This window comes from Mustela erminea, chromosome 4 (assembly GCF_009829155.1).
Source record: "Mustela erminea isolate mMusErm1 chromosome 4, mMusErm1.Pri, whole genome shotgun sequence".
Taxonomy (NCBI): Eukaryota; Metazoa; Chordata; class Mammalia; order Carnivora; family Mustelidae; genus Mustela; species Mustela erminea.
In genome coordinates, this window is record NC_045617.1 from 64667646 (window position 1) to 64893286 (window position 225641).

General features: G+C 39.0%; 2 protein-coding genes and 1 long non-coding RNA gene across 5 annotated transcripts; 1 reads left to right on the forward strand and 2 right to left on the reverse strand.

The window, feature by feature from the left end:
• Positions 1 to 103605: 103605 nt before the first annotated feature.
• On the reverse strand, positions 103606 to 107966 carry SLC35D3 (solute carrier family 35 member D3). 2 transcript variants are annotated; one of them, XM_032339405.1, is made up of 3 exons: positions 107559 to 107966; positions 106643 to 107124; positions 103606 to 105634 (listed from the first exon to the last, which is right to left on the reverse strand). In XM_032339405.1, exons 2-3 carry the CDS (start codon positions 107079 to 107081, stop codon positions 104802 to 104804), a joined length of 1272 nt encoding a protein of 423 aa, XP_032195296.1. In that variant the 5' UTR covers positions 107082 to 107124; positions 107559 to 107966; the 3' UTR covers positions 103606 to 104801. The 2 variants fall into 2 exon arrangements, with proteins under 2 accessions (XP_032195296.1, XP_032195295.1); XM_032339404.1 differs by having other exon boundaries at positions 106643 to 107964.
• A 6816-nt stretch (positions 107967 to 114782) lies between these two features.
• Positions 114783 to 205769, reverse strand: PEX7 (peroxisomal biogenesis factor 7). Of its 2 annotated transcripts, none has more exons than XM_032339406.1 (10): positions 205525 to 205769; positions 203963 to 204020; positions 202695 to 202845; positions 189044 to 189121; positions 188553 to 188661; positions 176345 to 176451; positions 174579 to 174692; positions 173018 to 173073; positions 139975 to 140074; positions 114783 to 115255 (listed from the first exon to the last, which is right to left on the reverse strand). In XM_032339406.1, exons 1-10 carry the CDS (start codon positions 205652 to 205654, stop codon positions 115187 to 115189), a joined length of 972 nt encoding a protein of 323 aa, XP_032195297.1. In that variant the 5' UTR covers positions 205655 to 205769; the 3' UTR covers positions 114783 to 115186. The 2 variants fall into 2 exon arrangements, with proteins under 2 accessions (XP_032195297.1, XP_032195298.1); XM_032339407.1 differs by lacking the exons at positions 114783 to 115255; positions 139975 to 140074 and adding exons at positions 160551 to 160605; positions 172663 to 172665.
• On the forward strand, positions 205736 to 224276 carry LOC116588414. Its single transcript, XR_004284932.1, has 4 exons — positions 205736 to 206098; positions 210718 to 210898; positions 211745 to 211894; positions 223557 to 224276. It is a non-coding gene; the product is annotated as an uncharacterized LOC116588414 (long non-coding RNA).
• Positions 224277 to 225641: the final 1365 nt, after the last annotated feature.

Consider the following 225641-nt stretch of genomic DNA (forward strand, 5'->3'; position numbering starts at 1 on the left):
GTCCTCCATGCTATTTGTTATGCTCCACAAATAAGTGAAACCATATGATAATTGACTCTCTCTGCTTGACTTATTTCACTTAGCATAATCTCTTCCAGTCCTGTCCATGTTGCTACAAAAGTTGGGTATTCATCCTTTCTGATGGAGGCATAATACTCCATAGTGTATATGGACCACATCTTCCTTATCCATTCGTCCGTTGAAGGGCATCTTGGTTCTTTCCACAGTTTGGCGACTGTGGCTATAAACATTGGGGTACAGATGGCCCTTCTTTTCACTACATCTGTATCTTTGGGGTAAATATCCAGTAGTGCAATGGCAGGGTCATAGGGAAGCTCTGTTTTTAATTTCTTGAGGAATCTCCACACTGTTTTCCAAAGTGGCTGCACCAACTTGCATTCCCACCAACAGTGTAAGAGAGTTCCCCTTTCTCCACATCCTCTCCAACACGTTGTTTCCTGTCTTGCTAATTTTGGCCATTCTAACTGGTGTAAGGTGGTATCTCAGTGTGGTTTTGATTTGACTCTCCCTGAGGGCTAGTGATGATGAACACTTTTTCATGTGTCTGATAGCCATTTGTATGTCTTCATTGGAGAAGTGTCTGTTCATATCTTCTGCCCATTTTTTTTTATATGATTGTCTGTTTTGTGTGTGTTGAGTTTGAGGAGTTCTTTATAGATCCTGGATATCAACCTTTTGTCTGTACTGTCATTTGCAAGTATCTTCTCCCATTCCGTGGGTTGCCTCTTTGTTTTGTTGACTGTTTCCTTTGCTGTACAGAAGCTTTTGATCTTGATGAAGTCCCAAAAGTTCATCTTCGCTTTTGTTTCCTTTGCCTTTGGAGACATATCTTGAAAGAAACTGCTGTGGCTGATATCAAAGTGGTTACTGCCTATGTTCTCCTCCAGGATTCTGATGGATTCCTGTCTCACTTTGAGGTCTTTTATCCATTTTGAGTTTATCTTTGTGTACGGTGTAAGAGAATAGTTGAGTTTCATTCTTCTACATATAGCTGTCCAGTTTTCCCAGCATCATTTATTGAAGAGACTTTCTTTTTTCCAGTGTATATTTTTTCCTGTTTTGTCAAAGATTAATTGACCATAGAGTTGAGGGTCCATATCTGGGCTCTCTACTCTGTTCCACTGGTCTATGTGTCTGTTTTTATGCCAGTACCATGCTGACACTGACTTGGTGATCACAGCTTTGTAGTAAAGCTTGAAATCAGGTAACGTGATGCCCCCAGTTTTATTTTTGTTTTTCAACATTTCCTTAGCAATTCGGGGTCTCTTCTGATTCCATACAAATCTTTGGATTATTTGCTCAAGCTCATTGAAAAATACGGGTGGAATTTTGATCAGAATGGCATTAAAAGTATAGATTGCTCTAGGCAGTATCGACATTTTAACAATGTTTATTCTTCTGATACAAGAACATGGAATCGTCTTCCATCTTTTTGTGTCTTCTTCAGTTTCTTTCATGAGTGTTCTGTAGTTCCTCGAGTAAAGTTCCTTTACCTCTTTGGTTAGGTTTATTCCCAGGTATCTTATGGTTCTTGATGCTATAGTAAATGGAATCAATTCTCTAATTTCTCTTTCTGTATTTTCATTGTTAGTGTATAAGAAAGCCACTGATTTCTGTACATTGACTTTGTATCCTGTCACGTTTCTGAATTGTTGTATGAGTTCTAGTAGCTTGGGGGTGGAGTCTTTGGGGTTTTCAATATAAAGAATCATGTCATCTGTGAAGAGAGAGAGTTTGACTTCTTCCTTGCCAACTTGGATACTTTTTATTTCTCTTTGTTGTCTGATTGCTGTTGCTAGGACTTCTAATACTATGTTGAACAAGAGTGGTGAAAGTGGGCATCCTTGTCGTGTTCCTGATCTCAACAGGAAGGCTGCAAGCTTTTTCCCATTGAGGATGATATTTGCTGTGGGTCTTTCATAGATAGATTTTATGAAGTTCAGGAATGTTCCCTCTATCCCTATACTTGAAAGCATTTTAATCAGAAACGGATGCTGGATTTTGTCAAATGCTTTTTCTGCATCAATTGAGAGGACCATGTGGTTCTTCTCTCTTCTCTTATTAATTTGTTCTATCACATTGATTGATTTGAGAATGTTGAACCATCCTTGTAGCCCAGGGATGAATCCCACCTGCTCATGGTGGATAATATTTTTAATGTGCTTTTGGATCCTGTTTGCTAGGATCTTGTTGAGAATCTTAGCATCCATATTCATCAGTGATATTGGTCTGAAACTCTCCTTTTTGGTAGGGTCTTTGCCTGGTTTTGGGATCAAGGTAATGCTGGATTCATAGAAAGAGTCTGGAAGTTTTCTTTCTGCTTCAATTTTTTGAAACAGCTTCAGGAGAATAGGTGTTATTTCTTCTTTAAAAGTTTGGTAGAATTCCCCCAGGGAATCCATCAGGTCCTGGGCTCTTGTTTTTTTTTTTTTTTTTTTAAGATTTTTATTTATTTATTTGATAGACAGAGATCACAAGTAGGCAGAGAGGCAGGCAGAGAGAGAGGGGGAAGCAGTCTCCCCGCTGAGCAAAGAGCCTGATATGGGGCTCGATCCCAGGACCCTGAGATCATGACCTGAACTGAAGGCAGAGGCTTAAACCACTGAGCCACCCAGGTGCCCCCTGGGCTCTTGTTTTTTTGGGAGGTTTTTGGTCATTGCTTCAATCTCGTTACTAGATATTGGTTTATTCAGGTTGTCAATTTCTTCCTGGTTCAATTTTGAGAGTTTATAGTTTTCCAGGAATACATCCATTTCATCTAGGTTGCTTAGCTTATTGGCATATAACTGTTGATAATAACTTCTGATGATTGTTTCTACTTCCTTGGTGTTAGTTGTGATCTCTCCCTTTTCATTCATAATTTTATTAATTTGGGCTCTCTTTTCTTTTGGATTAGTGTGGCCAATGGTTTATCAATCTTATTGATTCTTTCAAAAAACCAGCTTCTAGTTTCATTTATACATTCTATTGTATCTCTGGTTTCTACCTCATTGATCTCTGCTCTAATCTTGATTATTTCCCTTCTTATTTGTGGAGTTGGTTTGATTTGTTGTTGATTCTCCAGTTCTTTAAGATGTAGAGACAGCTGGTGTATTCTGGATTTTTCAATTTTTTTTGAGGGAGGCTTGGATGGCTATGTATTTCCCTCTTAGGACGGCCTTTGCTGTATCCCATAGGATTTGGACCAAAGTGTCTTCATTCTCATTGGTTTCCATGAATTGTTTCAGTTCTTCTTTGATCTCCTGGTTGATCCAAGCATTCTTAAGCAAGGTGGTCTTTAGCTTCCAGGTGTTTGAGTTCCTTCCAAACTTTTCCTTGTGATTGAGCTCCAGTTTCAAAGCATTGTGATCTGAGAATATGCAGGGAATAATCTCAGCCTTTTGGTATACGTTGAGACCTGATTTGTGACCCAGTATGTGGTCTATTCTTGAGAAGGTTCCATGTGCACTTGAGAAGAATGAATATTCTGTTGTTTTAGGGTGAAATGTTCTGTATATATCTATGAGGTCCATCTGGTCCAATGTGTCATTCAATGCTTTTGTTTCTTTATTGATTTTCTGCTTCAATGATCTATTTCTGAGAGAGGCATGTTAAGATCTCCTACTATGAATGTATTCATATCAATATGACTCTTTATCTTGATTAACAGTTTTCTTATGTAATTGGCTGCTCCCATATTGGGGGCATAGATATTTACAATTGTTAGATCATCTTGGTGGATAGTTCCTTTAAGAATTATGTAGTGTCCTTCTGTATCTCTGACTACAGTCTTTAGTTTAAAATCTAATTTATCTGATATGAGAATCACTACCCCAGCCTTCTTTTGAGGCCCATTGGCATGAAAGATGCTTCTCCATCCCTTCACTTTCAGTCTGGGTGTATCTTTAGGTTCAAAATGGGTCTTTTATAGACAACATATGGATGGGTCCTGTCGTTTTATCCAATCTGGAACCCTGTGTCATTTTATGAGTGCATTTAGGTCATTCACATTGAGAGTGTTATTGATAGATACGTTTTTATTGACATCGTGTTACCTTTGAAGTCTTTCTTTCTGTAGATATCTCTATATTTCTGTTCAATGCTTTTCTTAGGATTTTTCCTCTTTTATAGAACCCCCCTTAATATTTCCTGCAGTGTCAGCTTGGTAGTTGCATAGTCTTTTAAGCCTTGCCGGCCTTGGAAACTCTTTATCTCTCCATCTATTTTGAATGTCAGTCTTACTGGATAAAGTATTCTTCGCTGCATGTTCTTCTCAGTTAGTGCCCTGAATATATCTTGCCAGCCCTTTCTGGCTTGCCAAATCTCTGTGGACAGGTCTGACGTTATTCTGATGGGCTTTCCTCTGTAAGCTAGGAGTCTCTCTGCCCTAGCAGTTTTCAAGAGATTGAATCTACAATTATGATTCCTCAATTTGACTATGAGGTGCCTTGATTTTTTTTGGAATCTATAATCTTGGGTGGAGATCGTTTGGCCTCCAGTACATGAACGCTGGTTCCAATCGCGAGATTGGGAAATTTCTCATGAAGAACTTGTTCCACTATATCTTCTAGACTTCTTTCTTTCTCCTCCCCTTCAGGGAGTCCAATAATTCTGACATTGGAACGTTTCATGGCCTCATTTATTTCCCTGATTCTGTTTTTGTGGCTTCTAAGCTGTTTGTTCTAGGCTTCCTTCTGATCCTTTCTCTCTATCTGTTTGTCTTCCAGATCACTAATTCTATCTTCTCTCTCAGTTACCCTAGCTTTTAGAGAATTTAGATTAGATTGGAACTCATTGAGAGCACTGTGAACCTCATCCCTGGTAGCTTTCAGCTCTGCCTTAACATTGTGAACTTTATCCCTGGTTGCTTTCAGTTCTGCCCTAATCAATTCCATTTGGTCACCCATGGCTTTCTCCAACCTTGCTATTGCCTGGATAATTGTTAGCCTGAATTCTCCTTCCGACATATTGTCTATGTTGATAGTCGTTAGCTCTGTTGCAGAAGGCCCATCGTCTGTATTTTTCTTCTGTTGAGCATTCCTCCTCCTAGTCATTTGTGTGAGAGATGACTGAATGGATGTAACTGGATGTATCAACCGTGGTGCAGTCAAGGTGCACCCTGGAACACTTCTGAGCAACCAGTGTTCCCCACCCAAACAAGAGAAAAAAGAAAAGAAAAAGAAAGAAATAAAAAATAGAGAGAGAGAAAGAAACAGGAAAAAAAGGGGGAAGATAAAAGAGAAGGTTCAGCCCAAATGGGCCCCAAGGTAAGAATGATGAAGTATACAAATAAAAACAGACAAACAAAAAGACTGATAAAAGTATATGACAAGAGAAATACATATAGGAAGGAAGGAAGGAAGAACCTCGTCAAAAAGAACCCCAAGTATAAGATCTATATACTATCAGGACAAACACAAAAACATAGAAACACTGGCAGAAGAAAAAGATGGGAGAGTGGTTATAAATTCTCAGTGTGGGCGAGGAAGGTTGTTTTGATTCTTCTTGGATGTATCTTGATATCTTTGATAAAGGACTCAACTTTCCTAAGATAAAGGGGGATTAAAAAAATTGTTTTACCTATAGGGGTAGCATTGATTGGGGAAAGGGGATTACCTTGAACTTTAATTCTATATGAATATTAGAAAATAAAAATAAAAAATGAATAAACTAGACTAAGCTAAACTAAAATTTAGGGGAAAAAATTAAAAAATAGAAATGCAAAAGAAAACCACAGGTGTATGTATCAAAAAGTTCAGGTTAGAAGGATATTATGGAATTTGATGTACTGGACATCTCACTGTGATGGTAAATAGGTTAAAAAATTATCTACATAAAAAAACAAAATGAACCAGAATAGTGGGAATGAGTTAAAAATAAAAGTTGTCCTATGAAGTAGTGGTGGTTGTTCTCTTGCAGTCTTTTTTTTTTTTTTCCTTTCCTGGTTGGTTTTCCGGGGGAGGGGCCTGCCACGTGGGTTTTCAGTCAATGATGTTCCCCAAGTTAAGTCCTCCCACCCCCGTCGAGGGGGTGGGCTCTGAGGAAACCGGTTGTTTTCAGGCTTTTGTTTTCTGGAGGCTTTTAATGTTTGTTCACTTTTTTTTTTTCTCTTGCCTTGACGGCTTTTGATGGTTTTTGTAGGTTTAGAGGAAAGCAAATTGCACCCTGATGCCCCCTCTCAGAGAGAAGCCTCAATCTGGTCCCCTGTGGGTGTTGCAGAGTCCATATAAATTCCCCCTTGGCCTCTGGCAGAGCAGGTTCTGAGTCCCGGTCCCTGGGGACGCAGGATCATCTGCTTGTACCCAAAACCACAGCAGCAGCAGCTGTCTGGGCAGCTCCAGACCACCAGAGAGGTTCCAAGCAGCGATCGCACACAGATTTTCCCGCTGGCCCGGGCTGGGAGTGCCTGGTCTTTCTGGGTCTAAGAGTGAAGGGCTTGTGCGCACCTCTCTCAGGGGAGGCTATGGGTCGCAGGCGCATCTCAGGCTCTGAGACCAGGGAGCTGGTCCGAGAGCACCAGGCTGGGCCTTCACGCACCTCTCTCAGGGGAGGGTAAGTGGCACGTGCTTCTCAGGCTCTGTAGCACGGCTGGGCATTCTGCCATCTGGTGAGGCTCCCAGCCCCTCACAGGAGCCGGACCCCACGTGTTCTCGGGAGCACTGGCAGCTCAGGGACCAAGACCTGGTTTCTCCACCGCACTCTCTCTGGTTCCGCACCAGGGGAGGCTGTCCTGGGTCTGGGGACTTAAGCCCCTGTCCCTAGCTGCCCCGATTCCCACAATTCCCCCCCCCACCCCACCCCCCCCCGCAATCCTTTGCTCTTTCTGAGTGCTTTCAACCAGTCTCTAAGTTAATGCTGGTCCCCAGATGCAGGGAACTCTCGTATTAGGGGTATTACTTTCCAATCGGTCACCTCTGGTGGCTCCCTCCCCCTTTTGCTTATCTTCCAATATCAGTCCGACATTCCCACTCCGCTTTACTTGCCCATTGGCGTCTTCTGCCCCTGTAGAGATGCAGACATGTGTAATTCTGATCTCAGGCTGATTTCATGAGTGATCGGAGTTCTTTGGTAGGAAATCAGCTCACTTTAGGGTTAAAACGGCGCCTCCTCCTAGTTTCCTGCCATCTTGTCTCTCTTGGTTGACTATTTTCATACAAGCCTACTTCTACATTTATTTGGGGGCACTTAGCAAGTGTAAGCACTGTAAAAAATGTTTTATAGAGACCATTTTTTAAATACTCCTTTTTTTTTAGGATTTGGTTTATTTTCAGAGTGATGAGATACTTAAAACATACAAATACCACTGAATTAGTGGTAATCTGGTCATATTTAAACCCAACCCACAATTCAATCACAATAATCCAAGTTCAGAATGAATAAATCAAGAACAGTTCTTGATATTACACACTTTGGTCTACTTAAAGTGACCATATTGGTACTTTATGAGAACTTCTGGAGTGTTGACCTAAATTGCCATTATTGTTTTGTAGTCAGAAAATGTCCTCTCAACAACACAGTAGGCTTGCTTAGTAGGGGGCTAAACTGAAAGAAAATGCCACCTTTTGTGATAGAATAGAACATTTACTTCTGGGTATGTGTGTTTAGAAAGATATTTGAATAATCAATAGACTAGAATGGGTTTATCTGCTGAAGCACTATGTTACCATTATAATACTAAATATTCTATTTGAATGACCAATGCCAAAAGACCCTTTGGAATATGTATGAATGAATAGCCCCACCTACAGAATTTTTAAATCTATAAACAAGGATACAAAAAAAGAAAAAAGGTAAATAAATAGGTACGGGAGAATGTATGGAAATTTGCCACGATTCACTGTGGGAACTAAAGTGTACCATAAACACCATGCTAGGTAATTCCCAGCAACTAGTCTCATCTCCTTCACCATTCACCTAGGAAGTTCAACTCTAGTGACTGCATTAATATATGACAAAATCTCTAAGTTGAACCACATAAAATTATTGATATTTGACAATTTTTGACTTGCAGAAGCAGCAATATCATATTATTTGGTCTTAATATATGCTTGTTTTATTCATGAACTCGTGATCCTTTAATCCTTTTGCGAGAAAATAGGTAACATCCATATTCCCTCATTTATATTTTGGCACAGGCAGACACCTCTAGTAAGAGAGATGGATTCTGGAGTCGTGGTCTTGAAAGAGTAACCACAAGTCCAAACCGTTTCTGATCTAACGATTTAATTTAGACCATAATTGCATTAACCAGAGTGTTCTCTTCAATTTTGGTAGACATGACTCTGCTCATTTTGAAGAACAAATTTATAACACTAACTTCAAAGAAGGTGAGGAGAGGGAAACAACGAGTCGTTATTAAGAGCAGAGAGAAAACAAAGTGATTGCTGATAGTTTGGCTTACTTGTTTTAGTCATAAAATATTTACTTGAGCATCTGCTGTGTCCTAGTGTCCTCACCTATGAAAAAGGGATGACTAATCCCTCAGGGCTATTTTGACATGAACAGTGTTGGAATACAGAAGGCACTTAGAACGGTGTCCGGCACATAGTGAGTGCCATGTGTTTATTGTTACTAATGGCCAGAGCATGGTGCTTAACACCAGAAAGACAGGCCTTTTGGACATGACTATTTCAACTCAAAGCCCACCGTGCGCCTCACCTGGTTTTTCTTACCCAAAAGTACCATCGTACTTTACTTCTTACTTGATGCCTTCAAACTGAAATCGCCAATGGTTTTGGAAAAGGGAATCTAACTCTGAGTGGCTTTTACATCTCTTGTCATTCTAAGCATGGCAGGAGTATTGAGCATTTCAAAAGTTGTGTTGCTTCTACCTCTTCCACATTAGGTAGGGTTTCCTCGTGAAAGCATCAAATCGTCACCCTACTTCCGGACCCCACGAATTCTACATTGGGGGAATGAAAACACACCCACTACAAAGCGAGTGAAGCCTAGTGTCACGTCATGTGCATGGGAAGGAGGGACGTGTAGAGGGACACTGACCCCTACCAGCCTACAAGCCCCCAGGCTGAGCCAACTCCCAGGAAATCGATACAGAGAAAAACTGTTTGTACATCCCGGAGTGCAAGTATGCCCACCCAGCATGGTAAATCTGATGAGAACATTAAACAGAGGGCGCCATCAGCACAGATGAGTGAACCTGGATCATAAATCACATTGTTTCTGGCCCACACATTACAGCCCTCACATCTTGATGGGAATCTTTGCTGACCTATCTTGGAAGAACTGGTTTTCCCTGTTTTCTTTGTGGTTCTCTTCATGATATCTTCCAAAAACCTTCTATCTACTGGTGCTTTCTGTTTTTTCCAAGACTGTGCAAAAAAGCACATGCTTCTTGTTTTTTTACCCAAGACTTCTATGGTCATAGGTATTTTAATTGCTCTTAATTTTCAGTATAGGAGATAAATGTAGACATATTCATTGCAGAGTAACTAGAAGTGAAGGGGAGGAGGATAAAAATTACCTTCCGGACCCCCTCCCAGGTTTAACCACTGCAAACATATTAGGGAGAGAAAAGCTTCTCAATAGGGAGTGATTTTTCACCCCAGAAGACATCTGGCAATGGCTGGAGACATTTTTGATTGTCGTGACTCAGAGGAAAGGTGCTGCTAGTGTGGGGGCTGGCGGGAGAGGCCAGGAATACTGCTAGACATCCTAACGTGCACAGGGAAGCCCCTCATAACAAATAGTTCTCTTGTCCATAATGTCAGTACTGCCTAGACTGAGGGCACTTGGGTGACATAATACTTGAGCATCTGACTCTGATTTCAGCTCAGGTCATGGTCTTAGTGTCATGAAATCAAGCCCTACATCATGCGGGGCCCAGAGTGGATTCTGCTTAGGATTCTCTCTCTCTCTCTTCCTCTGCCCCTCCTCCACTGGCACTTGCACTCTCTATTAAATAAATAAAGACTTTTTTAAAAAAATTTATTTGACAGACAGAGACCACAAGTAGGCAGAGAGGCAGGCAGAAAGAGGGGAGGAAGTAGGCTCCCTGCTGAGCAGAAAGCCCAATGCGGGGCTCAATCCCAGGACCCCGAGATCCTGACCCAAGCTGAAGGCAGAGGCTTTAATCCACTGAGCCACCCAGGTGTCCCTAAACAAAGACTTTTTTAAAAATAATATCTCAGTTGACAAACATTGGTGTGGAAATTTCCACTATCAATGCATATATGTATATATATATTTTTATTTTGTTTTGTTTTTTGTTTTTTGTTTTTTTAGACATCTTCATTTTATTTTTTTTCAGTGTTCTAAGATTCATTGTTTATGCACCACACCCAGTGCTCCATTCAATATGTGCCCTCCTTAATACCCATCACCAGGCTCACCCAACAGCCCCCCATCCAATCCCTCAGTTTGTTTCTCAGAGTCCAGAGTCTTTCATGGTTCTTCTCCACCCCCGATTTCCCACAATTCACCTTTCCCGATTTCCCACAATTCACCTTTCCTTCTCCTAATGTACTCCTCATTATTCCTTATGCTCCCCAAGTAAGTGAAACCATATGATAATTTACTTTCTCTGCTTGACTTGCTTCACTATATATTTTTTCCAAAAAGAGGAATCATATTGAACTCTTCTATAGATTGTCATTTTCACTCAAAAAATATAACTAATGGGTCTTAGGAGTTAACATGGCTGAAAATACAGGGACTCTAAGCTTGTTTTGATCCTCAAACCCAGGGAGGTATTTATCAAATCATTCTGAACACCTAAGAAATCAATCAGAGCTCTGAGAGAACAAAAACTACAAGTCTACAAGTAGAAAGACAACCACATCTTGGAAGGTAGGAGATGTGGAGAATTGACTTGGGGGAGATATACTGTGGGTGCCTTATAGGTAGGAAGCCCTGCTTATATAGGCTACTACAAAGTAGTATATGAAGCGGGGAGCAAAATCTGAACTTTGAAAAGCCTGCTATGGGGGGTGACATGCCTGGTTTAAAGGTGCTCAGGTGACAAAGAGTGCAGAGTGCCAGGAATGACAATGTGGTCTGAGGATCCCTTGGGTTGCAAGAAGAATGGGTACCAGCATGATGCCCCATTTCCAGGCATGGGCATGGGGAAGGCAGCTGAGAGCAGTGCATCTTGGTGCCAGATTTCTGCTCTGTTTTGCCACAGACTGCAAACCACTGTGCAGTCACAAGGAACTGTACTCCCAGGGCCAGCTGGGAAATGGCAAAAGCACAGCAAGACCCTTCCCCAGAGGAACAGTGTGGGTCCTCACCACGGAAGTCCCTAAAACTTGGAGTTTTGAAATTCAGTGACCTGCCTGAGATATATTTTTTAAAAAACGCATGGAAACAGGCAGGGAGAACAGAGTGTTCAGACGAAACCAGGGACACAACAGGGGTGATTTATTACTCTTCTGTGAGGACTCAGTGAAGAAGTGGGGACATGAACTTTCGGCTCTGGAACTGCAGAGAAGAGTGCCTCCATACTCATCCCACTCATCCATGCTGAAAAGCCTTCAGGGAGAAAAACTGTGCCATCTCATGTAGGCCAGAGCCTCTTAACCAAGCCCCACCTCCCTGCACACTAAAGACACATTTCCACTAGGGCAAAGCCACCTGAGAATCAGCACAGCGGGCCTCTCCTACAGAAGGCCAGCACAAACTCCTTGCAGGCACCAATTCTACTGAGCATACAGTGCTGCAAAGTTTTAGCTCTAGAGGAAATAGGATCTGGCTTCCTTTCTACTTTTATTCTTCATGCCCATAGTATTATTTTTTCCTATATTTTCTTAATTTTTCAATTCTTTTTTTATTTATTATTTTTAAATTTATATATATACATATATACACTTTGCATATATATTTTTTGTTTTGTTTATTTTCATTTCATTTTATTTTATTTTTGATTTTTGGATCTAGATTCTTTTAACAAACAGACCAAGACACACCCAGAATCTAGCTTTCTTGGGGTTGTTTGTTTGTTTTGTTTTTATTTTCTTTCTTCTTTTCTAGAAAAACAAATGGCAACATAGAGAAATTCACCCTAAAAGAAAGAATAAGAAGTAGAACTCACAAGGCAGGGATTTAATCAATACAGATATAGGTAAGATGTTCGAATTAGAATTTAAAACAATTATTATAAAGATACAAGCTGGGCTTGAAAAAACCATAGAAGATATTAGAGAATATCTACTACTGCAGAGATAAAAGAACTAATGTCTAGTCAGGCTGAAATTAATCGTATAACCAGGATGTAAACCCAAATGGACTGGATGAAACAGAGGAGTGACTCAGTGACATCAAAGATAACTTTAAGGAAAGTAATGCAACTGAAAAGAAGAGGGAAAGAAAAGTAATGAATCATGAAGGTAGAGTTAGAGAACTCAGCAACTTATTAAAACATAATAACATTTGTATCAAAGGAGTCCCAGAAGATGAAGAAAGAGAAAAGGGGGCAGAAGTTTGATCCAAACAAATTATAACTGAAAAGGTCTCTAATCTGGGGAAGGACATAGACATCAAAATCCAGGAAGCACAGAGACCTCCCATTAAACTCAACAAAAGCCAACCATCACCAAGGCATATTATAGTCAAATTCACAAAATACATGGACAAGGAAAGAATCCTGAAAGCAGGAAGGGGGAGGGGTGATCCTTAACTTAAAGGAGAGACAGATCATGTTCACAGAAGAACTGTCCACAGAACTCGGCAGTCCAGAAGAAAGTGGCAGGAAATAATAAATGAGCTGAATGGGGAAAATAATGCAGTCACGAATACTCTATCCAGCAAGACTGTCATTCAGAATAGAAAGAAAGATAAAGAGCTTCCCGGAAAAACAAAAACTAAGGGAATTCATGAGCACTAAATTGGCTCTACACGAAATTTTAAGGGAGACTCTTTGAGTGGAGAAAAAGTCCAAAAGCAACAGACTAGAAAGGACCAGAGAACATCACCAGAAACACCAACTCTACAGGTAACACAGTAGCACTAAATTCATATCTTTCAACACTCATTCTGAATGTAAATGGACAAAATGCTCCAAACAAAAGACATAGGGTATCGGAAGGGATTTTTTAAAAAGACAGAAAGAAAGAAACTCATGATTGATCTATATGCTGCCTACAAGAGATTCATTTTACAACAAAAAACACCTACAGACTGAAAGTAAGGAAATGGAGAACAATCTCCCAGGAAATAAAGCTGGAGAAGCCATACTCATATCAGAAAAACTAGAGTTTAAAACAAAAGGTATATTGGGGCACCTGGGTGGCTCAGTGGGTTAAGCCTCTGCCTTCAGCTCAGATCGTGATCTCAGGGTCTGGGATGGAGTCCCACATTGGGCTCTCTGCTCGGCAGGGAGCCTACTTCCTCCTCTCTCTCTCTCTCTCTCTCTCTCTGCTTGCCTCTCTGCCTACTTGTGATCTCTCTCTGACAAATAATAAAATCTTAAAAAAAAAAGAGTATAACAAGAGAGGAAGGACATTATATCATCATTAAGGGGTCTATCCATCAAGAAGACATAATTATCATAAATATTTATGCCCCCAACTCAGGAGTACCCAAATACATAAATCAATTAATAATGAACATAGAGAAACTCATTGATAATAATAATATAATAATAGGGGACTTTAACACCCCACTTACAACAACAGACAAATCAGCTAAGCAGAAAATCAACAAGGGAACAATGGCTTTGAATGACACATTGGACTGAATGGACTTAAAAGATATTCAGAATATTTCATCCTAAAGCAGCAGAATACACATTCTTTTTGAGAGCACAGGGAACATTCTCCAGCATAGGTCACATACTGGGCCACCAATCAGCCCTCAACAGTTACAAAAAGATCAAGATCATACTGTGTACACGTTCAGACCACAACACTATGAAACTTTAAGTCAACCACAAGAAAAATTTTGGAAAGACCACAAGTAAATGGAGGTTAAAGAACATCCTACTAAAGAATGAATGGGTTAACTAGGAAATTAAGGAATACATTAAAAAAAAAAAAACATGGATGCAAATGAAAATGAAAACACAATAGTCCAAAACCTTTGGGATGCAACAAAGGCCGTCCTGAGAGGGAAGTATATTGCAATACAGGTCTACCTTAGGAAGCAAGAAAAGTCTCTACTACACAACCTAACCTACACCTAAAGAAGCTAGAAAACGAACAGTAAATAAAGCCTAGCCCAGCAGAAGAAGGAAAATAATTAAAATTAGAGGAGAAATGAACATTATAGAAACAAACCAAAAAAAGGTTGTAAAAAGGATTAGCAAAACTAAGAGCTGGTTCTTTGAAAGAATTAAGAAAATTGATAAAACACGAGCCAGATTTATCAGAAAGAAAAAAGAAAGGACTCAAATAGATAAAATCATGAATGAAAGAGGAGAGATCACAACCAAGACCCCCAAAATACAAACAATTGTAAGAGAATACTACGAAAAAGTATATTCCAACAAACTGGGCAACCTGGAAGAAATGAATTCCTAGAAATGTACAAATTACCAAACTGAAATAGGAAGAAATAGAAAATTTGAAGAGGCTCATAACTAACAAAGAAATTGAATCAGTAATCAAAAACCACCCAGTAGTCTAAAGTTCTGGGCCAAATGATTTCCCAGGGGGAATTCTACCAGCCATTTAAAGAAGAGTTAATGCCTATTCTTCTCAAAATGTTCCAAAAAAATAGAAATGGAAGGAAAATTTCCAAATTCATTCTAGGAAGCCAGCCTTACCTTGATTGCAAAACAAGACAAACTCGCTACTAAAAAGGAGAATTGCAGGCTAATACTCATGATGAACATGGATGCAAAAATTCTCAATAAAATACTAGAACATTAAGAGAAGGGACATTAAGAGAACATTAAGAGAATTATTCACCACAGAATATTAAGAGAATTATTCACCACAATCAGGAGAGATTTATTCCTGGGCTACAGGGGGTGGTTCAATATCTGTAAGTAAATCAATGTGATTCACCACATTAATAAAAGAAAGGATAAGAATCATATGATCTTGTCAACAGAAGCAGAAAAAGTATTTGACAAAAACCCTCAACAAAGTAGGAACTGACAGAACACACCTCAACATCTTAAAGGCCGTATATGAAAGACCCACAGCTAGTATCACCCACAAGAGGAAAAATTGAGAGCTTTTCCCTATAGTTAGGAACAAGACAAGGATGTCCACTCTCACAATTACTATTTAATATAGTACTGGATGTCTTAACCTTAGCAATCAGACAACAAAAGGAAATAAAATGCATTTGAATCAGCAAGGAAGAAGTCAAATTTTCACTACTTGCAGGCAACATGATACTTTATGTAGAAAACCCAAAAGAATCCACAAAAATTATTGCTAGAACAAATACTCAGCAATAGTCACAGGATATAAAATTAATGTGCAGAAATCTGTTGCATTTCTCTACACCAATAATGAAGCAGCAGCAAAAGAAACCAATAAATCAATCCCATTTACAATTGCATCAAAAACAATAAAAGAGGCCTGGGAATAGACCTAACTAAAGAGGTAAAAGATCTGTACTCTGAAAACTATAGGACCCTTACGAAAGAAATTGAAGAGGGCACAAGGAAATGGAAAAGCATTCTATGCTCATGGATCAGAAGAAAAAACTTTGTCCAAATCTCTATACTACCCAAAGCAATCTACACATTTAGTGCAATCCCTATCAAAATACCACCAACATTTTTCACAGAGCTAGAACAAACAATCCTAAAATGTGTATGGAACCACAAAAGACCCTGAATGGCCAAAGCAATCCTGAAAAAGAAAAACAAAACTGGAAGCATCACTATTCTGAATAAAGAGCTATATTACAAAGCTATAGTCATCAAGACAATATGGTACTGGCCCCAAAACAGACACATAGATCAATGGAATGGAATAGAGAAGCCAGAAATGGACTCATAATTATTTGGTCACCCAATCTTTGACAAAGCAAGAAAGAATAGCCAACGGGAATAAGGCAGTCTCTTCCACAAATGGTGGTGGGAAAACTGAGCAGCCACATGCAAAAGAATGAAACTGGACCACTTTCTTACACTATACACAAAAATCAATTCAAATAGAATGAAAGACCTGAATGTGAGATGGGAAACCTTCAAAATCCTAGAGAACATGTGCAGCAAGCCGTTTAAGCTCTGCTGTAGTGACTTCTTACTAGACATGTCACCAGAGACAAAGAAAACAAAAGCAAAAATAAACTATTGGGACTTCATCAAGATAAAAAGCTTCTGCAAAGCAAAGGAAATAAACAAAACTAAAAGGCATCCTATGGAATGGGAGATGATATTTGCAAAATCATATCTGATAAAAAGTTAGTATCCAAAATCTATAATGAACTTATCGAACTCAACCACCAAAACCAAATAATCCAGTTAAGAAATGGGCAAAAGACAGAAAGAAGGCTTTTCCAAAGAAGATATACAGAGGGATAATAGACACATGAAAAGATGATCAACATCAAAATCATTAAGGAAATACAAATCAACACCACAATGAGTTACCACTTCACACCTGTCAGAATGGCTAAAATCAGTAACACAAGAAACAACAGGTATTGGTAAGGATGCACTGTTGTTGAGAAAATAGCATAGAGGTTCCCCAAAAAGTTAAAAGTAGAACTACTCTATGATCTAGCAGTTGCCTACTAGGTATTTACACAAAAGATACAAAAATACAGTATTGAAAGGGTACATGCACCCCAATGTTTATAGCAGGATTATCAACAATAACCAAAGTGTGGACAGAGCCCAAATGTCCATCATCTGATTAACAGAAAAAGAAGATATCATATATACATACAATGGAACATTACTCAGTCATCAAAAAAAAGAAATCTTGCCATTTGCAATGATGCAGATGGAGCTACAATGTATATGCTAAGTTAAATGAGAGAAAGAGAAATACCATACAATCTCACTCAGATGTGGAATATAAGAGAGAAAACAGATGAACATATAGGAGCGGGGGAAAGGGAAAAAGGAGAAAGAGAAAAAAACAATGAGAGACTCTTAACCATAGAAGAACAAACTGAAGGTGGGTAGAGGGAGGTTCGTAGGAGATGGGCTAGATGGGGGATGATATTTGCAAACATTATATCTGATAAAGGGTCAGTAGCCAAATCTATAATGAACTTATATACTTATATTCACTATATATGTAATGAATATATATGTATTATATATTATATGCATAATGAACTTATAAACTCAACACCCAAAAACAAATAATCCAGTTAAGAAACGGACAGAAGAGAAGAATAGCTATGTCATCTCCAAAAAAGACATCCACAGGGCAATTGCTGGGATGAGTTCTGGGCGTTGCAAGTGATAAACTGCTGAATTCTGCCAGAAACTTATATTGCGTTGTATGTTAACTAAATAAAATTTACACTGAAAAAAAAAAAAAAGAAAAGGAAAACAAAAATTGCTCTGTGAGAACAAATAACTTATATGGTAAAACATCCCAAATGAATTAAGAAACTCACCATGTCGGAGGTCTGACATGTTCGTGCATGTCCAAGATGGACAGAAATACAGAGCAGTGTCTGTCACTGACAGGGCTCCAAGCTCAGCTCCAAGGCCAAACAGTCCTTGGTTTGCAGCCAGGCTGTCATCCTAGCCAGGTAACCTTGGGCAACTTACATATTATGATTTTACACTTTGGAGTGAAGTTTGTTTCCAAGTAAAAGATGACATTTTAACAACATTTTAAACTCTACCTGCCAAGAGAATTTAATGGAGAAAATATATAGTGCATCACTGAAAACACAATCTCTGGCATAAGCTCTGAAAAGTAGTTCAGAATCCAGAAAGTGCATTTTCTCCTCCATCAACCTCTGTTATGGGAAGCTGCCCTGCCCCTGGCGGGAGTGAGGAAAGTGAAAGAGAGGGGATCCAGAGGGTGATGGTAGTATTTTCCAAACGCTAAGTCAGGAGCTGTTGTTGGACCATGAAATCAGTTTTGATGGACATAGCTAGCATTATTTTCAATGGAAAGGACTGGAATGGTGTGAAGTAGACTGGAGTGGAAAATAACTGAACTGGCATGCACTACAGTTTAAATAGAATCTTGTGAAACCTTTGTTTTAATATGTCAAATATGTGTATGTTTCTGTGAGCTGGCTCACAAGGTAAAATGGATTACGTCTTTCAGCTCACAGACAAAAAAAAATGTATGAAAGCCCTTAGGCAATAGGGACAAGGTCTTAACTGAATTTCTAACGTCTTCGGGCAGGTATAGTACCTACGAAACAGGAGAGAGTAGCCTTCAGAGATCTGTTGCCATATTCTGAAAGGAAAAGATACCCTTAAGCTTGAATAATACTTGATAAAGTCCACATTTTCTCATTCTCAAGACATGCTCTTGCCTTGACTTATGTGATGCCTGCTTCTCCTACTCCCACTCTAGATGCCATTTCTTTTCTTTTTTATTTTTTAGGTGGGCTCCATTCCTAGTGAGGAGCCAGTACAAGGCTTGAACTCAGAACCCTGAGATCAAGACCTGAGCTGACACCAAGAGTCAGATGCTCAACTGAATGAGAACCCCAGGTGCCCCTTTAATTGCTATTTATAACTGTACTTTGCATCCAACCTTTAAATCTTGATGATCCTGGAATTTTATGCTAAACTTTGCTCTGGCTCCAGGATCATTTCATTCATACCTAAGCCTTCAATGAGCAGTTTTGTGCCCTTGAATTCAAAATCACTGCCTCCCACTCAGCCCTCTTTCCTGAGCCCCAGGGCCTACTGGGCATCCATGCAGCTGGATGTCTTTCACATACCTGAGGCTCAATGTGCAAAACACTGAACTTGTTACCTTTCCTTCCTCCCCACTTCACCCCATTTCCCAGACGTACTCCTCGATATTCCTTCTCTTGGGAAAGATTACCACTATCCCAGACAGAAAGAGACACCATCCTGAGCACCCTCATCTCCCTCATCTCTTACCTCCACTCAGTCACCAAGTTCTGTTTCCCCTAATAGTTCTTCCTTTTGTCTTGTCATTTGTTCTACTACCACCGTCCTTGTTCAAGCCACCGACATCTTCCCAGCTGGACCACCATAGTATCTCTCCAAGTGGTACAGGACTGCCACCCTTACCCCCTGCATTCTCCATGCTACACCCGTTAGCTTTCTAAAACCCCAGCACACCTGCTTTAATGCCTTCCGAGCCTCCCAGGCAACCCTCTCTCACAGGCTCAGCCTGGGGCACTTCAACTCTCTATACCTCAGTGTTTCCCACATGAAAAGTGTTAAAAATATTTCCCCCCTCTACCTGCTAGAGGTGTGTGTCTTTAATAGAAGAAAGGAGAAATCAGTATCAATGACCTAGTCGCTATCATCACCATCACTATAATTACTGTGGCATGCTCTCCAACTACTGAATTTTCCCTAGACACTTCAGAGCAAGTAGATTTTCAAATCTTATGAAAATGTCAAGGTACTTTTTCTTCCAAGAAAAAAAATGACTAATATTTCTTAAAATAGCCCATCAAATTGACCTTCATAGGCATAGTGTACTAAAATCTTACATAAATAATTACTAGAAGTATTAATCACATGGTATGTAAAATTTTTACTGTAGACCAAGAATAATAAAAGCAATACACTCTTTCAAAATGTACTACATACATTATAATTCACAAAAAGGAGAGGTGATTGCAGAAACTCTGACTCATGCTCCTGAGTGGTAATTAAAAATGTTGCCAGCAGCAAACGTGGATTCTTTTTTAACTCAATGACAAGCACTTTTGTTGCTCTGCAGTGAAGGTCTGAACTTCCATTGACTTTTTTGTCACTGTTTGTGTTTTATTTTATTTATTTTTTTATTTTATTTGTTTGTTTGTTTTGATGGAGGGAGCTGAGAATAGGAGGCAGAGGTTGGCAGAGGGAGAAAGACAATCTTAAGGACACTCCATGCCCAGTGTGAAGCCCTATGAAAGGCTCCATCTCAGGACCTTAAGATCATGACCTGAGCAAAAATCAGGAGTCAGACCCTTAACCATCTGAGTCTCTCAAGTGCCCACATTCAGTTTGTATAATAATCGTTGTTGTTGTTTTTTTTTTCTTACTGGAAAGCATAGAGAGCACCTCATTATTAATTCAGTTTCTTTCTCAGCAGATATGGGTAAAAAAAAAAAAGTGGTTGAATAAATCCAAATGCAGAAATATCAATAGACCTGCTCTGATCTCTCTGTGGAGACTTCTGATTACAAGCATCAATATCATGCCAAAGGTAAAGCCTTCTGGGAAATGAATTATTCCAAATGGGCAGAAACCAGATAAATCTATCTATTCTTAGAAAGTAACAGAACTGTCTCAAAACACAGATAAATACCAAATTCATCTGACTGTTGAGTAGACTGCCTCGGCCTTATAGCCTCAGTATTCCCATAGACATATAGGAATATAATACATACAGATAGGCCTCCTGAGAAATCTGTTCTGCGCTCTGTCCCTCAGCCGCTGGGTGAACCAGCCCACGATGCTCCACCTCACTAAATCTCTGAGTTTCATCTTTACAAAGAGAGTTTCCTCTGATCAACACTAAGATCTCTGCCAGAGCCAAAATTAACAGTAGATGCCAATAGTATCAAAATTCAATTTTGTTTCATTATTTCCTAGAGACTATGTAATGAGTAAGTGACAGATTTTTTTTTAATTGATGTGGGTTTATAACCACAGATATAGGTGCACAAGATTATTAGTTCAAGATTACTGCGATTGTCAAACTAAGTGTCTTCTTGTTCTGAACATGGTAATGTGATGACGTATTTCTAGGTGTAACTCAGAATTCTGGCAACACCTTCCTGATGTTTGCTTCTTTCACTTTTGCACCCCTTGTTCTGTGGCTGATTCAGCCCTAGAGCACCCACTCAGAGCTGCCATAATGAACTCTACAAGAGCTTCTCACTGGAGCCGGAATCTCTCCAGTGGTGCCCTTCTAGATCAGACTCCAGCAAACTATGTCTTCAGATCAAATACACTTCGGCCCCTCTCCATTTGTCTACTGGCCGAGAGCTAAGAATGCTTTTCATTTACATAAATAAGAGCTACAACAGAGATCATATGGCCTGTAAAGCCTAAAGTACTTCTTGTCTGAACCTTTATAGCAAAAGTTTGCGAACCTCTGTTCTAGACCATTCTAAGTTATTTAACACTGTTTCATTCCTCCATGGCTGATTTCCACCACACATCAAATCATGTTAATGTTATTTATCACCAACTTTTCAAGTCACAGGAGTGTTGTAAACACTTTTAGTTGTATTTACCACCAGTTTACCCATAAGATTAGGCACCAAGTAAATACAAGACTTGAATTTTCTGTTTTCATATTGTATCAGGGAGTATGAAATGATTGTTTCAAGATGTGGCATAACTCGGACTCACCTGAGAACAATCTGAGTCATCTCAACTAAGAGGGGGGCTTTAGACTTTGATTCCAGTAGGGTTATATTGTAGTGTTATCCATGGTGATTTCTACATCTGAGTATGATAACTCCCTCTCCCCTCCCCTTTAAGCACAAATTGGCCCACCGGGGATCGCTTTGACGACAGATGAGAGATCCATTTCCATTGTTCTGATGGCTCCGGAGAAGTGGAAGAGAAATCCAGAAGACAGTTCTCTTTCCATGCAACAGATATACTCTAATCTGAAGTATAATGTGTCCGTATATAATACTCAGTCTAATAGAACGGTGAGCCTGGGATGGAAGAGGGGCCTTGAATCTGTGCACTTTCTGCAGCTAGTGCTGGAACGAGCAGCCCAGGGGCAGGGCATCTGGGAAGGTGTGATATTCAAAGACATGTTGGGCAAGGTATAGTGGAAGCTGATACATAGACATCTCAACAATGTCCTTCGGATTTCCCTTACAGACCCTCTCCGTCAGTGGGGTCTGATGTTGCTGTTGGGTGTGGAACCACTGTCCACCTCACTCTGATGGAAAGCTTCGACTTGCATGACATCTGTCAATCATTCTCCAAGAGAGAAAATATGTCAGCAAGGACACAGGGCAAGATGAGCAAGAAATCCGTCCTTATGTTCTTACAGAATTGTCCCCAGAATGGTCCCAATTCCTGATCATGCTCTGCTGAGCTAAAGGAAAAGGGTATTTTAAAGCTGTTGTTAGGGAAAAAAAAATTAAAAATCTTAACTCAAATGTCCATTTATTAGTATGGAAAAATGTTCATAATTCTACTTAAATTTTAAAAAATGCATGACAGTATATGTTAACTAAATTCAATTTAAATAAAACTTTAAAAAAAAAAAAGCCCAGCTTGCAGCAATAAGGAAGGATTTAGTGGTATCTCAGTGTTCTATCTCCTTCTAGAGCTGTCTGTCTGGTACTGGAATTCCGTGGCTCTAACTGCTGTTTGCCATCCCCTGCCCTAGTGGTCCCAGTGTGTGACCAACCACACGCTGGTGCTGGGCTGGCTGGAGCCAGACACTCTGTACTGCATCCACGTGGAGTCCTTCATCCCAGGGCCTCCTCGCCTTGCTCGACCTTCTGAGAAGCTGTGTGTCCGTACTTTGAAAGGTAAGCTGAAAAAGTCTCAGCTGGTCTGCGGTGGGAACTCTAAGGAAACTAGGAGAAGTGTGGCAGTTAAAAACAAGGTTTGGGTAAATCCATACCTACCAGGAACAGGTTGAGACAAAGGCAGAAACAATCATCACCATAAATGCATTGAGCCGCCTGGGACTCTGCCGTTGAACTTGGCCACCATTACAGAGTGTTTGCATCTTCTCAAGGAACTCTCAGCACCTGTCCTGATATCTGCAGCCAACAAGCTTCTTCCATGGGAGAAAAAGCAAGTAGAATTTTACACACATCTTTTTATTTCTTAATTGTAGTCCCTTTCATCAAGAGAATTTCTGTGGTCTTCAAGAACGTCAAATATTAGTGCTAGAAACAAAACACTATTCTAACAACACTTGCAGACAGCAGGCTTTGCTCACCCCCAGGAGTACAAATTAGAGCTCTGCAAGCTGCCTTCAGCTATCACTCACGGGCTGCACGAGCGTCTGGGATCAGCAAATCCACACTTACTCCCTCATTGACATTGCTTCTCTCTCCTTCCTTTTGCCGCCTTCTCATGTTTTCTGAGTTTGGCTGAAGAGTCTCATTCCTGTTAGGAGACATAGGGTTAGGAGCTTGGCATTTGTGTATTTGTGCTTCCCCAAGGGTCAGAGGACTTTCCACTCAAAACCTGAACATGGAAGATTAACCCTAAAGTTGACCTTCCTCGAATGGCCCCTCATCCATTATTCTTCCATCTCCCTCTTCCAAACCTGCTGGCCCAAGACAAATGGAACCCCTCTTCCCCTAGCCAGCAATGGTTCCATCGCCAGCTATAGGATGGCCAGGGTGACAGGAGCCCTGCTTTCCTCTTCCCTCACGCTGCACAGAGCACAAGTTGAAATTGCCCTAAGGAATCCAAAGGGGATTTTGTGATTTTCATAAGTGAAAAGCTATATTTTTGAATCTCTGTTTTCATACCTTCCCCTAAAATGAAAGGTTCTCTGCCATATGTCAAATAAAACTGAAATGCAGAGCAAGCAAAAGGCAAAACAACGCAGACTGAAGAAATTGTTTCTGTATTTGGAAAAAGTGCTCTGTTTACAACTTGATCAGTGGCCAAGTGGTAGGAATCAATTTCCAGTGGAGAACATTTAAGCAGTTGGCAGACTGAAAGCAACTCAAATACGGATTCCATTAAATACTTCCCAGTAAGAGATGTAGCCAACTTTCTCACTAGTCTAGGAGAGGTGACAAAATAAGGACATATATTTTGGGGTTCTGACCTTTTCCTTGATAGCCCAGCTGGACCACCTCTTTTGGGACATCTTCGAGAAATATTCCTTCTCTCCACAGTCCCCCATTACGAAAATAAAATTACAGTTTATTAGGCTTATGCAGACATGTCCTGCTGTATGCTGAGTGCCATCAGTTGTCATGGCATGTTTTAAGTAGGGCAAGTTCAGTCCAGAGACCAGAGACTGTATTCAGAGGACTAGGCTGAATTGTGGCATCACATAGTTGCAGGTGATTTTCACCCAAGAAGACATTCCTGGAAGGAACATTCACTGTAGAATTGAGCATGTGAGACTTTCTGAAACCAAAATGTTACAGGAGAATGAGGCTGAAGAACATACCCTATTTTGTAAATGTTAATTGAACTCACATCATGGGGTGGACAATGAGGATTCAAACTTAAGTCATGACTGGACATCACAAAAGACACCTTCCACATATCCCTAGCACCATGTTAATCTCAAACCTGACATGATTTAGAGTTTCTCTATCAGCCATCAACAGGCAGATGGATTTCCCTTTTGGCCCCATTACAGTGGGATTAGATAGCTATGGGGGAAGTGAGGGAAACCATCCCTACTCATGCGCCTCCTTCCCTCTTTGCATCCAGTTTGCATGCCCATCCACATTTCATGTCCAGGGTAGGGTGTATCCCAGCCAGGCCTGGGAGTCCAGGAAACCACTGCTAGTTGACAAATACATGGTCAACAGTAATTAACAAAGCAAATTCCGAACTCTCTCCCTCAGCCCTTGCCACTTCTCATGTGGCAGAAATTCTGATTTTACACAATTAAAATCTGAGGCTCAAGAAATTAAACAAGTGCCCTGAATTCCCTGGGCCAGTTAGGGGAGGGAGTAGTCTACCCATCTACCCTGATCCTTGGACGGGATATCCCCACGCCCCCCCAGGGACCACTGTTCACTTCCATAAGCCTTTGTGTGTGCGTGTCTCAGGTCTCTTGCCTCCATGTGAATGAGGCTTTCTGTTTATTCCGAGAATAACTGTCACTTCCATGAGTTGGTAAGAATAGGCTTTTAGAACTATGTGATGACAGTATAAGTTCTACTTAACAGCTGTTTTTCATGTCTCTCTCGAGTGAAAAGGTGAAAACCATTCTCTTCTCTCTTTATAGATTTTGATTTATGGAAATGAATTTGACAAAAGATTCTTTGTACCTGCTGAAAAAATTGTGCTTAATTTTATCACCCTCAATATTGTGGAGGATTCTAACACTTCTCATCAGGATGTAAATGTAAGGGTAAAAAGCAACGATGTATGGGACCTGAATGAGCCCCTCATTCATTTAAGTATGACTATTTAAAGTGGTCATATTAATATTTTATGAGAACTTCTGGAGTGTTGACCTAAATTGACATTACTGTTTTGTAATCTGAAAATGTCCTCTCAATAACATAGTAGGCTCGTTTAGTAGGGGGCTAACCTGAAAGAAAATGCCACCTTTTGTGATAGAATAGTACATTTATGTCTGGGTATGTGTATTTAGAAAGATATTCGAATAGTCAATAGACTAGAATGCATTTATCCGCTGAAACACTATGTTACTATTATAATACTAAATATTCTATTTGAATGAGCAATGCCGAAAGACTCCATGGAATATGTCTGAATGAATAGTCCCACCTACAGAATTTTTAAATCTATAAAAAGGATACAAAAAAGAAAGAAGTTAAACAAATAAGTACAGGAGAATGTATGAATATTTGCCACAATTCACTGTGGAAACTAAAGTGTACCATAAACAGCACCATCCTAGGTAATTTCCAGCAACTAATCTCATCTCCTTCACCATTCACCTAGAAAGGTCATCTCTACTGACTGCATGAATATATAACAAAATCTCTAAGTTAAACCACATAAAATTATTGATATTTGCTGAATCAGCAATATCATATTATTTGGCCTTGGTATATGCTTGTTTTAATCGTGTACTCATGATCCTTTGATACTTTTGCAGGAAAACAGGTAACATTGGTATTTCCTCATTTATATTTTGGCACAGGCAGACACCCCTGGTAGGAGAGATGGATTCTGGAGTTGTGGTCTTTAGAGAGTATCCACAAGTCCAAACCGTTTCTGATTTACAGACTTAATTTAGATCATAATTACATTAACCAGAGTGTTCTGTTCCTCTTAATCTTGGTAGACATGACTCTGCTCATTTTGAAGAAAAAATTTATAACACTAACTTCAAAGAAGTTGAGAATAGGGAAAGAACAAGTCGTTATTAAGAGCAGAGAGAAAACAAAGTGATTGCTGATAGTTTGGCTTACTTGTTTTAGTCATAAAATATTTACTTGAGCATCTGCTGTGTCCTAGTGTTCTCACCTATGAAAAAGGGATGACTAATCCCTCAGGGCTATTTTGACATGAACAGTGTTGGAATACAGAAGGCACTTAGAACGGTGTCCGGCACATAGTGAGTGCCATGTGTTTATTGTTACTAATGGCCAGTAACAATAAACTTTCTGCTTAACACCAGAAAGACAGGCCTTTTGGACATGACTATTTCAACTCAAAGCCCACGTGTGCCTCACCTGGTTTTTCTTACCCAAAAGTACCATCGTACTTTACTTCCTACTTGATGCCTTCAAACTGAAATCGCCAATGGTTTTGGAAAAGGGAATCTAACTCTGAGTGGCTTTTACATCTCTTGTCATTCTAAGCATGGCAGGGAAGCCCCTCATAGCAAATGCTCATGAGTATTGAGCATTTCAAAAGTTGTGTTGCTTCTACCTCTTCCACATTAGGTAGGGTTTCCTCGTGAAAGCATCAAATCGTCACCCTACTTCCGGACCCCACGAATTCTACATTGGGGGAATGAAAACACACCCACTACAAAGCGAGTGAAGCCTAGTGTCACGTCATGTGCATGGGAAGGAGGGACGTGAAGAGGGACACTGACCCCTACCAGCCTACAAGCCCCCAGGCTGAGCCAACTCCCAGGAAATCGATACAGAGAAAAACTGTTTGTACATCCCGGAGTGCAAGTATGCCCAGCATGGTAAATCTGATGAGAACATTAAACAGAGGGCGCCATCAGCACAGATGAGTGAACCTGGATCATAAATCACATTGTTTCTGGCCCACACATTACAGCCCTCACATCTTGATGGGAATCTTTGCTAACCTATATTGGAAGAAGTGGTTTTCCCTGTTTTCTTTGTGGTTCCCTTCATGATATCTTCCATAAACCTTTTATCTACTGGTGTTTTGTTGTTTTTGTTTTTTTTTTCTTTCCTAAAACTGTGCAAAAAAGCACATGCCTCTTGTTCTTTTACTCAAGACTGCTACAGTCGTAGGTATTTTAATTGCTCGTATTTTTCAGTATAGGAGATAAATGTAGACATATTCATTGCAGAGTAACTAGAAGTGAAGGGGAGGAGGATAAAAATTACCTGCCAGACCCCCTCCCAGGTTTAACCACTGAAAACATATTAGGGAGAGAAATGCTTCTCAACAGGGAGTGATTTTTCACCCCAGCAGACATCTGGCAACGGCTGGAGACAATTTTGATTGTTGTGACTCAGGGGAAAGGTGCTGCTAGTGTGGGGGTTGGTAGGAGAGGCCAGGAATACTGCTAGACATCCTAACGTGCACAGGGAAGCCCCTCATAGCAAATAGTTCTCTTAATGAAATAATGTCAATAGTGCCTAGGTTGATTACTTGGTAGAATTTTCCAGATACTTTCAATGTGTATATGTGTATATTTTTCGCAAAAAGAGGGATCACACTGAACTCTTTCATAACTTGCTCTTTTCACTCAAAAAACATAACAGACTCTTATTTTAACTATACTTAGATTAACTTTATGAAGCCTCAGTTTTAATGAAACTAGAACTATTTAAATGGCAGATTATGTGTTATTTTATCTAAATTTAATGATTTAATTTTTTGTTGTTGAATAGTGACCAAAATTGGAGTTATTAAGAGGAAAGAGCTGTCAGTCCTTTATGGATAACTGAACCTCTCCAAAATGTTATTTTTTTAGGTGGTCACTTATTTCCCTGTGAGATATTGGCCTCCTGTGCTTAGTTCCTATTACTTTCCTCCTGCAGTCTTTGGGATCTTCAGTGACAGGTGCTTGAAAGCAACCTTGGCTTACACCATAAATCCTGGATAAACATTCATGTTTATCACTGATATTCCTCCAGACTCATTTACCTGCAGTAGCTGCAAGCTTTCTTTCTTACTTTGTTAGTTTTCGTTTTTAACAGATTTTCCAGTTGGTGTTCATTTCTGAATGCCAGAGAAGATGCCAGGTTAATGTTCCTATTGCTACAACCCAAGCTCTGTTCAGAAAGAGGTGAGAACTAGTGTGTTATGTTGTGTTTGTGCAGATAGAGAGGGGTTCCTTCTATCTTCAGGGATGGCTCCCCATCCATGTTTTTACCTAAAACCTATCTCTGGTGTTTTGCTAAATTTGGTAGCAGATGAGGTATTTTCTCCCATACCCCTCAACAGATTTCTTTTGATTTCTCAATCTCTCATTCTCCAGATTAGGTAGTGGTTGGAGGCTTCCCACAAACTCAGAAAATGGACATATGCCTCATGTTTATGTTTTCACACACAGGTCACTGAGACAATGAATACTGAGGGGGATAAATACTATCCACCATTTGTCTGTCCTTGGAACTGATCTGTGGGACATACAAATTAGCCAGTGCTCTTGAAAGGCTCATATGGTTAAGATAGTTTACATAATATTCTTTCTTCTCATGAATTGCATTCCTCACCCTTTCTGAAATTGATTCAAAATGCAGATACTTCAGAATATTTGATGTAAGGGGGACCAGAAATCATGGGAATTTTAATCCTAATTCCCAAAAAGGAGGTATGGGATATTGGATATTTATTAGATTTATTGGCTTTGTGCTTCTAAAAGAATTTACTAACAAAATTAACTAACAATTAACTAACTTATTAACAATTTGACTAAAAAAGGTATATACTGACAAATGAATAAAAAGCCCTGGAACGTATCCTATTGACTGAGTGATTGGTTAACAGATGAATCAGGGTAGTATACTGACTGAAAGTACAAACTGAAGCTAAAAAGCTTGGTTCAAAGTCCAGCCCTGTCTCTTCTTAGGCTTGTCACCTTAGGCAATTTACTTAACCTCTTTGGACCAAATTCCCTCAACTGTGAAATGGGAATCATAATTGTACCTACCTCATAGGGTTGTGGGAAGTTTAAATCAATCAATACATTTAAAGTGATTAGAGGAGTACCTGCCACAAAACAAGTACTTGAAAATGTCAGCCATGGGAAAAGCACCAGGAGACATATATAAGAATTTCCATAGAAGCATTATTGTTGGAACACAACCCGAATTCGCCAATGTGACTGGGGTCCTGTCGGATCCTGTGAGAAAACTCCAGGAGATGGAGGGCAAGAGTCTTCCTGGGCCAATGCCCGGAATAAAAATGGGAGGATCTCTGGAGTGCTTTCATATCCTCCTTTAGATAGATCTGCTAAGTGTGGAGAATCCTTAACTTGCTCTTGTTGCTTCAAGCTAAGAGATCATCATTGTTGTTCACTTGTCACACTTGATTGCCTACACTAGCCCATGACCTGCACGTAGCTCACATCTCCCATGCAGTTCACGTCCTGCACGTAAATCTATATCCTGTTTGTAACCGGATCTTGTGTAAAGTACCAAAGTGATTGTAAGAAATAAAGTCGTCTACTGATCATCAGCGGTAGCCCCCACCCCATCATTTCGACTCCAATCATGAAGATCCCCACCTCACAAAGGTGACAATTATTCATTGAAAAAAAGAGACCTCAAAAAAGCACCAATATTTATCGGCAGGAAAAAGCTATGAAAATGAATCAAGTATACACCTATACATGAAACATGAATGAGTCTCACAAACAAGTTAAGCAAAAAGAGTGATTCCCTGAAGAATACAGAGGATAATTCCATTTACATAAAGGCCCAAAACTTACAAAACTGAAATATATATATATATATATATATATATATATATATATATATATATGCCATCAGCCAGGTGCCCCTTCCTTGTTTATCAAATTGTTAGAGTTTTTTGGGACTGCAAGTTTAAGCCCCAGGTTGAGCAAAGAACTTACTTTAAAAAAGAGGAGGAGGAGGGGGAGAGAGAGGAGAGGGAGGAGGAAGAGGAGGAGGAGGAGGAGGAGGAGGAGGAGAAGGAAGAAGAGGGGTTTTCAGCAAAGCCAAGGTTTTCAGCACATGCCCTTCACTGTGTAAACCCAGATTAAAAAAATTTGTCAGTGGCTCTTTCCAGGTTTGGATTTTGGACATAATCAAAACATTGGAAATTAAGAAGCTTTGTAAACAGTAAGAAACACTTACTGACTGTACGTGTACCTGTTTCTGACTTCCAATGGATAATGTCTAATAGCTCTCAGATTCCAAATGCCTTGACCAAAGGTATGAAGCTGACACTGATTATGGAACCCATGAGCATGACACAGAATTCGGGGACTCTGGGGCTCAGTTATCGTTTTGTTTTTACTAAATATACACACATCAGGGCTTGTATAATACATTAGACAGGTATTTGTTGCTTCAGAGAATGGAATTAAAACACCTATTCGGGGTTTGCTAGGAGGCAGAGCTCAGCTCGGTGCTTTCTGTAATTAATGAGCAGCTCTTAATGCTTGACCGTATGAAGCACTTAGCTTACTTTAAAAAAGAGGAGGAGGAGAAGGAGAGGGAGGAGGAAGAGGAAGAGAAGAAGGAGGAGGAGAAGGAAGAAGAAAAGGAGGAGGAGAAGAAGTAGAAAGGGAAGGGAAGGGAAAGAAAAAAAGGAAAAGGAAAAGAAAGAAAAAGACAAAGAAATGATTAATATGAAAGTTCAGGATCATGGTTCCCCCAAGAATGGGAGGCTATGGGAACACAGGGGGCTCACTGGGGCTTTGGTTCAACATGCTCTTTAAACATGGGAGAAACTGGGTATTGCCTTTTTTTTTTTTTTAATTTTTTCAATTTATTTATTTTCAGAAAAACAGTATTGTCTTTTGATTATACTTCTTTAAAAGAAGTATACATATTATTCAAAGACGAATACCTGAGACCTGGCAGGAAGTGAAAAGGACATGTGATTCACACAAGCTTTAGAAATGCTAGCACCTTCTCCTACTCATGGGGAAATCATGAATTAACAAGTAATGGGATCTCAGGCAGGCAGGCAGTCCCAATAAGAAAAATTACATTGTGTAGACAAATCCCTTCCTTATGTAGCAGCTAATAGTTGATCTCTGCTAACTGACTTCAGCATGCAAGGAAGAACATTAGGATTTCTAAACGCTCTGCCTTTACCCTTGAGCTAACTGTTCCTTTCCGTAATAAGCTTACCTTGATTACAAATGCTTAGTGATCATTAGCAAATAGAATGTGTTTGCTTTCCCTAAGTCCCCATATTTCCTGCCAGCTTGCTGCCACCTGCTTCCAAAATGAACGATTAATGAAATTACAGATTTAAACAACACTTTCAAGTGGAAACACCTTTCATTCAGGCATAATGATGAACCTTAACATTTAACTTTACTCCCCAAAAAAGTACAAACAGAAGTACAATAAAGACGTTTGTCGATCTTTCTTCCTAGCAACCTACCTCTTTTGAACCCTCAAAAATCTGGAACGTTTGTTCATTCTGAGCATTGTGTTTTAACAAAGGCTTTAAAAACAGAAAACACCTCAAAGAGAGTCTGGTAGGCAGGACATAAGGGGAAGTCTGGGGGGAATCCAGGCTTCAGTGAAGCCCAGAGTGCGGTAGGAGAGGTAGCAGAGGACTTCCTATGAATGAGGATATTAGACAGGTATTTGTTGCTTCAAAGAATGGAATTAAAACACCAACAGGGGTTTGCTAGAAGACAGAGCTCAGCTCAGTGCTTTCTGTAATTAACGGGCAGCTCTTAATGCTTGACCGTATGAAGCACTTAGCTCCCTATTTCAGGGAGGGTTCAAACATAAACTGGTTTCTGCTGAGACTTCTACAGAGGGGATCCCTCCGTGGACACTGAGAGATTGGAATAGATGGTCCCTAATGTCTCTTCCACCCACAAATGTTTACTACAGAAAAACAATATTTAGAATAAGCTTTATTTGCACCCCCCTCTTTTTCCTCCTTTTTCTGCCAGGTAGTTCAGTAGCTAGTAACTCTGTTTTTCAAAAATCGTCATACACCTACCCTTTCTGTGTAGCTAAGGGGAGCCAAACATTTGCTTCAGTGGGATATAAGGAGGTTAGAAATTCTCAGGTAGACAGACAGTTCTGAGCCCTCACCCCTGCCCCAAATTAGATTGAGCCTAGAAATGGCAACTTTTTTCGTTTTTCGTATTTACCATTTTAACTGCTATCCTGCTTAGCAAGTATCTTTTGTTACTTTTTTCCTTAAGTTTTTGGGTTGTCAGAAGAGAGAATACTGCACACGAATAAGGCTTAGAAGACAACTTGATTCTGTAAATCTCTTTCTGACTTCTGGACCAGGACCAGATATTACTACGACAAATACATATATCTATGAAATACAAGTAAGTGATAGAGAAAGAGCAATTCACATTTTGGAAACATTGTCCAGAGCACCGGGGTGACTCAATGGGTTAAGCGTCTGTCTTCAGCTCAGATCATGATCCTGGATCAAGTCTGGTCATTGGGCTCCCTGCAGGAACCCTACTTCTCCCTCTTCCTCTGCTTCAGTGCTCACTCTCTTCCTGTTAGTGCTCACTCACTTTCTCAAATAAGTAAATAAAATAAAACAAAATAAAAACACCATTGTCTATATCACTCTTCAATCTGAATGAATATTATCTGTTCTCCTCACAGTTATTCAAAAAACCCCAAGGCCATTAAACATTGGAATGGAGTTTATGTTCTGGAACTATCAGTGTGAGCTGTGAACTTGGCCTGTATCCCATTTCTTACCGCAACTCAAAATCTCAGATATGCCTCAGTCTAAAATTATACTACAGTTGATCCTTGAACAACACAGGCTTGAACTGTATGGGTCCACTCATATGCACATTTCTTCAATAAACACAGTACAGTCATGTAAAAGCATTTGCCTTATGAAATTAATAACATTTTCTTTCCTCTAGCTTACTTTATTGTAAGAATACAGTATATATAATGGACAAAATATAATACAGTATACAATACATATAATGGACAAAATATGTGTTCAGGGATTATGGACATTGGGGAGGGTATGTGCTTTGGTGAGTGCTGTGAAGTGTGTAAACCTGGTGATTCACAGACCTGTACCCCTGGGGATAAAAATATATGTTTATAAAAAATAAAAAATTTAAAAAAAAATTTAAAATTTAAAAAAAAATCTTTTTTGAATTTCATTATTATAGTCATATTTTATCCTTCATGTGTGTAACTTTATTTTTTTGTATTCATATAGGGTTTTTTCTTCTTAAAAAAATTTGGGATACAGCTTCTACTAATACATCAAAATATACCCTAAATCTAGCACAGGGCTTTGTTCTAGTCTTCAGCCACCCAAATTCTCTTGACTTTATTCTTCTTTATTCTCCCAACCAACTTATCTTATCAACTCTTTTTTTAGAAATTTTTTAAAAATTTTCCATCTTTATAGTCATATTCCATCCCTTCATCATGTTTACCCTTATATATGTTTTTCATTCTTTAAAATTTTGGGAGTTAGTTTCTTCTAGGAGATCAAAATACTCCCAAAATTAAGTAAGTGACCCTGTTCTATTTACCAGTATAATACATATATTTCCTTTTTTATATTTTTTCTTTTTTTTTAAATTTAAAAAAAATTTTTTTCTGAACTTCTTTTTACCCCCTTTCCTACCCCCATGATTTGGGGTCTCTTCTGATTTGGTTAAAGCACATTTTCCTGGGGTCTTTGCCACCCTTTTAGTATTTTATTCTCTCATTCATATATTCTAATCTGGGTAAAATTACAAGGCAGAAAAACTCACTACACACACACACACACAAAACAAACAAAAAAAAAAAAAAAAAAAAAAACAAGAGGCAGTACCAAAGGCTAGGGACCTAATCAATACAGATTGATAATATGTCAGATATAGAGTTCAGAATGATGATTCTCAAGGTGTTAGCTGGGCTTTAAAAAGGCATGGAAGATATTAGAGAAACCCTGTCTGGAGAAATAAAAGCCCTTTCTGGAGAAATAAAAGAACTAAAATCTAACCAAGTTGAAATTTAAAAAGCTATTAATGAGGTACAATAAAAAATGGAGGATCTTACTGCTAGGATAAATGAGTCAGAAGAGAGAATTAGTGATATAGAAGACCAAATGACAGAGAATAAAGAAGCTGAGCAAAAGAGAGACAAACAAATACTGGACCATGAGGGGAGAATTTGAGAGATAAGTGATACCATAAGATGAAACAACATTAGAATAATTGAGATTCAGAAGAAGAAGAAAGAGAGAGGGGAGCAGAAGGTATATTAGAGCGAATTATTGTAGAGAATTTCCCTAATATGGCAAAGGGAACAAGCATCAAAATCCAGGAGGCACAGAGAACCCCCCTCAAAATCAGTAAGAATAGGTCCACACCCCGTCATCTAATAGTAAAATTTACAAGTCTTAGGGACAAAGAGAAAACCCTGAAAGCAGCCCGGGAAAAGAAGTCTGTAACATAAAATGGTAAAAATACTAGATTGGCAGCAGACTTTTCCACAGAGACCTGGCAGGCCAGAAAAACTGGCATGATATATTCAGAGCATGAAATGAGAAAAACATGCAGCCAAAAATATTATATCCAGCTAAGCTATCATTGAGAATAGAAGGAGAGATAAAAAGCTTCCAGGACAAACAAAAACTAAAAGAATTTGTAAACACCAAACCAGCTCTACAAAAAATATTGAAAGTGGTCCTCTAAACAAAGATAGAGCCCAAAAGCAGTAGATCGGAATGGAACAGAGACAATATACAGTAATAGTCACCTTACAGGCAATACAATGGCACTAAATTCATATCTCTAAATAGTTACCCTGAATATAAATGGGCTAAATGCCCCCAATCAAAAGACACTGGGTATCAGAATGGATAAAAAACAAAACCCATCAATATGCTGTCTATAAGAAACTCATTTTAGACCCAAAGACACCTCCAGATTTAAAGTGAGGGGGTGGAAAACAATTTACCATGCTAATGGACATCAAAAGAAAGCTGGAGTGGCAATCCTTAGATCAGATCAACTAGATTTTAAGCCAAAGACTATAATAAGAGATGAGGAAGGACACTATATCATACTCAAAGGGTCTGTCCAACAAGAAGATCTAACAATTTTAAATATCTATGCCCCTAACATGGGAGCAGCCAAATATATAAACCAATTAATAACAAAATCAAAGAAACACATTGACAATAATACAATAATAGTAGAAGACTTTAACACTGCCCTCACTAAAATGGACAGATCATCCAAGCAAAAGATCAACAAGGAAATAAAGGCCTTAAATGACACTGGACCAGGTGGACATCACAGATATATTCAGAACATTTCATCCCAAAGCAACAGAATACACATTCTTCTCTAGTGCATATAGAACATTCTCCAGAATAGATCACATCCTGGATTATAAATCAGGTCTCAACCAGTATCAAAAGATTGGGATCATTCCCTGGATATTTTCAGACCACAATGCTCTGAAGCTAGAACTCAATCACAAGAGGAAATTTGGAAAGAACCCAAATACATGGAGGCTAACCAGCATCCTTCTAAAGAATGAATGGGTCAACCGGGAAATTAAAGAAGAAGTGAAAGAATTCATGGAAACAAATGATAATGAAAATACAACGGTTCAAAATCTGTGGGGCACAGCAAAGGCAGTCCTGAAAGGAAAATATATAGCGGTACAAGCCTTTCTCAAGAAACAAGAAAGGTCTCAGGTACAGAACCTAACCCTACACCTAAAGGAGCTGGAGAAAGAACAAGAAAGAAACCCTAATCCTAGCAGGAGAAGAGAAATCATAATGATCAGAGCAAAAATCAATGAAATAGAAACAAACAAACAAACAAAAACAATAGAACAAATCAATGAAACTAGGAGCTGGTTCTTTGAAGAATTAATAAGATTGATAAACCCCTGGCCAGACTTCTCAAAAAGAAAAGAGGAAGGACCAAAAAAATAAAATCATGAATAAAAGAGTAGAGATCACAACCAACACCAAAGAAATATAAACAATTATAAGAAAGTATTATGAGCAATTATATGCCAGCAAATTTGACAATCTGGAAGAAATGGATGCATTCCTAGAGACATACAAACTACCACAACTGAAACAGGAAGAAATAGAAACCCTGAACAGACCCATAACCAGTAAGGAGATTGAAGCAGTCATCAAAAATCTCCCAACAAACAAGAGCCCAGGGCCAGATGGTTTCCCAGGGGAATTCTACCAAGCATTTAAAGAAGAATTAATTCCTATTCTCCTGAAACTGTTCCAAAAAATAGAAATGGAAGGAAAATTTCCAAATTCATTTTATGAGGTCAGCATTACCTTGATCCCAAAACCAGACAAGGATCCCATCAAAAAAAAGAGAACTACAGACCAATATCCTTGATGAACACAGATGCAAAAATTCTCACCAAAATACTAGCCAATAGGATCCAACAGTACATTAAAAGGATTATTCACCACAACCAAGTGGGATTTATTCTAGGGCTGCAAGGTTGGTTCAACATCTGCAAATCAATGTGATACAATACCTTAATAAAAGAAAGAACAATAACCATACGATACTCTCAATAGATGCTAAAAATGCATTTGACAAAGTACAGCATCCCTTCCTGATCAAAACTCTTCAAAATGTAGGGATAAAGGGTACATACCTTAAAATCATCAAAGCCATCTATGAAAAACCCACCACAAATATCATTCTCAATGGAGAAAAACTGAAAGCTTTTCCGCTAAGGTCAGGAACACAACAGGGATCTCCACTATCACCACTGCTATTCAAAATAGTACTAGAAGTCCTAGCATCAGCAATCAGACAACTAAAAGAAATTTAAGGCATCCAAATCTGCAAAGAAGAAGTCAAATTATCACTCTTCGCAGATGATATGATACTTTATGTGGAAAAACCAAAAGACTCCACTCCAAATCTGCTAGAACTTGTACAGGAATTCAGTAATGTGTCAGGATATAAAATCAATGTGCAGAAATCAGTTACATTTCTATACAGCAAGAACAAGACAGAAGAAAGAGAAATTAAGGAGTCAATCCCATTTACAATTGCACCCCAAACCATAAGATACCTAGTTTTAAACCTAACCAAAGAGGCAAAGAATCTATACCCAGAAAACTATAAAGTACTCATGAAAGAAATTAAGGAAGACACAAAGAAATGGAAAAATGTTCCATGCTCATGGATTGAAAGAACAAATATTGTGAAAATGTCTATGCCATCTAAAACAATCTACACATTTAATGCAATCCCTATCAAAATCCCACCCATTTTTTTTTCAAAGAAGGAAAAAGTAATCCTAAAATTTATATGGAACCAGAAAAGACCTCAAATAGCCAGAGGAATATCAAAAAAGAAAGCCAATGTTAGTGGCATCACAATTCCAGACTTCAAAAGCTCTGTTACAAAGCTGTCATCATCAAGACAGTAAGGTACTGGCACAAAAACAGACACATAGATCAGTGGAACAGAATAGAGAGCCCAGAAATAGACCCTTAACTCTGGTCAACTAATCTTCGACAAAGCAGGAAAGAATGTCCAATGGAAAAAAGAAGGTCTCTTCAACAAATGGTGTTCGGAAAATTGGACAGCCACATGCAGAAATATGAAACCGGACCATTTCCTTACACCGCACATGAAAATAAACCCAAAATGGATGAAGGACCTCAATGTGAGAAAGGAATCCATCAAAATCTTTGAGGAGAATACAGGCAGCAACCTCTTCAACCTCAGTCACAGCAACTTCTTCCTAGGAACATTGCCAAAGGCAAGGGAAGTAAGGGCAAAAATGAACTATTGGGACTTGATCAAGATCAAAAGCTTTTGCACAGCAAAGAAAACAGTTAACAAAACCAAAAGACAGCTGACAGAATGGGAGAAGATATTTGCAAACGACATATCAGATAAAGGTCTAATATCCAAAATCTATAAGAACTGATCAAACTCAACACCCAAAGAACAAATAATCCAATCAAGAAATGGGCAGAGGATATGAACAGACATTTCTGCAAAGAAGACATCCAGATGACCAACAGACACATGAAAAAGTGCTCCACATCACTTGGCATCAGGGAAATACAAATCAAAATCACAATGAGGTACCACCTCACACCAGTCAGAATGGCTAAAATTAACAAGTCAGGAAATGACAGATGCTTGGCAAGGATGCGGAGAAAGGGGAACCCTCCTATGCTGTTGGTGGAAATGTAAGCTGGTGCAACCACTCTGGAAAACACCATGGAGGTTCCTCAAAAGGTTGAAAATAGATCTATCCTATGACCCAGCAATTACACTACTGAGTATTTACCCTAAAGATACAAATGTAGTGATCTGAAGGGGCACGTGCACCCGAATGTTTATAGCAGCAATGTCCACAATAGCCAAACTATGGAAAGAACATAGATGTCCATCAACAGTTGAATGGATAAAGAAGTAGTGGTATAGATATACAATGGAATACTATGCAGCCATCAAAAGAAATGAAATCTCCCCATTTGCAATGACATGGATGGAACTAGAGGGTATGATCCTGAGCAAAATAAGTCAATCAGAGAAAGACAATTATCATATGATCTCCCTGATATGAGGAAATTGAGATGCAATGTGGGGGGTTTGAGGGTCAGGAAAAGAATAAATGAAACAAGATGGGATTGGGAGGAAGACAAACCATAAAAGACTCTTAATCTCACAAAACAAACTGAGTGTTGCTGGGAGGAGAGGGGTAGGGAGAGGGTGGTGGGGTTATGGACATTGGGGAAGGTATGTGCTATGGTGAGTGCTTTGAAGTGTGTAAACCTGGCAATTCACATACCTATACCGCTGGGGCTAATAATACATTATATGTTAATTAAATAATAACAATAATAATTTTTTAAAAAGGAAAAAAATATCTTTCAGCCATCTAACATGTAAAATCAACAATGCATCACCCTAGTGGGACATGTACCATTAACATGTTAACAAAATATTGTTAAATGTTGTTGGACTCTAGCCCTTTTTTTTTTCTTTAGTAGCAGAAATTCAGTGGTACAGGCACCTGGCTGCCTCAGTCAGTAGATCATGTGACTCTTGAACTCAGGGTCATGAGTTCAAGCCCCACATTGTGTATAGATATTAGTAAAAATAAATAAAATAACTTTTTTTCCAAAAAAAAGTTATATTTGGATTTTCAACTGTGCAGGGGGCTAGTGCCCTTAAATTTCTCATAGTATTTAGCTTTTCCAATGACTAGAAAGAGTGAACACAGAATAAAAGATAGGATGGAAAGGAACATCTTCAAATTCCCAGCACTTCGCACAGTGGAGTAGCATTCAGCTCAAATCTGTGAGAGCAAATGCTTTGAAAAACATGAACAAAGACACAGGAATTTAAGTGCATGCTATACTTAGTTGTGAAGAACATCTAAAAACATATATATATGTTATATATTACTTCACTTCTAGAATATAAACTCCATGAAATCAGGGATGGGCTTTTAGTTCTAACACCAATAGCATGATCCAGAAAGGAGGTATGGGCTGAGGCAAGGGCAAGGGTTAAGTCCCTGAGATGTGTGCAACCTTGCACTTGAAGGGAAGGTCAGAAAGAAGGCAGGCAAGGCATAATGAACCAGAAGGAGCCTGGAAGGAAATGAAGGTTGGGACAGGTAAAGACCAGGCCTCATGGTGGCTGCAAAGTGTTTGGGCTACACCTTAATGCCAGTGGAAAGTCACTAGAGAGTTTTAAGCATGAGATTGTTATGATTTGATTCCATCAATGAATGTCAACTGACTGGGTCTGTGTATAAGGGACACCCTTACCTTAAAAGAGAGAGCATGGAAGCAGAAAGTGAGTTGTTTGGGTTTGGGGGGTAAGGTTGATTTTACTTCTTATTTTTGTATTTGTTTTTGTTTTGCTGGGAGTTTGGAGTAAAACACAGGAGTAGCCTGGTGAGTATTAACTTAGAGACACCCGCACATGTGGAGATGCCAAGGTGGTGGTTGGGAGTATATGTTGAAGAATTGTGGGTTAGAATAGAACTCAAGAATTAACCATTCTCAGAAATTAGAGGGAGAATTGGCTGTGGGGGGTGTATGGACTACAAAGGGAAACAGCACAGAATCTTGGCAAATGCTGCATTTAAAGAGAAAGAAGAGGAACAATGTTGAGAGATAGGAGTGAGCAGAAAAATTTTAAATATAACTTTGACCAAGCTCCTTATGATCTCAGGCAAAGGAATAATAAACACCAAATGAGAATTTTCTGGAGATAAGGAAACTAAAATGAAGACTTAAGGTCAAGGAACTAATAGGAAAAATATAGTAGAGGCAATACTGTCTTTCGTGTTGGCAAAATCAGGTCCCATGGAAAGGGGGCAAGTTAATGCCATGAGCAGAGCTAGGGTCCAAATGAAAATTGGGGTCCAGAAAATTTATCTTACAAAAATATTTGAGCAAATTCACTAGAAAATAAGATGTTCATTTGCCACAGAAAATGTTTTTAAATAATTTGAATCTCCAGGGGCGCCTGGGTGGCTCAGTGGGTTAAAGCCTCTGCCTTTGGCTCAGGTCATGGTCCCAGGGTCCTGGGATTGAGCCCACATCGGGCTCTCCGCTCGGTGAGAAGCTTGTTTCCTCCTCTCTCTCTGCCTGCCTCTCTGCCTACTTGTGATCTGTTTCTGTCAAATAAATAAAATCTTAAAAAAAATAATAATTTGAATCTCCAAAAATAAAAGTTTAATTAAATTAATTTTATTATATCCATACAAGGCCAAATTGGGCAGCCATTAGAATGAAGAAACATATTCATGTTATAATAAACCAGGAAAATCTTAAAGTGATGAAATGTATCATATTTTTACAAAGATCCATATAATTCTCATAAATATATCCCTATAAATACATATAAATGCATAGCTTTTCTTTCAGCTTACATATTTTTTCATTTTCATCATGGACATGTATTGCTTGTGACATTTTAAAAAGAAAAGTGTGGAAATTTTATTATGAGCACATTTACTCTCTCTGTTATCAGCACCACTCTCAGGAACAGAGAGGCCTGTAGGCTATTGAATTTTTAAAGACACAGTCTCATAGAAAAAGTATTCGGATGAAATGGTGAGAATTAAATGAATGATATCTTTCCAATAATGTAATAAGGACAAACCCAGTACATCAGCTCAGAAGAAACATTCAAAAAGATATTTGTATTTGAAATAAGGGAGTCAAACCAGGATGTCACCAAAGATGTGACAGCCTGAAATTAGGAAATAGTAGAGACTATGACTATGACTATAGAATTATGATAGCTCTTCAACTTAGTCACACACACACACACACACACACACACACACACACACAGTATACAACCTTGTGAACCTTTACATTTTATTTTTTTAATTTATTTTTATTTTTTTATAAATACATAATGTATTATTAGCCCCAGGGGTACAGGTCTGTGAATCGCCAGTTTACACACTTCACAGCACTCACCATAGCACATATGTGCTCCCCAACGTTTAAAGGAACCAAAGTAAACTCTAATTGTAAGTGGGATGAATTTTATGAATATTTTAATACTGATAGGTATAGAACAATGCTTACCATGTTTGGTTTGTATAGAATCTGAAGTAAGAATTGCAATTGTATAAGCAATTGTATAATCTTCAATAAGTCTGCCTTTTAAATACATTTGAGGTAACATGGTAGATATGACAGAAAAGAATTATTAATGTTTCAAAATTTATAAGGATTTAGTAAAGACCCCACATAAACTTAAGGGGATAGTTGGTAAGCATAAATAGCTCCGTGCTGGGTCTGTATTTCCAAAGGAAGTGGAGAAGGCAGGGCCTAAGGGTTAAATTTTGAGACCCATTTCCTTTCCCCAACCACATTTCCAAGAAGCTCACGATTTAACTCAGAATGCACGAACTCAGCACATCTCTGACAGAGGCAGCTCCTGGCTTTACTTGATATGTTGCCCTCAATTCCAGACCTGCCTGAGCAGCCTTCACACCCATGGCAGATGGTCTGCCCTCTGCCTACTTGAGTTCCACTCTGCTCTCCTGGTCAGAATTCCAGAGAGTCAGCTGCTGAGAGAGGGGGAAAGAACCAGCAGGTACAGCCTCGGCCTCCTTTCCCTCTGCTCAAGTCTGTGATCTGCTTCAAGGAGGGTGGGTGGCTCGTGAAGGAAGAGGGTGGAGGGAGGGAGCACAGAGCAATTGTGTTTTCCTAGTGAGCTGCTGCAGGCGAAGCCACTGACATTTATAACCAAAAATGGCTTGTTCTGATGCCACGGGCTTCCCAGAGGAAAGTCTGTCATGTCTTCACCCTTCTCCACTAAGGGCAGGGGTTGCTCCTAACAGGGGAGTACATTATCAGTGACCCCCATCTTGCATTCAAAAATGAAGTAAGGCCCGTCACTGTGCCCAGGACTGCCACCCATATGCTGCTGTCCCCTGCACATCTCCTTTGCCTGCCTATTTCCAGGAGACACTGCTCCCAGGGTTGGCTTTGCGTTGACCATGACTTCTCACAGTGACTGGATCCTGGTTGGGGGCAGCAAGTCCAGGGAGAAGTGACAAGCGCCCCCATTCCATAAGGGCCCCACTGCCCCCAGGAGCTAGGCTGTGCACCCTCTCCTTGACGGCCCCCCTCCCAGCTAAATATGTTCAGAATGATCTTCCAACAAAGTAGCTGGAATGGGAGAGGCTCACCTGGGAGTCCGCTATCTACGCAACTAGCCAATAACACTTACTGAACAACTTTGAGGTTTGCAGAAAATCATGGCTGCTTTAAGAGTATTCGAAAGAAATTTTTAAAAACATGGATTCTCTGATTACTTCCTCTGACTGACTTTTTTCACTCAGGGCAATACCCCGCAGTTCCATCTACATCGATGTAAACGACAAGTATTCATCCTTTCTAATGGCTGAGTAATAATGTTCCTCTGTAATCAGAGAGGGAGACAAACCATGAGAGACTCTGAATTCTAGGAAACAAACTGAGTGTTGCTGGAGGGAAGGTGAGTGGGGGGATGGGATAACTGGGTGATGCACATTAAGGAGGGAACATGATGAGATGAGTACTGGGTGTTATCTGCAACTGATGTATATGAACTTTACACTTGAAACTAATGCTGTACCATATATTGGCTAATTGACTTTATATTTAAATAAATAATTTAGGGCACCTGGGTGGCTCAGTCAGTTAAGTGTCTGCCTATTGGCTCACAGTCCTGGAATCAAGCCCCGCATTAGGCTCCCTACTTTGTGGGAAAGCCTGCTTCTCCCTCTCCCATTCCCTCTGCTTGTGTTCCCTCTCTCCCTATGTCTCTCTCTGTCAAATAAATAAATAAAATCTTTAAAAATAATAATAATTTTTAAAAGATGCTTTCTACACCGAAATAAATAAATAACAAAAATTAACAAAAAACAAAACAAAACAAAAATAAAAAACAAAAACACATGGCTCTGCAACCAAGAGACCTAAAATTGAACCAAGAACACCAATGGCCCTGTGTAGTTTTAGTTTAAATACAAGTACCCTTGCAACAGGATGCTCGTCCAACCAGAGATATTATAATGAGAAAATCTGCTATGTAAGCACAAATTTGGCAATCTGATATAATGTTGTATTCTGTATGCAAGGATGAGCATTCTTGGAAGTGTTTTTGGAATCTGGTTTTCCTTTTGCAATTTGGTTCTTGTTTTATTTTGTTTTTGTTCTTGCTTCGAAGCCAACTGAGATTTTATAGCTGATTTTTTTCCAGACATATCAACCATGACTCACGGCTATTTGATAAAGGATAAAAATGCTTCTATTTCTCAAGCTTAGCTTTCAAAATTAAATATTCAAATGAAAAAATAACATTGCTCCTGTAGATGTCAGTGATTAAAACCATGAAAACCGTTCTTTTCCAGAGAAGCTCCATAATGCACCTGGACTGTTTCTTCCCTTCATCCAAACCTGACCTAATTCTGAGTTTTTCATTTAAGTGCATCTTAACTTCATTGTTTACAAAGTTGCCCCTCAGAGATGAGCTTCTTTTCTGAAGAGAAACCCCTAGGGAAGCTTCTAAGGGGTCAGGAAAGTTCTAGGGGACATTTTTTTCTCTAAGGTAGGTAGAATGTGACCTCCTTTCATTTAGAGAATAACAGGCTTCTGCTGCGCACCCGTCCCTGGGTCTGGAAACATGCAGTGCCTGTGTGTACACAGGGCCATTCTCCATGCCCTGAGGTGCCACTGTCTGCCTCCCTCCAAACCCCACAGCATCAGCATCAGGGAGCCAACTAGTGTCCATGACTTTTGTAAAAGTCCAGAAACCTGAGGAGATGGGAAGGCTGCTTGTCAGGCTCTTCAGAAGATCTGATCCAGTAAGACAACACAGACCTTTTGATTCCCGTAAGGAAAATTCTGTTTGAAAGAGAAATATGTCTGGAGCCAAGAGCTATCTGCTCAAGGACAAAAGACATCTATAAATTTCCTCAGACTTATCTTACTCCCTAAAGGGAGCTGGTTAGAAAAGGTCAATGTGATTTTAATTGGTTTCTACAAGTCAAATAAATAAATTGCTCTTCAGCAGCCACCATATTTGGGCACTGGGGACACAAGAAGAAATGGCATGGGCCCTGCCCTCAAGGAACTTACAAGGTCTTCTCCATATTATCATTCATTTAGAATGGGCTGTTTTACTCCCCAACAGAGAAAATCACTACTAAATGGATTTCACACTTCTCTGACCTTTTGCCAGTGAGTCCCAGGTCATCTTTAAAATGTCAGCCCCAATAAGATCATGCCCTCTGGAAACATGGGAGCCTCTGTTTCTTCACACCAGCTAGAAATCTGAGAGACATCCTTGACTTTTCCTTCTCCCTCACCCCTCACATCCCATTAGTCAGCCTGAACTGGAAATTCTACCTTTCACATCTTACTCATTTCTGCTTTTCTATTGCCACAATCTTTAATTAGGAATTCATCACATCTTGTCTGGAATATTTTAAATGCATTCTGGCTCATCAGCCCGGCTTCAGTCTTATTCAGCACTTACCCATTCTCCACATTGTATCATTACTGCCTTTTTCTTCATCCACCTTTCTGCTTAGATCATAAACCCTTGAGGACAGGGGCTGAGTCTCTGTCTCCTGGGTGCCTAGCACAGCAACAGACTTTTAATAAACAGGACTTCAGCCCGTGCTTATTAAATGATACATGTGAGAAGGGTAGATGGAATATGTGTGCGTTGCATGTCTCCAAACTAGCGGGATTTTACAGTTTCTCCTGTTTCTTCTCTGATGTCAATAATCATTCTGTATGTTTTGGCAGCATCTCTGCTTTTCACTCACTTACTTCCTCTACCCTAATAAATTGTTGGTTTTAATCTGTTGAGGCTAGCAAACCATATCATCAAAGTTATTTAGAAAGTGTATAAAGTGAGGTGAATAGGCTCTGACTGGGTCCCTCTCCCACAATTAAAGCAAATGAGCTTCAGTGCTCTGATTTTGTGGAGCTGTTTCAGCACCTCGGGGAACCTTGTTCCATTGCTGAGTTCCAGATTGTAGAAGCTGTGAATAAGCCTGAATTCCAAGTAACTAAGGTGTTGCTGCATAATTTTTTTTTTTTTGTAATCAGTGATTTTAAATTGTCCTCTTATTTCAACAGGAATCTTTCAAGTTTGCTTCTGAAAATGTATGGCAACTCTTGAGGTTACTATATTTTTTTAATGATAAATATGAATCTTACAAAAAATGTTATTGAAATTTTGCTCACTGGAAAATACTTTTGTTGCTGCTTTTACTTATATATTTGCTGTTTGACCCTTCCAAACACAATTTAATGTTAAATGAGATAGCAAAACCCACGTACAAATGACTTTAGAGTATCCTCAACTGCAAATGCGTGGGCATTGCATTATTCTGTTGAAAATCCCCACCCAATCCTATTCTTAATGTGTTCTTTGTCATGTAGAGCTGAGCCACACAGCCCTGAAATACTTCCCACCACAGAGCACTGGTTTCTGCTTTTCCTTTCTAAACTGTGGTTGGTTATATTTAGGAGTGGAGATGCTGAACACCCTTGGAAAAAGAAGTTGAGTTTGGAATTGAGGCTACGTTATCTTCCATGTAAGCATTTTAATTGCCTCCACTGAGAACACAAGACCAGCCCACAGCACCTCCTTGGAAATCACCTGCTACCTAAGCCCTTGCAAAGTAGGCCTGGCCAGGTACACATGTGTATCTCCAGCCATGTGGGGCCAATGACATCCAATTCAGCCCAACAAATAGGCCGGGCTAAGCCCATTCCATTCTTTCTCCCAGCAGAATGAATGGGTTGATGCTGAACACTTGAAAAAACATCCTGTAGTCAGGATGAAAATGGCCTTGTTGGGTTATATGTAACCAGGAAAAGCTGATATATATAGAAAGGAAACAGAAGAACCATTTGAAGCCCTAGAAAAGGCACAGAGTGTGACCTCAACTCAAAGAAAAGCCAGCTATATAATTCAGGGCCTAGTGCAAAATGAAAATGTGGAGCCCTTTGTTCAGAAGCAAGGGGGAAATGTCATTAGAGGTTCTAAAATATGAGGACTTTTTCTTTAAAAATACTTCAGTATTTATAAAATCTATAGGGGCGTATTAGCTCAGGCTGCCATAACAGAGTACTGCAGATTGGGTGGCTGAAACAACAGAAACTTATTTTCTCACAGTTCTGGAGGCTAGAAGTCCACGATCAAGGTGCTCTCAGAGCTCTGGTAAGACCTCTCTTCCTGGCTGGCACACAGCTGCCTTCTTGCCATATCTCACATAACCTCTCTTCTGTGCACATGTGTGTGCACGTACACACATGCCCATACACACAGATGTCTAGTGTCTTTTCTTCTTGTAAGGACAACAGTTCTCCAGGACTAGAGCCCAACCCTTATGACCTATTTAACTTTAATTACCTCTTTAATGGCCCTGTCTCCAAATACAATCACATGGAAGGTTAGACTTCAACATATGAATTTGGCAGCGGGATACAATCCAGTAGGGGGAAGACTGATACATAGGTAACAATATAAACTTACAAAGTGAAGAAGATATTTTTGGTGTCATAGACTGTCTTTATAATACAATAACACTACATTTGTGTGATAGCTGGACTGATCATAAGACTTCAGGCTTACTTCTGCAAATATATTTATTTGATTTATAAGTCATCAAAAGTTACACTCTCCGTAACCTCCTTTTCAATCAATTTCATTGAAAGCAATGCGAGTTGTTCTTGGAAAATTCAAGATTGCAGACAATTTTTGAGAATTTTTAACCTTTTAGGAGAATCTGCTGATGCTACAGTTACTGGAGCTGTTAGGGGATTTTATAGGCTATGAAAACATTGGGATAAATTTCTGATTCGTTACTTTCAAATACAAATATTAATATATCTAAAGCTTATGATTCCTGAAAACGATTTCTTTGAAAAATCTGTTTTCCTCCAAATCAGTTTTAACTAAGTCTGACTTTAACTTTAAATGTAAATTTATACTATGGCATTTAAATATTTTCTTTTACATTTCCTGTAACTTTTGGAGGTTGTACAAGAAACTGATTTCATGATTTATAATAATTCAAATACTTGCTTATGCATGCTATCACTGTATCTCCTATTATAAGAGAAAATTAATTTTAAAATCATCTCCATTAATAATTATTTCATCTGATGCTTCATACGAAAATACCGTTCTTTTCTGCGAAATGTGACAATTGTTAAATTTAATTTCTATTTCTAAGCTTATGGATATTTGTTTTGCAATGTTGCTGCAGTTTTCAAAACCAGAGATTTTAAATTATAAAGAATACTATTTACTTCCTAGTAGGCTTTATGGCCATGTCGATGGTACTTTTTTTATTTTGTAATAATTTTGTTGATGAAGTTTTACTACCTGAGCTTCAAGAATTCTTGGCCAAAGATTTAGGATCTGTGCCAAAGTCCCAGAGACGACCTCCATGCAGAGCGAGGCAAACCAGCCTCCAGCTAGGGATCCTGGCTTTGGGGACCCTCCTTTCTTGCGGGCTGTGGCCACTGTTGCCACTACTGTGGTTCTGTGGCGGCCCTCACATCACCACAACCAATCCCAACCAATCCTAGCCTTGGCGTGTGCAGCCAAGCTAACTGTGTGATTATAAGGCATGCAGGTTTCCCACAGCTCACCATTGCACAGATTTGTGTGAGCACTTGTTTTTTACCTGTCTTCTCTGCGCATGTGCATGTTCCATTGTCCAATCTAACTTAACTTACAAAACACAAGCTCCTTATTGATCATTTCTGGTACCATCCCTGGTACTTGTTTCTTGTCCTGGGATGTCCTTAAGATGGTCCGTTGTATTTTTGCAAAAACAACGAACAAAAATCCTCTTTTGGATAGACACTGCTGGATGCCATCATTGCCCATTCTCTCTTTTTACTGAAAGAAAAATTGTTCTTTTCAGGGGAACCGTGTGCCACCTTCCCAGAATTCCTTACGTCAAGAGGTAATCATATAAATCAGAGCCAATGAAAAATCATCAGGATTCTGATTGCTGGGAACTGGTTGCTGGGAACAGGGAACTAATATACACGGGCTTTTCTTCTTTCCATCCCTCTTCTTCTTCCTGCCAGGAACGCAGGCGTGAGGCTGGATGTGGAAGAGCCCTCTGGCAATCACACAACAGCAAGAAGAGCAGGAACACTCATCACTGATAACATCAATCCTAGGTTGCCAATCTCTAAACTTCTCATATTAGAAACATAACCTCCTTCACTTAGCTTCTGAGTCAGGATTCTAATACATGCAGCCAAATGCAATCTTAACTGAGCTACCTTTTACTGAAGTTGTTTGAGTCAGTTTTCGTTTCTTGCAATTTGCTGTTTGTGCTCCACACATATTCTGCGGGATCCCTTTCCCGTACAAGGGCCTCCTCTCAAGTGGCTTTCATGCCTACCAACCAGTACCTATCACCCTTTGTTACAGGGCTACCCTCGGATTTTCCAGCCTGTTGGTCTTTTCGTTGTTGTTGTTATTTGAATTCAATTAGCCAACATAGAGTACCACATCAGTTTCAGATGTAGAGTTCTGTAATTCCTCAGTTGCACGTAACACCCAGTGCTCATCAGGTCATGTGCCCTCCTTCATGCCCATCACGCGGGTACCCCAGCCCCCACCCACCTCCCCTCCAGCCACCCTCAGTTTGTTTCCTATAGTTAAGAGTCTCTCATGGTATGTCTCCCTCTCTGATTTCTTCCCAGTGTTCCCTCCTTTCCCCCATGATCCTCTGTGCTATTTCTTATTTTCCACATATGACCAGCGTGTTGGTCTTAAGATCCCTAATGACATAGGAATGTACATCCCCTGAGTGCTATTTGTAACTCTTGCTGTAATCAGAGTTACCGCAGGATTTTAGTAAGGATTTTACTGCAGGATTGAGTAAGGGTTATGCCCTGTGGGCCTTAGATATGATTCTCTTACATATCCTCATTCCTCCACGAGTTTCTCCTGGGAACATTTCCTAATAAACTGTCACATGACTCCTCATCTCAAGGTCCACTTCTGGGAAACCCAAACTAAGATGCAGTCCAAAGACCACAGAATAGACTAGGTATTACCAGGTACGGACTGAATGCCTTCCAAATTCCTTTGTTGAAACCCTACCCCCCACCCCCGTTCGATGGCATGTGGAGTTAGGGCCTTTGAGAGGTAGTTAGCTCATAGCGATGGACCTCCAAGATGGAACTGGTGTCCTTATTTTAAAAAAGGAAGGGAAATGCGGTCTCTCTCTTTCTCTCTCTCTCCTCTCTCTTCCTCTCTTTTTGTGCTTGTGCCAAGGAAAGGCCATGTAAGAACATAATCGGGAAAAGGGACCCTCACCAAGAACCTGGGTTTGCTGGCACTCTGGTCTCAGACTTTCAGCCTCCAGAAGCAGGAAAAATAAAGGTTCATTGTTTAAGTCACTCAGACTATAATAAGTTGGTAAAGCAGCCCAAATTGACTAAGATATTAGGGATCTAAAAGTAATTTAAAAGCCAATCAGTTCTGACATTTGTGGTACAGATAGTTCAAATATAATGTGATACTTCAAATAAACATACATTTCTCAGTTTAAATGTAACACAAATATAATCACCATAAGAAGAGAGTACCACTATCTGGATACCAAAGAGATGAACAAGATATAAAACCTATGCCAGCCAAAGTGTTGAATTGGGGCTTTCAAATGTTCCCCTAGTGGGAGGACCATCCCAGTGTGGCACTGGCTCCAGAGGGACACAGTTTATCACCCCCCAACCCCCTCATCACTTCCCAACACTGAACTTCCCCCATCCTCAGGTCCTAATTAGCTTGCTGCTCTTTTCTGTTGGCTATTTCAGACATGCATTTCAGAGTTTTGTATTGTGTGTGGAAAAAAATTTAACAGATTTATTCACAGCATGATTATCTTTTATCTTGATGCTATGTGTCATCTCTTGATGTCATCAGGGGGTTGAGAATTATTTTTAAAGGCCTAAATCAATACTTTCATTGAGAAAATTGGACCACACTGGCTTGTAAGCTCAAGATTAAAAGCTGAAACCCTTTCCAATAGCTCACTTCTGAAGGCTGAAATTAGGGCAGATGGCTCAGTGTCCCTTGATATGATTTGATTACGTGTCACTGCCAGATGCCCAGTCTGAGGTACGTGAGGAGAAGCACAGACAGCTATAGTTACACTGTTTAGGAAGCAGAGGTACCCTTTCAATTTAATGACTGACAAGTAAAATTCTCCTTCAGGTTTTAAGGAAACACAATGTTTTCAAAATGGGAAATGTCTTCCTGTCTTAAGCAGTCTCTCTCAACATATTCTCTCTCGACCACTGGTCTTAACTGAATCTTTGTCATTCTAGAGTTCTACCAAGCTAGATTTAGAAAATGTCCCAATAAAAAGTAACATTAATTTCGTAGACAGGTTGAACTACATGGCTGAAAGGAAACTACTGAATCCTTTAGTGCTGAGTTCAAACCCTTTGTTTTTTAGGAGACCAGTGACCTCCTGGCATTCTGGTACTACATAGTCATGAAATTCAACCCAGCAAGATGATGTATGCATGTTAGCTTTTGGTTGCATAAATCAAAAACCTCCAACTACCTTAAATAAAGGAGAAGATATATGACTGAAAGAACTCTGGAGGTTCTCACAGAAACAAGGAGCAGAGAGTGTATCTAAAACCCACTCGAAATTTGAGAAACTCAAGTGCCCTTGGGAATCCAACCTATGCCTTCTACCTCTCAGAAACCACATGGCTTCCTGAATATCTGCTTGTTCATCCAGCAAGTGACACAATGTACCTTCAGCTCACATACCCACCACTGACTGACTCAATCTCTCAAGTCCCCCCAAACAGGAAAACCTCATTGGTTCTATTCACAGACAGGCCAGCCTGGTCATTTGGAAGTATACTGAGGGAACTCTGACCAGTGTCTCATTCTAGTGCAGTCATCTGATGCTTGTAATTTGGAAGGCAGAGTCACCTGCTCAGTTGTGGAAGAATCCCCAAGTGGAAAACAATTGGTATCGCTAATAAACACGACATGATTTGTTCTCCTGAAAAGTACTGCCAAATTCAAAGAAATCACATCATGTCTGAGGAGAGTTTATGAAATACAAGGACAGTCCAGTGTATGGTTTATCATTATTGCTACAATGTATCACACCTATAGACTTTAAGATAAGGAAAATTATCAATAGGTATCAATAGACATTTCATAAAATTCAATAGCTATCCATAATTTTTATATTTAAAAATTGTTAAAGCATCATTAAAAAGGCAAATGATAAGCTAATATATAGTAGAAAAGGGGTTAGAAAGAGTTCTTATAAGATTTTTTTAATTAGCTTTTCAATAAAAAGTAATGAACAAAGAATGTAAAAAGACAATTCATACCCACAAAACATTCAGTTTCATGAGAGATTAAAATACAAAGTAAAACAGTACTAGGGTATCATTTTTACTCATCAAGTAGTCAAAGATTGAAATACTGATTATACCTAAGGTGTTGTTCAGGAGTCGGTAGCATATACAGTCTCATGCAATGTTTTTGGAAGCATATATTGGTGGAACTTTCTGGCATTATCCATCAAAAGCTTTAAAACTGGTTATGCAATTTTAGTAGGAATTTATCAGATGTATTCTGATACTTATGTAAGTAGATGCTCATCATGACACCCCTTAAAATTTAGAACTGTAAACATTTAAAATGTATAACAATTAGGAATTTTAATAATGCATGATATTATAAAAACAGAGATAACCTGAGAAGACAGAGAAGAGCAGAGATGTCAGTGCAGGGCCTTATAGCAGTGTCTACACAGAAAATCCACTCAGAGTGTATATGCTCTGATTGTCTTGCAGATATCACACATACAATATCCAAGGTCATTTCCAGCCCACCCCCACCACAATGGGGGAGTAAGTGGTGGTGTTTTCTAGAGGCAGCAGAGACCAGGGAGGCTAGAAGACATAACAGGATAGAGATAAGAGTATCTCAATAGAAAGGGGCCTCTAAGAGGGTAGGGTGGGGCCCTGTCCTAAGGGCGAAGACTGAAGGGCCATTCCTCATTTAGGAGCTGAAAGATGAGTTGGACAGTGTATAAGAGACACCCCTAACACCCACCCCCCATCCTAACACCCTCCTCAGGCTCTGCATTGGTTGGGAGACAAAAATTCAAACCCAAGGTCAAGAACTGTTCTGTGCCTGAACTAACACACATACCAAATAAAAAAGCAATACTAAAACAGAGAATCAGTAACAAATTAATAAAACAGTATCTGAGAACATATTCCCAAATGTATTTTACTTATCTATTATTCTCTCCTGCTTGTCCATCAACAACTGGTTAAAAACTCAATTTCCTTTATATTTCCTCTGATGTATGTACGAAAAGCCAAACTGCTAGGTTCAAACCCCAGCCCCACCCCTAACTGCGTGATTCCCAAGACTACTTAACTTTGTGACTCATTTTCTTCATCTGAAAAATAAGGAGTAGAACATTTATTTATAGGGTTGCCAGAAAAGTTAGTGAGATAAGTCAAGGAAATCACTTAGAGAGTGCTCACTCAACACATAATAAATGCATCATAAATGGGGTGTGTGTGTTTCTTTTAAGTGAAATGATATTTTGTTTTTAACATTATGCTTTGCAAGTTCCGTAACATCATTAATGGTTATAACATAAATGGGATGAGATAGAGAAACTTTTAATCGCTAAGATTAGCTTTGTGGAAGTGCTCTATTTTTATTTGAAAGAAATATTTTGATAAACTGATGAGGATTGAGGGTAGGATCTCAAGGAGATGCTTCCGGTGAGAAAAATCTTAAATGGAGATTCAAGAGGCAAGTTGAGCCATGTGTTTAGCTTCTGAGAGAGGAGGAAGAGAAAAGAAGAAAAGTGAAATGAGAGACAAAGAGGGAATAAAAAAGAGAGAGAGAAAGATACTCCAGAATTCCATGCCCAGGTTAACTAACAAGGTAAACACAAGGAGAGGGTCTCCATGGTTGGACTGTCCAGTCTAGGAGAAGCTCATCCCCTTGGGGGATTTTTAGGAAGGATTTTTACATGGTTTTGTGCAGGTTACTCATTTTCCAGGAAGACAAATGCCAGAGACAAATGCACAAGTTCTTCTTGTCTGGAAGCCTAGCCAATCAACACAACCATGAGCCTGGAAAAACTGATAAGGCCATGTGAGCTATGAAGAGCTGGAAATGAGGAGAGGTACTGGCTGCAGATACTCACTTCCAGGTAGAGATGGCCGGTATAATTTGACTCAGCACTTTCCTGACATTTTGTTTTCAGCCTCCCAGAGGGACCTGTCTCTTTAGAGAAATCGAAGCAATTCAACAAGTATATGGGCACATACCCCATTAGTCCAGGGTACACTTGGCTTGCTCCTGAGCCCCACTGCATCAGCTTCTCTACCCCAGAAGCCTGACTTGATTTCAGAACACAGGCTTACCTTTGGTCATTCCATTTCTCTTGCCAAAACAGCAGAGCCAGTTGGGGAAAATGAACCCTTGTTTATCAATTTGTATTTAACAATTTATAGGTGGTCAACTAGCCTTGTGATGCCATTTGACTATATAAATTATATTCTATCAAGGCAAGAACTATGAAACTCAAGAGACAAATATTAAGTAGACCATTTGCAAGTAAAATTAAGATCTGCCCCAACTCAGTCACAAATCAGAGACTGCAAACTGAAGACATAGGAAGCCCAGAGTGTATTTTATCTTGCATGTCAGAAGGCATGGGGATCAAGTTACTCCAGACCTGCTGCTCTGTAAAATACAGACTTCCCAAAAGTAGGCACTGTGATTCCAAGATGTGGAATCTGTGACAAGATTCCAAGAATTACCTACCTATTGGTTTTGTTTTGTTTTTTGTTGTTGTTACTAATTTTTGTTTTGTTTTGTTTAGAGAGGAAGGGAAGGAATGACAGAGGGGGAGGGAGAAAGAGAACCTTAAGCGGGCTCCATGCCCTGCATGGATCTCGATCCCAGAACCCTGAGATCAGGACCTGAGCAGAGTACAAGAGTCAGATGCTTAACCGATTCAGACACCCAGACACACTTTACATTTTTTGAGGAGTAAAATTAGTACAACAGCAATGAGGATTACCAGGAATTTTTTTCTCCTCAAAAAGAAAAAAAATCTACCCACCCTCTATATAACGAACACACACATAGCTTCACACAGCCAAATTCCTTAGCACTCATTTAAGATACTATCAGTGACCCACACCAGTGATTAGGTGACTAGTTGCTTTGCTTTTTAGACTCTAGCCATATGCTCTGGAAAGGCAGGAACTGAAATTTGAAGAAAAAGAGAGAAATGCCCTATGAAGTACAGGAAAGGTACTCCAAGTTGGGGGATGTTATCTAGAAGCCTAGTTCAGAATTCTGCCTTGTATCTCCATCTACATATTTTTGACACTCATTCCCATAATCTGAGATTCTCAAAGGGAATCCTCCGGAAGCCACTTAAAGATCCCATTTCGGGCCTCAAAACTAAAGCTGGTATGTAATATTTGTTGTGAAAAGGAAATTCGGAACATTGAGATACACAAAAGAACAAAAAAATATATATTATACACATATATTATACACATATATCTCCCACATGTAAACAGTCTCTTGAGTTCCCTAGGACATTTTTGGATTTGTGTTACATCCATCTGGAAAACTAATTTAGTGTAGATCTGAAAGAAAAAAAAAAATTGAAATGACTAAGATTTTTCTTTTAAATATTTATTTATTTATTTTAGAGAAAGAGCATGTGAGAGTTGCAGGGGGGAACAGAGGGAAAGGGACAAGCAGAGCCTGACTCGGGGTTCAATCCCAGGACCCTGAGATCATGACCTGAGCTGAAGGCAGATGCCAAACTGACTGAGCCACCCAGGCATCCCAAAGATCACCCTTCTGTACAACTTTTCCTCCCATCTCACTTAAAATGTCTCCTTGTGATAGATTACTAGACATGTGTCCAAAGGATACATAAGTATTCATGTTCTTAACACATATTTTTGATTCATTTTCCAAGTTAAAAATGATGCTAATCAATGATGTCCACCAGCAGCTCCTATCAGCACTGATATTTAACAATTTTTTAAACTTTAATTTTTGCCAATTTCATATGTGAAAATACCTTGTTTTCATTATTCCTTTCAGTTAGTATTTATCAAGTACACCAAGGATAGTTGTCAGCCCTGGACATGCCATAGTGAACAAAGTACCTTCCTTATAGATCTTTCATTCAAGGTAGGGGTAATAATTGAGTTAACATAATCTCAAGGTAGAAGAAGGTTCTGAAGACAAATGAAGGAACAGAGGTAAGGATGATATTTTAAATAAGGGATCAGGGAGAGCCTCTCTAGTAAAATCACATCTGAGCAGAAACCCCACTAAATGAAGGAGATGAAATGGGGAGAGAGCATCCCAAACATAGAGAGTAGAGCCTGGAGGAGAGAACTGGCCTGCTTTGGTCAAAGAGCATCAAGAGAGCCAAAGTGGTAGTATGAAGCCGGTAAGGTTAAGAGATGGGGTGACCCAGGGCCAAGGCATGTAGGGTGTTGTAGACCATGTGGATTTTGTTCCTAGTTTTAAGGAACTGATCATTAGGGAGCTTTTAAGCATTAAATAATTAGGGAAATCATTAGGAGTTTTAAGCATTAGAGTAACTGATCTGATTTAGATTCTTAGCAGTTCTAAAAAAAGAATGCAAGATATATACAGTATTGTATATAGTATTCTGCCATCTGTGGAAAGAAATGAATATAATATTGCGATAATGCTGGAAGGAAATGCAAGAAACAGGTTGCTTTTTTATCCATTTTTTTATCCATTTTGAGTTTATCTTTGTGTACAGTGTAAGAGAATGGTCGAGTTTCATTCTTCTACATATAGCTGCCCAGTTTTCCCAGCACCATTTATTGAAGAGACTTTCTTTTTTCCACTGTATATTTTTTCCTGTTTTGTCAAAGATTATTTGACCATAGAGTTGAGGGTCCATATCTGGGCTCTCTACTCTGTTCCACTGGTCTATGTGTCTGTTTTTATGCCAGCACCATGCTGTCTTGGTGATCACAGCTTTGTAGAAAAGCTTGAAATCAGGTAACGTGATGCCCCCAGTTTTATTTTTGTTTTCAACAATTCCTTAGCAATTCGGGGTCTCTTCTGATTCCATACAAATTTTAGGATTATTTGCTCCAGCTCTTTGAAGAATACCGGTGGAATTTTGATCGGAATAGCATTAAAAGTATAGATTGCTCTAGGCAGTATAGACATTTTAACAATGTTTATTCTTCCAATCCAAGAGCATGGAATGGTCTTCCATCTTTTTGTGTCTTCTTCAATTTCTTTCATGAGTGTTCTGTAGTTCCTTGAATACAGATCCTTTACCTCTTTGGTTAGGTTTATTCCCAGGTATCTTATGGTTCTTGGTGCTGCCAAACTGTGGAAAGAACCAAGATGCCCTTCAACAGATGAATGGATAAGGAAGATGTGGTCCATATACACTATGGAGTATTATGCCTCCATCAGAAAGGACGAATACCCAACTTTTGTAGCAACATGGACGGGACTGGAAGAGATTATGCTGAGTGAAATAAGTCAAGCAGAGAGTGTCAATTATCATATGGTTTCACTTATTTGTGGAGCATAACAAAAAGCATGGAGGACATGGGGAGTTAGAGAGAAGGGGGTTGGGGTAAATTGGAAGGGGAGGTGAATCATGAGAGACTATGGACTCTGAAAAACAATCTGAGGGGTTTGAAGTGGCGGGGGGTGAGAGGTCAGGGTACCAGGTGGTGGGTATTATAGAGGGCACGGATTGCATGGAGCACTGGGTGTGGTGAAAAATAATGATACTGTTATGCTGAAAATAAATAAATGAAGAAAAACAAAGACTCAGCTTTCACATTATTTATTCTCCGGATAATTTTTAAATTGAATTTTTTAAGTTCAAATATTAAAATTTTATATTTTTAAATTGAAATTTTTAATTTAGTTTTTTTTTTAATTTTTCAATTAGAAAAAAATGTACCTTGTGTTTGTACACAAGGTACAACTTCCAGCTGCTCTGTGCAGACTTACCTGAGGGTAACAAGACAAAGAGGGAGATGAGATAGGAAGCTGTTACAGCAGCTCCAGAGAGAAGATGGAAACCTGACCTGGGGTAATGGTGGTGTAGGTGTGGAGAAGCGATGGGATTCAGGATATATTTTGAAGGCAGACATCTTGCCAACAGAATGGATATCCTGGTGCATAAAGTAAAGAAGTCAGCAATGACCCCCAGGTTTGGGGCCAGCATAAACCATGTAGAAGATGACACCATGTAGAGAGATAGGATAAGGGAAAATGGTTGGCCAGGGTACAAACTAGGAGGGTACAGAGTTCTAGACTGCTCATAATTTCATTCTCTTTTCTTCTATTGATGTTTTAGTATTTTCTTCTTATTGAGCATGAAGAATTCTGGATATGTTTGTCATATTTATGGTAAATGTTTCCCTGATAAAAATGTTTTATCATTGATTTTGACATTTTAACTTTTAATGTTTTTTGGCAGATTTAGATGTTTATAAACATTTATGATTGTTTTTAGAGTTAAGATGTTTTGATTCTATGATGAGGTAAATATGCACCTATTTTTTCTTCTGTTTTTCTTTTACTTGTTCGTATTTCATGTTTAACTTAAATCCACATTAAGTTTATCTGAGGCTACATTAAGTTTATCAGTTTCTGTTGTTTTAAGATGGTACTTGGGTCCAGCAACCTTAGAAAACTAATATACCCTCTTTATCATGTATAAAATCCTTTTCTCAACTAATATCTGCTTCTTGCTTCTATTGATTTACATGTTATTATACCACTGTCATGTTATTTGTTAAGATTTCTGAATTGATTTTAATTTAATACTTTCCCTCATTATTTATTTTTTCTGAATTGTCTTAGTAATTCCCCTAAATGATTCTTCACAGTGTTTTATGTTTAGAATGAATGTGTCAAGTCCTGTTTCCTCCAAAACACAAATCTAGTAATTTTTACATATGCAGTGATCTATTACTTAGCAACAACAAATATTCACAATACAATTACATTAAATAAAATTTAAAGATTTAAGTTTTTAAATGTTAATCATTTAAAATACTATTTAGATATTTAAAATTGATTCACATTTAACAATATATATTTATCCTAGAAAACTGGACTAATACTGTCAATCTTAAAGAATATTAAAAATTTCATATTCTATATAGTTGAAGGAAACTATTTTTAAATAATAATGATGTTATTATCATTGATAAAAATGCATGTGTCTTTGATTTCCACATTATTTAAAATGTTTTCCTACATTTACTTCAAGTAAATGATATAACTGACATTCTGCCTCAAGGATACTTCCACAGTGGGGAGGAGTCAAGACGGCAGAGAAGTAGCAGGTTAAGACTACATCAGGTAGCAGGAGATCAGCTAGATAGCTTATCAAACCATTGCAAACACCTATAAATCCAACAGGAGATCAAAGAGAAGAAGAACAGCAATTCTAGAAACAGAAAAGCGACCACCTTCTGAAAGGTAGGACCGGCGGAGAAGTGACTCCAAAGCGACGGGAAGATAGACCACAGGGGGAGGGTCCGGTTCCCGGCAAACGGCGGAGCAACGGAGCACTAAAACAGGACTTTTAAAAGTCTGCTCCACTGAGGGACATCGCTCCAGAGGCTAAACCGGGGTGAAGTCCACGCAGGCCAGTGTGGCCCTAGGTCCCACAGAATCACAGAAGGATCGGGGCTGTCTGAGTGTCACAGAGCTCACAGGTATTAGACCGGGAAACCAGCTACAGAGACAGAGCCGAGAAGTGAGCTCTCAGTTCAGGGTTACCTTGAACCGGTCGCAGCCTGGGTGAGCTCGGAGCACGGCTGGAGACCAGGGAGACAGGAGTGACTGGGCTCTTTTCTCTGAGGGCGCACTGAAGAGTGGGGCCCCGAGCTCTCAGCTCCTCTGGGCCGGAGACTGGGAGGCCACCATTTTCATTCCAGTCCTCCGGAACTCTATGGAAAACGTTCAGGGGACAAAGGCTCCTGAAAGCGAAGCCAAGCAGATTACTTAGCCTGGCCCCTGGTAAGGATGGTGCCATTCTGCCTTGGGCAAAGACACTTGAGAATCACTACAATAAGCCTCTCCCCCAGAATATCAATAAGAAATCCAGCCAAGACAAAGTTCACCTACCAAGGAGAGCAGCAGAGTTCCATTGGAGGAGAAAGCAAAGCACGGAACTCATGGCTTTCTCCCCATGATTCTTTAGTCTTGTGGTTAATTTAATTTCCTTCTGCTAAATTTTTTTTTAACTTTTACTCTTTTCTTTTTTTTAAACTAGTTTATCTAATATATATATATATATATATATATATATATTTTAATATTTTTTCTTAATTTGTTTTCTTTTTTTAATTTTTTTTTTCTAAACTTTATCCCCTTTCTCCCTCCCATGATTTTTGGTCTCTTCTAATTTGGTTAAAGTGTATTTTTCTGGGGTCTTTGCCACCCTTTCAGTCTTTTATTTGCTCCTTCATATACTCTTATCTGGACAAAATGACAAGGTATACGCCAGCAAACTTGACAATCTGGAATTTTGACATTGACATTGACAAAATGGATGCATTCCTAGAGACATATAAACTACCACAACTGAAACAGGAAGAAATAGAAAACCTGAACAGACCCATAACCAGTAAGGAGACTGAAACAGTCATCAAAAATCTCCAAACAAACAAAAGCCCAGGGCCAGATGGTTTCCCAGGGGAATTCTACCAAACATTTAAAGAAGAACTAATTCCTATTCTCCTGAAACTGTTCCAAAAAATAGAAATGGAAGGAAAACTTCCAAACTCATTTTATGAGGTCAGCATCACCTTGATCCCAAAACCAGACAAGGATCCCATCAAAAAAGAGAACTACAGACCAATATCCTTGATGAACGCAGATGTGAAAATTCTCACCAAAATACTAGCCAATGGGATTCAACAGTACATTAAAATAGGATTCACCACAACGAAGTGGGATTTATTCCAGGGCTGCAAGGTTGGTTCAACATCCGCAAATCAATCAATGTGATACAACACATTAATAAAAGAAAGAACAAGAACCATATGATACTCTCAATAGATGCTGAAAAAGCATTTGACAAAGTACAGCATCCCTTCCTGATCAAAACTCTTCGAAGTGTAGGGATAGAGGGCACATACCTCAATATTATCAAAGCCATCTATGAAAAACCCACTGCAAATATCATTCTCAATGGAGAAAAACTGAAAGCTTTTCCACTAAGGTCACAACACGGCAGGGATGTCCATTATCACCACTGCTATTCAACATAGTACTAGAAGACCTAGCCTCAGCAATCAGACAACAAAAAGAAATTAAAGGCATCCAAATCGGCAAAGAAGAAGTCAAACTATCACTCTTCGCAGATGATATGATACTATAAGTGGAAAACCCAAAAGGCTCCACTGCCAAACTGCTAGAACTTGTACAGGAATTTAGTAAAGTGTCAGGAAAGAAAATCAATGCACAGAAATTAGTTGCATTTCTCTACACCAACAACAAGACAGAAGAAAGCAAAATTAAGGAGTCAATCCCATTTACAATTGCACCCAAAACTATAAGATACCTAGTTTTAAACCTAACCAAAGAGGCAAAGAATCTATACTCAGAAAACTATAAAGTACTCAGGAAAGAAATTGAGGAAGACACAAAGAAATGGAAAAATGTTCCATACTCCTGGATTGGAAGAACAAATATTGTTAAAATGTCTATGCTACCTAAAACAATCTACACATTTAATGCAATCCCTATCAAAATCCCACCCATTTTTTTCAAAGAAATGGAACAAATAATCCTAAAATTTATATGGAACCAGAAAAGACCTTGACTAGCCAAAGGAATATTGAAAAAGAAAGCCAAAGTTGGTGGCATCATAATTCCAAACTTCAAGCTCTATTACAAAGCTGTCATCATCAAGACAGCATGGTACTGTCACAAAAACAGACACCTAGATCAATGGAACAGAATAGAGAGCCCAGAAATAGACCCTCAACTCTATGGTCAACTAATCTTCGACAAAGCAGGAAAGAATGTCCAATCAAAAAAAGACAGCCTCTTTAATAAATGATGTTGTGAAAATTGGACAGCCACACGAAGAAAAATGAAATTGGACCATTTCCTTACACCACACATGAAAATAGACTCAATATGGATGAATACCTCAATGTGAGAAAGGAATTCATCAAAATCCTTGAGGAGAACACAGGCAGCAACCTCTTCGACCTCAGCTGCCACAACTTCTTCCTAGGAACATTACCAAAGGCAAGGGAAGCAAGGGCAAAAATGAACTAATGGGATTTCATCAAGATCAAAACCTTTTGCACAGCAAAGGAAACAGTTAACAAAAATCAAAAGACAACTGACAGAATGGGAGAAGATATTTGCAAACTACGTATCAGATAAAAGGCTAGTGTCCAAAATCTACAAAGAACTGATCAAACTCAACACCTAAAGAACAAATAATCCAATCAAGAAGCCGGCAGAAGACATGAACAGACATTTCTGCAAAGAAGACATCCAGATGGCCAGCAGACACATGAAAAAGTGCTCCACATCACTCGGCATCAAGGAAATACAAATCAAAACCACAATGAGGTACCACCTCACACCAGTCAGAATGGCTAAAATCAACAAGTCAGGAAATGACAGATGCTGGCGAGGATGCAGAGAAAGGGAAACCCTCCTACACTGTTGGTGGGAATGCAAGCTGGTGCAACCACTCTGGAAAACAGCATGGAAGTTCCTCAGAAAGTTGAAAATAGAACTACCCTATGACCCGGCAATTGCACTACTTGGTATTTACCCTAAAGATACAAATGTAGTGATCTGAAGGGGTACGTGCACCAGAATGTTTATAGCAGTAATGTCTACAATAGCCAAACTATGGAAAGAACCTAGACGTCCATCAACACATGAATGGATAAAGAAGAAGTGGTATAGATATACAATGGAATACTATGCAGCCATCAAAAGAAATGAAATCTTGCCATTTGCGACAACGTGGATGGAACTAGAGGGTATTATGCTTAGTGAAATAAGTCAATCGTAGAAAGATAACTATTATATGATCTCCCTGATATGAGGAAGTGGAGATGCAACGTGGGAGGTTAGGGGGTAGGAGAAGAAAAAATGAAACAAGATGGGATCGGGAGGGAGACAAACCATAAGTGACTCTTAATCTCACAAAACAAATTGAGGGTTCCTGGGGGGAGGGGGGGGTTGGGAGAAAGGGGTTGGGGTTATGGACAGTGGGGAGGGTATGTGCTATGGTGAGTGTTGTGAAGTGTGTAAACCTGGTGATTCACAGACCTGTACCCCTGGGGATAAAAATACATTATATGTTTATTAAAAAATAAAAAATAAAATTTCTTTTTAAAAAAAGGGATATTTCCACAGTCACCACCAGCAGCTCAGTGTCCCAGCTCCAACCATATATATTTTCCCAAAATCCTTACCTACCTCAAAGGCCCCAAATCTTCCCCCTCCCTCTGTCAGGAGTGGTTGGACGGCACCAATCCTTCAAGGACCCCTCAAGGGCTCCTGACACCTTGGAGCCTTGAAGCCAATCTAGTCAGAAATAATTTCTTTCCACCATCGAGCTTGCCACTTTCTGTCTATAGTTCCTCTTGCACTTACCATGTATTGTGTAATAATGTTATCTTTTATCTATGTTCAAGATTTGAATTGTGATTTATTAAATCACATTCATTTGAGCAATATATGATATGACATTGTGTCCTTAAAAACATTTTTTTTAATCAGATGGGCTAACTCCATCTACTCCTCCTAAATTTGTACTTCCAAATTACCTGTTTTTTCTGTAGAAACAAGTGATGAGAACTGGCCTCACCTAAGACATTTTTATAAAGGGAAACACCCAGCATTTAAAATGTTTCCTTATGTAGGCCAGGGCTGGTCCCTACCACCACTTCTCTACATACAAGATACAGCATCAGAATTCCAGGGACACCTGGTTGGCTCAGTGGGTTAAAGCCTCTGCCTTCTGCTCAGGTCATGATCCCAGGGTCCTGGATCTACAGCTCTCTGCTCAGCAGGGAGCCTGCTTCCTCTTATCTCTCTCTCTGCCTGCCTCTCTGCCTACTTGTGATCTTTGTATGTCAAATAAATAAATAAAATCTTTAAAAAAAACAAAAAAAGAATGACAATAGTGTTTTCCAACATCATTTTCTCAGCGCCATGACAGAGGCACTGAGCAATGGGTCAGAAAGACAGGATTCACGTTCTGACTTTGTTCTAATCTTTTACTTGTCTGGGCCCCAATTTCTTCATCATATTGTAACATTATTGCAGGAGATCACTGGGAGGTCTTTGTTTTGGTTTTGGTTTTTGGCTTTGTTGTTTCTTCTGCTTATTTTAATTGTGGCGGCTATAAAGACTTGTAAAAAACTAAAGTGGGAAGAAGGGCCATACTAGATACAAGGGAGCTGCTATGGAAGGAGCTGGAAGAAGGGGCTGAAGCCAGCCTCCCGACCTTTCCAACCCTCACAGCAGCCCCACTCTGAAGCTCTTCTGTGGCTTGGATCCCAGGATAGTTCCTGAGGACACACTTTGAAATGGTTAAACTAGGTCAGGGCTTCTTAAGCATCAGGCGTTCTTATACCAACATAGGACTTTTTACCAGAATCAGCATCTACTTCACACTGTTTGTTCATGTATCCATCCTTTCAACAAAGACCTCCTGAGGCCCTACTCTGTGCTGGACTTCTGCAGAAACAAAGCCTCTCTGTCAGGGGAAGGGTGGGAATAGCATTCTATAGAGCCCTATCTCCGGGGAATCCAGACTCTAAATTCACACATATCTGGGTTTGCTGGGATCTAGACAGACCTGCCCATTTCAACTGTTTGAATTCAGGCAAGTTATGCAAATTTTCTTTGCTTTACTTTGGTTTCATCTAAAATGGAGTTCAGCTCCTACAGTGGTTGTGAAGAATAAACCAGGAACCACCTGGGAAGCTCTTAGTATGAGCCTCAGCACGTGACACTTCCTAACAGCTGTTATTCTTCTAATCTACTTCCCTTTTAGCTTAAGTGATTTCTTTCCCCTCATCCTAAGCAAACAAATTTGATATACTAATTAGACATTTCTAACACATTTAAGGATATATACATAACTCCCTTGGAAATGTTCTTCTTTGCACCAAAAGTCATTTTGGTTCCCCTGGGGGACGTGTGATGCATTGGGGAGGCATAATTGCCCGATTCCTTTTGGTACCACCAGCTCATTCTCAGGATGGATGCAGTAGAAGGACCTCATTTTCCTCTGTGTACCTGCTGCCACTCCCATCCATCTTATGACAGCAGTCATCAGGTGCTTAATTATTGTGTTTTATATCCAGGGAAAGGTCTGCCCCCATTTCTTCATCCTCCAAATAATAATCCAAGCCACACCAGGTGTGATGAAACCACATTCCCAGGACATGCAGGCACCTTGACAAAGACAAGAAACCAGTATAGGGAGAGGTGGTGAAAACATGTGTCTTCCTATACTGCTTATGAGTGATTTTTCAGGGGTGGAGACAAGAATGGAGTTTGTGAAGTGGGCAAAAGAAGATCCACGTTCAGATCACAAGTAACCCACTCCCTCCGCAAGGGCCCAGGTGCTGCCCAGAGAAGTTGCAGTGTCCTTTTCTTTCTCATTTCCCCCAAGACAGGGCCTTGCAGAGTCCTCTGCAAGGGCAGAGACAATAGGGAATCCCAGACCAGAGACCTTGCTAGGCTCCAGTTGTGCCATCGCATACAAGCAGGCTTTCTAGAAGCCAGACCTTTCCTAGGGCCTGTCTTTCCAATCTCCATCTCGTCCAACCACACACAAACTTTCTGCTACCATGAGTTACCTGCCAGTTATTAAGAGTCTTGTAGCAACCAAACAGAAATAGAGAGTCTCAGAAGTAAACCCAGAAGTCTTCTAGTGACAGGGCTATGACCAGCTCTCTGAGGGATTCAGGGACACTCTCCATGGACATCCAGTTTCTCCTTCAACACTAAATAGAGGCCACTACCCTCCCCTCCCCCCATGACCAGTATCCCTTAACAACCTGATTGGTGACCATATTTGGGTATAGTCAAGGGTCTGTGTTGTAGTCCTTTGTTACCAGCCACTTGTGTGACACTGAGCAAGTGTCACCCTCTCAACCTTATTTCCCCTTTTGGAAATGGAGGAGTGTGTTTGATGTGATTTCTAAGGTCCCTTCCATAGCTAGGATTTAACCAATCTATTCCAACCACCTGTCTTTTCTATGACAGCCCTTCAAATACTTGACTGCAGGTTCCGCATCATCTCTTCCTTAGCAAACACGTCCCTTCCCTTCAACACGTCCCTGTCATGCCTGGTTTCCAGATCCCTCTCTGTGCTGGTCACCCTCCTCTGGAAGGGGGCCAACTCGTCAGCTCAGTTCAGATAAGGGGCGCAGCAGAGGCTGCCTGGGACTTCTTCCAGAGCACCTGCTCATTGCCAGAACCGAGACTGTCTGCCTCAATTAGAATATCTGGTCACCTTCCCCTGTCCCCTAATCCTGTCACAAAACCACTGGCTTCACAGACACCAGGAGTTTCAGATTTAAAATACTTAGGGTTAGGAAAAGACAGAAAAGCTACCCACTAATGCATAACCTCATCTTTTCCCAGACATTAATTTAAGAAAGAAGACACATTAAGAAAACTCCTGTAATAAGTATTGTGGAGCTCGTAAACTTGTCAGAGAGCAGCTTGTCTCTAAATTATAAGCAGGGAGAAATCCATCTCCTCCGCAGTGGAAGAAAAAGGCTAGGTTAGTGAGCACAGCCAAGAAGATGCTGCTGCCACCTAGTGGTGGAAGCTATTTATATCACACCTCTGTCTGTGAGCAGGACTTACCTAATGAATCGCTGAATAAAATATATACTGGTTGGTTTTCCTAGTAGGAGTCCTGACCCAGAGAAAACTAATGGAGCTAGCACACTTGACCCACTTCACCCAGACTCTCCATTCTTCTCATCTCTCAGACCACTTACCTTCCTCTCAGCCCTCCTCCATCAGGAAGCTAATAGGGCAGACAAGCCCCCGGAAGCATCGTGTGCACCCCTTCCATAGAGGGCAGCAGCACACGTGACCGCCCTCTTCGGACTCCAGAGTGTGGGGCGATTTCAGGACCACAGCGGCTTGTCCTCTCGCATCTCCTTGCCCATGCGTCTCCACATTCCTCACCCTGGTCCCGTGCCTCAAATAACGCTCCTGAAGAGCAAATGCCTTTGTCCCCAGTCCTAAGTGCGGTAAGGAAGCCTCTGAGGTCTGATTTCTATCTCTGCAGGGAAGATGAGCTGCCCGCCACCTTAGCATGATGGCCATGGGATCGGTGTCATGTAAGGTCTGTGCGCAGAGCTCTACCTAGGGACCTGCATCCTGGATGGGGACTCTGAGACACACAACCACATATTCCTAGGTTGGGCACTGCAAATTCCAAGCCCCACGTGCCTGTCTCCATGAGGATCAGCAACCCCAGCCACTCCCCTTACAAATATGTCCCTTTTCCTCCCAAGTATCCTACTGCAGGACTGCGGAGGGGCTGGAGAATCAGCGTGCAGGGAGCAGGGGTAACAGTGTATAACTAGTTTAGTGATAATCCCCCAGGGCTGATTTCAGGAAGTTTGGCTACTATTTTCCCCCATCACTAGCTCACAAGTTCTATTAACTGAAGAAAAAGTTGAGGGAAAGGAGGTATAAATTAATCAGCAGTAGAAAAGTGCTAAATTAAGCTTAATTTATAGCACAAAGTGATATTTACCAAAGCACCTTCTACAAAGAGAACTGCTGCTGTCTTAAAGAGAGAAAGGGAACACATGTTCCGGTTAAAAGGTGATGAGGAGGAATCAGGTTGGGAGGCAGATCCCAAACCAAATGGATTGTACAGCATATTTGCGGCCTGCTCTGGAGCAGAGGATAGAACCCCCTGCACATTATAAACCTGTAGTTCATGAGAAGGATTTGCACACCAACCAGTCACCAAGCACAGCTAGTTGGCCACACGCAATGTGCTGGTGTATGTCATAGGGTCATCCCTGTGGTGGAGCCCGGGGCCTGAAGGCACTCTACTGGTCCCTCCAGCACAGTGGGACACCAACAGCTGTATGGAATACCTAGAATAAGTTTCAGAACCATCCATGCCACACTGTGACTCTGGCTATCTTTGGGGGATGGGGGCAAGGAGACTAGGAACAGAGAAGGATGATTAATGGGAATATCAACTGGTAATATATTTTTATTTTTTGCAAAGAGAATATACTCATTTATCACATGTATCATTTTAAAATGCATTAAAATATATTACAAAAATCCCATAGACAGAGCACCAGCATAGGTTGCCCCACCAGGTGCAGGGCTCATCTCTATTTGTTTCTTCCCACTAGTGTCTAGCATTGACACTAAAACCCTTGAGCCTCAGTTTTCTCGTCTGTAAAATGGAAGAGTTAATATCTAACTCCCAGGGCTGTTGTATTTATTGAGATTGTAATAGGAAGTCCTTGAAATTCAGTTGGTCCTAAATAAGTAATTTTAAAAATCGATGATTGCCCAGACCAGAGGCAATGCAGGCTTGGAGGATGGTGGTAAAGAAAATGAGAACAGAAAGATGGAAAGACATTTCAGAGATATGACAGAAAAAAAGATGATTTACCAATAAAACTGAGGCTCATGACCTAAGGCCTCCTTGTCTACTATACCTGCTCACCCTCCCTGGCTGTCTCCTTTCTCTTCTCAGGCTTCTAGAAGCTGCTGCCACAGGAGAATCTGAAGGGAAAAGAGAGAAACAAATGGAACGGAGTGAATTTAACACCAAATAAAGTCCATGGTGATTCTTTTAACTATTTCTGTGTCACAGTGGCTATTTTGTAAAGAATTTGCAAAGCCCCTGCTTTCTGTAAATGAGGAGATGTCCCCATCCTGGAGACATCCCTCTCACGTCTCATTGTGATGGCCTCCTTCCATCTCTCCCTCTAAACCATATCACCCCCAAGGAGGCAATAATTGCTTCTTGAGGAACAGAATATATATAATATACACACAGATATAGAGTATGTCTGTGGTATTAAATTTTCATGAAACAGCATTATAAAAATGAATCTAAAAATGCTCCTGAGAGGGGATGATAATGAAAAAAAAAAAAAAAAGTTGGAAAGCCTACTCCACCTGGTAAGCACTTTGGGGACAAGGATTCTAAACTTCACTGTGATATCCTCCATGCTTAGAAAAATGCCAGTGCATAATAAAGGGAGAGAGGGAGGGAAGGGGCAAGGAGGGAAGAGGGGAGGAGGGGGAGGAAGGGATATACCTGCATTTGCAGCCATCTTGAGCTACAAACAAGGGACAACATTCAATGGGCTTAAACAATAAACACCATTGGCCCACTTCACTGTCAGTTCATGGATAGGTAGTGAGATGCTTCAGAAATCTCAGCCCTGACAAAATAATCTCAGAAGAGAGGGCATCTTCTAGAAATTCCTCCAGAGCCTTTAACAATGTTCCCTTCTTGGCCAAGTTGCCTGACTGAGTCCCATGACTTTTCCCGAACCACCTCAGGCAAGGGCATGGACTCCTCCTTAGCCCTGAAGCTGGTCCCTCACTCATCCCCTCCCTTTCTTGCTCCCTCCAGTATATTATTAATCCAAAGGTGCAGAGGAGTGGAAAGAGCCCAAGTAAAATCAGGATTCCGGGAGGAAGGAAGAAGGAATGGACACTGGTTAGACAAACTACGGAGTCTGCTTAATCATTCAATGTTTCTGAGCAGTTTCATTAAGAGAAATGGCCTTCCACAGTGTTCCATCCATAGTTTAATCAATCTTAACAAAGCAAACCATTTTTTAAATTAATTATTTTGATCATATTTATTCTGGCTGACTATTTAACTTAGACACATGAAATATGGTTGTACCTTTTCATGGTATATGCACATTTTACATTATATTGTGGTCTTTTATTTAAGCAACCTTTTTAAAAAGTTTTATTTATTTGTTTGAGAGATAGAGTGAGCAAGCATGAGTTGCGGAGGGGCAGAGGGAGAGGGAGAAGCAGACTCCCTGACAAGCAGAGAGCCCGATGATGATACTGGGTTCAGTTCCAGGACACCTGCCCCGGCCGGGATCATGACCTGAGCTGAAGGCAGTTGCTTAACTGACTGAGCCACCCAGGTGCCCCATATTTAAGCTATCTTAAATAAATCCTGGCTTTTTTCTGCAGGAGGGTGTATGGTATCAGAAAAGGAACACCGATCTGAGAACCAAAGGATCAGTGTTACAGTCTTAGCTTTTCTGAGTTAAGTGGGTGACACTGGGCAAGTCACTTCCTCTCACCAAACGTTGGTTTTCTTGGAAATAAAGATTATTACAGTCTCTCCATCTCTAAGATTCAGTATCTTGGAATATACTTCTACTATATTATAGATTATCATGGTTTGTGCGGTTTTACTTATATTGGTGCTTTTGCTAAGTATTTTGGGTCCTGTTTATAATTTTTTGACATTGTGAACAGAAGCAAGCTCTCCATTGTAATGGTGTTTTAACAGGAAAATATAATCCATTTGACCATAAACCATGTCACATCATGGCTTCCATAAGGGAATATTTGTAGCAACAGAAGAAGCCTGCTGGATACAGTTTTAAATGATGGCACTCAATTGTTTGGATGGATGGATGGATGGATGGATAGATAGATAACTGAATGAACAAATGTTCTTGCTATTTAATATTAGGCATAATTCACTGGTGATACTGAGAAAATTAAGTGGCAGGTATATATCTTCCAGCAATTATAGCCACTGAATATTGACCCTATTCTAATAACAGACCAATGGAGGGCTCTGCAGCCCATGTCCACATTCATAGCACACTTTTTTGATAGCTTCCCAAAGGGCCCACTAGCCTTTTCATTAGACTCTCTGCTTTCTCTCTATTAACACATCTCAACAGTGTGTTGCCCTTGCTGAGGGAAGCCAGTGTCCACACTGAGGTCTATAATGGCCAGGAAAATCTCTGGTGGTAGTCACATTTCTCTGGTCACTTTCCCCTAAAGGGTTATGAGATTTGGCGGCTCTGGATGGCTCAGCTTAAGCCTCCAACTCCTGATGTCAGCTCAGGTCTTGATTTGGGGGTCATAAGTTCAAGCCTCATGTTGGACTCCATGCTGGGTGAGGAACATACTTAAAAAAAAAAAAAGGGATTATGAGGTGTAGAAGTTGCTACCAATGAGTCTGAGTGGGTTTTATGCACTTTCCCATATGAGGATAATAAAAAAAATACACAGGTACAATTACCACACACACCTTGAGCCACTTACAAAGTCAGCAAAAATTTTAGATTAAGAGTAGTGACAAATTGTCAATATTTCTCACACGAAATTGCCATCTAGGATTATTTTGAAAGCAGCTTTCCATTTTAGCCTAATAAATTAACATAATCAAATAGCTGTTGTCTTACTGCTTAAATATTCCCAGCTAATACATAAAGCCTAACTGACAAAAGCGAATTCTAGCAGCCTAGGCTCAGAAGCTCTAGGACATATGCTTCCTCGAGTCCCCGGTCAACCCTACCCTGTGATTGCTGCTTTCGTGGCCACTTCCTGCAGCTGCCATCTGGCTGATTAGAAGGGGTAAAGAACGATGGTGACAAGCCCTCAGGGCACTACTCCAACCCTTTGGGAAACAGAAGGAAATGCTTGGGACTCTAATTAGAGACCCAGGAACCACTAATAAATAGTTCAAGTAGTCTCAAAGATAAGAGGGTACAGGTCTAGAAGAAGAGACCCCTTCATGTGCCATATTCCACATTCTCCGTTAGCGTCCTCCTTTCATTTTTAGAAGAGTCTCTAGCTTTTTTGTTTGTTTTAATTACAAATCTGAGTGTTCAACCATGTCCCTATTATTAAGAACCTAAGAATATCTGCTCTGTGTCAGGCCTATGAGCTATTCAGACATTCATTCATAGTGTCTGTTATGCACCAGGTATAGAATAAAATTCTAGGAATTTAAGACAAATAAGATAAAATTTTGCCCTGAAAATGCTTGCAACAGCTGATCCGATACTCCCTCCCTCCCCGTGACTCCATGTTTATCTGTCTTTTTTTTTTTTTTTAAGATTTTATTTATTTATTTGACAGAGAGAGATCACGAGTAGGCAGAGAGGCAGGCAGAGAGAGAGAGAGAGGAGGAAGCAGGCTCCTGCTGAGCAGAGAGCCCAATGCGGGACTCGATCCCAGGACCCCGAGATCATGACCTGAGCCGAAGGCAGCGGCTTAACCCACTGAGCCACCCAGGCGCCCTATCTGTCTTTCTTTTTTTCTCATTTGTTTATTTTGGAATTCTTGATCACTGCAGCCTACAGAGCACAGGCTCTGAGCTCAGACCGGATTCGAATCCCAGCTCTACTTTTTATTTGTATGTGACTTGGACAAGTTATTTAACATTTCTGGGCCTCAGTTTCCTTAAGTGCAAAGTGAGGGGAAATGATAGCTCCGACTTTTAGAGGTGCATAGAAGATGTTAAATGAATGGGACATGTTAGCCACTCTTACTAATACACCATATTCTCTTGTGCCATCAACAAAGGCATTATATTTAACTTCATCTTCATTAAAAATGTATAACTGAGATCAAAAAGACAACATTAGAACTGTCGTACAATATCAGAAGGTGGCTGAAACACGTTAATTCAGATTCAGATTATTACTTCAATCAATAGAGAAGTTAAATGCTTCTTTACACATTTATTATCCCTTGTAATAGGGAAGATTTTCTGAGTCCTCCAATGTGGGTGTTTCTTAACCTACTTTTGTGGATATCCAGGCAACCTCATTTGGTCTTTTTTTAGAAAAAGAGGAAGTTTGTGCTTTCTTAAAAAATGGGATTACCTTCATTGTTCCCTCTGATTACAAGAGCAAGTCATGTTCATCACAAGTTTTTGGAAAGTACAGCCAAGAAAGTATATATAGCAAAGAAAAAAAGTTCCTCAACTCCCAACTGAAATAACAACTGGGAGCATTTCACATCTCTCTCTCTATGAGTTTTTATGCATATACAATTAATAAAATGGTAAAATATAAGTTAACAATGGTTGAGAATTTATCACATGCCAGACACTACTCTAAGCGCTCTACATGTACTAATTTAATTTTCACAATACCTTTGTGATAGGCTGCCAAGAGTAGCTCATTTTACAGCTGAGGAAACCAAACCACAGAGATATTAAGTAATTTAATCATGGTCACACAGCTCTTTAGGGGCCATGCCAGGAAAGGGTAGAGCCACAATTCAAAGACAGTCAGTCTGGGGACGCCTGGGTGGCTCAGTTGGTTAAGTGCTGCCTTCGGCTCAGGTCATGATCTCAGAGTCCTGGGATCTTTGAGGCCTCTCTCAGGCTCCTTGCTTGGCAGGAAGCCTGCTTCTCTCTCTGCCTCTGCCTGCCACTTTGCCTGCTTGTGTGCTTGCTTGCTCTTTCTCTCTCTGACAAATAAATAAATAAAATCTTTAAAAAAAAAAAAAAAAAAAAGGAAAGAAAAGACAGTCAGTCTGGCTTCAGAATTCACACATAAACCACTATGTTTTACTCCTTTTCTATTTTTTTTTAATTAATTAATTTATTTTTTTTTTATTTCCAGCATAACAGTATTCATTATTTTTGCACCACACCCCGTGCTCCATGCAATCCGTGCCCTCTATAATACCCACCACCTGGTACCCCAACCTCCCACCCCCCGTCCCTTCAAAACCCTCAGATTGTTTTTCAGAGTCCATAGTCTCTCATGGTTCACCTCCCCTTCCAATTCCCCCCAACTCCCTTCTCCACTCTAAGTCCCCATGTCCTCCATGCTATTTGTTATGCTCCACAAATAAGTGAAACCATATGATAATTGACTCTCTCTGCTTGACTTATTTCACTCAGCATAATCTCTTCCAGTCCCGTCCATGTTGCTACAAAAGTTGGGTATTCATCCTTTCTGATGGAGGCATAATACTCTATCCCCAGGGGTACAGGTCTGTGAATCACCAGGTTTACACACTTCACAGCACTCACCAAAGCACATACCCCCCCAATGTCCATAATCCCACCCCCTTCTCCCAAACCCCCTCCTCCCAGCAACCCTCAGTTTGTTTTGTGAGATTAAAAGTCACTTATGGTTTGTCTCCCTCCCAATCCCATCTTGTTTCATTTATTCTTCTCCTACCCACTTAAGCCCCTATGTTGCATCACCACTTCCTCATATCAGGGAGATCATATGAGAGTTGTCTTTCTCTGCTTGACTTATTTCGCTAAGCATGATACGCTCTAGTTCCATCCATGTTGTCGCAAATGGCAAGATTTCATTTCTTTTGATGGCTGCATAGTATTCCATTGTGTATATATACCACATCTTCTTGATCCATTCATCTGTTGATGGACATCTAGGTTCTTTCCATAGTTTGGCTATTGTGGACATTGCTGCTGTAAACATTCGGGTGCACGTGCCTCCTTTTCTAAACTACACGTTATTTTCACCTAAAAATATAATGAAAAATTCTTTTCAGGTTCTTTTTTTCTTTTTTTTTTAAAGATTTTATTTATTTGAGAGAGAGAGAGATTGACAGACACGGCGACAGAGAGCACAAGCAGCTAGAAGAGGGAGAAGCAGGCTCCCCACCAAGCAAGGAGCCCGACGCAAAGCCAGATCCCAGGATGTTGGGACCATGACCTGAGCTAAAGGCAGACGCCCAACAGACTGAGCCACCCAAGTGCCCCAGGTTCTTAATATATATCTCTAATTTAATAATGTAATAATCCTAGTAATATTCCATTCATATATATGTGCTCATATTTCTTATTTATCATAGAACAGTAGTATTTATACCTTTATAAATATGTATTTATATACTTAACAGCCTCCCATTGCTGAATGTTTAGGCCATTTATCATTATAAACAGTAACAAACAGTGACAATCATCCTTATACACACGGATACATCCACATCCAAATATTTCCTCAGGATAAATATCTGCAAGTAAAATGCCAGATCAAAGAATACTGACTTTTTAAAACTTTCAAAGGTTGGTGCCAAGTTGCACTCCAGGAGACCTCTAGCCAGCAGAGTGTGTTTCTTTCACACTTCTGCCAACACTGATAAAATTTTCCTCAGGCTAACTGAAAGGAACATTGCTTTTCAAATTTCTATGTCTTTGATTAATAACTGACTGTTTCTTTATTAGTTAATTACTGTGTATAATTCTTTGAAAATTGCCTTATCCTGCTTTTTTCTAACATAGTTTGTGACTTTTTCTTACTGATTATAATTTGTATTTGTGTATCAGTATTAACATTTTGTCTGCTATTAGACATTGAAATATTTTCTTCAGTTTTAAAAAACTTTTATTTTCACTTTTTTTTTTTTTTTTTTGGTCTTTACAGGAAGAGGCTTTTTAAAAATGAACACTTTCACACAACCACTTAGGTGTGGCTAAGAAGAGCTGATACCAATTAAGGAAAGAAGGCATTCTTTAACCGAACGAGATAAAAATACTAAGTTGAAGGCCCAGGACTTTTTTTTTTTTTTTTAAGGATTTATGTATTTATTAGAGAAAGAGAGAGACAGAGTGTGTGTGTGTGCACCCACATGGGTAGGGACAGAAGAAGAGGGAGAGAAATCCTCAAACCTACTCCCTGCTCAGGGAGGAGCAGGAGCTGAGGCTCCATCCCAGGACCCTGAGATCATGACCTGAGCACAAATTAAGAGGCAGAAAGTCAGCTGACTGAGCCACCCAGGTGCCCCGAAGACCCATGTTTTATAATAATTGTAAAGATACGGAGAAAGCAAAATATCAGCGTGATAGAGGAGCAAGTTCCCAGACGAGGAACTGGATGATCAGAATCACCGAGGGACTTGGCTTGAGTAACAGTATAATTAATTGATGGAACGAAATGGAGCCGGGACCACCTGGCTTTGGAGTCTGAGCTCTACATCGCACAAGTTCTCTGAAAAACCAAGGCCACGGTCTTCCTGCCCCGCCCCTTCAGGGCGCCTGTCCAGTTTGCCGCTTTGGCTTAACGTCTAGATGACTTCCCCCTCTCCCTTACTGGGGCCAGAGGAACCGCACTCACCTGCGGATGCCAGCCCCCTGACCAGAACGCTTTGGTTGTTGCTTAGGTTATTTTACTTTGGCTTTGGGAGGCGCAGTCGGCTCTGGTGGTGTCTCCGTGCCCTGGCTCAGAGCCAGCCGCCTAAGTTTTGGGGCCCAGGGCAAAACGAAAATGCGGGCCCCTTACTGAAAATGGGGGAGTAGTGAAAACTACGGGGGGGGAGCTTTTCTCTTTTCCTCACAGGTTGTTCCGTTGGCCTTTCGTGGTGTTTTTTGTTTTATTCTATTTACTGCCGCCCTCCCAGAGCACAGGGCAACTCGCAGGGCGACCGCAGACCCGCGCTGGTGCCGGGGACCCCGCGGTGGACTCCACGCACGCACGGAGCATGCGCGCCCCCTCCTAAGCGGCGCCCCAGGCCCCGCGCCGGGCGAGGGGAAGGGGAGACAGAAGGGCACCCGAGGTGGGGGTGCCTGGGGCCCAGGCAGCTGGCAGCCGGCAGCTCCCGGTAGGGGAGGAGGCGAGATGCTCCCCAGGCTCCCAGGCTATGATCCATGGTCCCACTGGAGTTCCCTTAAAAAACGCAAGTTCAAAGATCAAATCCGAATTGCACGATGGCCACGAAGCCAGCCCTGCCCTGGCTCGTCGTTCTGTGGGAGCACCTCCTTCCTGCCTGAGCTCGGGTCTGCGTGCACTGGGCCGCATTTATCTTTTTTCCTCCTCCCCTCTCCGCGCCAGCCCATTACCACCAAGCTGCTTGAGATAAGCACAGGCAGCCACCAGGAAAGATGTGAGGTCGGTGAGAACGCCCCAAGTGCATTCCACTTAATTACCAGGAGAAATTCTCTACAACTGCTTTTTATACTATTCCTAGAACCGATTAGCCGGAACCTTTCATTTAGATGCAACTTAAAGAGGCAAAAAACAAATAACTACGGTACTGTATATTAGCAGCTTAACCGGCTCCATTTGTTAAGTTTAAACAGATGAATAGCTTTCCAGAAATACAGAACAACACTTGGGCCCCTTGAATGCATAACCATGACAGCTGCGAAGTCACAAAGGAAGTACCATTTAGGTGGCATTTGCTAAAAAGTTGTATTTGGGAGAGAAAGAAAAAAGTTGTTAAAGTAATGACAATCAAAACCAAAATAGAAACCTTCTCCTCATCTACTTTATTTCATGGATTAACAGCTCGATTATCAGTTTGGAATATGATGTAGGTGGGTCAGTAAGGAGCAGGTTACAGCATTTCCTAAAGGAAGGCTCTGTCTCCCGACTTTTTTGACTTATTTTTCAAGTGGAAATGATATACACAGGCTGCTTTTATAATCGCGTGACTGTAACATTTGCTTTGTCTTTCCTAAGGACATGTTAACTCGATAAATACATATACTTAAGAGAAAACAATTTCTGCAGACAGGCAGATGAGTTGCACAATTCCAATGACCACAGTTTAAAGCAGTGCTAAAAAATATACTAATTTTAAATATGATACTAATTTTATTTTCTTCTGTTTTAAAATTACGTATCGGAATATGTTAGCGAAAAAGTTTCATGAACTTTGAACTCAAGCAAAGATTTTTGACTTTCATTTTGTTATGTCTTCCTTTTCATCTGTTCATTCAAAGATTTTTTTTTTTTTTAATTAGCTTCATTGGGGGCTCCTAGATGGCTCTGCATCTGACTCTTAATCTCAGCTAGGGTCTTGATCTCAGTGTCCAGAGTTCAAGCCTGGCATGGAGCCTACTTAAAAATAAATGGATGGATGAATGAATGAAAGAGAGAGAGAGAAAAAGAAAGGAGGGAGGGAGATAATTAGCTTAATTGCTTTTCCACCAAAAGAGCCTAATCTTAGCATAGGTGATTTTGAATTGTGTTGATAATAATGTAAGCTCCATAGCAAAATGATTCATACAGATCTGTCAATTTGCCGATGAATAGACTGATTGAGAAGTGGCCTGTTGCTGAATGACACTTGATATGTTCGCGTGCTACACACAAAATAAAGACACTTAGCAGTTTTGAAAGTGTCGAGAGATTGTATGCTCTGGTTGAAAGATAACCGAACTGCATTATTCCAGCTCTAAGGACATTTTAATTTAATTTGAAACGAGAAAGCAACATCTGCTGTGAAAACAGTGCAAACAGAAACCAGGGACACAGAAGCAACCTGCCCAGTCTTTATCCTCAGTCCTTTCTCCTTCTTCCAAATGGTACCCTTTCTGTCTTCTAATTTTGACCTATTTTGTAAACGTCTCATTCTAATCTTAATCTTCATTCCTTTCTTGACTGAAACCCTGAATAAATCAGTCTGTCCAACACACACAAGCAAGACAAAACCACTAGGTTCTGAATGTTGAGTGGGTGAAGGTGAGTCAATGCCCAATGTATGATACAGTGGGGCCAGCCACTCTCAAAATGTGGATTAATCCTTTGGTGCCCTGCCATTTCTCCGATAGTTCACTACTTGACTGGTGCTGCCTTCCTCCCTCCACCCCGCCTGTCCTCCCTACCTCCCACTTGAACAACCTACACCCACCCTTGTTCATTTCATCCTTCCAAAGCTTTCTTACGGTCATCATACCCATGCCAGCGGTTCTCCAAATGAGCACAGCTAGTATTGTGGGAATTAGTTCCCAGTTCCTCATATCATATGGGCTTTTTATTAAAAACTTTCTACCAGAAAAAGAACCTGTGGTCCAAGCGTCCTTCTGGTTCTCTGTTCCCATCTCCCGTTTTATAGGCAACCTCTCTCCCTTAAAAGGATAAAAGTCCACCTCTCCTCTATCAGGACTCCATATAGTTTGGGTTTAACACTCTCTCAGGCAAAAAAGACAATATCAATTTGAAATTGGTAGCACTGGTGCTGAGACTCTAATCGCCAGCTACCAAACCCTTTTTGCAAGTTAGGTGACCTCTGATTTTTTTGAAAACAAAACAAAACAAAACAAAACTGATAAATCATTAAAAATCTTTTTCTTTGACACATCACTCTATGATTTTGTTAGAACACATTTTGGAGAATCAAGTGACTTTCCTGCAACAGAACTCTTTCCATTACCATCTATTTATTCAATGACCAAAATTTCTCAACACATCTATAAAAATAATAAATATAATGAGAATAGGAGCTGAACCCTATCTTTTCTACCATAAGTAATATTCATCTATAAACATGTGTAATAACTTTATAAGCACCCCACCTATCTCACTGAGATACATCTCTAATAGCATCTTATTTTTATATTTAGTAACTATTAATATAATTTGTAATATAATGATGTTGAGTACTCATTGAGTACTAATAATACTTGTAATAACTCAATTGCAGAAGAAAATCTTTACACTTAGGGTCCTGTGGTCAAAAAATTAATTTTAATTTATATACATATTTTTTCAAAAATATATTTAAAGTCTTAAAGCATAGAAAACACTAGGATAAAATTTCTATGAGGGAATAGAATATAAATGTGATTTCATAAGGAATAAGGGAAAAAAGTTGTTGTAAAATATCCCCCCACATATGTCCATGTCTTTCTTATCACCATGGAATTTGGGTTCAGTCAAGTATATTGAAAATTACATATCAAGTTTATTTCCAATAAAATTAAAGTGGAAATTACATTCTTTGCAACAATGTAAACTTAAGTCGAAAGTTTTTAGATATCAACTTAAACAGGTGCAAAATAGACTTTGAAAATTCTCTTTGGGGATCCGAAGACCACTGGACTGCCCTATTCCAATCTACACCTCTTCCATCCCCAGGGTTACCATCCAGAATGTCCTGCTTTCAGCTATGGCACAGTGATCAAGAGCACAGGTTCTGCAGTCGGGAAGACCTAAGCATAATTCCTGGGCCGTCCAGGGTGCAAAACGTTAAGATGCTCACTCCCAGGTTCAAGTGCATCGACCTGCACTTACACAAACCTGAGAGTTTGCCTGCTTAAAGTCTGCTTCCTGTGTGCCTCATTGCTTCACCCTAGTCCTTTCCACTTATTACTGAGTAATCACAATAAATTATTTTGTTTCTCTGAGCCTCAGTCTTCCCAGTAACAAACAGTGAAAATAATGCTGCTTTATAGAGGTGCTCAGGTAGGTTAAAGTAGAGAATATGCAGAACACTTGGCAAAGGTGTCACCAATCAGATCGCCACTGCCATTTTCTGAAACTGAGGCAGGTGTCTGATAAACCAATCCATGATAAGAAAGTGGTCACCGAAAGATTTTAAGGATTATCAGTCCAAGAGGTTTGATGTTAGAAGGCCCTTGGAGAGGCAGTATTTTCACACACGCGCATGCCTTCTAGCACGCATGCACACACATGAACACACACGTGCAGGTGCACACAGCTGGGGTGGAGGTTTTACCCCTTCCCTCCTATCTGTCCTCTCCTGCCACCCTCTTGCCTCTGCTTACACTGAGCTGTGCCCTTTCTGTGCTCAGGAACGTCCTGATTTTTCAAAACCAATCTGTAAAGGGCAGGGAACTTCCGTTCCCGTTGCAAAAGCATAGATATAAGCACTTAGCCCACATAATAGTTCAAACCGAGTACAATACCACCTAGCAGCATGTTCTCTACAAAGGCATCATTCATGAATATACTAAAAGGTACAAGAAGGTTGGCTTCCCCATGAGCACGATAGATAATTCTACGAGAAATCCAGTGAGTTTGGTCATCTCCTTTCCTCCTCTGCCTGTCTTAGTCCACTGGGGCTACTACAGCAAAAATACCACAGACTGGGCGGCTTGTGAACAATAGAAATGTATTTCTCACAGTTCGGGAGGCTGGGAAGTCCCAGATCAAGGCCACTGTAGATTTGATGTCTGCTGAGGACATGCTTCCTGGTTTATCGATGGCTGTCTCCTTGCTGTCACCTTACACGGCGAAAGGAGACAAGAAAGCAGACAGTTCTCTGTGGTCTCTTTTATGAGATCATTAATCCTGCTCATAGGGGCTCTACCCTTATGGCCTAAACACCTTCCCAAAGCTCCACCTCCTAGTACCACCGCACTGAGCATTAAGTTTCAACATACAAATCCTGGGGGGCACAAACATTCAGATCAGAGTCCTGCCCCCTGGTCGGGCCCCCTGCAAGATTTGCCTCCACCCTGCAAGCACCCGTTACTGACACTGAGTGGGCTACACAAAGCACAATTCTGTACAAGATGCAGACCCGAGTAAACACAATGCTTACCTTCGGTTAGCTTCAAATTAAGACGATATAATTGTTTTCTTCTCTTTGCTGCTTATTTTCTCTAGTCTCACAATACCAAAACAGGTATTTTTTGCAATGCTATCCTGAGTCATGCCCAGAGTCACAGAGATGCTAAGTGTTTAGTCAAGCCCACTAAGGAAGAGAATTTTACTCACTCAAATATTCATCATTCACAAGTGTTTCAGAGTACCTACTGTATGCCAGGCAGCTAACTGTAGATGTAGAGAATAAAGCAGAAGCCAAATTGGGGGGGGGGGTCCCTACTCTCATGATTTTTTTTTTTTAAGAAGGTTGGGATGGGGAGGTGTCTTTCTTAATAAAATTAAAACTCAAACCCTCAAAGCTCAGGCAGCCAGGGAGATCCCAGCCCATCTCATAAGCTATTCGGTCATACGCTTCTCTTCTGTTACTTCAGCACTACCCTGACCTCAGGGATGTGTCATACCCGCTTTATCTATCTACAGCATCCTAAGGCCAGTGAACTAAAGCCAGACTGCTGCCTGTTTTTGCAAATAAAGTTTTATTGGAACCCAGGCACACTCATTCATTCATGTGTTGTCTGTGGCCGCTTTTGCACTAAAATAGCAAGGTTGAGTGGTTGTGACAGAAAACACTTTGACAGGCACACAAACCCTAAACTATTTACTATCTGATCCTTTAGGAGAAAAGACCAACTCCTAGTACAGAGGAGTAAACCATGCCAGCACCTTTCCTTAGCCGCACCCCCCCCCCAGCTTATCTGAAAAAGGCTCAAATTTTCAAAAAGATTTTACTAAATATTTTCAGAAAACAAAATGAAAGTGAATACAGAGACTAAAATAAGCATACAAACACTGTGACCCTGGACTTCAGTATCTGACCCCGTCATAGCTGACTTAGCATAACATGCTCTGCATTTCTTTAGTCTCTATAGTCTAACCGAAACCTAAAGGCAAACCCAGAGCTGCAGACTCATGGTTTCCTCTCCTCCCAGTCTGGTTCTGTGTGGACACCTCCATCTTGTGATCCAACATGTGGGAGCTACTTCCTGGACATCTTGAGACCTACGGGTTAAAACCCAAAAAAACTCTTTCCATAGCATTCCATGCTGCAGGTTCTCCTCTAACAACTGACCCAGTCAATGATCCCAATCCCTCAGAAAACAGTGTTGTCCAGACTACAAAACCAATAGTATAAAAACTCGGGATAAATACAATATCCCAATGCCAAGGCCACTTTAACAGACAGAGAATGATGGTCAACCAAAGGATGATTTTATCCATTTCTCAATTCCCAACTTAAGAAACCCGATCTCCTAGAGAATATACAAATTACATGAGAAATCAAATATGTGGATGGCAATAATCTGAGAACTACATGAGAAAAGTCCATAAATAAGTGGAAACTTAAATGCAGTTGCTGAGAGTGTAGAACCAAAAAATGGTCAGAGGAGTTGGAGGGAGAGGTGAAGAAGGTCTCTTTGAAGGATTAAACCTCAGGCAAATGTGAAGGAACCAATAGGGAAGATCTGTATTACTGAGAGACCCTCTACTGGCACTTGACCCAACCTCAATCCTCCTCAACATTATCTCCTCCCTGCTAAATTATCTCAAAGGCAGCGGCCACAGAGGCAGGTGACAGAGGGCCTGGTCATGGCAGCTGAGGCATTAATCTCCATGTTTACTGAAACTGAAAGAGAGAGAGAGAGAAAATTTGAAGAGATCTTAACTCTGTAGAAAAAAGGGTCTTTTGACAATCAGCTGTTAAATACATCTTGCTCAAATAATCATCTCCTCATTCCCATTTTATTAGTAAAATATCCGCTAAAAATGGAGGAATTCTGGAACTCAGCAGTAATGCACAGAAGCTTTCTCTCATCTGGACAGAATGAACTTTATAATGGTAAGGGAGCTGCGTATAGATGCTGATTTCCAGAAAACTTACAGAATCTCCTCAGCACTGCGTGTTCGTCCACCGGTAACTGTGCTTTCACTCAGTGAGTTCCTTCAGCACTGTCTCATGAAATAAAGAACATTTTCTTTGTAACTTAAATTGATCTAGACTTTGCTGTAAAATAACAATAAATAGACTTATGAATATAGATAAGATTAAGATTAGTCATTTGCCTTTGGATTTTTATCTTCTATCTAGTATTTGGAGGTCAAAAATGTATCATAACTAGTATTCAGTTTTCTTCAAAGGAACAAAAATCTGTTTCTGTGGAGTTTTGGCATCCCTATTCAACATCATTTCGTTCTAATGGACACTGTCTTCTGTTTTACAATTTACGTTTAAATGCCAAATATTCTACTTTGATGCATTTCCAAAGGAAGATTCAAATGAGTTGTCTGATTTTCTTTTAAGAGTAATATTAAAGCCTCATTCTATGTCACTCATTGAGGTGCCTCATTAAAATCTTTAAAAAGTCATCACCTTTGTTCTATCTGTGGAGGCTTATTGAGGGGAGGGTGGTTGGAACAAGATGAAGGGGATGTTTTCACCAGAGGAGAATTGTTCCAGGATGAAAAAGCTTGCAGGAATATATAACATGTTTCAGAAAAATTTAGGAGGAAAAAGCAAAGGGTAGGAGGAATCTGATCCTGTAAGTGTCAGACCCACCAGAGAGAGACTGCTCACGCGTGACATGTTTCAGATCATTTGACGCGGTCACGCAAGCAACAGAAAGTTATATGGTTTTTAGTCTTCGGGTGGCAGGGAAATGATAATGTGGGTGGATAAGGGGGGGAAAAATGAACACCTCTTTTTTTATTTAAATTACTTTTGCGCTTGTTCTAGACTGCAGAGGAGTTGACAAGCCACCCAGTTCACACACGCTTACACCTCCCCACTTCTCCAGGGCTACAGCGAAGTTTTCCACAGACCTGCTGGAGCCGCTCATCATCTCCCAGATTGCATCTGAGGAGGGGTGGGTCCGTGTGGGCATCGTGCCATATGCCCTGGGAAAACAGAGGAAAGAACACATTTCCTGTCTCTGACGAAAAATTCAGACATGTGGGCAGACAACCACAACACAGAGCAGAACGTCTACAGAGGCTATGAGCCAGGCACCCATCCCAACTGTGGATGGGGTGTAGAGGGGAAGGGAGACCTCCCCAGAGGAGGGGACAGTGGACTGTGTTCGGAAAGACGGATGGAAGTTGTGCAGGAAAGGGGAAGGACACTTCTGGCAATCCCAACTGTCCCACCTCAGGAAAGAAGATACGGAACAGAAAAGGTAAGTTTGGAAATGAAAGCAAGGCCAACCACAAACTGTCTTGGAGGCTATCCTGAGTTTGAATTTCATTCTGAAAGAGATGGGAAATGAGTACTGGGCTTGTGAAGAAGGGAATAATCGGACTTGCACTCATGGCTTCAGTGTTGTACATAGGCTGCCAACTCCTCTAAACGACTCAAGTCAGGAAAACCAACTAGGATAAAAGGTACAGCTGGAGCAGCGAGTGTGAGAACAAGAAAAACATGTAAGGCTCAAAAGTATTTTTAAGAAAGGAGGATACCAAACATTCTGGTGGATTGGATGCCGGAAGTGATTGAGAGCGAAGGCAGGAGTAGAGAGGCTGGTGCAACTCAGGGCTCAGGAATGGGGGGGCCGCCTGGAGGAGAAGGAGGGAGTGGTGGGAGCCACAATGTTGGGCACAGGTGAAATGAGGTGAGCTTAGTCACCAGAAATATCCCATGGGCAACCGATCTAGAGTCAGAGCAAGGTAGAAAGACACATTCGGCTAGCATACAGCAGGTAACAGAAGTCAGGCATAGGTGAAATGCTGTGGGGGGAGAGAGGGAACCCCAGAGAACACCTGAGGGGCCATAAGGAGGAGACTGAGAAGAAATGGACAGATGGGCTGAAGGGAAACCAGGAGAGTCTCATAAAAGCCAACAGGAAGAGTGTGTTTAGAGAGAGAGTGACCAATAGGAATGAAAGGAGGGACTTGGCTTTTGTAAATCTGTCATCTCGGAGGATCCTGGTAGATCATCCTCAGTGGAATCGTCTGGGTAGAGCCCGGATCTCAACGGAGCACTCAGTGGGGGAAGGGAAAACAGAAACTGCAGTGCAGACTTGAGTCTCAAGAGGCTTGACATCAAAACCACATAGGAAGGAGGGACAGAAAATAGGAGAGATCAAAGGAGTATGTGTGTGTGTGTGAGAGAGAGAGAGAGTCTTGAATTTTGCTTCAACAGTGTGCCTTCTAATTCCTGCCTAAGGAGAACTCTGGGAGTAACCTAATCCACTTCTCAGCTTTTAAATTAAAAGAACGCTGTGTGTGGTATAGGAATTTATGGAACGCTTACCACATGTCAAAAATTGTGTTTTTTCTTTTATTACCCCAGAAGTTCCACAACACAGACACTCATATTTTTTCTCTCTTAGAACAACTGAGGAAACTGAGTCAAATGTTCACTTGTTTGCCCACGGCCCATAGTATGTAAATGGTAGAGCTGGAATTCGGTTCCAGGTCTATCGGATCTGAAGCACCAAGACTCTGGGGGAGAGAGAGAGAGAGAGAGAGAGAGAGAGAGAGCAATTCTCCAGGGATTTCACTTCTGGATACTGTTTCCTTCTCAGCAAAATGAAGGCTTTGGCCTAGGAGGTCAGAGTCACTGTTTACTTGTTTTCTCGGGAGCGCCATGCAGTCAGGACCCAGTGGTTCCTCGGAAGAAGCAACCCCCTTGGTAAATAAGTCATGCGAAAATCCATCTGCTTCTCTTTTTGCCACTTTAACTCTCATCGACACACCTGAACACACAATTCTATTATTTTCAAGCGCTTAGACATAGGAGGAGCTGAGTTAGTTTTAGAATCTTTAGTGCCTGGCTCAGCATGCCGAAGGCCCATTACACAAACGCCCTTCCCCAATGTTTCCAGAAGAGCTAGACCGGTAAGGAGATTTTTCTTCATTCCTTTTCTACCAGGTTTCTTCATATATATGTTTTTGTCATTTTAACTTTTTTGATATGCAGCATACATTCACAATAGGGCACACACCCTAAATATTTATCTTGATGAAATTCATAAGATGAACCCATCCATAAAACAAGCACCCAATGGTTGACTCCTTTTGGAAATTATTTGTTCTTTGTTTCCACAGTTATAAAGCTTACTTAGAAATTCAACTCTCTACCTTACAGTGAATATAGAAAGGCTAGCTAATTATAGCTTTAACTGTAAAACACTTTGACAAACTTGAAGTAGTTAAAGAGCTGCTTAAATTGATTATAATGTCACATGGTTTCGACTTAAATTATTTCACCTGAGAGAATGTCAAACTGTCCTCATTAACAGATCACGAAAGAGATGTGCTTGAAATTCAATTTAATGGAGACTTGTGAATTTTAAAACTGTTGGTGGCTTGTAACCTGGAATATTCCTGTGCAAGTTCTCTGAGTCAGCCTCATTCCCTTCCCATAACTTTTTCTGCATTCCTTTTTTCTGTAGCAATGGGAAATCTTGTGTTTGAAAGTCATAGTGGTCCCGCAAACCTCCATGTGTTACATGTTGGTCAAATGGCTGGCTGCCATTGGCCCTCAGTCTCTATTCTTGGTTTGCAGACAGCCTTAATGATGTTTTGTACAAAGCCATATTCAGATTCTAACTTTCTCCAGGCAAAAACCCCTTTCAGAGTCTGATCTTGTTCTAGATCATTTCTAATCTGGAAGGGCATGGTTCAAAACAGCTCAGGTGATCTCTTCTTGGGGCAAGAATGAATAGGAAAGCAACTGGCCCCTTTTGAGGACTGTGAGTCTATCTCCTTAAGGGGAAGAGGAGAGGGAGAACACTCTACATGACTAGGGTTAGGTAGAATCTAGAGAATCTCCGAGTGAAGAGTAAGAAGAAAGTTTGACTAAACTGTGCAAGATTTTGGTCCCAAGATGTCTATAGCACATTGGCATTGTGGTTATTCCACAACGATATGAACCAATAATTATGCTTTTTTTTTTAGATTTTATTTATTTATTTGACAGAGAGAGAGCACAAGCAAGCAGAGCAGCAGGCAAAGGGAGAGAGAGAAGCGGGCTCTCTGCTGAGTAGGGAGCCCGATGTGGGGCTCAACTCCCGGACCCTGGAATCATGACCCGAGCCAAAGGCAACTGCTTAACCCACTGAGCCACCCAGGTTCCCCAGTAATAATGCTTCTTGAAGCATGTGGAAAGGGGTCTCATTTATATTATTTATATTGACTCACACTTTGTAACCAATTAGTCCAGCATGACTGGGAATTGCTAGAATGATTAGTTCTCTTTTCAATAGTTAATTTTGGTAAATCTAGTCATTATATGTAATCTCTGGGAAGTTAGTTTTTCTTCTACTTGCTACCTGCCTGAAAGATCTGACTCATAATCTAGATTTGTACTGTCTGTAGACAGATAATTCTCATTCCCAAATTATATGCCTCCAATCTTTTGAGCTTAGAGACTTACTGAGGAAGTGAAATTAGACCAGCTTTGGTAGTTACTAACTTTATCCTGCCCTGGAGCAAACATCTGTAGTTAGCAAATTAAGGGTCTGTATTGTTTTATTTTGCTTTTGATACTGGCTTATGTTATTTCACTTGCCATGTACATATGTCTTACCTTCCCAAGGAGGATATTAGCTCCTTGAAAGCAGGAACTACTTTCTTTATATTTCTTTATATATATTTCTTTATATATTTTCTTTATATATTTCTTTATATACATTTCTTTATATAATTTATATATATATATATTTCTTTATATATTTTATATATATATTTCTTTATATATTTTCTTTATATATTTCTTTATATGTCCAAAATGTCTTAACACAACATACTGCAGAAGACATATTTATTAATTGGAAGTTTGGTCTGAGAAAAGGGAAAAGCCTAATAGACCATATTAATATTTTTTAAATTTAGGAATATACAACTTAATTTTGATCTGTCATAGTCATTATATGAATCCAAAGAGCCTTTTTTTAAATCTTGTATAACCCTTAACAAATCACTGTATTTTCCCCTATTTTTACTGCTTTTGTATTTTAACCTTTATAGTAGATTTGTAAGTGATTAACTCACCACCTTTACATCAGTAGATTATTCTGAATTTTACTCTACATTTACCGAAATTCAAATAGTCTTTTGTGAATGTAAACCACTATTGCAGACAATGAATGAATCAACCATTCTGTAAGGCTGACTATCTCAGAGAGATCAGCATCTTTTCCATAATAATTCTAATAGCTTCAGATGAGGACCACTTATAATCCATCTTTGAAAAGGTAAGACTTTTTGCCTCTGGGCAGCTAACAGAGCCATCACAACCAAGCCAAATACTTCTACAGAATATTTTAGATCATATTCTTATTCTCAGCCTTACCAATTTGTAACGTCTCAGAAAAACGTCATTCTATATGACAATGAAATTCATTCTCTCACCGAAGAGCAACAGCTCTCCCAAGCAAACCCACAAGCATAACATGAATAGAAGGAATAAGAAATGTACTTTGAGATGCATGCAAATGAACAATGGAGGGATCTTGTTGACCTTCTCAGAGAAGAAAGTCTTTCTAAATCTTGAACGGTGGTATTATTAAGCTTTTCAGAGCAAAATACGGATACAGCTGTTTTTCTAATTAAGGTGTCTGTTCAACACAAGTATTGGCATCTCATTTAAATAATTATCTGGTAGGGTATACTGCAATTCCATGTGGTATATTCAGAGCGTCTAATCAGGAGAAATTCTAGCCTGCTTAGGAATGTTTGTTAATTAAAAGATTTGGAGATTTCAGTGGAGTACCTCCAGCTTTGGGAAAATCCTCAAAATAAAGCCAATAAAAATTACAGCCCTTACTGTTCATCCAGAACTAATAGCATGCTCTGGCAGGCATCTAAATGCATCCTCAGCTACATAGTAGTAGCTCCATCAAATAGGCCACTTTTAGGAAGCCACCTTTATTATCCTTCCATAGCTGGATTATCCCTACTGGTCCAGCTTGGCTAGTCTCCCCAAGTATCTTTTTTCATTACTGAACCTAAAAACAAAAGGAAGTTTTTGGTCCCTAAATGTCCAGCTTACAGAACAGTGACTTGCCCAGGTTTTGAAGACAACATTGCTTGTAAGTAATATATAAATGGTCAACTTCATAAAAGGAGAATTAACTGGATGTCTGTGGTATAATTTGGTTTTGATATTTTGGACAACAATACCATAACAGAAAGTTCAGGAAGGAATGTCAGTGCATTACCTTTTGGCAAGGTCTGCCATTAAAGGGTCTGTGAACTTCTTCATTACAGGTGTTTCTTTGATTTTCATAATAAATGTGTTGTTGAAATTTAGTTTGGTTTAAACTAAACTAAAATAGTTGCGGGACTCCTGGGTGGCTCAGTCAGTTAACCACCTGACTCCAGTTCAAGTCATGAACCCAAGATCCTGGGATAGAGCCCCATGTTGGGCTCCCTGCTCAGCATGGAGTCTGCTTCTCCCTCACCCTCTGCAGCTCCCCCTGCTTGTTCTCTTTCTCTCTCTGATAAATAAAATATTTTCACTGCACAAGAAGGGATTCATGCATTAAGCAAGCACTTACTAAATGTCCACTTAGAAATCATAGTTCCTAGAAATACAAAGACAGACAAACCCAAGCCCTGCTCTGTGACAGCTCAGTCTAGTGAGGATGCAAACATAAATAAAAATACAATGTAGAGTGAAAGTCTCATAACAGATGTTGAAGTAGACCCTTCTGGGATAAGCTTAGAGGCAGTTGGGCAGGCTTTTCAGATATGGTAACTTTCTACCTAAAGAAACTGTGTTCAGAACACTCCTATAAAGCAAATCATTTATTTATTTTGTTAATTATATTTCATATATTAAGCTTTAAAAAATTTAACAGTAGTTAGTGTACACATTAGTACACATTAGTAATTAGTGTACACATTATTCTTAAAACAAACAAAACAACCTTATTCTGGATCTCTTTGGTCATCCCAGTTTTCAAAGAGGAAACTGAGGTCAACTCTTCCCCTGCTCCCCTATCTCATGTGCTCTCTCTCTCTCAAATAAATAAATTAAATCTTAAAAAAAAAGAATCCTCCTGCATCCAGAACTTCTTCTGGATTCTTAAATAACATCTTTAGCCATATGCACTTTTTGCCCCTTGCATTTGAGTTAGTAACTACATATTTTTCTTTTTACCATTGTGTCTTAATCAGAGGTTCTCTTGGGTGTGACTTAGATGTGTTAGCTCTGGATATATGCCACATAGCCCTGATGCCCCTACTATGTATGTATCTGAGATATCTTTGAGGTCACTGGTTTACTCTCTACCCAGCAGTTTTTCGTGGTTCTTAAAAAAAAAGTCTTCCTTCCCAACAATAAGAAAACAACCCTGCTACAAAATGGACTAAAGACCTTGACAGACACCAAGGAAGAGATGCAGATGGAAAATAAGTATATGAAAAGATACTCCATATCATATGTCATCATGGAAATTCAAACTAAAATGAGATACCACCACGCATCTATTAGAATGAACAAAATCTAGGACACTGACAACACAACATGCTAGCAAGGATATGGAGGCCAGAAACACTCAAACATTGTCAGTGGGAATCAAAATGCTACAGCCCCTTTGGAAGGTAATTCAACAGTTTCTTTAAAAATAAGCATACTCTTACCACACAGTCCAGCTATTGCACTGCTCAGTATTTACCCAAAGAAGTTGAAAGCTCGTGTTCATACAAAAACCTACACAAAGATGTTTATAACTGCTTTATCCATATTGCCAAAATTTAGAAACAACCAAGATGTCCTCCAGTAGGTGATGGATAAACTGATACATCTAGACAATGGGATATTATTCAGCACTAAAAAGAAATGAGCTATCAAGACATGGAAACTTAGATGCGTATGACTAAGTGAAAGAAGGCAATCTGCAGGGACTACATACCGTATGTTTCCAATTATATGACATTCTGGAAAAACTAAAACTATGGAGACAATAAAAAGATCAGTGGTTGCCAGAGGTTGGGAGATGGGAGGCAGAGGGATGGATAATGAGACGACAGAGGATTTTTAGGGCCATGAAAATACTCTGCATGATACCATAATGATGGACACCTGTCACTATACATTTGTACAAACCCACAGAATGTAGAACGACCAAGAGTGAACCCCAGTGTAAACTACGGACTTTGTGTGATAATGATGTGTCAGTGTTGGATCATCGGTTTTAACATCTGTGTGACTGGTGGGAGGTGTTGATAATGGGGAAGGATCTTCCTGTGGGGGTGCAGGGGGTACTTGAGAAATCTCTGTAACTTCTCTCAGTTTCACTGCGTATTTAAAACAGCTCTAAAAAATAGTCTATAAAGCCTAAATAGTCTAGAAAGGGTTGTTTGTTCATTCACCCTCTTCTATGGCTCCTTTTTCCATGATTCACTTGGTTCACTTTCTTGCTGTCTTTTTCCTTCATGTTATCCTTGTGTGTTGCCTACCTTCACTAAGATAACTCAGTGCTAACTTAGTAGCTGCTAACTGTTCTGTTCAGAACCGCATTTCTTCAAACTCAGCGTGACCAGTATCCTGGGATGTTTTCTATTATGAGACCCCATCAGGGAGACTGCTGGCCTCCAGTGGGCCCCATCTAGTCATTTGCTATTTATTAGTTATATTGATCACCACCCCCAGAGGGATGACAGAAATCCTGGCACAGATAGTAACTCCACAATACAGAAAAAATTTGTTCATCTGCCAAGAACTCTTTCAAACACTGTTCAAAAGATTAAAGAAAGGGCAGGACAACTTCACCCTCCATTTTTTGTCTGACCTATTTCTACCTTCCCTGTCTGAATTGTTAACAATGTTCTATATTATTTTTCAAGGCAAGCATCTTAGCCAAAACACACACACACACACACACACACACACACACACACACACACACAGAAGAAAGTTTCTTTATGAACATTTTTATTGGCTTGAGCAGAGCAAGTGTCCTAAAGCCTGACTGCATGGAGCCTGGGGGCACCAAGAGCGCTGGCAAGAGCCCTTGTCCTAGGCAAGTAGACTTCCGAACAGCCTACACCCAGCCATCCTGCCTCTCTGCCTTTTATTCCTTATCTGGCAGATTCAATTTGCAACATTTTATTTTCCAAGAATGGCACTATAGGGAAATGAGGCTTACCTATCAGGCCATCTTAAAAGTAGCTTATAATCCACTGTAGCTTCCAATTGAATGAGAAAACTGAAGTTATACTTTGATTTCATGACTTTGATTTCTTTTGTCAGTCAGTCAAAAAGTATTTGCTGAGTGCTAGTCCATGTTGCAGGCACCAATTGGGCAGAGGGAAAGAGCAGGACAGATAAGACAATGGAATGGCTGCCTTTGTGCTGTGAGTTCTCTGGTCTACCGTCTCCCTTTCAGCAATCATCTCTCCATATGGTTATGGAATTGTACTTGCCTAAAAAGTCATTCGGCAAATGAAAGAGGTAGTGCCATCCTATGATTACAGCAGTGCTCTGGAAAGCTTAGGTAATATTGGGCAAAGTGAATTTCCCTTTATACCATTGCAATGACAGTAATTGCCTATGGAAATGGCCACTCACCAAGTCAGTAATATCATTTATAAAATATATTGCAGATTTTGGAAGACAGCCACTAGGTGAATTGCAAAATATAAAACGTTTCCCTATTTGCCTACCCAATTCATTTGAAAATTGAACATTATTCCTTAAAGAAAAATAGGGAACTAGTAATTTGAATTGGGTTGCTTATTATGGGCTGTTTAAGGGTAAGTGGAACCAGAAATTGTCGATGAGAGAAAAATGGTAGCCCTCCAGAGAATTGGGCAATCAGTATGTAAGCACTCTACAGATACCCAGGACTTTTGACTTACAGTATTAACTCCCACTAATCCAAGACAGGAGTGCTACACAGCAGAGATTTATAATTGGTGGTGTTTTATTATGTCACACAATAGATTAGCACTGTAGACTCATCATAATTGTGTGGAAAGCCAGCCCCAAGACCAACAGCACGTCTTATTCATTAAGAGATCTTTGATAACAAGAAAACATACACACATTCTAGATAAAGCCAAATAGCCAAACAAAAAAAGCAAGAAAAAGAAGGAGAAGAAGAAGAAAAATGGTCCACTGTCCAGATAACTCTAAATTAGGTATTCTGCATCAAGGCACAATAACATCAAGATGATTGGGTTTTTTAAATTTTTCAACTGGGTGCCTTGGCATCAAATGAGGCCCAAAGCATCATTAGAATAGCCTTCTAATCCAGATTTTTTTATTTATTTATTTTCCAGAAAGACATGTGCTTATGTAATGGAGGGCAACCTTGACCATGGTGGAGCTCATATATTTTCATGATAATAAAAATGAAACTCCCAGAATTTGATTCTACCTCATAAATATAAACTGTTTTCCTTTTTTTTCTCCAAAGAATTACTGTATGTTTGTCCTCTGCCACACAACATTTTAAATGCCATGAAAAAAAGTAAAAATAAATATGCAAGTCAGTCTTTTCAATGGAGACGTGATAAGGTAATAAGAATCTGAGCACTGGGTGTGGTGAAAAAAATAATGAATACTGTTATGCTGAAAATAAATGAAAAATAAATAAATAAAAATAAAATTATTTTTAAAAAAATCAAGCTTTCTCTCTCCTATCATACCAAAGAGAAGGTTGATCCAGAGGCAGGAAAGGATCAAACACATTGGGAATTACGTCATGTGGTGGGACAAAATCAACCACATGCCCTTTGCTAGTAAGTAATTATTCTTTCTGTTGCATCATCTCAACTGTTTTTGGAACATATCACTGAGGTTAATCCATCGTTAAATTTTGCAAACCTCAAAGCTCTACTGAATTAGTTTATAATATAAAGGAGAGATTCGATGAACACGATGGCTTCTTTCTCCTTTTGCTTTCATGTTCTGAAATCTTTTCTCTAGCGAAATAAAAAACAAATGACAAATAGGCTATACTCAGGTAGAGAAAATTGTTTTTGCCCTTTGAACATAGCTGATATTATAAATTGACTGTTGGCATAAACCACAAAGAAATTCTCATTTGAGTTCTACTGTAGAATATTGTCCCCACGGAAATGCTCTCAGCTCTTAATGAAATCAATAAAAAAATTGAATAGTGTAGTTTGTTCTTATATACGGTACTGCGCCTTCAGCAGTTCTGGAAATTAAGAGTGAAGTTACATAGCAGGTACGGGATGTGCAGAGTCCTGGGGCATCACTGGTTAGAAGATGAGTATTGGTCAGGATGAGGGAGGAGGAAGTGAAAGAAAGAGGACGGGACGAGACCTTCAATCCTTCTCTCTTGTTTTTCAAAATTACTGTCTTTCTCCATGTGTGAAGTGGGGTGGCAATGGTTTGGTTAGAATACCACAGCAGCTAAGCTGCTAAACTACAAAGAGCTCGAGTACAGAAGCTCGACAAACAAGGCTAGTCTCTTGCAGGGGTTTGAAGGAAGGGAAAGGGCTGTGATGGCAGAAAGCCTCACTCATGGGACTATTCACGGTCCTCATTCTTGTCTGCAAGTGCTCTGCCTCCCCTGAGTTTTGTCACAGCTGGGTTAGGGCCACATCCACAGTGGAGCTGTGAGGCTGGAAAGAGAGGAAGGAAAGGACAAGCAGGTTTCTTTGTACTTTCTTCACATGCCACACAATTCACCCATTGAGCGCACATCTCAGTGGATTTTGGTATAACTCATTATTCATTATCGATCTTTAAAATCGTGATAAAGTATATTGCTATGAACTGTAAGTGTCCTTCCAAAATTTATACGTTGAGATCTTAATCCCCGATGTGGTAATGTTTGCAGGTGGGACTTTTGGGAGGTGACTGGATTTGGATGATGTCATGGGTGGAGGCCCCAAGTGGGATCAGTGCCCATACATAAGGATGAAGAGCCCAGAACTCTCCCTCTTGGCCTTGTAAGGACACAATGAGAAGGTGACTGTCTACAAGCCAGCAAGTGGGTTCTCATCATGCTGGCACCTTGATCTGGGACTCGCAGCCTCCAGGACTGAGAGATACATGTGTGCTGCCTAAGCCACTACTGTGGTATTTTGTTACAGCAGCCTGAGCAGACTAAGACATGTATATATAACATAAAATTTGCATTTTAACAATTTTTAAGTAAAGTTCAATGGCACTAATCGCACTCACATTTTTGCGCAACCTTCACTACTATATTCCAAAACTTTTTCCTCAATAAGCAAATTTCTTGTAACCAAGAGATGTGAGCCTTGCCCACACCCCTTCCCATTACTTTCCATTGGCTGCAGCTGACCAGAAAGAGATAGGAGAGTAGTCCGAGGTCGGCAGCAGGTACCCAGCTAAAGCACTGGGCCCTCCAGTACTGAGAAGAAGAAGAGAGGAGGAATGCCTGGGGAAAACTGCAGTTCCCACTGAAGGTATTTACCTAAAACTTGGTCTTAGTCTCCTTGGGCTGTCATAATGAAATACACAGATTGGGTAGCTTAAAAACAAAGGAAAACATTCCCAGTTCTGGAGGCTGGAAGCCCAAGATCAAAGTCAGTGGGCAGATCCAGTGTCTGGCATGACCTGGATTCCTGGTTTGCCAATGGCCATCACCTCTTTGCATCCTTACGTGACAGAGAGCAGAGAGAGGAAGCTAGCTCACCCGTCTCTTCTTTTAAAGATGCTAATCCCATTTATGAGGGCCCTCATCCTCATGACCTATTTCTCAAAGACCCCAATCTCCAAACAGTATCACATTGGGCATTAGGAATTCATATGAATAGGGGCACGGGGACCTACACACATTCAGTCCATAACAAGTGCTCTGTTTTCTATAGAGGTCCTAGCGACATGCCCACTCATGAGCCATATCAGAGCAGGTCAATTTCCCTACACCCTCAAGTATTTTTATTGCAGTTTAATTTGTTTTTCTCCTATTCAAATGAGGTTCAGAATCTTCTCATGCATGTAAAAGTATTTGATCTTCTTTGCTAAAATTTTTCTTTTCATATCTTGTGACCATTTTTATGAGGTATCTCGTTCATTTTTTATGAATGGGGCACTTGGGTGGCTCAATGGGTTAAGCAACTGCCTTCGGCTCAGGTCATGATCTCAGGGTCCTGGGATCGAGTCCTGCATTGGGCTCTCTGCTCAGCAGGAGCCTGCTTCCTCCTCTCTCTCTCTCTCTGCCTGCCTCTCTGCCCACTTGTGCTTTCTCTGTAAAATAAATAAATAAAATCTTTAAAAACAAATTTAAAAAAAATTTGGGGGGGTGATAGGAAGCATTGTCCATTTTGGTCTATCAGATAAACTCCAAAAGATAATCTTTAGGGTTTGTATTGTCCTTTTAAGGAATGTTTGATGAGTCTTTATTACCAAACTAGCCCTTTTGGATATAATTCTTCATGTATATAAAACCACCAGTTACATTTATTATACAGAAATATTAAAAAGGGGAAATAGACTGTTGAGAAATTAGTGTATAATATATCCTAAACACATGTTTGTTGAATCACTGCATAGATAATGGATGGATGAAAACTAATTTACAATGGGGAGAAAAAAGTGTTGCTTATCAAGTCTATTTTCTTTTTGAAACAAAATTGATTATCAAATTGATATTATAACAGTTGGGAAGCTTTTGATTGAAAGAAAAAGAATGCCCAACTGAAAGTGAGTTTAGGATAGGAATTTTTTCTCTCCTATAGCAAGTGTGGACATAGGCAGTTCCAGTGTTGTTAATGCAGCAGTGAAATGAAGACATCAGGGAACAGGCTCTTTCCTCATTCTTTTTTTTTTTTCCCACCGTTTATTTATTTATTTTAGAGAGAGAGAGAGAGAGAGAGAGAGAGAGAGACAGCAAGCATACAGGGTGGGTAGGAACAGAGGAAGAGAATCTAAAAGCAGACTCCCCTCTGAGTATAGAGCCCAACACAGGACTTGATCCCAGGCCCCTGAGATCACGACCTGAGCAGAAATTGGGAGCCGCGCACTTAGTGGACTGAGCACACGAGCATCCTTCTTTCCCTGTTGTCTTGGTTCCTCAGCACATTGCCCTTCACCGTTCTTAAGACTGTGTCCACTCTGGTTATGAAATTACTACCTTTCAGACATCACATCCTCATCAACGGCATGAATGACAGGAAAAAGGGAGTTTCATTGTATGGAGAACTTACCCAGAACCCTTCCCTAGCACAGTTACTTATTTATCTCATTCACTAGCTGGGTCACACGCCCACCCCTGAACCAGTGATTGGCAAAGAGATGTGAGTCTGCCATGATGGCTTTAGAAAAATGATGGTTAATCTGCTAGGGGACTAACCTGCCTTCCCTGACCACACTGCTTCTTTCATCTGAACACATGTAGAGTTCTCTGTGTAAGGAAGAATAGGGGTAGGCAGGCAACCAACTTTGCATTAGTTATAGAATTTTCCAGAACTTTCTCTCTCTCTTTCTCTCCCTGGAGTGGAACAGGAGAGGGAGGATTTTCTAATAACTCTGGCTTTTTTACATTCTAGGAAGTGGTGAAGAACCATATTAGAGAATGATTGTTTTTTAGTTTTAATTTTATAGAACAGTGTTATTGTCCTTCCAGGTTCTTCTTGAGAAAAATATTGTGAAAACATGGAACTGGGGGACTTCAGTTTTTTCCTTTGGGAAAAGGGACTGTTCTGAGAAGGGAGGGCCCTACCACCTAGCAGGAGGGGGCAGGAGAGAGAGGGGCATTCAGAGAGAGAGGGGCACTCAGAGACTCCAAGAGCAGGGACCTCTGACAGTGACCTTCAAATGTTCCTTTTTACACTGAAATGCCCCTTTGACTTCAAGCGTTCAGTAACTCTTGTCAACTGCATCTCAATGTCAATTTCATATTAGCCATACCTTGTGTAAGGACAGGAGTGTGGGAGCTGGTAAGGAAAAGCTGTCTGAATAAACACTCTCAGGCTAGCAAGAAACATCCGTCCAGAATAGACAAATTCACAGAAGCTATAAGTAGATTCATGATTGCGGGGGGGGCTGCGGGAACTGGGGAGGAATGGCTAGTGACTTCTAATGGGGACAGGATTTCTTTATGGAATGATGAAAATGTTCTAATGGTACTAGTTGTATGATTCTAGAAACATACTAAGGACTATTGTAAACTTAAAATAAGCAAATTTTATGGTATGTAAATTATATTTCAATAAAGTTATTTGCTTTGTTTTTTTTTGTTGTTGTTTGGTTGGGTTTTTTTGTTTTGTTTTTTTGTTTTGTTTTGTTTTGTTTTGTTTTTTTGGTGATCCACACAGCAGCTGGGAGCAAGAAGTAATGAGCTCCCTGAGCATATTCAGTGAATCCTCAGAAACACAAGCGAAGGTCTGGACTTCCCATGGTTATATTCAAGGTGAAGAATAAGTGATTTTATATGAATGTTATGAGAGAGATTGACCCAAAAGGCTGGGTAGCCTGGGGATTCTTCATACTTTGCTTTTCAACAGCTCTGTGGGTTCCTTAGGGTTCACAAACAGAAAAGGATTTATACATACACATACATACAGGTTGTTCTAGAAATAAAGTTGTATCTTCTTCCTTTTGGAGGACAGCAGGAAAGAATTAGGGACAGAGTCAGGGTCCCCACTGAGTCGCAGTATCAATAGACACCATAGCTGCTCACCACTACTCCCACTACCACCAGTCCAGCCCCATGATGTCAGACTTCACGCTCCTCACCAAGAAGAGCACAACAGGAAACTTAGTGGTCCTGAAGCCAACTACCTGTGTTCACATGTGAATCAAGATCTGTAGGTTACCAGCTCAGGGCAAGTTACTCAGCATCTCCCTGCCTCAGTTCACCCCTTTATATGATTGGGATAATATCAATGCCAACCTCTAGGGGTGATGTGCAAATGAAATGGGTTGGTACTCGTAAGACACTTAGAACCTCACCTAGCAAATAGGAAGCACTAAAATAAAGGCATCAGTAGTAGTATTGTAACAGTAGGCAGTACATGAATTCTTCCAATATCTGGTGAATTTGTGAAGCATGAATATGGGAATCCACTGAATGGTAAACTGAAGAGAAAGACGGAGGCAGCATAGGTGGTTTGAGACAGTGGGAGAGACACACGTGTTAGAGCATCATTTGCAAGAGATCAGGGATCCAATCCAATCCAATCCAATTTGCAAGAGATCATATCCAATCCTTAATGGTGTACAGGGCATCAAGGATTGTGTGGTGAAAATTCAAAAACAAAACCAAAAGCAACAAATGAAAAACCTCTCTCTTGGTCCTTACTCTCCCTGTTGGCTGAGAATCGTTAATTTATGTTTGTGTCACTTGGGACTCTTTGGGTGGCAAGTGGCAAAAATCCCAGCTTGAAATGACATAAGCAAATAATGACAGCAACAAAAGGCTTTGTTGCATGGAACCGACAATCTGAGGGACAGTGCTAACCTCAGTGAAATCTTAACTTCAGGGCCACTTGGGGTCACCAAAACTGTTTCTCTATCTCCTCTACCTGTCTCGTCTACTTGGACTCTGTATTGTTTGTTTTCCATTATACCTTTTCCTTGTGGTGAGATGGTGACAGCAAATGTGCCCCTATTCCACTCCATACTCCTAGGTTCAAGTCCAGTAAGAAACAAATATAAGTAAGTCTTGCCAAAAGTATCCTTGCACTGCATCAGCTCTGACTGGTCCCATCACCATCCTGAATGAATTATGCTTACAAATGGAGAAAATGTTTTGATTGGATTGGCGGGAGTCACACACCAAGCAGAATCAGAAGTACTTGTTATGAGTGTAAAGGGTGGTGAGGGGTGTGGCCAGGGAAAACATACCAGATGGGATAATGAAGTCCAGCCTGGCAGACTGACTGTGGTCTCTAGAGACAGAGGCAACAGATGATGAGTCAGATCCACAACTATCCCTTAGAGGTTAACATGAAAGTTATGGGTTCCATAGCAGGTAGTTGGAACAGGGTAGAATAAAACCGAGAAGTGGAAGAAGTTTCTGTTATACAGAAGGGAAGCACCCCCAAGGTGTTGAAGGGGGGATTGATACTAAAGACAGCTGTCACGACATACCAGTCCGAATGCACAGTGACTCTTTGCTCTTGGATGTTTGTATTTTCTTTTGGAACCTTCCTCAGAATGTCTAACTTCCCTTCAAAACTTCTGTCTTTACAGAAATGGAGCAGGCTTTTTAAAAGTCTTTAGGCAGGACTTCTGGTTTCAGCTCTAACATGTAAAGAGTTTGAAACTTGTAACTCTCATTTCTACAACTAGGAAAAAAAGATCAATCAATGGAAAATAAATGATTTTCTAGGACCCATGGGAAAGCTGAGGTTGCAGGGTGAGCTGCCAGCCCCAAATCTGGAGAGACAGGCAAATCCAGGAAGTTACAGCAGACTTTACCTGGAGCAGAAGCCACTGGAAATGTAAACTGATAAAGCCACTTAAATAGTAAATATTATTAATTCCTACAGACTGAATATGAACTATCATGATAGTGAGAAACACCTGAGGGTCAAGTTGGGGGGGGGCACCCATATTCCAAGGGTTTGACTTCCAGGAATCCTTGGCACTCTGGCAGAGGGAGGAAAAGGGTAATTGCGAAATAGGCCAGAGTGTTCTCGGAGCAAAGGCCTACTCACCAGAGGCAAAGACTTACCAGAGCCTTATCCCATCCCAGGGGAAGGTTTTCTCCTTTGTCCCCCTGTAGGCCCCTCTGGCCTTCCTGTCTCATGTAAGGGCAGAAAAAAGAAAAGACTAAGAAACACTCAGGAAGGTCACAACCCGGGACCTAAACTACTAAGAGTCCAAGATGTAATAATAAGATTGTAGAACACTTTTCCTCCCCTACCATTTACCAGCACAGCAACATGACTCCTGTATAAAAAGAGTGGATGAGAGTTGAAAGCTCTGAGGTGCATCAAACTGTAAGGAGGAAACCCCAAAACAACAAGGAGATAAAAGCAAGGACACCAGAAGAATTTGGAGCCTCTGACACCCACGGTTTCAGCAAACATTAAACAGAGCACCTTGTAGCCATATTAACATGAAATCTCACACTAGAAGTTGATTTACTTCAGGTCCTGCTACCCCATACATCATCAGGCTTTCAAAAAAAAAAAATCATAAGGCATATTAAACAGCCAGGACAAAAATGGGTCTCAACAGACAATGCAAGCATCAGAACCAGACTCAGATACGACACAGGCTTTGGAATGATTCAACAGGGAATGTAAAATAACTATGACTAATGTGCTAATGGAGCTAATAGTAAAAGTGGACAATATATGAGAGCACCTGGGTAGGTTAAGCAGGGAGATGGAAACTCTTAGAACCAAAAGGAAATTCTAGAAGTTTCTAAAAGCCAAACATTGTGACAGAAGTGAAGAATGAAGGGTGCCTAGGTGGCTCAGTCGATTGTGTCTGCCCTAGGTTCAGGTCATGATCCCAGGGTCCTGGGATCGAGACCACATTGGGCTTCTTGCTCAGTGGAGAGCCTGCTTCTCTTTCTGTCTGCAGCTCCCCCTGTTTGTGCTAGTTCTCCCCCCACCCCCCGACCCAACAAGTATATAAACAAAATCTTAAAAAAAAAAAAAAAAAAAAAGAAAGAAAGAAAGAAAGAAATGAAGAGTGCCTTTGATGGAAAAAAAAAAAAGAATGCCTTTGATGGGCTCATCAGCAGACTGGACACATCCCAAAAAAGAACCAGTGAGCTTGAAGATAGGTCAATAGAAACTTCCCAAACTAAACTGTCAGTCAGTCGAGGCCTTCTTAGTCTTACCCAGCTTTGTCTGCATGAAGTATTGCTGTTAATCACAGAGATGACAAGGCCCTCTGACAACACGGGACCACCTTTGTAGGATGGGTAATCTTGCAGAAGTTTAGGACCCTCATTGAGCAGCTCAGCCACTCACGGTAGTGCATACACACACACACACACACACACACACACTGGCACATTCTGGGCAATGACTCCCCCCAGTGTTTCCATCTATGACTCAATTAAGAATAGAGGGCTAGACAGCATTTAGAGGACAAGGCCAGCAGGGAAGGGAGCATTGAGGTCTGTGTGACATCATGCTGTGTTGCACAGGCAGGTTCCAGTCAATAACTGGCAAGTGAGTGTGTGAGGAGTTGATAGAGGAACAGATTGTCCAGGCAGGGATCAAACACCCAATTACATGCAGGGTGAGGGCATAAGCTCAGAGAAAAGGAGACTCCACCTCATCCAAAATGGGGCAAAATTCCAGGTCAGTCAAGCAACAGTGGTGACTTCTAGTTGAGTTCCTCCCACTGTAATATCTTGGAGTGCCTCAGAAATTCCCTTCCTGACTCAAGGCCTTGGCAGAGCCCAAAAGTCAGAGTGGACCTGCATCTGTTAGGTGGACGTAAGTGCTACTGCCAATAGAAGAAGGATTTAGAAGCCAGGCAAGGCCTGCCTCTGCTCATGTCCTCCTGTGCCTCAGCTCCCTGCACTGACTCGCTTTCTGACCTGCCTTTGGACTTGTTTTCTTTAACCATCAAGAGACTCCCAAGCTTGGCCCAAACCAATGGATGTGACAGAACTTCCACTTTTGATCTTCCTGGGCTTTTTCCATCCTTGCACACTCCCCACTGTCCCCTCACAGTGTCTGTGATGGTTACTTTGATGTGAGAACCTGGCCAGGCTGTGGTGCCCAAGTATTTGCTCAGAGAGTAGTTTAGTTGTTACTATGAAGACATATTTTAGATGTGATTAACATTTACAAGGTGTAGATTTTGAATAAAGGAGAAAGTCCTCCAGGAAGTGAATGAGCCTTGTCTAATCAGTGGAACTTCAGCTCAAAGACTGGGGTTTGCAGAAGCAGCAATTCTGCCTCAAGACTGTAACATAAAAACCCAGAGTTTCCCACCTGCCAACCTGCCCTACAGATTTTAGACTTTCCAACCCCCACATTTGCCAACTCCCTAATCTCCTTTTCTCTGAGATGATAGATAGATAGAGATATAATCTCTTTGATTCTACTTATCTATCTATACACACACATCTTCTTGGTTCTGTTTCTCTGGAGAACTCTGATACAATGTCTCTACAGAGACAGGAAAGAGTTCACCTATTTTCAATAAATGCAAACCCACATTTTTGGCCTAAAAGGAATTTTTTTTCCATGAAAAACAACCATGCTCTCCATTTCTCTGACAATGGTATTAACAAAAATATATATCCTTTATTTAACTTTGCTGCTTTTCATTCTCTGCTTCACAGAGGTGCAACAGGTTGTGGTCTCCTGGCACGTGGGTGTCAACATTAATTCTTATTTTTAAGGAAGTTGTAATAACCCTCACCAGCCATTTTTAACTGCAGACACACGAGGGCTCCTACATCTCCAATGGCTTGGAGAGGTACCTGTGGAAATGAGGAACTGCCTGGACCACCCGTAACCCAGCACCAATCACGTTGCCACATCACACTTACTCATAGGCTTGTGGAGTCAAACTGATGAAGCTGAAACTTCCATTTTTGACGCTGCCTTTTGTTTCATTTTTTGAAAAATGAAGAAAAATATAGGATACTACCATCTGAGCATCTCAGGAACATGCTGGCAAATAATAAAAGTGCCTTGTCTCAAGTTACCTCTCTGGAGGATTCCCTCTGGGTGCACTCTCCTATTACATCTCAGGCACCATGTTCACTGACGTCAGCAGTGGGAGGCTTTCATTGTGCCACCTGAGACAGTATTTTGTTTTACTATATAATGGTTTTCTTGACTGGAAAATGAGACTGCCCTTGTGGTGGTTGGTGTTGTTTTAAAGTAAACTGCCCCGTTAATTGAAGAACTTCTCCATGAGGTGGCCCCCTACATAGCAACAGTAGAACATAAATGTGCCTGAAACAAATTTATAACACTTTGTCTTTTAGCAGAGAGGCTCATACTTTATTTTGACAAATGTAAGATAGAAAAATATCATAAAGTGAATATAGCAGTTGCTGTTTTTGTAACAGGTTTGGGATGGGCAGTGTGACTCGAAAGAGCTAGTTTAACGGGACGGATTCACTTCTGTTTGGGCTTCAGTTAATACCGAATTATTGTTCAGCCTTTGCATTTGCTTGAAAGAATATTGGACACAGTAAAACTGGCTTTTCAAAAGGTTACGGCATTCAATAATAAATATTATAAAGCAATGAACCCAAACAACCTTTAAAATAGTTTTATAATTACTAAAAACCAGCTTTAAACTTCGGGTTTAAAGTTAAGAACTCATATATTCAAAATACCTTTAACATTTTCTACCAATATACAATAGAATAATAGAATACTTTTTTTTAAGTGAAGAAAAATCAGAGCAAACATATTTCAGATGACTACAAACAGTAAACATCAATCCAGTGTATATATATGTCTATATACAGATGTATATAGATGTCTACATGTATACAGATGTATATAGACATATATATGTATATATATTATTTCAATAATATACTCTTGCCAGCTGGCTATAAAAACTGTAGCTCTACTATCACTGAAGATGTACCTGGGTCCTCTTTGAGCTTTTTAAATGCGGGCATCCTGTCTATGCTCCATCTTTGGAAGGGGTGGACTGAGGAATTCTAAGTACATGCAGATATTTGGTTACGGTTCTAAAGACATACAATTCGTGTGCCAGGAGTCTGCAGCCAGAACCGCTGCTTTCCCTCATTAAGCACCTTCACATGCTTTTGTCTCTGTGATGCCTCAGGTAAGCTCACGCTAAATAATTCACACGGTGCTTATGCTGTTACTGTCAGTCTGTTACAGCTTCCTTCTTTGCTTCCCTTCCCCACTCCTCAAGGAATAAAATCAGGCAGCCCCTCATTAAAATACAGTATCTCTAACATACAAAATAAGTGTATGTACATATATACATACATGCATTTCCTTTTCAAGGACTGGGTAACTCCTCATTTTCTATCAAATAATCCTTCTTCATGTACTTGGTTCCCCTAACTAACCTCCACACTTGGAGGTAAGCATCCTTCAGTGACCTCTTGCTCACTTCCTCTGGGGCGGCGGCTGTGTTGTGTGAGCTCCTAGCCACCAGCGGGCCTCCTCTGGGGCTGCCCCTTGCCTCTTGCCCACTCTTCTGAGTGGAGCCACCTGCTGCCTTGCCACCTTCTGACCCGCCATTTCCATCCTCCGCGGGCAGCTCCTCCATGACGAATGGCAGCTGATCTCCACTTGGCTGTGCCTCCTCTCCCGCCCGCTGCGTCTCTAGGTCCTCGTAGTTGCTTTGCTTTCTGGTCTCCAAGAATTTGGCCACGCAGTAAATGATGGAACCCAGGGTGTTCACCACCACCCCGGCAATGAACAGAGAGGTGGGCTCCACATCGCTGAAGGCCACCATGCCCACTGTGATGGTGGCGATGCTCTTCACCACACCCACGAAGCTGGTGGTCACCGCCGAGTTGATGTAGGTGCAGTGCAGCGTGGTGAAGTTCATGGCGCAGCCGATCAAGATGCAGGCCACGAAGATGCAGACCATGGCAGGGTCCTTCCAGCCAGGGAAGGTCCAGGCGTGGATAGAGTCGGTGCTGGCGAAGGAGCAGACGACCAGCAGTGGGGTGGCGGACACGGCGATGACGTACTGAGCGGTCAGAGGCCCGTGCTCTGTGTCGGCGCTGGCCTTCTGGATGAGCACCAGGTAGGCGGCGTGCACCAGGACTGCCAGCACGCCCGTAACGTACCCGATGGGATCGCCGGTCAGATCGCCCGCTCCTGGAGCGCCCCAGGAGAACCGCGGAGCCAGGGCAGGAAGGAAAAAGAGAAGACAGCGGGTTGGCGAGGGTGGGTATTACTGGGACTGACGAGTAGGGTTGGGGAGTAGAGAGGGTTCGCGTCCCAGCTCTGCCCACGGGTATAAAAAGAGCCAAGTTCAGCCAATGCCCAGTTCCAGGTATAATCGGTGGCGCCTTCCGGGCCATATCCTGGGGCACCCTTTCTAGTTCTGTCCAAGAGAAAGGCCCGGGAAAGCACAAGTGCCCCCGGGGTAGGCATGGAGGTCACCCAGGCTCGTGGTACCCTGGCCTTCTCCGTGGTGTTCCGGAAGAAGAGGGAACCCCAGCTAGTCTCTTCTAACCCCGGGGCGGGCTGGGCGCCGAGCGAACGTGTCTCTCTCTCTCTCTCTCTCTCTCTCTCTCTCGACCCTTCTCCCATTCCCGCCGGCTCCCTCTGGGTTCAGTCCTGCAAGCTCAGCTCTCAAGTGGGGCTCAATCCGCCTTCTCAGCACCTCACGCGGCGCCAGAGACCCCCAAATTAGCCTCCGCGGCTCAAGCTTGGTTTCCATTGTCCCTCGTCCCCCATCACTCCAGCACCGCGTGACCCGGGGAAGTTCACGGCCCCCCTTCTTCCGACTCAGCCTGGGGGCTCCAGTTCCCAGGCTCTGGAGGCTCCCCCACCCCTCCTGGAGGGAGCAAGGGAAATCGGGTGGAGGAGAGGGGAGATTGGGGGAGGGAGGGAAGGGAAGGCGGAGAGGGAGATACCGGTTTAGGCAGGGGCGGGGGTCGGAAGCCTGGACTGGGGGGGAGGGGTGCGCTCTGAAGGAGGAGGTCGGAGTGCTGGGGAAGGCTCCCGCTTGGTCTCAGAAGTCCCGTTAGCGAGGCGAGCACTCTCATTCAAGCCTTTCTCTGCCTTCCATCTGGAAGTGAGGGCCTTGCACTAAGTGATCCCCGCCATCTCTGTCGGGTGGGGTACGGTGGGTCGGGGGTGGGCGCGGGTCCCGCTCACCTGCCAGGGCGGCGCCGCAGGTGGTGATGAGCACGGCCGCGAGCACCCCGGGCGAGGGCGCGCCGTTCTTGAGCACCAGAACGCCGATGAGCATGGTGACCAGGGGCAGGCAGCGCTTGAAGACCACGTACATGGGCAGGCTGAGGCCGCGTAGGGACCAGAGCGTGAGGCTGGACTGCAGCGTGGAGAGCACTGCGACCCCCGCGAAGGAGCGCGCCAGGCTCAGGCCGAAGGGGGGCACGGCGATGAGCCCCAGGCGCCGCAGCAGCTCCAGGCTCAGCGCCGCCGTGGAGCTGGTCAGGCACTGCACCAGGGTCAGGAAGGAGAACTGGTAGCGGCTGATGAGGAACTTGAGCAAGATGTTGAGGGAGCCGGAGAAGACCCCATGCGCGATAGCCACCGAGATGCCCAGCACGCGGCCCCGGCACAGATGCCGCATCGCGCCTGCCGCGCCGCACCCGGTGGTGGCGGAGCTCCGGGACCTGCGGGAGGAGAGCGGGGAAGAGAGCCGCGAGCGGCAGAGCGAGGGCGGCGGGGGTGACCGCCCAACCCCGCGGCGAAGGGCAAGGGGCGCCGGCTCGCTGCAGAGGGCACCTCCAGCCAGGCGTCCTCGCGGCTCCGCGGCTCCGCGTCCGACTGCCCCGCAGCTCCCGGGAGGCAGTGATGAGGGCGGGGGACTCCGAAAAGTGGCGGGGCGGGGGGGCTGGTCTGAGAGGAGTGGCGGGAAACCTAGCGACAGCGATTTGTAAGTATGTGACGAGCTGCGATGGGTTGCGTCCCGCGCGGTTTCCCAGTCAGGGCGGACGCTGTGCACCTGGAAGCCCGGGCAGCTGCAGCTAGCGGGACCCCACTCGCACCTCTCCCGCACCCCAGCGCCCATCCAGGCGGGCTCTCCGGGCGCCCTCCCCTCTCCTACCGCAATGTCAGCCGCTCGCGCTGGCCTCTTCCTTCCAGCTCCGAGCCCAGGAGAGCGGGGTGGGGGATCCCGGGCACAGCTAAAGATTGTGGAAACAACAGCGCTCCAGGGTCGAGCTTATTAGCGGCAACAAGTGACAGCACCCTCCGCCCCAACCTTGCCCCTCCCTTCTGGAGCTTCAGAGGCTTTTCTGTCCGCCGCCCCTACTGGCACAGCCGCAGGACCTTGTCCAGCTGCCCGATCGGAGAGGGGGAAAAGTCGGTGCCAGAGGGCTGCGGGGCTTCCTGATGCTTGGGCGCCCGCGCCCTCATATTGGAGAAACCAACAGCCCCAGGACGCCTCCCCGGCGTGCTTTAGGACGCCAAGGCTGGCCTCTTCCCTGTCGCGGGCAACACGCTCCCCAGTCCGTGCGCTTTTCAGGGAGGCAACTGGGATGACTCGCGTGGCTCTGGGGGAGTTTCGGGGGTGGGGGCTCTGTGGCCCTGCCGGACTGCGGAGCCTGGGACACACGTTCCAAGTGGGGTAAGGATGTGAAATAAGCATAAAAGCAAAAGCTAAAGTCTCTGGAGGGAGAACCTTCCACTGATCTGGTGGATCGCGGGGGCGACAGTGCCCCAGAGGTGGGCGGGGAGCGACTGGCCACGCTAAGACTTGCAGGGGGGTGCGTTGCCGGGAGGGGTGGGGGAGGGCGTAGCGTGGGCAGGAACTCCCGGGCAAGACCGCGCCGAGACTAGGTGTAGCTTTCTCTGGAACCTCTGGAACCGACCGCAGCCTGCCGGGCTGTCGTTGGCGGCTTTGGGGAGCAAAGCCTACCTCTTACCCCCCGGAGCCCCTGCAGGACTTGAGAGCTGTTCACCTGCATCTGGCTAAAAGAAAAAGGAAATTCTTATTTTCTGCGTGCACAAAGCTTCTGTGACCCTTCGGTCTGAATTTCGTTCCCTGGAAAGTAAAGCCCGGACGCGGCAACTCAGCAAAGGGGTTCGCTCAGCCGAGGACGCAGCTAAAAGCCAGACACATTCAGTTTTCGCGTTGCTTTAAAATTATGGACTTGGCCAGGGTTTGGGAGCGAGGAAGAGAGCTTGAAATTGCTGCGCACCACCGCTCCCTTCCGTTCACTTTTCCTAGCCACCCACTCCCAAGGGGATCCCAACCTCCTAACCCTTATCTGCTGCACGAACTAATATACACGAACCGTTTCTTTAGTGATTGTTTTGTTTTCTCTGCGACACTTCCAGCCCGGATACTGAAGCAGCGATTATTTTTACCAGAGCAGAAAAATAATTTCCATCAGGGACTAGCAGCATCACTGCAGTCCTTATTCAGGGCCAGCTTTGCATGTGCTGGGAGATCATGTTGGTGGGAGAGATCTAGGTTTCAACCAGTCTGGCCCATGGCCTAGTAGGGCCACCTCCCTGCCCCCCTCAGGTGGACACTCAAGAAAATGTTTGCAAATGGCTCAGTGTGTCAGCTTTCCAGGAATAACACTGGAAAGCAATCTACCAAACCCCGGGCTTCTAGTTCCCTGGGAAATTCTTTGTTTTTGTTGCTAACAGCTATGGTTACACACTGTTGGCTGGTTCATGGACTCTGTTTTTCAAGTGATGTTCTCTCTTTAGGAAATGGGGTCTTAAGTAACGTTACATGTATGTGTGTAGTATAAGCATATAAACAAAGTATAATCAGATTATTAAGAAACTTGAAGATTAACTTTTCAAAGAAATCAGCAAATAACAGATCTCTGCTTCTGGGGACCATTCCAATAAAAGCCACCTTAAGTGAACACAATAAAGAACTGTCTGCACAGACCTAGTTTTGGAATGATTCATTTCTGCCAGCAATATAATTGCTTCCATTTGTGATCCTAACATTAGGTAAAAGATTTGGGGCTGATTCAGCTATCTTACCCTTCTCATTTAGGCAAGAAAATTTAGCTTAATACTGGAAACCTACATTGGCATGAAACAATTAATTTTCTCCACTTTATTGCATATAATTCTTTTCCATTAGGGCTTTCATTTAAAAAAATTAGTACCATCTCCCACACCAATTACTAGATAAGCCCTTAAAGAAAAATGGGAAAAACAAGAATACTATGTTTAGCAAGGTTAATTGAACAAGAATGTAGATCTGAAGGTCAAAAAGCTATTTGACCTACTGGTATCAAGCTCCATTATCTTTGGAGCTACTTAATACATATTGATGGCATTAAGTAAATCCTTTAGTTCGTTCATTTGGCAAATATACAGTGAGTATTTGGGGCCAGGCAGGTGGTTAGCCATGGAGAATTCAAAGATGAGCACTCATCTCAGTTCTTAGGGGTTCACAGGTGGAGGTGAGGCAACACAATGATCCTTATGCTACAGTGGGGCCTCCTGTCAGAAACAGGGGAGCAACAAAGAGGACAATAAAATCAGCTTTCTCAAGACATCCTGGAGAAGGAAATATGGTCTTCTTTCATTATTTTTAATTGCAAACATAACCCATTCTTATTATAGGATGTAAAAAGAAACAAACTTTAGAACAGTAACTGAACATGCTAACTTCAAGATCCCTCACCCCCAACCCCACACCAACTTTACTACACAGAGCTGGCTCCTGGTGCAAACCTTTAAGTTCTTCTTACATATCTATGTATACATAATAATCCCCCTTTAAAAAAATGATAAAATTAGGATATCTACCTATTTGTGTATAATTTACTATTTTAAAAAGCATATTGTGGTGGGTTAGCCTCCAAGATCCCTGCTTCCTCGTAGTCACACCTTTGGTCAATCCCTCCTACGTTGCACCAGGGCCGGTCTGTGTGACCAATAAGACAGCAGAAGTGATGGCGTTGCTTGCTAAGATTAGTTTATAAAAGACTGAAGCTTCCATCTTGAACTTTCTGTCAGCTCAGCCTGGAGGAAGCCAGATGCCATATTATAGAGACACTCAGGCAACCTGTGTAGGGTCCCACATGGTGGGCGCCTGCTAACAACCATGTGAATGACTTTGGAAGCTGATCCTTTAGCCCCAGTGGAGCTTCGGATACCTCCAGCCCCAGGTGACAGCTTTCCTGTCCTGTTCATGAAAAAACTGGAGTCAGAACCACTCAGCTAAGTCACCCTTGGGTTCCCGACCTATGGAAACTCTAAAATAAATGTATGTTATTTTAAGCTGCTATGTTTTGGGGTGCTTGTTATATAGAAATAGGTAACTCATACACCTATTGATAACAATGTATTTATTTTCATGTCAGGACACATAGTTCTACCTTATTCTTTTTGATGATTATTCCACAGTATAACCTTTCTTCTGTAGACAGGCATCTAGATGTCACCAAACAATGATGTAATGAATACGCTTGGACATTTGTTCTTACATTCTCTGTACCTATTTGGGGTGGGAGCATACAGACAGAGAATCTAGAACTGGAACTGCTGAGTCATTTAAATCTTCACTGCCAAACTGCCTTCCAAACAGGTGTATAACAGTGCTCTCCCTGTGCTTTTTTAAAGATTTATTTATTTATTTTAGAGCAAAAGAGAGCATGAACATGGAGGGGGGTGCTTTAGCAGGGTTGGGGGGGGCACAAGGAGAGGGAGAGAGAAACTCAGGCAGGCTTCCCTCAAATGCAGAGCCTGCCCAGGGGATTCATCCTACCACCCTGAGATCATGACCTGAGCTGAAATCAAGAGTTGGACACTCAACCAACTGAGCCAGCCTGGAGCCCCAACAGTGCTCATGTTAACTTAATATTATCAGTATTTTAGTGTTTGCCAAACTGATAAGCAAAAGAACAAAAAACAAACAACCCCCCCTCAAAATGCCAAACCAAACAACAACAAAAACAATGGACTCTCATTTTACTTTGCATTTCTTTGTGGCCTATTAGACAAAGTCTGGGCACTATTTTTGAAGGGTTCTAAACATTTGCGTTTTTACAGCTGTTAACTATCTATTGATATCCTTTGTCCACTTTTATGTTTGGTCATTTTAAGTGATTTTTAGAGAGCTCTTTATAAATTATGGCTATTAATTTGTTACATATGTTGCAAATATAGCTTCCACTCTATCTTAGCTTTGCTAATGGTATATTTTGCTATTTTAATTTTTGTATGTTGTAATCTTTTTCTTTAGTCATTTCTCATAACTTTCAAATGAGGGATAAGAATTTGTCAAAACAATGTATATCTGAAACCAATGTAACATTTTGCATCAACTATCCTTCAAGCAAAAAGAAATAACAATTCAGTGAGTCAAGAGCAGGGCAAACCAGGAAGTGGACTACCTTGGACAAAGAAATGAAAACTTGCATTATTTTTACGGGGAGTCTGTGAACACAGCCATGTTGTGGACCACAAAGTTGGTCATCACGTGGAGGGAAGCAATGCTGCTGAGAGAGGCAGGGGCTAGCCCCAAAGGACTGCAGCTGTCTGATTAAAGAGCCTGAAATTTTCCTATAGGTGATCCTATATGCAGAGTAAGGTTTTACACTCAAATTGATGTAATCAGATCACATTTTTAGATCTGTCTCCAACAGGTGTGTTGGGGAGGATGGCTCCAAGGGCACAAAACTAGAAATAGACCCCTCATTTAGGAAGGGACTGTCTGCTGGGATCGTCCAGAAAAAAACTTAATAATGGCTTAAACCAGGGCAGTGGTGGTTGGATTAAAGGGAGGAGACAGAATGGAGACATATCGGCAGGGCGGGGGGTGGGGGGAGTTCAAGGGGCAGGACTTATGTGATGCGTCTTGGAGTAGAGAGGTGGGCAAAAGGGAAGGAACAAGAATGGTATTTAAACCTTTAGCTTGAGCCCCTGGGTAGACAGTACTGGCAACGAATGAGAAAGCATTGGCCAGAGGAGTCCATTAGGGAGCAAGACCAGTGTGTTTTAGAAGAAAATGAGCACAAAGGCTATGGGAGAGCTGGGTGGGGGAGGCAGGAGATAGATATTTGGAAGGTTTCAGTAAATATATGGAAGTAAAAAATATGTCTCACTCAAGAAGAGGCCTGCTAAGAAATTAATGAGTTCTTTTTGGGAAGAGCCAAATGCTAGCCAAGTTGGTCAGTTATAAAGTGCAAGAGGTATAAGACACAGTGGGCTCCCAGCCTGGATCTTCTTGGGGTGACATACCTTGGTAGGGTCGCTCCACACCCAGGGTCAGCTTCTTAGCAATTTAGACTTCAGATCCAATCACAGCAGATTCATATTCCAGCTCTATATTTGTTGGCTCCTAGACTCCTGAGAGCCTTCTTCTTTGTCTGCAAAACTGGGAGGGCTTCCTTGCAGGGACATTATATAAATCAAAAGGAGTAACATACAGAAATCATCTCCCATTGTGCCCAGATCACAGAAGAAGTTGGGGGAGGCAGGCAGGAGGAAAGCTAAGAGCTCACTGGCCAAGAGACCAATGATGCCCTGAAGCTGCTTGGCTTGGGAACTACGAAGAATTTAAAAATCTTCGGAATTCTCTTCCAGGAGAGAATCCAGCACCTTGCCTTCTAGTTTTCCAATCCTAGCCCCAGGGAACCCACTGGATAAACATTTCACCCACACTCTTTCATACTGAGGAACTCCAAGAACCTGAGTTAAGTATTACGGAGTTAGGGTTCCAGACGTCTCTCACGTCCTCAAAATTGAGGGGGGTAGTGGAAATCAAGAGAGATGTTAGTTTTTAAATCACAAGTATATGTTTCGAAAGATACATGATAGATTATTTTAATAAAATCTCTGGCATTCTCAAAGGAAAGTAAGTAATTTTGTTTCATTGTAAATGGGCCCTGGGTGAGGTCTTTTTTAACAGTCTGTGATAAATCCAGCTGCTAGAAGACCCCCACTGGGAACCTGCTTTTACTGAACTGCGTTTGCTGTGATGCCTCTTGTTCTGGAAGGAACCGAGAAACAGCTCCATTGGCCTTATCATCATGACAGCCCTAAGGATGTCTCCGACCATGTGATCCTTACATTATACTCATGTTATGACAGTTGTATCCTCTCCCAAAACAGTTTGTATTGATTGGTCTAAGAACTAAAAAGAGTTGTACTTTTTCCTGAGTGCATTCACTCATGAAACAAAAATTTCTTGACCAGATGTGGTACTAGGGCCACGCCTGCGACAGGACAAAGTCCCTGCTGTTAGGTCTTGGGGGCTGAATTGTGTACTCAACCAGGCTTCCCATTTTTGCTGCTGGGAGCAACTTTCTAGGACTCTGGGGCACAGATGTTCAAGTCCCACTCATGGCTTCACTTTCTGCTCCTTTTGTTTTATCTCTTATGTGGTCCTGTTTTTGTATGTTGTAAGCTGTCAATTTTTCTTTTTCTGGGACAAATAGACAAATATGTAATGTAAATACATACATACAACAATATACATATATTCTAATTTTTGTTGCGTTATTACACATATATTTTGCTCTTTAAAATTCTCAAAAACTTGTTAAAAATAACAATTTATGCCATTTATATTTTATTGTAATATTATATAAAAATATAAATGTTATGCAAAGTTGTTTTACTAATTTTTCCCTTTCCACATATTTGGTCCCCCCCCCCAACAGGTCATCTGCACTTAGGGATTTTTCTAGGAGATTAAGGGAGGTACTGACTGAGCAGGGTTTATGGCATTACTTAGGGATAGTTTCAGGGGTAACTGCTTGAAACTTATTAATAGGACCTAAGACTTTTTGCCCAGTGACCAGTTTTTGTTGTTGTTGTTTTTTCAATTGATAATAGAGAAGTAGGAAGAGAGAAATATAGGGTGAGGTTGTAACATCTAAAAAGATATGAATAAATGTAAAAAACATGGAAGCTTTTAACTCACAGCATTCCATGTTCTTTTTTTTTGTTGTTGTTGTTTATTTGACAGACAGAGATCATTAATAGACAGAGAGGCAGGCAGAGACAGAGGGGGAAGCAGACTCCCTGCCGAGCAGAGAGCCCGATGCAGGGCTCCATCTCAGGACCCTAAGATCATGACCTGAGCTGAAGGCAGAGGCTTAACCCACTGAGCCACCCAGGCACCCTGCATTCCATGTTCTTAAAACATGCTATCAGTCCTTAAGATAATCTCATTCAGAACATAGCAGATGCTCAGTAAATACTGCTGAATAAATCAAATCTATATTACAGCACTCTTACTGAATCACAGATACCTCTATATTATAAATAGTATTGTATTCATATATATATAAACTATATTAGAAAAAGCAATATTGCTAGGATGTCATAAAATCATAAGTAATCAAGAGATATAGTTTATTTTAATTTTTACCAACAGCAGTGATTATATTTTACATCAAAAATGACAAATTAAAAATGAAATATATCACTATCAATATAATCTAGAGCTCTCCCATATTTTAATCTATTTCACAATACAGAGATCACATTTCAATCGACACTACAAGAGGTACTAGAACATCAATTATTCCTTAGGATTTTAAGAAATATGGCTTATGTACCAGGCTTAAATTGTGAACCAAAGTCTTTATCAGCTGCCTCAAAATGATCCCAGGGTAAATTTTTAAAATTTGAAATCTGAATAGCTCATAAAAGCATAATATCTATATTATCAATAGTTAATTTATTTCCTGTTAAGTAGCCTTCAGCCTGAGTCTCCTTTGCTTCTGACTGGGGGAGTCCATCTCAAGCAGGCATAGTAAGGCAAACAGGATCATATATCTTTATTGTTTCATCCCAAGCACAATCAGCCACCTAGAAAACAAAAAGGAAGTAAGAAGCATAATTTACAAACATTCAAGGTTGGCAGCAAAAGCTGAAGTCATTGAGAGTGGAAGCAGATCACACAGTGGTAAACATTATTTTAAATAGGAAGAAGGTGTACTTTCCCTCTTAAGGATACACTTCAGGGATTGTTTCCAATTGATGGAAATTGCCTGTAAGGATTTCCTGCCTCACCATTAGCTCACCACAGTCGCACCTCACCCCAGAAGTACATCATCCCTATATGTCTCGGGATAAATGAAAAAACTGGGAACCGAGGCACCATGTTAGATATAGTGGGGACAGAAAGGAGATAAAGTACAGCTCTTGCCTTCACAGAATGGTTCTTTTAAGACCTGTGGTGGGAAGTGCTCTAATAGAGACTCTCAGAGGAGGGACTATCTGAATCCAGGTCGGGTGGTATCAGAAGTCTTTAGAAAAGCTATGGTATTCACCCTGGCCCTCTTTAGGGGCAGACATGGGCGACAAAGACATTCAAGTCTAAAAGTCGTAAAAACATGAAAGGAGGAAAGGCCATGGTGCTCAGGAACTGGGTGTTAAAAGGTTTGTGAGTATAGCAATGTCTCGAGACTAAGATTAATATATAAAATCAATTGTAGGGGCACATGGGTGGCTCAGTTAGTTAAGGGTCTGCCTTCAGCTCAGGTCATGATCCCAGAGTCCTGGGATCAACTCTGCTTCTTCCTCTCCCACTCCCTCTACCTATGCTCTCCTCTCTTCCCCCACCCCCATCAAATAAATAAATAAAATCTTAAAAAAATAAAATCAATTGTATTAAATAACAAAGTACTTAGTAACACATTTAATAAAAGACATGCAAAACAGCCACACTAAAAACAAAAACACTGCTCAGAGAAATTGAAGAGGCCTAAATAAATGAGGAAATATGTTCAAAGGTTCAATAATGTTCCAAATTTAATTCTCCCCACAAAATTTATAAATAATTCATTATCTCAGCAGGCTTTTTAATGAAAATGGACAAGGTGGCTTTTAAAGTTTATGTGGAAATGCCCAGGACCTAGAATAGCCTAAAAAATCTTGAAAATGAACAGCAAAAATGTACTTATACTTACTACCTGATTCAAGACTAACCATAAAATTGTAGTAATCAAAACAGTGCAATGTTGGTATAAGGACATACAAGTAGATCAAGGAACAGAACAGAGTTCAGGAATAGACCCTACACTTTTCATCCAATGTACCAAAACAATTCAACAGGGAAAAGAAGGTCTTTACAACTAATAGTGCTAAAAATGGATATCCATATGGGGAAAAAAAAATGATCCTCAGCCCCAACTTCACACCAGAAACAAAAAGTAATTTCAGGCAGATGAGCCATGAACCTAAATCTAAAAGCTAAAGGTATAAAGCTTTGAGAAGAAAACACAGAATATATTCTCAATCTGAAGATAGGTGAAGATTTTTTAGACAGGACACAGAAAGCATTACCCACAAAAATTTGCTAGGTGCAATTGAAAATAAAACTTTTGCTCATCAAAAGACACCATGAAGAAAATAAATAGGTAAGAGACAGAAGGGGAAGAAATGCTCCCAAAACCAATGCATCTGATAACGTGTATCCAGAATAAAATATAAAGAACTATAACTCAATAATGAAAAGACAATGAAATTAAAAACAGGCAAAAGCCTTTACTAACAGACAGAAAAAGATATATGACCAATAAGTAGATAAAAAAATAAAATGTTCAACATCATTAGGCACCAGGGAAATACAAATAAAAACCATAATACAATATGGCCACAGACTCAGGAGAAGGGCTAAAATCAAGGACAGACAGTATCAAGTGTCAGCAAGGATGCCAAGCAGCTGTAACTTGCACACGTGGCTGCTACAACCACTTTGGGAAACTGGCTGTTTCTACGAAGTTAACCATATACCTATCTTTAAACTCAGTAATTCCACTTCTACAGGTTTATCCTAGACAAATGAAAATGGCTTTATGTAACAATGCATAGCAAGAATGCTCACAGCAACGTCATTCACCATAGCACAACCCGGAAACAACCAAAATCTCCCTGGACAAGAGAAGGTAACAAACTGTAATAAATTCCCACAGCGGAGTGTTACAGAGCAACACGCAGAGGGTGCTATCAATATGCTCAACAATGGGGATGACTCTCACAGACATGACATTGGTGAAAGAAGCCAAAAACAAGAGTAACTTACAGGCACTTCCACCATATATGTTTGAAAACAGTCGAAACTTAATCTAAGATTAAAACAAACAAACAAACAAACGGAAAAGTTTTGTCTTGTTTCTTCAGCTGGAGGTTGAGGTGGGACTGGGGGAGGCTGGACAGAGATAGAAGAGAAGTTTGGAGGAAGAGGCAAATGTTCTATATTGTGATGGGTGTAGATTGCACAGTGTACCTGTCTGTCAAAACACAGATCTAAGACTTGTACATTTGGATTTATATAACTGATATCTAAATCTAGTAAGAATAATAAAGACACTAATAATAATAACTGAACGGAGGTGAGACATGAGTAGAGGGATAAATAAGGATGTTGATCGTTGTTGAAGCTGGGTAAGGGAAGAAGTTCATTATCCTATTCTATTAACTTTTAATATGTGTGAAATTTTTCATAATAAAAAAAATCCAAAAATGTAGACAGTGACATGAAGGATGAAGTGGCATGAGAGAGATTTTGACTGAAGTTATTTGCACTCTATTTCCCACCTGTAATGGTTAAAAAGGCTCAGAGTTTCACAAAGGAATTCATAGTCTTAGTGCACAGTCAAATTACCAGGCTGTCACTGTGTACAAGAACCACTCATATTGATCTGAACACATTAACTCCTTATCACTCACTAACAGTATTTTAGATCACAATCCACACTGAGAGAGCAGTAGAGACGTAAGTGTTAAACACCAGACTCTTCAAGATCTGATTGCTACCTACTTCTTTGTTTCTTACTGCACCAGGCTCACACACTCAATCCCTGCCTCTCGTTCATGCCTCTGTGCTCTTGTCTTTTCACCGATCCCTCCCGAGTCACCTCTCTTCTCCCTCCCTGCCTCTATCCCCCTCGCCTTGTTCTGCCTGGAGAGGATACCTCTCTCTGAAGAACCGGGCTAAGCATTACTCCCTCTATGAACTCATTCACAGCACCTAGGCTATTCGGCTGTACTTACTTATTGACATGTGTGTCTTCAGCTCCTTGAAGGCACAGACCCTGTCTTGCTATAACATCTAATGACTCAATAAATATTAGCTCAAAGAATGTATTTTGCAGACTAAAACTGCAGAGAAAAACGGTTTCTCAAATTTATACTGAAGTAGCAGAGCTGCAGCCAGAACCAGAATCTGTTGAGTCTGTCCACCAGAAAAAGGTACCTCATAAAAGGCAAACTGACATTCATTATCTGCCTAATCCTGCCATTGGAAGTGTTTATATCATGGGACACAAAGATTATATTAATTTACCCCTGTCTCATCTGTGTATATTTTTTCAAGTGCTAGACCTTTCCATATGTTATTTACTCAGGACTTATTTACTCAGAACTTAAATAACTAACAAGTATCAAGGCCAATGAATCAACAAATGTTCAAAATCTATGAATTAATTGGTAAAACCAAGAAGACCTCAAACTGCAATGATATGTAATTATGAATAGTTGTTTCAAATTAATGCAAATAGTATTTTTTCATTAACTCATTAACTAAACTCTGGCTAGAGCCACAAGTTTAAAAAAGCTTATGATAAAAATAATAATAATAATAAGGTAAGAAGTAAAGCGCTCTACTAAACTAACAGAGAGGTGCCAGACTCTCCAAGATAGGCACAGTGGACTTCCTGGTAAGGAAAGATGGTGGTGTGGTCCCTGGCAGTGTGGGCAGGGCTCCATGGCCTCTGCAGGCTCTGCTTCCCACTTAATTCTGGGGCTGACAGTAAACACAAGGCTCTATCTTAATGTCCCCTACTACCCATCTGAGGCCAGTCTGAAAGACATTAAAAAAAAAAAAAAAGACTTCAAAAATAAACGTCAACAAAAATACTGAAAGAGAAGCACAGTGAATGACATGAAAATAAACAATCTCCTTTAGAGGATAAGACAGACTCATTCTTCAGCTGTGGTCAAACAAAGCGAGGAATCTTTCCTAGCTCCTCTCCTACTTCTTCACAACAAAGCGATCTTTCTGTCCCATCTGCAGGAATACACTCCTAGCTACGAAGACTCCTTCAAGGCCAGGCTCGGGATCGAGAAGAAGAGATAATAGAGTGTCTCCTTTCTCATCTATGGAAGATCCTCTTTCTCAGTTTCAGTCTCCTACACAGGGACTCACTTCTTTGCCCATGACCTTGTTGTCAGGAAAAACTGAAAGACTGCCATCAGCAAAAAGACTGCTAGGTGTTGTATCAGTGAAATGCTGGCACTGTCCTAGGGCCCCACAGGGTTACCTCACTATGTGGGGGTCTATGCCTTTCCCTGTCTTTGACCAGATTATTTTACAACTCTGTAAGTTATAGAAAACTGATAGTAATCAAATGATTCTCACCCATTAAAGTTGCAAACGAATGTCATCCTGTTGAGATGCAACTAATGCTTCTCCTTGTCCCCCAGAAAACATTTCAAATATTACATTTTATTGCCCTGTGGCTATTGCCCAGTTCTGCCCCTATGAGGTAAGTTCATTTCAGCCTTCAGGGATTGTCTGTTTCTGCCTTTTCTTTGGTTCCTCAGAACTAGTTGCAAAATCTTTCATGTGTTACATAAATCCTGGATTTATGTTCATTTATGTTCATGACACACTTATGTGAGAGTCATGATCGCAATTTTGAAAATCATCCTTTAACATGGCTCCATCCAAGGATATAGCTTATTTGCTTCAACAGGGAAATCAGTACTTCTGTGGAACAAACTAACCCTTGCTTTCTCACAGGAGATGACACAGTAACAGAAAAGCCATTTCATTTAAAAGAACAAACACGAAATGGAGAGAATGGGTAGATAATTATACTAGGAAAGAAAGCAAAGAATAATTGTTAAAATTGGGCATGAAATTGAGCTCTACATCTCCTGGCAGCAAAGGTAAAAAAAAAAAAAAAAAAAAAAAAAAGGCAAACAATAATGTAAGAAATGCAAATATCACAATCAGTTTACCAGTTCATCAGAAGAGATCAAGTTTTTCCTAGCACATCCCTGGTTATAAAAGAAATATTATAAAATATTATAAAAGTCATTCAGTGCTAAAAGAGTGGTTTTACAAGAGATAAAAAGTCATTCTTCCTATGGCTGTTTTTAAAATAAACATCTCAAAATACATCTCAAAATATAGTAGGAGTCAAATATTCTTGAGGGAGAATTCTCTTCCTTTCTTGAGGAGAAAGAAGAGTTTCATTTGCAATTAATATAATGGAAAACATCTTGTGCCATAATTTCACATTTATTTGAAAGAAAAGTTTCAAATCTGGTGTGCCGATGTATGGTAGAAGATAGTGAGTTGGGGGGAGGACTCAAGAAAAAAAAAAGCAACAACATGACTGAACCATCTCCAGAGAACAACAGCAGCCCTCCCTGAAGCATTCCTGCCCCCAAAGCTTGTGTAGCTTCCTGATCCTGTTCTATGTGAGGCAGTAGCCAAAATTTCTACATAAAATACATAAGAAAATTTTATTAATCATGTAAGCTGTGTAAGCTATGGTTAAAACCAATAGTTGATTTATTTTTTTATTTGATATTTGTACCCTGCTGAGTTCTAAATGGGCTTAAGTGGTTTATAGATTAATGCACAGGGCCAAATAAATACAGATTCAGGGGAAAATATCTGTTTTAAAGGGAACAAATGGAGCAAAAGCTTTCAAGCATCAGAGCTGAGCACATCACAACACTTAGAGAATAAATCAGGCTCTGGGCTTTATGGTAACTAGGGAGAAAATGAGAGCATACTGGGTAATATGCTTTCTGTTCTCTAACAACACACACATATGGATGTAAACATTTTTGTGTAATTAAACCTGAATAGGATTTTCAGCAATTACACATCTTGGTTAAACCTGTATTCGCATGTTTTGTATAGTAAACCTTTAGTAAATACTGTTGAATTAATGAATGAGTGAGTGAGTGAATCCAGACATGAGTAGTGGTTTTCCTCCTCCAAAGAATTTCTGGAGTAGGGTCTCACCCGTGGTAAGGAGCACCTGGTCAGGTGTGAGTCAGAGATCTAGGTGAGGGCAACAAGTTGTACGGGAATGCGGAATATATGCAATTATTGAGCATCATGAATGTTATTTAAAGAGATTTCACAGGGAGGCTTCTTTTCTATCCCAGAAGCTCTTAGTCCAACATTCCTCTGCACTACAAAGCTATCTAAAACACAATTCATATATATATTGCATATTTATATTCATCCATTTATTTAACAAATATTTATCGAGTATGTCTTCTGTCAGAAGCATGAGGAGGACACCACAGTAAACAAGATGGTGCTGGTGTCTGACCCCACAGATCTAGAGTCCAGCAAAGAGATGGATAAATAGACAGCCACAATGCAGAGAAATATGGACAAAGACAGAAGAATTATAAGGTCCAAAGAAGTAGGGGGTCACCATAACCAAATGTGAGGAAAGTGGATTATCATCTAACCTGTGGCTTAAAGGAGAAGGATGCCTCAGCCAGACAGCATTTGGTGTTGCTATTGCTTGGTGGGGTGGGCAGGGGCGGGGGACAGACACTGGAGAGAAGCAAAGTGCTCTAAGCAATAGAAAAAATAAGAATAAGAATAAACAAATAAATAAGAATAAGAATAAACAAAGACTTAAAAGTTCTAGCTTTAAAACAACTAAATTGCACTATAACTCCTCAGGTGAAACCCTTAATCTTTGGAGACAGGCTTTTTCTCTGACTCGTGCCTAACTCCCATCTAGGGTTTCTTGAGGGCTGCCTGCCAAGGCCTACCTTGTTTGACCCTCTCCCCTGACTGTGACTGTGCACGTGGATACCACAGAGCAGGACTCTCTAGGCTCTACTTCTTCTGCCCAAGGATATTCAAGTGGAAGGTGTATTCCATAACCTGCACGCTTCCGCTGTAGTACATCATTCCTGTGCTCTCTGAATTTCCTTTCATCTCACATCAAAATGCAAATCTTTTCATTAAAACTCAGAATTAAAGTTACCAACATCATAGGAAAAATGGTTTGTCAAAATGTTACGTTTCTTTACTTATAAATCTTGACAGAATCTTGTTACTATTTTTGAAATCTTCTATCTTCTAGGTAGTGAACAACAACTAATAGGATAAAATTCCATTTAAGTTCGATTTTTAGTTATTTCATTTTCACTTTTAGTAGCAAAACAAACACTCCTGTTTTAAGAAAAAGTACACTAATTAGAAATATGAATTTCTCGCTATGTCAATTCTTTAAAAAATATAATGAAGGTTTCTGGAAAAATGGAATAGAAATTTCTTATCACTCTCAATTTTGGGGACAACTGTTTTTGCCCTTGGGAAATTTGTTCAATTTACTGTAATTATCTGCATGACATATGGCCTTTTTAGTAAAAGTGAACAACAGGAACAGGCAGAAGGATGACGAGAGAATGAAAGAAATTCCTAACAGTCAACTCTAGATTTGGAAAAGGCAGCCCAGTTATTATGTTGCAGTGTATTAAATTACGGGCTAACGCAAGAGCAGGTTTTACCTATTCGACCAACTTCCAAGAGGAAGTGACTATAAAGAACATGGCTTATTATGTTAATGATTATGGAGTTTTGAGTAAAAGTAAGGAAAGAGTTGACTGATATACTAAACATCCTTTTCATTCATTCATTCATTCAATATTTATTGAGTACATATCTATCAGGTAGTTTACATTAATCTACTTTCTATATCCTGGCACAGAGCTGGCACTCAAATATTTACTGAAGCAAAAAATAAATGGAGAGAAGGAAGAGAAGAACTTGTACTGGACTCTGAAAGGCAGAAATACTTTGTCCAGGGAGAAGGGGGGAAGAGTGAAGGAAATAGTGGCAAACACATGCAGATGACAAACAACAAAATATAATTGGTATATAACAGAGGGATTACATGGGATGCTGGGAAATAAAACTAGATAGCAATACAGATTATAGTGAATCTTAAAAGCAACATTAAAAATTCAGACTCAGAGCACCTGGGTGGCTCAGTCAGTTAAGCATCTGATTCTTGATTTTGGCTCAGGTTGTGATCTTGGGGTCCTGGGATGGAGTCCCACCTCTGGCTCCCTGCTCAACAGGGAGTCTACTTGGGATTCTCTCCTCCTTCTGCCCCTTCTGCTTATTCTCTCTCAAATAAATTAATTTTTTAAAAGTCTCTTATTGAAATACAAATCAAAACCACAATGAAATACCACCTCACACCAGTCAGAATGGCTAAAATTAACAAGTCAGGAAATGACAGATGCTGGCAAGGATGTGGAGAAACAGGAACCCTCCTACATTGTTGGTGGGAATGCAAGCTGGTGCAGCCACTCTGGAAAACAGCATGGAGGTTCCTCAAAATGTTGAAAATAGAACTGCCCTATGACCCAGCAATTGCACTATTGGGTATTTACCCTAAGGATACAAACGTAGTGATCCAAAGGGGCACATGCACCCGAATGTTTATAGCAGCAATGTCCACAATAGCCAAACTATGGAAAGAACCTAGATGTCCATCAACAGATGAATGGATCAAGAATATGTGGTATATATACACAATGGAATACTATGCAGCCATCAAAAGAAATGAAATCTTGCCATTTGCGACAACATGGATGGAACTAGAGCGTATCATGCTTAGCGAAATAAGTCAAGCAGAGAAAGACAACTATCATATGATCTCCCTGATATGAGGAAGTGGTGATGCAACATGGGGGCTTAAGTGGGTAGGTGAAGAATCAATGAAACAAGATGGGATTGGGAGGGAGACAAACCATAAGTGACTTTTAATCTCACAAAACAAACTGAGGGTTGCTGGGGGGAGGGGGTTTGGGAGAAGAGGGTGGGATTATGGACATTGGGGAGGGTATGTGCTTTGGTGAGTGCTGTGAAGTGTGTAAACCTGGTGATTCACAGACCTGTACCCCTGGGGATAGAGTATTATGCCTCCATCAGAAAGGATGAATACCCAACTTTTGTAGCAACATGGACGGGACTGGAAGAGAGTATGCTGAGTGAAATAAGTCAAGCAGAGAGAGTCAACTATCATATGGTTTCACTTATTTGTGAAGCATAACAAATAGCATGGAGGACATGGGGACTTAGAGTGGAGAAGGGAGTTGGGGGAAATTGGAAGGGGAGGTGAACCATGAGAGACTATGGACTCTGAAAAACAATCTGAGGGTTTTGAAGGGACGGGGGGTGGGAGGTTGGGGTACCAGGTGGTGGGTATTATAGAGGGCACGGATTGCATGGAGCACGGGGTGTGGTGCAAAAATAATGAATACTGTTATGCTGGAAATAAAAATAAATTAAAAAAAAAAAAAAGATACAAATGTAGTAATCCAAAGGGGCATGTGCACCCGAATGTTTATAGCAGCAATGTCCACAACAGCCAAACTATGGGAAGAACATAGATGTCCATCAACAGATGAATGGATACAGAAGAAGTGGTATAGATATACAATGGAATACTATGCAGCCATCAAAGAAATGAAATCTTGCCATTTGCGATGATGTGGATGGAACTAGAGGGCATGATGCTGAGTGAAATAAGTCAATCAGAGAAAGACAATTATCATATGATCTCCCTGATATGAAGAATTTGAGAGGCAACGTGGGGGGTTTAAGGGGTAAGGAAAGGAAAAATTAAACAAGATGGGATCGGGAGGGAGACAAACCATAGGAGACTCTTAATTTCACAAAACAAACTGAGGGTTGCTGGGGGAAGGGGGTTAGGGAGAGGGTGGTTGGCTTATGGACATTGGTGAGGGTGTGTGGTATGGTGAGTGCTGTGAAGTGTGTAAGCCTAACAATTCATAGACCTGTACCCCTGGGGCTAATAATACATTATATGTTAATAAAAATAATTTTAAAAAATTTTAAAAGTCTTTTATTAAAGACACATAATTTCTTTATCTAGAATTCTGCATATTAAAAATTATTTTTCCGCTGTATCACACAAAAATACTTACACAGTTGTTGCCATGCAAATGTAATTGTTCCTGTTTTATTTTCTAACCTGATTACTGGCATCTACATGGTATTCATTCTTGCACATTTATTTTTACTGATCTTATTGAACTCATTATTTTTAATAGGTTTAAAGTTGATTTTCTGGTTTATAACACTGACAATCATATGGAGTTGATATGAATACCTTTGTCAGTATTTCTACATTTTAAAGATATTTATGTATCATTTTATTTTCTTCTATTACTAATTGGCTATGCCTTTTAGAACATGTTGATTATCCTAGTAAAGATGGTAATTCTCATCTTGTTCCTACCTTAAATGAAGCTACTGATAGATTTCAGGTCAAGGACTAACAAAATTAGATTTGTATTGTGGAAAGCTCTCCCCAGAAGCAGCGCTGAGAATGAGTGGAATCATGAAGAGGGTTTAGAGACCAGTTAGGAGACTACTGCAGCAACCATGGCAGAGATGCTAATAAATGTTTATCTAAGGCAGGGGAACTAGAAGGCAATGGTCCAGACTTCAGAGATACTGGTGAGGAGACATTTATAAACTTGATGCCCATTTGAATTTAGGAGACAAGCAAACTAGGATGACTCCTCAGGTCTGGTCCATCATACAATCAATTGAGCAGTTAGGAATACAGGAGGAAAAATAAGACATCTACTGCAACCACACAGTAAATGCAACTGGATAAATGGGACAAGGATTACTAGCATATAATTAAATGAACTGGATATTAAAGGATGTCTACTTCTGTATGGATGGTAAGGAAGAAACTTGGAGATGAAGACATTGTTAAAGTGGTAAAGAAGATGAGGTTAGTATAGTTAGCATTAAAGCAATAAAATGAGAAGATTTTTCCAGAACAAATCTGAATTCTATAGTTAAAGAAGAAGGAAGTCTGGGAAAAGGCTAATTTGGTTTTCAGGAGTTTTCTGGTGACTTTCTGGTCTTGACTTCAACTGAATGATGAAAGGGAGACAGATACAAGGGTGTAAAAAGAGAATGTTGATTCTGAGAGAGTAAAAACAAGAGGTAAACCTACTAATTCTTAGTGTCTAATAGTGGAAGAAAAGCCAAGTTTGCTGGTAGGGAGATAGGACAATGAGGTCAAGTGAGTTTTGAAAATAGAGAACAGAACTTGCTGAACATCTAAAGCACAGTGTACATCTGAGGAAGCAAAGACCTAGATGAGGAAGCCAGCGAGAAAATCAGGAACCCACTGGAAAGGGGAGAAACACAGATAGAACATAAATATTGTAAGGTGACAGAGATGGAAGAAAATATTCATTTTTGTCTATTTTCACAATGAAGTAGTGAATGAGGTTACATGTCCAGAGTGTTAATGATATTGTGGGAGGATGAGAAAAGTTGGTATGAACAATAGGCTAGAAAATCAAAATGAATTCAAACATAAGTTGAGTAGGACCAAGAGCCCAGATGAAATTTTTGTGAAAAATTAATTTGTAGTGTGCCAGATCAGCACTTTTGCTTGGTTTCTAAGAAGTAATGACAATAAGAAAGTGGGTGATTCAGGATTGGAAGCTGAGGCAGCAGAGACTAAGAAGTCAGTAATTCTGGAAGCTCTCACTGCAAGAGTTGTCCATGAAGCACAGCAGGCAATAGGTTAATACATCTGCCTTAGGAACGCACCAAGGTCCTACCAATCTGGCCCTAGCTGGGGAAAAACAGGCCCTTGTTATATAATTTTCAGCTAAAAATCACACAATTCTAAAAGCATTGACAAGGAAACAACAGAGACCAATGTCTGAGGACACTGGATGCTTCTGGCACATGTTCTTTTCAGCTCTAAAGCTAGTCCGTGACAGATGCAGAAAGGTGAAAAGGATTTAGTTATCTTAACTAATAATAATGCTGGTCTTCTTTTAAAATTGAATTTTCCAATTTCATACTAGAAAATATTTTTCTCCACTGTCAACCCATAAAGCTGGTATCTAAGACTGTGGGAACAGAGATTTGAATCAAAACATGAGCTGAATTTTTAAATGATGCCTAATTTTTAAAAATTTCCTTTTAGGGGTACCTGGGTGGCTCAGTGGGTTAAGCCTCTGTCTTTGGCTCAGGTCATGATCTCAGGGTCCTGGGATCGAGCCCCGAACGAGGCTCCTTGCTCAGCAGGGAGCCTGCTTCTCCCCCCCACCCAACCTGCCTCTCTGCCTACTTGTGATCTCTCTCTGTCAAATAAATAAATAAAGTCTTTAAAAAAAATTTTTCTTTTTAAATTTATTTTTTTAATTGAGATTAACTAACATATAACATTACATTAGTTTTAGGTGTGTAGCATAATGTTTCAATCACATATATATTGTCAACATTTTTTTCTACTAAAATGTCAACAAAGTCAAAGATACTTTTAAAAACACATCTGTGGAACTGGTTTAAATCAAAGCCAAATCTAAGCATCTTCCATTGAAACAAAATGAAAATACACAAAATTTTTTTGCCCTATTTAAAGAAAATTTTTATAGTGCATATGTGTTCCTATCATGGATAGTCTAGGATATTCACACATTAAAGATTATATTTACCAAGAATTTTAGGAGTCCCAGAAGATAGATTTACATATGTAATACAACCACAACTATGAAAAATATGCATATATATGGGAAACTACTGGAAGAATAGTTACTTTTAGGAAGGTTAGGGGGCAAGATGTGGAAAGAAGCATGAGAGAGCTTTCTGGGATTTGGTAGGATTCTATACCTTAACCTGAACGGTGGTTACTCAGGTGTGGTCATTTCTTGATAACTTATTGAGCTGCTCACTTTAAAAATGTGTATTTTCCAACAAGGATGTTACACTTCAAATAAAAATTTCTAAAAAAAAGGACTGAAAAGAAACATATTAATGTGGTATAACAGAGATTCTTTCTGAAGTGGCAGGACCACGGGTAATCTTTTCTCTTTCTTCTGAATGTAATTTCCCAATTTCATCATGAGAAAAAAAGATCAACTTTATTAAACACACAGAGATTCTATTTCAGAATGAACTACTAGTCTACTTTAAAAGAGTTTAAAAAAGAAATAACTGTATACCAAAAGACATGTGTAACAATATATAAACCTATATCCAGATTATAAATACTAAATTAAATATCAGTGAGCATTCAAAGGAGTAGAGTAGAGTTGATACCGCAGAACACAAAGTCAGGAATTCTAAAAATATATTTTACAGAAAATCCCAATTATACAAATGGGTATATTACAGGTCCAGAATCATACGCCTAAAAACAGGAAAATGGTATCTGATTTAGAAATAATAAGAAAAAGAGAGAAAAGAGAAAATGCCAGGGCTGTACAAATCATGATCAGAGGGAAGAAAAATCAAAGAAATATTTTCTGAACTGAAAGGTAACTTCAGCCTGGTTAACAAGAGAGGGGATAGAGCATTTCTCAGCAATTATCCTCAAAGAATGACCCTAGATACTTATTTGTCAAGTTTTAAACCTTTAAAGACAAGATCTTACGTCTGTCAAGAAGAAAGGAGGCATAAGAATGCTTTTGGATCTCATTTTTCAGATCTCTAAGAAAGAAGAAGCTAAAAAGAAAAAAGGAATTATAAATATAAGAACTCAGATAAATCTCTTTTAAGATAGAGGATATATTAAGGCACAAAGACCTAAAGTAACACCAGCAAAGTCCAACAGCTGTTAAGATCACAAGAGACAACAAGTTTTTGAAAACAGATGGAAAGGTACTTTCTCAAAGGTGAGAGGAAGATACTTTCTAAGAGAATAAAATATGGACAAAGGGTGAAATCAAAATGTAATCAGCAAACTTAACCACATATTGTGAAACTAAAGGATAAATATGTCAAAAATAACTTAAACTACCGACTACACCAACAAAAGGTTAATGTGATAAATTTTAAATGGTTACAAATTCTTTGCAGCTACTCCCATCAAAAAGTGGAGTCTATTTTTCTTGCTCTTTGAATCTGAGTTGGCCTCATGACTTACTTTGCAACAGATGGACTGCTGCGTGAATTTCTAAGTCTAGTACTGGAGATCCAGGGCAGCTTTTACTCTTGCCCTATTGGAAACCTATAACCGCTAAGTAAAGGAGCCTGGGCCCACCTGGAGACACATGACTCAAGACGACAACCAGCAATGCACCCTGGACACGTGAGTGAGGCCTTCTTAGACCACCCAGCTCTAGTTAAGTCACTAGATGACCGGCGTCACATGAAAGACCCCAGGGGAGACCAACAGAACTGCTTGGCTGAGCCCAGCACAAATTGCTAACTCACAGAATGGAAGGCAAAGAAAACTGATGTTTAAGCCATTAAGTTGTAGAAGAGTTTGTTCAGAATAGACAACAGAGATTAAGTAAGTGAGAGAAAAATAGGTACATGCATCAAAAACTTGATCTCTTGTATCTCCCTTCAAAGGAGTTTAATGCTACTTGGCAAAAACATAAATACTACAAACAATACAAATGTTTGTGTTAAAATGTGTTCATCATTGTAGATATGCAAAGATAGTGGTTGAGGTCATCATCCTTGTTTAATAAAAAAAGGGGGTGTCTGGGGGTTCAGTTGGTTAAGTGTCTGCCTTGAGCTCAGGTCATCATCATCATCCCAGGTTCCTGGGATCAAGCCCCACACTAGGGTCCCTGCTTAGTGGGGGGGTTCTGCTTCTCCCTTGCCGTCTGCCCCTCCTCCTTACTTGTGCTCTCTCACTCTCTCTCTTTCAAATCAATAAAAAACTTTAAAAAAAGGAAAAAAGAAGAAGAAAATTTTTAAAGATAAATTTATAGGGAGAAGAACAGACAAAATTGCAACTGAAAATATTATGTGGAAAGTAACAAGAACCTAGATCTTAGGAGTTAGAAAAGCCTCTTCTTTGAGGGTGCCTGGGTGGCTCAGTTGGTTGAGTAGCTGCCTTCAGTTCAGGTCATAATCCCAGGGTCTTGCGACCAAGTCCTGCATCTGGCTCCTTATTCAGAATAGCAGGGAGCCTGCTTCTCCCACTGCCTGCTCTGCCTGCCACCCCCACAGCTTCTGATCACTTGCAGGCACACTCTTTCTCTCTGACAAATGAAATCTTTAAGAGAAAAAGAAAAAAAGAAAGAAAGCCTTTTCTTTGAATCCCAAATCCAACAGGTTATAAAATCTGGATATTTTAGTCCAGATTTTTTAAAGTGAGTTTTTTTTAAAGTCTTTCACATATCTACCACATTTACTCTGTCTTCTAATTTGGAGGTTCAGACCATTTACATTTTTCCTTTCTTTTCCCTTTCATTTCTTTTTTCTTTTCTTTCTCTTCTCTCTCCTTCATCAAGCTCTACACCCAACATGGGGCTTGAATTCACGACCCTAATATCCAGTCACATGCTCTACCGACTGAGCTATCCAGGCACTCCTAGACCATTTATATTTAATATAATTGTTGAAATAGTTTTATTTAAAGGCTTCCCACATATAAGATCATGTCCTGGCAAAGAGAGATTAACTTTACTTCTTCTTTTCCAATTTAGGTGCTTTTCATTTCTTTTGAATGACTGCTCTAAAACTTCCAATATTATGTTTAATAGAAATGGTGGAAGCAAGCACCTTGTCTTATTCATGATCTTAGAGGAAAAGCTTTCAGTTTTTCACCACTGATGATGATGTTGGCTATAGGTTTTTCTAGATGGGTTTTATTATCTTGAGGTAGTTATTTTTTGTAATTATCTTCATGATTGACTTAATAGTTATAGCTCTCTTTCTAAAACTTCTTAAATGTTAACATAGGGTTTACAAAAAACACCTTGAATTTATCACAAACTACCTTCAAATACTGTATCACTTCACATGCAGTAGTAACTTCATAATAGTGTACTTCCAATTTTCCCCTCATTTTATTATTGCTCTCAAAATGTATTGTCATAGATTTTGCTTTTGTATATACTATGATATACTATGTATATAGTTTTTGTATATATGCTTTTGTATATACTATGATATACATTTTATTATTGTCATACATTTTGCTTTTGTATATACTATGATATACTATGATATAACTCCACAATATACAGTAAGCAATAGTATACATTGCATACAATATACATATATACATATATTAGTATTGTATGCAATAGTATTGTATGCATGTATGTATATATGCATATATATGTATACATACATACATGTATATGCACACAATATACACACATACATGTATTAGTATTGTATGCAATAGTATTGTATGCATGTATGTATATTGTATATATGCATACATATATATGTATACATGCATACATGTATATGCACACAATATACACATACATGTATTAGTATTGTATGCAATAGTATTGTATGCATGTATGTATATTGTATATATGCATACACATATATGCATACATACATGTATGTATATGTACACAATACACACACATACATGTATCAGTATTGTATGCAATAGTATTGTATGCATGTATGCATATTGTATATATGTATACACACATACATGTATACGCATGCAATATACATACATACATGTGTGTATGTACATCTATGTATATTGCATGCATATACATGTATGTGTGTATACATATATGTATACATATATACAATATGCATACATGCATACAATACTATTGCATACAATACTATTTTTGCTTTAGGCAAAAATTTTCAGAATGAAAAAATTAAGTTAAAAAGTGTCTTGTATATTTACTTCATTTTTGCTATTTCCAATTATTTTATTATTTTTTTCTTTCCTTCCTCCCTTCCCTGCCTTTTTCTTTCTTCTTTCCTTCCTTTCATCTTACCTTCTTCCCTTCCTCCCTCTGTCTGCCTCTTTCTTTTCATTTTGGTCTGCGTGTATTTCTTCTGACATTTCTTGTAGCACAGATATGCTCTCAGCTTTTACTTGACTGAAGTTTACTTATTTCCTCTTTTTTAAATGATTTTATTTATGTATTTGTGAGAAAGAGAGCAAAGCATGTGAGAGAGAGCATAAGCAATGGGAAGTGCAGAGGAAGAGGGAGAAGCAGACTCCCCATTGAGCAGGGAGCCTGACAGGGGGCTGGATCCCAGGACCCTGGGATCATGACCTGAGCCAAGAGCAGACGCTTTAGCAACTGAGCCATAAAGAAGCCCCCTTTATTTCCTCTTTATATTCAAAAGGTTCCACTTTGTATTCTTCATTTAGTACTTTAAAAAGACATTCCTCTGTCTTGTGGCTTGCATAGTTTCTGATAAGAAATCTTCTATAATTTTTATCTAGATGCTTCTGGGTGGTGTTTCTTTTTTCTATCTGCCTTCAACATTTTCTTTTTAATCTTTGGTTTCCAGTCTGAATATGGGTCTTGATGTGTCAGTTTTTTGTTTAAATCCTGTTTATTAGGCTTCTCTAGGATTCTCAAACCTGTGATTTGACATTCATTATTTTTGGAAAATTCTCTTTTAAATATTTCATCTTCCCTATTTGCACTCTCTTCTTCAGGACTCCAATTACATATATGTTAAGAACACCTGATACTATTCCACAGATGCTACATGCTCTGTTCTCCTGTATTTCCCTCATTCTTGTTTTCTCCTATTTGTTCAGCTTGAGTAGTTTCTAGTGACCTATCTCTAACTTCACTGATGAGTCCTCTGATGGGCATATTGAAGGACTGCATCTCTGACACTATACTTTTAAAAAATTACTATTTTCATTTGACTCTTTCTTATATTTCTATCTCCCAGATGAAATCCCTCATGTATTCACACATGTCCACCTTTTCTACTTGATCCCATGTGTATGGCAGCTGTGTCTTCTGCCTGTGCTCTGCCAGACACTGGAAAAAACAAAACAAAACAAAACAAAACGGAGCTGGCATCCCATCTCTCCTTGGAAAGGGGCCTCTGTCCCCCTTGGATCGGGGGCTCCATGTTTGCCCTACTATCTCAGCTTTCTAATGGGTTTGCAGAAAGTCTGATTTTGTAGTTTATCTGACTTTCTCTTATTTTTACAGTGGGAATAATGCTTTTTCACCTTCTTACATTTTAGGGAAATTAGAATGTCCATTCCTTTATGTAAAAAACATCTTCACTGAGATGTAATTTAAATACCATAAAATTCACCCATTTTAAGTGTAAAATTCAGTGATTTTTAAGAATCTTCACAGGGTTATTCAGCTACCCCCATAATCCAGTTTTAGAACATTTCTATCATTCCCAAAAGATCCATCTGCAAATAATCCCCATCCTCATCCCCTACTCCAGATAACCACTAATCTCCTTCCTATCTCTATAAACTTGCCTTTTTCTGGACACTTTATATAAATGAAATTATACATTACACAGTCTTTGCATCTAGTGTCTTTCATTAGCATAATGCACTGGACATTCATCCATGTTGTAGCATGTATCAAACTGTTCCTTTTTATTCTGAACAGTATTCCATTGTATTGCTACACCACATTTTGTATCTATTCAGCAGCTGATTGACATTTGGATTGCTCTCACTTTCTGGCTATGAACTTTCATGTGCAAGTCTTTGTGTCAATCTATATTTTCACTTCTTTTGGTTAGATATCTACAAGTGTAATTGCTCAGATGTAGGGTAAATTTACTTTAACTTTTTAAGAAACTGTCAAACTGTTCCAAAGTGATTGTAATATTTTACATTTCCATCAGCAATACATGGGAATGTCTCCTTTCTTGAACCACTTTCTTCTTTGAACTTCAAAGATACTATATATACTTCAGTAGTTCTTTTTTTACCTCCCTGACCATTCCTTCTCAACCCACTTTGCTGGATTCTCTTCTTTCAGACTTCTAGAGTTTCTTCTGTGCCTCTTCCTCACTAAAATCCTCTCTAGATAATTTTAATCTGCCCCCAAATTTTAAGATCTTTTTTATGCCAAAACTCCCAAATTTGTATCTGTTACTCTTGCCTGAGGTGGATAGACGTAAATATGTTTACCTAGCATCTCCATTTGAATGTTTAACAGGAGACCTCTCCAACATAACTCTTGATTGTTCCCTATCCCAAATTATCTCCTCTTCCCTATCTCAGTAAATTAAACCATTGCCCATCTGGTTTCCTAGGTCCAAATCTTAGGAGTAATCATTGATTTTTCTTTTTCTGTCATAGCCCATTTCTAACCCATCAGCAAATCCTACTCACTATCTCCAAAGCAAACCATGTGAAATTTCTAGTAATTTTATATGGTTCAATCTAATATATTATGAATCTTTCCATCTCAACATTCGTTAGATTTTAAGTCACCATTATCTTTTTAAAAAATATTTTATTTATTTATTTGAGAGAAAGAGAGCACAAGCAGAGGGACTGGCAGAGGGAGAGGGAGAAGCAGGCTCCTGGCTGAGCAGGGATCCCAATGCGGAGCTCAAACCCAGGACCCTGAGATCATGATGTGAGCCACAGACAGATGCTTAACCAACTGAGCCACCCAGGCATCCTTTAAGTCACCATTATCTTTTGCCTGGATTACTTCAAGAGACTCTAAGTTGCCCTCCCAGCTTTCAATTTTACCTGTCCTCTATTCTGCCTCAACAGACAGAATGATTTTTTTTTTTTTTTAAAGTAGGCTCCATGTCCATCATGGAGCCCAATGCAGGGCTTCAACTCACAACACTGAGATCAAGATCTGTGCTGAGATCAAAAGTTGGATGCTTAAATGAGCCACCCAGTTGCCCCCAGAATGATCTTTTAAAAGCACAGATCACTTGACAGCCACATATAAAAGAATAAAACTGGATCACTATCTTATCCCATAAATAAAAATTAACTCAGCATGGATTAAAGACCTGAATATAAGATTTGAAACGATAACACTCCAAGAAGAAAACACAGGTGGTAAGCTCCTTGACATGAATCTTGGCAGCAAGTTTTTAGATCTGACTCCAAAACCAAAGACAAGGGCAACTACATCAAACTAAAAAGCTTCTGTACAGTAAAGTAATAATCAACAAAATGAAAAGACTGAATGGGAGAAAATTTGTGCCAATCATATATGATAGGGGGTTAACATCCAAAATACATGATGAATTTATACAACTCATTAGCAAAAACACACACAATCCAATTAAAAAATAGGAAGAAGCTTTGAACAGACATTCTTCTGAAGAAGAAATACAGATGGCCAACATGAAAAATGCTCAACATTGCTAATCATCAGGGAAATGCAAATCAAAACCACAATTAGATATCACCCCACACCTGTTAGAATGGCAATCATCAAAAAGACAAGAAATAATAAGTGTTGGCAATTATATAGAGAAAGGGAACTCTTGTAAACTACTGGTGGGAATGTACATTGGTGTAGCTGCTATAGAAAACAGTATGGAGGCTCCTTAAAAAATTAAAAATAGAACTACCATATAATCCAGCAATTTTACTCCTTGGTATGTATCCAAAGAAAATGAAAAAACTAATTTCAAAAGATATATCTACCCCTATGTTCACTGCACCATTATTTACAATAGCCACAACTAAGTGTCCATCAGTGAATAAATGGATAAAGAAAATATGGTAGGTGTATGTATATATACACATATAAATACATACATGAAATTAAGCTATAAAAAAGATGAAATCTTGCCATTTGTGATAATATGGATGGACCTTCAAGTCATTATGTTAAGAGAAATCAGAGAAAGAAATATCATATGATTTCACTTACATATGGAATCTTAAAAGATCCCCAAACCAAAAAACAAAGCAACCAAGCCCATATAGAGAACAGACTGGTGGTTATCCAGAGGCGAGGGGTAAGGAGTGGGAGAAACAGATGAAAGGGGTGAAAAGGCACTAACTTCCAGTTATAAAATAAATAAGTCCTAGGAATTAAGATGGTACAGCATGGTGACTATAGTTAATAATGCTGTATTATATATTTGAAAGTTTTTATGAGAGATCTTAAAAGTCCTCATCACAAGAAAAACATTTTTTTTTATAATTTTCTGTGATGAGAGATGTTAACTAGGTTTATTGTGGTGATTATTTTACAATATATACAAATGTCAAATCATTATGTAATATACCTGAAATGTCAATTATACCTCAATAAAGAAAATCCACAAATCAATTTCAATCATTCTTCTGCTTTTCAATCTCCACTGACAATTACAAAGAAAATGAAACACAGTATGGTCTACATGTCCCTCCACAATTTGGCCCCTGTCTAGTTCCTATCACTTTTCCACTCATTCAGTAGGCTCCAGCCACACTGACCTTCTTTCTATCCCTTAATCATAACAAACCCTTTACCAACTCAAGGACATGACTGTTGTTTCCTCTGTGAAAAACACTCTTTCCTTAGATTTTTGGATGACTGGCTTCATTATTCAACTACCAGCTCCCATTTCCCTATTCTTAGAGTCTTCCCCAGACCATTTAAGCAAAAGTACCCCATCATTCTCAATCAAATTGCCCCAATTCTGAATAGCATTTATTACTATATGAAATCAAATTTTCATTTATTATTTCATTTCTCCCATATATGTAAGCTCCATGACAGCAGGAACCAAGTCAGCTTTGCTCGCTGGTTTATTCTTAGTGCCTAGAACAATGCCTAGCCTTCAGCAGGCAGCTGACAAATATGAATGAACACATATTTCCTACAGCATCCTTTGCTCCCTTCTGTTTTAGCATTAATCACACTACACTAGAATTACCTGTCCTATACAGCTGTGGTAGATACTCAATAAATGTGACCAAATAAAAGAGAGATCAATGAATGTCAAAGAGCATTAAGAGAAACAGGAAAATAGATAACTCCATAATAATACTCTCCAAGGATTAAAAATACAGTAATAAAAAAAGATGCATTAACTAAAAAAACTCTTTAATATTTCATTTGTATGACCTACAATACATAGCAAAAGTTACATAAAGCAAAGTGGACTAACTCTGAAGAATGGGGAGAAACATAAAATTTAGTTGATAATCTCAATGCTCAATTTTTAAAAATATGACAAGTACATATATTTTCTTAAATTCTAATGTTGAATAATAAACCATAAATAAAGAAGAAACCATTTCTTTCATTCTCAAGTACTAGCCATGCTCCCTCCCATCCCAGGGTCTGTGATATACTATTCCTTTTGCCTATTTATGATATTCTTCTGTCTGTTCGTGACACTTACTAGTCAGGTCTCAGATAAGCCTCACTGCCTTACGGATGTTGTATACAGGTCAAATATCTATCCTAATTATGAACCTTTGAGGAGCAAGGTACTTCTCCTTCGTAGGCTTGTCTATTCGCATTATTTGTGAGATTAGTTGATAACAATGGTAGACTAAATGCTTTATGAAGACAGGGCCCACATTTACTTTCACTCCTCACTGAATCCCCAGTACCTAATATAAGCCCAACATATGAAAACATCTGTGAAAAGAGTAAATGAATGAGAGGGAGTGGTCTTATTTTTACGGTGTTTCCTAATCCCAAGACTCTGTCCCACTATGAGTTAACTCGGTGGTGATTACTAATACAGTTGAACTGTATATTACGTCACTGAATCTGATGCTTCTCTAGAGCTCAAAGACCCCTGCTTCTCCATCCCTATTTGCTCTCAGTAGCAACTGTTTCCTTAGCACAAATGTAATTTGGTTATTAAACTGGAAGAGATGGGTGGCAGTCACCAGGTTATAAATATATGACCAATACAAAATGATTAATAAACATGATTAATAAATCCTCTGAAAACAAAGTTCCTTTTAATAAGGTGGTCTATGCATAGATGATTTAGAAAACACTTGGCACTCTGGACGAAGAACAGCTATGACCATGTACACTGAGAAGGCCACAGTCTGGGATGCATAAAGTACAAGTTAACAGAACTATATGAGAAGGAAAATATTTACTTAGGGTCCTTTGTTTGGTAGTGCCACAATTCAGTAGGTACACTGCAACATTTTTTTAACTAGGACAGCAAACAACAATCATTTTATTAAAAATCATCTACAATAAATGTATTTCTCAGAAAAGGAACTAGTTCATTGAAGCACATTGTACTTACATTAAAAATAATGCTATTTCACCCATCACTATTTCAGTTTCTTCTCGGATGCCATCAAATCATTTAAAAACACTTATTCTAATGTTAATGAAAATATTCTAATGTCTAAGAAGATTATTTTATGTATTTATTTTTTGAGAATATTTTATAATGAGAATTGTCTTAAGTTCCTAAAATTAAAAAAAAAAAAGAACTATCCATTTAGATTTAAGATTATAGACAGTAATGAGAAATGGGATTTGCTTTTTGTCCAAGTTCTAAAATTCATCATAAAAACACAATTTCTCAGTCATACTCTAGAATTTCCACACATTACTTTGTTTCATGATTATGTTGGTATTTTCACATAGTCTGTGTTATAAAGTGTCTAATCACTAAACATATTGTGGTGTTTCTGACCTGAGTTTATAATTTCCAAAACTGAAACAGCATTAAAAAAAAACCCTGAAGGATATTTAAAGTCCAAAATACTGACTGTCAAATCCTCAAGAGAGGGGCGCCTGGGTGGCTCAGTGGGTTAAGCCGCTGCCTTCGGCTCGGGTCATGATCTCAGGGTCCTGGGATCGAGTCCCGCATCGGGCTCTCTGCTCGTCAGGGAGCCTGCTTCCCTCTCTCTCTCTCTCTGCCTGCCTCTCCATCTACTTGTGATTTCTCTCTGTCAAATAAATAAATAAAATCTTTAAAAAAAAAAAAATCCTCAAGAGAACAAAAAGGAGAAAATATGAAGTTTACTAATTTTTTTAAGATTTATTTATTTTTAGAGAAAGAACAATTACGAGCATGAATGGGGAGAGGAGCGGAGGTAGAGATGCAGACTCCCAAAGAGTGCAGAGCCTCATACTTGGGCTTGATCCCATGACCCTGAGATCATGACCTGAGGCAAAATCAAGTCCATGCTTAACTGACTGAGCCACGCAGGTGCCCCTTAAATGTAATTAAAACAGTAGCCATTCTACTCTACCTAGTTCCCCACTGGAAGCCCCTCTCTCTCTTTTTCTTTTTCTTTTTTTAAGATTTTTAAAGATTTTTAAGATTTTTAAGACTGTACAAGGACATTTATTTGACAGGCAGAGATCACAAGTAGGCAGAGAGGCAGGCAGAGAGAGAGGAGGAGGCAGGCTCCCTGCTGAGCAGAGAGCCCAATGTGGGGCTCCATCCCAGGACCCTGGGATCATGACTTGAGCCAAAGGCAGAGGCTTTAACCCACTGAGCCAGCCACCCAGGTGCCCCTGGAAGCCTCTCTATTGACATGGGGTGTGGAGAGGATGGTATAGTCCTGAGAGGAAAGTGACCTACCCATTATCTCAACAGCTCAGTGAGACAGCTGCATCTAGAACCACACTCCTGACTCTCACCAACCTCTGAGGACAAGCCATCCCCATTCCATTCTTCTCCTGTTACCCTTTCCACCGGGAGAGGTCTGCTCAAATGCCCAAGTTTATGTAACAAAAGAGATGAAGTTAATTAAGTAAATGTACTTTGTTCTGCCCTAAAGGCAAAAGTGTGCTACTGATTGCAGCACACTCCAGACACAGAGCTAGTTGCAAAACTATGTGGTAAGAAAAACATCAGCATCCATTACCTGAGTAGGACTCTGAAGACTTAAATCTAAACCACAAGTAAACTCTGTATGATGTTCCACTGTTTCAAGAAGAGGGTCAGGCTTTGAAAAGTTCCAGAATCTGTAAATATAAACAGAAAGAAATAATTTAAGTGCTAAACTACCCAAAAACATATCTAAGAAAAAACAGTTATTTACCATAGCAGGGTCTTTATCAAGGCAGCTTCAACCAATTCATAAATACAGAACCCCACTATTGATCTACAGAAAAATATCTAATAAAGAAAAAAATGTACTCCATTCTATCATATATAAAAAAAGAAATTATTACTCAATTAAAATATTATTCCCATTAGGATACCTTGTAGGATAGAAGCTTAACAAGTTTTAGTTAAAAATTTTTTTTATATTGCACAAGGACATTTAAGATGAGAGATACTATGCTTTTGTAGCAATTTCTTAAAGTATTCATGACTGTAAAATAAGGATATTGGATTACAAGAACTCTAACATTTTGTGATTTTTAAATACTTCATTTCTCAAGAACTGATATGAAAAGATCTTAGGTTTAATTTACATTTCAACAGGAATTCAGACTCTTTAAAAAGAATCTGTCCTCTTAAGAAAATCTTGGTAATTCTGAAAAATCTTTTCTTTCTTTCTTTCTTTTTTTTTTTTTTTTGAGGCACAGCCTTTCTTATAGATTCCACATCAATGTAATTTCTGGAGTCAAGAAACTGAAATGTGTTTTCCTGGGCCAATATTAAGTATTCTATTTATCCTCTATAGACTGGGAGTGGTACTATTTACCATAATATGTCTCTGATTTCTACTATACAGATAGGAACTTGGCCCTATTTTCAATATACAAAATAGTACTTTATTTCTAAAGCTTTATTTGCTCATCATCTTTCTTATTTGATTCTAAACACTCCATAAAAATGGCACATTCAGGATCATAGTGTCATACTCCAACTCAGCCTCCCTAATGATCTGCAACATGGAACACACTGAAGGTTTAGCAGATCTCTTTGAAAGAGAGTAAATACACAGAACCAACAGTCACAGTTTGTTTAACCTGGTGGTATTATTTCCCTAATAAATACAGGGTTGGTCTTATTAAGTTTGAAAAGGATTGTTGCTATGGATAAACCACTGTGTGGGTACCAGAGAGACAATGAATAAATAGCTCATTTATCGGAAACTGAAATCTACAAAATATTTAAGGAGAGTGATTTTACTTTTGAAAATTTACTGTTCAAACAAATGAGGGAACAGGCTACAGTCCTCAGAAATCATAATAGTGGCCTCCACTGTCTTTGCGTATTTGTTCCTTTGGTTCTAGAGACAAATATTGTACTCAAATCTAATTTTTGAGATTTTGATAATGTTTATATAAGCAAAAGTAAGTAAGTCATCATATAATTTCATTTCTAGAACATGGCTACTCACTGATTTGCATTATTTGAAACAGTAATCAAATTATTTTGTACATACCCACTATGTTCCAAAAAATATTCAAAATGGTTTTAACAATGAGTATTTAATATGGTCAAAAGATGAATAAAGGAAAAGGATAGAAAAGTACATTTGAACCTGCAATGAGATTGATAAACAAAAATAAAGAACATCCTCAACATCTCTGAAGGAAACACAGAAATGTTACTCATGAGTCAATGGTATCACCCAAAGGACAGGGTACTAGAAGCATTCTACAGGAAGGTCAACTTAATCAAGGTATTCAACTTTCTGACTGCATTTGGGATTTAGATTCTGTTTCAATAGAATGGATGAGCATTAGTCTTCAGACCAACCATAAAAATTGGCTGGTGAATTTCAGCAGAACTTTTTAAGGATAATAAAAGTAAAAGAATTCATTTGTATCCTCCTGACAAGTTCCTGGAATGCAGTGTTTATTATTATTTTGTTGTTTTGAGCTAATTAAGGAAAAGGTGGCACTGAGGACAAAACAGGTGGGCCTTATGAAAATGAGGATGCCCAATAAGAAAGCATGTGTGAAAACATCAAACTTTAGCTTTAAAATATGGTAAGGGAAGTCACATAAGCAGGAGGGCTGAAATTCTACTCAATAAGTCAAGCTGGGGGCACCTGGTTGGCTCAGTCCGGACAGCAAGTGACTCTTGATCTCTGGGTCATGAGTTTGGAGCCCCGTGGTGGGTATAGAGATTACACCAATAAATAAAACTTAAAAAAAAAAAAAGTAAAGCTGAATTTGCTCTAATACATAGCTTAACAGGCAGTCAAGGTGCCATATCACTCCACACCAGAGTCACACCCATTCTAACTTCAACCTGGTAAAAACCATCAGGTATTTACCTGCAATCTGCAAAACAGTCACCAAATAAGATGCACGCTTACAACTCTAAGGATGCTATTTGGTGAAGAAAGGGTTAGTCTAGAGAATATCATAAAAGTGCTACTGGTCTATTACATCAGTTCACAGCTCTGATGGAAATTATGTAATATACAAATTATGCCTATTATGCATATGATAGTACAAAAATTATGAGAGGTTCACTTCCAGCAGAATGGCTGATTAGGTGTCTAGAACAACATTCTTACTGAAAAAAAAAATCCTAGAACATAATATAAAAAGAATCACCACCACCAAAACTTCATAAGAGCATCAGTGAGGTACACTCAGGTCAAAAGTAAGACCAAAGCTCAGAGCAGGACATTGACCATGAGCCGGCTTTTGCCTTGAAAGGGTGTACTGAACAGGGAGAACTGGAACTTCAATTTTCTAAATCTCGGGGGGATCAGGAGCCAGAAAAATCAGCAAGATTAAGGTTAATATTTATAACTTAAAAATAATTTTCAATAGGCTAAAATATCTTAACAAAAATATTGAGTTAAAGACAGTAAAGGGCACAGGCTACGTAAGTTAACAAAACCAAAAGCTAAGCAATGCATCTATACACTATAATTCATTTTTTCATCGCTAATATCTTTTTTAATAACTAAAGAAATAGATGTATTTTTTTATTCATTCCCATTCTCCAATGGCAACCACTGCTAACAGTTTTATGTGGATACTTCCAGAACTGTTCCACGTTTCTCCATCCCAGTTCCATAGGGAAGGATTGAGCAGTAAAGAGGAGGTGGGCATTTCTCCACATTTCCTCACATTTGTCAAGTAAGGGGATATGCAAGGTCTCTCCTTGCCATCTTCTGCAATCAAAGATCCTGTAAATTCTATATATCTAAGGGCCCTCATGAGCTTATCACATAAATAAAATAGGCTCCTTTCATTGGGAGAAGTCAGGCTCCATATATCATTAAGTGGTCAAATAAGGCATATTATTGTTAAGTGCAATGTTTGTTTTGGTCCAGCACATATACGACTTGGTGCCTTTTTGTCTCTTTGCTGATGAAATCACTGACTATTTAAGCTCTCTCATGGGAAATAAATATACTGGACAGGCTTCCACTGACTAAAAATATTACAAAACTGTAGGAACATTTTTCATTTAAATTGGAGATGGAGAGAGCAAAATTCATGACAGTACAAGGTCTTGTTTGAGTTCCTTTTTGTCTTCTGATTCCATACTTCTTTAACAAAGCAACTAAGTAGCACTATGTTAAATAAAACATCCAAACAATTTCGAAAACTAAGCTGAAATTATTTTTTACTTTACTAAAATGTAATTTGAAATCCCTAAACACTTGAAATTTAGCCAACATATAAGTTCAGTAGAAGATTTATGATATTTTTCAAAATTTTTCATTTTCCTTTCCTTTTCTCAACTTACAACTTGGTCCATAATTCTCTGTGAGTTTTTCCTAACTGCAATAAAAAAAGATGCAGAAAAAATGTTGGCTCCTTTTCCATGCCTTACATGTACGTTAATTTTAGTCAAGCTGAATTTTAATTAATTTTAGTCACATTAATTTTAGTTGTGTTTTTAAAATTCTTAGCAAATCGCCCAATTATATAATTCCATTTGTACTGTTTTTGTCTAGTGTTCTCTAGAGTGATGAGCAAAAAAAACATTACAACAACTTGTTTCCTCGTCGCTTAATTACTTGTTCATTCAACAATTTGTGAGTCCTTGGATGTGCCAGGTGTGGTGCTGGGATCCAGAAGCAAAAGAAATGTGGTCTCAGCATCCTTGTGGATCTGAGTTGGGGTGGATAGACTGACATTCTTTAAAAGACCACAGAAACCAAAACATTACTACAACTGGACAAGTACCCCCAAAGATAATGTGGGATGCTATATATAATGACATGCTGGGGCACTTAGGTGGCTCAGTCGGTTGAACAACTGACTCTTGCTTTTGGCTCAGAGTCATGTACTCGTAACTCAGGTTCATGACTCATGAACTCATGAACTCAGGGTCCTGATATCAAGCCCTGTGCTGGGCTATGCACTCAACATAGAGTCTTCTTGAGATTCTCTCTATCTCCTGCTCAGGTGCACACATGCTCCCTCTCTTTTCAATAAATAAAAAAATAAATCTTTAAAAAAAAAAAAGGAATTACTGACACTGAACTGAAATCTGAAGGTTGAGGAGTTAGTCAGGTAGAGAGTAGCTGGCCTCTTGTCAGCGGGGAGCAGAAAGGGTCATTCACACAGATCTTTTTGCCCATGTGAGGAATTTGGGATTTTCTTTTAAGTATAAAGAACAAAACAAAATGAAACAAATAATAATAAAAAAAAAACTGAAGGAGAGAGGTGCCTGGGTGGCTCAGTCAGTTAAGCCTCTGCCTTTGGCTCAGGTCATGATCCCAGGGTCATAGGATCAAGCCGGGCATCAGGCTCTCCACTCAGTGGGCAGCCTGCTGCTGTCCTTGCTTGTGCTCTCTCTCTCTCTCTTTGTTAAATAAATAAATAAAATCCTCTTAGAAAACAAAACTGAAGAGGTTTATATACTTGGCTTCACTTTCTTTAAAAAATTTTTCTTAGTAAACTTTTAAATGTTTTAATAGTTTTAAATCTGTAGAGAACTTGTGAACAAAGTAGAGTTCCCACAGAGTCTGACCCCATGTAGTATGGGTTCAAAAAGAGAAAAAAGCAGCTTGGATTTAAGATGGTGATAGTACTGATGAAGAAAGGTTAATGGATTAGAGATATATGGAGGCAGAAGAATTAATAGGACAGAAGAAACAAAACTGATTAATGGAACAGGAAAAAATAAAGAATGATTCCTATGTTTCTGGCTTTTATCAATGTACTTATGATGCATTTAGTTATTTATAGACCTTTTTCCTCTAAAAGGCTCTAAACTCCTTGAATTCAGAGACAGTGTCCTATTTTTCCTTGTATCTCTAGCATGTATAAAAGTGTCTGACACATGAACACCCAAAGAATGTTCCTTGAATGAATGAATAAAAAATAAATGTGAATATTAAATATAAGATAAATAACGAAGGCCAACCTCACAAATGAAGTAGCTTTAAATCACCTATAGACATGGTTCCCAAATGATGGACCAGAGACTCATTCCTCATTTGAGTAGATCTGTATGGAACCCAAAAATCCCTTCCCAGGAAATGGTGATGCTCAACCAGCTGAGTCGGGGAGTTACTATCTAAAGCAGCACTTTAAAAATACAGATTTGATAAATTCCCATCCAAAACAACTGTGATATCAGGCTGAAGGGGAGGCAAGGGAAAAAGCCAGAAGAGGGTGGTGGTTCTCAACCTTGGCTAAATGCAATCAACCAAGAAACTAAAAAAACTGATGTGTGAATGCCATCCCCCAAAATTCTGATTTAATTGGCCTGGGGTATGTCATGGGCATTGGGAGGTTGAACCATTCTCCAGATTATTGTAATGTACAGCCAAGGTTGAACATCCCTGAGGGGGTGGGGTGCAGAGGTGGCAGATATTAACCCATTAACTGAAAATCATTGATCTTGACCAGCAGTTCTCAAACTTAACTTTGCATCAGAATCACCTGGAGTGCTTGTGAAAAAACAATTTAGAAGGTATGGAGTGAGAGCAAACCTGAAGATGGCAGAGGTATAGCTTGACGGAGATGACATCAGGTCATAAGAGTTCAGTTAGATAGTTATCAAACCATTCTGAACACCTACAAACCCAACAGGAGATCGAAGAGAAGAAGAGCAGCAATTCTAGAAACAGAAAATTGACCACTTTCTGAAAGACAGCATGAATGGAGAAGAGAATATGAAGCGAGGGGAAGATAGACCACGGGGAAAGGGGCTGGGTCCTGGCAAGAGGTAGAGCAACAGAGCACAAAATTCGAACGTTTAAAAGTCTGCTCCACTGAGGGACATCGCTCCAGAGGCTAAGTGCGGGTGGAGCCCTTGTAGGAAAATATGGTCTCAGATCCCACGGGGTCACAGAAGGATTGGGGTATCTGAGTGTCGCAGAGCTTGCAGGTATCAGAGGAGTGAGCTCTCAGCTCAGGATCACCTTAAACTGTGATCTGTGGCACAATCAGACCACTACTCTTTGAGCAGGAACCCCACAAGTAGCAGATCTGGGAACAGTCACCAGAAGAGCAGAGTGACAGGATTCTGCTGGGTTTGGAGACTCCAAACGGGGCTGTGTGCCAGAGACAGAAACACTCGGTCACAGACCTGGTGAGCTCAGAGCCCCGCCAGAGACCAGGGAGACAGATGGGAGTGATTGAGTGCTTTTCTCCGAGGGCGCACTGAGGAGTGGGGCCCCGAGCTCTTGGCTCCTCCGGGCTGGAGATTGGGAAGCTGCCATTTTCATTCCCATCCTCCAGAGCTCTACGGAAAGCATTCAGGGAACAAAAGCTCCCCGGAGTGAACTCAAGCAGATTACTGAGCCTAGCCCCTGGCAAGGGCAGTGCAATTCCAACTCAGCAAAGACATTTGAGAATCACTACAACAGCTCCTCCCCCAGAAGAGCAGCAAGAACATCCAGCCAAGACAAAGCTCACTGATCAAGAACAGAGGAATTCCATAGGTGGGGAAAGCAAAGCATGGAATTCATGGCTTTCTCCACATGATTCTTTAATCTCACAAAGTTAATTTAAAAATTTTTTTTCTTATTCTAATTTTTTTAACTTTTCCTCTTTCCTCTTTTAACATTTTTTAACTAGTTTATCTTAACAATACCATTCTTAAAAAAAAAAAAAGGTCTTTTTAAACCTTCATTATAATAGTCATATTTTACCCTTCATTGTATCTATCTTTATTTTTTGTATACATATAGAGTTTTTTCTTCTAAAAAATTTTGGAACACAACTTCTTCTAATAGATCAAAATATACCCTAATCTAGCACAGGGCTTTGTTCTAGTCTCCAGCCTGAACAATTCTCTCACTTTCTTTTTTTTTCTTTCCCAACTTATCAATTCCTTTTTTAGAATTTTTTTAAAATTTTCATCTTTACAGTCATATTCCATCCCTTCATTGTGTTTACTCTTATTTTTGTATATATATATAAGTTTTTCTTTCTTTAAAATTTTGGGACATAGTTTCTTCTAAGAGACCAAAATACACCCAAAATCAAGTGGGTGGCTCTGTTCTATTCATCAGTCTAATTATATTTGAATATATATATTTTTTTTAATTTTTTAAGCTCTTTTTAAAAACTTCTTTTTACTCCCTTTCTTCTCCCCCCAATTTGGGATCTCTTCTGATTTGGTTTGCGTACATTTTTCTGGGCTCTTTGCCACCTTTTTAGTATTTTATTCTCTCATTCATATATTCTTACCAGGATAAAATGACAGGATGGAAAAACTCACCACAAAAAAATGAACAAGAGGCTGTACCAAAGGCTAGGGATCTAATCAATATGGACATTGGTAATATGTCATATATAGAGTTCAGAATGACGATTCTCAAGGTGATAGCTAGGCTCAGAAAGGCATGGAAGATATTAGAGAAGCCCTGTCTGGAGAAATAAAAGCCCTTTCTGGAGAAATAAAAGAACTAAAATCTAACCAAGCTGAAACCAAAAAAGCTATTAATGAGTTGCAATAAAAAATGGAGGCTCTTACTGCTAGGATAAATGAGGCAGAAGAAAGAATTAGTGATATAGAAGACCAAATGATGGAGATTAAAGAAGCTGAGCAAAAGAGAGACAAACAAGTACTGGGCTATGAGGGGAGAATTCAAGAGATAAGTGATACCATAAGACAAAACAGTATTAGAATTGGGATTCCAGAAGAAGAAGAAAGAGAGAGGGGAGAAAAAGGTATATTGGAGCAAATTATTGTAAAAAATTTCCCTAATATGGCAAAAGTAACAAGCATCAAAATCCAGGACGCACAGAGAAGCCCCCTTAAAATCAGTAAGAACATGTCAACACCCCGTCATCTAATAGTAAAATTTACAAGTCTTAGTGACAAAGAGAAAACCCTGAAAGCAGCCTGGGACAAGAAGTCTATAACATACAATGGTAAAAATATTAGATTGGCAGCAGACTTATTCACAGAGACCGGGCAGGCCAGAAAGAACTGACATGATATATTCAGAGGTCTAAATGAGAAGAACAGGGAGCCAAGAATACTTTATCCAGGTAGGCTGTCATTGAGAATAAAAAGCTTCCAGGACAAACAAAAACTGAAAGAATCTGCAAACACCAAACCAGGCCTACAGGAAATATTGAAAGGAGTCCTCTAAGCAAAGGGAGAGCCGAAAAGTAGTAGACCAGAAAGGAACAGAGACAATATACAGTAATAGTCACCTTACAGGCAATACAATGGCACTAAATTCATATCTCTCAATAGTTACCCTAAGTGTAAACGGGCTAAATGTCCCAATCAAAAGACACAGGGTATCAGAATGGTTAAAAAAACAAAACCCATCAATATGTTGTCTACAAGAAACTCATTTTAGATCCAAAGACACCTCCAGATTTAAAGTGAGGGGGTGGAAAACAATTTACCATGCTAATAGACATCAAAAGAAACCTGGGGTGGCAATCATTAGATCAGATCAACTAGATTTTAAGCCAAAGACTATAATAAGAGATGAGGAAGGACACTATATCATACTCTCAGGGTCTGTCCAACAAGATCTAACAATTTTAAATATCCATGCCCCTAACATGGGAGCAGCCAACTGTATAAACCAATAATAACAAAATCAAAGACACACATCAACAGTAATACAATAATAGTAGGGGACTTTAACATCACTGAAATGGACAGATCATCCAAGCAAAAGATCAACAAGGAAATAAAGGCCTTAAATGACAAACTGGATCAGATGGACATCATCTGATCAATGGATCAGATGGAACATACCATCCCAAAACAACAGAATACACATTCTTCTCTAGTGCACATGGAACATTCTCCAGAATAGATCACATCCTGGGTCACAAATCACGTCTCAACAGGTGCCAAAAGGTTGGAATCATTCCCTGCATATTTTCAGACCACAATGCTCTGAAGCTAGAACTCAATCACAAGAGGAAATTTGGAGAGAACCCAAATACATGGAGGCTAAAGAGCACCATATTAAAGAATAAATGGGTCAACCAGGAAATTAAAGAAGAATTGAAAAAAATCCATGGAAATAAATGATAATGAAAGCACAACTGTTTCAAATCTATGGGACACAACAAGGGGTGGTCCTGGGAGGAAAGTATATTGTGATACAAGCCTTTCTCAAGAAACAAGAAAGGTCTCAAGTATACAACCTACCCCTATACGTATAGGAGCTGGAGAAAGAACAGCAAAGAAAGCCTAAACCCAGCAGGAGAAGAGAAATAATAAAGATCAGAGCAAAAATCAATGAAATAGAAACCAAAAAAAAAGTAGAAAAAATCAATAAAACTAAGAGCTAGTTCTTTGAAAGAATAAATAAGATTGATAATCCCCTGGCCAGACTTATCAAAAAGAAGAGAGAAAGGACCCAAGTAAATAAAATCAGAAAAGAAAGAGGAGAGATCACAATCAACACCAAAGAAATACAATTATAAGAACATATTATGAGCAACTATATGCCAGGAAATTTGACAATCTGGAAGAAATGGATGCTTTTCCTAGAGATGTATAAACTACTAAAACTGAACTAGGAAGAAACAGAAACCCTGAACAGACCCATAACCAGTAAGGAGATTGAAATAGTCATCAAAAATCTCCAAACAAATAAGAGCCCAAGGCCAGACAGCTTCACAGGGGAATTCTACCAAGCACTTAAAGAAGAATTAAATCCTATTCTCCTGAAACTGTCTCAAAAAATAGAAATGGAAGGAAAACTTCCAAACTCATTTATGAGGCCAGCATTACCTTGATCCCCAAACTAGACAAAGATCCCATCAAAAAAGAGAATTACTTGATGAACACAGATGCAAAAATTCTCACCAACAGTACATTAAAAGGATTATTCACCACAACCAAGTGGGATTTATTCCAGGCTGCAGGGTTGGTTCAACATCCGCAAATCAATCAATGTGATACAACACATTAACAAAAGAAAGAACAAGAACTATATGATACTCTCAATAGATGCTGAAAATGCATTTGACAAAGTACAGCATTCTTTCCTGATCAAAACTCTTCAAAGTGTAGAGACAGAGGGTACATACCTCAATATCATCAAAGCCATCTACGAAAAAACCCACAGCGAATATCATTCTCAATGGAGAAAAACTGAAAGCTTTTCCACTAAGATCAGGAAGATGGCAGGGATGTCCATTATCACCACTGCTATTCAACATAGTACTAGAAGTCCTAGCCTCAGCAATCAGACAACAAAAAGAAATTAAAGGCATCCAAATCAGCAAAGAAGAAGTCAAACTATCACTCTGCAGATATGATACTTGATGTGGAAAACCCAAAAGGCTCCACTCCAAATCTGCTAGAACTTGTGCAGGAATTCAGTAATGTGTCAGGATATAAAATCAATGCACAGAAATCAGTTGCATTTCTATACACCAAGAACAAGACAGAAGAAAGAGAAATTAAGGAGTCAATCCCATTTACAATTGTACCCAAAACCATAAGATACCTAGTTTTAAACCTAACCAAAGAGGCAAAGAATCTATACTCAGAAAACTATAAAGTACTCATGAAAGAAATTGAGGAAGACACAAAGAAATGGAAAAATGTTCCATGCTCATGGATTGGAAGAGCAAATATTGTGAAAATGTGTATGCTATCTAAAGCAATCTACATGTTTAATGCAATCCCTACCAAAATGCCATCCATTTTTTTTCAAAGAAATGGAACAAGTAATCCAAAAATTTATATGGAACCAGAAAAGACCTCGAATAGCCAAAGGAATATTGAAAAATAAAGCCAATGTTGGTGGCATCACAATTCCAGACTTCAAACTCTATTACAAAACTGTCATCATCAAGACAGTAAGGTACTGGCACAAAAACAGACACATCGATCAGTGGAACAGAATAGAGAGCCCAGAAATAGACCCTCAACTCTATGGTCAACTAATCTTTGACAAAACAGGAAAGAATGTCCAATGGAAAAAAAAAACAGTCTCTTCAACAAAGGTGTTGGGAAAATTGGACAGCCACATGCAGAAAAATGAAACTGGACCATTTCCTTACACCACACACAAAAACAGACTCCAAATGGATAAAAGACCTCAACGTGAGAAAGGAATCCATCAAAATCCTTGAGGAGAGCACAGGCAGCAACCTCTTTGACCTCAGCCGCAGCAACTTCTTCCTAGGAACATCGCGAAAGGCAAGGGAAGCGAGGGCAAAAATGAACTATTGACACTTCATCAAGATCGAAAGCTATTGCACAGCAAAGGAAACCAACATGAACAGACATTTCTGCAAAGAAGACATCCAGATGGCCAACCACACATGAAAAAGTGCTCCACATCACTTGGCATCAGGGGAATACAAATCAAAACCACAATAAGATACCACCTTACCCCAGTCAGAATGGCTAAAATTAACAAGGCAGTAAACAACAGATGCTGGTAAAGATGCGGAGTAAGAGGAACCCTCCTACACTATTCGCGGGAATGCAAGCTGGTGTGGCCACTCTGGAAAACAGCATGGAGGGTCCTCAAAAAGTTGAAAATAGAGCTACCCTATGACCCAGAAATTGCACTACTGGGTAATTACCCTAAAGATACAAATGTACTGATCCAAAGGGGCATGTGTACCCGAATGCTCATAGCAGCAATGTCCACAATAGCGAAACAATGGAAAGTACATAGATGTCCATCAACAGATGAATGGATAAAGAAGATGTGGTACACACACACACACACACACACACACAATGGAATACTATGTAACCATCAAAAGAAATGAAATCTTGCCATTTGCAACGACATGGATGGAACTAAAGGGTATTATGCTCAGCGAAATAAGTCAATCAGAGAAAGATAATTATCATATGATCTCCTTGAAATGAGGAATTTGAGAAGCAATGTTGGGGGTCTGGGGAGTAGGGACAGAAAAAAAATGACACGAGATGGGATAGGGAGGGAGACAAATCATAAGAGACTCTTAATCTCACAAACAGACTGAGGGTTGCCGGGGGGAGGAGGGTAGGGAGAGGATGGTTGGGTTACGGACATTGGTGAGGGTATGTGGTATGATGAGTGCTGTGAAGTGTGTAAGCCTAACAATTCATAGACCTGTTCCCCCTGGGGCTAATAATACAGTATATGTTAATAAAAATACATAAATAAATAAATTCAGCACCCCCCCAAAATAGTAGGGCATGAGCCTCAAGAATTTGCTTTAGAGATTAAGCAATCCATCATGACAACAGTTAATAAATGGCAGCCCCAACAGACAGACTCTATTGGCACCATGTCCAGTACTTTTTCCACTGAAAGATGCTGCCATCTGCTTTTTCTCTGGGCCATGCCAAGGAATCTGGAATACAGGTGGCCCCCGGGGCTCTTCAGGTGGTCCCGACACCATGAAAGTTCAAATGGCCCTGACCAAGTCAGGCTTCCCCTATACTCCTCAGACTATATAGAAAATTCCATTAGCCAAAGCCCATGCCAACACTCCATTAGTCTGCCAGTTTACATTCAAAACCAATACCCTAAGAAAATTATAAGCTAGAATAAAACTGAGCTCTTACAGCAAAGAGTTCAGAAATTTTCCTTTCTTCTAATATTTTTTTACATGCACTTACTGGATCTTCCATCTACCTTGCTGTCCCTTCCTGACTTTTGTATTTCTCAACTGATAGATCTTTCTGTAACCTCACAGATACCCATCTTAAGTGAATCCTCCCTGATCAGAGCACATGGAATCATGGGCTTATTATTTTACTGTCTTTATTGCTTTTGGAAGGGATTAAACTTAGGAAATACAGAGTGACAATACAATCTTATAAAGAGCTAAATTTCCATTCCTTACCTAAAAAAAGAATATTCACAGAGTGCTAATGCTCTCTTGTTTGCATGACTAGATGGAGAGTTGTTTATTTTTGTAACTGGCAATGAAAAAAATAATACTTAAAACTGAAAAATACTGTCTGCTAAATGAAAAAATAGGATTAATTTTAAGTAACTACAGAACAATTTTCAAAGAGCTTTCAGAAGTACTCATTCACAAAAATCCAGAAACCATATTTACAGACTTTCAAGGTTAAATTACAAAATTCTAGAATTAAGATTCTCTATCAAAAGAAATGCTTTTTAATATTTCAGTTAAAACTTTAACTACATCAGTATTTTAGAGGGACTTATTCCACTTCATCACAATAAACATTAAGCCCAGGAGCCACACGTCACAAAGCCTAGTGTACTTTGACAAATTAAAGAAAACCGTTAGCTGATGCAAGGCTTGCTCTGACAGTATTCATGGTTGCAACCCACCCAGATACAGGATGATTTTGTGAAGAATGCCACATCTCAACAAGAGGAGGTAAAAGAGATTAAGAGTCACTTATGATTTTGGAGGGGGAGGGGGTTGGAAGAAGGGGGGTGGGGTTATGGACATTGGGGAGGGTATGTGTTTTGGTGAGTGCTGTGAAGTGTGTAAACCTGGTGATTCACAGACCTGTACCCCTGGGGATAAAAATATATGTTTATAATAAATAAATAAATAAATAAATTTTTAAAAAGAAGAAGAAAAAGAAAAAAAGTAAGAACTCTTAGAGGCTTTGTTTACTGCTCACTGGTATCAACTGGAAACCCATAAAATAATTCTGTGATCAAGTTTCAAAGAACATCTAAAAAAAAAAAAAGAAGAAGAAGAAGAAGAAACAAACTGTGAAGAATTCTATCTGGCATGAAATAGTATCAGTATCTCAGGGATAGAGAATAGTCTATGTTCAACTGAACTGTAAAGGGCACCAAAATCTGGCTATCTATGTTAACTACCTATCAAAATGTGGCAAAAGGTTATTTCACAGAAGTACAGACACAGTGTGACTGGATGAGGCTGCAGGAGAATACCGCACCTAAGTGTTGAAAAACTAAACTGACAGCAGCTGCTTCCCTGCTCCCGTCCTGTATCAGCTACATCCCTCTGAAATTCTTAATGTCCTCATCTCTGAAGCTAAGCATTTGTGAATAAATCCACTCAGACTGTCAGGTTGTGGGATGTCTACACAGCTTACAAGGATATCCTTTATGGAACAACTCTCTCGTCAATGGAGGATGGATATAGCAAGGGGATGAGGGAGAGACACAGACACCCATAAGTGTGGGAAAAAGAAAAACACAGAGCTGACCAAATAATTCTGCTTCTTTTCTGGAAACTGGACATGAAAGCTTAAGGGGGGGAAAAAGAGAAAAAAAAAAAAAATCAGTGCAGAAAGAGCAGAAACAAGAAGCAGGCACTTGAATCTAGCAGTTTCAGTACCTTCCCTGGCCCCTGCGGCGCTCCTGCCCTGGTGCTTGGAGGGGTCCCAGGTCCTGAGTAATGTCTCTCCTCTTCTATAAACGCTAGCTCAAAATGGGTTCCGTTTTACCCATGAGTCTGCACACAGTGCACACTCAAGCAGACACACACATGTCCTCACAGTGAAGAAACTGAAGGGACACTGCTGAATCTAAAGCTACAAATAGATTGCTCATTTTTGGTGTTTATTCTTTGTATTAGGTGTTTATTCTTTGTATTTCTATTAGGTCAGATCTATTAGGTCAGATCTCTAAGATTCAAAATTACAATATTTAGTGTTGTCAGATTACAGATTGGGGCTTCAGGGAAGACTTCAAGGGTGAATTGTTGTTTGTTTGATTCTTTAAGATTTTATTTATTTATTTGAGTGGGGAAGGGGGGGAGCAGGGGGAGGGATAAGCAGATTCCCTGCTGAGCAGAGAGCCTGATGCAGGGCTCATTCCAGGACCCTGAGATCATGACCTGAGCTGAAGGCAGCCGCTTAACCATCTGAGCCACCCAGGCTACCCCTCAAGGGTGAATTATTTATTCTTGAGTTCTTAGGGGACAGAATAAAGTACAAACAGCTGGTGGGTAGTACCCAGTTGCTCTAAATAAACAAGCTCACTGTGTGTGCAAACAGGGATGTGGTGGGAACACTGAGGTTTTCTGCTCAATTACCTTTTTCTTAAAAATGGTAATTGCACAGATTAGTCCACTAATTCTACAAGGTTTAGAGCAAAGAACAGCAGCTTCCTGCACAGCCCCCTCAGGCCCTCACCTCAGAGGCCTTCACTTTCCATTCTTTTAGCTGTTCCTTCTGATACCCTGTATTCACTTCTATATTTCCAAATAATATGCTCACAGAATTCATTGATTATTTTCATTTTCACATCTTATCTTTTGGCTTCCTACTGTGGAGGATGAGGCAAAGCATTATCTACATTAGAAAATACACATATATGTGACAAAAGCCACTCAGGTCCTATTCAAACTGCACAACAGAAGTTGTTAAAAATTATAATGCAAATTAACTGACAAACTCCAGAAATTTTCTGCTAATCAACACAATTCAAAGTTCAAAGCAGTGACTGACACTGCACTAAGCTAAGGCTTAACATTCCTCACTCCTTTTAGATCTATGTATTTCTTCATGTGCTTGCATTAGGTTATGAATTACACATGGATTTGGTTTGGTTCTTAATGAAAAATGTTAGCACTAAATAGTTCTGAAAATGTTCTGCAGTTACAAATCAAGGTATTTAACATAAAAATCTTACACATTCTTTTCTAATTAATGTACGTTGTTTCATTTTATAGGAAATTACTTTCATTTTTCACCTGGCATTTAACTTGCAAAATTATGCTTCACGTCCTCAAAAGATCTTTCCAGTATGACAACAACGAACACAAGACTTTTCTAATTTAAACAAGTCAAATGGAAAAATTCTTTGGGACATATAAAAACACCAATCTATCAACAAACTTGGGATTTATTCCTTTATACATTCAAATACCTTAAATGTTAGTTGTACGAAGCTCAAGGAGATTTATTAATAAATTGCATATGACAATTGATTATAGAAAAAAGAAAACAAAAAAAAATCTATCTGTAAATTTAGCTGACAATCAGGATACCAATACAATGGTTCCAAATTTGTTAAGTAGCAGAATTCTATGATCTAGTCAGTCCTGACTTATGCAATGGAACAGCAAATTTTACCTAGAAAAATATCACTTTCTTATCCCAACAGGACTTTCCACTTTAAATTCAGTTTGATTAATGACTACTTCAAATATAATTAAAGGGAAAGCTATATTAAAATACAATTGTTATAAGCTTTTACACTCAGGAGTGAGCCAAGGGTAATGTAATTTTTCATGTAATTTAAATTTACTCACATCTAAAACATTTATCTAGTATATACACATACCAGGTACTAGGGACAAAACAATGAAACAGACACCCATAGCCTGTAATCAGGTAATGTGCCTTATTAACACAAAATATATTCAGTATTAAAATATCCTTATCAGAGTTAAGCAAATAGGTGAGTGCAAATAATCTCATTCTTAAAAAGTACATCAAGGACAACCACATTAAGATGCTTTCCTAATATCAGTGGTGACGTTTAGTGAACCTTTGCCACAAAGCAAAACCTGTGATAGAGTTACAAAGACACATGTGAGATATCTGAAAGGCACACAACGTTAAACAACTCTTTGATCATTTTCAGGATGCGATCACAGCTACTTAAATGTTAACAGCTGTGTCTTATCATTAGCCACATAATTTTTCCTGTGGTTTGATGAACAAATGCAGAGGAATTAACAACTGTCTGAAAAGATGAGGTAAAATAATCACTTGAAACAGCATCTGAGCTCACATTCAGCCACATTTCTTACCTATTTACTTTGACTGACCTTTTTTTGTGGGTAAGGGGGCCTAGGTAAAGTTGAAAGGAAAGGTTTGTGAGACAGAGTACATATTCAGCTATACTATCTGTTTACTTTGGCTGACCTTTTTTTATGGGGAAGGGGAAGAAAGAGAAGTATCTGCCTGTGGAAATCTCTGTGCTAATAAACATAAGGATCAAAAAAGCCCATCAACCACACCAAAGTTAAGACACTTACTATATAAAGGAAAATCCCATGAGAGTAAATATGACAAAAAGTATTTCTGTGTCTGCTGCTTTGTTAAGATTCTAAGTTTACTACAATTAAAGACCATTTTCCTGCTTATGCAATATAATCAAGCTATTTATCTTATTTTACAATTAAACTGTATCACTAAATATCACATTTATGAAAAGGTATTAGTAAGAAACATTTTCAGTGTCTTATTTTACATGAGCAAATACAGCTTACTTTTTTCCTTAAATCTTGTTATTTTTAAAATCACCAACCCACAGAAAAATTTTAAAAATACAATGAACACTCATATATTCTTTGTCTAGTTTCACCAATTGTTAAAATTTTACATATGCTTTATCTTTCTTTATAAATACATATATCAAATAATATTTCTGCAGAACCAAATAAAAATAAGTTGCAGGAGTAATAAAGTTGAGTGTCTTTTTGTGATTCTGCTTCTTTTTTAAACAATTCTGATCATAAATATAAGAACATATAATTAGTGACATAGTACTAAGTACAAAGTTGAGGAATATATATGTGGATGAAAAAGAGAAGAAACTATATTTTGTTGAGTGCCTGATATGGGCCAGGCACTATTTAAATCTCATAATAATATATTTTATGACTGAGGAAACAATGGCTCAGGGAGGTCAAGTGACTTTATAAAAGATTAAATACAACAATACCTAGTGATGGCAAATCTAGGATTTTAAACTATCTCTCTTTTCCTATTACATCATGTTGCCTCCCTAAGCAGTAATTTTAAAACAAATATATACATAATATATAATAGTTTAGAGAAAAATATAGGTTGAATTGAAGTAGAAGTGGTCATGTGGATTTTAAGAAAATGATTCATGTCTATCACCTTTGTCTATATGTACAAATATGCTCTGTTCTGGGTCATGCTACACTAAATTCACAAGGTACGTTTCCCGCACCCCCACCTTGACAATGGAACAAGAATTCCCATTCACAAAGCCCCTCCATGGTTTAAGCACCATAATTATCTTATTAAAGTAATGTTAGGGAAGGCATGAATGATGAATACCTTAACCCTCCCTACCAGTACTTACACTTTAATATAGAAAACTTATTATAACTATTCTCATTTAAAATGTCGGCTATTTCTTTGAGCACTTATTATGTTTATAATTTCATTTAATCTTTCTAACATCTCTGCAAAGTATCATTTCCTGTATTTCACAGCTAGCGAATGGAGGAAATGGCATTTCAACAAGTCTAATGGACTCAAGAGAGCATATGCTTACCGCACCACACAGGGGATTTTAACCCATAGAACTTTCCCCATATGTCTCCAGAAACTAAAGGAAGGGGAGGGACAGTACTGCTTCTAGATAGCCTTCTAGCCCCCCTTAGTACTTCTTTCTCACCTACTTATTAATGTAGAATTTTAGTAAATTATAATTTATGAGTAGATATTTAGAAAAGTTAGCAATTCTATCATATCTTGCTCTTAAACATTCTTTCTCAATGAAATAGTAATGAAGTCTTGGTCTTAGATTGTCTACTCTAATCTCTTCCAATAAAACCTTAAAATGATGTATGTTGAAGTTATAAACTATATTGTCTGGTCAGGAATGTATCGTATTTGTAACGGGACTGAAACATACTTCAATAGTTATTGAATATACTTCACTTAATGACAGACCATCTGCTAGTAACACTGCACTTATTTAGGAATCTTTGAGAAGAACAACATCCCAAAATAGAGAACCAAAAAAAGATCCAGAAAAGTGAGTGTACATGAAAAACGGCTATTTTTAAGTCTGTGAATTTTATTAAATGAGCAGATTAAAAATAGTACATACAAAAGCAGAATAACATGTCACCTGGAAGTAAAGGAGGGTAGAGAAACATACAAAAAGCAAAAGAAAAGAAACTAGAAAGTAAAATTTTTCTGGAGCCACAGTTTCTCAGGACAGTTCTACCTTACACAGACAGTTTAATCACTTATACACTGTCATTCATACCTTGGCCAAAGAAGGTTAGACTTTTTTTTAAAGAAAGATTTAAGACTGTATACATAACTAAGTCATACGCCAATTAAAGAATTTTTAAAATTTTGTGTTAAGGTATCTGAAATCCCAACCATCAGCAATCTCCTTTAAATTCTTATTTTTAAATTATGTTATGTTAGTCACCATACACTACATCATTAGTTTCTGATGTAGTGATTCATTGTTTGCATATAACACCCAGTGCTTCATGCAATCCATACCCTCCTTAATACCCATCACCGGGGTTACCCATCCTCCCATCCTTCTTTCCTCCAAAACCCTCACTTTGTTTCCTGGAGTCCACAGTCTCTTGTGGTTCATCTCCCTCTCTGATCCCCGCCCCCCTTCATCTTTCCCTTCCTTCTAATGATCACCATGTTATTCCTTATGTTCCACAAAAAGGTGACACTATATGATTGACTGATTTCTCTCTACTTGACTTATTTCACTCAGCATAATCTCCTCCAGTCCTGTCCACATTGATGCAAAAGTTGTGTACTCATCCTTTCTCATGGCTGAGTAATATTGAAAAGAAGGGCCACATGGACTCCATGTTCATAGCAGCAATGTCCACAGCAGCCAAACTGTGGAAAGAGCTGAGATGCCCTTCAATAGACAAATGGATAAAGAAGATATACACCTTTAAATTCTAGTTACAGCTTTCCAAACACCTTTCAATAAAAATGTATATACAAAGGTGTATGTTGTATATATACTTAAATGTGTATCTATATATACTTAAAGGTGTATACACATAAAGCTATATCATAATGCTGAAAGGTTTTTAAATCCATAATTGTTAAGATAAAAGTATGGTACATAATCTTTTATGTGTCCATCATTGTCAAGACTCACTTATATAGAATACTTTAATCCCAAAATGATTATAGATATGACAGACAATACTGTATTTTGGCAGTTTATTTTTTTTTCAAAGAATTTATTTATCTATCTGACAGAGAGAAATCACAAGTAGGCAGAGAGGCAGGCAGAGAGAGGAGGGAAGAAGGCTCCCCACTGAGCAGAGAGCCCAATGCGGGGCTCGATCCCAGGACCCTGAGATCATGACCTGAGCCGAAGGCAGAGGCTTTAACCCACTGAGCCACCCAGGCGCCCCTATTTTGGCAGTTTAATCCCTAAAGAGATAATGTTTAACATAACAGGGGAAAAACTATACTACTTGGAAATACAAAAAGGCCTGGGCTTAACTAGAAGTGTTCAGGTATTAAGTAATATAAAAAGTACCAGCTTTAAAAATAAAAGATCTAGATTCAAGTTTGGCTTCATTACTTGCCAGCTATGTGATAACAGCCTACCCTTCCACCTTCGAGTCAGCTGCCTTCTGGATAAAATGACTACATGCCCAAAGCGGTGGTGTGTGAATGAAAGGAAATACTGTGTATTAACATACCTCATAAACTAGACATGGCTAATCAAAAATAAGAACTTGTATCATTTTGAGCACTGGGTATTATATGTAAGTGGCGAATCACTAAATTTCTACTCCTGAAAACAACACTACACTATATGTTAACTAAATGGAATTTAAGTAGAAATTTGGAAAAAAATATAAAGTTAAATATAAGAACAGATATTGGTGTGGAAGATTTTAAGGCATAATAAAGACTCTTTATTTGGACCTAGCTTGCTCAGTATTCCCACTGCCTGAAATCCACTGGGTAGGGCACTGCTGACCTTGGAGGAAGGGGAGTGAACTGCGAACTGGAGGGTCTGTCTTGGCCATTCCAGGACCCTATGCCCAGTCCCTGCCCATTAATGCCAGAGGTGTCTGTCAGTACCGCCACAAAACCAAATATGGCCCCACTAAGAATTACTACAGGTTTAATTTAAAGTGTAACTATAAACTGGGAAACATACAGTGAGCCTCAGGTCCTTTTGCCTCCAAATAAATAAATGGATAAAAATGTTCTTCAACTGGCATAAAAGCCACGGAACGGAGAGGAGGTAAAGAACACTTACGTAAAGTTTATCTGGTATATAACTTTCCAGACAATTTCCAATAAAAAATGCACACATATACATATATTACAATTACAGAAGCCTTTTAAAATCAGTAATTATTAAGATCACAATCACCTAGGTCTGGGCCAGCCCCAGTGGAATGCTGGAGCTAGCTCATTCTGGTTTGTGAGAGCTCGCTGAGCACAGCTTCCCAACCTTGTGCTTATGGACATGGGGTCACACTGGCAGCACGATATTGGCCGTGATGGGAGGACTTACAACACTGAACTCTTATTTCAAACATTACAAAACAGGTTACCCCCACCTGCCTAGAGAGTCAGTGGTTAAACATTTTTCTGGTTAGCCCTTATGGAATTATGTTGAATAATACACTATTAATAAACTGAAATGGGGTCATTACCTGGTCTTATAAACATGAAACGCACTGATAAAAATACTAGAATCAAAACCACAATAAGATACCATCTTATACCAGTTAGAATGGCTAAAATTAACAAGACAGGAAATGACAAATCTTGGCAAGGATGTGGAGAAAGAGGAACTGTTGGTGGGAATGCAATCTGGTACAGCCACTCTGGAAAACAGTATGGAGGTTCCTCAAGAAGTTAAAAATAGAGCTACCCTATGATCCAGCAATTGTATTACTTGGTATTTACCCCAAAGATACAGATGTAGTGAAACGAAGGGACACCCCAATGTTCATAGCAGCAATGTCCACAATTGCCAAATTATGGGAGGAGCCAAGAGGTCCTTCTACAGATGAATGGATAAAGAAGATGTGGTTCATATACACAATGGAATATTACTCACCCATCAGAAAGTATTAATACCTACCATTTATATTGACATGGATGGAACTGGAGCATATTATGCTAAGTGAAATAAGTCAATCAGAGAAAGACAATTATCATATTGTATCATTCATATGTGGAATATAAGAACAGTGCAGAGAATCATAGGGGAAGGGAGGGAAAACTGAATAGGAAGAAATCAGAGAGGGAGACAAATCATGAGAGACTCCTGACTCTGGGAAACAAACTGAGGGTTTCGGAAGAGGATGTAGGTGGGGGGATGGGGTAACAGGGTGATGGGCATTAAGGAGGGCATGTGTTGTGATGAGCGTTGGTGTTATATGCAACTGATGAATCACTGAACACTACCTCTGAAACGAATGATGTTCTATACGTCGGCAAATTGAATTTAAATAAATACTAGTAGTTTATACTTTTAGAGCTCTGAACTGAAACTAAATTTGAAAATTAGATATTGGAGAACATGTTGAGAAAAAGTTGCACACTGTCAATAAGAAAATGCACTCCCAGGAGGCACAGAAGGCCAGGTCGAGGGTGCCTGCTTTTGTAGCCATAAAATATAAATTGTTATCTCACCCTTGAAGACGAGAGCTGAAATGGGCCTCGGCCCCAAAGAGAATGGTCTCCTGTCACCATCCATTCTGGCAGTGTAGTAACTTAGTAAGTGACCAACACTTTCACAGCACTTGCTATGTGCAGCCTTTGTGGACATTACTCATCTCGTCCTCACAGCGAGCCATTGTGATAAGTACCTTCATTTTACAGAAGAGGACATTGCACATACTGTTTTAAAATAGCATGTCCAAGTTTATGCAGCTAGTAAAAGGTGGCCAGGCTCCATAGGCTGTGGTCTTAACTTCTATGTTACCCAGGAATGTGCCACCCCACAATTAGTCCATTCAACTTGTATTTCCTAGAACCCCAGATCTGTATTTGTGACTACATGTCTCTCTGCTACTCTTGCTAACCCCAACACAAATGACAGGCTCAGGACTCCCTGATGTGTTTCTACTTCTCTCCAGGCCTTTACTTTTATCATTTTGTCAGCAAGATATTCAGAACTGCCTATTATGTCTATTATAAGGGCTGTCAGATAACAGGCATTCTATAAAAATGCCTGAATTTTAAAGCAGGGTACAGCCCTACGATTTGCAACCGAAGTAAGTAAGTAGCTTAACAGTGGAATTGGAAACATTAACATTGCTGGTATAGGCAGAGTGTTTCACATCACACAAGCTTGGATGAGCACAGTTTGCAAACACTGGAATTAAAACTCCCTGTTTTTCCACCCAAAAATTATATATTTTTTTATAATTTTATTTTTTATATAATTTTTATATAATATATATATAAATTATATAATTTATATAATTTAAATAATTTAAATAATTATAATTTAAATAATTTATATAATTTAAAAATTTATATAATTTTACTATATAGTAAAAAAAAGAAAGAAAGAAACAAACAAAATACTGCTTGTTTCATATATACTACCACTAAAGACCATTGACAAAGAATGTTTGGAAGGTTAGAATGTTTATAAAAGCAACATGAAGCTGAAGAGTATTACTCTGAGTTTAAATTTATCATATTAGTTTTATCAATTTTAGGAAAGTTAGATCTTTAAATAGCTGAGAAGTACTTGCTATACCTGGAAGAGATAAAATGTTGCTTTTTCTAATAAAACATAATTTTAACAGCTTTTACTTTTGTTTGGCTGCCATACATAGTGGATCTGCTGATTCCCAACTGCATTTACTGAACAATCCACTTAGTATGAAACCAAAACAGGCACTCAAAACTCAACTCATGCTAGGCACGGTCGGCATAGCAAACATGCCTCAGCAGAAAAAGAAATAACCTAACAGAGAGTACATCAGAAGAAGATGATGTGCTAAAACCTATGGTGACTACATTCACAGAAGAATGGAAATAATTTACCGTGAAATATTTTAGATTCAGTACCATCTCTGAGTAAAGTTTAAAAAGAACCTATGTGCATTTTTTAAATACATTTTATTTATTTATTTGATATATATAGAGAGAGAGAGAGTGCGCACAAACGGGGTAGTGGCAGGCAGAGGGAGAGGGAGAAGCTGGCTCCCCACTGAGCAGGTAGACCTGAGCAGGGAGCCTGATGTGGGATTCAATCCCAGAATCCTGGGATCATGACCTGAGCCAAAGGCAGACACTTAACTAACTGAGCCATCAGGCACCCCAGAACTGAGGTGTAATTTTATAGAGTGTATTGCCCATCAGCTAAAGGGAGTTTTGATATTTTTCATAAGGTTGGAACTTTTATTTAATCTAAACACACTAATTTCAAGTGCTATGTTACACATGAATTTTTAGATTTTTATTACTTACTCTGTGAAACATAATGAGCTACTACACAGGTAAAGAACTTAAAGCATTTCTATTAGATACGATAATGACATAAAACAAAACTATGAAACTTGAATTTTTTAATACTAAAATGTCCTTAACGTTGTCACTTTTGACATAATGCATACAATATAAAATATGTTAAAATAAAATCTTAAAGGCTAAAAAAACTAGACAAAATATAAAAATGGACAAGTAAATGAAAACTTATATTTGAAGAGCTTATGTTATAAGAAACTGGCCATCCAAAATCTAGAGGTAGTATCTGTATAATTATCAGTGCTGAAGATCGGACAGGTTATTATTGGTCTTTTGTCTTTAATCTTTTTCTTTTTCGGTTTTCTGACACTAAAAACATCATGAATCCAATGAGATTTAAAATTCTTCAGAGGATAAATTCAACTCATATCACATGGGATAAAAAAATCTACCAAAAACATATCTCTTCTGACCTTTCCAATGCATGGTCATCACACACAAATAATGAGAACTAAACTCACACAAGGCATTACTGTAGTTAAAGTTGTATTCTCAGCACGTTTTGAGAATTACAAAATACAGTACATATATTCAAAAATGAAATTTTAAAACATTATTTCGTTTTCTTTTTCTACTTTCTCATAAGAAAGTCTTTGGTAGTACTATACTGAAATAACTAATAACCTCCAGTTATATTTAGTATGAAGGTAGTGTAGTAAAGTAGCCATAATGTAGGTTAAAACTAAAATTCTATTTCTGGTAAAAAGAAGATGCTGCTTCTACATACTGCCTGTGATGGTATTTGATTTAAGTTTTTTACTTCACTTCATACTGAGAAAATGATGATCAGTTTTGCAGGGAGGAGGAAAAAAGAATTTCAGGCTTTAGGCTTGACTAGGAATAATATTCCCATGAAAATCTTAAAATGGCCCTGGTGAATGGAAGCTTAAGGGACACTAAAAGCTTGGCTGGGAAGGAAAGAGAAATACCCAAGAGAAGTTAAAAGCAGATAAAGGAATAAGTTACAGGGTGAGGGGGAAATTAGGGAATTAGAGAACAATGATAGAGGAGGGAAAAGGGGTGATTTCATGGAGTCCTGAAAACAAGAGCATATGGGGTTAAGAGCTCTCGTGCCCAATGGTAGTAGAGAAATGGATAGGTACAGATTTAGATCAATCCTCAGGCTTGCAGTGGGAATTGAGATAATTTGTGCTTGATCCCTACAGTTTTTTTTAAAGAAATATAAAAGTCCTTTTAGTGAATAAGGTTGGTGAGGTGTCTTGAGAAGAGAAGCAAAGGTTGAGACAGTGAAAAATTAGCACAATAATTTCAAGCAGGTCTTGTTCTGTAATTCTTATACTCAATTTGTGAGGAGAGATATTATTAATTCCATTTTACACATGAAGAAACCTGGACTCGAAGTTATATGGGGAAACTGCATTAAATGTTTTTTTTCAGTTATATGTTAAGGATCTCTTATTACTCACTATAATTTCACTTTTTCCAAATGCTTACAAATACAGCAATGATGCTTCTGACCTTGCAGCATGTCACCGAAGCCATTTTTCTCCCGAAAAGCATGAAACATCTATCCCCCAATCTCCAGTCTTGCTCAGGGTTCAAGAAAAAAGCAAAACCTAATTCTTAGAAATGGAAAAGTAAGACTGTGAGCCTCAAATTGCAATGACTTTTGAAGACGTTTAGCTACCTACAAGACTCTGGAATACTACAGTTTGCATTCAAAAGTCCAGTCTTAACAAATACTTCTGAAACAAATTTACATCTACAAAAAAAAGGCATTTCCCAACGGGGTCCTCAAAGATACTTAAGGATATAGGTAAAATGGGGCATGGCCAGTAGGATTAAGAACATGATAACAGTTCTGAAAAGAAAGTATAGGTAAGTTACTAGGTTTTCCCTTTAATTAAAAACAGGACAGAAATGGATTTAATATGCCTCTTAGTAATACCTCGAAACCAGAAAGACCCAATTAAAATTCTTAGAGACACTAAAATGAGATCAAAAGATTAATGCCCCAACTCATTTGGTCAAGTCTCCAGTGATCAGTTTCAAAACGCCAGAAAGGTCTTTGAAATCCAAGGGCTAGATTCTATATCCAGAATCCCTTTTGAGCCCCAAAGTGACACCATATAAAGAGAGAAAACTGAAAGTTCAGCTCTTCATCCTGCTCACCCCATCCAAAGGATCTCATATCACTGGCCATACACATCTGGCTGAAATCCTCTCCTGACACTTCCATGACATACTGCATGCTCTCCTTGTTAAGTGGGCTGGTCCTTTCTTTATTTCAACAGTAATTCTCTCCTGCATTTTGCTCTTCTTTCTCTAAATGTATTCATTCTTATGGACTGATCTGTCAGTAAGTTAATGATCTTCTAATCCATATTTATAGACCAAACCTCTAGCCAATAATCTAGCTCCACAATTCTAGTTTGGAAAAGTTTGGGGTAGATAGCGAGCAACTGCCAAGTTTTCTTCCTGTCTGCCATGTTGCCATTCTTTGGCTCCCATGCCAGAAGTTTTATATGGGCTATTAAAAAAAACTGGTTATGGCACCCCTTTAATTGATATTTGGAAGCCTCAGTATGATTATGTTTCCCAGCTTATCTGCATGCTTGTATTGGATTTTTTAAAAAAACAAATTAGGGCATGTAATTTCTCCCAAGGCATTGTTGTAAATAATTCTATTCCACAGTACATTCCACAGAAACAAAGTTATATAGCTTCTGCCATATCAATTACTGACTCAGAAATAAAGGAGAGAAGAATTCTGGGTAGTTGAGGCAGTGAGGCCATACAAATCCAAAACTCCTAGTGCATCTTCACAAAAAAACTAATACAAAAGAAGAAGAACAAATAAAACTACACAAAACTTGGGGTGCCTGGGTGGTTCAGTCGGTTAAATACCTAACTCTTGATTTCAGCTCAGGTCTTGATCTCAGTGTTGTGAGAATGAGCCCCTTGACAGGCTCCATAGTGGGTATGGAGCCTGCTTGAGACCCTCTCTCTCCCCCCTCCATATACCCCAGCTCACATGTGTGAACTCACTCTCTCTCCATCTCTGAAAAAAACCAAAAAAACCAACGTATACAAAACTCAAACTTCCAACACACGTGAAATTCTAATTACAGGTAAAAAAAAAGAAAAATAAAACAATCACAATGCGCCATCTCTCATGTTTCAGCTGTAAGCCTAATTGGACACTTTAATCTATAGCAGGGAAAACTGAATTGCAACAATCAGCGTCCCCAGGGAAAAAAGATCAAATAACTTACAAGGACAAAAGAATTAGACTGGCATTGGAATTCCCAAAAGCAAGACAGAAAGCAAGGCAGAAAAAAGGTAGCATTTTCAAAAAGCTCCAGAAATGTAAATCAAAGAGTTTCTATTTAGATAAGCTACACTTGAAGAGCAAGGCTACAGAGAAACAGTTTTAAACATGCAAGAGGGGTGCCTGGGTGGCCCAGTGGGTTAAGCCTCTGCCTTCAGCTCAGGTCATGATCCCACGGTCCTGGGATCGAACCCCGCATCGGGCTCTCTGCTCAGCAGGGAGCCTGCTTACCCTCCTCTCGCTCTCTCTCTCTCTCTGCCTGCCTCTCTGCCTACTTGTGATCTCTCTCTCTCTGTCAAATAAATAAATAAAATCTTTAAAAAAAAAAAAAAACCTGCAAGAGCTCCTGAGAATTCTGAACCCATCAGGTCTTCTTAAGGAATCTACTAGAAGATAAACTTCATCAAACTAAGACATGATGGGGAAATTTCAGCAAAAAGATTGATGATGAATATTTAATATATTTAATCATATATCTAAGACTAAACCAAATGTGAAAACGAGAGTGGAAAATAATTTATGTTAAACGTTGCAAGGTTTGACAAAGTATAAATAAAATAACTCAAAATTTGATGGAGAAAAGGAAGGGGATAAAAAGGAAAGTAGAGTGAATTCACTGCTTGTTGTACATACAATAAGCAGGTGTTAAAATACCATTAAAAACTCATGAGTCAGATAATGGTTACATTTTTTTAAAACAGGGGACTCAAGGTATTAGAAAATTTAAAATACCAAAGGCAACCACTAGTACAAATAAAAACTTACCTAAATATTACAAAAATTTAAATAAAAGAACAAAATAAACCTTCAAAGCACAACCAAAATACATCACATTCAGAAACAGCAAGTAAAACACAAGACACATAACAGTCAACACATAAAATGATACAACAGACTTAATACCAAACATGTTTTTATCAAAAAATATGGATAGGTTAAACTTGACTATTACTTAAAAAGACTTTTTATTTAGTTCACCTAGCAAGACCCAAACATATGCTCTATATAAAAGGCATACCAAAACCAAAATGCTTCAAAAAAGCTAAAAATGAAGGTATGGGAAAAAATGTACCTGGAAAGTGGAAACACTATGAAAGCAGGGGCAGTGACACAGGTAAGAGACAAAGCACAACTAAAGCTTTTGAAAAGGATCAACTGTGATAAAGAAGGATTCTCTTTGATGCTAAAAGTCTCAATTCACTAAATGGCCGTTATAAATATCTATGCACCAAATAACAGACGACACTATCTACCTTTATGAAATCAAAACTACAAGAGTTGCAGGGAGACAGATAGAAGTCCGCTGATAATACTTTTAACATCCACTCTCAGTACAAAACAAATTAAATGGACAAAAAAATAAAACAGGATACAGAAAATCTAAACAGCAATCAGTAGAGCTTATGTTACATATTGGACTTTACAGCATAATAATACAGAATATACCTTCTTCTTAATTGCTTATGAAACATTCACAAACATTGATAATTTATTAGGTCCCCTCAAAATCAGTATGTTCTATAAAACAATGACTAAAAATTGTATTCTCGATTCACAATGCAATAAAACTATAAAGTAACAAATTAACAAATTAACAGATTTTTAGAAATTAAAAATCCCTTTCATCTGGAAATTAAATAACTTCCTATTAAACAACTCTTGGAAGAGAGGGAAAATACAAACAGAAGTTACAAATCTTTTAGAAATGATAATGAAGGGCGCCTGGGTGGCTCAGTTGGTTGGACGACTACCTTCAGCTCAGGTCATGATCCTGGAGTCCTGGGATCGAGTCCCACATCGGGCTCCCTACTCAGCAGGGAGTCTGCTTCTCCCACTGACCTCTCTCCTTTCATGCTCTCTCTCTCTCAAATAAAATAAATCTTTAAAAAAAATGATAATGAAACATTATGTATCAGAATATATGGGCTAGAACTGAAATAGTAACTAGAAGAAAATTCATAGCCTTAAAAACTTTATTAACAAAATGAAAGAATAAAAATATATTCCTGGCTCAAAAGTCAAAAAAAGAACAAGATAAGCCAAAAGAGAGTAACAAGAAGAAAATAATAAAGATAAAAGGAGTAATTAATTAAGTCATGAATAGAAAAAAAATAGTTCAATTAATAAACCAAAATCTTATTTGCTGGAGAAAAATAACAAAATACATATTTTATTAATATTTTGTTATTTGTTATTATTTGTTATTAGTTGTTAATATCTGTTATTATTAATATTTGTTAATAACAAAATACATACCATTAAATAACTTAAGCAAAAATCACAAACATACAAAGTCAGAAATAAAAGTGAAATAACCATTGAAACAGGAGAAATTAAAAAATCATGATACTATTTAATAGACATTTGTAACAAATAAATTTAAAAATCTATAAGGATAATTTCCAAAACTGATCCCATTAGAGATGAAAAGTTAAAATAGACCAATTTTCAAACAAGAAATACAGGCATCAGGAAAGTACTCCACAAAAAGAACCATGCCTGGATGGTTCCACAGGGGAATTCAACCAAGGCTTCAAAGACCAAATAGCCTCAATGCTGTATAAATTGTTCCAGAATTCTGAAAACTAGGAAAACTTCTTAATTCTTTTTTATGAGGCAAGTAACACTCCGATACATAAATCAAAAAAAAGAATGAAAGGAAAAAAGGAAGCTGTAGACCAATATCACCTTTGAATACTAATGCAAAAATCTGAATAAAATATGAGCAGGCCAAATTCAATACCACATAAGAAAATAATACACAAAGATCAAGAGAGATTTAGTCCAGGAAGGCAAGGCTAGTTCAATTCATTAATAATTCCTTAATAGCTCTAAGAAGAAAAATCATGATCATTTCCACAGATGCTGAAAAAGTCTTTGACAAAACTTAACATACATTCCCGACTTGAAAAAAGACTCAAGAAAACAAGAATTGAGCACACTTTCTTAGCATGACAAGTTTGGACTGCGTGGGGTCACTTACAAGCAGTTTTTTTTTTCCCCCAGTATATACACATATAGTACTGCAAATGCATTTTTTTTCTTCCTTATGATTTTCCTTTTTTTAAAAAATATTCATTCATCTGTAATTTTATTTATTTATTTTTCAAGATTTTACTTATTTATTTGACAGAGAGAGAAAGCAGGAGCAGGGAGTGAGGCAGAAGGAAAAGCAGGTCCCAGAAAAGCAGGGAACCACATGCAGGGCTCAATCCCAGGGCCCTGGGATCATGACCTGAGCAGAAGGCAGATACTTAACTGCTGAGCCACCCAGGTATCCCTTTCTTATGATTTTCTTAAGAACATTTTCTTTTCTCTAGCTTACTTTAAGAATACAGTATATGATACATATGACATGCAAAATATATGTTAATCAACTGTTTACATTATAGGTGAGGTTTCTGGTCAACAGCAGGCTATGAGCTAAATTTTGGGGGAGTCAAAAGTTATGCGTAACCTGGGTGTTTGAGAGTCAACTGTACTTTCACTTAAAGCCAACACCTTACTTTTAACAAGGAAACATTAAAGGCACTTTCATGAATATAGAATTAGACATTATAACACTATTTAGCACTTTAATAGAGGTCTCTGCCAATGCAATTAGAGAAATCAACCAGAAGCATCAGAATTGAAATTGAAGATACATGACCATCTTTCTTTGCAGATGCTTTGATCAGGTACTTGGCAAACCCTAAGGAATCAATGATCTTTAGATGGTAGAGAAACAGGCATTTTCAAACACTTGCTGCTTGGAATGGAAATTGATACATTCCTTTTGGTGGGAATTTGGTGCTATCCAACAAAACTATATGTAGGCTTACTAAAGTTTTAATTCAGCAATCTCGCTTCTAGGAATATACTCTGAAGTTAGTTCTCTAATAATGTGCACATACATACATACAAGGTTATTATCCACTATACATTGTTTATTTACAAAATATTTGAGGACAAGCTAAATCCCCATATGTAGGAGAGTAGTTGAATAAACTATTGTACAGCCACATAATGGAGTATTATAAGAATGAGAAGTATCTCTATGAATTGACATAAAGTGATTTCCTGGATATATTTTATATGAAAAAAAGTAAAATTGAAGAGAATATCCAGAGCACTCCATTTTTGTATAAGAAAGGGGGAAATAAGAAAATAGACACTGTCTACTTATCTGAATAATATAGATTATTATAGGGTAAAGGACCCTACAGAATGAATTGGAAAGAATAGAGGAAATAGCTCTTTCTGAATATACTTGACTTTGGAACCATGTTACTGTTTTGTCTACTCAGAAAAATAGACAAAATTAATGAGGATGGTAGGAAACCCTAAAATTGACTACAAACAGAAGCAAATGAATCAAACTGTGTTTCCAATGAATGACACAGCCACACTGATGGGAGGGGAACAGAATTAACTCAGATAACCTTTAAAACACGTATTTGGACTAGGAGGGGAAAAGCGCTAAACAAACGTGAACTCTAATTAGTATAACTCTGTTTCAGAGAGGAATGGCTCCACAATTCTAAAACTACTTTCTGAGCATTCTAGGGTTCGCAAGTAAGTTAATGTATTATGTACATGGGAATTAGGAGTTACACATCTGGAAAAGGAGAAAAAAATAGAATAAACCCTGTGCAGTGTGGGATTGGAACTGGGATGTATGGATAAAGACGCACACACACACATATATATTCATACATAGCTGTGGATGTACACACACGTATAAATACACACACTCATCTATATATAGTCACAAACATAATAATAGCCTTGCTAGTTTTTTTCAACTATAACAATCTCAGCCTTAAGATTCATATAATTAGACCTGAAGACATGGAATTTCACAATTTTTAAAGTCTAAGTTTAAGAAGTACTGGCTATGCAGCCTATTGTATGAAAAGTCGTTACTATAGCAATAGGTATCAGGAAAAAAGGCTTTTAAGCAGAACAGCCAAGCTACCTTTAAATAGCAAAGAATTTATGTACAGGGCCAGATCATAAAAACAGAAAAAATGTAATATTAATCCTAGTGCAAATATTCAAATGTGCTCAGCTCAGATTATTTTCAGATTACTATAATTGTTTTTCATAAAAGTTGAAAAGATGCTACTTGGTATTTCACAATGAAACTTATCAAAATCTACTGTACCTTACAGTGAAATCATAGGAGCAAGAGGCCAGAACAGAAGCATGAAATGGTGAAAACTACAAAAACAAAACAAAACAAAACTTTTTAAAGTTAGCTGTAATTGTAACATGCTACTTCATAAGGTTATTCGCATGAGCACTACAATAAAGTTTAATCAGGCCTGTCGCTTAAAATTACGTTTCCCCAAACCTTATATGCTTTAATTTAAGGCAAAAATCTTCTGGCATTTTAAGCATCAGCTGTAGGAAACAAATTTACTTTTATATTCTCCAAAGAAAAGTCATTCCTTAAGCTTTTTAGCACTTATTTAGAATAAAATATTCCCAAAGTGTTGCCCTTCTGGAAAAATTAAATACAATTTTGCAATGCCTATCCAAAAATGACTCCTAAGAATTTAAGGGAGTTAAGTGATCATACAATATGTAATAATATAATTTACCAATTTTATGAATACATAACTACAATTGCTATATGTACAAGTATCAATTTATCAATTGTTAAATAAAAACATCTTTAAAAGAATTTTTATGTTATTGGTATATCACAATTAATGCAAAGGATATCAAGAACAAAAACTGCAAATTTAAAGATAAATATCTTTTAGATAAGTAATCAACATACCTTAATAGGCTGCCCTTTGTAATTATATTTCTTTAGTTTTTTTTTCTTCCCAGTACTTTAGTGGTTATATACATACATATAACTACATTCAAATATGCTTTATAGTTTGCAAAATACTTTCAGTAAATTACCCAATTTCATTCTCAAAAACACCATGAAATAAATACTGAAAATATTTTTCAACTACTATAACCTGTGTACCATTAAAACAACAACATGGCACCAGGTGTCACATGCTGAGTTACAACCAGTAAAATTTTAAATATTAATTTAACTGAAAAGTCAGAATTTCTGAAATAGGAATAACCCAGTAACTTATTTAAAAGATGAATAAAATACTTCTTTACCCTTAGTATAACAAAACAAAGAATGAAATTGGAGATGTCACTAATAAGATGTTTTCCACAGTGACTTAGCAAAACCCACCAATAAAAGCTGGGAAGCTAATGTAAGTCCCCTTAGAACGAGGCACATTTCTCAGAAGTGGTAGAAAAAAGTTACCTTCATCTCATTGTCTGCTGTTGGCAGAGTGGAAAATTTTCTATACCCCAAATGTTGTGAACATTCATACTTATTACCATGTTAGAGAAAAGAAACCTCTCTGTAGTTTCAACCACTGAATCGGAAATTACGAAGAATACTAAAAGCAAATTACCATAGTTAAAAAACACACAAAAAGGAATAGTAGTAGAATGGAAAGAACAGAATGAAAAAAAATTTTCTATTTAAGCTTAAGCACTGATCGTCTACATTGTCCCAATTCATTCAACAATTATTCAAATATTTTTACCTAATTTTAGCTTTCATTGTTCATCACCAACTGGCTAACAGAAATATGCACAAAAAGCACCCATAACCCCAACTCCTAAACATGTTTTCTATATACTTCATTATGTTTTTATTTCTACTCCACAGGTAAAAAGAAAAGAAAAACACTTACTTTCACTCTCCTAATAGCGTAGGTATGACCAAGAAGTTCAAACACTGGCTGTCGTACATTCCTCAGGTCCCAGCCTCTCAAACTACAATCCACAGCCCCTGTCACGAGCAAATTCTGCAAAAAAATTCAGAGAACAGTGAGCAGTGCACAGGACAGAACAATGTGCAGTCTCAAATGGCATTGTGGGTTCTCCAATCTACTTGTAGTAGTAGTAGTAATATAAGGGGTTAAAAATTACACCCCTCAAATGAGCCCACCTTCCTCTTGAGTGTACTGTGAGGCTTAACAGGCTTTAAAAGGCAAGAGGCCTGTTAACTGAGGAATATGGGGGAAAAGGAAAGGGTACCAATTTGATTTTTATGCTTTTCTAAATCTAATTCAATCATTGTTTCCCACTCTCATGGGCCATGTCTTAATACAATATCTAATCCTATCTGAGAACCTCTGTAAATAGTGATGAGTCTCCTATCTGGTCAGGTTTTACAAATCCCTCTATCTAGAGCCCTCAGTGAACCACAGTTCCTAGCTGAACAGGCCAAGTGCTGGGCCCACAGTCAGCCCCCTCCCATGTCAACCAGGGTAGTAATTCATTGTCTGAATGTGCTAGGTTTAAGCGTAAGCTCATGGGAGGGAAAATTTCAATAATTTAAAACAAAAACAATTTTAACAACTCTCAATTATGTATCAGCCTTTTTTAGAATTCCCCAAACTATAACATATAGTCCACAATTCATTTTCCAGATGGAAAACTCATTTATGATGACAGAGATTTGAAATGCAGTTATCAGCAATGAAATGGTTATTTAGATCAGGTATTATTATTGAATATGTACTCTCTTTTCTTTTAATCGATTTTATTTCTTTTCAAAGAACTCTGCCAATAAAATGCTCTCTTAACTTCCTTTAGTTAATTGAAAAGTGAGAAGAAACAAGGAGTATGTTTTACCTGTCTGTCCCAGGCAACAGACCACCTCAGGTATATAAATAGTATCTCAACACACATTTAATCCATTTCTATTCTGAATTCATATGCTCATGTGGTTAACTAAAGCTTTGCAAAGAGGTAAAAATAGACACTGTTATCTACAGAAGCATGAAGTTTGGTTAGGCTTATATGGGAAGATCAAACAAAATTTTTTAAAAAACTGGTAGACCGGGGCACCTGGGTGGCTCAGTGGGTTAGTCCTCTGCCTTCAGCTCAGGTCATGATCTCAGGGTCCTGGGGTCGAGCCCCGCATCAGGCTCTCTGCTCAGCAGGAAGCTTGCTTCCCCCTCTCTCTCTGCCTGCCTCTCTGCCTACTTGTGATGTCTGCCAAATAAATAAAAAAAAAAAAACTTTAAAAAACAAACAAAGTTTGTTTGATGGTAGACCATCAAACTAAAAATCAAATTACAAATAGTTCAGCAGCCTAACCAGCAAAGTGAATGAGAAATGCAAGCAGACGATACAAATCAGTGGGGTTAAGAGCAATAAAAAAAAAAAGTACATAAACTGTAAAGCAGCTTCCCAAATAAGCAAGTAAGCCTGCACTGTTGAACTTTGAGAATTTCTATTTCTTACTCTGCCTGTTTCATGTGCACTTAAATCCAATTAATGCTAATGCAGGTCACTCACAATCATCAATTAGAATTGAAAGGGACTGAATTCAACTTAATGGTCCATAAACACTACCAAAGTCCACATAAAGGAAGAGAAAATAAAATCCAGAACATTTCAACAAAAAGAAGGGCTCAGCAGCAAGGGACAGATCCAGACAGGAGGGTACCTCATTGTATTTACACCAGTCACAGCTCAAAATTTCTGCCTGATGTGCAGGAACCACAATTCTGACTCCTGTTGACTTCACATCCCAGATTCTCAGAGTCTGATCACCTGGTGAGAGATGAAGACTTGATCACTTTCCATTACACCACTTGGATGCTTAGTGACACTGTACCCCAGATGATAAATTAAGGGAAAATACATTGGTTTGCTGGGAGGTTACTACCATTTATATATTATGTATATATATTGGTTTTGTTTGTTTTGTTTTTTGAAGACTTAGAGAAAGAGTGAAAGCCATTCCACATGAGTGGGAATGGCAGAGGAAGAATGAGAGAGAATCTCCAGCAGACTCCGCAGTGAGGCAGAAGCCCAATGTGGGGTTTGATCTCATGACCCTGAGATCACTACCTGAGCCGAAACCAAAATTCGGAGGCTTGACTGACTATGCCACCCACGTGCCCCATGATTTTACATCATTGATTTTAACTATAATAATGTATAGGAACTACTAAAAGTGAGGAACTACAAAAAGTAATGTGTTACAACAATGTTTATACATCTACTCAAAGCAGGAAAATCTGAATTTCACACTGAAACAAGGACAGTGATGACTATATACACACAAAAACACATAGTGCATTTCTCTTCAGGACAGGAAAAATGTCCTGAAAATCATTGGTTTCTAGTCTATAAGAAACCGAATGCTAACAATTTTATTGTTAAATGTGGGCAGTCTACCAAGTCAAAATAGAGAATTTTTCATCTTTTTTTTTTTTTAAGATTTTATTTATTTATTTGACAGGCAGAGATTACAAGTAGGCTGAGAGGCAGGCAGAGAGAGAGAAGGAGGAAGCAGGCTCCCTGCTGAGCAGAGAGCCCGATGCGGGGCTCGATCCCAGGACCCTGGGATCATGACCAGAGCCGAAGGCAGAGGCTTTAACCCACTGAGCCACCCAGGCGCCCTGAGAATTTTTCATCTTTGTGTTTATGTTTACTACATTTTAACAGGCCAGCCAGAGGTATATTTCTCTCCTTGGAAAAAACAAGTTGAAAAGTTTGGGGATTATATCTTGCATTATTACAAAAATGGTTCACATTGCTTAGCTTCACAGTTACCTCATTAAATGTTTTATATGCTGTTTGCCTTTGATATTTATAAATTAAAAGAAGACAACAAAATGACCTGATGAATAAAACTCGGGATATATACATGTATTAACATCACAGTCAACTAGAAACAGGTAGTGATGCTGAGAGTAAGCTGGTACCGTTGGATGTAAGAACATGGTCTACGGCGTGATGGCAGTCAGGGTCTGAAATTCTGTTTAGTAGCTGTGTGACCCTGCACAAGTTATATAATAACTCTGAGACTGATTCCTCATTTCTAAAAAAGCAACAGAATGCCTGCATTCAGGGTTGTACAAGCATATAGTGTAAAAAAGTTTCTGGCACTTAGCACGGTCTCTGGCACAAACAGATACCTTTATATATGGTATGCGATAATACTAAAATTTTAAATTATCCTTTGCTTAATTACATATATTTTCCTGCATTCCCAATTCTAAATCATATTGTCATGTAGTTACATTTGCAATTTTAGATAGTGCTTTTTTTTTCTCGATTTCTTTGGAAGTTGTTTAAGAAAGATAAGCATTAAATTGTTGGTGGTAACGAAATGTAGAGGTTAAGAATGTGGGCTCCAGAGTTCTGGGGCCTAGTCCTAATCTAGCTCAATCATTTTGTACCTGTTGATATTTAATCAAGTTCCTTAACTTACCTGAATCTCAGTTTCCTTACCTGTGATAAAATATTTACCTTATCAAGTTTAAATGAGATAATATACTTGAAAAAAATAAGAAAGCATACCCATGATTAGAAGTCATTCCCACTCCTATTCAGAATGCTGTGAATAATGGCCAATATTTATTGAGTGTTTATTTTATGCCAGGTGGTGGTCTAAACATTTGGTATGCCTTAACTTTTTAAAACCATAAAAACTGAGGTAAAAATTTTGATAATATAACAAGTAATTTTTATAGTAATTTACAAATGGGGAAACTAAAGATTAAAGTATCAAAACATTACAAGGAATAGGGCCAGTCCATGAAGAAGTAACTGTTATTCTAGCAACATTATTGGAGTCTCACAAAACATAATGAACAAAAGAAACCTGACACAGGAGTATAAAACCACAAAGCTAATCTATGCTATTAAAAGGCAGGACAGTGGTCACCCACCCTGGAGTGGGGTAGGGGAGCCTCTCAGAATGTTCTGTTTCTTGATCTGGGGGCTACATACACAACTGTATGTGCTCACTGTGAAAATTCTTTGCATTGTACACTTAAGATTATGCACTGTTCCACATGGGTATTATACTTCACTAAAAGATTAAGCAATTGCACTACGAAGTGATTCGAAGGGCACATGGACCCCAGTGTTTATAGCAACAACACCTATAATAGCCAAACTACAGAAAGAGCCCAGATGTCCACAGACAGATGGATGGATAAAGATGTGGGGTGTATGTGTATATCTATCTCAGCCATCAGAAAGAACGAAATCTTGCCATTTACAACAACAGAGATGGAACTAGAGGGTGTTCTACTAAGCAAAAATAAGTCAGGCAGAGAAAGACAAATACCATATGATTTCACTCATATGTGGATTTAAGAAACAAACCAGATGAACACAGGGGAATGGAAGGAAAAATAAAATAAGATAAAACAGAGAGGGAGGCAACCCATAAGAGACTCTTAGCTCTAGAAAACAAAAAATGTTGTCGGAGGGGAGGTAGGTGGGAGGATGGAGTAACTGGGTGATGGACATCAAGGACGGTGGTTGATGGGTTTTATATGCAACTGATGAATCACTAAATTCTACCTCTGAAATTAATAATACACTATATGTTAACTAAACTGAATTTAAATTAAAAAATACATGTCTACATGTATTTTTATATGACATGCATATTTACACAGGAAAAAAAGATTAAGCAAAACACCCAATAACAAAGACTGGGTGGGTGTCCACTCCACATCTCTCTGGAGCAATATTTTGGTTCCTTACCATCACAGTCAAGCAGCATTCACACACACAGAAAAGCCATTGCCTAGGTTGTCCCATCTTGCAGTTAACTTGAAAGACACCAGAAGAAGGGAACTGCTCTGAAGGAGCTAAGAATTCCCTTTACTTGACAGTCACTTCTGTTGCACACATTTGTCACTTCATCCTCCTCACTCTATTTTCCAGGTAGGAGAGACAGCTTCTGGCCCAACAGTACCATGACTCACTCAACTCTGAGCCACTGAGATATCTGTACTTATGTTGGTTTTTTTTAGTAATTGCATTTTCCAGACAACTGACCCTTCATTGACAGCCAGATGTTGACCAGGGCCCTGTGATAGTGCCACCATCTTCCCCTATCAGTGGCAGGCCAGCCACTGGCAACAGAACCAGCGAGTCACAGTGCATAGCGCAGAATAGGAAATGTTGGATGCTACTATGTTGAATTTCAAGCCACAGCAGGTAAGAGTAAGGTGAGGAGGGAGAATGAGTGTCAACATTGGATCTGACTCTGCAAAGAACTGAGCAGCAAAAGGATGCATATTGGGCCCAAATAATTGACCTGAATTGAAATGTCAGATGCTTACCAAATGTAATATGACTTTTTTCTTAGAATAGAATGAAGTGTGTTTGTTTGTTTGTTTTTTAACTACCAGACCCATTCATTCAGGCATGGCTATTACTTATGCAATTATATGGAGTCTGTAATAGCAGTAACTTAGTTTTCATGGTTCAAAAGAAAGTTTACTTCATATTAATGTTCTTAATGTAATGAGCTTAAATAGTCTTCCCTTCTATCTCATGTAATTTAGAAATATGAATTCTGTCCTACTAACAAACTTTCATGAACTAGACAAAACACAATGTCCTTAGAGAACCTTAGAATGCTTTGGAAAGTAAATCTAGATCTAAATCTCTAAAAATTCCCCCCTTTTGGCCTGTCCTAACTTAGCCAATGCTAACAAATTTAGTTCCAGATTTGTAAATACCATCTAACTTCGAAGGTGACTCAATTCTTGGAATGACTTCAATGCTATAGTCTCCTGCATTATCTTTAAAATATAAATGGCTATAAGCAGTTGAGTGACATAATTAACCATATGACTGCCTATCATGTAAGCTTCTGCCATTTGTAATATTGGTAAAAACAAATATTTCACAACTTTGGTTTCCATAACCATGAAATTTACAGTTGAGATTTCTTATGCAAAGATTATAGTAGGTTTCATAGCAGGCTCCTGTCTGTAAGCAAGAAGACAAAGTAAGAAAATTGATGAAGACCATAATACAACTCAAACAAAACTTGGGCGGGAGGGACAACTAAGGCATTCTCAAACTACAGAAACCACTTCCTCTCTGAATTCAGCACTGAAACCATTCTGTGGGTTTTTAAAGAGAGATGAATATTAAGCATGCAATTCCCATTGCACCAGCAGAAATAAACTATTAGTTTGGCATCTCAAACAAAGCTATGCTGTAGACTAGAACAGCATTTTCCAGAAGAGGCTGATCACTAGGTTCAGCTGGGGTAATTAAAAAATGTGCCTCCCAGAGATACTTGATTCATCAGGACTAAAATGGAGCCCAGAATCCTGTTGTTTTTTTAAAGCTCCCCCAACAATTCCAGTGGCCAGCCAGGTTTCAGGATCACTGACCTTGTATACCATCACACAACCAAGCATTCCAGATTCTACCCAGAGCAAGTTCCTCAGATGAGCACTGGTAATTCTTACAACACAAACACATGCCATGGTCATTCAGATACTCCCCAAATATGCTCTGTTCTTGCCACCTCCATTCCTTTGCTTCCCAGCTCTCGTCTCTTAACTCTTAGTTACTGGAGCAACAGCTTGAACGCTGTTTTCTCAGAGTGGAGAACTAGCTACCCTGACCAGCCAACTTTGCCAAGCTCAAGAATCCTTATCTGTGTTCCCACAGAATTCTGAGCACACACGTTAATCATAGAAGGTAACATTTATAGAGCCCTAACTCTGTGCCAGGTACTGTTCTCAGCCTTTTGTACATATTAACTTACTTAATCCTTCTCAAAACTTCCATGAAATAAGTATTACCGTCATCCTTGTTTTCCAAGTGAGGAATGAAGAGACGGACATTAAGCAGCATGACCTGAAGTCAGGTAATAGTGGTAAAAGAAGAATTTTGTCTCGGACAGTGCAGTGTAAATTGTGTACAGACAATGTCCATGAGATTAAGGAATTTCCTGGATTCTACTTACTATGTTACCTCTCCAGAGAATTTCACACTCCTTGCATTATCCATTGCTAGTTTGTTTTTCCACAGGATCTCTCTTTTCCACTGGATTGCGGCTCTAAGAAACAGGAACCCTGTCTGTTTTCTTCTTCCTCAATGTCTCTTCAACGGCTTTCAGTGTATCTTTCAGAAAACAGTGTTCATTCACTTAATATCTGACTGACTCACTGCCAATGTCCCTCTCAACAACCAAAATTAACCTCCAATAGGTTTTCAAAATTCTAATAAGATGCTTACTTCCTATATCTTATATAATAGTAATTAAAAATATTTTAGTGTTTGCTTGTGTAAGGCACTCAGCTATGTAAAAGAATACACATGCCTGATAGAAAATGCATGAAAACAAGTCAAGAAAATATGCAAGGATGTTCACTTGCCTCCTAATACATTGTATACAGCTTGGTAAGCAAATTTCCTCATTTCACTTGAAATGGCAAAAGCACAGTGAGAGCTTCAGAGCGTGCCCCATCCTTTACTGAACCACAAACCCTCCTCTTGTAGAGTGGAAGAAAAAACTTCAAATCTTTTCAACTTTATTAAGGAGGCTATTATTTGAAAATCATTATGAAGGAAAATGGCAAATGCTTAATAAATAAACCTTCTAAAGAGTTTCTAAAATCATAAAAGTTGGCAAATGGCTTTCCTTTATCCAATTTTTTTAAAGTATATTTTATACTTCACAGGTCCATATTTTGTGAAATCCCTTTGATTTTAGTGTTGGATGTGCATAGAGTCTAGTGAATATAGGCCCTGTAGAACCACTCCCACCTAATCACTATTCATTTTTTCCATTGTTGGTATAAGAGATGGACTACCACCCTCTCTCATTTCCCATTCCCAACGGTAGGTGTAAGCTGGGCCCCAACCAACACATCACATCCTCCTCTCCTAGGCACCATGATCAGATTAGAAACATTCACATGGGCCATCAGATGAGAGAAAATGGAACTTTCTTAGATGTCTGAGAAGGAGTCTCACACGTTTTCATACTGGACGGAAACCAGAAAGGATAGAGGGGTTGAAGCTGCTGCCATCTTACTTTCACATGGTGCCTGATACAAAACCAACTTAACAAAAACAGAACAGATGGCAAGAACATCCTCTAAGTCCTACGTCCATCCATGTGTATAAATCCAGATGTAATTTTGGACATTTCAACCATGCGAGCAAATAAATTGTCTTCTTAAAGTGGTTTGGTTCAGAATTTCTTTGACTTTCAACAAAAGAAATCCTGGCTGATATTTATATTTATTTCTAATATAACACATGAAGATGATGTCATTAAACAGATAAACTTTTTTTTTCTATTCAACTAAATGGACATTGTGATGATAAAAGATTGTTTAAATAATACCTATTTACAATATGCAGATAGTTAAGTTTTGTGATTATATTGCTAACTTTCCACACAATAAGCCTTTTCATGCTATTCATTCTCATACACTGAATACTCTTTATGCAACATCCAGACTCAGTATTATGTATACCATGCTACACAAAAGGCCACCATAAAAGCAAAAGGAGTGTGTGTGACTCAGCCCAAATAAAGGGTGTTTGTTACATTTCTTCACTTAGATTGCCAAGTGGATCTTTTTTGTACTTCTTGTATCATATGGAAACCAATTTTTATTTGCTTATTCTGGGATTTCCTACATCTTGCATGGCCTACCATAGAGTACATGTTGAATACTTGTTAAATAAATGAGTGAATTCTGACAAGTACAAAAAAAAAAAAAAAAAGGCTAATACACAGAATTTTGCCTGACATTTAAATAAACGCAGGTGTATTAGTTCAAGATTTTGTCACCATCAGATTTTATATTTGGTCTCAGTCATAAAAAGAGCAATGATTAAAAACAAATGAAGATAATTTCAGAACCTTAAATAATAATATACATCAACAAAATTACATACAATAGTAAGGTAAAGGAATTTTTATAAAATATATCAGTAGTTCAAGGAGTTTTACTTATTAATATTTGTCCAAATATGTAAAATTATACTCATTATTAATTTCAGCTTATTATGGATGTTGCCAATTAGAGCTTGCACCAGACATGTCTTCACTGCTTCACCAGAAAGGAAGTAAATTTCAGTTCATTTTGAAGATAGATCTATCTTATACCATTAATTCATGAAGGGTTTGAAACGACTTCTTTGAAACTGTAGGATATAAGGCCAAAGGGCATCCCTACTCAAAGAAAATGATGCTAATGTCAGTCTAATTCACATCCTTAAAAGAATTTTAATTGAACTTGTACCAATACTTTCTGTATTAGGGCTTTTCACCTATAGTAAAATTATAACCATTATGCTAAACTGTGGTCATCTTACAGAACTGACTCACTATAAGCATGAAATTCATTAGCATTTACACTAAATTAAAAGCACAAAGATGACTAACTCAAGTTACATAGGCAGGTTAAAGGGTTAGTTAATTCGAACAGCACATCAATATTGCTATCACTTACTTAATATTCACCCAGCCTTACAATTAGCTATGCCACAGAAAAATTTTTAAAAATCCAGTAAGAAATTTAGGCATGGAAAAGGAAATGTGCCAAGGAAAAATATATCACTAGTTCCATCCCAAGAGATTTGATATCTTGGGAAAGATTTAACTCAGATTATGGACAAAACACTCTAACTCAGACAACTTAGAAATTTAGAAAATAACAGTAATAATCTTAAAAGTATACTGTTCTTCATTCTAGAAAACCATGCTGTTAATTTCAAACACTGAACATTTTTTACTTAACTGAACTTCTATACACAGAATCTACTATTACTTTCTCCTACCTTAGAATCCAGGAAATTCCTTAATCTAATGGACATGTTTGTCTGTACACAATTTACCTGAAGATTTCCAGTTCTGAGTGTCTTCAACCTAATAATGCTTTAAAATTGAGGGACATTTGGTCATTTAAAATTTTTAGAATAAAGAAAATTATAAACAGAAGTTAAAGGATTTCTGTGACGTATTTACTATGGAACCCACTCAACATAATTCAACAACTCAGGGCATTAACAGAGTTTAGTAGCAAGTAAAGAACAATTATCCTTCTGATAGCCTATTTGGAGGATGCTAGATAATTAAATGAGGAGACAACAGTAGACACACTCTACCTCTTCCTCTAGCTATTTTCTTCTCTCTTCCCCTAAACAACCAAACTGCACGAAAGGGCTTCCATTGCTTTATGTCCCCTCAAGACTCTTCATACAAAGCGTCAGCAAACATTTCCTGTGAGGGACCCAACATAAGTAATTTTGGCTTCAAGGGCCTCTGCCACAGCTACTCACCTCTGCCACAGCTACTCACCTCTGCCATTATGGCAGAAAAGCAGTTACAGACAGACAATCTATAAAAGAATGGCATGGCTGTGTTCCACTAAATCTTTGTTCACAAAACCTGTCAGTGGGTCATTTTGATCTGAGGGCAATAGTGAGCCAACCTATGCTCTAGTCTAAGGTTTCTTCTGTTTAATCTTTCCTGGGGACTCTGACTTACTCCAATGGCTTTAGTTATCATTTATGAGCCAATGACACAATTTATTCACGAGGCTAGATGTCTCAGCTCCAAACTCGCCCTACTCATCGACAACTCCCTTGTCCTATGAGCTCAGTGTGCTCTAAAACAAAACTCAAGATCTTCTCTTTCAAACGTATTTCTTACCTCAGTTATGACATTAACCACCCACCAATTTATCCTTGGCAGGAATCTAGGTGTTACTCTTTACTCATCCTTCTCTCTTCACCTATTGTACATATTATAAAATCATCTCTAAATACCAACTCGAGTCAGCCTAATTTCAGCCAGCTCTTCTGCAGCCATCCTTATCCATACCTTCCTTCATCTGTCAGTTAATCTTCCCACATCCACTCCCGCTCACCTCCCAACTATTCTCTACACAGAGCCAGAAGGAATTTTGTTAAATGCAAGCCTAATCATATCACTCCCCTGCTTAATCCTCTGCAGTGCCTTGCCCATGTCCATAGGATAAAATCCAAAATCTTGAATCCAATACATAAGGTGGGCACCTCCTCTACTGCCCATCCTCATTTTTACGACCTTTTCCTCTTAACCAGTGGTCTCCCGGGTCTTCTTTCAGTACCTCAAATGTGCCAAGTTCTTACTTTTGGACATCCTATTCTCTCGGCCTACAATGGCCTCTCTTTCCATGCCATGCAAGGCCTCTACTTTTCACTGAGCCAACTCCTTGTCATCCTAAATGAAAGCCAAAAACCTATCAAGCAAAAAATTGACAGTTTTGAATACCAAAAAACTTAAATGCATATACAATATACATACAACATAAAAGAAAATAAAATGGTTAAAAAACAAAAAATTGGGAAAATATATGTAAGATACATTAGACCAATTCTTAAATATAAAAAAGAGCTCACACATCAATACAGAAAAACAACAACAAACAGTTCTCAGTAGAAAAATGGGCCAAAAACATGAACACAAGACTCACAAAGGAAAAACTGTAGTGGTCAATGAACATACAAAAAATATTCACTATCCCTAGTAATCAAATACACAAATCAAAACAAAATTAGGTATCATCTTCCATTCATCAAATTGGAAAACATTTAAAAGATTAAAAAGGTACATTTATTTATCATTTCAAGGTCCAAATCTTAAAATAATTATTATCTTCATATTACCAGATTCTCACTATCAGAATTTACTGACATCATCCAGACTGGGAAGGTTGTTGTCATTGTTTTGACTAATCTATAAGGTGTTGCTGCTCTATAAGAAACACTTTTGAAAGTCATTAGTGTCGGGGCACCTGGGTGGCTCAGTGGGTTAAAGTCTCTGCCTTCGGCTTGGGTCATGATCCCAGGGTCCTGGGATCGAGCCCCACATTGGGCTCTTTGCTCGGCAGGGAGCTTGCTTTCCCCTTTCTCTCTGCCTGCCTCTCTGCCTGCTTGTGATCTCTGTCTGTCAAATAAATAAATAAAATCTTTAAAAAAGAAAGAAAGAAAGAAAGAAAGTAAGTCATTAGTGTCATACAGGCTGTATTTATGAATATATTCCCCCTAAATGATGTAATTTAATAAATCCTCATGTTGGAATACTCGGAGACATCAGTTTGCCTTCTCACTATTTGTTCATAGAGGCAAGGTCAAAGTGACTTGAGGAGGCAGCCTAGCAGAGCAACCCTGCCTTGCCTGTGACAATTAGTTGTTCACCTTTGTTTCATTCCTACACTTTTTATAGCTTTAATGGCACTCTGTACACAACACAAATCATCTAAAAGAAAAATGAAGTAATGTATATTAAAGTGTCAGAGACTTTAGGAAGGTATTCAGAAAATCCTTTAGCCAAGTGTCTATTGGTGGTAGATCAAATAAAAGAAACATGGTGTACCTCTTTTTCTAACTTAAATTTGTGTTGATTCCATAAGTTTAAGAATATAATATAAATTCATATATAATTTATAAAATATAATTGATGAATGTTTTTTTCCATCAAATTTATTTAAAACTAGAGTCTAAAAACTCCTGAATGGTCGCATGAGTCACCCAATTCAACTATAATACTGGACTAAGCTACTAAAAAATTATCACAATCAAAAGCTTTTTTACAATGTTTTCAGCAGGGAAAATGAACTTGGGACGGGAGATTTTCTGATTCACAGTTATATTATTATTTTCCTGTATAATTTCAACAACAACAAAAACTTTATAGCTATAAGCACATAAAACCTAACATCACTAAGCAAATTCAGCCCTTAAAGACATCTGACTTTTTACTCGGGCGTATTCCCCGCAAACGTTATTCATTTTTTTAAGATTTTATTTACTTGAGAGAAAGAGAGAGCGAGGGGTAGGGGAGCGAAAGGAGAGGGAGAAGCAGACTCCCCACTGAACAGGGAGCACAACTGTGGGGCTCCATCCCAGGACCCCAAAATTATCACCTAAGCTAAAGGTAGATACTTAACCAACTGAGCCACCCAGGTGCCCCAAACATTTTTTACTTTTGTACCATATATTCTGAAATAAGAATAAGAATTTGGGGGGTACCTGGGTGGCTCAGTGGGTTAAAGCCTTTGCCTTTGGCTCAGATAATGATCCCAGAGTCCTGAGATGGAACCAAACACTGGGCTCTCTGCTCGGAGGGAGCCTGCTCCTGCCCCCACCCCTGCCCCTGTCTGCCTCTCTGCCTACTTGTGATCTCTGTCTGTCAAATAAATGAATAAAATCTTAAAAAAAAAAGAATAAGAATTTTTATGGAGGAATACAAAAAAAGTTAACCATGGTTCTATGGAGGGGGAGGGATGAGGACTTTTTATTTGGCATCTTTATGTGCTGTTTGAATTTCCTCACTGTACATATGGTAAGTCTAGTAGAGGGATTATGTAGGATACCATTTTTGGTTTTTTCTTTATAAATTTATATTTTTCATAAGCTACAAAATTAGCAAGAAATAGAGTGATAATTTTACTTTGTCATTCATCATAAATACTTGTCATTAATTAGCACATGTTATACCTTTTGTAACTGTTACTCAGACTTAGCCACCTTTACTCCAATAAACAAACCAAGGATAATGCCACCTAAAAGAAGGAACTCAGTGGCTAATAAAAAGAACTAGATGAATTCCCAATTTTGGAAGATTTATAACCAGTTATGATATGCCTAAGACAAACCATATTTGTTCATTAATAGTTGGAAAGTAGTCCAGGCCTGGCTAAATCTTATCTAGAGGTTGATGAAGAATGAAACCATCTAAAGAGCACAAAGGATAGAACTGTGGTCCCTTTTTCCCTCCAAATAGCAAGTACACAGTGCCACCTGCTGGGGAAAGCAAAGCCATCACTCACTACAAGTAAGGCTTTTTTGATAAATTCGGAATTATTTACCTGAGGCTGAAGCAAAACAACCAGCGATGTGGGGAGACCAGATTGTGCTATAAATGACACTTTCGTGGCCTCTAAAGGTGCACAGAGACTTTCCAACAGTTGGATCCCACTATAAACAAATGAATAAATCAATTACTTAGAGGTAAATTCAAATTTATGTTTATATACATAATATATACAATACACCACCTATGTATTTATATGTACACATGTAACAGTCAGACATATTTCAAGGATTCTTTAAAGTCTATTTTCATATAAAGCAGAACAGTATTTAAGGGGCCAAAATAATCAATGCTGAGCTAATGGTTAGTTTACAGCCAAAAGGTTAAAAATGTTTAAATTCTAATAAATGCTTTACTATAGTTTTTTAAAAGAAAATTAGTTGTATAATTGAAAAAATATAGAAGTATGTTCTAGAAAAGAAAAAAACTCAATGAAAGTGTTATGGAAGAGACCATTTGGTTTTAAATACAGTAATGCTAACATACCAGCTTGACAGTTTGATCCCATGAGCCAGACACCACAAGCTGTTCACCTCTGGTTTGGCTCCAATCAACACTATAGACCTAAAAACATTTTAATGTGTCATTTAGAAAGTAAAGGAGCATGAAATTCAATATTATATTTTATCTCTTTATAACAGTGATAGCCAGTTAGAACAACTAATTCACTTCATTGAAACATCAAATGAAGTCCTACAAATCTCAACATGGTGCCTGAGAAATGGGAAGGTCATTTTGCCCATTCTTCCAGACATACTCCTTACAGATAAGATTCCCTTCTATTTTAACAGAATGCTACAGATGATTTCCAAACCTCCTTCACTAAAACAAATCATATATATTTTTAACCTACCAACAAATCACTGTTTGAAGCACCCCGTAGAAATGTCAAAGCAGATTAGAAAGTTAGTCGTCTAAAAAAGCTTGCCAGGTCAGTGTTTATCAGAAAGCATTAAAATTCAATTAATATCCCTATCTGGCCTTTCTTAGAAAAAGCTTATAGGAACCAGGTAATCCTTTCAGATCTCTTGGTAAACAGCTTTAGTTATCCAATGCTGCTATTCTAATCTATGCTTTACTGCTTTCAGTGAACCATTTCAAACAAGCCATTTGAAAATTTATGGAAATATGTTTTATTCTGTCATCTTACACAACAGATTATATATAGATCGCTACTGTAAGCTAAGTTCCACAAAATATGTGCATAATTGTTCTTTATTAAAGTAGTACTGATGTGGACCTGAGTATACATCATTAAATGTGACCAGCCAGAAGATTCTTCTGAATCTTAAAAATTCTAGCTACCACATTTATGTAGGAAGCAGAGGGTCTGCAGTTTGCTGTAGCTTAAGTATGGGTTACCTCTTCTCTGCTGTCTTGTACATGTACCATGGCGAGCCATGTTGGAGGCTCAGTTTTAAAAATATCGGTAATACTAATCCTGTCTTTGCTTAAAACTGATATTTTTCTCATCATGGATTTTTTCAATTGGGATTTTTAAAAAATATTGCATCAAGACATTATTTGACTACTGAATTTTTGGGGTCCTCCTTAATCATGTAACTAAGGTGAGTGCCCCACCCACCCTATCCTAGTCCCAGCCCTGCTGCTGTCCATATTCATGCAGAAGAGAGAGCATCACTGGAACACTGAAGAAGCCACAATCCAGCAGTGAAGAGCACCTCTTACAGAAGGGGCAGCAAAAGCCAAAGAGCTGCTGTGGCCATCTGTTATGGGCGGAAATAGTCATAGAAGTTCTTGAGAGCTAAAGAGCTTGATTTTATCCTCTAGGCCAGAGCATGGCAAATTTCTTCTGTAAAGAGCAGTAATTTGGGGCTTTATGGGCCACTTGGTTCTGTATGTCAGCCTGGGAGAGCACAAAAGTAGCTATAGGTGACACTTGATGAGTAGGCATAGCTGTATCCCAATAAGACTTTATTTACAAATCAGAGAGCACACTTGGTTGGCCGCATCTCATGAGTAGCAGTCTGCCAACTGCTACTCTAGGCTGATGTGAACAGTCAAAAATAACCACAATAGGGGCGCCTGAGTGGCTCAGTGGGTTAAGTCTCTGCCTTTGGCTCACGTCATGATTTCAGGGTCCTTGGATCAAGCCCCACATTAGGCTCTCTGCTGCTGTTAGCAGGGAGCCTGCTTCCCCTCCTCTCTCTCTGCCTGCTTCTCTGCCTACTTGTGATCTGTCAAATAAATAAATAAAATGTTAAAAAAAAAAACAGCAAATGTTTATTGAGCACCTACTGTGTGCCAGATACTGTCATAAGGATTTTACATGTTTTATCTCATTAATCTTCACCTCTATGAAGTAAATACTGTGATAAAACCCAAGAAGTTTAAACAAATTGTTGAAATTCCTAAGGCTAGTAAGTTGCAGGGCTGAATTCTGAGCCTCAGCAGCCTCACTGCAGAATCCACTCTTAATCACGACGCCAGGCTGTCTCTACATCATGCTCCATGAGGGCACTGTGGAATTGGAATGACCTTGGGCTGCAATATCAAGGAAATAAAAGTCTCCCTTCCTTGCTGACTCATGGTATCACCCTTCATTAGAGCCCAGATTGATTCCATTTTGTTTTCATGAATTATCCAAATCCAAGGACTTAAAACCCCTGTGAGCTTAGTGAACTCCTATTCATCCGCCAAGTCTTGGCCCCATTGCATCCTTTATGAAACAAGCTTCCCCTCGACAAAACCCTCAATGACTGAAATGCTTCATTCCATGCATTCTGACAGCATCTTTCTTGTACCTACCTAAAATTTTACATTTACCATATTTTACTACAATTTGTGTTAAATACCTGCTAGATTCTGGAAGATCCACCATGTGAGCAAAACCATCCTATATGTCTGTCTACATCCTTTGCAATTTAATAAGCATTCAATAAATGGGAGTTAAGTAATTTATCCAGCGAAATTAACCTTTACAATCTGTATCACTAAGTAGTTATAAAGAGCTATTGTTTTCATTTCAGAGGATAACAACAGATATAACTAAAAACTAAGATCAACACCTCAGATACCACTGCCTCTACACGTGTCCAGCATGATACAGAATTTGACACCTTGTGACTTCTCACCTTTTAAAACTGTGAGAGCCCCCACAGGCTTGGAGAGAACCCAGCCCTAGTGAGAATAAAAGACAGGAGGTAAGAGAACTATGGCAGTGTGCCATCAGTCCCACAAGAAAGTGCAAGCAATAGGACTAGGACAAAACTAAGGACAGGATGCACATGGTGATGTTAAAAATGGGACAACAGAGAAGGAAATAAAGGCAACTCAAGTATTTTATGTGTTTTACTGTGTTTACAATTTAGGATATGGGTAAGTGACTAACAGCACAAGCCAGGATATTGTTTTAAAAAAAAAAAAAAAAAAACTATAGACATAAGTATAAAATGGCACTGGGATGGAAAATTCAGCTTGATGCCCAGAAGAGAGGATCTAAGCAGGGCCTTGAGGCCTAGCTAAAATGTCAGTGGCAGAAAGCAGAAATGAAAACAGTGATCATAAACTCCCCCAAAGACATACAAGGGCATGGATAGCACCCAAGGGATTAGGACTAGAGAACACTGCAGGATAACACCAAGGTTTTGTGCTTGGGGACTGTTGGTGGTGGTGGCATTAATAAAATGGGAAGACTGGAGGAAAGAAGATAATGTGTAATTTTAGACATAACTGACTTTGAAGTGACAGCAAGATAGTAAAGTGGAAACGTCTAGCGGAAACAGGGTTTGGGCACTGACCTCAGGCTCTGAAAAAAAGTTTACAGCCAGGGAAATGTTTGGGAGACAGTCAAAAAAGGATGAGTAGATTCCATTATCCCAACTTCAAGTTACTTCACTAGTCCATTCAAGCAGTATTTACTAAGCACCTATTATGTACAAGGCACAGGGGAAAGAGGGGTATAATGTTAGACAAGCCCGATAAAGTCCCCACCCTCAAGGATTATAGACAGGCCATAAGTAAACAGTTTCAGATCGTGATTTTAAAGAAAAGCTAGAGAGTACAACAAAACCAAGGAAGGAGACTGGGAAACAACAAGAGGGAAGGAGGCACTTCTTGATAGAGTGGCAAGGGAAGATCCCACTGAGCAGAGACCTGAGTATAGCGAAGACAGAACTCTGCAGGTTTGAGAGGAAAGGCTTTGGCAGAAGAACAGGAAAAGACCCTGAAGCAGGAACAGGCTTATCCCATTTGAAGAACAGAAAGATCAAACAGGGTTTGATCCCCAAGGACCATGGTTAAAAGTTTGTATATAATTTCTCTTAAGAGGCTATAGCCATCAAGCCTACTCTAGCTACCACCTAGACTGTAGGCAGCATCCTTCCACAGGCCTCCCCATCTCTCCTTGCTTACCTCCAATCCATGATCTGCACTGCATAAAAACACACATATCATTCCCCTGTAGGAAGCCCTTCGACAGTTTCATACTATGGGTTTCCTGCAACTTACCATTACCATCTCAACTTACCAACATTGAGATTTGTCTGTGCTGCTGCTTATTACCCAAAGGTCAAAACCATGCAAAACTATAAATGGTTTAGGGATGCATACATGAGCAGTAAAACTAAAAAGAAAAGCAAAGAAAACAGAAACAGAAATTCAGAATTAGTGGTTACTCCTGGGAAGAAGGGAGTAAAGATGAAGGGAGAGAGAACTATAGAATCAGAAAAAAAAAAAAAAAAGTAGATAGAAGATAGCATCTGTAAGCAGTGGCTCCAACAGTATAAGGGATGTTTTATTTTTAAGTCAGATGATGAATATGCAAGCATACATTTTACAGCTTACATTTATTTTATACGCATGAAATACAAGAATCTTCAGTGTCTTTCCACTAATTTGAGCTTAACAGCCAAGGCGCCAACTGTTCAGGCCTGCAGGCTCAATCCCTCCCTTTCTAGCCTACACTTTCCTTTGCCTCCAACGCTATTCCTCCGGTATCTCCATCTGAATAGTTAATTCCAACTCCCCCTGTAGACCTAAGGATGCCCTTGTGGTCCCTCCCCAGACTAGATCCTTCCCTCTTGCTGTACTCCATACATTCCAGCACTTATCACATTATCAAGGAGATAACCAGCAGCTCCACCACTCCCCCACCCCCGCCCCAGAGGGTGAGGATTCAAACAGGGCAAGGAGGACCACGTCTGATTTGTTCATCTCCCCCCCCCCCCCCCGCCAGGCTCTACACCGTCCCTTGCGCACTGTAGGGTTAATCAAAGTTTCTGGAATGGATGAAGGGGCAGAGAAACAAATATGAACGAAGAGCACATCTCACATTAGTCCAGTCTTCTACCCTTTCCCTATTCCCAATTCCCCCCTCCACTCCTGCTCAAACAGTGGACATGGCTTGATGGTTAGATTAAGGATAAAAAAGAAGAGGGGTATGCAGTTATGCTTTAAAACCAGGGTCCTGGGGCGCCTGGGTGGCTCAGTGGGTTAAGCCGCTGCCTTCGGCTCAGGTCATGATCTCAGAGTCCTGGGATCGAGTCCCGCATCGGGCTCTCTGCTCAGCGGAGAGCCTGCTTCCCTCTCTCTCTCTCTCTCTGGCTGCCTCTCCGTCTACTTGTGATTTCTCTCTGTCAAATTAATAAATAAAATCTTTAAAAAAAAATAAAAAATAAAAAAAAAAATAAAACCAGGGTCCTCTAAAGGCCTATGTCATGTAATTACTCTTGGCAGTGGTGAGAAAATTAGTTGAGAAACTACAAAAAAAAAAAAACCCTGAAAAATATTTTGTGCTGCCTTATGAAATCTGAACTTCATCAAAATCACTGTTTGAGAGGACAGATTTTATTACTGAAAGCAATTCCCAAAGAGCTCATTTTTAATCTGCTGTATAGCATTGCCCTTTTTAAGTTGGTCTATTTAATTAAAAATCATCAAATAGAAACTATGTCCAGAATGTTCATACTTATCTGTATCAATACAAAGGAAAGGGACACTGACTTTTAATTACTGAGCGATTAGAAAAGGATACATATTTCTTTTAATGTGAAACAAGTTTTTAAAGTTTATCATTATAAAAATTTTTAAATGCACATAAAAGAAAAATATCATAATAAATCCCCAGGTATCACATCACATACTTTCCAAAATCATCAACATTTTGCCACCTTGTTTTATCTGTCCCATTAACGATTGCTGGAGTATTTTAACATCAGAACACTTCACTCATAATTAAGCAGGTAAGGATGTTTTTCTTTCTTATAGAAGCATAAGGCTATTTTCACCTAAAAAGATGAATAACAGTTCCTTAATATCATCCAAAACTCAGTCCACATTCTTATTTTCCCAAGTGTCTTTTCACAGTTGGTTTACTTGAACCAGAAACCAAACAAAATCCATTTTATATTTAGTTGTTATGTTCCTAATCTAGGTAAAGTCCTCCTCTCCCACCTTGCTTTTCCCACTCACGCTTCCCATGACATTTATAATTATTGGAGACACAAAGTTAATGGTCCTGTAGAATCTTCTACACTCTGGATTTGGCTGTTTCCTCATGGTGTTACCATTCTCCTTCACCCTTCCCATTTCTTTAAGCTGGAAGTTAGGTCTAGAGGCTTGATTACATTCAGTTCAATCTTTTTTTTTTTTTAAGCTTCCTTTTGTATTAGGTGTATACTTGCCGGTTTACTCATTTTTAGTGATCCTGAAACTATTCAGAAGATGGAGCAATGTTAAATGAATGTTTCAGCATCCATAGATAGCCTATGTCTACACTCATTACTTCATCTGAGGAAACTCAATGGCGGGCTTTCTAATTATGCTATTCCTTCTGTAATTATTAGCCAGGATTCTGTAATGAGAAATTTTCCACATCAAGCATCTGATTATTCCACAATAAAATTCATTTAGGAAAGCCAGATAAGTGCCTTGATTCTTTATCTTAACAATTTTCAGAATGAGTCCACTGTCCTAGTAATCTTCAGTGGTGTCCTACTGGTTGTTTCTTAATGATTACAACTCCATGTAACGGGTGGAAATTTAAGTGTATCATCTCTCTACACATTGTCTCTTCTAAACTTTTGATGTTCATTCCATTGGCCTTTCATAGTTTTCTGACACAAAGGGAGGTCTTAGATTCATCTTGTGTGTTTCTTCTCAGTCCTGGAATCAACAATCTGTGCAAAGATCCCAGTTCCTCGGTATTTAGAGGCAGTAATCTGGGCACTAGGGATATTCACTGTAACTGAGTTGTCACTTTTTGGTCTTTATAGTCCAAAGAACCAGGATATATGTATTTTTCTAAACATAGAAAAATAAATGAGTCTGTACAGATATGTCTCAATTTTAAAATAAAATCTCTTTTTAACTTATTTATTCTCATCATTTTCTCTTACATAAAAATTTTTGGTTTCTGATAACATAATTACTGTTATGCTTTAACCTACAATTTAATATGTTTTTTAAAATTTAAATAATTAGCCAACATACAGCACATCATTAGTTTCAGTTGTAGAGTTCTATAATTCATCAGTTGCGTATAACACCCACTGCTCATCAAATCACGTCACGCTCTTCTTAATGCCTATCACCCATTTACCCCTTTCCCTACCCACCTTCCCTCCAGCAACCCTCAGTTAGTTTTTTAGAGCTAAGAGTCTCTCCTGGTTTGTCCCTTGATTACTTCCCATTCAGTTTTCCCTCTTTTCCTATATGATCCTCTGTGCTGTTTCTTACATTCCACGTATGAATGAAATGAAATATGATAATTGTCTTCCTATACCAAAGAGTTTCAAAATAATAATACTGATCTTTCTGAATACAGTTTACAACTTCTTTGCAATTCTTTTTGTTTATCAGATGTATCTCATTTGGTTATAGACAATCACAATACTGTATTTTAAAAGTAACATTTCTAGTTAATTATTTTCAATACCTCGCTATGATGCCAGTTTGATATACCACTAGATTAATTTGTTTGTTTTCAATTTTTAGCAATTGCTTTTTTCTTTTTTAATTAAATGGTGATTTTTAATTTTGTAAAATATTTCAACTGTTCCAAGACCAAAAGTATAATACAAATTATATTGGAGAAATTATCCATCCTTGTCCTCTCTCCCCCGATTATTTCTTCCCCACATCCTTTAAAGGTAACCACTTTTATTAGCTTTTGGATTATCTTCCCACTGTTTCTTTTTGAAATATATACAGAGATAATTATATATATATACACATATATATACAAATATATATACACATATATATCCATGTATATATAAAATATATGTAAAAGTCCTCCCTGTCTCACATAAAATGTAAATTCTAAATATACTTAAATAGCTCTGCCAATAATTCCATAGGATAACTTCACTGGATATCAGATCATAGCTAAACTAAAAAAAAACTTCTAGTTTCACGTGATTCAAAATTATCAAATAAGACTGTACATATGTTTCCTACGTATGTTTCCTTCCAGATCTAAAGTAGGAGGCATGGGGTTCTAATTTCTAGACATGATTCACTCACCAACGTACTTTGGAGACAAGCACAGAGTTTGAGACCCACAATGAGTATATGACAGGAGACTACAGATAGAGCAGTAGTAGTCATGCATGAAACTCATTCTTGACCCAAAAATATTCCATTACAGTTTCCATCTATTTAAATCTATCACTTCCTCTTCTTTAAAAAAAAAAAAAGTTCTAAAGCTTTGAGTTCATTCCTTTGTAAAGCAAATCAAATCATGCTTTTTATTAAATATTTGTTAATCTACATTTTGAATCTACAATCCTCAAAATATTAAGCAATATACTTATTAAGGTCATGAGAACGGAATGCCTACTGAGTTAAAGCAGTGGCTTCCAAACATCGCTGCATGCTAGAATCATCTGGGAAACTACATAAAGCTTGGTTCCAGCCCCCAGACATTGAGACCTGGGTATGAAGATTTTTTAAGGGCCCTTAGGTGATTCTAGTAGGTTAGAATCAAACACATACACCCTAGGCTCCAGTCACACCAAGGGACCTATGGAGTGCCCGAGCACGTCCTGCTCTTTCACAGATCTGCACCTGTGGAGATGCTTCTCTCCACCAGACATGCCCTCTTCCCGCTGGGCTGCCAGTGGATTTCTACTAATTGTCCAAGACTCAGCTCAAATGATATCTCTCTTGTGCCCTCTCTGTACCTTCTAGACATTCTTTTCAATATGATCACACTGAATTAAATGGTTTGCTTGAATGTCGAGACCATAAATTAGCACCTGAGTCTTATTCATATTTGCATCTTCAATGACTAGAATATGCCTGGTCCATAACATGTGCAACCAGTATGGACAGATCTAGCTGCTTCTTTTTTGAGAGAGAGAAAGAGAAAGAGATGTGTGTGTAGGGGCGGGGGGGGGGTCTTTTTTTTTTTTTTTCCCCAAGAGAAGGAATGTGAACAGGGGGAGGGGGAAAGGAAGAGAGAGAATCTTAGGTAGGCTCCACACCCAGTTATAGAGCCTGACGTGGGACTTGATCTCACAACCCTGAGATCATGACCGGAGCCAAAACCAAGAGTCAGATACTCAACTTACTGACCCACCCAGGTGCCTCCAGACCTGGCTTTTTAAATACAATTAAAACTTTAAGATATTAAACAAAACAAACAAAAAAAGTGAATGCTTTAGCAACATAAGGATTACAAAGTGAAGGATATCTATCACATCCTATTTGTAGTAAAATCCATAAAGACTCAACAGACACATGATTGGAAACTAGTTTTCTACATAATCACAATTTTGGGGGGGAAGCTTTACACTTATTTTAAACTGTAATAAAAATCTTACTGCAGTAACCTACTCCAAAATTTAGGAGACTAAATACCCACAAGGAACTATATCAAGTCCAATTGTGTCCTGGAAGAAAGGAAGAGAGGAGGAAGCAAGGGAGAGGAAAGAAAAGAGATCTCTTTAGCTGAGAAGTCTATTGCACAATTAAACATAAATGCAATTTCTAAAGGGAACAAATTGGTGTTAAATGCATGACTCACTGTCAGTCTGCATTAATATATTTATGGGCATCCATCTTATAAACTTTTCAGCTTCTATCTTATCATAGGAGTAAGTCATTAATTTTTTAAAGTAAGCATATCTTAATCATATAGCACATCTTTACTACAAAACGTATAATTAAATACATTCTCTACCTAATGAGATACTAAGAGTTGCATACTTACTTCAAAGATAAGTTTTCATAAACAAAAACTTTAAGTAGATCAAATCTTTAAAAATTAAATTCAGCAAATTTATAAGATTACTTTTTGACAATGAAGACAAATGTTAACTATTTTTAAAAACCGTAATAAGTACATGGGAAACTAGATACTGATGTAAACATTAAGCTGAGTCAATGTCACCTTGAAAGTCATTCCTCACTGTGAATAGCACCATGTTGTAAGTCATGAAGTACAGAAACAAAATTCTCAGTTCACCCTTTCTTCTTCTTGCTGAGTCGTTTTTAAATTTTCCTATTCTTCCACTGCTATATACTCAGCCAGGCTAAGCCACAGGTATTTAATGGGCTCAAAAGACATAATGGCCTCTGCGGACAGCAGTTAAACAATGGAGAGAAGAATCGGGTTCTTGCTTTGATGCTAAGTTTAGAAGCCATGCACACAGATAATGTCCGTGTTTTTCTTTCTTTCCATTTCACCAAGCACTTCATTCCTCAGGCCTAAAATATATCTAGGTCCCAGGTCTTGGATTTCTCCTTTTCACTTCAGCACCTTCTCATCTGATTATCTGAAAATTGATTAGACATTTTCTCAGTTATAAAGTGATGAAATGGGTAAGTGCAGGTTTCCTAACTTGTTCTCTATCTAACTCTAGTATAATAAGATATAATTATATATAATAATAATAGCACATATTTGTTTATAGTGTTGGTTCTGTTCTAAGTACTTACAACAACCTTCTGATATAGACTACTCTTATCCTCAGTTTGCAAATGAAAAAAGCTTAAGAGAAATAAGTAACTTGCCCAAGGTCTCACAGCAGATAAGTTACAGAGCCAGGATTCAACTCAAAATTGACTGAAACTAAGCTGCTCATCCTTATTCTATACTATATTACCCATGGGAAAAAATGACCCATTATTTGCTATTCTTGAACATGTTGGTGGGGGAAAAAACATAAAAGGAAATCAGCTATGCCTGTTCACTTACTTATTTAACAAATTTTTATTAGCTCTTAATAATAAACTCTCACTTGCCCTTACATCCTTTTAAGTGTTTCTGAGTATTTGTTATAGAGACATGCTTTGAATATACGCTGTATGACTCCTCAATGAAAAAAATGCCAAATATTTGGTATTATGATACTAAGCCTTAAGTTAATCACCAGAAATTCTTCCTCTTCACAGTCTTTCATAGTCTTACAGAGGGTATCCTACAGTTTCTTTATTCATCACGCTGCTTGGCATACTTCGATTTTTACTAATGAATGTGAGAAGGACAAGTATATTGTAGTGGGGCCAATCCTCCTTTCTTCCTTGCTCACAGAACCCTAATTTTATCCTTTAGGGGAAAAGCTCTGTCCCTTCCTCACCCCTGGGCCGAATCTTGCTTAGGTGAAGGCAAGAATGGTTGCTTGTCTCCTCATAAGGGACACGATTAGGACTGGGCATACTATGCTCTTCTAGCTACACAGATGTGAAGAAGCATGTCTGCTGGAGAACTTTGAGGAAGTTTTTCCTCAAAAAAGTCCCTAGACAGGGACATTCACTTTTTTTGCCCTTTGACCTTGAAAGGTGATAAGATGATATTTGCAACTATAAGCAGCATAAGGAGAAAAGAATACCCACTGAGGATAACAGTGCAAAGGCAAGGACAACTTGGGTATTTGATGGCATTGTCAAGCTTGAATAACCAAGCCAGCACTCATTCCACCTCCACATACTTGGTTGTGTGAGATAATAAACTCTGATTGTTGGACATGCTTTTAGTTGTAGTCTCCATTACACAGACAGCCGAGGCACCCTAAATGATATAAGCACTTATCAAAAATTGCACCTGAAAAGAAATTAAGGGGAAAAAAATCCTGAAAGAAAAAAAAAAACCCGAAAGAGGTCTTCAACTAAAAAAAAAAAAAAACCCAGTTACATCATTATAGAATGATATAAACCTGACTTCACAGCAGTTCAAATAGCAGAGATGAAGGTTCCTTACCAGTGGATTCAAAGTAACCCAACACTATCACAAGGCCAAGAAATGGACAGGAAGCCAGGTTAGGTAATACTAGAGCCAGAGGCTTAAGATTATGGTGGCAAAGCCTTAAAAAGCTCAGCACTGATCATCACATTTCTAGAATTAAATAATGTAGGCAATGTCAGAAATGACTATGAAAAAGGGAAATATGTGAAGGAATTTACGAAGGGGGTAAAATATACAGACACCATGTAATCTGAAGACAGGCTAAAAGAATTACAGACATAGAGTCCGGAAGAGGAAAGACTAAAAGGGGTCATGGTGGCCATTTTCAAGGGTTCCCTGGAAAAGGGGGACTGGACTCAACTCTCATCACTTCAGAGTAAAGCATTAAAAAATAGTTGCTTGACAGACAGTAGATTTGGGCTTAAGATGGCAATTTTTCTTAACCATTAGAGCAATCTAAAGTCAAATAAGTTATTTCATGAGATAGTGTGATCCCCTTTCACCGAGATAAGTAAAGGCTGAGTGACTGTCATCAGCAACACTCTAGGGCAGTATTTCCCAGAGAATAGTAGTACCCACACCACTGGATGTACAACAGATGGTTTTAACTGTACATACATTTCATTTCATTCATTACATATTTATTTTAATGTACATTAAAAACTAATAAATGTACCTTTTAAGTTAGTTATCAGTTCCACGGCTTCCTAAATATAACAGTTTTAGGATAAGTGAAATAACAAGTAAGGGTTATTTAAAAAATATATTAAATCAATATACCTCATTTAAGATAATTAGACTTACTATTTTATGACCTGTTGGCTATAGTCCTAGAATTTATAAGACAAACAATATAAAGCACCAAAGATTTTTAAAAAAAGAAAAACCTTTTGAGAGGAAAAATGTTAAAGCAAAACAAAACAAACAACAACAAAAAAAGTGGTATTAGAAAAAAGCAAAAATCATGAAGGTACCACAAAAATGTCCAAATTGTGGACATGATGCTTTGTGGGGATTCTTGCATTGACAATCCTGAAACTAAAATTTCTTCTTTACCAAAGTTGTTTTCAGTGACTCTATGAAAACATGATCATTTATAAGTACATTTATTCAAAGAGGCTTCACCATAAAATAGAGGAACTAAAATTTTCCATTATTTTCAGTCATAATCTTAGAGATACTGATTTTTAATAGCAATAGCTACACAATGATTTCTGGAATCCTCACACGACTAATCTTTTTATTACAAAAGACTAATATTCTTGCATCTAATAAGCACTGATGGGAGGCCTTCCATGGGCCAGACACTGTGGTAGACACAAGTTTGAACGTAAATGTGCAAGTTTTCATTTGAAGGACCTACTGCTACCTTGAGGAAAATTTTTAAACATTTAAACTACAACACCAAAAGGGATTATCTTTATCATCACGTCCATTAAAAATATATATGATTGAAAACCAAACTATTTTCTACGCTACATATATATACATACATACATAACACACACACAGAGAACCTACACACATGAACTGGCTTTCGATTCCCAATTTCTTCAGTAAGCTCTGTCTCATAATCAGTAGTTGATGTTCTTGCTCCAGTATATTCTGAAAATCCTTCAGAACCTTCCTGAAGCCCTAGAGGCAATCTTGTGAAGTCTTTGTGAAAAGTCCGCCTACCTCCGTCTCCAGGCAGTCTTAGGGCAGGCATATCCAGGGGTAGGAAAGTGACAGGCCTCTCTAGAGGAAATGGGGCCACAGCATACTTACAGTACTGGAGGCATTCTCACAGACTAATGAGAAGCCTGACCTTTTCTTCTTTCCTAGCTCCTTGGGCCAAGATGTACTTTATGTTTCAATAATCAAATAATAAATGACATCCAACATGTATAAGAAATACCAAACTTAAACTTCCTGTCCCCATATTTGCATCCCCGAGTGGATTTCATCCAAAGAAAAATAATCGGCCCAGGAAGACTGCCTTCCTACCTCCTGAGTGTGTTCCTTGTAGACTTGCAGGGGCCCCGTGGCCTTGGCAGTGTCCCACAGCTGCAGCGAGCCATCACCGCTACAAGTGACCAGGACATGTTCGTTGTTCTCACTCCAGGTCACGTCAAACAAACCATCGTTCCAGTCAAAGCTACATCAGGAAAAGTGAAAACAGAACATACAGCTACTCAGGCAGCTGAACATAAAATAACAATCATAATTTTACAGCTTTTCTTCAAGTTTATCACATACTATTTCACAAAGTCTTCATATTATGGAAGATAAGCACAGCAAACACTTGACAGATAAAGAATGCGTTCAGAGAAGTAGAAAAAACAGCCCAGGGTGCCTGGGTGGCTCAGTGGGTAAGCATCTGCCTTTGGCTCAGGTCACGATCTCATGGTCCTGGGATGGAGTCCCGCATTGGTCTCTCTGCTCAATGGGGAGCCTGCTTTCTCCCTCTGTTCCTTCCCCCTGCTCGTGCTCATTCTCTCTTTCTCTCTTTCTTGCAAAAATAAATAAAATCTTTAAAAAAACAGATTAATAAAAAAAAAAAAGAGAGAGAAAAGAACAGCCCAGGTCATACATAAAACAGAAAACTGCAGAGCTAGATTAAAATTAGGTCTCCCATCTAGAAATTGGGCACGATTTATGTGAGGCCGAGATGCCATACCTGGGTGCTCACTGGTTTTTGTGGTCGACAGGAGGGAGCAGTAAGCACTTCATAATACTAATTTAGACCAATTATTTCAACTTTCCACATAAAGTTTTCACCTCAGCTATGAGCAGGTAATTATCTTCTGATAGGATTTGCTTTCTTTTCTCTGACACTGACTAACCCTGCCAGAAGAGTTAATATGTCCAACAGTCAAGACAGTCATAGAAAGAAGAAAGGGCAAGAAGTGCTTAGGTAACTCACAAAATGGACCATCAGCTCCTGAATGAGTAAAACTAAACTATGTGAAGAAGACAGCAAAGTTTAAAATGTCCCACAGTATACTAACCAGTTTACACACTTTTTAAATGTTTGAGCCTCATAGTTTATAACTTGGCCCTAAGAAACAAGGCCGTTGGAAGAAAAATTTATATAATCACAACTTACTGGCAAAAATATGTTCTATACCATGCAAATGCTGACTTTTTTTTCTACTGCAAATCTAAAAATTAAAAAATCTTTTACTCATCAAAAAAGATTCAAAATCTAATTATATTAAGGCTTTAATAGCAACAGAGAATACACGTAAGTTTAATCCTGAGAGCCACCTTACCTTCTAAAAAGTCTAAGCCCAGATTCATTTTGATCCAGTATTAGAAGGGTCCCACAGCCTAAGGGGGGTGGAAAATCAAAGTTATGCTGTTGAACTCGTAGGGGAGCATCTAAGGTCAAAGGGGATGGAGCACTGAGCACCTAATTTTACTACCACAAATTCCTCTCTAGTTATTGAGACTATGTATACAAAATGATCAGGACTGTGCTTTCCATTTCTTTCTATACTATGCCTCAACCATGAAATATTAAACTTATCTTACCTATGTCTGGAATCCAGACACAGCTCTAACAGAGAGGAGAGATATTTGAATTCATATTCTGTGGCCAGGCAGGGTGTGAGGCACATCAACTCCCACACAGGTGTTATCATCTGTTTTTACACTTGAGAAGCCTTTGGCCTACAAACCCCAGAAACTCCTCCTCTCCTTCTATTGCCTTACACTGCCTCACCAATAAACCGAAAATACATTCAACATGGGATTTTAAAACAAAATACCTAGTGGAATTTACCACATATTAGGTGGTAAAGTGCTCAATACTATGTTATCTACCAAAAATGAATTATTTCACTAAGGGACAAGCATATTTTAAAACTTGTACTTGTTATACAGACTGAGGGAGTAAAAACTCTCTATTTACACACGACTGATTTTTTTTTTTTTAAATATCAACTCCTTGTAAGTTTTTACGAAGGATTTAACTTAAAATAACAAACTCATGAGTTTCAACCTAACTAGTAGGCAAATATTGTAAATCTGAATGTGCAAATGCAAGCAGTAAAAGCTAAGTGGTGAAAACATAATTAAATCTTTCTTGCCCTCTGAGTTTTAGAAATCACATTCTTTTTTTCAGCTGTTAAGATCAAAACAAAAAACAACCTATCAAAAGCTGACATTATGCACGGAGCTTCAGTGCGTAAATAACAGCTAGGATACAAGTTAAAAGTTGCAAATTTACGAATGGAACCCCGCCTTTCAATCTAGCCCTTGAAAAGAGACAATGAATTTGAACCTCCAGCAACTGCTTGCAACTGTGGGTATTGCTCCAGAGACAACAAAAGTAGGGGCAGAACTTGGATCAATTGTTAGAAGCCAAGAGTCCGCTGAGGGCCACCCAAACAGCCTGGAGATGCAGACTGTGGGGATGGGGGACTCATTAGCAGGTAGTGGGAGGGCCCGCAGGGGTGACCCTGCAGAACTTCGCTTTCCAAGGAGGGATCACCTACGCCAAGCCGACTCCCTACAAGTGGCTTGTGCCTGGAGGTGGGGGTAGGGTAGAGGATCAGGTGGCGGTGGAGTCGGTGCGCTAAGTAATAACGACACGAGCCAGGAGGCACCTCCCACGAGTTACTTCCGCACCGTAACTGGGAAAAAACCATGGACTTCGGTCTCCAGACCCACTTCCCACACTGGACAAAGAAGGAAGCGGGAACTGGCCCGTTCCCAGGCTCCCCCTGGTGTTCATTTGTAGCACTGTCTACTGTCGGAAGTGATTTTCCGACGGCAGCGTGAAGCTGGGGCTCGACGAGATCCCGCCCCCGCCCCGGCGACGCGGCCTCACCCGCGATGCCGTAGTGCTGGGCTGCGGCGCAGGCAAGCCGGCCCGGCAGGTACGGGGAGAACTCGGCCGCGTAGCCGTGGCGGCCGGGCACCCGCAGCGTCCGCACCGCTCCACCAGGCGCCCCGCTCATCCCGCCCGCCGCCTCCGGGCCTCGCCGTCCAGTGACCGCCACAGCCGTTCCGGATCGGAAGCAGACAGTCCCGGCACCCCTAGTTGAGAGGCCCAGGAAGACGAGGCGGAAGTGAGGTCACCTGGAGCCCTGAATGCTAGATTTCGATTGGTCCGCAAAGGAAAGGTCATTGACTCCGATAGAGCCCATTTTTGTTTGGGGCAAAACAAAGCGATTGGCGCCACCTACTCTGAACTGTGATTGTAGGATTAGGTGAAGATTCTGACAACTTCTGTTTTTGTGTATCAGCCTTCTCTGCGGAGTTTTTTGGCTTTTATTAGTTCATTGAGATTTCGGAAGACTAGCATCAAGAAGTGTTTCTGACGATTACAAAGTAAGAAAAGCTACAGCAACTCTGAATCCAAGCAGCAAGCAAAAAGGCAATTGAGTGCTGTGTTGTCAAAGGTAACTTGAAGCAATGTTAAATCAGGCGGGAGTTAAGCTTAGGAAAAAAAGAGATCATAAGCAGTTAACTTTTTAAAAATTCTCACTGTGTGTATTGTATAGTAACTAATGCTCAGGTGCGAGGCTAAGGAAAATTAAAGTTCATTCATTCATTCATTGAAACATTTACCAAGCATGTGCTATAAAGAAGGATAAAGAAGGTGACTATATATAATTTATTTGTCACATATGACACTGTTGAGAGTGAAAGAGAATGCAATTAATAATGAAGCCAGGGAAACCTGCACAAACCTTGTCATATGGGTCAGCTTAACTATACACCAAGTACAGTTTTAGGTACTTAGGGTTTAAAAGCTTTAGGTACTTGGAGTTTAAAAGCAATAAGATGTCCTCTGGAGATGGGCTAACCTGTCAACAATTGACTGTGATCAAAATACTGTAGGTGCTATTAGAAATATATCCAGATATTTTTTAAAAGGAAGTTGTCAGTGCTGAAGGAACAGCTTCAGAAAGAAGGTATTTGTTTGTGATGAGTAAATAAATGATGAGGTTTTCTTTAAACAGACAAGGAGATGGAGTCATTGTAGGATCAAGAATAACATGAGCAACGCAAGAGATGGAAAGAAAGAAAGGGAAAGAGGGAGGGAGAGAGGAAGGAACACGATCCATAGGAGACTGTAGCTGCCAGAACTCAGCCTAGCCAGATAGAGAAGGGCTAAGGTGAAGACTTGGGTGAAGAGACTAGAGTATTGTACTGGGGCTGGATCATGAAGAGTCTTGCATGCTATACTAACTATACTAATGGAATTTGATTTCTACTGGAATTTAAACAATGGGGAAGCATCAGAGTTTTCAATGTGATAAATTACATGTTCATTCTAAAAGATCTTTTGTGTCAAAAAGTTTCCTGGATAAATGTCCAAAATATTACTCTAAGTAACAAACGTCAACCCCACAAGCTTCCATACTGTATTATTTCATTTATATAATGTTCTTGAAATGACATTACAGAAATGGTGAACAGATTAGTGGTTGCCAGGGGTTACAGATGAATGTAAGTGGTTGGCCATAAAAGAATAATATGAGGACTACTTTGGGTGATGAAAAAGTTCTGTCTATTGAATGTCAATGTTAATACCTTGGTTGTAGTATTATATTGTAGTTTTGCAATATATTACCATTGGAGGAAACCGAGTGAAGGGTACACCAGAACTCACTGTCCTGTTCCTTATAACTGCACATGAATTTAAAATAATCTCAAAACAAAAGGTTTAATTAAAAAATAATAAGAGATCTTCTGGCAACACTAACTGGGAGGACAGAGATCAGAGATGAGGAGGCCAGTTAAAGGACTTTATCATTTGTTCAAACAAAAGATTATAGTAAGGGGAGTGAAAAGTAGAGTCAGATGAGATTTTAAGGCAGTAACTTAAAATAAATTATACACAAGGAACAGGGAGGTGTCAAAATGATTTCCAAATTTCTGACTTTGGTGTGTGAGTCCTTCAATGAAGGACTCTTCACTGAAATAAGGACCATGGGAGGAGAAGCAGGCATGGAAAGAAAATGAGCTCCAGTTTTAACACATTGAATGTGAATTTCTTATGGACTATTGGACATTGCAGTCAGAGACTAAGGCAAGAGTTCTATTTGCATGTAGAAGATACATAAGTCATGGAGAGAATTGTCCTCACTCAGGAAAAGAGTTTTTTTGAAAAGAGAAAATGGCCAAAAATAGAACCTTGAGGAAAACATGCATATGTAAAAGTTGTCAGAGGAAGAGGAGTTCCGGACATATAGGGGAGACACACAGATGGATCCTATTAGTTAATTAATCACTTTGTTCAGAAATACAGCTTGAATTAGGAGGGTTTGCGTACGACACATACCCTCTAGTGCATTTGTTTCATTACTTTCATGACTTTTGCCCTTGTGGGAACCTGAGACCCCAAGATGGTTGATGTCACTCACTCTCATCTCCCATATTTTGTGTTTTTGAAAGTGGCCCAAGATGGCTTGTGAGCTTCTGAATCAGTGTCAACGTCGTGGCTGCAGTCACTTACTTTATTAGACACAGACAATTTACATTCCAATTTAAACTACATCACCTTGACCAAATAAACACAGAGTGGGAGCCCTCAAGTTCTTTAAACTCACAGTCACAGAGAAGACAAGAGACCCAGACAGCTAGTCAGCCATGAGTGTCTGCACCTGCAAACAAAAGGGAAATTAATAAGCCAGTCCCCAAACTTTCCTTCTAAGAGTAGCCACTTCATGTGGAAGGGTGTGCGGAAGAAGCACCAAGTATGACCATCTTATTTAGTGTTTTAAGCACAGTGAAATCCTCAACATTAGTTAGAATTAAATAAATTCCTATAAGCTTAAGAAAGGTTTTAATGTCATTTAAAGATGTTAACATAATGGCAAGGCCTGGAAAACCTTCCTCTGCCAGAAAGTAAGGAAGTGCATGAAAACATTATAAAGACTGGAAAGGTTAAGGAACTCTCTGGAAGGGGCCTTTCCTGGGCATATATGGGCCAGTTAAAATATTGCTTATTACAGATTATAACTTACTAAATAAAGTAAGAATCTAAGAAGCCAGACCAGAAAGAATAATAGGAGAGGAGGCAGTTTTTCTTTATGGTAGAGTTCCTATTGATAAAGGTAGAAGAAATGACAAAAATCACAAGATAATCATTTGGCAATCACCATAATAATTATTCTAAGCAAGAATCGCCAATGGATGTTAAAACTAGTGGGAGGAAGTATGAAGAGAAAAAGGATGTTTGCATAATATCAAAGTATCTCCCCACTAGATTCTTATTAGTTAAAAAAGGAAATTTGGTAACTTTACAATGAAGACACCTAGCAAACACCACCCTTGGCCAAGTGATACAGCATCACCCATAAGGGCTCAAATAACATCACGTGCCTCCTGACTGATGCACTGGGAAGAACACAACATCATTTTGTGATGTTTCTGCCCAAAACACTGTATACCTGAGGAATGCAGATGACGAGGAAACATCAGACAAACCCAAACTCACTGACATCCTACAAAATAACTGGCCTATACTCTTCAAAAATATCGAAGTAAAGAAAGACAGAAGAATTGTTGCCTTTTTAAGCACACTAAAGAGACTTCGCAACAAAAGCAACATATGATTCCGAATTAGATCCTGGACTAGAAAATGTTTTTCTTGTGCTGTAAAGGACAGCAGGGGACAATTGGCAGAAATTGAAAAGAGTCTGTGGATTAGTTAGTAGTTTTATACCAATACCAAATTCTTGATTCTGGTCACTGTATTGTGTTTATGTAAGACTGTGTTCTTGTTTTTAGGAAATATATACTATGTCTCAAGCACTTAAAAATTAGAAAAATGGATACTTAAACAGATGGTTGCATAGATAAAGCAAAGGTGATAAAATGCTCATATTTGGGAATCTACATGAAGTTTATACAGGATTACTTTGAATTGTTTTTCCAACCTTTCTGTAAATATGTAATCATTTAAAATAAAAATGTGTGGCTTTTTTTTTTAAACCTATACTTCTGGTTTCTGATTTTGTACATAAGGAGACTGGAAGTCACTACTCTGTCCTCATAACAAGTAAATAGCTGTAAATTAACAACTCTTCTTAGATCTTTGACGGGAGGACACATAGCAAACCTCTACCCTCTTGACTTGAGAGTCAGACAGGTGAATGCAGCAAGTCATGGCTTACCAGAGCCAAGACTCAGTAGTGGAGACTTGCACAGAACCCAGTGCCTATGTAAGAAAACACAGACTAGAATTCATAAATTACTAGAGGCTCAGTGCAGAGAAGTCTAAGAGTTAAAATCTCTAAGAAGACCCCATCAGAGGGGGGACCCAAAATATGAGAGTTACTTCCATGAGGCCAACCAGGTTCCCACAGTAAATATCAGAGAAAAATCACCCGCTGCTTCTGGCAGAGAGTGGGGTGGTTGAGGTCGGGGGAACCATTTTGGAACATGCCAGAACACTCGGTTCTTAACAAGGCCTGCCCCTTGAAGAAAACTAGTTAACTAGAGCCTAACTGACCTGAAGGAAGAGAAATAGCCAACTCTAGCCCATTCTAGACATCCTGTCCTAGCTTAACAGAGAAAAAAACAAAAGCAAAAAAAAACCTGAGAAACACTTGGGAAGTTCACACTCGAGATGCACAAGCAAGGCTCAGTAAAAGACTGAGACCTAATTGTGGGAACAGAGAGTGGCTCCCCTGCCCCCACACCTTACCACCACATTACTAAAGGCTTATTTATTGCAGACCCGAAGGGTACAATTCCATCAGTTTTGACAAGTGCATGTACTCCCTATCAAGACAGAAATTTCGATCAACCTCAGAAGAGTTCCCCTGTGCTCCTTCCTAATCAAACCTGCCCCTACCTGCACCCCTACCCCTCCTGCCCCAATAACCACTGATGTGATTTTCTGTTTGTTAAGGACCGCCTGAAATTCCAGGACTAGAAATTTATTCCCTGTGAGTTTTTTAATTAACTACTTGAAGATTCCTCTTTTAAATGCAAATAGGCCACACAACAAAGAACATGGAGGAGAATGCTGGGGTTTGATCTCAATTTTCCCTTTATTTCTCAGTTCTACTTTCCCTAGAGTTTTGTACAGAGGAAGAGTTTTGGCTACATGAATCATGTCTAGCGAGGAGGCCTTGAAGACTCTAAGAGGGTGAGATAAAGTATCCCAAACATTTCCAAAGCCATACTGGAACTGCACACTGATTAATCTGCAGAGGGGCCAGCCTAAAGCTCCAACTCTTCAGGTTTGTTTTTAGGCTGAAAGTATAGGGACCCAAGGTGCTAACACTTGTTCTTTGGTGTTGATGTTAATTTCTGATTGCTTATGAAAGTATAGCATTTCTAGAGCTCATGAAGGTAAACATCTGAAAAGGTTCATAGGTTTTGTATGGGTTGATCTTTAAGGGTCTGCAGCAGCAGTTTAGCAAGCCCAAATGGACTAAGGCATAGAGTTGCTCTCTGTCATATTGGGATAATTGAAAACATATGAATGGTTTATTAGACAAAAATATTGCATCATTTTAAATGTCTCAAATTTGATGACTATACTGTGGTTATGTAAGAAAATGCCCCTATTCTTAGGAAATACTTAAGAAATAAGAAGAGATAAAGGGAATTATAAAAGGATAACCCTTCAAATGGTTCAGAAAAAAATAAGGAATATGGGCATGCACAAATAGAATCATAAGCAAATATGGTGAAAATGTTAAGAATTTGGGAATCTGGATAAATGATATATGGGAATTATATGTATCTTGTAATATTCCTATAAGTTTAAAATTTTTATAATTGAAAGGTCATCTGAAGTATATGACTAAAGCTTTTACTAATTCAGATTGTTCTTGTCCAATTAGTTTGAATTAGTAGGAAAGAGCTCTAATTTGTTAAGTAGTACCTGGAAGCCTGTGAAAACTTCTTATACCAGTGCCCACAGAGCCCCTGTCAGAGAACCATATGCCCGAAACACCTGTTGTATGATTCCGTTGCTTCTGACTTCTATAAATTTGAGGACGTATGTTTGGGAAAAAGAGCAGAAGTTTCTTGCTACTTAAGTCTAGAATGAAACAGAACTCATGCACTTTATATTTCAGAGCTAATCAAGTGGAAACACATTGGGGAAATCCAGGTCAACTATAATTCCCATCATGACTAAGCAGCATAAAGACTCTGACTACAGTGACCTAGAACTGACCTCAGGGAGAAATCAGTCAAAACAGAATCATTCATTTCCAGGATTCTTGGTAAGTTTCACTCAGCAATTCATAAATCTTACCATTTATGATAAGCATAAACTTTGGTCACTACATACATTTTACATTTGGACAAACATAGTACAGGACCAAGCTATTTCTCTGGACCATATGTGTTGTTTATATATTCTTAAGAAAGAAAAGTTTAGACAGAGAAACAATTTGCCAAGTATTCAGGGAATGTGTATGATTGTCTTAAATCTGAGCATCAGACGTTAAAAATCTAGCATGCTCATTATGTGCCTCGGATTTCTTAGCTCTGGAAGACAGCATATTCTGCAAACTTGCCCTTTCAGGGGCCCTGGGTGGCACAGTCGGGGAAGTGTCCAGCTTTTGATTTCAGCTCAGATATGATCTCAGAGTGGTGAGATCAAGCCCCATGTCAGGCTCACATGCTGGACATGGAGCAAGCTTGAGATTCAATCTCTCCCTCTCTCCGTCTGCCCCCCCCCCCAAATCTATCATTTCATTTTTATTAACTAAGAAAAAGAACAATATACTGGTTTCCTTCAAACCTGTTCAATCCTTTTGGTCAAAAAGGCAGGCATGCTTTCATCTGAGAAATGAAATCTTCGAAGTTGTCTGGCATTCTTCTCAGAGTGTCTGAGATCCTTGATGTTTTGTAGTACGGGTTTTTTTGTTTGGTTGGTTGGTTTGGGTTTTTTTTTGTTTGCTTTTCTTTATTTCTTTGTTCCTCGAACACCCCAAATAGTCTCCAGCCTGAGGCTCTTTGCACTTGCTATTGTGTAGTTTGAGTCTCTCTCTTTCCTTCCTCTCTTCCTTCCTTCTTTATATTATTCACAGTAAAAAAGAAGTCACTACACTGTAAGTCAATTCATTTTAAATAATGATGAATAGAAATTTCATCTCTGATGATGTTGGCTGTATGATTTTCAGCAAATAGTTTATTCCTGAGTCTCAGTTTCCTCATAAATAGGGCTTCCTAAGAAGGGCCAGTAGACTAGTGAGGGATCGAGAAGCCACATGACTGAGAGAATTATTTAGGAAAACTGGGATATCATTATATACCTATGAAAATGGCCAAAATCTGGAACACCAACACCCCAAATGCTGGTGAGAATATATGGAACACCAGGAACGCTCATTAATTGCCGGTGGGACTGTGAATGGCACAGCCACTTTGCAAGACAGTTTGGTGCTTTCTTATAAAACCAAACAGAACCCTCACCATAGGATGCAGGAATTATGTTTCTTGGTATTTACCCACCAGAGCTGAAAACTTAGGTTCACAAAAAAACCTGCACATGGATGTTTATAGCAGCTTTATTTATAACTGATGGAATGTGGAAGCAGGTTGTCCTTCAGTAGGTGAGTGGATAAATAAACTGTGGTACATCCGAACAATGGAATATAATTTAGTGCTAGAAAGAAAAGAGCTATCAAGCCATGAAAGACATGGAAGGAGCTTAAATGCGTATTACCAAGTGACAGAGGACAATCTGAAAAGGCTCCATACTATGTGATTTCAACTATCTGACATTCTGGAAAAGGCAAAATTATGAAGACAGTAAAGACCAGTGGTTGCCTGGGGTTGCATGGGGGAGGGGGGCATGGTGAGAGTTGGGAGAGATAAACAGGCAGAGCACAGAGAATCTTTAGGACAGTGAAAATATTCTGTATGATACCATAGTGATGGACACATCATTTATACATTTGTCTAAACCTATAGAATGTACAACTTCAAGAGTAAATCCTAATGTAAGTTATGAACTTTGGCTGATGACTATGTATCAGTGTAGGTTTACCAATTGTAACAAATGTACCACTCTGGTGGGGGATGTTGATAATGGGGGAGGCTATGCATGTGTGAGGACAGGGGATATATGGGAAATCTCTTGTATCTTTCCCTTAATTTCTCTGCAAACCTAAAACTGCTCTTTAAAAAAAATAGCCTTACTTTTTAAAAAGTCTGGTGCATGGGGCGCCTGGGTGGCTCAGTGGATTAAGCCGCTGCCTTTGGCTCAGGTCATGATCTCAGTGTCCTGGGATCGAGCCCCGCATCGGGCTCTTTGCTCAGCGGGAGCCTGCTTCTCTCTCTCTCTCTCTGCCTGACTCTCCACCGACTTGTGATCTCTCTGTCAAATAAATAAATAAAATCTTTAAAAAAAAAAAAAAAGTCTGGTGCATAAAAAACAAACTTTAAGGGCAATTAATGTTCTTAAGTAAGTTGAAAAGTGTTAGAATTCAGTTTTATTCTCCACTACCCTTCAAAGTGAAAACTTTCAAGAAGCTAAAAAGGAAAATGAAATCTCCCCTCCCCCATTCCACTAACATGGATTGCCTACGGATTTCTTCTGAAAGATTCTTTTGTTCCCTACACCCACTGACTTTTCTGGGTGTTCTTTAATGCTGCCCCCTACGCAGGAAGAATCTTTACCTCCTTATCCCATAAGCTAACTCTGTGTCCTCTTTCAGATTTCCCCTTAGGGTTGACTTCTTCCAGAAATTCCCACTCATGTCTAAAACTTAACTTCCAAATTTCAAAAGAGCTTGCATCTAATATAGTTTGTAAGAACTGTAATTGCTTTTCTTATTTTCACCCTTCTGAGGGTGATACACAGCATATCCTTTTTGTGACAAACTCAGTGAATAAGATATTTATAAGAGAATTATTATTTTTTTTTTAATGAAGAAAGCAATGAACTGAATGTCAGGACTCTGCTTTGTTTTTTGAGGCAATTGCTTTACCTTTTGGTACTCTATTTTCTCAACTCTAAAATAAGTATGGTGGATTCTGTCCTTTTTATCTCTTAATATTAGGACTCCAAGACTTGCTATAAAGAAAAGTGATTATAGTTGAAGGCTATTTTTATTCAAACTAAAACCACCAGAGGGTGGCCAAGCTTTATCCCAAAACCTGGATTCTATATTTCACTAACAACAGTAATGTTTGCTTCTAATAGTGAGTTCAGAGTCCAATCCAAAGCTGAATTCAGAAAATAAATGTTGCTAAAAATCATGCTCCTCAAGAAAGTTAATGGTGTCACGATATTGAAAGAGAAATCAAAGGACATTGGGTTGGTTTTCTTTAATATATTACCACTTGACGATAAGATCTTTATCCAAAGACTAAGAATATGCAGTAGTTTTCTTGCATTTATGCATTATAATTTAAAAAAATTAACACACGCCTATGGTTAAAAATTATTCAGAGTATACAGTGAGTCTGTATACTGGATACTGTATCCAGTTCTGTATACGTAAGTCTCCTTCTGTATACATAAGTCTCCTTCTGACTCCATACCCTCTAATTTTTTCAGTTCCCTTCCTCAGAGAGAATATATTGCCTACTGTAAAGAAAGCAAAGTTCAGGACAATGCTTAGAATTAGCCACCATTTGTGTTTTTAAACTATGTTTATAAATGTATATATCCTGCTTATAAATTCATAGAATGTCTCTAGACAGAAATACAAGGAGACTGGTAATAGTGGTTGCCATTGGGAAGAAAAATGGAGGCACCAAGAGACAAGAGAGAATCAAGACTTACTACTCACTATAAATGTATTTTTTTACTTTGTGAGTTTATACCATATACAACCAGCAGTTAAAACTTCCCACACTGTATCTTGGAGATCATTCCATATCTACACATAGTTCTGTCTCAAGCTTTTTAACAATACACAGGATTCTTAATCTCCTGGAAATTACATATATTCAGCTTTACCCAAAATAATATTGCTGAGAATGGGCTTTGGAACTAAGAAGATGAGGATTGAAATCCAGGCTTCATTACTGACTATGAGTACAACTATGGTCAAGTTATCTTTAATTTCATTTCCTTTTCTGTAAGTGGATATAATAATAGTGTTTAGGGCTGCTGTGAGGATTTACTGAGCAAATTATGCAGAGGACCTAGGATTATGCCAGGCACAGAGTAAGTTCAGTGAAGTTTAGATTTCTTCCTCTGTTGGTTTATAGAAAAAAAAAAAAAAGATTAAATGCCTAAAATAGAAAGACAAAGTTGTGTTTTTATTGTCATTCTTAATTATAATTGTCTTTGTTGTTTGTAGCAGACTTCTGCTCTGAAGAAATAAATACTGGAGAGTGAGTGTTGAACTAAATGTGTACCCTTTGAAAGGAAGCTTTTCTTTTCATTCTTAGGCAGTTAAATGAGGGAAATCAAAGAGCTTGGAGAAATTACCCAGTCTTATTGTCAGCTGAGCTATACGATTTGAGTAAGTTAGGTCCCAAATAAGGAAGCTATGTGAGACTTAAAAATGATGTATAGCATATGTAGCTTATCACCTGTGTCACCACAATGATCAAGACAGGATTGTAGAACAGTGTGCTTCATGTTACTATGTGTGAATGGTGTTCTTTCATCCCTGAATTTATATATTGAAGCCCCAACCTTGGAGATAGAGCCTTTAGGGAGTAATTAAGGTTAAATGAAGTCACAAAGGTGAGGCCGAATCCAGTTAGACTAGAGTTCTTTTTTCCTTTTTTTTTAAATTTATTTAATTTTATTTTTTCAGTGTTCCAAGATTCATTGTTTATGCACCACACCCAGTGCTCCATGCAATGCCTGCCCACCTTAATACCCACCGCCAAGTTCACCCATCCCCCAACCCCCCTCCCCTCTAAAACCCTGAGTTTGTTTCTCAGAGTCCACAGTCTCTCATGCTTCATCTCCCCGTCCGATTTCCCCCAATTCACTTTTCCTTTCCTTCTCCTAATGTCCTCCATGTTATTCCTTATGCTCCACAAGTAAGTGAGTCCATATGATAATTGACTTTCTCTGCTTGACTTATTTCACTCAGCATAATCTCTTCCAGTTCCATCCATGTTGATACAAAAGTTAGATATTCATCCTTTCTGATGGAGACATAATATTCCATTTTATGTATGGACCATATCTTCTTTATCCATTCGTCTGTTGAAGGGCATCTTGGCTCTTTCCACAGTTCAGCAATTGTGGCCATTGGAGTTCTTATAAGAAGAGGAAGAGGGGCGCCTGGGTGGCTCAGTCATTAAGCATCTGCCTTCAGCTCAGGTCATGATACCCGGGTCCTGGGATGGAGCCCACATCAGGCTCCCTGCTCGGCGGGAAGCCTGCTTCTCCTTTCCCCATTCCCCATGCTTGTGTTACCTCTCTTGCTGTTTCTCTCTCTGCCAAATAAATAAATAAATTCTTAAAAAAAAAAAAAATGAAGAGACACCAGACACTCTCCTTCTTGTGCAGTCACAGAGGAAAGGCCACGTGAGGATGCAGCAAGAAGGTGACTGTCTACAAGACAAAAAGGGACCTCTCCCAGAAACTGAATTTACTGGCACGTTCAACATGGGCTTCTAGCCACCAGAACCATGAGAAAGTAAGTGTCTGCTCTTGGAGCTGCCCAATCATAGGTATTTTGTTATGGAAGCCCGAGTTGACTAACACTACTGAAGGAGTTTCCTCTCTGTCAGGACAACTGGAAAATGTGCTGTTGCTCTATTGAGATATATATACATCTGTGTATATATATATATATATATATATATATATATATATATATATATGGAGAGAGAGAGATTGAGATATATACATATATATCTCAATATATATCTCTCAATATATATATGTATATATGTATATATATCTGTCTGTCTTCAATCAAAATTGTTTCTAAGACCAAAAAAAAAAGGACACAGATAATGCAAATTCAGAAAGCTGTCAAGAAGTGATTACTTTAGCAATAAAATACACAGCTGTGACAGTAAATAAAATCACCTTCATTTTACAAATTAGAAAACTGAGGCCAAAAGAAAGGAAGTCAGCTCCTTCACAACTTCAGGTGCCCAGAGCTCTCATCCCATTACACCTGCTGCTTTAGTGCCATGGGTCTTTTCAGTTCCTAGAGCTTCAGGGCATGGCAAAGGATAGGAGGGGGCAACTGACTGCAGTCTCATGCCCCACCATACCACGAAGGGGCCAAGGATTTAGGGACACACAATATCTTCCCTGAACCCAAAACAGGACCCCTCAGAGAAGGGCTTTTTTTCCCCCCTCTTATTTAGGACATAAATGGAAATTTTATTTTCAATTATAAGTACATTAAGGAATTTACAGATTGTTTTGAGAACCAGGAATAGTGCATTTTACTCAATAATTTTACTCATAACCTATACTCCTTAAACAATAACCATCTAGCTGAGATAATTAGCCCTCTAAATATTTATAGATGGATAGAAGTTTAACATTTAAAATGAGGGTTATAGACACGATTTTTTAAAATGCATTTGCAACAACCCCCAAAGTACTATATAAATATAATTCCCCACATGATGCTTTAAAATTTCTCTTTATAAATCTGTCTATCTATCTATCTATCAGTCATCTATTTATAGGTAGACACACACACATGCAGACACGCATCATATTGAGTTAAGATATCTGTGACAAAGACTGCTGCCTATCCAATATCCATTTTCCCCTTCTTCCCTGGTAATAAAACCCCTACATTGATGGTTGCATATAAGTGTCCTGCTTTAAAGCTACAGTTTCCAGCCTCCCCAATGGATATCCTTTCTCCAAGTAGAGTAATTGGATGAAGATTCTAGGAAAGCTATTTTAAAACAGCTGACTAGCGATCAGACATTCCCTTCCTTCCTGCTGCCTAGAATATGGGCATGATGGCTGGATTACAACAGCCATTTTCTAATCATGAGGTGACCATGAGGATGGAAGCATGAGATAGGGATAAGAAATGAGAAACAGTGAAGGAGTTTAGATCCTGGGTGACAGTGGACCCACCAAGGGAGTCCTGGACACCTAAATCTGGACTTATTTTACAGAAAAGAAAAATGTGTATCTATATTAAGCTCAATAACTTTGGATTTTTATATATCTACTAACTGGAGTATATGTTTTATGAAGGCAGGAATGTTTGCCTTTTATGTTCACTGGTATATCCCAGGGACCTGAATTAGGTATTCAAGAAATATTATTGAGTGAATCCCACGTAATATAACCTAAAGCCTCACTGTATTTTTTGTAATACTGCAAAGGGTAAGCTGAGAAAATTCTGGAGTTTTTGCAATGCTAAACAGAGATTAGCAAACAAAAAACAGCTGGAACCTTGGCAAAGAGTGGCACAGGAAGATTTTTCCAACCTAAGCTAAAAATAGTGTGGTCTCTCTGGGAAGGACAGAAGCTGGTTCCAGCTGGGGTAAACTGTTTATGGTGATGCTGATCATGGAAAAAAAATTCTGAGGGGCTCTGAGATATTAGCCACTCTTTACCTTGCAATATAAGACTATAAAGTTTTAAAATATTTCATTCCATCACCAAGGTTTTCTAGAATATAAATGATTAAATATATTAATAAGTAAACCACATTCCAATACTGGATTTGGGGCATCTGGAAGTAAAATCCAGGTCTAATTTACTTTGTCTCAAGCACCTTAAAGAATGCTCAGTACATAATAAATCTTCCATAAATGTTGCCAACTTGAGTTGAATTAGAGAAGTGGGATAGGAAACATGAAATATTACTTATCTTCTCCTATTTCTCCCTTTCCCTTTTGCTATACCCCTCCTCACACCTGCACTTCTCAGGTAGAGTCCAAGTTTGCTAGAAGTGTCAATGGAAGTTGATTTAAGGACTGCCTGAAATTCTAGTACTAGAAATTTATTCCCTGTGAATTTTTTACATGATTACTTGAGGATTCTTCCCTTAAATGCAAGTAGGCAATATGACAAAAAATACTGAATTTTAATCTCAATTTGCCCTTTACTTCTTAGTTCTATACTTTCCCTAGAGTTTTATTTCCTCCTACGTAAAATGGAAGTTTCCATTACATCATTTCTAGCTAGGAGGGCTTGAGGACTATAACAAGACTAGATAAATTATTCCAAATATTTCCAAAGCCTAACAAGCATTGAACATTTGTAATTCTGCATCAGAAGCCAGCCTAAAATTCTAGTTTTCTTTGTTTTTAGGCTGAAATTATAGGGAGGCAAGGTTGTTACCAATTATATAGTTACAAACTGGCTCTCTGGTGTTGATATTAAATTCTGATTGACCACTTATGAAATCATGACTTTTCTGAGCTCATAGAAGAAAAGTCTTTGACAAAGTTTGTAGGTTTTAAATGGGTTGATCTTTAAGGTTCTGCATTGCCAAGAAGACTAAAGCATAGAGTTGCTGTCATTCACACCTTATCATGCATGTGTCTTTTCTTCAGCTTTATTGTGGTATAACTGATAAACAGAAGTTGCATACATTTATACATGCTTTGCTATATCTATATATTATAAAATGATAAATACAATCAAACTTAACATACCCATCACCTTATATAGTTACCTTTGGAATTTCAAGTATACAATACAGTATGGTTAACTACTAGTCATCATGCTGTACATGAGATCCCTGAACTTAATCATCTTGCATAAATGAAACCTTGTATCCTTTAACCAATATTTCCCACATATTCCCCACCTCAGCCTTGGCAACCACCATTCTACTCTGACTCTATGAGTTCAACTATTTTAGTTTCTATATATAAGCAAGATGGTGTGGCGTTTTTTTGTGTGTCTGGTTTATTTCACTTAGCATAGTGTCACAAATCATAGGCTTTCCTTCCTTTTGTAGGGCTGTATAATATTTCCTTATTGTGACTTTGAATAGAAGTCTTTAAAAAGAGGGAAGATACCAGGGCATTCAAAGCCCTGCAGAGAGATCATTTACAGAACTTAGGGTACTTATAGCATTAGTATCACTTAGAAAGGACTCCCATTCTTCTTATAAGATGCCCGTCTACTACCTGTCCTCATCAACTTTTGGGGGTACTTGTTTTTTCTCAACTGAGAAATGGTTTTCATCTCAATATAGATCAAATCTCAGAGTTGCATAACATCTAAACTTGGCCAATGCTGTGAAAGAACATTTAATTAAAATAATGTAGGTGGGCATGGCTAAGGATCTGTAATTATATATTTAAAAATATAATTTTTGTTTTTATAACTGCTGTGGGGGCCTCATAAAGACTCAAATTGGAAATACTTAACAACTCACATCATTTTGAAACTAGTTTATCTTTCCCATGGAGATAGACAAGAAGTAAAATAATTGAAATATGTGGTCTTTCCATCCAGGTGAATAGGTTGCTGTGTCTAAGGCTGCATATGATAGTTATGTGAAAGAATTTCAGAGAAGGGTGAGATTTTGGGGTTTTTTTGCTTTTGTTTTTGTCTTGCACAGCATTGTGCTGGGCACATAATAAGATTTTAATCAATGTTTGCTAGAGGGTAGTATAATAATCACTCAAATAGTTCAATCATTATCCTCAAATATATGATGGATATTTATTTATTTACTTATTTATTTAAAATATTTATTTATTTATTTGACAGACAGCGATCACAAGTAGGCAGAGAGGCAGGCAGAGACAGAGGGGGAAAGCAGGCTCCCTGCTGAGCAGAGAGCCCGATATGTGGCCCGATCCCAGGACCCTGGGATCATGACCTGAGCTGAAGGCAAAGGCTTTAACCCACTGAGCCACCCAAGTACCCCTATGATGGATATTTAGACTGATGTACTTTAAGGGTCCTTCAAGCTCTGGGAGTCAATAATTATGGGCCAGTTGTTTACCTCACTCATTTTATATCTTTCATCACTTATTTTAGTTAGACTTTGCGGTTAAAAGTTTTAGAATCTTGTAGGAATGTCAAATGGGGCAGCTGACATGGAAACAGGATACCAGTTCCTTAAAAAATTAAACACACAATTATCTTATGATCCAGAAATTCCAGCTCTGGATATATACCCCAAATAACTGAAAACAGGGACTCAAACAGGTATTTGTAAACCCATATTCATTGTAGCTTTATTCACAGTAGCCAAAATGTGGAAATGGATCCTGTGTTTATTGATAGATAAATGGATCAACAAAATGTGGTATATACATATAATGGAATGTTATTCAGCCTTAAATAGGAAGGAAATCTACATGCTACAACATGAAGAGTCAACTTTTTGTTTGTTTGTTTTTTGTTTTTTTAAATACTTTATTTATTTAGTTGTCAGAGAGAAGGAATGAGAGAGAGAGCACACAAGCAGGCAGAGAGGCAGGCAGAGGCAGAGAGAAAAGCAGGCTCCCTGCCGAGCAAGGAGCCCAATACAGAACTTGATCCCAGAACCCTGGGATCAGGACCCAAGCCAAAGGCAGTGGCTTAACCCACTGAGCCACTCAGGTGTCCCAAAGAGTAAACTTTTAAAGACATTATGCTAAGTGAAGTAAGCCAGCCAAGAAAGGACAAATAAAATATGATTCTACTTATATGAGTTAACTAGAGTAGTCAAATGTATAGAAACAGAAAGTAGAAATGGTGGTCATCAAGCAGGCTGTGGAGAGGAGACAATGGTGAATTAGTGTTTACTGACTGTAGAGTTTCAGTTTGGGATAGATAGATATATGTTTTGTACTAGAGATGGATAGTGGTGTGGTGAAGGTTGCACAACAGTGTGAATTACTTATTGCCACTGAGCTGCATAATTAAAATGGTTAAAATTGTAAAATTTATTATATATATCATATATACATACATATACACACATATATACAATACATATATATATTGGCACAACAAAAATGTTTTTGAATCTTAACTAGAGTGTTTGTGTTTGGTCTAAGATATGTATTTACTATGGGATTCCTATATTACTATGCTTCTATGTAGAAGGAGAAACAAGACTCTGTGAGTGATTGATATAATCCGAACACAGCATAAAGTGCATTTAATAATTTTCCTTGTTTTCTGGAAAGACAGAGATGTCAACTGCACCGGCTTTTGGAATCAGTCTTAGGATTTTACCTAAGCCTCATGTTTTTTACTTTTGTGATGAGGAGAATCTAACATCTATTTGTATACTTTTAGCTCTTGGGCAGGATTAATATTTATGTGATGCTGTAAATGTGCTCACAGCTCCTTGATTATGTATTGGATACATTGGACAAATGGGTAGTTGTGTCCTTTAAACGGATATTGGCTCTAATGGATAAATGGCTGGATAAATAAATGGGTGCCTTGTCTGTAAGCCCAACTCAGCCAAATGACATAGGGTATGATGACGACATGGGCTAGGGTCTCCTCAAAACTCCAGATAAAATCTCCCTCAAGGATTTGTAGTGATGATTAAATGAGATAATATGTGTAACTGTAAGGTGATTACTGCAGATTCTTATTTTGGTTGTGCTTCCTCGCTCTGGTCAAGTACTAAACTTACTTCTTCAAAGCAGAGAATTTACTACTCTCATTCCTATTTCACTCTTAATCCTCTCCCTTAACCTCTTTCACTATCACTGAGGAAGGAAGGCTTCCCAGTGCTGTAAGGACATTGCTAATTTTTTGTTCATGTACTCTCCAAAAATATTTGGAAAAATCATGAACCCCCCACATACAGCTGCCCTATAAATGTTTTCTCATAAGTTTAAATAGCTGCAAATGATGTATGGTCATGATTATTGAAAAATAATGTCATTTTAAAATTCAAAATATTTTGTCACTCTTAAATGTATCCGATGGACTCTAGAAACAACAGCTATTTGACACAATTATTTTATTAGTTATCTAATGCAGTGTAACAAATTGTCCTTATGCTGAGCAGTTGAAAACAACCATTTATTTTCTCATTTTCTCTGGGTTAGGTCACTCAAGATCTTTCACAAGACTGCAGTCAAGTCCAGGGCTCCAGCCTCATCTGAAGACTTGACTAAGTAGAATTTGCTTCTAAGTTCGCTCACATAATTGTTGGCAAGATTTACTTCCTTGTGGACTGTCGGAGGGAGGGTCTGGTTCCCTGCTGGCCAATGGCAATAGTCCTTCCTCAAGTCCTTGTCATCGGGGTTCTCATAAGGCAGTTCATAATATGAACCGTGTGTACGTGTGTGTGTGTGTGTGTGTGTGTGTGTGTGTGTGTATGAGAGAGAGAGATGTGGGACAGGTAGGGAGGAACAAAAGAGGATGAGCAAGATGGAAATCACAGTCTTTTTGAAATGTAGTCTTTAATTTTTCCCATCTTTGTGTATTTTATTTATTTATTTGCCATATAATGTATTGTTTCAGGGGTACAGTGTAGTGTGCTCTTGAAAGCTACATCCCAGCCCGTCTTTTGTATTTTCTTTGTTGGAAGCAAATCATTAGGTCAAGGCTCTCCTGGGATGACACAGAGAATGAATACCAGGAGGAAGGGATCTCTGGTGGCCGTCTTATAGAGGGTGCCTATCTTTTTACTATTGTTATCACTTTTTAAAAAATGTTTGAACAAGGTCACTATTGTTAGAAAATTTATCATTTCTTTTTGTCCTTGAACTCAAAATTCCATTCTACGAATTTCTCCTGAATTTTGTTTTAATCTAGTATATGTTTATGCCTGGAATTATTTTATTGATTTCCTTATCATACATCACAAAGAAAATTATGTATATAAGTTGAAGTTTTAATTTAAAAATTTCCTATAACCAGTTGGCTTTAGGGATTAATTTTTTCTAGGATGCATTATCACTTATTAGTGGTAGTTGTAGTACTAGTATTATAATTAGTGTTATTGATCAAAATTATATAAACACTTAATGAAATTTAGTAATTATTAAATACAAAAAGTAAAATGTCATTCGAAATATATTGCTTAATGCGACAAGTTTCTTTCTTTTTTTTTTTTTTTCAGTTAGTTCATTTATCCTTTCTCAAGTACAATTTATTCTTAGAATGGGTCAGGGTCACTGGTACCTGAGGCGCTAATAATGTTCATTAATGATAACTGTTAAATATCTCATTTTTAGAGGAATGCATACTGTATTCCCATTAAACCACTCTAAATTTAATAGGTTCATGGGTGAAATAATAAATGAGCAGAGATGTGGTTGATCAACGACAGAGAGTTCAAGTAAAAATTAATAGGATTTAGAAATATGTAACAAACTTCTGGGAAAGGTTAACGAAAATGTTTCCTCTGCAAGTCTAACTAAATATTCATGTAAAGAGAAACACCCACTTGCTAAAAAAGATAAAAAATGCTGAAAACCTTCCCTCCACCCTAGCAGCACAATAAAGATGCATTTGTAAAGGACACAGACCAGAAAAATGTGTAACAGAAGAAACCTACATTTCAGAGTTCATCTCTTTTCCCCAACAAATTTGAAATAACCAGGAGGAGTAGAAGTGATGAACACAATAGAAAGTGCATTATTTGCAGGGCTCTTCTCTACTGAAACTGAATGCTTTGGCTCAGAATAACAGGTAAGAGGGACTCATCTTCACAGACACTGGAAAGTGATGCAATCAACGTCATGTTCACACATGTGTGACAGCAAAGTAATTTCTGCCTTTCATTATAAATGGCCATGATTGGTGTGATAAAGATGTCTCATTTGGGAATAAACATGGAATGTTTGTATTTTCCAATTATTGCCAACAATTATTTCTTTTTTTTTAAAGAGTTTATTTATTTATTTGACAGAGAGAGAGATCACAAGCAAGCAGAGAGGCAGGCAGAGAGAGAAGGGGGAAGCAGGCTCCCCGCTGAGCAGAGAGCCCGATGTGGGATACGATCCCAGGACCCTGGGATCATGTCCTGAGCCGAAGACAGCGGCTTAACCCACTGAGCCACCCAGGTGCCCCCAACAATTATTTTTTATATTTAATCCCCTTCATGCTGGGTAATAGGACTGTTGGTAAAAACCAACAGGTTTTTTTTTTTTAAATTTTTACTTAATTAGTTACCATACAGTACA

Excerpts from the sequence above, each read along its gene's own strand:
- SLC35D3 (XM_032339404.1), bottom strand. The coding sequence starts at position 107,522 with ATGGGCGCTGGGGTGCGGGAGAGGTGCGAGTGGGGTCCCGCTAGCTGC. Across the intron at positions 105,635-106,642 it reads CTGCGGCGCCGCCCTGGCAG|GAGCGGGCGATCTGACCGGC; the intron begins GTGAGCGGGACC and ends GGGGCGCTCCAG.
- PEX7 (XM_032339406.1), bottom strand. The coding sequence starts at position 205,654 with ATGAGCGGGGCGCCTGGTGGAGCGGTGCGGACGCTGCGGGTGCCCGGC. Across the intron at positions 173,074-174,578 it reads ACGCTATTAGGAGAGTGAAA|TTTTCACCATTTCATGCTTC; the intron begins GTAAGTGTTTTT and ends TTGTTTTTGTAG. Across the intron at positions 115,256-139,974 it reads GTCTTCAGAGTCCTACTCAG|GTGGCTGATTGTGCTTGGGA; the intron begins GTAATGGATGCT and ends TTTGTTTTCTAG.